Here is a 264,485-nt window from a genome sequence, read left to right as displayed (position 1 = left end):
CCCAACTGCCTGGAAGATTAAAGAGCTGGTGTTTGCAGTTTGGGCTTCTACCCCGATCTCAACAGTGGAGAAACTGGAAAGAGGAATCACAGGATGCATCAAGAAATGGCTCAGAGTTCCATGATACCGTACCACCATAGGCATAGGAGATGGTGTCCTCAAGCTGCCCTTCACCAGTCTCAGGGAGGAGTTCAGGTGTGCAAAAGCAAGACTTCAGATGACATTGAATGAGATTTAGGTGGGCAACAACACACTGGCCTTGGCATCTGGACACAAATGGAGACCAGCCAAAGCAGTTAAGGAGGCAACAGCAGCTCTCAGACATGCGGACATTGTGGGACATGTTCAGCAAGGAAGAGGAGGCCTTGGGCTAACAACTAGCCACCCAACTTGTAATAAGGCCACAGCATCAGAACGGAGAAATAAGGTGATGGAGGAAGTACGCCATCAGGTAACTTTACACAACTCTGATATGTAAAGCTGGCCAATGAAAACAGAGTGGGCTCATCGAGAGGGGGGGCTTTAAAGAGACAGGAGCTCAAATGGTCTGTAAAGAGACAGTGTTTACTGAGGGGCTGCATAAAGGTTCGGTATAAAATTAATAAGGAGTTTTTTGAACTGAATCATGCAAAGCTACTCTAGTGGAGTCCAGAAATAAAAATTTAGAGCTGGAAATGAGCATAATAGGTCCTCTTTAAAGATATTTTGTTAACCTCTTGTTCCATTCCTAATTTAGATTTGAGACTTTCAGGCATTATAAGACCTATTATAAATTTTTGGCAGTGGTGGAAATATTCAGATCCTTAAGTAAAAGTATCAACACAGCAATGTAAAATTAAAAAAAAAAAAAAAAACTTCATTACAAGTAAAAAGTACATAAGTATTAGCATCAAAATATATTCAAAGTATTAAAGTGAAACTACTAATTTCGTCCCTCTGATTATTATATATGACATCAGATTATTAATACTGAAGCATCAGTGTGTAAGCAGCATGTTACTGTTGTAGCTGCTGGAGGTGGAGCTAGTTTGAACTACTTCATCTATGGTTACATATGAAACTTAGAAGTTTAGGGGGGGAAAAATCACTGTTTGGTGGAGCTGTTAACAACTCAGACATCTGAAATGTGAACCTGACTACACACTGCTTTTTGTAAGACGTCAAAAGCCAAAAAGATTGGAAACCACTGGTTTAATCTTTAACAACGTGTTGTATTTTAAAAGCTTGTTATATTATCCATTGTGTCAAATCTTCATCTGGAAAGTAACTGTAGCAAGTCTAGCTGCTACTGTGCGTTCCCTCAGCATACAACACTAACATGACAGATCAATCACAGAGAACTCTTGTATTCTCCACTGCATGCACACACTTTAACATAACTACTTAACATGAAGCCACCATATGCCTGTGGTTGGCCTGCTTCTTCTGGCGCATGCGGTCACGTCTCCGTCCCGCAAAATAATAGGTTAAGGTTTAGCTAGACGATATCTGACATCCAGCCTGTCTGTCTCTGTGGTGTGCAGCAGTCATCTGAGGTCCAGCACACTACTGCATTTGAAAGGGAGACTACAATTAGTCAACAAGTACCAGCTGTGCCAATCAACTCATCTGGCACTGTTCTCCTGAGCCATCTCCACACCTCTCTCTCCTGCAGCTGAACACCAACCACACCCACTTCCACAGTATCTAAAGCTGTCAAATAAATTTAGTGGAGTAAAAAGTACAGTATTTCCCTCTCCAATGTAGTGGAGTGGAAGTATAAAGTAGCATTAAATGGAAATAACCAAGTAAAGTATAAGTACATCAAAATTTTAAATGTTCTTGGTTACTATCCACCACTGGGAATTAGAATATGTATCATGCTCTCTTTGTAATTGGTTTCGAGTGAAGGTGAAATGTGTCAGTCTGCATCCGTAGTTTCCTCGTTAACACTGGAAATTGGTTCCCATAATGTAATAGTGAAAGCCCACACGATTTCCCATCAGAGTACAGCCCTCCGTCACATGACGCACTGTTTTTCCCAGGAAAGAGAGGCATGAGGCAGAGAAAAACTGCATGCAGAGGAGGATAACAAGACTTTTATGTAAAGACAAACAGAAAAGGTGGCATGGGAATCCTTCTCTTTCCGTAAACAATGACTTAAGAACTTACTTAAGTAAAAGTATAGCACCAAAATGCACTTAAAGTAAAGTAAAAACTACTCATTTGTTCCCTCTGTCTGATACATTATGTAAATGACATCATTAGATTATTAAATATTGAAGCATCAGTGTGTAACTGTTGTAGCTGCTGGAGGTAGAGCTAGTTTGAACTACTTGTAGGAACATGACTTCAGTTGTTGGTCGGGGGGTGTTGACTATTTACACCCTAACAGCTCCCCATTAACAGACGCTGTGCGCATTTACGCTTGAGGCACAGCAGTATAACTTCATTGATTATTTAAATCTCCAGATGCGGTAATTAATGTTTTTTGTTTTTCTATACATCCAAAAGGTCAATTGTTACACAGACATAAGGTTCATACAGTGAAATTGTTTGGAGTAAAGCAGCTGTCCTCCTGATAAATCCTGAGCTCCATGAGAGCCGTCTACAAAATTTTATTTTGGAAGCTTAAAGTTTAATTCTGTTTCCCCTGGAGAGTTTCTTCTGTCCTGACTAGTTTATGACTACAGTTTTTAGTTTTGCTGATTAAATGTCCCATGATATTTGCTGCAGTGACGTTACTGGAAACATTTAGGCTACAGTTAGCAACATAAAGCAGCCTCTTTCATTTTTAAAGTAAATTGTTAAAGAAAACACTCTTACATCGATACAACACACAATAAAGAAATCACATAAAAGCTTGTGCTGCTTGACATCATTTAAAAAGCAATAGTAGGGACTGGTAGAGGTGGAGTGTAATGTCCACAGTAAGCTGTGTCGTGTTCCTGCTCTGTTTGGCTGCTGGAGACAATTCTAACTGGCATGTGTCAACCAGGTCCCCACTCCACTATCTTAACGGTGCTTCCCCACTGTAAGTGAATTGACTTGTGACAAAATCTGCACTCATTCATTGTCTATGGGAAATGATTAATTCACTGCACAAATCATGCCGGGATACCTGGTGACATGGACCAAGCTGGCGGTATGACGAGAAGGTGAGACAAATTCAAAAATTCAAATGGTGCTCACATCAAGACAGCCAATCAAGCTGCAGCATCAGCAATTTTTTGAACACCTGTGTGACTGGCGGGAAAGGGTGGACGTGGGTTTATATAAACTGTTCGCGGACTGTTGCCAGACCAGCTTGCACATGACAGAAAAAAATAAATTATTGCAGCAACACAAATGGGCCTATAGGTTGCCAGCCACCTGGAGGCTTGGGATGCTGCACCTTGGAGTGAAGATGCTGCAGCACGCCCAGCAACCCTACTTCCCACGGCCATACTTTAGCTAGTTAAGTCCAGTGGTTCCCATAGTGGAAACCACTGGTTTGATCTTTAACAATGTGTTGTATTTTAGAAGCTTGTTGTATTATCCATTGTGTCAGATCTTCATCTGAAAAGTAACTAAAGCTCAAATAAATGTAGTGGAGTAGAAAGTACAATATTTCCCTCTGAAATGTTGTGGAGTGGAGGTATAAAGTGGCATCAAATGGAAATACTGTACTTCAAAATTGCACTTAAGTACAGTACTTGAGTAAATGTACTTGAGTAAATGTACTTAGTTACTTACCACCACTGGGAATAATATGTATCATGCACTGGTTGTGATTGGTTTTCATGTGAAGGTGAAGTGTGTCAGTCTGCATCCGTAGTTTCCTTGTTAACACCAGAAATTAGTTCCCATAATGAAATAGTGAAAGCCCACACGATTTCCCATCAGTGCACAGCCCTCCATCACATCTCGCACTGTTGGGTTTTTTCCCAGGACAGAGGGGAACGGAGCGGAGCAAAACTGCGCGCAGAGGAGGATAACAGAGTTTCATGTAAATACAAACAGTAAAGGTGGCATGGGCATCATTTTCTTGCCACGAAGAATTACTTTTGCCAAATTTTTTGTGTTATTTTGTAGCGCAATGAAGTGACACTCCGCCTTGTTCACCCCACCACGTCCGGAGCTTAGCTACCAGGGGTAAAGACTCGCTTCTTCAGTTTTTAACTTATTGCACAAAGTTAATTTCCTGTCCACAGGAGAGGAACAAGGTAATGCAAACACCCTTGAGAATAACGACTTTACTTCCTCAAATTTACATTTGACAAACCTTCTTTACGGCGCAGGAGAAAATAGTTTTGGCGTACGCATTAAGGTTTTCTGTGGAGTTAATCAATAATACATTGACTTTAGGATACACAGGGCTCTATGTGTCTGAAGTGTTATCCAGGAGAAATGACTCTGAGCTCCTTGAGCGCTTGCTGCCTCAGCGCTGAGGCCAAAGAGGCTCGCAGGATCAGCGATGAGATAGAGAGACAGCTCCGCTGGGACAAGAAGGACCTCCAACGGGAATACAAGCTCCTTTTGCTCGGTAAAGGACCAAAAACACTTTCTGTATTATTTGTATGAGAGGTAGAACAATTTAACTAGGTTCATATCACTCAAATATTGTTAAGTACAATTTTGGAATATTTCTTTCAGGTATTTCCATTTTCTGCTACTTCTACTTCTATTCCCCTAGAGCTAAACTTTTTACTCCACTACATTTATTTCACAGTTATGGTTACTAGTTATATTTGAGATCAGTATTTTACATGTAAAACTCAAATAAAATGTGATGCAAGGTAGATTAAACTACCCATCAGCAATTGTTTGTAGTATTCAAATCCTTTATTTAAGTAAGTACCAACATACAACAATGTAAAGCCCTTCTTTCAAAAACCTAGCTAAGCACAGAGGTATTAAATACATTCAGTTTATTATCATAGAAGACTAAAGAAAGCAGAAAATATTCACATTTAAGAGGCTGGAACCAGAGAATTTTGCCTTTTTTTCTTAAAGAATGATCATAAATGATAAATTCATTAATGATAATTAATTCAGAGGGGAAATAATTTTGATGGAACTTCTAACAACTTTTACTTTGATACTTAATGTACATTAAAGTACTTTTACTAACATAATATTTTTAATTCATTTATATTCATTTGAATACTTGATACTTACAGTGATATTGCTATTTTTACTTAAGTAAAATATCTTAATACTTCCTCCACTACTGTGTATGATAGAAATGAATGAAATCGAGGTATAGAGGCACAGATCCTTCTAGATCCTTCTAGATCCCATAGAGGCATTGACCCTGAGTGTGTTTGAGGTTGAATATAACCAGTTAACGTATTGTAGAAGTGTAGAAGTGTCACTGTAAAAGTGCTGCAGCTGAGACTGACGGTAGAGACCACCACAGAAAACTCCAACAACACCACAGTTTGTGGAAAAATATTATAATTATTATAATCAGCAGTTGAGGAAGGATTCAGATTAAGGGTGGATTATATGGCCCTAAAATCATATCATGATATTTAAGGGTATTTCTGCAGTAACGATATTCTTGACGATGTGACGAAATACTGCTTGCAGGATTTTTTGGCTCGCCTCGTACTAAACCAGGTGCTTCTGCTTGATGTGGTGAAATAAGTGTTTTATTGCTCCCTTTCGTTGGTACAACAGTCTTCTTGCACTTCTGACGTATTATCATGGTTTGTAACCAAACCACTTCCACACAACTGAAGTCACTCCCCTTTTTAACTCCACCGTGGCGCCAGTAGCAATGCTGATTTTGCTTTTGTTTTTGCAATACGTAACGGTATGATGTCATTATGCCAGCAAGTCGGAATATTTCCATTATCACAATATGATTTTTTTTAATCATATTAAAAATTATACAAATATTATCCTGAACAATACGATATGGCACACCCTTAATTCAGATCATTTATTTTATTTAAAGTAACACACCAAAATGTAAAATATTACAAATTTAAGTCATGCAATCAAAATCTTACTTGAGTAAAATTAGCCTACACAAAATGTTTCATCTGAGTGGTAATAATTATATTAGTGGATTATGATTACTGGCACATTAATGACTAAGTACAATTATACTGTTGTAGCTTGTTGAGGTGGACCTCACTTAAATAATTTTATATACTGTTAGGTATTTCTATCTGTAACAAAGCATCATTTATGCTAATTAAGCTTTTTTTTTTTTTTTTTTTACAGCTGTCAAATAAAAGTAGTGGAGTTTTCCCTGCAAAGCAGTGGAGTAGAAGTATGAAGAACTTAGTTAGTTTCAACCACTGATTATAACTAACTATTGATTAGACACACACATTTTACCTGTGTGACTTCACTAAAGATGCATCAACAACGCTGTGAGTAAATGTACGGTTTAAAGTAGTCATGTTGGTTATGGTTATTCTGCTGTGAAAAATGATTGACTCATGCTGAATGTATAACCGCCCTTTAAGGTTCAAAAGTCAAAAGATGTGTAGCTTCATTGCTCAGCAAACAATGACTGCATACTTTGAAGAAGTCTTAAATTGTAAACTGTGGCGCATAATATTAGATTTAAATCAATACAGATGATAATGATATCAAGTGTAAACCCTATAATATATTAGTCTAGCATGAGACAGAGATTATAATAGTGTACATAACTTTAAAAATTTCAAAATGACATGCTAAGCAGCATACTTTGTTTTCACTTTACTCTCTAAACTAAGCTCTCCATCTGTTGCCAATAAATGCTGTCATTTCAACTTGGTCAGCTACAGGGGAAATGCAGCCGCTCCTTTTAGTTCAGATACTTCAAAGACACAGACAGTTACTGGTGAGATAATAAAATACTGTTTTTAAAGAGTAAACATAAGACCTATAATGCCCAAGCCCAGCCTATGGTAACAACAGTAAGGCCAAGATTACATAAGAGTGAAAGTATTACATATTCAACACAGACACAAGGTGCTGCTTCTGGTTTTGTTAACATAGACAACAGACAGAGTTTCAGGAAAAGACTTTCTCATATTGTCAACAAATTCCATGAAGTGATCAAAACTAACAATGAATTGATCTTATTAACAAGCATTGTCTGTGTAGAGAATGCCTGATAAAGCTTACTCCTCTGCGCCACAGAGCTCTATTGTTGTCCAAAGAGATTAAAAGTCTTCAGCCACACTAGCAGCTCTGTCTGGCTGTACTTAGGTACAGCGGTACTGTGAGCTAAAGGCTAACATTGATGTGCTAACATGCTAACGTGCTAGCAATGACAATGCTAAAATGCTGATGTTTAGCAGGTAAAATGTTTAACATGTTCACCATGCTAACATTTGCTTATCAGCATGAAACTAAATGACAGCTGAGGCTGGTGGGAATTTCAGAAGTTTTGTAGGTATTTAGTCATTAAGTATAGTACAAATTGAAATTTGGACCCGATGATAGTGCTCAATGAAAATGCAGAGGATTATTAAAGGTATTACAAATCCTCCTGTGATGAACCAAGAACATGCGCATTGTAGTTTGTTTCAAGTCAAGCCCACATTCACTGTCCTGCTGATACAAATATTCACTAGAGCATGAAATGCGAATTAATCCGCAGCTGAAAATAGTCCCAAACAAATGTACTATTTACTCCAGTTTGAGGAACGCGTGCTCAGGTGTATTTGGAAGTCACTGAGGTTTTTTTAAAAAAATGAAATGAAGCTACACGACATATTTGTGAGCTATTTGAAGATTTACATCTTCAGTAAGAACTAATGTGCTGGGGCTGAGTGTTACAGACAGGGTAGGAAAGTCATTTTGAGAGATGGATGGGATTGTTGGTTTTGGTCTTTTAGAAGGATTTATTGATAATTTATTTATTGAAAAATGTAGAGGAACACCAGCTTAATCAATTATGTTGATATACTGTATATGTGGACACTAATTCTGTGTTTCTGTTGGTGGTTAGGGACTGGTGAAAGTGGGAAGAGCACTTTCATCAAGCAGATGAGGATCATCCATGGCCGTGGATACTCCGATGAGGACAAGAGAGGTTTCACACAGCTGGTCTACCAGAACATCTTCAAAGCCATGCAGGCCATGATCCAGGCCATGAATATACTGAAAATCCCCTACAAGTATGAAAACAACAAGGTAGACCACATTACAGTTTCTTGGCTGCTTCACAGACAGATTGAGACAGAGGTTTTCCCACACACTGTCCCACCAAAGTGTGACACTGACAGCGCCTGCAGTGTGTATTACTGTATATTCACAGTGAAGTATTCTGGTAATTTGCAACAGTGTTTAGTTTTGCAATCCTGCTGCCAGAGAGTTCTGTATACTTACAGACAAGGCTGTCTTCTGGAAAGTAAACATGATGTTACTCTGCAGACATGTAAAGACAGGCACTCTCTTGAGCCAAACACAAGTAGGAGACAAAAGAGGAACCGAAACAGAGAATTCCCCATTAATCACACAGGAGTCTGTCACTGTAATACCAGCGGCAGGAACTTATAAATCACACAAATGTACTGGCCAGGGGCGCCGTATGGAGGGGAAGTTAGGGCAATTCTAAGGGCCTGTGACTGACAGGGGCCCTAAAAAAATATTTCAACATAAGGTACATTTTTTTCAATATTAAATTATGAACTATCACCATCCAGAGAGCCTTTGTATAGACACAGAGCGCTATTAAGTCCCACCCATCCCGGAGGGGAAACAATTCATCGTTCTCCATTGACTTTGTATTGTGTGAAGGTGCCTCCTTGTCACTTCTGTCTGCTAGCAAACATCAGAAAAATGCCTTAAAGCTGCTGTGTGGTGGGATGCACTACCAACAGAGTAAAGAACTTAGAACTAAGTTTTTATAAGCTGCTGAACTGAAAAGCTGAGCTTTTAAGAAGACAAAAGTGGGACAGGGCCAACCTGAGCCTGCAGCTCAGAAACCTCTGTAAAAATGACACATACACTGCGACACGTTGCTAATTCACAGAGAACACACAGGTTGAAAGTAACTGCGTACACGGGAACGCAGTTCTGTTTACAGAGCTTCACTAGCTTGTTGTACTACATATCACAACCTCTTGACTTTGTACTGAAGTTCATTGAGAATTCTAAAATCTAGTACAAAGGCAAAAGGTTGTGAAATGTCGCACAACGTACACAGAACTACTCTCGGGAGACTGTTGTCCCTGTTATTAGTCTTTGGAGCTGTTCTAAACAAACTACCACACACACACTCTTCATGGCAAGGTAATATGTCACACAGTAAAACAGTGTGTCTCAATGATGTGTTTTTAATAGTTTTTGGAGAACAACAGATCTATGACACAGAAGAATAAGATATATCAGGCTTTGGATACACACACAATACTTGTAAGTAGGGTTGTTGGTTTGGCTCTGTACGTGAGATTTGTGACAATAGAAAAAATATAGAAAATCGCCAGCCACATCCTGTGAAGGCAAAGGTGTTTATACTTGTTCCAAATGGCCACGCTTGATGGCAGAGAGGGTCAAAGCTTTACTCTCACACCTGGCAAAAATGCTCTGTAAAGTGGGGTTGATTGATGGATTGTCTGTTACGGAAAGTTAAAAGAATTGTCTGAGGTAGACTGCACAAACCTCCTCTCTGATGTCAGAAACAGGGTTTCACACTGAAACAAACCTACAAGCACTTTGTTTCAAGCCTGTAGCCCATTAATACTGATACTGAGGTCTGATTGAAAAGACTTGGTGTTAGCTGAAGTAATTATTGCACACTGTAAGGGTAATGTCGCTGTATTGTAGATTAGTATACTGGTCTTTTTCCTTGACTAATCAAACTACACATCTGTAATGGGAAGTGCACACTTGGTAAACCCAGTGACAGTGAAATGTTATTCTCTATAATCCGAGCTAAATTTAATCCTTCATACCGTCACAATAGAGATGCACAAGAACAAATACATGATCATGTACTTATAAATCCTTATTTGTTTTTGTTTCTGAAAGTGTTTGGGTATTTCTTCATTTCAATGTGCCTCTCTGTTGTTCAGGCCAATGCCAGTATTATCAATGAGGTTCATGTGGAGAACGTCACAACATTTACAAACCCTTACGTGGATGCCATCAAGAGCCTGTGGAGTGATCCGGGGATTCAGGAATGTTACAATCGGAAGAGGGAATACCAGCTCTCAGACTCTGCCAAATAGTGAGTGTAAACAGAGACAAATAACTCCTCAGACACTGCCAAATAGTTTCCACTGTTTCATCCGCCAGTTGTCTGTTTACTGCATTCATAAGGGTCAAGTTCAGTGTTTATTCCATTTATGGTTGTTGACAAAAGCTTATAGTAATAAATACAACGAAATATTATTTAAATTCTCACTCTTTCTCTATTGTGAAGCGTCTGCAACAGAAACATCCATGACTTCTCTTCTCCTGGTTCCTCTATCTTACTGGCAATATTTCCATTTTTATCTCCCTCAGGCGTAAGCCTGGAAGGAGATCATGCTTTTGGTCGTGTATGTGTGTGTGTGTCCGTGTGTGTGTATGTGTATCTGTCTGCAGCTAATCTCACATATTACTGGACCCATTAGCCTAATATATTTTGTGCATATTTATGACTGTATGCTAAAGGACTTCTTGTGGTTGCAGCGATTAAGAATTTTTTAAAAAACCTTCTATAAAACACAATTCCTTAGGAGCCTATAGTAAAGCTTAGACTTTGTCTTTTCAGCTGTCATTGCCATTTTATGATATGCATTACATCATAGCAAAAGGGATTTCCGGCAATTGGCTAGGCTAAAAGCAAGCCTACCTGGTCTGTTGCAGGCCACATTTTGGTCTTTGTTGTGGCTCAAAAACTGAAATCCAAAGAAAAGTTCGGTCTCATCCTGAACCCGAGCATCTACAGATTAATTCTATACCTGATATGTTATGATCCACTAAAATTAGGCATGATACAAGATGAATAAAATCCCTTTTTTTGTTAGCTTTGCCACCATCTTGACTGTAAGGGAGCCGGGAGGGACAGTTGAGGAGGACTCTTCTTTGTTTGGGAGGAGAGAGGGAGTGTGCATGTGAGAGTGTGTTCTAACAAAATTTTCTAATTAAATAACAAAGTGTTCTGAATATTCAACAATGTTTAAATTGTGAAGTTTGGACTTATCATCATGTTTATTGTTTCCTCAGGTTTATACAGTTAGGCGAACCCAAGATGCTCAGTTACAATACCATTACACTATTCTATGCATCTTAAAGAAAACTGAGACTATGCTATACAAAAAACACTTTATTAAAAACTTTGCATGCATCTATATAAGAAAACTTACACTATATTAAACAAAAAAACTTTGCAAATCTCTGCTGGTTGCATCTGGCAGTTGTGGTGGCGTTGCAGAAGGTGTTTCACCACCCACATGCCCGCCAGACACACCTGGTGGAAATCTTTACTCTAGTGAGTGCACTCAAACTTCTAGTTTAACTGTGCTTTGTCTTCTTGTATCAATAGCTACCTGAATGACTTGGACCGAATCTCTGATACTGCTTACCTGCCAACCCAGCAGGATGTGCTGAGGGTCAGGGTGCCCACAACAGGTATTATCGAGTACCCCTTTGACCTGGAGAATGTGGTGTTCAGGTGAGTGTTTTATGTTGTTATTATGTTTTATGATGTTGTGTCTCGATTGCAGCTGAGAACATAAACAATGAAAAAGTGCTCTGGCGTAGGGGAGGCCAACATACAATAGATAAACTCTAATGTCATGCTAGTTTTACATCATGATATTGATTTATTTATCATGATATGTATTCTGGAAATTCAATTGGTTAATCTAGTGAGCTAAATAGCTAAGAAATCAAGGTATATTGTGGGTCAAAGTAAATTGTAAGCAGATGGTAGTGTTGGTGTTTCAGTCCGTCACTTTGGTCCACACTTAAATATCTACTAACTATTGGATGGATTGTCATGAAATTTTCTGACATTCATTTTGCCCAGAGGATGAATTCTGATGACTTCGGTGTCCCCTTGACTTTTCCTCTAGCGCTACCAGGAGATCATATTTTTCACTTATCTTGTGAAATATCTCAACATCGACTAGATTGGCACAAAATTTTGGACAGCCATTCAGGTTCCCAGAGGATGAATCCTTGACTTTGGTGATCCCCTGACTTATTCTCTGGTGCCAACCTAAGGTTCACATTTGTGGTGTTTGTGAAATATTAGGTCCCCCTCAGGATGAATTGTAACAGCTTTGATGATCCTTAATGATCCTAACTTTTCATTGGGCGCCATCATCATGTAATTTGTCCAACATGTTGATTTCTGCCAACATACTAAACAAAAAACAAGATCAGTAGCCTCAAGTCTGCTTTGTGTTTAGCACTAATGAGCAAATGTTAGCATGCTAAGATGTATCTTAGTGTGTTAGCATGCTAAAATTACACACAACAGCATTGTAATTGTGATCGTGTTAGTATATGAGCATATTAGCATGCTGACATTAGCATTCAGCTCAAAGCCCTGTTGTGTTTGCATGGCTGTAATTCTGGGAATTCTGAGTGTCTAGATCCTAGAGCATTAAAGCTTCTCAACTCTTATCAAAAAGTATTAATTACATTAATACAGATATTAGAGATAATAATATTTATATAGTGATTACAGCCCGACCGATACATTGGTCGGCCAATATTATCGGCCGATATTGGCCTATCACAGATGGTATATATCAGTATCAGCGTATATATTGTGTCTGATATGCGTCAATTTTTAAAGCTGCAGTGCAAAATTTTTGTCTCCCCCTTCTGGCAGTGACAGTAATTACAAAAACACTGTTGACACATGCTGCTTACATCATAGGCTCCACTGTTGCCTACTCCATTGCTACTGTTGTGGCTGTAAAATGGTGGATAAATTGTTCTGAGCGTCACAACCCCCCTCCATTCGGTCCGGTAACATTTTAAAAGTCTAGAAGAGCCGCACGATTAAATTATTTTATCCCCATTCAAGTTAGTCGAGAGCTAAATAGAAGTTACTCAGCTCGGCCGACGGAAGTCTCTGGTGCACTTTTACTGCCCATAGAGCATACGCAGTATGTATTCATTCAGCCAGCGCGGGCATGTCATACCAGACACTAGATTTAAAAGCAATGTATACTGTGAAATAAAGAGAGATTTATCTGGCAGTGATAGGCTTATTCAGCATTGTGTCAACTCGTTTGGCAAGGGCTTGAATGTAATGGATATTCATTTATTTGTAAAAGTCCCACATTGCAGGTTTAAAGTTATAGGCAGCATTTTATGTATGTTTTATCTCTTTATTTAATTCAAGTTTATATATATATATATATTTATATGTGTGTGTGTGTGTGTCTGTGTGTATATATATATATATATATATATATATATATATATATATATATATACATATGTAAAGAATATCAGCTGATATATCAATATCATAAATTTTCTACTCCCTAATATCAGTATCGGCCCCAACAATCCAGTATCGGTTGGGCTTGAATAGTGATAGTAGACGAGATATCATTTGGATCTTTGGTCATGTAAAATTGTGATAGAGCCTAAATGTTTTTACGTGGTCTTCAAATGGTGCAGTACAGTTAATTAATACAACCATATGAAGTTATTACTTTGCTCTGCTTATTCATCCAGTCCACACTATCAATGATCATTCTCAAAAATGTATTGTGTGTAAAAAATCTTCCAAAATAGTCATCTTCAAAATATTGAGGGTCACATAATCAATATTGTTTTTTGTTTTTTTTAAATTGACATTATCACCAAAGCCCTAAGTACTATAACTGTCTGTGGATGGGTAATATGATAACTTGTTTTTAATGACGTCTTAAACCTGTGGCTGTAGGATGGTCGATGTGGGTGGCCAGCGTTCAGAGAGGAGGAAGTGGATTCACTGTTTTGAGAATGTGACCTCCATCATGTTCCTGGTGGCGCTCAGCGAGTACGATCAGGTCCTTGTTGAGTCACCCACCGAGGTGAGAAATAATGTGTAACAATTACAAGCTAATCTCTTCTTATATATCTTTTTAGTTTTTGCACAATAGTCTGCAGATGGGGAAGAAAGGGGCTCATGAAGGGATGATTAAAAAAAATTACTGGTGGGGACACAAAGAGACATGTTTCTTTTGTTTAAGGCCAAACCTGTTTGGTGGAGACAATGACCTAGATTTCTGAAACACTAGTCTGGTTTCTCTCTCTTTCTTTTTCTATCTTTATTTCTATCTTTCTCTTTCGGTCACAATGAGAAACTGGATGTTGACCCTCCTCTGTGGCAGTGTGCATAGTACATCTGCAGGGGGAGCTCTTTAGTCACTCTGTTCAGCAGCATAGTGCACCTCTCAGAGGTTTGTTCACCTGATGAGATTACAGCCAATTGAATTTGCTCACACAAACAATCCCTGCTGAAGTACGGCTGTCTAACACTATGTTTGAATTCATATTTCTACACATACTTAGACGTGTATGTCATGTCTTTTAAAGAATCGAATGGAGGAAAGCATGGCCTTGTTCCAGACAATCATAACCTCCAAGTGGTTCATACAGTCTGCAGTCATCTTGTTCCTCAACAAGATAGACATTCTGGAGGAGAAAATCATGTATTCACATTTGGTCGACTACTTCCCTGAATATGATGGTGAGAGGAAACTATTTATTCTTTGTAAAATGTTGAAAAATTAAACTCATGAGCAATAAAATGCACCCTTCCTTAAGTCAGCACACTCAGGGGTTTTGCTGCTTCAACCTTACTGGGTCTGGTATAACCAGTGGCTTATGATGGCTAATGTTAGCAAACTTTACATATTACTGTGTAACTGACATTACTGAGTCAGATGACTGACTTTATAACACTTCTCTACTTGTGCTACTGTTTTGGCATATCACAGATAAACATTTCAGTTTTATCACAAAAGTAAAATAGGAAGTAAACACATTGAGACATGTTAGTTGTTTTCTGCTCAGGGTCCCATTTTACTCAGTCTCTGTCAGGTCGCTTAATGATGATGTTATTTAAACATCTGATGTTAGAAAATCTTGGGAAATGAGAGGAAATTCAATGTGCTATTGTCCTGTAATTATTATGTTGGGCCACAAGTAGCCAAAAGTGACAATTATTGGTAATAGTAAATGCTGAAATGTAGTGTAATAGTGCACAAGTAGTCATCAAACCGACTCTGTAATGTCTGTTATTGAGCAGTATGTATAAAGTTAGCTAACGTTAGCTAACACTGTTAACGTTTTGTTGCTTATGAATTAAACTTTTCATTTGTAAAATTGGGTTTTTTGTTTGTGTTAGTGTCACTTTAATGTTCTGAAACAATTTGATTTTAGAGTGCTAGCGTCTTTTATATTGTTGAACTTTTATAAAACTACTAAAAATGACTTTCATTTATTGTTTCTGCCCTTTGTCTCTTTCCTCCAGGTCCCCAGCAGGATGTCAAAGCAGGGAAAGAGTTCATCTTAAATATGTTTGTGAGTCTCAATCCAGACAAAGTAAGATTAATCTACTACCACTTCACCTGTGCCACAGACACAGAAAACATTCGATTTGTCTTCCATGCGATGAAAGACTACATCTTGCAGGAAAACCTGATGGACTACAACTTGGTTTAAAACTGTGATGGTGCCGCTGTAATTCAATCTACCTTGTACAGCTGGCAGTCAAGAGAGCTCTGCAGTGCTTCAGTTTGCCTCACGCTGCTGCTGAACACTATAATCCAAAACAGGAAATTGAGAAACTACGGAGCTTGTCGCCAAATGACTGTACTACTGATGTATTTCAAATTCTCCTGTTAGGCTCTTTGGAAATGGATTTCTCCAGCTATAATGAAGTGTGTCCTGACAATTAAAGTGCTGCCTTAGTGAGGAGTCTATTATAGTATGCACTCAAAATTATGGAGCTCTTTGTGAACATTTTTGAGCAGTAACTGTATAAATGCACATGGATGAATTGAGAGGGGAAAATATATTATATGGGGCCTCCTAAGCCTCTGAGGACTAGTGATGCTCTAGGTCTTTCCTTCAGGGAATCTGTGGAAGTGAATGTAGACTAACTGCAGTGGGGGAACAAGTATTCAGATCCTTTACTTAAGTAAAAGTACCAATACAGCAATGTAAAAATACTCTATTACAAGTAAAAATCTTGCAGGAAAAATCCTACTTATGTAGCAGCAAAATGTAGTTAAAATATTGCAGTAAAAGTAGTGGTTTGGTCTCTCTGACTGATATATTATTATATATGACATCATTAAATTATTAATACTGAAGCATCAGTGTGTAAGCAGCATGTTACTGTTGCAGATGCTGAGTGTGGAGCTAATTTTAACTACTTTATATATAGTTAGCTAGTATAGTCCGGTGGTTCCCAGCCTAGGGGTCAGGCCCCTTCTAAGGGTCACCAGATAAATCTGAGGGGTCGTGAGATGATTAATGGGGGAAGAAAGAAGAAAAAACAAAGTTTTGATACACAAATCTGTTTTCAGTTTTTGGATTTTTCTCTCTGGTGAAATATTGGATCACCCCATTATTTATCTGAATGCATATTGTAAATATCACATGGTACAGTATAGTAATTTTCTAGTTCCACCCTTGTTTGCATCAAGGGAAACGTGAAAGGCCAACTACTGAAGAGCGAACTATTAAATAATCTCTCAGGCATTAAACTAGTTCATTCTTGATCTTAATTCACATGCTTTTCAACGGCATGATATAAATGAATAAAAAGCTAATGAGAGCATATCCATGGCACTAATGTTTACACAGTCTCTCTCTTCTTGTTAAAAATAATGACAGTCTAATTTGTACATTTTAATTTATGGTTGTGTTTCACTGTCACTGCAGTGTCTTATATTATGCAGCCTTAGTGTTTTTAATAATGTGATTGGCTGAATAAACAGACATGTTGCTGTTCACATGTTGCTCAGGTTTTCATTCCTTGTCTGTGTTTACAAATCAGCTCTAGTACACGGTTGGTGTGCCATTTAAATGTTTGTCTTCTTGGCTGCTCCATCAGCTGGTTCAACAGTGTTAGTCCTGAAATCCTCCTTTGTGATGCATCCATCTGGCTGGTGCCTGCAGCAGCACTTCTGATAGGGATCCATATTTTTAGTGTCGTACATAGAGATATGTAGTGTGGTAAAGAATCTTTATTTTTGGAGGAAGATGCTGAAACTAATGTGGCAGCAGTATATGGCACTAGTGACCTGCCATGATGGATGAAAGGGGTGAAAAGGCTGCTGGGCACCTTCCAGATCGAATCAATCCAGACCCAAATCTGCCCAATATCCATCTTTCATACTACATGCCAGCCAAGCACAATATCCATTAGGTATAATGAATATTAGAGCTGAAAGTAATGATTTTCATTATCAGATAATCTACTGATTATTTTTTGATTAATCTTTTGCTCAGTAAAATATCAGAAATATAGAACCAAAGATGACACGTTGAAATGACTTGTTTTGTCTGTCCAACAGTTCAGAACACAAATATATTCAGTTCACTATAGTTCAAGACAGAAAAAAGCAGAAAATCCTCCCACTTGAAAAGCTGGAAGCACAGAACATTTGAAAAATGATTATCAAAACAATTGCTTAATTTTGTTTTATTATTACATTTTATTGCATCACAATAATGCAAAACCACATTGTCACGACATCATCAACTATGTGTGTATCTGTTGATCTGGGTGGGAAGCTGCTGCATACAGTTGCCCTTACAGGGATAAATAAAGTTGTATTGAATAATAATGGATAGCATCCCCTCAGCTCAAGAGGATCCTCTTTACCTTTTAGATAAGAGTGAATTCACTTATGGATGAGTCAAATCCAGTTAAAGTATATAACATTTGGAAATTATAAAACTGGTGCAGTGCACCGTTAATAGTAGTTTGAAGGGGACAGGGTACAATGCAGAGGTGAGATGAAAAATTGTGAACCTGTCCTTTAATAAACTTCTTATAACAACATTATGGTGTGTTATTATTTGTTAATCGTTTATATACTGATTATAAATGCTAAATAGGGGGACTTCAAGTATAGTGTTACAGGGGCCCTCAAACAGTCTCATCCATCCATTGGCTAATGTGTAGTTATTTTGTAAACCTCTTGTTTCATTCCTGATCTAGATTTCAGGCTTTCAGGCATTATAAGACGTATGATAGATGATGATTGTAAGATCACCCATCATTATAAGATGATGATTTCTGGCAGTGGTGGAAGAAGTACTCAGATCCTTTACTTAAATAAAAGTACCAAGCAATGTAAAAATACTCCATAACAAGTAAAAGTCCTGCATGAAAAATCCTACTCAAGTTAAGTATTTAAGTACTGTATTAACAGCAAAATGTACTTAAAATATTAAAGGAAAAGTACTCTGGCTGATATAATATTATAAGTGACATCATTTGATGACTAATACTGAAGTATCAGTGTGTAAGCAGCATGTTAGCTAGTTTAGTCCAGTGGTTCCCAATCTAGGGGTTGGGCCCCTCCAAAGGGTCACCAGATAAACTTGAGGGGTCGTGAGATGATTAATGGGAGAGGAAAGAGGAAAAAACAAAGTTCTAAAACACAAAACTGTTTTCAGTTTTTGGACTTTTCTCTAATCCTTAATGTTTGTTGAAATATTGGATCATTTGAACAATTATTGAAATGAAACCATGTGAGAAGTTTAGAGGGAAAAATCACTATTTGGTGGAGCTGTTAATTCATTTGTAAGATTCTTATATATTGCACCTTCAAATTGTTTCTCTGATTTGAAATTATTATTTTTTGGCTTGTTTAGTAGCATCTAGTGGTGAGGTTGCAGATTGCAACCAACTGAATATCCCTCCCCTCAATCCTCAGTAGCTGCGAAATTCATGAAAAACGCAAAAGACCCTCTCTAGAGCCAGTGTTTGGTTTGTCCATTCTGGGCTACTGTAGAAAGATGGTGGGGCAACATGGTGGGCTCCGTGGAAGGAGACCCGCTCCCTATGTAGATATTCTCTTCTAAAGGTAGTGAAAACACAAAATTCTTATTTTCAGGTGATTATACACTAATTAAAACATACTTATGAATATTATATTCCATTCCTGCCAAGTCCATCCCGCTAGATGACACTAAATTCTGCACACTGGTCCTTTAAAAGTTGTTTTATTGATTTGAAAATATTAAAAATAATCCTATTATTCACATCATTTTAATGATTTGTTCACACTTGCATGCTTTTTTATGTAACAGTATTATTTATGTCAGTAATTTACATATCAATGATAATAAAGTTATAATTTTTAAAAACAAATCTTAAATAATTTCTGTATGTGTTATTCAAAATGTATGCTGTATGAGTATGAGCGGTCAAAATTTGAAAATAAAGTTAATCTTATGCATAAATACCAAGTTTGTATAGATCAAAATGACTCGTGAGGCAAAATGGCCCCAAGGGAGTTTCTTCCCCGGCACGGGGGGCACCTTCCCCAGTTCGTGGGCGAGGATGCCCCTCACAAGATTTTACATTTAGTTTTATACTATCAAAGTTGTAGTCTATAATGGTTTAATTACCCCCTAAATGTGTTTACTTAAGCATACTTCTTGTGTACATAGAACATTGATATTCAGATGTTATGTATTTTAAAAGAAAAAAGCTTAAAACTTAGGCTGTATAAACAGTTGCTTGATACCAGACAGAATTTTATAAACAGAGCTGTTGTGGTACATTGAAGCTGGCTGCCCGCCATTATGTTTACCCTCCTGCACTCTACCTCATTGTGAGGAAAGAGTTTCAAATTCAGCGGCCCATGGGAGTATAAACCTGTAAGCAGATACACATGATTTGTCCACATAAACTCACACTGCCTCTCAGTTAGAGCCTGCCCATCCGCCCGCCTCCCTTGCACACCAGGAATGTGAAATGCACCTGAACTGGATCTTGCATGAGGAAGAATGACTGCAGAAAGTCGCCAGCCCACCTGTTCCGGGACAGAAGTTTCCCTGCAAGGTCCGAAAAAAAAAATCATTATCCATTCATTTCACTAATGCCCGTCAGCTGTGCCGTAGTTTAACTGAAAACAGCTTGTAAAGGTGTACGTGTGACCATGGAGGAATGCTGCCTGTCCGCTGAAGAAAATGAGAGGCTTAGGATACACAGAGAGATAGAGAGACAACTTCGTCGTGATAAAAGAGAATCTCACCGGGAGCTGAAGCTGCTGCTTTTAGGTGAGTGTCATAGTTTGGTAATTAACTCCCACATATGTTCACTGAGCCGCGACTGAAAAGTTTTGAAAATAATTAACTAACACATGTTCACCCTCTGATACACCAAAAACTGGCACTCAGGATGTCCAATTGCACATTAAGACATTCTTTTACAAAATTCTCAATTTAAATTTTGGCTATAAAATTAATTAGGTTGCTATAAACTCACTTCATACAGAACAGGATGTAACTGCAATAATTATCTACATTTTGATACAATCAGTGTTATTAAGGGTACAGCATAGCTGGGTTTAACTCAGATAATTACCAACATTTTTTTTTCCCTAAATTATATAAACTACCCATTTTCCTGTAAATTAAGAATTTCCTGTGATAGTCTTAGTGCTGGTAAAAATTACAGTACCAGTACCGATACCAGTACCCTCAAAGTGATACTGATACCAATAGAGAACTTAATTTGATACCTTTTTTTTCCTTCTTCATTTGATACCCATCATGTGAATAGAAGCATTCAGTTCCCTAAAATGCCACCACTTCCTCCAATCCAAGTTATTTTTTTACACGAATACATTTTGAAAGTGTTTAGATCATTAAAATATTGATTAAATAATTGTACAAAACTGTACAATGAAGTATTATCACCACAGACTGTATGGGTTGTAGATGCTGCAGTAGTGGGCCAATCACACGTTGCATTAAACTGAAGAACACTTGCAGTGATTGGCTGTGAGCAAAACCACACAAATAGTCATTGTTTTCTAGATCTGGGTACAAAAAGGATCGAGTGCAGGTATTGTTTGACTGGAGAAGTTTCAATACTACTTGGTACTGGGTTGATACTTTAAAGGTATTGAGTACTGATACCCAGCCTTAGATAGTCTGTGATTTTAGTGGCAGATGCCGATATTGTTAAAAAAGCATATCGGTAGAATTTTCATTTATTTATTTTAAGATTTTTAATGAATTATGACCACAACAATTTGCAAAGTTACAGTTGAACAAGATGTGTATTTATTATTGGATTATTCAACCACACAGGGACATGAATGTATGTACTGAATGTCATGGCAATCCATGCAATAGCTGTTGGGACATTTCATTGAAAACCAAAAATGTCAACCTGAGGGTGGTGTTTGATGAAAAGTCAGGGGATCACCAAAATCGATAGACTTCATCCTCCATGTAGAACAAGGTCATCAAAATTTCACGGCAATCCATCCAAGGTTTTTGAGATGTTTCAGTCTGGGCCGCAGTGGTTAACCACCAATCGTCTGATAGACCAACATTGCCGTCCCTAAAAACTCATCAGGAGTGTAGAGTTAGACGATGGGTGGTTTTTGGTAGAAATTAGTTTTCAATGACATCATTCAGGCTCGCAGATTGTGAATAATGTCATTATTTCTGGAAAGATAGTGACGTGAGTGTATTTTTTGCTCTCCTGAAGTCAAGTGCCTTTGAGTGCCAATGTATTGAGGTGAGCTGACTCAACCAGAAAATAACAACAAAAGTATCTGGATGAATAAATGACGCTCTTTAAAAACACAAAAACAAAACAAGGCTTTTGTATGAGTGTTTGGCTGTACTGTTCCTTTAAAGCAGGGACAGGTTACGCTTGCATTCTTCAAATAGTTGATGGAGCCCTGATGAGTCAGCTTCTTGATAACATTCAGCTCATTTATTTCCTCATTCAAAACAAAGTAGACTGCATTTTTTCATAACATCTCACTTTCATAGACATGACCTACATGCATTGAGGCTGTAGCTTTGTTAGGACTTCAACATCAGAGTCTCTAATGAGAATTTTCATTTTAAATGTCATGTTATGTCAATAAAATATACACAGATGACAGGTAAGTTTAAAAAAAATGCAAAGTGCAGAACATAAAAAGAGAATAAATGAATCATACAGTGCAGAGCGACATTTTGACATAGTTCATAACAGCTTCAGATGACTCCTGCTTTTTCCTCCTGCACTACCAACACAGCCCATTTATAGAAGCTCGAACGCTGGTTATGTTGGAAACAATACATTAGACATGAAGGACTTTGCTTTAAAGGTCAGCACTACTTTAAACTTCAACTTGAGTTAGCCTGTTTGGAGAACAATAACCTCCTGCAAAGGTCAGTCTAATGGTTAACATTTTTAGGCATTTTAGGTGCACAGCTGACACTCTTATCGAGCATAATTTACAACCAAGTGAGCAGGAAGCAGTTCAGTGTTTGTCTCAAGGACACATGACTGTTGATGGACATATGGACTTGTATGGATCAATCTATGCAGCACATTTGTATTTGGCAGCACTATGAGAAAAAAAAACATGATTAAATACATAACAAATACTTTTTTAAATATATATATTGTTTTTTATTGCTTGGGGAGGGTCCACTGTAACATTTTTTTTACTATGCGGATTTTCTATAGCCTTTCTATACTGTTATACCTATATCGATATGCTGTTGCAGCTGAGTGTTAACAGGAGGAGGTGTTTCCTACAGACATATAAGAAACCACACATACATGCACCCATACTCACACATACATTTATGAGGGAAAAAAAACTATTAAAACCTGTGAAACTTTAACTTTTGAAAATATTCTTGCAATCTTAAGAATGCAGTCTTTTTGTTGTTGTTTTGTTGCCAAAATCCTGTTTAGCTGCAACTGATTGATGTTCAGATGATTTTTTTTTTGTGCATGTCACAGATGTCCTATTTTTGGCATTGCTTTGATCTTATTTCATTTTTCATCCTTCCGTCTTATTCATCTCATTTGCCTAGGGACTGGTGAAAGTGGGAAGAGCACTTTCATCAAACAGATGAGGATCATCCATGGCAGTGGATACAGTGAAGCTGACAGGAAAGGTTTCACTCGGCTGGTGTTTCAGAACATCGTCACAGCCATCCAAGCCCTGATCGACGCCATGAAGACTCTACAGATTGATTACATCGATGACCAGAACATTGTGAGGAATTGTACACGTTTTTAAAAAAAGGCAATACTTATGTGCTCCTGTACATAGCATTTGAAACCCCTTGAGGCTTAACAAGACTCAAGACTCTTCAGCCATGTTAGCCGTTCTGTGAGGCATGCTCACTATGACAATGTTAACATGCTGAAAAAAAGATCAAAGAACAATATATCACAAAAGACAGTATTTTTTTTATAGCTATATTTGTAGTTGAATTCCAAATAATCAGCTGAGGCTGATAGTTTTGCAGGTGTTTGATTATAAACCAAAGTATTGAACACATTTTGGATTTTTACCTGATGATGGTGCTAAATTTAAGGTTAATGGATCACCACAGTCGTTTCAATTAGTCTTGAGAGGGACCTGAATGTGTACACTAAATTTCATGACAATCCATCCAACTATAAATGTCAACCTCGTGGTGGCGCTAGAGGAAAGGTCAAGCGATCAAGTCATTAGGATAGTTCGTCTGGGAACCATGATTATCTGTACCTAATTTCATGGCATTTGATCCAGAAGTATAGACATCAGTCTCGATCAAAGTGGTGAACATTGCTATCCACAGAGACATGCAGCTGGTGTGGCTAAAAATGAGCATCTGTAAACCTCTTTTACCACCTCAGATTTTTTGTTGGTGTCTAAAAAACCATCTAGTTCTAGAAAGAGTTGTGTTGCAGTTTTCATACTCTCGTGCCTGTTTATAGGTCAGTCAAATATAATAATCCCCTGTGGGTGTTTCGTATGTGTCAGAGCCACGCAGAGAAGCTGAGCCAAGTGGAGGCAGACCAGGTGTCCACTTTGCAGTCCTGGCAGGTGGAAGCCATTAAGAGAGTGTGGAATGACCACGGTGTTCAAAGGTGCTACGATCGCAGGAGGGAATTCCAGTTATCTGACTCTGCCAAATAGTAAGACTTTTATATATCTCAGATGAAATCATTAGCATGAACCCAAGGCTTCTCCCGAGAACCAAAGCTTTTTCAATGCTTAATCATGCACTCATCTGCTCAAATTCAAGAGTTTGAATTCATATGAATAAAACTAAATGCACATAATGAGTTTACATTTCTGCATGATGTTCCCTTTTTATCTAGTCAGGTTTGTGTCAGGATATTGAACTGGTTTCATTGTTGTTAACTTTACAGTTACTTTAGTGATCTGGGCAGAATCACAGACCCCCACTACATCCCCACTCTGCAGGACATCTTGAGGGTCAGGGTCCCTACCACGGGCATCATAGAGTACCCCTTTGACCTTTCAAAAGTTATCTTCAGGTAAGGTATTGTACTTTATCAAATGACAAGAAAAAGAAAGTAAAATTTGAAAATGATTTTCTGGCTAAAATAGCACATGAATTGGTTATAACACTCCACAGTGACTTCAAATCCAAGCTCCCCAAATGACCTCTTGGTTTTTGAAATTCAACTGAGGAAATGTGGGGATTTGGTGAAGCTATTGGTTGCTATAACACATTAAGAGAGTGCATCTGTCAAAGAAATAGACATTTTGGGAAATATGGTTATTTGCTTTCTTTCAGAGTGAGATGAGGAGGTTGTAACTTGTAGTCTAAATATGAAGCTAGAGGCCATTAGCTTAGCTTAGCATAAAGACTGGAAACTGCTAGCTTGGCTCTGTCTAAAAGAAGTCTTTAAGAAGCTTATCGGCACCTCTAAAGCTCAGTATTTGACATGTTAATTCTCATGTGTTTAATACAAACACAAACAGAAATGCAGTTTCCCTCATAAAACCAGAATTTGTCATTTTTGCTTTTCTGCATAGATTAAACAAATGAGATATGACGTTAATAAGTGAGCTTTAGACATGCTGAACAGAGAGTCAGAGCCAGGCTAGCTGTTTCTCTCTGCTTTCTTTCTCTTTCCATTCCATGCTAAACTCAGCTAAAGCCAAGCTCTACCTTCATTTTTACCAGACAGACTGAGAGAGTGGTATCGATCTCTAGCATATTTCTCAAAATGCCAAATTATTCCTTTACTAATCTAGGAAATTGTATGTTTTCCTTCCATTGACCTTGATGGTCATGTGTCTAGGATGGTAGATGTGGGTGGTCAGCGTTCAGAGAGGAAGAAATGGATTCACTGTTTTGAGAATGTCACCTCTGTCATATTCCTGGCGGCCCTCAGCGAGTACGATCAGGTCCTTTACGAGAGTAAGAATGATGTAAGTTCAAAAGCCTCTCAGTCTGTTGTGCTTCAAAATTATGATTTGATTCTTATTTTTTTGTTTCTTGGCAATATTTGCTGCCCAAAATTCTTCCTTTATTTATTTCCATGCATTTTTCATTGTCCGATCAGTTGACACTTTTCGAATGTCTAAGATTATCTGCCCCTCTTTCTTCAGAATCGACTGAGAGAGAGCGTCGCCTTGTTCAAGACCATTCTCTCATACCCGTGGTTCCAAGAGTCCTCCACCATCCTCTTCCTCAACAAAACAGACCTGCTGATGGAGAAAATCATGAAGTCTCATTTGGCAGCCTACTTCCCGGCGTATACTGGTAAAGCATGCTATCTCCTTTTGCTGTTTGTTCATTAACACAGCATTTATTGCTGTGTCCGAAATCAATCCCAATTTACTGTCTAGTGTGCTATGTTTACTGTCCGCCATTTAATTTGAGCGCCTGAATTCTGAGTATGAAATTGCGACAACGCAACGGAAAAAGAGCTGCAAAATTACAGTTGTTTGAAACTTTCAGTGATGATGGTTGCATCTGAAATCTTGATTTGCTACTCCCACAGGGCCTCGATGTGATGCCGAACCTGCGAAAAAGTTCATCTTGCAAATGTATGTGGAGCAACACAGCGGGCGCCATAAACCCCTTTACTCACACTTCACCTGTGCCACGGACACGGAGAATATCCGGATTGTCTTCAAAGCCGTCAAAGATACTCTCTTCAGAGAAAACCTTGAAAAGTTCAACCTGGAATAGGCGAGGTTGCTGGACAAAGTGACGCTTTCACATTTAGCGGCAAGAAAGCTGGTTACAGTCAAATGTTGTAACACTTTTATGGACTTTTTATCTGTAATGTGCTGTTGGTTGAAGCTGGTTCAAAAACATCAAAGAGAGGCAGCAGTGTCAGGTAAGGCACATTTATCTCAGTACTGTAGCAGACAGTACAATAAGTGCCATTTTTTTTGCAACAATACAGTTCATCGTGAAATGTTAAAAAAAACACAAAACAAAACACATTTTGTATCACTACCTGAGAGAAAACTGCATTGTCAGTTAATTGTTATACTGAACTGTTACAGGAAGGCATTACTGTGACAGAGAATCAGTAAATGGTATCAAACTGGTCTGACAAAGTTTTATCTAGTAGGAATGCAACCCAACCTGCCTTACAGCTACGGGAGGAGGAAGTAAAAGAGTAGCCTGCAGGGAACTACAGTGCCTTAGTTTATATTTATGTTAATATGTACAACAACAGCAAGATTTTTTTTTAAACTAACTTTAAAATACAGATATTAGAGTCACATGTAAATTGTGTTTTTTTTTTGGACAAACTGAGTTCTGCTGTGTTCCTTATCTGTCTTGTCACTTACAGGGCTCTATTTTAACATTAAAGAATATGAAAAAACGGAGGTCTCCATACAGAAATTTATAATCCATCTAATGATATATGACCATAGATGCATGGCACTGATTAACTACTAAAATCTTTTTTTTTTCTTTTTTTTTTTAACGTCTCTGTTCTATTCTTGAGCTCCAGGCGTGGTCATCCTTATTGGCATGCTGTGGTAACAACCTTTGTATCAAACAATAGTCAGCAATGTGCAAAGGTCTGACTTGGCTGGTCTCTGTCTTCCTGTACAAGTGTTGCAGCTCAATGGTGGTAGGTGAAAAGAGCCATTCTATGAGGTTTGACCGGTGAGAGAGAACAATGGGGGTTTCCACACGGAAGTGGAGACTGTCTAGGTACTATTGATTTTATCAGCTTTGTGGTTACCATTTGCTTGTTTAAGGGTTGAAAAGTTCAGGTCTAATGTAGAGTATAAAGGACACATTTGAAGTTGGCTTGCAAACAGTAGAATGGTAAGCATCGGATATTTGCTTTGGATCCGTCACTATTTTTCTACCAGCATGTGGTAAAGCATGTGAATATTATCAGTGCATGAAGCTGACAATGTTCTCGTTTCTGATTGTTATTGCTTTTTTGCACCCTAAGGGCTAATAAAATCTTATAGCTGCACAGCCAGGCTAACAAATCTACTGTCAGGCATTAATTGCAGTCTCACATTCCTCCTGGGTAGCAATAACACAACGGCGCCTACACATATACACAGAGTTTATCCCCCCCAGTTGAGGATAATAATGACACACAAACACACCCTCCTACATCCCCATTCAGTTGCATTGCCTGAGGAAGCTGCTGTGCAGAGAGCTGCTATAGCAGGTGATCGCCCTTATTTGGTAATGGCCCAGATCATGTGACTACAAAATGGTGGAAGCTGTGAGCTGTTTGTAAGCTGAGCATCTCCATCGAGAGGCTGGGAGCAGGAAATAGACAGAGAACTTGGAAGTACATCCATGATCTGAGACACAGGAGGACAGAGATTCCCGTGCCCCAGCAGTGGTGAGTACATGGTTTTTATTCTGTGAAAATAAAAAGAGGAGAAAGAGGGATATGTTCTTTTCCTTTTTTTTTTCTCACAGCCAGCAGACAGGAAGAGAGGGGGAGGGAGGGAGGGGCTGCTGTCATCAGCACTGTGGTCCTGTGCTGTGCTGTGGAAGTGGATTTGAAGCAGCTCAGCATCCTCCATGGAGGCTGCACATAACAGCTGATGCTGCTTTTGTTTTTCTGCAATGGAAGAGTTTGTTAATCTGTGTGTGTGTGTGTGTGTGTGTGTATGTAAGTGGGCGTGCGTGCACACGTACGCCTTCCTGTGAATCATCGGTATGACATGTCATCTCCACTGTACCAGAATCAACCGTTCAGTGTTTTTTTCTGTTACAGTTGCTATTGCAAACACATTTTCCTTGTTCCAGGCAGACTCTACAGAGGAGGAACAAGGATATTTCTTTTTCATACGTATGAGCAAACGTGACTCACTGTGAATTTGCATCTCAGACCAATCTGTGCTCAGGCGAGCGTGCAAGCATTCGATTTGCAATAGAAGAAGGCAGCGAGGAGGGGAGAGAGCTTGTCATGATGTAACAAGTCCTGTTCCTCCCCCCCTCCTACCACCTCTCAGCATCCCCCTGCTCCAATTTAAATAGAAGGATTATTCACAGTGGAAGATGACCTTTAACCTCAAAATTGTTCCCATTTCCCTCATCCCTCCCCCTCGTTTCTCCCCTACCACCTTACTACTCTCGTCTTTACTCCCCCCTGCTCTGAGATGAGATGGAAATCTATCCGTTAAGACAAGTAAAATCAATACATCATGTGTTCACACGTGTTGATGTTTGGGTGCTTCTTTTACTTATGATTTGTAGTCCACAGTCTGTTGTTGTTTGTGGAGTCACTGACAAATTTTTTTTGTCTTTTTCTGGTCAGCAACATTATATTCGCAGGTTTGTCTGGTTTTTAGTTCTGGTTCTGTATAGATGCACAGAAAATGAAAAGATCAAATGGGAGAATTATCAGGTTATATTGACTGTATAAAAATCATATGGATAGCACCATAGTATTTCTGAATTACAACAGTAGACTGACTACTTTTATTTATTTCCTATTTTTCTTGTAGAGAAGATAAGGAAGTAGTTTTCAGTAGTGGAAGAAGTATTTAGATCCTTTACTTAAGTAAAAGTAGCAATACTGCAATGTAAAAATAAATACTCATTCAAAATGTCACTTAAGTAAAAGTATATATTATTAGTAAAATGTACTGTAATATAATACTACTGGATTATTATTGCTGATGCATTAACATGTAACATTGGTCATAGTGGGACTAATGTTTAACTGTTTTACATACTGTTGGGTAGCTTAATCTGTAACAGTGCATCATATTTTATGAAGTTATTATATGTTTTGTATGTAAAATCTTAATCTGTGACATAACTAGTAACCAAATCTGTCAAATAAATGTTGGGGAATGAAGAGTACAGTATTTCTTTTTGAATTGTAGTAAAGAAAAATACATCAACCTCACATTTATACTTGTACTTAAAAACTGGTGTTTTTTTAAGTTTCGCATAAGTTCAATTTGTGATAACATTACTCAGACTTTACAAATTTTTACTCTGGCCTCACTCTCCATCTAACAGCGGGCCTACCTCGCCCTAAAATCAGATTAATGTTCTTGTTTGCAAATCACTAGATGTAGCGTAATCACGGTGGATGGATTTACTATAATCTGAGTACTCTCCATGTTTGTTGTCGTATAATACGAATCCATAATGACTAACTGTAATTATCCTCTCATAGGTCCTCCTGTGGATGCACCTGGTGTCAGAGAGTAAAATGAATCCTGAGGGGGGCGAAGGCAGACCAGGTAAGTGTGAGTACGGTCAACCATTGCTCTGATTCAGAGCACATATGTATTTTTAATATTGTGTCTTTTTTTGGTAGTCCCTCCTACCTCTCTACCCCTACAAGGAGGTCCCACCCAAAGAAAAAAGCTATCTGCCCCTCGGATCAGCCTGTCACTGGACCAGAGTGAGGATGATTTGGGGGAGACGCCAGATGATCTTGACATTAACGTCGACGACCTAGACACTCCAGATGAAGGGGATTATCTCGACTACACAGACCATGAAATGGACTGGGAAGGTTGGTCATTCAGAATACAAACGTCAGTTTGAACCCCTGTAATCCTGAATCATCATGATCCTAAAGAAGGCAAGAGGTGCCTTTTTTTTATCACAGAGAGATTGTAGTTGATGTTATTATGTTTGGGTTGTAATCCTCCAAACCACCTAGGCTGACTACAAATTAGTATTTGGTCTTTTTTCATTTCAGACCCCAATGCAGCCAGTAGGAGTGGGACAAGTGAGCCGTACAATCCAATCCCGACATACAGCGCTGAGGAGGAGCGTCAGGACAGCAAGCTATGGAGGACAGTCATCATTGGGGAACAGGAGCATCGCATCAACATGAAGATCATTGAGCCTTACATGAGAGTCATCTCTCATGGAGGTAACTATTAAAGAACCACATCACCATCATAAATATGGATTTTATGTTCATCTTGTTCATTATGAATGTTTACAAATGCAAATATTTTTCAGATATACCCAGTATTGGCTAAAGAAATGCCATTTTTAATTCTCTCTGTCCAGTAAAGGATAGGTTCACATTTTTTCAAGTCTCTCTTAAAACAACACTCACATCCCCATATATAAAAGAAACTGTTTTTGGTTGCTGTAATAGTTCCTCCTGCTCATGCGCGCTATGAAGAAATCACTTCCTGTTGCGATTCTGATGAAATGAGGTACAAAATCCAAATTGAATTGAAAGTTTAGCAGAGTCATTGTTTTAAGATAGACATGAAAAACATAGGAACCTATCCTTTAATACCTGTCCTACAATACTATAGTATATAGTAATATTCATTGCAAATTCTGAGCTCTGGGACAGCTGGGATCTGGCCCGTAGGTATTAATCACATGTCAGTGCTGCTGGCACAAAGTTACAGACATACAAAAGTAAGTAAGTATTTTTATAACGCCTTTTAAAAGACAAGATACAAGATGCTTTTCAACATACAACACCATTAAATATATGTGCAATTTCAGCATACATATTTCAACATAGAAATAGAGAATATGGAGAAATAAAACTAAATTTAAACGAATAACATACACAGAAAATACAATAAAAACAAGGATTTGAAGGAGTGGTCAACAAAGAGACAATATATAACCATTGATGTAGACACTATAAAAAGGTTATGCAAATGCTAGTGTGTACAGGTGGGTTTGTAATAGCTTTTTAAAACTGAGGCAGCTGATCTGATACTGAGGGAGAGTTTGTTCCACAGCGTTGGAGCTAAAATAGTAAAAGCATGATCCTTGTTTGTTTTAAGCCTTGACTGTCGAACTTAGTAAACAATCAAACTCAAAAATGTCTTAAACTGACAACATCTATTGAGAAGAACTACTATGGAGGTGTTTACAGTTGGAACGCACATTCTTCGGTTTCGGTTTTCACTCGGCCTGAATATCTGATTCCAGAAATAACAACATATTAGTGTTTAAAAGTCATGATCTCTTGTGTACCGTATAACAATCATCTATTGTTTTTGAGCTGACAGCCACTTCTGAGCTATCGAGATTGCACAATGATGCCTCATCTAACCATGGAGGCGGGCCAACCAAAAATGAGGAAATACTGTTCAGGCTGTAGATGAAGCCAACTGATGATGGTTTTACATCATCCGGTAGCTGTCAGGGAGGGAAATCCACAAACAAAGCACAGTGGAAATTTTTTATGTCTCATTTCCACACGTCCTTTGCACATTAGAGCAATAGGATTCAGGTGGAAAATTGTCAAAGGCCACTTCACAATAATATACCCTGAGTGTTTAATGAAGGGTGGCTGCTGCGATACAAAACAACTCACTACAAGCAGACAGACAGATGATACGTTAAAAGAAAAACCAGAATAGATAAGTGGAAAATTGATTCAGATGCTTCCATTTAAGGAATGAAGGGGTCACTGAATGGTTTGAGTATGTAGATGATATAAATGATTCGCTGTAACCTTTGCGGTGACCTGATTTCAACCCCATCGAACACGTTAGACAGAGCTCTCTCCGCTGCCATCATCAAACCACCGAAATGAGGTAACATATTTTGAAAGAATGGTTGTCATTCCTCCAGTAGAGTTCCAGAGATTTGGGGCAAAGATTAGGCAGCGGTGACGCTAATCTGGAGTCTCGTGGTAACTCAACCCATTACAAAACAGTTTATGATGGTTTATCTTTTCATTTGTCACTCATCTGTAGCTTCGGTTTCACAGGTAGAAACCCGCATTCTTCTCTTCTTCTCTCTGTGGAGCCTTATAACCATTGTTACAGGTGGAAATCGCACCGCTAACCATAGCAGTTTGGGCATTTTCTTCCCTCAGTCGTCCCGTGGAAACACATAGTCTGTCACTGAAAAGTCAATACAATCACAAGCTCTGTCATTTAGATAAAAGACCCTCTGTCTGAGTGACACCAAATCTAGAGATGAATGGGTTGGTGAATAAAGGGGAAATTACATTAATCTGAAAAGTAGTGAGAAGAAACAGGACAGAGAGACAGTCTGACAAAAGAGACAGATTGACAGATAAATAGAATAAAAAAGAGGAAAATAAGAGAGCAATCAAATTATGAAAACTACGCTAATTAAGGCCAAGATCTCACCAACAATGGAACAAGGTCAAGTTGACTTATTACTTTTATTTTTATGTGTTTTTTTTTTATCAAGGCTACTATGCCAACGGAGTGAATGCCATCATAGTGTTTGCTGCCTGTTTCCTGCCAGACAGTGACAGAGAGGACTACCATGAAATAATGGAGAATCTCTTCCTGTGAGTATTCTGCATCGGCTAACACAAACTGCACACACAACAAATCAATTTACCTTTTCAGTACGCATTAGGCTATCACTAATATTCGATAATCAATTCCGTTTCAATTTCTTTATAAATGTAATGTTACAGTTATTGCTCTTGCAGTGTTCACTGGCTTTTAAAGGCAAACTAAAGGCCAGTTGGTTGATCAAGACTGAAATATCTTAAAAAATATTGAACAGATTGAAGTTTTACAGTCTTACAGACATTCATGGTACGCAGAGGATGAATTTAGAATCTGCACCACAATTGGATGGATTGTTATGAAATTTATGATAAACATTCATGTTCCCCTCAGGATGAATTATAATCTTTGATGATAACTAAACGTTTCATCTACATCCAAATACCTGCAAAACTGACACTCCCATCGACATCAGCTATTTTGTGTTTAGTGCTAATTAGCAAATATTAGCACACTAACACGTTAAACTAAGATGGTGAACTTGGTAAACATACCTGCTAAACATCAGCATGTTAACTAAAAGCACGGATGTGATAAGTACATCTGCACAGAGCCACTGGTAGATTTAGGTTCAACTATGGGCCAGTTTGTTTCAGCACTGTTTTACAGTGAAAACACAGGCCAATATGTTTTTTAGATGTTTTTTGTCTGTAGATTACTTTTAATTAATAGTATATTAATGTATGTATATATGTTTATGTTAATACTCATTTGTCAATTACTTTATAAACATGAACATTCCTGAGAAATATATCTAATAGGTCATCCACACACAGTTAACAATGGTCTGCTTCATTTAATGCAAACTTTATAATATGTACTTGTGTTTATTCGTTGTGTAAGTTTATTACATGCTATGAGGTCATATTCATTGGTATTAATATGAGCCTTGTGGGCCAAATTTTGCCCACAAACTACTATTTGCCTACCACTGCTGTAAACTCAACCTGCAGTTGACACATCTCAGTGTGGCGCCGGGCAATATATCTATATAATATCGATATCGCGATATTGTCTTAGATTTTGGATATCATAATATCGTGATATGGCATAAGTGTTGTCTTTTCCTGGTTTTAAAGGCTGCATTACAGTTAAATAATGTAATTTTCTGAACTTATCAGACTGCTCCAGCTATTCTATTATTTGCCTTTAACCAATTAGTCATAATATCCACATTACTGATGATTATTTATCAAAAATCTCATTGTGTAAATATTCTGTGAAAGCACTTATTTTCATCCCTAAAATCGCAATATCAATATTGAGGTATTTAGTCTGATAACCTGATGCCGTCCTTGTTGGATTTATACAAAACAAATTAAGAGGTTATTTAAAAGATTCCTTTTATTCTAAAAATACATTTAGCGAGTCAAAGACGCTGCCGAATTCCTTAATTAGCCACGGCCTTCTGCGCAAAGAAAACTCTTGATATAGCGATCGTCTAGCCTGTTTCCTAAGACTCCCCATGTCTCAACTGTAGTGCTGGCACAGTTGCATTTCATGGTTGGACAGTGTGGTTGGGATCCCACAGGCTGTTCTGTGAAAGATATTGAGAAAGCTGGCATATCCAAGAGTTTTGGATAGAAATGAAAGGATGTAAACCATAGTGTCTGCAGCTTCTGATGCCAGATGGCTTGAGGTCTGAATCTTTGCGAGGAGGAGTAAAGCTGGGCGGTGGACGGTATGCAGTTTGATGTCAGTGGGAGATGATCACAATAGTCACGAAACCGAGTGGATCAGCGGTGTTGATTTGTAAGCTTGAGAATGACATTGGATCAGGAGGAGAGTCAGACTGAGCCAAAAGTCACTGAAGTTAAAGGAGTTATTGAGGAAACTGGAAGGACTAACTGCGGAAACAGAGACACAGATATTGTCAACTTTATTTTCAAAGAAGTTGAGAAAAGAAGTTCCCTGCTGACTGAGAAGACGGAGAGAAGGTGGGGTGTTGAGGAGAGAAATGAGATGCAGAGAACTGTTTCTTTGAGTTAGAATCAGAGAATTGGATTTTTAGAGAGGTAGAAGTTTGATTGAGCTGCTGAGACAGATGGAGAGATGGAGAAAAAGAGAAATTCAAAGCTTAAACGGATCATCCAAGAAGCAACATTTGTACGAATTTCTCATAGCAAACTTCAGAGAGGAGAAACATTTCAAAACTTCTGCTGGTGTTTTTAAATTCAGGGTAAGACTTGCAGTATGTATGTTTGTTGTACCTGCATTTTGACATTTGTAATGTTATAGTCTTTATTTTAGTGACAGTGCTTTTTCTCTCTTGGTATTATGAATTTTGCCAATTAGTGAGATTTTTTTTGCAAGAGGCATAAGTTGTTCTAGTTCTAGTGATGTAGAATGAACTTTTACTTTTGATATCATATGAATTTTTGGCTTAGTTTTTTAATGAGAAATTCAGCTCTGGGCCCCAGTGCAAGATGGTCAAAGCGGGCCTGCCCATCACAATCAGACGTAACATAACGTAATGTCAGTAGCGAATGAAAGAAGTGAAAACATATCATTTGGGGGCAAAATACAATCATACTCTGTCAATCAGTCGTTCACTTAGGTTACTCTAGAAAAAAACCTTCCCAGGTTTTCACTTTGTTTATGTGTGTGTGTGTGTGTGTGTGTGTGTGCCAGGTATTCCTAATGCTGTGAGGACATAAATCTGTTTACATTCTCACATTGTGGGGACTTTTGGGGACAAAAAGCAAGTCCCCATAATGTAAATCATTACATTTTTGAGTGAAGACTTGGTTTAAGGTAAAGGTTAGGGTCATTTTAATGTCTTCTGAAGTGATGGAAACACGACTGTGTGTGTATGTGTGTGTGTGTGTTTCTTCAGATATGTAATCAGCACGCTGGAGCTGATGGTAGCAGAGGACTACATGATCGTGTACCTGAATGGAGCCACTCCCCACAGAAGAATGCCAGGCCTTGGTTGGCTGAAGAAGTGCTATCAGATGATTGACAGAAGGTATGTCCTGTTCAGTTACACCTGTTATGTGACTGCATTATGATTTCGTGAGAGATATATCACGGTAAATTTGTAGCTCTCTTGAATGAAAGTGAACTCCGACCGGGACACAAACACACCTAACGTATGATGTCTTGTCTTCAGGCTCAGGAAGAATTTGAAATCCTTCATTATTCTTCATCCATCATGGTTCATCAGGACGGTTCTAGCCATCACCAAGCCCTTCATCAGGTAAAAATGATATCCCACTTTTTAATGTGCCTGTTCACCAACTATAACTGGGTTAAAATGCTGCAGTTTCACTTTTTCTACAAGTTTTTAAAAACAAAAAAAAGCACACCCAGATTGTGTTTGTGTTCCTTTAAAGTGGGTTACTTTCACTTTGCTTTTCTTGTGTGTGTGTGTGCCTGTGTTTACACCTGTGCCTGTTGAACTTGTTGCTTTTGTCACAGCGCCAAGTTCAGCAGCAAGATAAAGTATGTGAGCAGTCTGGATGAGCTGCAAGAACTCATCCCCATGGATTGCATCCAGATCCCAGAGTGCATTGTTAGGTGAGTCCCTCTAACCCTGCACCCCCCAACACTACCCTGACTCCACCTCCTCCAAGTCTGAGTTGCCTTTTAAATGACTTTATATTCATCTTGTCATTTTGAACTCTCACCCCTAGACTTGACAAGGAACTGAAGGAAGCCGCGGAGAACTCAAAGTAAGCATAGACTCTCCTGCTTCTCATTACTTCCCTCTGCGGAGGCAGTGGCCTCTGCCTCAGTTTTATCCTTGGCTGGAGCGCTCATTTATCAGATGGCTCGCTTTTAGATCACAGGGACTCTTCTGCTGGATGAGGACCAATTGGATTTGGCTATGCTTGCAATTACAGGGAGGAGACAGAAAAAAGTTGCTAAAGATGCTAAATGCATTGCTTTCATCTCATTTATCATTACAGTAATATAAATGAGCCAGTCCTCATTGCAGAGTGATCTATTATACTGATAATAAATGTAGGAACTAGGCTGCAGAATTCACACACTAAGCTCTGGCTGATTAATTGTGCACTGAATCATAAGTTGCATGTCTTCAAATTCTCAACATACCAGTGCATTTCAACACCTCCGAACAATAAATGCTGCTCTGACAACCACTCTATTTTTTTTCCTTTTTCATTCAAGAGTGAATAGTTTTCTGTACGGACCGGAGCCAACAGCAGCAGGCAGAACAGAGTAAGTCCTCTAAGACGTCTAAGTTCACACATGGAAGAGAAATGGCCTTGTGTCAGCAGTCTGTCAGCCATACATAAACACACCCGCTTTTAATGTCTCTGTTTTGTTCTTTCGTCTTCCCAGCAGACCAGACAAAGCCGGTGCCAGCAGCTCTTAAACCCAAACATCCTAAATGGATGGGTCACCTCAATGTTCAGAATTCACTGTTGTAGTGTATGGGTGAAGCTGGGAAGCGGAGGAAAAAGGCTTGTTAAGCAAATGTATGTGTGTTTTTGTGTGTGTGTATGTGTGTCAGTGTTTGTCAAGTAGACACTGGAGTTTAATATGAAAACACAACTTACAATAGTACACGTGAACATTCAGAGTTAGATCTCATTCTTTACTGCTGCTGTAGCATCTACTGTACCTTTACACCTGCAATCCACTCTACTATATAGTCAAGTGTGATGCTTGACAGCACCTACAGAGTAGCATCATTGTTCACGGGTAGGGTAGGAAATGCAATTACACACCAGACAGTGCACTGCGCAAATCCATTTGTAGAGTCTATAGTGTCGTAGTTGTGTGCATGAGAAGCAGTGAAGCAATAATATCACCCTTTACCGGTTACACAGTCTCAGTATTTCAGATAAGGAGGCGACATGTGTGTCAGCAGTCTACGATGAAAGAACCAGGTGTGCCCAAAAAAAACCTTGTTCCATAGGTGATGACCAACTATTGCAGTTCAACAATCCAATCCTTTGTCTTAATATTTGTTCCAAAACTGGGGAATAAGCTTATAAAATAGATATTTTAGCTTTATAAGGTCAATATGAAACCAAGGAGGAATAAGTTAAATATGAAATTAAGTTATCCGTGCATTGTGAGAGCATGTCCTTTTAGCCATGTTCTGCAAATATGTGTGTGTGTGTGACTGTGTGTGTGTGTGTGTGTGTGTGTGTGTGTGTGTGTGTGTGTGTGTGTGCGTGTGTGTGTTTTGTTAATTTCTGTCAGATACATAAACCGGGAATTATCTCTTCAGCTTCTCCTAAATCATCAGGAAGTAACCTCAGACAAAAACAAAGATGGGATCTCTGTAAAGCACAATTATCTTCTCTGTGTGTGTATGTATGTGTGTGTGTGTGTGTGTGTGTGTGTTTGTGTGTGTGTGTGTGTGTGTCTCCACACGCATGTATGTGTGCATCAGTGCATGTATCCTCATAGATAAGTGATGGTCCTCTCACCCATGACTCTTCTACTATGGTGTATTGAGGATGCGCAAAGAAATTATGGATCACTGTCTAGTAATTCAATAAAAAGCGACTGAAGTCTCAAAGTTGTTTTCAGTCATTGTGTCTGATTTATTATTTGGTTTCAAACAGGAGTTTAATTACTTTGCTGCTAAATTACAAATCAGCAGGCTCCGGCCTTGTGAAGTCATGAATTACTCTTTTCTAATGCAATATTTTTTCAAGACTTTATTTGAACAGAATAACAACACATTTTCAAATTCAAATTCAGAGCAAACACATGGGAATATAGAAAAGCAAAAAAAGAAATACAAAGATTAATCACATTTTAAACACCACAACGATTAAAAATATGAATAATATGATTAATGAAACTGTCAAAACTAGTAAATACCCATGATAAATTATATGATATATATGAGAAGTCCTAATATTCCAAACAAAGCCTAGAAAATCAAGAATAATTATGTAAAAAGTCCTTAAGAATGTTGAACAACGTGAATTTTTCCGCAGCACATTTCGTTTTGTGAATGGATAGCTGTTGTAAAATTCAGCTCATTATAAATAGCTTCTCATGTCTCATTTGGTTCAACTCATATTCAGTGAAGGATAAATGGGTCTGTCCCTCAGGGCAGGAGGAGATAAACAGCACAGAGGGAGGAATGAGAGAGAGAGAGAGAGAAGGATCCAGAAGAAAAAGGAAGAGAGGAATTCTTCTGCTTCACCGGAAAGTATAGCTCTCATCGTCATACTCCAACTCGTCCTCGTTGTCCTCCCCCAGCTGTCCGTACCGGAACTTCCTGTACACAGTGCCGTCCTGGCCCATGTAAACAATATCCTCATCTTCATCATCATCGTCATCATCATCCTTACTCCCTGAGCGGCGTTCACTGATGTCAACTAGCTGAGCCTCCTGGAAGCGACCGCCGGAGGAGCTGGCGCGGCCGCTGTAAGATGCAGAGGAAGCAGAGCTGTAGCCGCCATATCCCCCGCCGGAGCCCAGCTTCTCGTAGCCACGGGGGGTGATGTCTGGGGGCGCTCTCTTGGAGCGGGAGTGTTTGATGAGGAAGATGACTGCCACCAGACCCAGCACCAGCAGAATGCAGGCGATGATGAAGACTGCCAGGTTTCCTCTGGCCTCCTCTTCCTCCTCGTTCCTGAATGCCAAGTTGGTGCTGAGGACGCACTCTCCTAGCAATGCCACAAAGACATGAAAGCACAGATGTACTAGCTACTGTATGGTCTATTGACACATGTTTTTCTCATTCCTCCTGTTCATACTGGCTGTTAAGAGATCCCTTCATAATGCACATTCAGTGATGGGGGACAGAATCCACAACCCTCCTTGTGCAAAAATTTATTTAAAAGTTTATTTGAAGCTAATATGAAGCTTCAGTTGTCCAAATGTCTCAAATCAAGTCAGTATCTTTCAATGTTACAGTCTTTTTTAGTGCCAAATTCTGTATTTTTGCACTGCAGCTGAACAGGGAAACACTGTCCGAGGAAACACAAAGAGGGAATTTCAAAGCCGAGATGAAATGTAAAATGTCTTTTTATTCCTTGTAGATCATATCCCTGGTTATATTGTGCACTTATGTAACAATATATACCAAACAATACAAAATTAATCAATTTCTTTGTATTCCTATATCAAAATCCAATCATATTTTCTTCCTGTAAAAGAAAATATGTCACGTGCTTACGTAGGTTTAAAATGACCAATTTCAACCAATAATATCATGACTTCCACCCATCAATCAATCTTCAACTTTTAGCAGCACAGAGCTAAGATTCATCACGACACTTTTCAACAATCAAATCAAATTCCTGGCACCATTTTTTCCCGCCTGTCTATCCTGTTTCACTCAAATAAGTCACTATACAGAGGTTAGATACTCTCAAACTACCATTTCATCTGGACTAAAAAGACTGTAACTGTGAAAGATATCCACTTCATTTGACTAAACCTATATTTCTAGATTTACATATCTTTATTTGACTGCTGAAGCTTCAAATTATCTTTAGATAAACTTTTAAATATTTTTTTAGAGGGACTAAAAGTCAGAGTATCTTGGCCTCAGTAGCTTCAATTTGACCATTATTTTTAAAAATACCCTTCTAAGAAACAATTTTGGTAATTGAGGAAGGTAAAAGAAGGTATTTTTCAAAGAGAAATGCCAAAAATTCACTGGTCCTACGTTCTCAAATGTGAAAAATAGTTACTTTTCTGTTTTCTATCACTGTGAATTGAATATTTTGGGGCTTTTGTGACTGATGGTCAGACAGAATGTCACTTTGGGCTCTGGGAAATTATGATGGGCATTTTTCACAGTTTTTGGATATTTTATGAACTAAGCAACCAATCAGTTTATTGTAAATATAATCAACAGATTAATTCAACACAGAGAAGTTCATCTACAGATTATTCCTCTGTGCAGACAGAAAAGAACTGATTGTCAGTGTTTTTATGATTTTTTTTCATTGATACACAAAAGGCAAGACAGACCTACAGCCTACCTCGGGTCTCAGTGCAGTTACAACAGTCCTGCTGCTGTGTTGAGGCCTCCTCCTCGTCTTCCTCCTCCTCCTCCTCCTCCTCCTCATGACGGCAACAAAGCAGACAGCGCCCTCCAGCTTCTAAGATGGCCTGAGCAGGACACGTGGTGCAGTTGGCTGGACCGGGACCCTGACACTCCAGACAGGAGCTGTCACAGTCTTCACATGTATGGCCTGAACCCTGATCAGTAGCAGGAGAGAATGACTGAGACTGAAAAGACCACACACCCACACATCACACTCACTGTGTCTTTATTTCCAAAGTTGTGCAAAACTTACTTTCCTTAAAGGACTAAATATTAGCGATGCATTGCCTCTCAGTTTAATCAATTAATATGCATCCACCTGTCAGACAGTTTCACTCAGTTGCCTCATGGCATGAGCCAGGAGATTTATTTTGAAATCATGACACAGTAATAATTTTCACTCTGCTGTTCGTGATTTCTCCCGGTGCAGTAATAAGTCAGTCTGAATTACATTATATGATACCTGGGGCCAAAACATTAGTAGTAATTACTTTTGGTGAGACAAGGACACGGTAAAGACTTTTTTTTCATAAATAGTTAATATTTGTAGAAATTAAAACCTAGAGAAAAGTGTTACAGATGTTGTTACCTTTATTAGAGGATACCGGCCTACGTCGCACATAGATTCACATATGCCATCTGAGAGCAGGTATCCAGGCTGGCATGAGTCACAGGATTGGGAATCTTTTCCTGCAGATACGTGACGAATTAACATTGGATTAGATAAAAAATTGATTGTTTAAATGAATGTCCCTTCATCCTGTGTAGGATGTACAGTGCGCATGAACCTATAGTCTGAGCACTCAACCACTTTCACATCTGCAGTCCGTGGAGAAAACAGCAGCATCAATATCTAATCACTTACATCCGATCTGTGTGTGTGTGTGTGTATCTGCATGACATTAAATTACTGCTGAGTGGACGCTCATACCTGAGCATGTTTTGCAGCTTGCATGGCAGTGCTCGCAGGTCCTGTGCACAGCGTCGTGGTAGTATCCCTGAGGGCACGAGGGGAGGCAACGGCCTTCTTTCCGCAAGTAGATGAGACCCAGAACGCAGCTCAAGCAGCTGTCCTCCCCGCCCCCGATGCACTCACCGCAACTCGGGTCACACTTCTCGCACATCCTCGAGGCCGTGTTTCCATAGTGACTACCAGATAGGTGGTGAAAAAGTTATGATAGATTAGTTTCAATTAAATCAGATGAGATCAGAGCTTTGTTTGTTCTCAAAGGAAATTCCTCTCCACCGCCACTCAGTCACATACAGCTATACACAACCGTAACTACTCAGACGTGCACATGACAGAGTCGTCATGACAAAACACTTCAAACCATTGCTGAGAGTGAGGCAGGTTCTGCATCTTAAACTCAAAGTGATATTTTCTTTTTTCAGCTACATGCTGCATTGATTTCACATATGTAGGGTCGTACATCTTAGGAATAAATAGCCTTTGTATCCCTTATGTGCTTTCTCTGGAGTATTTAACTGCACATCAATTTAACGGCACATTAATTTAACTCTCTCAATCACCTTCCCCTAAATAAAATCAAGTCTAATTAGCATTTTTACAGGGCTATTTAAATCTCAGCTCTAATTAGCATGTACCTCCAAATTACACTTCTGTCCAACTAACTACAGAAAAGCGATGGATTAGTGTCCGCCATGCCATTATGCGACTAGGTTGATCTTTTATTAATGACAACACTGTGACCGCACTTAATATGATGGATGACCGGCACAGCTGGATGGTGAGCACGTTAAACTACCTGTGCTGGCAGGTCTCCACACACTCTTTTCCCTCTCGAAACAGGTGGGCTTTGCAGACGAGACACTCGTGGCTGTGCTTTCCGACACAGGATTGACAGGACGGATGGCAAGACTCACATTTCTGCCCCGACTCATCCTCATAGTAGCCCGTTGGGCATTTGTCCACACAAGTGCCATCTGTACCAACAAACACACACGATCACACAGCTACACAAACAGTCACAGATGTTGCAAGAGCTTCCAGGACATGCAGACTTCAGAGAATTCACAAGCCCCCTTACAAAGACCGAACTCCACTCACTGAGCAGGAGATGTCTCAGGTTGCAGCTCAGGCAGTGGGTTTTGCCGGGACCTGAACACCTGTGGCAGTATTTGTGACAAGGATGGCATTCCCCGTCCTGGTCTGCATACTGATGAGGTGAGCACTTGTTGGATGATGGCACACAGTGGCTGTGGCCCTCCAGCCTCTGACCGTCTCTGCAGCTGCTGCAGGAGCCAGGGTGGGGCCCGAAGCAGGTATGACAAGATGCATCACAGTCTGGGAAAACAAGTAAAAATATAAATGAATCAAATGACACTGTCACACTCAGAGTGTAGCACATAGAGTAGAATCAACTTATTTTTCTGCAGATTTGATATGCATTTGATATTTACTATAGTAATAGTTTATCTGATAATTATACCATATTTGCTGTAGTAATACAACCCACCTGGTTGTGGGCCTCATGAAACATGTTCTATTGTCTGTGTTCATTTGAGATGGAAATAAATATTAGAAATTACCCATTGTCCATTGTGCTGTGCAGCAAAGCACTTCCTCTTAAATGTCTTACTGCTGGCAGCTACTGTATGAAGCAACAAAAGTGGGCATCGCCTACAACATTTTCCTGGGAAAAACACAACATCCTCTGTGTTTTTGAATAACAATAACCAGAGCGGTGTGTCTTTCTCTAGGGAACTGTCTTTGTCATCGCTTTTCTGTTTTCAAGGTTTGACAGCTGCCTGTTAACCATCTGAAAAGCGTTGCTATTTTAGTTTGAGCTAAAGTTAGGAAACACACTCAGACATAGTAGAGAATATAATTGAGAAAATGCATGAAGGACACTCTACAGGACAAAAACATTGCACCAGTGAGGAGAAAACAAAGTTTCAGAAGAAATGGTGCATCTCTGACTTTGTTATACCAAATAGGACAGGAGCCCTGAATGTTTAATAAAAAATAAGTCAAGTAATTGAATTGGTTTCATCTTAACTTTGATTAGAAGCAAAGTGTGAGAAGGCAGATAAAGTAGCACTGCATGTTTTATGCTGTGTGATGAATTTTGTACCTTCACATTCTCCTGTTATTGCGTCCCTATAGGTATGGGAAGGGCAGGCTGCCAGACATGCCCCATTGTGCAGAGTGGCCTCGGGGTCCACACAAGCATCACAGTCATTATTGTTCGGGCCGTCACACAGTTCGCAGTCAGGGTGGCAACGCAAACACTCCCTTTCCTCTTTGTCCTCAAAGAACCTCTCGGGACAGTCTAGCACACACAGGCCTTCATGGAGAAAGTGATACTCCTCACAGCCTGCACAAAGAAAAGCTTTTAGCACTGAATGGAAAAACAATTGAGTACAACCGAGTGAAACTATACTAAGTATGCTCAAGTCATGGAAAGGAATGCAGAGGAAGAAAAGCCCTTTCTCTGTTGGTTACAGATTTCACAAGAAGTTGACAAGACGTGAATGAAAATTGAGAAAGATGAGTTAAAAACTTTGCGTTATCACATTCACACTAACTTCTCCTGTGTCCAAATACTGCAGTAAAATAGTGTGTTTACAGTAGTTGGAATAATTATCACTAAACACAAAGTGCAGCTAAGGCTGATGGGAATGTCATTAGCTATTCTAGGTATTTGGTCGTAATCTGAAGTATTGGACAAATGGAAATTACTGGTGGTGCTACAGGAAAAGTTTAGGGTTCACCAGTTTTATTACAGTTCATTCTTTGAGGGACATTAATGTCTGTACCAAATTCCATGGCAATCCATCCAACTGTTATTAAATTATTTCATCAAAATACAAAATGTCAACCTCAAGGTGGCACTAGATGGTAAGTCAGAGGAGTCACTAGTCATTAAGATTCATCCTCTGGGTACCATGAATATATGTACCAAATTTCATGGTCATCCACCCAATAACAGATAATAATAAAGGTCTTACAATATTAAAGTGGTGAACCAACCAACCGAAACAAGACTGCCATCCCTAGAGCCATGCCACTGGTGTGGCTAAATAACAAACACCGAACTTGGAGAAGACAATAGAGCTGTAAAAGCACATTGTAGATCAGACTGAATGAACTTTAACAGCAGCATTTGTTTGCATTACGTTTGTGTACCTGTGCAATGCCCGAGTGGGTTGCATTCCTGACAGGCTGTGGGGCAGTGTTGGCACTCCATGTCCCGGACAGTGTGCGCTGGAGGACACTCCTCCACACACTGGTGCTTGTGTAGGAGGAGAGGTTCCTCACAGCTGAGGCAGTGGGTGGCGTTCCTCCCACAGGATGCGCAGCCTACCGCACAGCTACGACACACCTGGCCTGCAGGATAACCCCTGTGGAAAGCCAAACAGAGATAAGTAGACACTGGACTTATTATGCATGTATACTTTTTGCATTTTCATCCTTGTCTTAACGTCTAGATTCTGTTGTAATCACAGCAGGTGAATCAGGACGCGTAATGGACATAAACTAGACAAATCACTAAACATATGCATTCATTTCAAATTCTTACTTAAGGCCATGGCAAGTGTAATAATAACAACATATAACCAATTGGTGATGTATTAAGTCTCTTAATTAATTGAATATGTGTCAACATATGCTGCATATATTTTTATTTTTTTGGTATGGGGAAAAAAAAAACTAAACAGGCTGTGATGAATGTGTTTGCTGCTGCTGGCGTAAACAACAAGACTGACATTTTGCTCTGCTCTGCGCTCTGCTGCAGCCTACAGAGAACAAATAATAATTTACCCAGACAATTATGTCGCATTTAAGTATTGCTCGAAATGCTGCTTGGTAGTTGGTATTAAAAATAAAATAAAAATAAAGCCCTCATGGTCAAACAGTAAAAATGGTCATCTCGGTGCTAATGGAGCTTCAAGGACCTCTTATGCAGGGGCATGATGTTCTTGCAGTTTGAAGGATGAGACAATTTAATTGCACATCAAGTAAGAAATGTGAAAATTATGGCCATTAATAAATCAACAATAACAACTAAGTTCTGCAAAGTATATAAAAACCTAAAATAATACATTTTGGAGTGTACTCATGTCATACTATGTAAAAAGCACATAAATACAAACAAACAAAGATAAGAGGATTGGCCCCTGACCTGACACACTGTTGGACACACTGTCCATCCTGCAGGAATAACTGAGCTTTACGTGTGCTCTGACAGCGGGTGCAGTGCTGGCCGTCCACACACTGCAAACAGCCCGCGGGGCAGACCTCACACACACCGCTCAGCCGACTGGCAAAGAAACCCCCTGGACACTTTGACACACACATTTGCTGTGTGGTCAGAAACCGCCCTGGAGGAGAAAGAAAAGAGTAAACAGCATCACTGCAAAAGAGCTGGGTACACTGTGGTGTGACCATGAAAATATGAAACTGCTGCTGCGGGCCAGGCTGAAAGCAGACAAACACCTAATTTAATAAAAATAAACCTTTTATCTAATCAGGTAAGTCACATTGAGATCAAGATCTCATTTTCAAGAGTGACCCGAGTACACAAGTGTATCTATAAAACATAAAACAAACCATTTAAAATGTACAATATCAATCACAATAATTAACAATAATACCATAATAGTAACTACAATAAGAATTAAAAACAATAAAAATAATAAAAGTAATATAATACAATAATAAGTCGAGTAAAAACAAGTTAAAAACAGTCACAGTTAAAATCAATCAGGGTTTTCTGAATTGCTAAAACAGGAGCTGACCTTCAGACTTTAGAAATTGTTCAAGTTAGTCAAAGAAGTCAAAAATAGGTCATATGCTCTGAGATTAACTAACTGAGGGGTATGGTTTACTGTATGTACAGAATTATCATTGTTATCATCATTAATAAATATATTCACAGGTATGACTGGTCCCAAACACTTGTTTTCAAAAAGGTGGCCGGCTGCAACAAAATGTTTGTGAAAAGCAGTACATATTTCTTTTTCCTCTGTCAGTATGAAATTTCTGGAACTGACATTGACACTGACATTGAGTGGGCTGAGAAGAAACATTGTTGTTTTTAGTGGAGTTTACTACTTTCCAGAATTAAGATGGAGCTGGAGATGGAAGTTAAGTAATAAATAGATTTAGCTTTTCTCATTGAAGAGGTGCATTTATTTCATAGCTGTCTGAAGGCAAGCCGATGGGAGGAGTCACCATAATGTCTAGCTGGGTCCAGGCTTTGTTTCTTAACTGGAACAGGTGAGAATCTCCAATACATACATACATACTATTGGGCAATGATCACTCATATCTAATGGAAGTACACCACTGGAAGAATACTTACTGGGATGATTTGTTAATATGATATCAAATTAATAGACTGACTGAGATTCAGACAAACCTTTTGCACATTTTGTACAATGGTTCTTCTCCTCTCCAGAGCAGGACTCACAGGACGGGTGGCAGTCCTCGCACTCTCCATCATCTTCAGGGGAAACAACAAAGCAAACATAATAGAGCCACAGTGGTAAAGGCGGCACAAGACACGACAGAGGAAAACCCGACATTGATCCAGGAACATCATAGCAAATATCACTGTCCTGGCTAACAGATGGAATCCAAATATTTTATAATATAGTCGTTAGAAAGATGCTGAAAATACAAACTCATTGGATGGTAGGCAAAGGTATTAGTTTATATCAAGTTTGGTATTTTCACTGCCAATACCAACATTCCCAGTTACAGAAAGAATGAAAATAAGCGAGACAGTGTTTGCCTGGGGCCCCCAACATCACTAAATCCACCCCTGATTACACAGTGGCACAGAGCGGTATCGATCGTCTCATCTAACTATCTGCAAGAAAGCAAACAAGCGTATTTCCCAAAATGTCTGCATTTAGACAAATAAAACAACAATAAAGATCAGTACTTAAACGGACTCGTCACAATCTAAATCAACTGGCAATTACACAAGAGCCCAATTGCATCCTGCACTATTGTGTTATTCCAAATGTTATACACAGGTTTGAAGCTTTAATCTCAGGTTTTGCAAGTTCTGAGATTCAAAGTTTCAAAGAATAACTTCACTTCCGTGTGTTTATTTTCAACCTTTGTATTAACCTATGTCCTTTTCTCAGAGTTATTTTAGTTCCTATAATTAAGATGTCTTGCCTCCCGCTAATTATTGCCATATGTTGTTTTAAGGTCTGTCTAACTAATTCTTGGGGGGAACTAAATGTTCTGCATCTACAATCAATTATTTTAAAGTCAGTATCTGGCCGACGTTCAGTAGTTCTGACTGTTTTGAATACTTAAATCAGTATAGGGTTCTGGGACGGTGGCACACAGACCAATTACCCTCAAAGATTTCTTTTCTGCCCCTGTGAAAGTGCCCAAATCCCTGATTCATTATGGACAGACAGCTGGATTAGTGGAATACATAAGTATTAGTCTCACCGCTGCGAAAGGTCTTAATGGGACAGGCCTCCTGGTCAGACACACACTCTCCGTTTTCTAGCGTCCTGTCCTCCTCACACAACAGACAGTCATTGAGCTCAGGCCCGCTACATGTCACGCAGTCTGAGTGACACTCCTCGCAGTCGTTGGTGTCTTCGTCGCCATAGAAACCATCAGGACACATAGAAACACACCTCCCCTCTAGGTGAAAAAAAATGAGAAGTTTGTCTGTTTTCTAAGATCAATATTGTACGAAACCCACTTAAGTTAACAATTTTAGGTGAGTGTAGAGACATCTGCAGTTACACCACATGAACAAACACGGTGAGAATATTATATACACATGCTTTTAAATATTGGAAAGTATCCTAGTGCATTTACTAATACTGCAGTAGTACAATTTTGAAGCACTTTACTTAAGTATTCCCTTTTTATGCTACTTTATACTTCTACTCAACAATATTTCATAGTGAAATATACCTTTTGACTCCACTATGTGTATTTGACAGCTACATTAAGGTTATATTAAACATGAGTTCACCTGACTTGAAGTATCTTGACTAGAAATGATGAGTTGAATGAATGTACCGCTGAGTTCACTCAACTTTTTGAATCAAGTTTCTAAAGAAACATGATCAGCATGTTCACTGACTTCCCAGCATGCACTGTTTGAGAGTTAAAACTTTCCAGAGATCCTTCTTTTTTGAAGGTCACTGAGAGCAGCTTGGCATGATATCTTTGTACTGACTGTACAGAGAAACAGTAGCAGCTACAGCTTTAAGTTCTTTGTGTCAAATGCAAATGAAAACCAAATTTAATTTGAAGATTAGATCAACAAGTTCAGATCTAGATCCACCAAATGAAGGTTAGACTTTACACAACATGCACTTTTGATGGTGTTGGAAGAACTTTTTTTACTTGTTGAGTTAAGCTAAAATTTTATGGAAGCCCTTTAACTCATATTCATAAGTTGAAAAAACAAGTTATATTTTACAATGTAGTGTACAGTGTCCAGTTTTATTACCTTTAATAGATCTGTTGATATCATGCCATGGTGCATGTTCTTAAATAAATGTTTGTGTGATCAAAACATTTCAAACTAACTTGGACAGATGGAACAGGGACCCACTGCTCATTTTTGCTTTGGGGCCCCCAAGCAGGTTAATCAGGCCCTGGATGTTACCAGTCAGTTTGGAAGATTAATATTTGATCATCTTGTAAAATAAGATGTATTGTTATACATTAAATTACCTGACATAAAGTAGTAGATGAAGTAGTTAAGCTTGGTAGACCTGCTGTGACATTTAAATGCTGTTTACATGTTTGAACATTAGTTGAATAAAACACTAATAAAAATGCCTTTGTGCATTTTTGATCACTTTTGATACTTAATACTTCTCTATTTTTACTTGAGTAATATTTTGAATGCAGAACTTTCACTACTGTAAATGATGCTTCATAACTTTATGTCCTGACCAAGTGGGACAGTTTTACCTGATAAGAAGAGGTCGGTCTCACACCAGTAGCACTCGTGTTCATCGCAGCTCACACAGTTGTCGTCACATGGAACGCAGGTCATCTCCTCTTCCATGCTGTACGTTTTAGCCGGGCAGTTTTTGTAGCAGCCATCCTGAAAACTGATAACAAAAGCATCAGTCAATACCTGCAGTTTTCCCGCTATCACACACACACACACACACACACACACACACACAAAACTCTACTCCCACAGCAAAAGGGGTCTTTTCATTCTAGTATAGCAGAAACTGAAAGGCAGAGCAAGTGCAGACAGGCGAGATCACACATGGTGACAGTGAGGCACACAGCCTTACTTGTAAAAGCCCTCAATGCAGGACAGGCAATGCCTGGGGTTATCTGTTGAAAGCAGACAAGAAACACCTCAGCTCTCCTTTTAAACAGGAATACCTGCAAAAAAAACCCTGGAACATGGTTGGCAGCACACCGGGAAGGGGAGCTCGGTCTGCTGTCGGCAGGGTTAATTTTGGGAAAACTTCAATGTGGCTACTGAGTTGTGACTTACACAAGACACACTGCCTGCAGCCCTCCTCACAGGCCATGCAGTCGTCGTAATCTGGATCCTCCACTTCCCCTGAGAGACAGCAGAAAAACAGAGTATGGCGAGAAGATACGTCGACGGAGACAATCAGAGAAAGAGGTGTGAAACGGTGCTTTTCAAGATCTGTGTAACACAACAGATACAAGAAAAACCAGCTCATAAATGACACTGTGACCTTGCCTTACCTTCTCCACACTCCAGCTTGGCACACACTCCATCAGAGATGTAGTAGGAGGAATTACACTTGAGGCAGTGGGCCGAGCTCGTGCAGAGCTTGCAGTTGTCCGAGCACGGCTCACAGCTCCTCTCCTTGGTGTGATAGAAGGCCTCGGGGCAGGTGTCCAGACACTGGCCTTCAAACAGGTACCGCTCCATTCCAAACTTATCTGCAGGAAAAGCAGCATATCATGATGTGAGTAAGCTTGGCTCGTACAACCACCTGGTCATTACTACGTTTCTCGTAGCCAGCTCCATTTTGGATTTAGTCCAAGTTGTTAAAATATTAGAGAGTCTAACAAATCTCTAAACAAATAATTTATCTTCTGTTTTTTAATTTGCAAAGAGCAATCTACAGAGCATTCAGGTGGTTGTTTTAGGTATTTATTTATAGGTATTTTATGCCTTTATTGGATAGTCGACAATGGAGCAATAACAGGAATTGAGGGGGTGGGGGGGTGGGGGGGATGGGGGGGGCTGGGGGGGGGGGGGGGGGGGGGGGGGGGGGAGGACATGCAACAATAGATAGATAGATAGATAGATAGATAGATAGATAGATAGTTGACTTTATTAATTTATTAAAATTAAATTGACATAGCAGCCATATACATTAAATTACAGATGACAACAGGTAAAACACAAATATTCAGTCATATTCAAGTCTAGTTCATGAGCAGTTAACTGTCAGCAGGTCTGGCAAATGCAGATGAATTACAGAGTCTGATAGCACCTGGCAGGAATTGACCTCTTGTATCGCTCCTTTACACATCGGGGTTGAATGACTCTGTTGCTAAAGGTGCTCTTTAGTGTGGCTGACATGCTATGTAGGGGGTGGGAGGCGTTATCCAGGATTGCCAGCAGTTTTGCCAGAATTCTGTCCTCCTCCAGTGTGACCAGCTTGGATCTAATGACAGACCCAGCCTTCTTTATGAGTTTATTCAGTCTGTTGGCAACCTTTGCTTTAATGTCTTTGCCCTAGCACACCACAGCATAGAAGATGGTGCTCGCAACAACAGATTGATAGAAAATGTGGACCATCTGGTTGCAGACATTGAAGGATCTGAGCCCTCTCAGGAAATAAAGCTGACTCAGGCCCTTCTTTTGTTGGACCATTCCAGTTTGACCAGAGAAGGTGGAGCCTTCTTTTTCCTGAAATCCACCACAATCTCCTTTGTTTTGACCACATTCAGCTGAGGTCTCCAGCTGCGTCTCCAGCCAGATGCAAGGTTCATGTTCGACAACCTTAACCTCATTCAGGTAGTTCTTAAATTATAAAGCAAATAAATTATCTAGATCTAAGCTAAGATGAGGTTCTTTCTTTTTAATAGAATTTGTAATAGCACCATTCAAATTGTTCTGATGACATAAGTGTCTGTTCTGTTTGTAATAAAATGAATTAAATGCAAAAACAGGTGTCAAAATCACACAAAGATGTGTCAATATATAAAATACTGTCATGTTTCTTATTTTTAGGGACATTGATTAGCCTACTAATGCTATGTAACCCTTTGAATTAATATGTAATAGTAGTAGTGTATGTTATTTTTATATTTAAGCAGGATCTGCTTTTTCTAATGTACTGAGTGATTTTGAAGTTTCATTGCAATGGAAGAAAACGTTTCAGCGACTGACCCTCATCAGCCATCAAATAATGCCACAGGCTGTAACAGCCAATCAAAATGAAATCTGAAACACCTGAGACACTTGTTACATCAGTTACTGATAAAACCATCCTTGAAATCAGAATATTACATCCAAAGAAGACATGTGAAAAATTCTATAAAAGATTAGATGGGCAATGCAAAATTATTGTTTTTTATCATCAGAAAAGTTGGGATTAGGACAGATCAGACAATAACAAGATACATTACCAAACTGTAAATATCTTCATAACCTTGATTAAAAACAAATAAATCATATATTTATTAATTACATTGTGAATCTGATGCCTGATGAAGGCCCATGACTGAAACATGGTGTCTTTGGTAAAAGGAATTCAACTATTTCTTTCACATGATTTCATTTTCCTATGCATGTATCCACCACTTGTGCATTAGATAACACTTAGAATGACTGGAGAGAAGAAAATAAAGTATTATTCCCTGGTTCCCACTTATGGACACCAGGTATAAACATGATATTTGGAATTATAGCCAGGAAGATATGATAAATTAATCAATGAAATAAAATCTACCTTAAAGCAAAAATGTTCCCCGTCTTTAACCAAATCTGCTTCTGTTTTGCAATTTTTTTCTTTCCATCTTTGATTCCCCCTATCCCTCTCTCTCTCACACACACACAAACTGTGCATACACGCACTCACACACAGCATAATTTACTTGTTTAGTCCTCACCAGTGTCACAGCTGGTACAGTTGGCAGGCCCTGCATCTACACAGGTGGCACAGGTGTGGTCACACAGGTGACACCGGCCACCTGACTGGTATTTGCCCTTGGCACACTCCAGCACGCAACGGCCCTCATCTAGAGCCCTGCGGTCGACAAAAAACATCAAAACAACTTTTTCAGCTGCAGCGCCACAAACTCAACAGATACAAATTATGTCTACGCAGATGAGTTGAACTCATTTACATCACAGCACGTAACATATGGCAGAGTTAAACAAATGAAGCTGAATGTGTTGACACAGAGAGAAGAGAAGGAGGGGTGGGCGTTGTTGGTTAAGCTATGTGGGAGTTTTTAGCTATGCTAGCAGCGTGGCTCTGGGTATGGTAATGTCAGTTGCTCCACCACTTTGGTGCAGACTGAAATATCTGAAAAACTATTGAATGGATTGCCATGAAATTTTGGTACATACATTCATAGTTCCTAGACAATGTGTCCTTATAACTTTGGATATCCCCTGATTTTTGCTGTTGATGCTGTTTGTTTAAATTAGGAGATTTGACATACATACTTCTTTGTCATTTATAATGAATTGATCAGTGCCTTACTGTCTTTGATTATTTGTTTTGTAACAATACACCACATCTTACTCAGAGAAACAGTGGAATGTTTTTATTCACCCCTCTGACCCTGAATCTAAAAAGCCAAGTCCAACTCACCGTGAAGCCACACAGCTGATGCAATCTTCACTTTGCGGCCCTGTGCACTTCGCACACATTGCATCACACGCGTGGCACTTCCCATTACTGTCCTGGTACTCTCCTGATAGACGTACAGCACAAGAACAGCACTGACTCAGAAATGAATAACCATCTGAGGCATAGAGGTGGGCTTAATGTCAGGTGCCAAAGAATAGAAGGCACATAGAGTATACACCAAACAGCTCCACACTTTGTTTTTACAGATAAACAAAGCTGACTTATAGTTGACTCAGAATGAAGTGTGATGATAATACATAACACATTGCAAATATATACATGTAAAGTTATAAAAGTCCATAAAACTTTATACTCTCATCAAACTTTAGTTGCTGTTGTCCATATATGATATTAATTCGAAAAGGAAATAATTGTCTTTGCTAAGTTAAAGAAGTTGGAGAAGTAAGAAGTAAATGCGTCAAGGTTGCATTATATTTATCTAGAAGCAGTGAGACGATACATAATAGACGAAGAGGACGGTTGACTGACCGTCTGTGCACACAGTGTTAACAACACACAGTCCCTCCTGCAGGCTGTGACCACTGGAACAGCTGCTGCAGTTCCCCTGGCTCGGCCCCACACAGGTGAGACAGCTGGCGTCACACCTGAAGAGGAGAGCACTGAGACTGAACACATGCACAAACAAACACACATACTGACCAAAACACATACAGAAAAAAAACTACACCCATACAGGCACAACAACAGCAAACAAAAGTGTGAAAACAAGCACCAACACACTCTCTCTCTCTCTCACACACACACACACACACAGAAGCCAACCACCAGAACAAGGCCTGCCATCAGCAGATAAACAACCCACCCACACCTGAACACACACCAGAGAGCTCACCTCCTACATATCCTTTGCCCATCAGCTATCTCTGGGTTTGGCTCCATGGCGTAGAAGCCAGCACTGCAGGAGGGCACACACCTCCACTCCTCCATCAAGTACCCTTCTGCACAATGGTTGCATGATTGAACACCTGAACCTGATGGCGCATGAGGCACAAACAAACATGTTGGACAAAGGACACAAAAGGAGTACTGCAAACAACAACAGTCACGTCTTGTATTTTAATGACATTTAAACACCACCCAGAAATTCTCATACTGTTTATTACTGCTGACCCCTGACCCTTAACCTCTACTCTCACCTGCACAAGTAGCACAGGCCTTGTCACAGGGCTTGCATGTGCCTTCCTGCTTGTCATGGTAGAATCCTGCTGCACAGCTCCGCTGGCACCGATTCCTCTGCAGACTGGAGAGGGCGGAGAGAGCATGTGGCACCGTGACACACACAGCCAATCATGTGACACCGTAAAGATGACTCACTGCCATTAGACTGCAGGCTCAGTTTTCCAACCCACAGCACACCACCACAAGCACTTGGTGAACTGAGTCAGTGAACACTGTATTCCGGAAACTTCTAAATCAACAATATGGTGAATATGTCAGATATGTTTTGTCCTTCTCCCGTGATGCTTTGATGATATTTGCCAAAATGGAAATGCTTTTAGAGCTGTGTGTGCAACGGCAGAGATAACGCTTTCTCATGGATACAAAAAATGATATTAAAAATACTGTAGCTTTTTCTAATTGTTATGATGCTGCAGAGGTTGAGTGCACAGGGAGAATCTGTATTCTCAGCGGCTGGAAGAGAAGTAGCAATGTTTACCGAGCAGTTAATTCAAGCATCATCAGAGAATTTGGTTCACCTCGTGTCTGCTTTGCATTCTGTGCAGATGCTGTAGGAGGTGCACTTCAAGCAGTTTTCACTGCACTTTCTGCACATATTTGTATCTGTGGGGAAATCAAACAATACACACGGAATACACATCAGAGCGATTAATCAATCTTACTCACTCACCCCTCAACCGCAGTTACATCAACTGACTATTCATTAGCAGTCTCATATGCAGCTGCAAGCAGCTATTCTGTTAGCCATGGATCCTTAAAGATTCATGTGAGGATATTCCTTGTCTTATTAAAAGATAAGGCTCTATATTGTTATTATTGTCAACAAATGTCTTGTGCAGAGCCAAACCAACAATGAATTGATCCCACTTAATACCTAAGTATTGTGTGTGTATCCAAAGCCTGATATATCAGATTCCTATACACCGTAGAGCTGCGTTATTGTCCAAAAACTATTAAAAACACGTTAGTGAGTCACACTGTTGCACTGGGTGATATGTTCTGTTGTCATTAAGATTATGGTCATGGTAGTTTGTTTAGAAACGGCTCCAGAGACTAATAACAGAGATCATGTTTTCAGTCTCCAGCAAGTAGTGTCTTGTGCAGCAGACGCCACAGCCTGTGCCAGGTAGGTGGTTCTATTTACCGTTCTTCACTAGCTTGACTTTGTACTGAAGTTCTTTGAGAAATTAACAATGTAATACAAAGTCAAGAGGTTGTGATATGTAGCACAACAATCTTGCGAAGCTCTGTAAATGGAATTGCGATCCTGTGCATGAGCAATGGTGTCTGCCGTACAGGTAACTACTCTCTGGAGACTGAAAATGTGACCGCTGTTATTAGTCTTTGGAGCCATTTCTAAACAAACTACTGCGCCCAAACTCTTCATGGCAAAGGAAAATATCACTCAAGGCAATGGTGTGGTCTAAAGCATAGAGGAGGGATAATGTTATGAAATTCATAAGGTTATGTTTAAGGCCAGAAATCCTACCGTGGTCAAGGTAGTAGTTATCCCCACAAAGAGCTGTGCAGGTATTGGTTCCCTCAGTCAGGTGATGACCAGGTTGACAGGAAGTGCATTGGTCACTGCGACTTCCAGTGCAGCTTGCACAGGAGGAGTAGCACCTCTTACAACGCCTGCGGTCGCCCCAGAATCCCCTGGGACACTCTGACACACACATCCTGTTGGAGAGACACGGACCAAAGCACATAGAGGACAAGAAGTGGAACTCTATAAATGAGCGAGAGTGGAGAAATGACATTCTAGGTCCATTTTCACCATTATAATATGAAAATGGACGATTTAGCATAATATATAAACATGTGGACTAAATAATGGATGATTATTTTCATATAGACTATGTCCATATTTACATATTCTGTATACTGCACTCTTACTAACTGTACTCTGTGCTCTCTGTAATCATGCTAACCTTGTGTTGTTCTTGAACTTGAGAAAAAAGTGTAAGCATGTGACACACTGCTGGGGGCTGGGCCCCTCACAACCATCGTCACTGCATTCTGGGTCGCAGGGTCCTGGAAGGGCAAATACTTGCAAAGTCACTGCACCATCATGGCAACAGAGAAGTTATTCAGTTTGCTGATTTAGTTCCATATTTACTTAAAAAAATGACCTCACCAGACATACACTGTAAATCTGTGTTAGAGTACATTTAGCTGCTGTCCGGACAGCTTAATACCAGCATGATGTCGAGTACATGACTCACCACTGTATTCTTCAGTGAGGTCACTATCCATCGGCATCTCAGCTGATCGGGCTCGCTCGCGATGCACGGGATACGGTTGCTCTGCGGTGCCATAAATCACCAGAGACCACTCCTTTAGCATCCCTGCGAAACAACAGAGAAACAGAAAAAGAACGAGCTATGATGTTTGTCTCAGGAGGCCTGCACTGTATTTGAGCTGTTGTTCTAGTTGAAGTTCAGTGTATGTTTCATAATACTGAAAGAGGAAGAGCAGACCCAGTTCAGAGTTGTTTCTCTTCTGAGAGGGAGTATCCTGGATTTTCAAAGCCCACTCCCCTGCTGCCTGCTCCCCCCAGCAGTGAGTTGTCATGAATTCCCAGTTCTGAAATCCCTCGGTGGAGTCGTCAAGAGGCCTAAACCAAAACATCACATCATCATGATACTACTACTACTACTATTGTTACTACTACTTATACTACTACTACTGCTGTTGTTGCTGTTGCTGCTACACTACCAGTCCTATTACTATGAATACTACTACGAATACTACTACGAATACTATGAATACTACAAATACTACTACTCCTACAGTGACGATTAGTACTATTGCCACTACTATTACTATAGCTGCTAATACTGCTATTGTTACTACTAATATGATTATTGTTAGTACTGTTGTTGCTGCTGCTGCTACCAGTACTTCTAATAGTAACAATATAATGGTTTATATTATGCTTATGTTAAAATACAACAATATTAAAATACTCCAATACTCCCATTCCAATTTTTACTTATGTAAAAGTAAAGCAATATTATCAGCCCAATGTATTTAAGTATCAATAGTAAAAGTACTTAAATATACAATATATACAGCATATATGTATATAATCAGAATATTTTTTAGTAGCAGTAATGTAAGCAGCATTTTTTGTATAAAAATAAGTTGCATTGTAAATAGTCACTGTATCTGCATATACATATACAGTAAACAGAAGTAGCTCAAGATTGTACTTTTACACATATCACATTGTGAGAGTGAACCAGAAAAGTAAAAATGAATGCCGTAAAACCAAAACAATGAGCTGAAAAATGCTTCAGTAAAGTTATATGATAATTATCTGTGGGTTTGTAATATGGCTGAAAAATATTGGTTTAAAGCAGTTATGAGAAGGGTATTTGAGCAAAGTTGTTTTTTTGGCATTGCAGACTAAACTAAGACCCTGCATGTGGTAGAAAATTGCCAGAAATTAATTTTGCCAGAAACTTGCCCAGATACCAGTTCCCTTGAAACACCATATGAGCATAACTCCTGCGACTTTGCCAGTCGTGTTTGCCAAGATCCACAGTTTTTCCCCCCTAATGGGACAATGTGCCAAATTGAAGAATTTGGCACTGTTGGGGCTTTTGCTGTGCTCTAAACAAAAAATTAAGCCACAGGGAGAGTGTGGAAACATTTCCCAACAGTCTGTCTATAATTGCTCTTGGTTACCTGTTAGCAAGAAGCTGTGACATGGTGCCTGAAGGTGACGTGAGCGTAATGGAAAGGTCGCCGCGACGACTGTGAGTGATGGTAACACGGACAACGACATGCTCCACATAAACAACATGCTGCAGGGACTTGCTAGAGCAGCCTGTAGTCTCATACACGAACATCAACACCGAACCTGGATGAATTGTTCTGTCGTGAGAAGGAGAGAAGAAAAGAATAAAGAGACACAGTGAGCGGCAGAGAGATAAGAGAAGAGTCAGAAAACAAGAAGCACGAGAGATGGTTACAAGGAAAGGAGCAGCAAAAAAAAAAAAAAAAAAATGACACCCATTAAAGTGTGTGAGAATCAGTGTGAGAGTAAGCCATGTGAGACAGAAATAGATAAAGTGTGATAAAAGGAGAGGAATCAAGGGAAGTCCCGACTCAAAGTGGAGATCTCTTGCAGTGTGGTTGGTGCGATACCTGCTCAGCTGGATGGGAGCCTCCCCCACACACACATGCTGTGAGGGGACTTGTTTCCACCGCTCAGCCTGCTTCACCAGGCTCTCAGCATCCAGTAGGCCAAAGCCGTACAGGTGGCTCACTGACACACACACACACACACACACACTACACATTAGCTGGGGCATTAAAGGCTATAAAAGACTTCACACACTCCTGGGACTTTGTAGGCGTTTATCACTGTTCTGCTCACAGTATCTCATTAGTTTGTATGCTCGCTGTTTTACAGTTAGCTTAAAAAGAGCTGAGAGAACATTTACCAAAATATGCTTATCAGAACTTATCTTTGCTCATCTTCTTTTATTGTAAGTTTTGATAGGATTGCATTCAAAAGACATGATGTAATTGTTCATTTTCTCCTGGCAAATATTGAAAGTAAAGAATGTATGGATTTAGACATTAAAGGGCACATATGCACATTTCCAGGTTTATATTTATATCTTGGGTCTCTACTGGAATATATTTGCATGATTTACAGTTAAAAAAAAATCCTTATTTATCTTATAGTGGCCCTTTACGCAGCCCCTCAGTTCAGCCTCTGTCTAAAACAAGCTGTTTTAACTCCTGTCTCTTTAAGGCCACCCTCCTGATGAGCCCACTCTGTTCCAATTGGACAGTTTCAGGAAGCTGCCCCTTGGCAGACTTCCAGCAGCTCAAGAGGCTACGTCAACAAACCATGAAACAAACTATAGTAGTAGGATTTCACTACTTTTTCTCGTTCTTTACTCTAAATGTCAGCTTCTCAAATATATCCATACATGTTCAAACCTGAATCTGATTCGAAATATGAGCGTGGACAATGCAAACAACACATAGAGAAACTTAAGCAACAACTTTAGCAATAAAGACGATGTCAGTTTGTCAGCAAGGTATAAAAAACATTGCAAATGAAGCATTCTGAGCAGGTTAAAGCCCTGGGCTTTGACTTGCAGGGAGCATTTCTACATACGTTAACCTCAAGATTTGGAACTTTGACCATATTTAACATAGATATCCAACATCATAACAGTATAAAAATAACAGAAAACCACAAAAAGCATGATACATCCCCTTTAATCAGAGATACAATGGGAATACCTTTGTATCCGGCTCCATTTACACGCCAGTCAGAAGCAATAAGATGATGAGTTTTTGATGTTCGGACAATAATGTGCTGCACATCCCTCCAGGTTAGCAAGGGGCTGAGAAAAGGTCAAACAGAGAAAAACATCATCCTCACATCAGCCGGTGTCTGCATGTATGGATTAAGTGTGTGGGACAGCTGCGTACTTGGCCTCCAAAGTGAGAGCGATGACACCTGCCGCTATGGAGGAGGACAGAGAGGTCCCTGATTTAGCTCTGCTACAGCTCTGCTGTGGACCCAAGGTCACCTGTCAAGGACAGAAGCTTTTTAAAAATATTTAATATATTATGTAATATCTAAAAAAAACAAAAGAAAAGAAAAACTTAACAGTTTTCTCCTGTTATCACACAGAATTGTGCTTTTCTGCTTCATCTAATGGCACTAATGAGGAAGGCAGCACAAGAAATATTTTGAATGGAAGATATACCATGAAACAATATATTGTACATTTGTCTACCATCAAACATTTTGCTACACCTTTTTTTATGTATTCATATGTATCAGACTATTGTGGGACCAATACTGCAGTATTGAAATGCTAAATATACAAGATTTTTGCATCAATGTGTTGATTTGTCAGGTATTTTATAAAAACAGACATTCCTGTCTGGTTATTTTGTCAATTAAACAGTTTCTCAATTGATTTTCCTGAAAACTGAATATACCACTATATGCATATCAAACTTTCAATGCAAAATTACATGTACCATGATCCATGTATGATCCATGTACCTTCTCCTACTTACTTAGTAAACCACCTGAAAGTTATCACACCATTTATTCCACTATACCTGTATATTAGAGTGCTTGTTTGAACAAGGACTCTAAAATTTTATTTAAAAAATGCTTAATCTTCCCTTTTTTAATTTGTATTGCTACTTTTATATAGCCATAATCATGACCATATTATATTATCTTGCAGAATACCACCAGTCTTCTTTTTTAATTGTATTAACAATTAAAAATTTCATTATTATATCATACAGAATGGTCCTGGTTATCTACTATAACAGATTGCACAAATCCTTTTCAGAAAGCTCAAATTATGTATGCTCAAATATGGATTTTGGAGATATGTATTGCCAGGTGCACATGAGTGTGTTGTTGGCATGTTGTTAGGTGTGTGAACAAAGAGATTCTGACACAAGAAAACACAGGTAGAAAACCCCTCAGTAAGTCCGAGGCCAGAGGCCCTCAGAGTTCACCCAATTTACTCTAATGAGCCACCCAGCTTGGTTTACCCATGACCCCTGCCAATAACACAAAGTGAGAGAAGTACGTGCCATCAATCAGGCCAAAAATGGTAAAAGTAGGTAATTATATATCCAAACAAGTATATGTCTTCCCACATTAAGAAGCTTGTCTTGGTCTATGCTGGAAAGCTAAGTGAAAGTGCCTTAAAATGCAGCTCCTCTAATGCTTTTAAAGGAAATCTAGGCTCCAGTAATACTGTTGAAGTGAATGTGAAAATGCCCTAGAAACAGAATCATTTCATTTCTCAAAGGAGGTTACAACTAAAGCGATGATTTCACTTCTTCACTTCTGTGTCTTGTGAGTTTAAAAATGATTGTTCTACTGTACCAGGAACAAAGTTCATAGAGTGTATGTCTGGGGTGTATTTGCTTGATTGACAGGTGTCTCAGACTATCACACTCAACTGCAGCAGTTGTCGCTTGCTTGCTCCCAACACTACTCCCCCCTCAGCCTCCGCCTCATTTACCAAATGTCTGGCTTTAAAGTTATAATCTCAAAGATTTTCATTTAAATAAATGTCTGTTAAATCACTATCTATCACTCAATGAGGTAACACAATGGTGATTGAGCCTATGGCCTGCTGATGAAAGCTCTTGCATTTGCAGTCTTGTGAATATTACGAATCAGGTGTCAGTGGCAACTTTCCCGCCATGCATTCACATCACAAGCGGCGCAGTTAGTGAAGCGTTTTCCATCACTCAGTGGTTGATCTGCCAGAGAGGGTAGGTGGACCTAACACAACAGACTCGCTCTTCAATTCGCTTGTGCTAGCGTGACGTTGCACAGTGACTAGGGGTGGAGCCATTATGAGGTTACATTCCTGTCTCTGTCTCTCTCATCTGCTCCGCTTTGCATGTCTCTGTGTCATGGATCTATAAGTAGGTGCAGGTCTGTCTGTCTGGCAGAGCTGAGCTTTGGCTGAATGGTCAGTGCAGTTGTCCATGGTCTGGGAGATCAGGGTTTGAAGCCTGGTGTGGTAACCCTATTTTGCAATGCAAATTGCAATAGTTTATTGAAAAACCTATTTTAACACTTTAATAGCCTAAAATTAGATGTGAAATAAAGGATTCTTAAGCATATTTCCACTTTTATTTGAATACAAATACAAATAATTTTGCTGGCTCAACAAATACAGATATAAATACAAATACTGGGCTCCCTGCACATCCCTAACAGTGACACTGTGAGGATCTCTGGGAGTGAGGTCCAAAAACACACCTGCAATTGTTGCTTATAACGCCATACAGTGCCACTAAAGAGAATTACTAGACTACTAAAACATCCCTTAAAGACAAACTGAAGGTACAAAACTTATCAAAAATGTGTTCATATAATGTTATTGTCAAAGGAGAGAAAAAACGTCTTTGCAAATATATCAGAAATGCCCCCCTGTGAGGCACTGAGCGGCTGTTACGCCCTCAGAGGCTTGAAGACAAAGTGTTAGCAAAATTAATATCATAACACATCAATTATCATTTATTGCATAATCTCTGTTTGGCGCTGCAGGAAAAGCAGGGACCCATAATAAGTGCAGTATTAGATCCAGCTATTCTTGGATGGACAGACCTGATCCACAGTAGTCTTATTTATCATTCTCAGTTTTATATATTTTTGTATTTGCAGTTATAGGTGTGATGTCAGTAGATTAAAATATTTCAGATTTCATGGCAGGTTAAGATAAAGGGAATTATTATTATTATTATTATTATGGGAATTATTAATTGGAAGTTTACCAATTTGACACTGTCTCTTTTTTCCTTATAGTAACAAATTACATAGGCCTTGAAAATTATTCTGAAATTATTGACCTGTAAAATAAAATGTTACCAGACAATCTTGAATGACATTAAATCAGTCATGACAATGACTGTGGAAACATCTAAAAAATAATAAAATAAAATAAAAATACATAAAAAACATACTTACCTTTATTGTGATATCTAGTTATGTAGATTATTTTGGTTTTGAGGTGTAGTCTGCAGTCAAGTGTTTTGTTTTTTGTTTTTCAAGTGTTTTTTTGATAAGATTTGGGTCAAAGTCCCCTCAATAACAGCAAAGAAGCAATATGCAAAGTATGCTTGGAGGCAATTGAGCAGGGGCAATATTAATTTGTGGATCCTACTTCTTGCACACCTTAATTAAGATGAAGTTCTGAGTGAATAATAGGTAAATTCAGCACTCATATGCTTCTATTACCCATACCAACTCATCTTAACACAGTAATGGTCTATCTTATAGTACTGTACAATTATAATGATATTTTTTACGTTTCTCACAGCCTCTACTCACCACTTCCTCTGTCTCCCCACCAGTGTAAGCTGTCGCCAGTGTGGACGAGCACTGCTCCAGGTAATCTGGCTGACTTCCATGCCGTGTGCTGCTGCTGATAGAGATAGTGTAGATACTGTTGCTGTAGCCGTCACACGAACAGTGGTCACCTCTTCGCCCTCCGTTCCCTGTCGCCCAGACAAAAACAGAGCCCCTCCCATGCCGGCCCTGAGATTAATTGGGGAAGCAGAAAGAGGTGATTAATTTATTAATGATATTTACACATTGATAAGGAGGAAAAGATAAGCCCTTGAAGAAAAACAAACAGCTGCAGGTGGGGCACAGACGTAAACAAACACTCTTCTCAAATATGGCGCGGTTGAGACCAGACGCTGTCCTGACTGCTCCGCTTAGACTGTGCTTTTTGTTTGTTACTTGTATATATATGTAGTTTTCTTGTGTTCTTTCACCTCCCAGTCATCTGCACCAATAACCTACAACCTCAGCACCCTTTTGAACATTGCAACTATAACTACATACCTTTTTTCTGAAGTTATACATGACAGCCCCACTTGGCTGAAACAGATCCTCCAGGACACAGATCCATGGAGAAGCAGAAAGAAGAAACACAGAGGGAAACATGCCGGGGTCTGAACCAGACTGTGAGCGGGAGCATACTATCCACCCCTATCCGGTATCCTGTTTGCAAGTGTTCGATCCATGGATAACAAGCTGGACAACATCAGGCACCCAGGTCAACTTCCAACAAGACATGCAACACTAAAACATCCTTTGTTTCACAGAGACATGGCTCTCCCCTGTGGTGCCAGATCATGCCGTTCAACCAGCTGAAGCACTCTCTGTGTTTCTATAGACAGGGCGGAGGAATCCAGCAAATCTAAAGGTGGTGGACTGTGTTTCATGACCAACAACAACTATTATGATCTAAAGAATGTTTCTGTTCTGTGGCACTCCTGCTTGCACAACCTCAAACACCTAGCAATCCACTGTTGCCCGCTCTGCCTACAGTCATCACCATTGTCGTTTATATTCCACCACAGGCGGACACGGACACTGGTCTGACCACATTACATGATACCATCAACAAACACTATGCCAAACACCCAGACACAGCCGAACTTTTTCCAACATGTCACATGTCCAACCACTGACAAACACACTGGATCACTGTTACACCCTGTTCAAGAATGGTTACAAAGCCACCTCTCTCCTGGCTTTTGGTACGGCTGACCGCTACACCATCTTCCTCATTCCAAAATATAAACAAAGGCTAAGACAGGAAGCTCCGGTATTGAGTGAGGTCAGACACTGGTCTGCCCAGTCAGAGGCCACACTACAGCACGCATTGAGTGGACTGGGACATGTTCTGGGTGAGCTCTGATGACGTCAACGTGTTTACAGAAGTGGTGACATGCTTCATATCCAAACTAATAGATGATATAATTCCTGTGGTGACTGTCTTTCCTAATCAGAAACTGAGTTGATAAAACAATCCACACTCAGGCACCTGGGGTTGAGCTCCTCACTCTGCTCCTGGATCTGGAGCTTCCTAACTGACAGACCACAGGTGGTGAAGGTTGGGCCTCCAGCACCCGAACCCCTCGACACCAGCGCCCCCAAAGGCTTCGTCCTGAGTCCTCTTCTCTACTCCCTTTATACCTATGATTGCATAGCCACACGCAGCTCTAACACTGCTGAAATTCGCAGATGACACAGTGGTGGTAGGCCTGATCTTCAACAACAACAAGACAGCCTATCTGGACATGGTGGAGGTGCTGTCATCATGGTGTAAGGACAACAACTTGGACCTGAACGTCTCCAAGACCAAGGAGATGGTAGTAGACTTCAGGAGGGAGAAGCAGAGGGTCCATTACACATCACTCAGGATCTACGGGACCCCGGTGTAGAAAGTGAGCAGCAACAGGTATCTTGGAGTTCACATCTCTGAGGACCTGACGTGTGATTGTATTGTAGCACTTGTATCACCTCAGGCGCCTGAGGAAATTCAAGATCTCCACATCACTGCTGAAATCCTTCTACACAGTAGGGTCTGTGCTCTCTAGAAGCATCACTGCCTGGTACAGCAATTGCAGCTCTTAGGACAAGAAAGCCCTTCACACAGTGATCTGGTGTGCCAAATGCATCACCAGCACAACACTGCCCTGCCTCCAGGCAGTGTAGGTCCAGGGCAAACCGGATCATTAAGGATATTCACCACCCCAACCACAAACTGTTTCAGTGACTGCCTACTAACAAGTGTCTCTGCATATCATGGCCAAGACTGAGAGGCTGAGAAGGAGCTTCTTCCCCCAGGCCATACGGACCATAAACACTGAAAAACTGCTTTTAAAAACTGACATACACACTGCAAATTGGTTATATCTTGCCACCTATTTCTGACTTATTTTATTTTTACCTTATTTTTATTATCTTCATATAGATTCTGTGATATTCTGTTATTTTTTCTGTACGTAGCCCCATTACTTTCCTTTTTATTTAATTTTTATACTGCTATATAGTTTTTTATGTTTCCTATTTGCAAAGTTTGTTGCAATTTCATTTCATTGCTGTTGTACATGTTCAATTATGCATGTGACAGATAAATCTTATTGAACACACACAGCCAACAAGCCTTTTTCCTCCTCTTTCACACACAAACTCTTCTCTCGCTCTCATTTTTTTCTCTCACTGTTTGAATGCCGTTCTGTAAAGCAAGACGAGTCAGAGGCCCAGGTCCCTCCAAAGTGGCGCCGTCATCCTCTGGCCCCCAGCTAGCTAAGTAAATATCAATATAATGTGGTCTGAAGCTTAGTGATTGGGCCTCCACGATGTCTGTCACATCTCCATCCAGCATACGGATGCCTACAGGTAAAGGGGGAAGAAGACCAATTATAATGTTTGAATCCCTTATATACAAGACTCTGACCTCCAGAGGTCCTTCGACATGCTATAGTTTTCATGTCGTCACATGAAACTCACCGCCAATCCGTGCATGGAAAGAGACTCCAATCGTGCACTGAGAGTTATTTGCAGCTGCAGCAACCATCCCTGCACACTGAGTCCCATGGCTTCGGAGAAAGGAGGAGAACATCAGAACATGAGGTTAGATGCATATGCATGAGGACAAGACAGGCTATTTCCGTTACATCAAACCAGTGAGAAGACAGAATTCAGACTGGGGAATTTGCATATCCATATATGCATGTAATTACTGAAAAATGGAAAGGAAAAGCATGCATTAATTAAAGTTGGAATTATGATGGGAAAAAGAAAACTGCAAAACAGGTGCAAAGAGGAATCTAGGAACACTGTAAGAAGTTCTCACTTGTTAGCAGCATTTTTGGAATTGTTTGAAGAGGGATCTTGGTCTTGCCCGTTCACATCATAGCTGGCGAGAGGATCCTGAATCAGATAGAGTAAGTAGCAGCACATAACAAGATGCCAGTGGCTATCTGTCTCTGTTTCATCAGACAGATCACAAAGAGCATTATTCACCAGTCCACTCGACAGTTAAGTGGATCAGACGTTTAATGTCCATTCCAATACTCTTAGCCAGCCTTTCCAAACCTTTGGCCCAAAAGCTCTGCCTGTAATATTTGTCTCAGCTATGCACTCTTACACTAAGAGCCCTGCCAAATTGCTTATGATTAATGTCCCCTTCCCAAGAAGAGCATCCCATCCCAGGGCACTTACATAATTTGGCTTCAGATCCGGATGCTCTTTCTCAATGCCATCATCTAGGACAGACACCACCACACCCTTCCCAGTATACCCTCTCCTCCAGGCCCCTGCAATGTTCATATGAGACTGGCAGCCTTTGGACTCATCACTGCAGAGCTGTGGAGCAAATAGTGGGACATCCAATTTAGCCCTTGGGAGTAAAGAATAAATCAGAGTCTATTTTAGGCTCTGCCTGTCTGGGTTTATGTGTCTGTGTTTCAGACTTGTGCTTAGTAAAGGGGAAAAAAAAATCGGACTCACGATGTGCCATAGGCTGTTCCACATTTTGTTGTTGAAGTGCATTGTCTGGGTGTGGTTAGACTGAAGAGTGGCAGTAGGAGTGTGTTTGGGCTTGATGTCAGTGGAGTAGATGTGGCTGGTTCTGTAGTTTCTCTTTGCTCTTCTCTGGACCACCTGCTGTTGGAGCCATTGCACCTTAAAAGGAAGACATCGAGTACTTGTACAACTGTAGTTAGACATTTATATAGAGAGTTGTTTTGCATATAAATGGACTCAAACATTGACTGACTTTATGGATATTTAGTCAGGCAACGTTTGAGTCCATTTATCTGCAAAAATAGACTCAAATGTTGGGATGACTTCTAGTTTATTACAACGTGGGTCTTATTTGCGTAGTTTTAACCAGTTGACCAAGTTCTATCATTTATAATAGCAACACTATACTCACAAAAGTAACTGATTTGAGATCTGGGAATATGGTGACATTGCTATCACAACATTAAATGGGTTAAGAAACAGGAGTAGTCAGGTGATCAAAGCCAAGCCAAGTTTAGCCAGATTATCAAAATCACTTTGCTTGGAGGTGAAATTCGTGCACCTAAAATGGTGGTGACAGAAAGCTGAAGTGAAACTTCCAGGGTAAGAAAACCTCATTCAAAATCACACTGACATTTGTAATAACACAAAAAACTAAAAATCCAGCTTTGGAACATAGCCTACAGCTGCTTTCACACTTAACCTGTTCGGTTCAGTTAAAATAAACTCTGGTGCATTAGTACAGTTTGTTTATGAACTTACCATCCAAAAAACAATAATTGAAAAGTGGACAGTAGAAGCAGTCAGGAAGTAAGTGGAGACAGAGAGGGTTATGACTTGCAAACTAACGTTAACTCCATGAGTTGTTTGAAAACGCCAACTCTGACTAAATTATGTTTCAGTGTTTCATTTTAAAACAAAAAACCTGCAAAATGGATCTTACTGTAAATATGCAGCTGATGGCTATAAACACAATATACTAAAAGAATGAGGCTAACGCTAATGAGCTGATGATTAATGTGGAAGACATGGAAATAATAAAAATGCATTGTTCTTCTATTGCAGGGTAGAGCGAGTAGCATCATAGTATTATAAGTACAATCAGGAAAAACTTGCTTGGGCGTGAGGTTTAGTGAGTAGTCAGTTTAGCATGAAAACATGCATTTACTACGGTAACAGGGTAGGTCAGAGTTTAACCAGGAAGTCAGGTCTATAAACTGATGTGGTTTGGTTTTACTGTTTGTCTTTGTTTTCTATACCAAATTAGTTTGGCTAGCCAGGGGGTTTGTTAAAAACCCTGTATTATTGTCTGATTGCTCTGATTTCTTTTTGACAATATGTCATCACGTTCCCAGATCTCAGTGATTAACCTGGTGAGTACATTACTGATAGAAATACTGGACACAATTACATAAATAAGATCCAATTTAGAATAAACCACCATTATTCTTTAAATGTTGTGTGTGATACCGGGCATTTCGTTCCTCTCTGATAATGACTTTTGGCATCTTTAGGTTGGGTGGATATATGAGTGTGTACGGCCATGAGGAGAGAGGATGAGTGTGTGTTTGTGTGTAGGAGGGGCCAGCACATGAACATGTGTGTGTGATTATGTGTTAGTATTTGGAGTTAGGGAGGGGACTTGCTGCTGATTAATAATCTAGCAGAGTCTTCTAGTTCTCCTCGTATCCCATTACTATACCTTGGTCTCCATGGCGATGCTAACAGTCACCTCTTTGTTGGACACAGAGGACCGCTTTGCTGTCTGGTGGTGGCGAAAAATGTAATAACTCTTCAGGTCTCCGATCTGGTGAAACAGATATTAAATCAGCCAAATTAATTTGTTTTCAGGTGAGGGTGTGTTTCTCATGCTGCTCTGTCACTGCACTAAATAGCTGTTAAATTATGAAACTGCAGTCGGTATCTTTCATTAAGGCAGCTACCTTACACCTGTGATAGTTTTTCAGGCGAGGGCAACCTGAGCCCACAAGACTCCAGCCAAACTGCTGCTGCTGCATGTGTATGTGTGTGTGTGTGTGTGTGTGTGTGTGTCTATAGGCACACATACTGAATGTGCGTATCCGTGTCTGTAATGCCATAATGTAAGCTCGATTTTTACCCATAAATTACTCAGAGCTCCTCTGAGTAATTTATGTTTAATAAAAAAGTGTCATAGGTTGGTCATTTTCTGTGAATGACAAGAATAAATTACGGTACTAATTTATTCCCTGATGGCTCTGTTGTGAAATCTCTTGATTTCTGAGTCTTTTCAGTTGCAAAGAGTCTCTCTGGTTTATATCACCGTATATAGTGAAACATGGACCTGCAAGTTTCATTACAGCTCTCATCCCGAGGGAGTACATGTGTTGAATTTTATGGGCCCGCCCTCTATAACTTGCAATCTGTTTTATTTATTTGCTTTACTATTTATTGATTTTGGTTTTATTTGGCCATTCTGTAGGTCCATTAAAAGTCTTGACTTATTGATCTCTGTTTCTTTATTTCTTTTGTATGCATGTGTACTGACTGAATTCTTTGCAACCTTGATTGAGATGGCAATAAAGTACTTGGTTCTTCAAGGTTAACTGTTTGGATAATTAATATTATATGGACAGGGTCAGGGTAATGAAATAAAGGTCAGAGGTGAGAGAACAAAATGTGATTTTTGGCAGCTTGGTATCCTTCTCACACCGATGAACATCCCGACAGGCTTGTAGATGAGCAGCTGCTGACTGCTGATGTAAAAAGTTCCACATAAGTTAAACTCCACAACAGTTTTGGAGGAAAACTTCATACTGTACAGTATGATTAAACTCATATTTTAACTTCATTTTGCAGTTTAGTACTACCTCTAATAGTTAGGGTTATCACCTTTTTTAATCACTTTGAGACATCTACAGTACCGCAGCTACTTCAAAACTGTCCAATGATGTAATCAAGGTTTTCTTAAATGTTTAACAAGATCTTGAAATGTCTCTGGTTTCTGCAAGGAAGGATGGTTGACAGTGAATTACAAACATAATGACATTTATTGCACCTGATCTCAAAACCTGTAATAAAATACAATTTATGTTACCACTCCAGTTGGATATTTGTAGTTTAATTGTTTTAGACCTTGCAGATGTGGAGGTCTGGTAATATTTCAATATCAGTTTTGAGTATTATATTATTAGATTTGTGACAATATTTTGTACATCTATATTTTGTCTACATTTGTTTCTTGTCATGCTATAGGTGTTTTAGTAGGATGTGGCCTATGTTAAACTGAACTCTGAGCTTCCTTATAGGCCTACATAAACAGTAAAAGACTTAAATGATTAAGTCTTTAAAATGTAATAATAAAGAATTAAAACTTTGACAACAGCTGAGATCATGAATGAAAATGCTTGCTATGTCCTTGTCAAAGAGGCTTATTTATATGTTTGATCACACTTACCTGACCCATATTTGTGAATCCATATTTCTCTGCTATCCTGTCCACAGACTCAAGGTCTTCGCTTATTCTTACAGCCCAATCGTTGGTGTAAATCTTTGCATGACAGAACTGGAGGACAGTTCCCATCCATAGTGCAAAAAAGCGCACCATAACTGTTGGAGATGAAAAGGCTGCCTCCAATTCAGACTCTGTACAGGTGTTTCATGCGTTGTCCCTGCACTCTGTTCTCTTGCTAAACGTGTTTCTCATTGCGTGAAGGTTTCATTGAAAATTGACATCCACTGGTGTAAAGATTGCGTGGTTAATTAACAGATTTCATCAGATGTTCTGCAGGGACGGAAGGATCCTTGTCGGCTGAAGTTGTCAGTCTGACTTGACTGTCCTTCACTGGGAACCGGCAGCTATCAGATTACTGCTTCAATATGGGAGCAAAGGATCAGCTAGACAGCGTCCTTTATAGAGATCCGACATGTGGGCTGCAGCTCAAAATGTCCTTGAGGTGCAGCCTCACCTGTATGTAGCAGTTTAATCAAATAGACCGTCTCTTTCCGTATTAATTTACCCTGCTAATTAAAAACATATGTGCATCATGTTTAAGAAGACATTTATGGAAAAAAAACAATACATATTGTTTATATATATATATGTATATATATATTTATATATATATATATTTTTATATATATATATAGGCTATATATATAGGCTGGATACTGAAAATTACAATAAATTTGTAGATTAGTCTATGATGTCATCTATGTTGGCCCCAATAGTTAAATAAATTTTCAACAACACAAGAAGCTAAATATGGAAAATGTTAAGTGAATATTATATTATAATATGTCTGTATCAGGAGATGAAAAGGATGGTAAGGACTTTCTGTGAATACCATTACTACAAGTACTACTACTACTACTACTACTACTACTACTACTATTACTACTACTACTACTAATAATAATAATAATAGTACTTGTACATTTATACTATAGCATGGTGGAGAACATGCTCAAATACTTTACTTAAGTAAATGTTGCACTACCTTATAGAAATTACTTAATTACAGGTTAAAGCTGTGCATTTAAACTGTTACTTAAGAAAAGTAAGTAAGTAAGCAAAGCAAAAAGTACATATTACATATACAGTATAAAGTATTAGTTGTAGAAAATGACCTGAGTGTTTTATTATTACATATTAGCTAGATTATAATGTGCATTATGTGAAATGTTGTAATGTTAATTTATAACTTATTTACATACTATCTTACGTAGTTTAATCTATAACAATGCATCATGTCTTATAAACTCATATTTGTTGTGTGTAAAATCTAGCTGTAAGTTAAATGTAGTGAATTAAAAAGTTTTATAAATATTTACCTCTGACATGTAGTAAAGTAGAAAGTGCCATGAAATGGAACAACTCAATTAACCTAGTACAATTATCTCAAATTTGTATATAGGTACAGTACTTTTTTTTTACATTCCACTGCTGCTCTTGTGTCATTGATGTACAGTACATGGTAAAAAATTATGTTTTACATGAATTTCAAATAACATGTACTTACACCTACCTACATGAATACTCATTAGACATTAGCATAAAAAGAAAACTTAATTAATGATCTCTCTATCATCTTACATGTCAATATGTTAACTAAGTTTCTGCTGCGTTTCACAACCCCCGACTTTTTGTCTCATTGGACCAAGCTGGGTACTTCTGTGCTCAGTACTGAAGCACACACGTGTACAAACTGCTCTTTTATTTCTGAAAAGTGGAATAAATGTTTTTTCCCTCATCAATAATATGTGATGGTTATTTCAGCCTCCTACTAGCTCCTGGACAAACCTTTAGGTTATATTTTTGTCTTTCCAGCGCAGCAGCAAGAGGAGAGTCAGCATTACAGCCACTGTGGAGTGGCTTGTTCTGCCAGTGTGACCACTCTGCTTAGATGTGTACTGTATATGTACATACTGTAAACACATTCTAGTTCATAGCCACTGTCGAAACCGATTGTATATGTGGCCTATGTGTTTGTAGTAAAAAAAAAAAACTAAAAAAAACCTTAACCCAGAGGATCTGTTAGCACTTTGGGGGAAAAATAATATTTGCCTGGAGGCAATGGATTATTTTTTTTGGCCACATGCCTTTCCCCTTGGCACTACAGCAGTCTGTGCATTGTGAAGCGATATCCCTTCACTTCAAAAATTCTCTGCTTTAACTGGGTCAATCTGAAGCAATCAGAAAAAAAAATCCTCCACGGTGTATGAGGAGACCATCAAGATATTCTTAAATTCTTAAATTTTAATGTTGCAATTCTACACAGATAGAAAAGACTCGAATCTTGAGTGGTGATAAATTGCAGTTAGTGAATGGAGAAATTTCTCCACTTGAATGAATTCTAACAACAGTGACAACATAGTATTTTAAAGGATAGGTTCACAATTTTTCATGTCTGTCCTAAAACCATAGCCAGATGCCCAAATGAACACTGACACATGTTTTCTTGCTGTAATCATTCCTCCTGTTCATACTGGCCATTAAGAGATCCCTTCCTAATGCACTTTCAGTGTAAGTGATGGGAGACAAAATCCACAGCCCTCCTTCTGTGCAAAAATGTATTAAAATTTTTATTTGAAACTAATATGAAGCTTCAACCGTACAAATTAGTCATATCAAGTCAATATCTTTCAAAGTGACTGTCTTTTTAGTGCCAAATTCCCTCTTTTTTTCCACTGCAGCTTAACAGGGAAACACTGTCCGTCAAGACACAAAGAGGGATTTTTTTTTTTTTTTTACTAAAAAGGCTGTAACTGTGCAAATCTCAGTTGGAGCTGATTTTTTCTATCTGAGCAGCTTTGTGCTTATTGTTATTCACCTTTTTAACTCGTGTCACTTTGCTTGAATACTGCGACTCTTAATGTGTCCACAGATCATTTTCAGATGTCATTTAAATAAACACATAAATAAATAATAAATAAATAAAGTCTATGAATCATGAGAGATTTTTTCATAATTTTTATCGTAATTTTTTTGCATGGAGTTCCAGAGATACACATGTCTTCTCTTCATCCTACCACTGCTGTTTTCGACTGGATCACCAGCCTGAGAAATTGTGTGGAGACTGGTCAGAGTGTTGCATGTAGTGTGGCAACTGGGTCACAATTAGCTGTCAGATCACATTCATATGCAGGCCAGGTCAAAAATTCTAGTCTGACACACTTACGCTTTTACATTCAATGATGTATTTTCAGCTTATAAGAGAGTTAGACTATTTGGTGCGTGTCCATAACACAACTTTTTTTTGCATAGTGAAGAAAACTGTAGAAAACTGGAGGAAGAGATGAATTAAATGAAATCCTTTGTATGATCTACAAAGCTGCAGAACTTCATTTCATCTCATTATATTGTAGCATACAACAGAGGAAGCAAATCTTAACTTTTCATCCAGCGCCAAAGTAGCTTATTATTGCATGTTTCATACACTACAATACTGTATTACATGGAGAAATGCAAATGATGGGAGTTGATAAGAACTGGGGGAGGATTACTGGAATATGTGATGCAACATGTCCTAGTATGTTAATTTTAGTCGAATCTTTCTGCATTACTTCAGAGGAAATGTTGCCTAGACCAGACCAAACCAAGTGAAAAATTATTGGAGTAGAATTATAACTTATTCTGCAGTCCTACTGTATATTTTTTAACTAAACATACCATCTACAGTAATGTTGTTTAAACATTTAATGGTAATGCCTTATACACACTGTGCATCCTTTTTAGATTACATATGATGTGTTATGACACTTAATACTTTGTCTGAATGGGTGCCAGGACAACATCATGGAGACACTTCTATAACATCCACTGACACTGATCTTCAGGGACAGTGATTTCATTTAATGCCACCGCATTAGTCACATAATTATGTCACTGGAGACTTTCTATATATGTGCTGCAGGTAAATGAGGTTCATAATGTGATGTATATTGCATGTTGTTGAAGGATATAACATTAATTAAGTGGAGTTGTAGGCATGTTTACTGTGGTAATAAATCAATCTTTTAGTAGCCCCCTGCTAGCCATTATTCAGACCCAGAGCTGCTTGGCTGGTTAGCAGATTTTCTTACCAAGCTAGCTGTTTCCTTCTGTTTCCAGTGTTTTTGCCAAACTAAGATAGGCTAAGCTAAGCTAACCGGCAGCTAGCTGGCTCTAGTTTCATATTTAGCATACTGTGAAACATTTCCTCCTTTCCCTCTTTGCTATAGGCCCTGGTTCCCAACATTACTCGTGTTTTTTGTGTGTTAAATCATTAATTTCAGTCCAGTGTTTCAGTTAGTCTACTAATTTTCAGTCATGTTACACAAACAACAGAATATAAGTTTGTCTTACCTTGCTTGTAAGTTGCTTTGGATAAAAGCGTCTTCCAAAAGATGAAATGTAAATCTAAGTTTCACTTGAGATTTATTTCTATGGTTTGGTAGCGTTTACGCTCCTGGGTGTATTCTGTTGAACGGTTTCAGTCCTGTTGCTATAATGTGTTTTGTAATACTGCACAGATCATCCACTTAATCAGTGATACTGACAACAGGTGTGCATCATTAGGTGCTAAGCAGCAAATGACTGGGCTCTGTCGAGTTGACGTAAGTAAAGTAAAACTGTTCTGTATTAAATAATAGTATGTTAAATTTGATGCAAACATGGCTGTGCATGCACACAGAAAATTATAATTATCAGCAGTAACGCAGACATCCTATATTAATGTTTGTTTTTGTTTTTTTTAATGCTTTGAAAACTTTGTATTGGTCTAACTCACCCTTTGGTAACCTGAGCAGATGGTAAGCTCCAGTTAAGTGATGTTGAGAAGATAAAAGGCCAGTCACTGGTCTATAGTAATGGGGGGAAGTTTGTGTATTAGCTGTTTTTTCCCCCCTTTGATTTTAAATGATCTTAGTTGCATTTCTCAGGTTCCATTTTTGCCTCTGTTTCATTAATATTTTTCTTAATAAATGGTACCTTTTTTTGCGCATACTCCTGCCTAGAAACCTGCTTCTTCAAAATCCCCTTTGAAGTTTTCCATTGCCAAACAACATCTTCTGCCCTTTATATGGGGTGGCAGCACAACACATACAGACATGAGTAATATCAATCTTATTGTCTAACTCTCAACAAGAAAGCGCATAAGTATATTTCACAAAATGTCAAAATAGTTCACAAAATAGTTGCTTAAGTTTAAAAACTCAAAAACTCAATTAATTTGTTTCATCAGGGCTGTGTGGGTGTTGTTTGATCAGATTTGATTGACGGTGGCCTGGAAACTGAAGCAAACAACCCACCAGCTCTCTCATAAGTGTCTGATTCAAATATCCTGATTGGTGCTCAGAAGTACGAGATGTCATTATTTTCTAATTGAGCCCTGCCTACATCAAACCAGTGTCGAGGGAACCGACAGAAACAACTAAACTTTTCTAACTTTGGCAGAACATTTTTTGTTCATGTGCAACCACATTGCTCATAGTTAGAAGCTAACTGAGACAAAAGGGTTGTATGTAATGCAGTTTTATACATTTGCTTTCAACGATGAAGGTCAGGAGAAATTCTTATCAGGTAATTATAGAAAAAGGCAGAATATCGATTGGTATGACCAGTTCTGAGCTAACTTCTGTTACAGAAGACATGCAGGTAAATGCAAGTGTCAGCCACAATTACAAGAAGTTCTATCACGAGCAGCCATCCATGCACTGTTCAAGGACTTCCATATGTACCATTGATCTGAGAGAAATGAAGTGCCCAAAGGAAAACGTTTAATTAGAAGGTTAAATGTACACTGCAGTCAGAAGGAAATCTGTATCATCGTTCCAATTCATGGCATTTTCTTCAAGTCTCTTACTTGGACACCAAACTGTCAGGATATTTTGGTGCTTAAAGTCATGTTCAATGTCCACTGTGTCCTTGAATTGTGAATTACAAAGAACAGGTTCATGATGCAATATGCACTCACGCTCTTTATCATCTACTCCACAGTGGAGTAGAAAACAAACTAGCTGAACAAAACAAAGGAAAAGCACCTCTCGGCAAAGCAGTCGTAGGACTTTGAAGTTATCTTACATGTCTTCAGAGAGACTGACTTTGATGTTCAGAAAACTCCTCTCAAACAGTGACACATTCCCCTGAAAATAATTGTCAAACGTGTTCCTCAGCGCACTGAGTGCCCTGCAGGCAGCATAGGCGTGAACTCTTATTTATTCTTTGTTCAAAATTTCTTGCAGTTTTATAAATATAAATTGTCATTGATTAGTTTCATGAGCTTTGCCAAATGACATGCCATGAAGTTCACGTTTGAAGCTCTGAACACTGTCTTCCTTAGTGTGGATGGAACAGTTTTGTTGAGTTGTATCTCTTTTGCTTGTGAACTGTCAGATCGTTTGCATGTGAATAACAAGCATAAGATAAACCAAGTTCATCAGTAATACTAAGCGGTATGGGGGCACTGATTGACTGACACTACGGTATTTTGATTTTAAAAAACTCAACGTTACAAGGGATGTTTGTCAGTTGTTACTTGTTAAGCTGCATAATGCCATTGTAACCCTGAATTCTTGGTGGGTAACGTCCTCCAGTTACTCCTGTGGGTGCTAAGCAGGCTTCAGTTTATCTTGGAATGAGCTTGTTTTATTGACACCAACACGGCAGGACCATCTACACCCACAGCAGACTTCTTACTCTATCTACTCATGTCCCTCTGTTCCTGTTACACTCACATCTGTCCCAGCAAAACAATGGCAGGTAGGGACGAAAATTACAAAATTACAGATTATAAAGCTTAATAAGCAACATAAATTAGTATGGTAAATTTAAGCAATTGAAATAATCCCAAAATGTAATGTACAGTAACTAAGGGTTACACTTTGTTATGAAGATACATATTAACATTCCTGTGAACCTATACAGCAAAGGGTGTTACGTAGGTTGCAGAGGCTCACAGAGGAGCTGAGTCAAACGCATGCCAAATCTCAACAACGCATTATGCGGACCTGCACTTGCAGAAGCAGAAGCAGGTGGTCAGACTGAAAACATATCAGAGGGCAAAACACATAAAGCAGTTTCTAATACTGTGACAGGATTTTAAAACTCTGAAAAGTTATCCAATTGGCTATCTTTTATTGATATCTTTTATCTATCTTATTTTATGTTTCGTCATAATGATTGTGAATGTTCACATTACAAAGTAATCTACAAGGAATGAAGCTGCATTTGCTGCACAGAACTAAGTCTAAATATGGCATAATTCCAGCTTGAGGAAAACTGACTGATTGACCCAGCTCCTGTCAGGTGGAAGGTCCAAAATATAGAAGTTAAAAAATGTAAACTTTATACAAGCTGTACTTACAAGTATAAAAGAAACAGCCATATAAATGTCCCCAAACTACCCCTCTACATGTTTGCCCACATGCAGCCCAGAGAATTGGAAAAGCATGTTTCAGCAAGACTGACTGATGTACGAGTGTATTTAGGGCCTCAGCAGTGCACAGTGTGATACTGTTTACAAGTGAAGGAATGAGCACACTGTCAAAACTGCGCACACAGCCCATCTCCATCTTGATTTTCCTCCGAAGCTCCAATTATGTACATTTGGGAAGTCCTACTGATTCTTCTGAACCTCCTCCAACATCTCTGTCTTGAATTCAGTCTGGGCCCTTGTCGCATATCATCCCACTCTTTCCTAAAAGTTTTGCTGTGCCTGGCTACTCTGGAGTTTCCGGTGAAGGCAAAATGTCCAAAACCAATCAATACTTATACAGCATATTGACAAAATCAGCACATTGGAGTTTTTTTTCCTGTGTACCTTGCCAGAAAAGTTTTACTGCTTTTCATGTGTGCCACGAACATCTGATCAAATGTCTGAACACTGGTGTCGCAGGTCTGCAGTGTCTCTGTGTCCTTCTCAGCTCTGCCATGATGTATTTACATTTCATGGCCCTTTTTTGCATCAGTGACAGCAGTGGCAGGGGAGAATTTAGCTCATATTTTATTAAACCAATCTGCAGCTATCGCAGTTGACTCAGAAACTTGGCAGGTCGTCTTGGAATGGGTACTTTTTAATTCATTATTTACCATTTCCCAGTGACACATACACACACACACACACACACACACACTGCTGCAGTGCTACATATGTAGTTATGACTGGGGTACTGTGTGTGTGTGTGTGTGTGTGTGTGTGTGTGTGTGTGTGTGTGTGTGTGTGTGTGTGTGTGTGATGCCTCTGAAATCTAGAGGAGCTGAGCCAGAGGATGCACCCAGGCATTGTGTAAGTCTGTGTGTGTGTGTGTGTGTGTGTGTGTATTTGTTTGTGTGTGCACGTGTGTGGGTGTATTTTTAATTTGGATCCCCTGGTCCACATTCAATCCATATTTTTCTTTTATTTGGTCACTAATGAGGCTCCTATCTCAGTTCAAAGAAAAGAAAAATTCTTTCAAGTATCATTGTAACTTTGGGGCTTGTTTATCAGCATCATTATTAAGTCATTGAGAGAAGACACAGTTTACGTTGCATCATTTATTGCATTAGCCTTCAAATAATATTATTTCGCAGCCTGCTGGACTCGGGGACAGGTCATATGTCTCCAGCACCCCTGACTTCTCGGTCTGATTGACTGTGAAATGACCTCTTTGGTTGTAATGTGTTAAAGTGAAACATAATATCTCTATAGCAGCCTAAGCTCAATGACTCATGCAGTATTAGCTGTGCTGCTTACTCTCAGCATGCAGGGGCAGTTGTAGTTGTTTTCACATGCCCATTATGCACGCTTGTTGATGCCTCAAGACATGGTTATTTTTTTCTCCTTCATTTTCAGTCAAGCCTCGACTGATGTTGCACCGAATTGCGTGAGCCAACTTTGACCCTTGATGTTTTCTCTGAAGAGGCCTCAAAATAGGTTTGTTCTCTCCTTCTCCGCAGGCCTTCGTTTTTCTTCGGAGCTCCATAATGACCAGTCTGGAGCAGAGCCCATTTACCTGATGTGTCAGTGTGACGCACCGGCAGTCCTGGTTGCTTTCCATGTAAAGCTTCTCTCCCTTTTGTGTGTGCCAGCATTCTTGAATAGCAATGCAGCATTGCTGACAAAATAGTTACTTACCTCACCCCAGAATCCCTTCACACACACACACACACACACACACACACACACACACACGCACACTCGCTTTCTCTTTATGGATTCAAAACCAGTCTTCTCTGGCTCCTTTGTTCCCCACTCCAGGCTGGGCTCAGATCCTCTCTGCTCTCTGTAAGCCCGCTCCGCTCTGTCATCAGGATTACAGGCTGTGCTGTAGCAGATTAATGACTGACAACTCTACACTCCTCTCAGCATTGCGAGGCACACACAGAGCTACTAGGAGGGAATATGTGCCTGGTTGTGAGGGAGAGAGGAACAACTGCGGGGGAGATAATGCATTGTGTTGGTCTGAGAACAATATGTTAGCTGTGTTATTGTGTGTGTGTGTGTGTGTGTGTGTGTGTGTGTGTGTGTGCGTGAAGTGGAATCATGTGGTTGCGAGACTGCGAGTGTGTGTGCGATGAGGTTTGTGTTTAAGATGTGTGGGTTATTTTGAAGCGGAGGTACGTGCACAGCAAAAGCTTTTCAACTTGTACACCTCAGTGTAGCACAGCAGGACACAGAGTTAAGTCGGTGAACATGGGGCCTCAGTTGATCAAGCTTAGGTTGATGTGTGTGTGTGTGTGTGTGTGTGTGTGTGTGTGTGTTTGTATACTCATGTGTACATATGCATGCTTGTGCCTTGAGAGCCCTGGCAAGAAAAAGTGGCAGTTACAAGTCCAGTGCATAAGGGACTGTGGACTTCTGCCCAACACGGATGCCTGAAACATCTTTTCCCTCCAATAACTTCCCAACAAAAACAAAACCAGAGTCTGTTTCTAACTGCTTTGTTTGAGGCAAGTGGAAACTGGCACTAGTTGTACAAATCCAAACAAGCAGGCAAACAAACTGAGAGCTAACACTTTCCGAAGTTTGGAATAAATTAGGCCAGGATCTCATACCACCTCAGAGCCTTATAGAAGCAGCTTATGTGTGTCATGAATTACTAAGTAGTAATATTTGGGGCTTCTCACAGCCATCAAACAGCTGAGGCTTAATTTCCTGAGACTTGCCCTGGAGTGTCCAGGAAAGTGGGCTGTCTGAGCCGCCATCTGAGGACTGAGAAGCATCCATTACTTGCATTTGATTATGATATCTTATAAATGTAGAGAATGTTTTCTGTGTCGCTAGAGATTGACAGTCATCTCCTTGTCCTTGCTTCCAAAAACCGAGAGATCAAATGCCTCATGATTATGGCCAGTGGTGGAAGGTAGATTGTCTCAGGTATTGTACTTTACTTGAGTATATCCATTTTATATTACTCCTACCTCTTTACATTTCAGAGGGAAATATTGTTCTTTTTACTCCACTACAGTTATCTCTCAGCTATAGTTACCTCCTACTTTTCAGATTAAGATTTTACATTAAAAAACATGTGATAAGCTTATGAAAATAGTACAGTGCATCTTTGAAGATAAAACCAGTGGTTCCCAACCATTCCCAACAGCCAACAAGACCTCCAAATGAAACAGAAAATACATTATTCATCACACCCTCCAGGACAACACATGTAAGCATTTTCTGATCTGACACCCCGATCAGCAGGATGGAATCGCCATTTCAACTGTTTTCTGATCCTACACTGCTATGGTTAAGGTTTGAATAAGGTTAGGCACAAAAACAACTTGGTTAGGATTAGGGAAGGATTATAGTTTGGGTTAAAATAACGGCATAGCCATACAGTATTTGTTGAAATGACCTCAAAAAAGCATCGTTAGCAGTTCTACCAAACAGAGATTTCCCCTTTGAACTTCTCAAAAGGTTTAATTCAAATAATTGTTAAAGGCGCAAAGAGGTAAAATTATGTAATTTTGCACAAAAAAGCCAAAAAATGATTTCAAATTTGCAGAACTTTGTTTTTCTTCTTTCTTGCCCCATTAATCATCTCACGACCCCCCAGATTTTAGCCTGTGACCCTTTGAAGAGGGTGCAACCCTTAGATTGGGAACTATAGGACTAAAATGTTTAACTACATGTAAAGTAGTTAAAATTAAATTCACCTCGACCTGCTACAACAGTAAAATGCTGCTTACATACTGATGCATCAGTATTAACAATCTAATAATTTAATATATAATGATATATCCATCATTACTTTTACTTTTGAGAGTTGATAATTAATTTTCTGATAATACTTTTATTTGCCGTAAGTAGAATTTTCAATGCGGTACTTTTACTTTTACTAACAGAGTACATTCATGTAATGGTACTTTTACTTAGGTTAAGGCTCTTCTTCCATCACTGATAATGGCTTAAAACACCTACAAGGACAACACACACCAGCCAGCTGTGGTAAAATACTTTTATAGAGCAGTAATCCATATCTGAAATATAGCATCCAAGTAGAATAGCTCTGATATGTACAGAACTCAACTCACTCATTTTCTCAATTTTATATATGCTTTTTATGTAAATATGTCATTTGTTTATGCATGTGTTTGTGTGTGTGCTGTATGCGCGTGTAGACATTTGTAGTAGTTTTTTTTTCCCATCAATTACAGTATATTAAAAGTTTTAAATACAGGTCATAATAATTTCTTTAAATGTCTCAGGATATAAAAGCTGGTGTTCTGACCCTCATTAGTCCATTAATGAAGATGATGTCTTTTTCTGTCTTTTCCTATAAATTCTGTTCATTTCATCTTGTATAAACAGCTCCATCCTCTCCGCTATATTGCCTCTTATACTGTGCCCCTTGCCCCCTTCCACCCGCTATATATTCTCTTTATATCTCCTAATTGCTTCCTAACTGTGAGTCATATTGTGGACTGAACTTTTGCTTTTATTTGACTTCAGCACTTTTACTTCCCTGCACCAGCATCAAACCTGTAAGTGCTGAAGAGGCATTTTAAGAGCTGTAACAACATGTGCGCCCCAGTCAAACCATTCTCATCATCTCCACCAGCAACAGCTAAATTCACAACCTTTGCAACTCTTTCTCCTCCCACAGTTTTTATGTTTGCATTTTAATTCACCAGTTCACTCCATGCTTGTTTTTAAATCAGATCTCCACAGTTGATCATTTGTATTTCTCTTAAGAAGGGTATGCAGTGCATTACAGTATCAAAATGTCTTTTGCTTCATCCTCTCGCACTCAGAGGAACCAGAAGCATTTCTTCCTGTTCTTCTTGGTGGTGGCAGGGGGTCGCACCGGTTGAGGGGAGTCTTGTTGGTGGGGTGTGGTGGGCTGGGGAGTGGCGGTCTGTGGTGAGCCCTCAGGAGGGTCTACTTTCCATGTGCGTACCACCTGCCCTTCCTGCAGACGAAAGTCATGCTCTACGCTAGAAAGAGAAAGAGAAGAAGAGAGACAGTGCAGGAAATAGTCAGTTATGGTGCGTTTAAAATTCACAGAAATGTAGAAGAATTACAAGTGTAAAAAAAAATAAGTGAACAAGCAAAGAAGTGAAGCAGTGAAGACTTCTGCATCTGCCACTTCCTAGTAGACAACAATGAAGCCATTGACAAAGTGAATCAAGAGCTAAAATGCTGAGTATCACAGAAATATTGCAGCACCAGGAGGGATATCAGGACTGCAGTTGACACACACACCAAATGAAAAGTCAGCAAGGTGCATTGTCAGTCACATGACAGTATCGCTTAGGGGCTTCACTGCCGAAATGAGATGTGAACTCTGATGCACCTCTGCAGAGGCTGTAGGTAAAGGTAAGCAATAATAAATGAATGCATCTGCAATAAAGAAATAACCTATAAGGACAATATTTGCTTGCTGAATTACTTTTGTCAGCAGTTACATGTTGGGTTTGCTTTCCCCCTCGTGAACTTATTCTCTTTTTTTCCCCTCTTTTCTTTTTTTTATTCATTTTACTTTGGTGCTATTCTTGCTTATTATGCAGTGGCCTAGTTAGCTGGTGTTTCACATCACAGCACAGATGCTGGAAATAAAGAGGACTCCCTTGGTTGAGGATACGAGGGGAGAAGTGCTGCAGAGGAAGCAAGGAGGACCGAGCTCAGCAGCAGCAGCAGTAGCAGCAGTAGCAGCAGCAGCAGCAGCAGCAGCAGCAGCAGCAGCAGTAGGGCCTGGAGTTTTCAGGCAAGAACAATGAGGACTCTCACATTCATATCCATCTGGCTTCAATACTCCCACTCCCTCAGTCTCACAACCACTTCACTCTGGATGCCTACTGGTATTCTAATGCACAAAAAACCCCAAATGAAACATCAAACTCCAGACAGGAGCACTGTGCGGGCACCGGGCACGGACAGAGTAAACAGTGAAAAGTGAGTGGGTACAAAAGCAGTGGAGAGGATTTCTTCCCTCCACATTATTTACAGCAGGTAGGAAAAAAGCCACTTTAACTAAACCTCTTTGTGGCAGCTGGGACTGCTTCACAGTTTGAAACAAACCTCCAAAGCTGCGTAAAATGAGGCACTAGTCAGTAAGCAAGTAAGTGATGGAGTCTGCTGTTCTACCACCTTGAAATGAATAGAGTAAATAAAGTACTCCATTCCTTCCATCTTCACAGCCTCCTTATTTGTGCCACCATATAGCTCAGCTCCCTATAGAGCTCCCCAGTGACTCTGCCTTACATCTGCTGTGTTCCCTCTTTGTGAAAATGAATAGCCCCGGTCCACAGCTCTGCGTGATCAAGGCACATTGGCGCTGTAGGGAGCTGTCCACCCTCAACCTTAATTATCTGCACACTGAGCCCACAAACTGTGGCAGGCAGGAAGCTGGGAACCTAACACAGCTCTTCCCGCTGCTCCTCTTCTGTCCTTTGCTCACATCTATGCTTTTTTATATACTTACTGCACCCCACCTCAGGTCCCGCCTGTGTACAAATTAGTTGCCTTTTATATGTGATGCAGGCCATATTTCAGAATGGTCAGAGCTCTGGTTGAGATGCCAAATAATGTTTTCTGCAATATACTGTATAGTGGGTTTGTGGAGTGTGGACAGAACAATTGTGCTAGTGTGATGACTGGAGCTTATAGGTACAGGCAGTGCATTATGGTAAGGTTGCAATCTTATCTTAAGAGTAGTGTAACAAGAGCTAAAACAATTAATCAATTGTCAGAAAATTAATGGGCAATTTTGACTTTGATAATCAAATAACTGTCAGTCATTTTTCCACCAAAAATGCCAAAATTTCACTGTGAAATGTGACTATTTGACGCTGTTGTTTGTCATATATGAAGAAGAAAAAAACAGAATATTTTTGGTTTTGAACTTTTAGTTGAATAAAACAACACTTTTGAATATGCTCACTTAGGTTTTGGAAAATTGTGATGCCATTTTTAGAAAGATAAAAGATAAAACAATGAATCAAGAAAATAATTGTCGGATTAACTGATAAAAAAATCATTGTTAGTTGACAGTTAGTTAGTTGACAGTAACTACTGTTACCTATTCATTGTAAACCTCATGTTCTGAATTCAACAAAAATCATATGGCTTTGGCAACTTTAAAGGTCCCCTCCACTCAAAAATTTGTTAATTGTTACTTCATTTTGATGTATATGCAGAGTTTGACACTAGAACGCTGTTAGTTCACATTTCACATTCATCTACTGAAGGAGGAAAGTTTCTCTGTGTTCGCCTTAAATATGAGTTAAAAAACGTGGAAATACGGGCATGATTTTGTGACATCACAACTAGTTTGGAAGCCAACTTACACAAGTGTGATGTGGAAACTTGAAGCCTCCAGTGCACAAACACTGGACTTTTCTTGGAAGCGGGAGACATCTTGTGTCCAGCAGTTAAAGTTTTGAGATGAACATTTGCATATTCATAGAATCTGGATTGAGTAGAGGTAATTTTGGGAATTTTTAATGAGGTAATTTAACTTTGTTGTGCTAAAACCAGAGTATTTTTATGGGGTTTTTTTATGCCTTTGTGCCCCTAGTGTACATGGATCTAATTGCATGATACCTCTTTATTTTGGTGATGATAACAACTACGACCTCAGAGTCTCAGTGGGAGGATCAAAGTGACTCCAAAGTCAACTATACATCAGTTGTAAAAGTTAACATTAAAAGTTCCCATCCATTCCCACTGTGTGACCTTACTTTGCACCCGTTATTCCATCCTCAGAGATTTACCGTATAAATCTCCTGATTTTTAATCATTCAGTTTGGGAGAGAGCGACCTTGCCCAAGAGCGCTACCCCCAGTGCATCTCCAGAGGGGATTGAATCAGCAGATTTGTAGTTACCACATCATTTGCCTGGAATTCAAGGTTACTCACAGCTGACATTTGAAACAATCAGATACAATTACGAGTAACATTTGAAATACTATCAATAATAGCACTAGTACTTGCAATTCTCATATTTCTGTCTGTAGTGTTGTAGCTTTAACTGCAGGCAGATGAACTTACATGTGTGCTGTTGGTCACGACAGGCACAGTCTGTAAATGCGGATGTTAAGTGCAGTCAGATTGCATATGGGCTAAAACCGTGACAAGCTGCAAACAATATTTCTAAACAGTATTTTAAAATAATATAAGCATAGAGGTTGAGCAGGGCTTCATCTCTTTTTTATCATTCCATCTATAAAACATTCATACAACAGCACCAGCAGGAGATCATCATTTCTCCTCCATCACTCCTCCTCTGTGCTTTTGCTGAGTGGTAGAGGAGAGATTTTCAGCAGAAATGTAGCAGTGCAAAGGCAATCAACTCGAAATATCTTTGCAATTTTCTCTCCTAAAGGCTGAATATGCTTAAAAAAGAGAACATTTTATTTCAGCAATTACATGAGCAGTCAATCTCTGCAGAGATCGGTGTTCATCTGAGTTGAGGTACCACACCCACAAGCGCGTGCCCATCATACAATACAACAGATAAATGTGCAGACGCTCCACCACCTCCTGTAACCCCCCAACTCCTCAACATCTACACACATATCTACACACCAGTCTTCCTATTACCAGTCTAGAGAACAGGCTGTTCCCTGAGGTATTACAAGCTCCTCGGACTATTATTCTGAGAGGGTCCCACCAGCTGCTTGGCTGTCAGACTGTGTCCCGGCTTTAAAAGATCCTTCTTTGATACCTGCATTAACATCCAAATAGCACTGATTTGGGAGAGTAGTGTGTGTGATGAGACGTATGTAATTTAAAGGACGACTTCACCGATTTTCAAGCTGATTCCTGTGGTTCTAATGTGGGTAGTACATATATATGAATGACATTAAACTTTCCTGTCTTCCTTATAATAAAATATCCCTCTTCATCCAGCTGCAAAAGTCTGGTGATGCAAAATGCATCATCTGGCAGACTTTGGACCTGCCTTAGACTATAAACTATGTTTCCTCATTTTCTGTAATGGTGCCTTCAAGGACTATCAAAGGTGGGTCTCCCATAACACTCCATCTACCATGTTACGCTCGTGATAGGGAAAAGCAGACACTAAAATATCATACTGCTAAATACTTTAAAACATCAGCACATTTGGAAGAAAACTAGTTTCATGATACGAGGCTGAATATCGCACTGTGAGCTACGTTACAGCCACAACCTGACACAAAAATTTCAGCTGCTGAATTTCTCCTCGATTCCACCGACATCAACCCAACGAACCAGAGAATTTTGAGCCTCAGGTGGACAGAAAAGCTGAATCTGACACAAGAAAACAATTAGCTTTACAATATAATGTTGGAGCAGAGATGTGGCACTACTGTTTTAACTTATGTGGAATCAGACAAAACAGAGTATAGAGGAGAAAGTGACCACTGGAGCGTTGAAGTCGGGGTAGCTTTGTAGCATCAACTGGTGCCCGGTGAAGATCGTCAGAGAGACCAGAGACAGAACTGAAAACTCTGCGCAGCAACAAACTTCATGGTGGTAAACCTGGCTTTATTTTCTCACAGAATATTGTATCAGACTTTGCCAACTCTAATTACAAAACAGCACATCAGCAACTGTGTTACTTGGCTGCATTCAGCTTGAGCACTTAGGTCCCCATTCCTCGTCGTCCAAAAAATGAAAGAAACAGTGTTCGCTTGCAGTTTTTCACTCCTTCGTCCATGATTGTTTCCTAAACCAAGCTGAAATGAAGACGGCAGACTCTGAGGCTTTTTTGACTGTCCTCCAGCAGCTCTGACAGCATTCTGGCTTGTGTACAGCTCTCAGTAAGTTTGAAATGATCTGCATACCTGACTCCAGCACACCGTTTGTTTTATGATTCTTGCATACTGATACAATATATCCAGACTCAATGAGGAACAACATTTTGTAAATGAAAATAAGCCTCAGTAAAGAGATACAATAGCAGCTCTGCTGGGAAACCCACCTGCCTTCTGTAAACACACCATCAGTAGAGGATTGGACGGGACTGCATGCAAAGCATTCTGGTTGTTGTAGGATTCCCTCTTAAGAGTAATATGGGGAATCTACAGCCTGTTTCTCAGTGTTTTCTAGTCACAGGGCACCAATTTCAAAAATAATTGCACATTTCTACTACACAGGTGACCTAGTTTTAAGAAATCATCATATTCACAGTGGTGAAGTTTCCCTTTAAAAAGAATGCCACAGAGTCCAAGTCTGCATTTTTTTAATCTAATATTTGATATTCTTGCACAAGATGGTAATTTATCCAACTGGGTATAATTTTGATTAAACTAATCTCAAAAACTCCGAAGCAGTATGATATAAAAATGCTTTGGAATAAAGACCTTCCTCAAATACTGATTAATGGACCACCTCAGTTGTTTTTGTATGTCTCTATGTACTGTATTTATTTTTAATGTAGCCAAGTGTAGCCGTAGTGCAAGTCATTATATGATGCCTTTGGAAAAATAGATGTGTGTGACAGAGGGGGTGTATAGCATTGGACAGTATGTGCAACAAACAACTGCAAAAGCAACCACAAAAAACCCCAAGACTAAGCATACATCCATGCTAGCAGCTCTGTAGGGCTGTATTAGGCATAGCCATACTTAGAGCTAAATGCTAACATAAGTGTGCTAACATAACCGAAATGGCAATGCTAACATGCTGATATTTAGCAGGTATAATTTTTACTATGTTCACCACCTTAGGTTAGTGTTAGCCGGCTAATATGTGACTTAACTCAAAACACGTATTAGACAGAAATCAGTAATCTTGCATATTTAAACCTCCACTCATCACAGAGTTTTGGAGAAAATCTCATAAAAAACTGAAGATGAAGAAGGCTTCACTAACATGATAGAAGACTCAGGCAACAAACAATTGACAATAGGCGGAGAAGGGTGAGGCAAAGCATCATTTTAGTTAGTATTGCTGGGAGCGGATTGTGTGACTGAGCAAGAACAGAAAGAAGCTGACATTGTAAACACGACTAATACCTCTGGGACACATCATCATATGATTTATGCTATCCACTTGATATAATTTATGCTAATCATAGGATGCTAAAAGCACAAATGCACAACACCAGCAGCAGTCAGATCACATTACGCCACAACACCTCTTAGCACAAGACAGAACAATATATTGTATTGAAACTATCCGGGCCTTTTTCAAGGTCAATATATTTGGCCTCATAACTAAGTGCTCAAGTGCTTGGCAGCAATTCAAAATAAACAAAGAGGAACCTGTTGCGGATTATTTTGAATAACGTAACCTTGTGTAGCTTTACTGTCTCTCCCTCCTTCTCTTTTCCTTTTCTTGCGTCTTTTCCCATTTTGTGATAATGAGTGCCTAATATTTACATTTTTACAGCAATTACCCACATAGATTTTACTAATATGACCTTATTAGTGACCTCTGACACTGTCCATGGTGCTTTGTTTTTCAAAAACCCACAGCACAGCCAGAGAGAGAAATTGCACACTTGTTTGTATTTCTCTCCATGTGCATGAATAAATAACACAAAATGTTTATTGAAGAGACCAGACGAAGAACCTGGAAGGTTTAAGATCATTGAAAATCCTTTGCATCGAGTAGCTGCCTAAATAAAGAGCAAGTGAGGTTAAGATTGATTACTGGGGAAATGTAAGCTAGGGATGAAGAAATAAAAGCAGATGTAGGCCAGGAGCTTACAGTCCCATCAGAGATAGCCTGTACCAGCTTAAGACTTGACCTGCTATTGTTGTCTCCGTGCTTTGTTTACTCTACAGAGCTCATTGCACCATGGGAAGATGCTTTACAAAGTGAATAAATGAGAGCTTACATACACTGAACCTGCAGCCAAGGGCAAGGCTGGTAGGTCTGAGCATCCAGGATCTGCTCCATGGGGAAAAAAAGTTGCTTGCTGTGAATTCACACTCATTACTGGTTTTCTTTGGGAGTTCAGTTTGTGCATGCTGCTGTTGCCTAACTGCATCTGTTAGTAGCTGCTTTGAGCAACCTGATTAGTAAATGTGGTGTCTGAAAGGTACTATAGTGGGGGGTGTAGACATCTGAGGGTTCAGTTCAAGAATCAAAGAACTAAGATACAAGAAAACTGAACTTAGTTACAGTAACTCTTAAAACTACAGCAGAAACAAGCAAAGTTGATAGCAAATACTTGGTTACAAATGGAGCAGACACAGCCTCATTAGCATTCATTTGTAACTGTGTTTTTAAGACACCTGCTGTATTAAAGTCCAATATTAATTCTCCTTTTAGCTCTGTTTTGCTGTTCACAGTCTCCTGAGGGAAATATCTGATAAGCAATTCATAAAAATTAATATTGTTTTTAAAAACAGTAAAAATAGTAGATTAAAAGGGGTCATTTATTCAATTCAACTTGCTCATTTTATCCTGTATTGTTAGTTAGTGTCAGTGATCTGCATAGCCTGAGATCAATTGCTTCTGTCTCCATCCACATACTTGGGGGGAAAATCGCGGTATTTTCTTCACTCAAGCAAACGCTCTCACTGAGGATACATCACCCTACCACTCTTGTGATTATTTCGAGCATGACAAAAACAGCTGCCTGCTGCTGTTGGAAATGATAAGATACAATGATAAGAGCCTGAGACTGAACCAAAACAAAGAGCTGAAACATGTTAAAAACTTTGGTAGAGCTGAGGGGAACAGTTTAATTCTCTGTGGGCTCTTCACATTACACGTAGTCATTTGTCAAGTCAAGTCAATTTTATTCATATAGCTGCAAATCACAACAGAAGTGGTGTCAGGGCACTTTTCACATGGGGCAAGTCTAGACCGCACTCTTTAATTTACAGAGACCCAACATTCTCCCAAGAGCAAGCACTTGGCAACGGCGGCGACTCCCCTTTAATGGGAAGAAACCTCAAACAGAACTGGGCTCTAGGTGGCTGGGGTCGAAAGTGAGAGAGAGGGAGAGAGTCACAGTGATGCACAGCAACAAAAATAATAACAATAACAACTATGATAATAAAAATATGACTAATAATAACAGTTGTAGGCGCGGGCGTCAAGTAGGACCAAAAATATTGAATATAGCAGCTTTAAAAAAGGAGGAGGATGAAGAATAAAACATTGAATCCCAACTGAAATATGAGAGGATATTAAGTGGGTAATCTTTCCACACTTTCCACAACTGTAACGGTAAAACTTTCATATGTCTGCAGTTTGTCTGTTTCTGAACTGCTGTGCAGGAAATTTTGAGCTACCATGGTTAACCATCGCTGTTATTGTGGGCCATCAACCGCTGAACATGTCATCTCAATTTAGTTGAACTGCAAGTCTGAGCAAAAACACAGTTTTAGTGCAGTTAAACCCAAGTGTGGGTCTGTGTCGGCGTTAGCTGAGTGCTGGTATTAAGAAAATTGGACCAAGATCTCAATTCTGCCTCCTGGGGCTGTTGTGGGCCAAATTTAGTGCAACATATGTGATGAGGTGTGCTTACCCAGTCTGTCCTAACATTCAAGCCAGGAATTTTACTCAGCATCCGCCCGCAGTGGATATTTATCCAATGTTCAGCAATGGGTGCTGCTCCCTCACTACTGGGAAATTTTTGTAAGTCATTATTTGTTCACCTAGTATCATGATAAAGGAACTGTAGAGTAAGTCAGCTAAGGTGAATTAAAAGGCAAAGGGTGATGGCTGGTTGCACGCAGTACCTGTTTGTCCTCAGCACCACTGTGGTATTGAGTGATAGCTGCTGGAGCGGAAGGCTCTGATGGATGAGTGGCTATTGTGGAAATCTGAGAGAGAGAGGTGTGACGGCAGGGTGGCAGTGTGCCACATGAAAAAAACAACAACAACGAGCAGTGAGGATCCATCCATCTTTATCTGTGTCGCACCCATTCATAAACAAACACTAACACGTTGAAGCTTTCTTCACAGTTTTCTTTGTGTGAGACGGGGGTGTGGTTTTCGTTTCACCTCTCTAGCATTTGGAGGTGGGACAGATAAGACGGTCTCTAGGGGTAATGAAGATTCAAGGCTAATGTGAGCTGTGTGATATGTGCACAGATGCAGAAAATAGAGAGCAGATTAACAACTATTTTTATCTCTTTATTTCCCCTTAAATATATTTTTTTGGATGACTGAAGAGGGGAATATTTGACAGCGTTAACAGAATAACAATGTTTTGCTTTGATTAGATTCATTTTATTACTTCTGCTAAGAAGTGTTATATTGGGTTTGAAGATCTTTTAATGCAGTTGTGTTTATGTTGTATACAAGAGGTTCATAGAGTGGATAAACAAATCAAATTGGGTGATTTTAAACCATATCTGTATGCAAATTATGTATGTACAGTTAAATAGAGGTGTAAATACGCTGAGGAAACTCCGTCTACTGATGAAAATGTGAGATGTGGTTGAAAACGCTCGGAAAAAAGCTTAGTAAAAAAAGTAAAACATCGAGTTGAGATGTTTTTTTTAGTCAAATTCTGGTGTAAATACGATATTAATGTATTTAGTTTTGTTGTATATAATGGTTCTTCCACTTTCTAATAAGCTATTAGTTAAACCTTTTATAAAGGGTTTAACTAATAGCCTTAATAATATTAATAAATCAGTAACTAATGCTTTATATATCAGTAAAAGGATCATTTATAAATGTTAGTGCATCATTAGTAAAGAGTTACTCACTTTTAAATAAGCCATAAGCAAATAGCAGTAAGTCATCTGCAATTATAAATGTTAACAAATCATTTATAAAAGGTTCATACAATAATCCATCATGTTTACACTTTTAGATGTTAATAGTTTGTTAACAAACAGATTGTAGTCAGGATGCCCTACAGCGCTCTTCCAGGATGTGAGTGGTCGAACAGTCTATCGGAGAGATCTTCCTGATGAACTAAAGAGCTACAGTAGCCAAAAAGTGTGAAGATGTCAATATGCTTCAACAGAAGTGTTTGTCAGACGGTCAGACAACATCTTAAACCCTCTCCTCCACACATTTCTCTCCGAAACTGACAATCCAACAGGCACACACTTCATGCAGGTGTGTGTAACAAGACAGTAGTTTCAACATCTTTCTCAAGCTCTCTTTTTTTCATTTTTTGCACCATTACTTCTGTCACTTTCCGTGTGTACAAACTCTATGTCTTTGAGGAAACACTGACTGAGAGTGTATCCTCATTTTAACAATAATCACATTTATGGGCTTTTCATCTCATCTCGAGTGCGGCTTTCCAGAAAAGCTATAAACAGACGAGGTGGGATGACATGTCGTAAAAAACAAGTTTGTTTCGAGCATACTGTGACCTTTATGATGGAAGACAGACACCAGCCAAAGGGATTTTTTACAGCCTGGCAACAGAAAACAATGCTTTTAACCAATCTATAAAGTAACAAATGATTTATTAGCCATTAATAAAGCAATTAGTTACAATTTCAGGCCCATTATGAAGAGTGTTTTTATAATGGGTACCCATAAATACTATTAGAGACAAGAACTAAGTGGAAAAATATTTCTCACATTAGCATTTAGCATTTAATATCTAATCTATTGATCATCTCTGATAAAGACGTAAGCGCAGTGCCAAAGCAGGGAGAAGATTGATAGTGGGTGCGACTGAAAGTGCTTTAGGGATCTAATTTAGCTGTGGGTGTGATTCTAGCTTGATTAATATTTATATGACACATCATCCACATTAGGCAGTGCTTCCCTGTTCCACATGCCACTCTTGATCTTTCTCTCTCCTCCCTGTTTCAAAGACATGGCACAATGGTGATGGGCACCATCTGGCACTCACTGTTGGCACAAGTTTGAATCTGTAATTATTGCCAAACGGCACGAACAAGGATTCTCGCTCTCCCTCTTCTCTCCGTGTGTCTCTCACTCCCTTTCTATCCGTTTCACACCCAGCCCTATATCTGTCATTTCCTCACACAAATAAACTCATGAGTGGATGGATACACGTTTGTGAGGACATATAACAATTTTATATCTCTGGTGAATGGTCTGAGAGGAAAGCAGTTTTTAGATGTATAACTGCTAACACTGCACATCCCACTGTGCCAGTTTCTTTGTAGTGCTGTCAGTGATGCAAGAGAAAAACAGAGTACATAGGACAAATAATACTCTTCATTTCTATTTTCTTGTTTTCTTGCTGTGTAAATCTTGTCCTCCTGCTGGCTGAACATTTCCTCTGTGCAGATTCATATGAATGAGGTTGATGCCTACAGTGTATTTTCTCCTTCTCCCCTGTGAGACGCCTGTTGCTCCACGGCTCAGCCCTGAAGTAAAGATGGATTACTGCAGAAGAACCGCCTGCCCTGCCCTTTACATATTTCACACACACCACTTCTCCATTATCAGCCTCATCTACAGGGGAAGCGGTGTGCGTGTGCACACACACACACGCACACAAACACACACACATGCAAGCACACACACAGGTCTGAAAGCTCTGACAGGCTTGTTAGCAAAAGGTCAGAGACAAGAATCTGACAAATCTTTCTTTAGAGAAACGAAACCTCTCATATCCAGTTATATGGAAAGTACAGCAGCTCTTATTTTTCTCTCTTGTTGTCTTTCTATTGGTTTCTATTTATCTCTGTCTCTCGCTGTTTCTCCCTCTCTCTATTTTTGGTTTAAGATATACGGAAAGGAAGAAATCTGTTCGTGTTTGGATCAATGTCCTGTCAGATATGGACAAACCCGGGCATTTAAAAAATCAGAGAGGAACTAATCCAGGCTCTGCAGTCAGAGGATTATCCTGATTTTGATTGGCTGCAGGGACTTAACCTCAGGGATCAATAGGTGTATTATTGACTGATTGGTATATATTTTCAATTGAAAAGGCAATTTCACTCTGGAATTGCCTCTCTAAATGGTGCCTTTCATTAGCACTGGCAGAGTCCACCTTTCATGTGTGGGATTGTGTACCCACATACAAGGGATTCACAGGAAATGCAACCGTGTCTCCTTGAAAGTACAGTCATGTAGTACTAATTTGCAGTAACAAACATATTTTGAAGCCAAGTTATTCTGCCCGATTAATTTTTAATATAATGTAACTTTGTTAAATCTAACAAGTCACAAAATGTCACTGTAGAACGTATCAGTAAAACATTCATTGTCAGCGTATTTCATTTGTTTTCCCTACAGTATCCACTCTTGCAATACATTATCCACTTGTAGCAAATAAATGTTTAGGCACTCACAGCATTTGGTTAAGTTTGTGATCGTGGGACGCTCTAGAAACATGCCCGGTTACCTTGGACTGAAGTGAACGCTACCTTACTGTGAACATCAAGCAGTGCATACTTGAGCTAATGTTAGCTGCTGTAGCTAAATTATGCTAACTGGGCTGATCAATGAAGGTGAATGAACTGTCAATCAAAGCTGTCAATCAATGCCCAGATGCAGACATCAAAAGTATTTAAATATTATTAACAGAGCAATAACTTCCAAAATGACCACCAGCACACTTATCAGTGGGACAGAATTGAACAATTGAGACTAGGGCTGAACAATTTTGGAAAAAAATGTAATTGCGATTATGATATTACTGATATTTCAATTGCGATATGATTTGCAATGATCATTTGTATATCATTATTCTCATTTTCATTGAATACATATTAATATGATTATGGTTTGATTTTTGCAGGGATTTGTACCAAACAAAGATGTTTTCTTAAGCCTGTAGAATGTTGAATGTGATGTGTAGGCCAGGACATCTCTGCAACATGACAATATTTAATTTAAAATGGTATTTTGACACATTTCTTCTTCATATCTTTAACAAATATTGCACCTCCTGCAATTTGAAAATTGCAGTAGGCCATATTGCGATTTCGATAAAATTTCAATCAATTGTTCAGCCCTAATTGAGACCATAATGATTTGTTGAAAAAAAACAATTGATTTAGTATTTCTAGAGAGAATTGACACTTTTTGAATGGGAGTCATTTGGAGCCAGGGATTTTTTTAAGCCAGCAACTAGCAGCTGTCATGTGACATTTCACTTTAATGTACATCCACATTGGCTTCTTTGTACTTTCCACTTGGACAGGATGCAAACTCTTGTCTCCTGCGTAAAAGTTGTACTTCCTATACTCTCATTCACCACTTTGACCTCCACACGTTCACTATCCGCCTCAGTACATAATGAGCACACTATTTACGGCATTGACACTGAACGTTAGCATTTGATGTATATCCTGAGGTACGTAATAGACCTATATGAATGTAATTCCCAGGAAACTGAGCTGCTTGATTTGTACCTGAAAGAGACTTTTTTTCAAAGTTGCCTTTAAAATGTATATTATCCCTATTTTCAGTCTCTCTCTTTGCTTCATTGCTTTTTCAAATACAGATGCACTTTCCTTCTCCTGCTTAACCTCTGTATTTTCCCATGAATTCATTTTATATTCTATTCAGTCAGGTCTTTTCACTCCCTGTTATGATAATGGCAGAGAATTGTCAATGTTTAATGAATGGCTGGAGGCTGGATACAGGTTCAAAAATATCCTTGTGACCATGAACATGAGAAGTTCATCTATAATTTGCTAACACATCACTGTGTTTCAGAGGAACTCAGCTGAATGTGCACACACTGAGACACAGATTTATTTTGGACAAGTTTCTGTTCATTTGTATACTGCATGTATAGTGCAGATGTTGGTTTCCCTGAATAAACTGTGCACAGAAACACCTCGGGTTCTGGTTCATTTGGCTGTGGAAGGGAAAAGCTAAGCTGTAAGTAGCTGCAGAGGCAATCTTTCCTGCTCACCTCCTCTCTAACGCTCCTCTCACCCCTCTTTCCTGCTGCTCCTATACCCATTCCAGAGCTGTGAGTTTGCACCACTTCTCCTCATCCCCATTTAGGTGTGAAATGTATTTATATTCAAAGCGCAGAAACACGGAGGGGGGTGGGGAGCGAGCGGAGGAAGTGACACAAGCAATCTAGTGGAAAAGGCGTATTTTTCTGATGTCTGTAAAATGCCATATTTCTTTGGATAAAGCCAGGACAATGAGAAACTGTCAGTAGCTATGGGCCAGTGTTGGGACCATGTGGAGAATATTAGAATTGGACTGCTATGCCCTTCTGGGCCACATGAGAAAGTGAATCAAAGCTTGTGAAAGGAAACGTGAGCCCAAGCTGAGAAGTGGCACTCTGGAGACGGGGAAGTAGATAGAAGCACATTATAGAGGGCAGGAGTAGTGAGAATGAGGGCTGCATGCACCACAGCCCACAGCTCTTAACGTTGCCTTGAGTGGCAGCAAAGACACTATACATCGCTCTTACTAGAGTCTCCACTTCGCAGCACTCTCTCAGTTTACCGTCTTCCCTTGTTTCTCTATGTAGCCCTCCACAATTTGACTCACATGCACAAAAAGCCCCCCCCCCCCAGGAATTAATTCTCTCTGAAACTCATCAGACTGCATTATACTGGCTGCTTAACCATGCAAGACATGCAGCCCTGCTCCATCATGGGGATCTATTGGACGAACGTGTCTGGCAGCCATCTTTCACCCGTACCGGGCCAACGGAGAGCTGTCTCCAGGTCTCCTTTAACACTATTATTACTTTTTAAAATCTTTTAAAGCCGCTGTGATTAATTTTTAATGTGGATGAATATTTCACTGCACACTAGAGTTAAGCATTTGTTTAAAAAAAGAGAGAGAGAGAGAGAGAGAGAGGGTACGGAGAGTGAGTGAGGGATACATGGTGAGAGAAAAAAAAAGTTGGAGATATTGAGATGCATGATGAGTCATCCCAGTTTCCTTCCTGCTGCCCAGTCTCCACAGTCTCTTATGCTCCACCAACTCACTCTCTGGTCTATCGCGATCGAAGGGCAGCGTGCGAGTATCCAGTCCTGTCATGCGATGTTGTGTCAGTGGAGATGTGCGTCAGGAAGCGCTGATTCATGATGGGTGTGTGGTGAGAATGGCGAGTGATGAGTTGTTACTGTAGGCGCTGTCACAAAATGTTCATCTCAAGTACCTCCCAATGGATGATTGTGAGTCTACAGCCTTCGTCCTACGAGTATTAGAGCCTCAGCAGAGGAATCCTCCACCCTATCACCACATATGCATACCAATGATGTGAGGAGGCATTCATTGACAAATAGGAACACTTACAGAGTCAGCCCAAACTGTAAATGAGAGGAATGGGGGAGAAAACAATATGAGTGAAATGAGGCCACAGTACAGATATCAAAAAAGCATGAGTGGCATCCCCACAGATAACAGTCAGCTAGCAGGAAAGAGCAAGAATGCTTCCTCAGCAACCCTTTTCTCAATTATCTGCTGTTCAGCGAAGGCGATGACGGATTGTCTTTGAAAAAAAAACTCTTAGTGGACTTGTAGTTCAGCTGAAAACGTATGGTCCAGAGAGTCATTAATCCATCTCAGAGTAGCAGCCCATCGAGCTCCTCCAGCGAAATGCGTGATCGAGCAACAGACAGAGCAGTAGCAGAGATAAAGTAGCAGAGTGCAGATCTGATTAGGCTGCTGTCTCCACACACTCCACGGGGATTAAGCACAACAGTTCCTTGTTAGACCTCCCTACTTACTTTGTTCCATACAGGCACCATACGCCATTAGCGAAAAGAATAAATCACAACTCCACTCGCTAATTAACACTCCTGCACGGCCACACAATCGGATTCACATATTAATATGCAGTTAATGTGCCACTGGTGCTGGATAAATAACGTCAAATACATCATGCATTATTCTTCCTGTAATGTGAGACCCCTAAAAAGCAGAACAAATGAAGCGCTTATTTACTGTATGAGCCTTGGTTGGGTACAAAATGTTCTGTAGCCACTAGTATCTACATTTGCATGCTTAAAGTGTCATTTGCATTTTTATATAAGCGTTGCCCTGAAAGATGTCCAGAGTAACTGGAGAACAAAACTGTGTACAAAAACACACTTAAACACACGTGTATTTTTATCCTGTGTCATGCTTCCATTTTATGCGTAACACTGTGTTTAAATGTGCATTTTTGTTTGTTTGTTTTGTGTTTGTGTGTGTTTTATGTTTTAAATTTCAGGTGAAAATATGGAAAAGTATCATCATAATAGTTTTTATATTTAGCATATTCATATTATTTTTGTTGTATTTTTGTGTATGTTTTAAGAAATGTTCACTATTTCCTGCCATTTACCACTTCTGGAGTACAATAAATACTTTTGATTTCTCTCTTAATTTATTCGTTAAGGTTCTTTAAATCAAAAAAAAAATATCCATACTGTACTGTATGACAGTCTCATATATGAATTTGCCATAATCCAGGACTTAAAGGTGCAGTGTTAAGAATTTAGTGGCATCTAGCAGAACAGACTTGGCAGAAATGGAATATAATATTCATAAGTATGTTTTAATTGGTGTATAATCACCTGAAAATACGAATCGTGTTTTTGTCACCTTAGAATGAACCCTTTATATCTACATAGGGAGAGGGTCCTCTTCCACAGAGCCCGCCATGCTTTACAGAGTTTCAGCTCGTTGTTGTTAGCGGTCTGGCCTGCAAATCAACTTTTTTATTTCACTCTCACTGCTTGCATAACATTGTTTTCGATCACAGACAATCTCTAAAAACCCACTAGACACTACCTGCTCAGCACTAAACAACAAGTTAGCGACTAGCTGGTGAACATAGTGGAGCATTTAGCAGCTAAAGAGCCAGATATTATCCTTCAAAGTTGATAGCAACTGAAAACAGAGCTATAAGAGAGTGAATATTGGACTTACATTCACCAGGTGGACAGAAACATGACTAAATGAATGGTGATGAAAACTGCTGGATGTGTAAAGCATTGATTGTATGTAAATATGGACAACGCGTCTCCATTTCCGCCATGTAAAAGTGTCATGTAGTAAAGTAGGTGTGTTGTATAGGGTTAGGGTAAGTCTGTGAGACTGCAGGGACACCCTTATCGTCCTGCCACCTGACGGAGGTTTGAGAGTAGCTGTCACAGGTGTCAATCATGACATCACACCCGCTTTTTATATTGTCAAACTTATTAGAAAAATGAGCACTTGGACAAACATCAGTGTGATAAGAACTACCTAAAATGACAGAAATCATCTTATTTCACATGTACTTTGAATTTTTTGTTTGGCTCATGTCCTATCCGCTAACATGGAGGGGGCGGGATTTATGACCTGTACTGCAGCCAGCCACCAAGGGGGCGATCGAGATGTTTTGGCTTCACTTTAGGGGGAGCTGTCATGACGTCCATATTTATACACAGTCGATGGTATAAAGAGGCAACTGTTCAACATAGGTGGTGACGCTTTGTCAATGCTGTGTTCACAACTTGTTTCCACTGCCCCAAATGGCCAAAAATAAATAAATCAGTTGATCTAATACTCCATTCATTGATTTATTTATTTTTTGCCACTTGGAAACAGCACAACAAACTGTAAACACAACACTGACATTACTCGATGAAGCTAAAATGGCTGACCAGGTGTCTACTTACACATCAAGCATTTATTTGGAGTCGTGTTTCTTGACACCTGATGAATGTAAGTCCAATATTCACTCTCCTCTGAGCTCTGTTTTGGTCTGCACCAAATCCTGAGGGAAATATCTGGCTCTTTAGCTGCTAAATACCCCACTGTTTTCACCAGCTAGTCGCTAACTTTGTCTGTTTGCCATTTAAAGCTGAGCGTGTAGTGTACAGTTGGTTTTTAGAGAATTTATTAGTGGCTTATTGGGTGAGGAGGACAAATATTCCTGCATTGAAATCTGAAATTATTCACATTCCTCTAAATACATCCCTGTGTGAGCTTTTCATCTAGATTGATATTGTGTGCTGAGCTGCGCTTTTCTTTGAGGACTTAAGACTCCTTCAAGAAGCTTTTTTAATTGATAGAGTCTGTCTTGTCAGATTTTATGGCTTTTCCATCACTCACTCTTTTTTAGCCTTCACTTTATCTTTCTCTTTCTCCCCACACCTTTTTCTCCACCGCTGCCAAATTGTCTTTTTAGACTCTGCTCAACTTGAGCCTCAAAGAAAAGAAAATCTCCTCTCCTTTCAAAGTGGGAAAATCCTCTTGTCACACATGAAAGAAGCGTGTAGAGTTGACAGACGATTGAGTGATAAGTCCTCATCTGACCGTAAAACAGTGGCTTGGGATGTAATATTTTATAGCAGCCACTCGGGAAAGAAACACAAGATTGCGCAACATAACACACTTATCTTCTGTCACGTTTCCTCTCGGTACAGTCCGCATCTGTATTACCTATTCCCTTTCATCAAGATAAGGAGCTACTGTAACTCTCTGCTCCATACTGTCATTCCTGTGCAATAACCCCCACTGTAATATTATAATCTTTCAAGATGAAGCTGTATTTAGTTTCTGAATGAATAATTTTCTATGGGCCTCCTCTCCCTCTTCTCTTTCTCTCTTGTTCCATTTCTAAATCTCTGATCTTTTCCCTCAGATCTTTTCCTTTCTTTCTCTTATCCTTAACTGGCTTTCTTCTTCTTCCTCTTCTGTTCGCTGATTGAGGAGGTTTGCATACACAGTATAAATAAATTACTGACAATAACCAGATTATGATAATAGTATGATTGAATCATTTATCTGGTTTACAGTAACTCAACTTCAGCAGTAATACAATTTGTTTGATAATCAGGTTGATGTCGAGGATGCGTTGTAGTTACAGGAAATATCTTATTAGCGCTACAGAATAATAAATAATAGTGAGTAGATGAGTACACAGAATCAAATCACTGAAAGCAATCGCTAAGGTGTATCCCCTCCACATTTCGCAGCTCCAATTTACAATTAAAAAGATTGATGATGAATGTTGGTCTGTTAATCGGGTTATGCTTTCTCAGATTTATGACATAATTTGACTTACATAACCCCTCTGAGGTGTTTACATGAAAGTTTTAATAATCAGAGTGCTGCCTTAATCCAGTCATAATGAAATTATATTTGTGCATGTAAGCACTCTGAAAGTCATCCCTCCTCTCTCTTCACTGTTTCATTTCTCCTCTCCCTCCGCCAGATTTGCTTCTCCTACTAATAACCCTCCTTTTTTTTTTTTTTTGCAATTTTGACACTTACAACTAAGAGACAGGGATTTCAATTTCATAGCAATCCACACTTTTCTTTTTGCCTTTCTTCACCCTCCTGTAAACTGTGAAATCCTGTTTGTTAATTGATTGATTTCAATTCAAATCTCAGAACGGAATGATTATGCAGTAACTCTGCACGCGCGTGTGTGTGTTTGTGTATTTGCCCATGTGCATCTGTGTGTGTAAAAGAGAGATAAGGAGAGTAGAAAAATGAGAGGAGTAGAGGAGGAGTGAGGAAACAAAGTGGGCACACGGGTGCACGACTTAAGTCTGTGTTGTTGTTCACCTCATTAAATTTGAGAGGGAGAGCATGAGAGTGTGTGCGTGATAGGTCTTAATAAATCTCTCATAACTGTGTTCAGTGATCAAACCTGCAGCGGTGTTTGTGCAACGACTGGCCATACTCAAAGTGCTGTATCCGGCTGTGCTGTCACACAGAACAGAACGACAATCCTACCAAGCCATAAAACTGAATTCCCCAAAACTGATGTGATTCAAAACGACAGCATGATGCACATAACTGTGCACCGAGACACGCACTGTGCTCTCAGTGCTAACATGTAAAACAAGCTGTAAATATGCAGAAAAAGATTAACACACACACGGATACATGCAGCCATATACCTGTAGATGATGCAGGCACAGTCCCTGCAGGTCCCACAGTTCTCAATGTCCTGTCCGGTTCTGTATGAATGTCTTCTGTTGAAAAGCAAAGAGATGACATATCAGGGGTAAAATAGTAATGTTGTGTGTGTGTGTGTTTGTGCGTGCCCATAAAGATATATTCAGGTTACTGTCTCCCTTGTTGAACCGATTTTTTGGCACACGCACCCCTGCAGATATACCAATCTCCTCTCTGAAATCACCCCTGATCATTTTTTAATGAACGATACCCCTTTCAACTGGCTCAGGCTGTTACGTAAACCATGAGTCACTATATCACTCCAGGCATAAAATAATGCTTATGAGGTAAAAGTCAAGTCTGCATGCATTAGACTTAGCTCCATCACTGAATTCTTATACTGGAACACGCAAGATATGTCACTTCATGAGACAGATGGCCGTGCTGTCACATGTTCAAACATTTGCAAAGTATACTATTGGCATTAGTGTTAACGGTGTGATTTGGATTACGCTGCTCAGATATCAGTCAAGCCTCTCCATGGATTCATAGACACACATCCATCGTCTCCTATCCTAGAGTTTTCCTCATCATGTACTATTTTGGTTTGATAAGGCGGGAGAAATTACTAAGCAGCTTACAATGAAGGAAGCAGATTAATTAAAGACTTGATGAGAATGGTAAAGGGTTTACACTAAGAGGCATGGAGCATATGAAACCACCAACACGATGATAGCCAAATGCAGATTTTTATCTATCCCCGCCTGCTGCATACATGCATGAAGAAAGAGCTGCTGCAAAATAGGTGCAACCAGTCTCCCAAAAGGCGCCCTGTGGTCTGACATGACATGAATTCTTTAGCATATCAAGAGTTGAGACTTGCATGACTGACATGAGACTTCATAAAAATAACTACCCTGCCTTCTGTATCGCTTTTAATCTGGTTTTTGTTTTTTTCTGTTGCTCACCCTGCTGTTTTCGGTTTCTTGCCTTCTCATTCTTACCAAATTTACATTGTGTTCTGTCCACACAGCTTTGTTGCCAAAGTATTTACAATGCTTACAATGCTGGGATTGGCTATAAATAGAGGAACTGCATCACAGCAAAGCTTAGGCACAACAACCATCTATCTGTAATATTCATAGCACATGATGCAGGGAGGTTGTTACCGCTGGGTTGTGGATATTCCCTTTTTGGAGGAGAATAATATGCCCACAACAACCCACTTTTCGGCTCCATTCCTGGAGCGAAGAGACAATCTTTTAATGCAAAACTATATTCACAATATGATGCCTGCCCATCATTTGTTTTTGTGTGGAGAGCAGATTCTTACTTGAGAAATTAACTGTCTTGGAATAAAACAGCAGGTATTTAGGCAACATGCTGACATTTACTTTGCAGGTCTCAAAAATAACAGCAACTCATTATTTACACAGTCCCACTGCTCTTTCTTCTTTCATTTCCTTTGTTCTTTGTCTATCTATCTATCTATCTATCTATCTATCTATCTATCTATCTAAGCAGCTTTTTCAATTTAATAACAGAAGACAGAATGTAAAAGTTGGCTTCAGATTACCAGATGGCTCTTCACACTACACTTGGCCCTGGGCGGAGAGCCCCCGTTAGCCCTGGGTTTACAGCTCAGCCTGAGGCTTCCAGTCATTTCACATTTACAACTTCAAATGTGGGATAGCTCCTCGTTTGGCCAAGGGCTTTCACAGTACATTTAAACCCAGACAAACCCCTTTTTCAAACCCTTGATTCGACCCTGGGCTATGCAACATTTCACACTTCTGTTAATACTACCTTTGAACAGCACCTTGGACATGTGGTGTAAAGAACAAATAAGGTGATTCTGTGTCATCTACTGTATGATGGGGAACCCTAAAATTGACCTGGAGTAAATTTTGAACATTTAAGACATAAAAGTTGACCCAGGAATACTCTAACCCAAGTTAACACTTGGGCTAGCACAATGCGAGAGAGAAGCCTCATTTTTAGCCCCACTCCAGAGCAGGGTTATCCCTGCCTTTAGCCCCCAAAACACATGGTTAAGATCATTTTTGTGTGAACTGAGGTTAGAACAGTTCTCACATCAAATCAGTGAAGATGGCACTTTCATTCTCCAATCAAATTGTTACAGATGCATGTCTAAATTGTGTGCAGTGAGCCCTGAACACCGTAAACAAAATAGTCAGTGTCAATCCTGGAAAACAGCCCTGCATTAAAACAACACAACATGCTACTTTGGTGGGGTGTGTTGTTTCAGGTAGAGGTGAGACAATGAAATACGAACCAGGAAGTCCATTTTGAGTTTGAAGGCTTACCAGACACCAAAACACTGCACAGCAGTGTATAATAGTATGAGACAGGACTCTTTAACTGTTAACTTTTTTAACTAACTGGAAAGTTATCATGGTGGCAGTCATTTATCTTTTGTTGTTCACATTGCAAAGTAATCTATAGGGAATAGTGCTTGCATGTATTTGATTGGCCAACACTGCATTGCATTGCAGCAAAAGTTGAGCCACGTTAAACTTTTTTGCCAAATGACACTGCGTTTTTTTTGCTGGAGCCTTGTGCATCAGAACCCTGCTGAGGTTTTTTTCTTGTTTTTTATTTGTCTTTCTGAACATCTGAAACAAACTATTGAAACAAAGTTAAATTAGCCTTTCTAAAGGCTTAGAGATTAGGGCTAACCCAGAGCTAATTAAATGCAAGTGTGAAAAACCTTTAGAGAAACTAATGTCAGCATGTGGCTGTTGTTAATCTTATAATAATGAGGTAAGCATGCTGTAATGTAAACATTATGATCTCACAAAGGTCTAATAGAGCTCAGAACATTGTTGATTAAATAGGTTTGTAGCTTGGAGTCAGTGTGCAGGCATTACCTTTTCACTCTTATAATGTAAACCACCGAAATAACTGTAAATATTGCCTCACCCGTCTCGCTCAGCTTCCTTCTTCTCAAGGTCTTGAATGACATCCAGCAGGACCTTAATGGTGTTCTGGCTGGTCTCCAGGACACCCTCCAGGCTATGGAGCTGGTTCTGCAGGCTACGAATATCATGCAGGGGTCCATTGGGACTCAGGAGCTTCTCTGTCACCCTAGCCGGGTCCAATTTACACCTTGCACCAGACACCAACCCTCCTAGAATTTCCTGGACTTGTCTTAGTGTGTCAGCCTGGGTAGCAGTCAGGGGTCCAGCTGTAGGCCGCTCCCCAGAAGCAGAGCAGCCTCTGGCTCCAGAGCAACCCTGCTGGCTTGGAGGGAGAGGGTGTTGGCTGTTGGGGGTGTTGGGCCTGGCGTTGGCTCCTGAGCAGAGCATTTTGTGTAGTGCCCCAAGCTGAGCCTGGGCTGAGCTGAGACAGCTGGGTTTAAAACAGGCCTTGGCAGGAGAGGAGGAGGAGGAGGAGGAGGACTGCTTCTCTCCCTTCATCACAGCAACTGGGGGGGTTTGAGCTCTGTGCTTCAGAGAGCTGGCTCTCTCACAGAGCTTGGGTGAGTCTGTACATTTTATAGCTTCCTTTTTTTCCTTCTCCCTGTTTTTATCTTTCTCGTTGGCCTTGCTGTCTGCCCTGAGCATGGGTGTTCGGATTGCAAGACCTGGTGGATCACTTCCCTTTTTGCGTGGTGTATAGGGTGGAGGTGGTGGGGGAGGAGGTGGAAGTCGAATGCCCCTCTTATCCTGAGTGTTGTAGGGGGCCTGAGAGGGGGGTGTGTATGGTGGTGCGGCACGAAATGTAGATGAGTACAGAGGAACAGCTTTAGTTGGAGTTGCACAAGGTTGTGCATTTGGAAGAGTGGACACATATGTTTTCACAAGCGGAAGTGGAGAAGTGCAAGATTTTAGTTTTGGGACTGGGGAAGAGTAGGGTGGTATGCCTGTGTTGGCAGAAGAGGTATTTTGCAGAGCTTGACATGGGATGTTACAATGAGATACAGTTTGTATCAGAGTGGCATAAGAAGGTGAACCAGAAGTGTGATGAGGAGCATGTGGACCAACTGGATGTGTGGTGGTGTAATATGATATGGAGGTGCAAGACAGGGCGGTTTGAGTTACAAACGTACAGGGTGTTAGATTTGTAGGAGGTGTAGCGTTTGATGCATTGTGTGGTGGTTGATGTGTTATGTTTGGGGCAGTGGTTGGATGTCTGGTGGGCTCAAGAGGAGTCACATTGAGGGTTACAGTTGGGGTAGGGGTGGAACAAGTAAGAGGAGTGGATGATACTATGTTTGAGATAGGGGAGGTGCACTTTTGGGTGGGGCATGGCGGTGCAGTTGAGGAAGGACTGGAGCAGACAACAGCTGTGCTGGGGGTTGTTGGTGGCGACACAACAGTATAATAGGGAATAGGGTGTTGGATAACAGTAGGTGCAGAAGTAGAGCAAGGAATGGACAATGCTATGGGCGGAGGTGGGGTGGTACAAGCTGGCTTGGTTGGAGAGGAGCAAGGTGGTTTAGCGCAGTGTTCAGGGGTCTGTGTTGGTGCACTTGTAGGTGGGGGAGAGGTACAGTAAGGCACAGTAGTTGTTTGGGTGGCGGAAGGGTCTTGAATCACAGTTGGGGATACTAGACTCTCAGATTGAATTTGCATTGAATTGGGTGATACTGTCAGTGATGGGGAAGCACAGGGTCTGTAAGTTTCTGTCTGGCTAGTGCAAGATTGAGGATTTGGAGGAGATTGACAGGGAGAGTCTGTTTGTATTTGAGTGGTGCACTGTTCAACATTTGGAGGTAGGGTTGGATGAGAGGTGGCATTTTCAATTTGGGTTGTGCATTTTTTGTCACTCAAAGGTGGAGATTGATTTCTACTCTCAGTTTGACTTTGGGCGGTGCAATACTTTGAATTTAGAGGTGGGCAGGGGCTCTCAGTTTGAACTTGAGTGGTACAGAGTTTGGTGTTTGCGGGAGGCGGGGATGGACTGGGGCTTTCAGTCTGAGTGGGAGTGGTGCAGTAGTGCACTTCCTTTCCAGGATCACTTGTTGTCCTATTCAGCCGCTTTCTCCTCCTGACCGCTGAGGGAGTGCTGCTTCCCTGGCGCTTGGGGCCATCTCGGCAGGGTACAGAGGAACAGTGACATGGCTCAGTGTTGTGAAGGACTGAAGGAGGACAGCTGTGCCTTGAGTTTTTTACCACAGCAACAGCTGACTTAATGTCTGTCCTGGAGGCTTTAGACCTCCTTTCCACCACAGTTCGATCTGCAGGTCCTGGAGGACCATTCTGATCCTTGGTCCCAGGCAGCAACACATGGTTGTGCGTAAGGTACTCATCTTGAGAGTCATGTTCATCATCCCCATCCACGCCAACAGAGTCCCCAAGGCTGTGGCTACGTTTGTGGGAGGAAGAGAGGGACTGGGGTTTTTTCAGGCATGGGGAGGTCTGGATGGCTGTGCTGGTGCTGGTACTGGGCTTACGTGTCATTGGCAAGGTTAGGGAGTTAGTCTGTGGTGGTGCCCAGCATCGACGTGTAGGACCTGGAGTCAATGGATGAGGAGGGGCTCTGGCTAAGAAAGCAGCCACCACCTCTATAGTACTTGCCATGTCCCCACGCACAGCCCCAACCACAGAGGTTTGACCAGGTAGACCCTCAGTCCGTGGCCCATCCCTGTCAGTCCATGGCTGGGGTGACCTGCTGCTGTGTTTGCGAAGAGGATGTGGGCTGTCACAATTTGTGGCAGGCCTCTGATGGCTATTGTTTTCTCCGGTTCCACTGTTGCCACTGCTGCTGCTGCCATCCTCCAGGTCTTTAAAGCGAACCTGGTGGGTGCGGTTGCGGCGTCGCTTGAGGCGGCTCTCGATATCTGGGGAGTCTCGGTTGAGCAGCACAGAGCGCACAGTCATTGTCCCAGGCAGCTTGTCCGCCAAGGTGCTCTTGCCGTTGGTTTGGCCTGTGAGCAAGTGGCTGGGCTCTTTGCTCACCATTTCTCTTCTCTCTCTCGCTCCCCCAACATCCACAGGTTCTGCAGGCAGTTTGATGTTGTGAAGGCCTAGTTGTGTTAGTGCGTCAACAAAGAAAGTGATCTCCCTTTTACTGTATATTCATTATAACAGTGAGAGATCTGTACAATGGATTGACTGAGTCCCAGTTTCATCACAGAACACACTGGGGATATAGTCGTCTCTTTATTGGATTGTGTGCAGCTGCGCAGGTTATCTCAGATGTATACACCAAGGACTTCCTTTGCAACTAAGATTGTCCTCAGGAAGAGATGGATTACCATATTCACAGTTCAAGGTGTAGTAATATTAAGCACAGCAAGTAAAAATTAAGTATAGATCACTGTGATAAATGCCAACCCAAAGAACCTTATGGGTCTCTACTCTTATACTCGTACAAAAATAAATATATGCAGCATCAAATATTCTTTAAAATGAGCATGTGAGAAGTGTCCAAACTGTTCTGTGTTTTCTGAAGTTGTGCACTTTTGCTCCTTATTCCCATTTTTCTGTAACTTTCCAGAGAAATTAACTCTTGATGGAGCCGTAGAGGTTACCGGCAAGTAAGCAGGGAGGAAGGGCTTGCAGCCTGTCCATCCACCCATCCATCCATGTTTCCATCACATTGGCTTGTCTATTTGGTGGCCACTCCTTCTCCACCTGCTTTGTCCCCTGGGCCCTCAGGGGATTGGATGGCCAAAGTATGGACTGGGCCTGCATGCTTCCCCATAATAGCCTATCTCAACTTTTTTTTGACTCTCACTCCCTTCCTTTTATCGCTCTCTTTCAATCTTTCTTTCTTTTCTCAGCTCTTCTCTCGGTGACTCATTCTCTCATGGTTGAAGACAGCATGAGCTCCTAAACAGAGCAGAAAGACAAAGACAGGAAGAAGAGGTGTAAGAGATTGTAATTGTTTCCATACTATTGCATTTGCATTGAAACACAATGTGCTTGTTCTCCGGGATAATGAGGAAGATATAAGATAGGCAACTATTTTAAAAATGCATGAGAGCAGGGTCAACACAGAATGGAGAAAGAAGACATCAGTTCAGAAAAAGTAATGAAAGGATGGAGGTGGCAGAAGAAAAGCAGAGTGTAGGAAAAACGCTGGGTATATCATCAGCGATAGCGGAATATCCACCCAAAACAAGTGAAAATCGAGATTGTAATTAAGGCCCATTCACACTGGCTGAAGGGGATACTTATAGCAACAGCAACAGTAGTACTGGTGGTGTTCAATTTTACTCCTGCTCATGAGCACACAGTGTGACTGTTATCATATTCCTCACATGCGTGTGTCTTACAGATTTTTCTTTTCCGCCATGTTTAACAGTCTGTGGCCCTGTTATCAGTCTTTGATGATCTGCCATGGTGACATCCTTTCTGATTCATCTGGTCACTGTGTGACAGTCTGTCCGCCATGCTGTAGTTAGTAGTATGTTCTCGTCACTCTGATTCTGTGGTCTGTTTTTGACGATCTATTGCCTTGATACGTATATATATATATCACTTCCATTTCCTGTCTGCGCCACTGGCAGTCAGGCGTAATGCTGTCGTTCGACTTACACTTCTATGGATCTGTGCCTTGTTATCTCCCTCTGATAGCCTCTGACACTGACAGGCCTGGGCTAATTCTGTGTGCGAGTGTGACTGGCCGTTACTCTGTTTCCCTCTCGTCTGTGGGAGGGGTAATTAGTGACTCCTTCACAGCTCCCAGGTTATTTAGGGAGAGAGATACCCGAGGGGCTGCCACTTTTATTTACGTCCACTGTTTTCTCTCTTTCTTTCTCTAGCTCTGAAGAGGAGGAGCTTTGTCACAACCCCTCTAAAAACATGGTTATTAGGATTAATTATGACTAAAGTCACAGCAGACAGAGCCTTGAGGGAAAATATCAACCATATACACTCAGATATATTAATGTTTTCTGAAACAAACGACAGGATTCCTGCTCATTTGACTTTCTTATCGCTGCAGTGTATACAGATGAGCTGCTTAACTATGATTCAGACGGAATGACCAAATCACTCTGGGTAATGATAGCTACACATTTGCTCAGGCATGGAAGACTGAATCCTGCACTACAGAGGCTAAAAAACAAAAGCAAAGGTATATGTATAGCATACAGTAAGCAAGCAAGCAAGCAAAGTTTATTTATATAGCACCTTTCACAAACACTAGTTACAAAGTGCTTCACAGTCAAAGAAATAAAATAAAATAAAATAAAATAAAATAAAATAAAATAAAATAAAATCAGAATAAACAAAAAACAAAGACACCAGATAAAATATACAAGGAGAGAAGATAAAATAGACAAATTAAGATAAAATAGCACATACTACCCAAATGTCTGTCTGAACAAATGGGTTTTTAGCTCCTTTTTAAAACAGTCTACATTATCCAAGGACCTTAAGCTTGTTGGAAGACTATTCCAAAGCTTAGGGATGTTAACCTGCTTTGATATACACTGTCCATTTGTCCTTGATGGTGATTTCCTATCTTAATTCTCCCCAGAAAAAATCTGGTTTCCACTCCTCCTATTCATTACTGTAATATCCCATTTCACTCCGGTCGTCAGTCTTCCTACCCATTTCTTGTAAAAAGCACTCTACTTTCAACCTTCACCCTGACAGATTTTCCTCTGAGTTTCATCCACCAGTCGCAGAGCCATTACCCTTATTCACGCTACAGGGTGTCATCCTGATCCTACCTTCTTTCTATCTTTCTTCCATCTGGGCCCTCTCCTTTTCTCTTTTCACCCCTGTCACTCGCATCTTTCTTCCTTCTTTCGCCACTACTTGCTCCGCTGCAATCTCTCCCGCTGCCTCCTTTTGTCCCACATACACCTCCTCACTACAGTTCCTCCCTCTCAGTCTGCAAACTACCCTCGGATCACAATTTACGTTGACAGTTTAATGAATCCAGACCCTCTTAATGCTGCATGGGCTCACTCCTGTGGCTGAGGCCAGCCCTTTCCCACATGTGACATTTTCATGTTGAGCTTTATTGGCAGACAAGAGATAAATCACCAGGCAGGAGGAAGAAGGTGTGCAACGGCATAATGCCAGCAAGGGTCATAACTCTTTGCAGTTATTATTTAAGATTTACTACAGCCTCCTTGCTAGCACCCTACCTCTCTGAGAAAGCTTACTGTGAATATAGGCCTCTATCTTCTTTCCTGCGTGTGTGGTTTTATGGCGGCGTGTGATGATAATTCTAAGGTCACATCTGATCTCCCTGTGCAAAGCTGTGCTGACTCTAAGAAACATATCTGATGCATTTAAAATACAAGAGGCCAAGATTCTGGTTGCGCAGATCTAATAATATTCTGAGCCTTTCAGGGATGTTAGAAATTGCATCCATGCCAATAAGACACCTTTGGGTCTCACTGTGCTGAGGAGGTGTAAGGTGCTGTGGATTGAATTGTTATGTAAAAGCATGTCAGATCAGATTGTCTAGGCACGCTTAAATTTGTCAGACAGGACCGAGATGAAGAGGAGGCAGAGAGAGGAAGAGGAAGGAGAGGAGGTAGACATGCTTGGTTATATTTAGAGATGCTATGAGACACATAGCAAACTGAGAGGAGTAGGAATCTGAATAAGTAGGAGGGAGAAGAGGCGGAGGGAGACAGACAGGCAGAGGTAGGGGGACAGGGAGCAAAGCAGGAGGGAACAACCCCTGGCAGCAGAGGAAATGTCATGGTTAGGGTTCAGTGAAGTGGTAAATCAGGAGCATCAGTGTGTCAGGGCATTTAAGGGGGAACTGGAGAGGAACTAAGAAAAGCTATATGATCAGTTATTGGCCCTGTGAGCACAAGGAAGGGTAAGAGTTATACCTGTGCTCTGTCAGACGAATTTACGACACAGTCAGCTCACAGAACAGATGCAAAGTGCATGAGCCTTTGTGCTGTTTGTACTGTTGTTCGAAGAGATCTCACATTAGAGAGCAACTCAGTGAGAGTTGCTTGTAGATTAGGATTTTGTGTGTAGCACAGTACAGCAGTGTCTTAGAGGGGGGTGTTTTGTTTTATTTGAAACAATAAAAGCCAGCAAGCACATTAAAAAAAATTGTAATGTAAGCCCATAAAGGACATAGCAGGCACAAAGAAACAGGCACAGATTTGTATCTAAACAGATCCGCATGCATACATAAGAAATGCTGAAGCAGAAGTCAACAACAATCTAGGACTGTGCAGCTTTAACAAAATGTTATTAGACATATGTAAAGGAGAGCACAGCACGCAAGTAAAGGCATCTTCTTCTCTGGTCTGGGATCTGCCCTTGAGAATCTATGAAAAAAAATCCTTCATTGATACCAGGAGCAGGAAACAGTGTTCCTCCAGTGTAGTTGCCTCTGACTGATGAAATCTTAAGCCTGATCATGCTTAACAACAAATTAAATTACACAAACAAACACAAATTAAATTATATATCCGAGGCGACACAGTGAACACCACCATTGTTATTCCTGTCAGACGCCTGTGTAATAGCTGCAAGATGTAAATGCTGGTTTGTTTGTTTATGACTGTGTACTGGCATCCAATTTGGCCAGTTACATTCAGCCATCACAGCAAGCCATATTTCACCAGGCACCGGCTGGAGCATAAGTTTTGAAAAAGCACCCACGTCCACAAAAAGAGAGCTTGAAATCAAAAGTTTGTCATGTTTTTTTACTGCCTATACGTGGTGATAATCACATGATAGTCTGTTGTTGCCAAGTGTTTAATGTATTTCTTGTTCTGTGAGGACAAGGAACAGTCTAAGAGTCACCATTAGCTGTTAGCGTTCTTTATATTCTTTGAGTTCCTACAGAAATACATGCCTATTTGAATTTTGCAGCTCTAGTCACCAACAATAGAAAAGATATTATAGTAGCAGCTAACTGATGAACACAGTGGAGCAGCTAAGAAGCCAAATATTTCCCTCAGGAATTGGTAGAGGAAGTGAATATTGGACTTACATTCATCAAGTTGCCAGAAACACAACTCCAAATGACTGATAATGTTGCTCTGCATCTGCTGTACGTCTAAATAGGCAACTGTTTGCTAACAAGTTCACCATATTGACATGATAATATGACAGTGTTATGTTTACAGCTTGTTTCCGCTGCTCCCAAGTGGGCAAAAAATCAGTTACTGCAAGTTTTTAGCATAGACTGGATAAAAATACTGGACGTAGCCACTATGACATCACCTATTGGATTAAAGCCTCGGGTTTGGCATTTTGATTGTAGCCATCTTGGTTTTTTAGAGCCAGAAGTGATGAGAAGTGACCACATTTGGACAAGAGTGTGGAGCTGGGGAGGAGCTGAGGCGGGCCGAATGAAGCCTGGTTGCTGAAACAAGCAACCTAGGGGCCAGCCATCTGTCACTTAAAGTGTCCACGTTCTTAATTATGCAAACTTTAAGCCTTAATAAAATTTAAACAGGTAAGTTATAAAAAAAATTGACCCCACATATAGTTGTCATGAATGGGGAAAAAACGTATCTGCTGTAAAGTTGGGCATTTTAACATGGGGGTCTATGGGAATTGACTTCCTTGTGGAGTCAGTCTCAAATGGCTATTCAAGGAACTGCAGTTTTTTAGCTTCATTTTTCAGCCCTGGAGGTTGTTGGGGCTGAAAAATTTCCTTCTCAGCTCGAATGCCTCAATTTGTTTATATATCCATTTGGATTACTGAAAAAATTAGAGATGTGGATGGCCATTCGGAGGTCTACAACCAGACTAAAGAGGTTCATATCTTCATTAAAGGTTTGCACACTCCATGCTGGTTTATTTTGATTTACAGTTGTACAGATGAGTCTTTGATTTTCTGTTCACCCCCTTACGCTTCACTTTGACTGGAAATCTGGGATCTGTGTTACACTAAAAACATCTTCAGAATTAACACAAAAAATGAAATGTCTGATCTTAACTTTGTCAGCCGGGATGTGAAAACTTTGATGATCGGTATCGCAGGACTGCTCTATAGCATCAGACCTTTATAATCCCAAAACTGCTAAATTTGTCAGTATTGTCGATATAACACTTTATTCATGTAACAGCACAGGATACAACTATTTCAAGATTATACTCACTTGCACAGTCATACGCAAATGTTCGCTTACAAAGTCACTGGCCAGCTCATTAATAAAGAGGACAGTGCAGCCACCCTGTTTGTTCCAGTTTCCTTGAAGGATGGCCGGTTTACTTCTAACTTTTAGAGTGTGAGTGCTGGAAATGATTTGTTCCATCTGCCCTCTAAATCCTCTGCCTAATATGAAATCCCTATATGTAGGCCAATGGATTGTGATAAGCATACTTAACCAACTGTGAGCAAATGTGAGAATGTTTGGGTATCTGTGAAAGAAATCCAGAGTAAACATTGTTTTCTTTCTTGCACTCATTCGGCAGCCTAATTGTCTTGTTCTCTGGTTGGTTAGTCCCTTTATTCTCAAGCCTTTGTGTCTCTCTCCCTCACTCGGCCAAGGGATTCAGAGAGTCTAAATGTTCCAAAGGTCTCTGTGTGAATTATCAGCAACAAAGCAGAACAGGTGGGCATGACTGACATGTCCAGTGCACGGCAACACGCTACATGTAGGTATATACAGCGCAGTCCGCTCCCTGGGGGTTACTCTCTGCTGGGCTGCCATGCTGCAATGTCCCTGTCCAAACTAATGTACCAAGAGTACATCATAGTGTGTTACCTATAAAGCCAAGTCGCTGTCAGTCTAACGAAAACACCTGGCCAGCGAACAGACACATTCTCAGAGCGCAGAGAAAGAAAATGAAAGTGAATAAGAATAAGAGAAAAGCATATTAACTTCTGTTGGGTAAAGAGAGAGATGTAAGTGGCGGAGACTGAGGACTGATTTATAAGCAATGTGAGAAAAGGATTAAGTGGTAGATTAAAATGAGGAAGCTAAGAGATGGAGATAGCTGACTCTTTAAAAGTCATGCTGATGAGATAAGATAAAAGTGTGCGCGTGTGTGTGTGTGCACCTGTGTGTGCACGCATGTGTATGTGACGGTGTGCATGCATGCATATGAGAGTGCATGGGCAATTACATTTGTATGCATGTCATTGACAAGATTACTATGAGATGAGTTAATTGAGAAACATGAACATCCCAAATGTATTCTCATAATTTTAAATCACAGTAATATTATTGAAATGCATGAACAGTTTGGCACGTTACTGAAACTGCTAAATTAAATACTCATGAAGCCAGAACAGCATGCGTTGGACCTTGCATACACGCACACACACACACAGATCCATACAAATGGAATTCCCTCACTCTGTGCCTCCTCCTCCTCCTTAAACTTTCTGCGTACACCCCCCCCAACACACACACGCACACACATACACACAACACACATACACACAGTCCTGCTCATGACAAATATGCAATGAAAGCACGCTGCTGGAATCTGCAAAGCTACATCACTGACAGACCAATCTAAGCTCCTCACTCTTTAAAGCTTCTCATAAAGCTGCACAATCTCGGAAAATAACTCCCACACCTGCAGTAAAGCAAATCCCAGTATCCAAACACACACACACACATACACACACACGCATACACACACACACACGTACAATCCCATTTCACTTGATTTCACACACAAACAAACACAGGCACACTGTGATCACATGAACACACCCCCTTTGTCAGAATAAATATGTGCACACACACATATACACACACGCACACACACACACTTGCTAAACATATAAACAAAATGTATGCATGCACGTGTGTGCACGCATGCAGGGACACACTCTGCTTTTCTTGCCATTGCACAATTCTGCTGGATGCAAAAAGAGCCAAAACAAAACAGCAAGTAATGTTCCAATGTCCACTGCACAAAATACAAACAGATACATGTATGATGCTTTTAAATCTGTCCTCAGCTCTGATCTTTCTCACTTCGTTATCTCTATGGTGATGCTGAGAGAAGGCTGATGGGGAGATTGCTGTACTATCTTCCATCAGGACACAGAACTGAGTCACACATACCACATCTCTCTCTTCCTGTTTCCCCTCTGTGTTGTCTCTTTCTCCCACAAACGCTCGCTCCTCTTCTCTGCTATTCCTTCACGTCTCCTCTTCCCATTCTTCCATCCCTCTGGCGTTCATGTTTGCTTTTATTTCCCACCTCTCTGTCACTGCTGCTCGGTGAGCTTCACACCGTTTCCTTCCCTCTGTGTAGAGTCCATCTGCTCCTCTGTCTCACTCTTTCCTCTCCTCCTCACCTCTTTCTCCTGTCTCTCTCTGGTTATGTCTTCTTCTATCTCACCCTCCTCTTCTGCCGTAGATTCATGCCTTTCACGTGGGAACCTTTTTATCCATCCCTCAGAGCTCTGAGCTCCGCTGTGCCTACCTAGCTGTCTGAGCGTTTGTGCTGTGAGTGAAAGTGAATGGACAGGAGGGGGAGCAAGAAGACAAGGGTGAGCAAACAGGCAGTTATCCTCTCAGATGCTCCTCTCAGTTCTCCCAGTGTCGCTCCTTTTTCCTCTCTCCCCCTTTCTCTCTGCGTCTCTCCATCATGACCTCCTCTCGGTGTCGCCATGCAAGCCCTTCTATCCTTGTAAGCAAAGGGAGGGAGAGGAGGGGGGAGGAGTGTGGGATGGAGAGTAAAAGGCAGAGGGAGGTGGAGCTAGTGAGTCCTTCTAATTAAAAAGCAGAGTATGTACAGCTGCAGAGAGCAAGGAGAGAGACAGCAAGAGGAGGAGAGAGGGGAGCAAAGTGATCCAGGGGGTGGAACCGAGGGACAGGGAAGGAAGAAGCAGTCAGTAGGGGGTGGAAATGAGGGGCACGAGGTGGTTTGGGGGGTGGAGGGGGGGTATGAGAGTGGCTACTAGTGTGAGGTGGAGAAAAGGAGAGAGCTGACAGGACAGCAAGGTCAGCTGGAGAGGAATGCAGAAAGGTCATACATAGAGAGAGGGAGGGGGGAAGAAGTGGGGGAGAGAAGGAGGGAGAAGGAGATAGGAACAGACAGGTAGAATTATTCTACAGATATCTCCCATATGAGCGGGGGCAGAGCCGGGGAACCGTGACCAGCAGGATAATAGAGACACATGGACAATGGCCCTCTGAAGCAGAGGCAGATCCACAGTCATCGAAGGTTAAAGCGCTCCAGTGTTTTCAGGCCTCTCTCTAAATTAACATGCGTAAGTGTTTGCATGTGTGCATGCAAATTAAACGAGAAAACACCAATCCATATTAAATTAATCATGTCTTTTTAAAATATATTCTTATTCAGATATGCTCAGGTTGTCGTCTCTGTGAAGTTCTCAACTTGGGGAACATGATGTTTTTATCCAGGCTTGATGACCAGAACAAATTGATTTCTTCTTTTTTTTCTTTTTTTTTCTTATTGCTGCATATCGACCCCATCATCACTGCACTGGCTGTTGTCACCTGAGGCTGCTTTAGTGGAAACCACTCTATAGAGCGGAGATAGAGAGATAAAGTGTACACCTAAATGCCTTTAGGGCTGAGACATCTCAACCCATTTTATCAGCTCTGATCACTTATCTTGTCCTATCTCCTCTCTCACTATCAGACTTATATTAACATTCCCGTGGATCTTGTCTTAATATCTCTCAGATTTTCTACTTTTATACACAGACCCCGTTTCTGGGAATCATCATTTGAATTAATTTGAAATACAATTTCATGGAAAGAGCACAATTACTCCCACAGAATTTACAGTCATAGGAGCTGGATGGACATGCAACACTGATACATAATGGGATATTATGGTCATGTATGGAGAACATGAGAACAAATACAGTATGAATATGGAGTCAAGACTTTCAGCTATTGAAAATACTCCATACAGTACATGCACCACTTTAACGTACACATATATTTTAAATATAATTTATTGTGCCACTGTATCTATCATAGTGCATTCTATATTTATGGTGGTAAATAGTACACAGTGATCAAGTAACACACAAAATTCTTGCACTCCAGAAAATCTTAACATATCTCAACATATTAACGATGTGAAATTAACATTTCGTGATGCAGGTATGAGGACCAAAACGTTGTTAATAAAGTACAAGTGATCGACAGTGTGCAGGATTTTTTGGTCCTTTCACAGTACAGAGTGATCAAAATAAATATTAAGAGAGTTTAATGGGACCCTTCACTCTTCATTTGTAATCATCTCTGAGAATGACAGTTCATGCTTGACCTTGGAAACATTCAGCATTCACAATGACACAATGCTGATGTTTAGCAGGTATGTTAACCATTTAAATTTAGTGTGTTAGCGTGCTAACATTATGCAAATTAGTACTAAATACAGAGTACAGCTGAGGCTGAAGGGAATGTTAGGTCTATCCGTTTTCCAGGTATTTGGTCATTAATCAAAATATTAGACAAATTAAATTTTTGACTGGGGGAAAAGTTAAGGGATCAACAAAGTTATTACAATTAATCCAGAGGGGAACATGAATGTCTGTATCGAATCTCATGGTGGCACAAAGTCACAAGAATAAGTCAGGGGATCACCAAAGTCAATAAGATACGTTGTCTAGGAAATGTAAATGTCTTTTTCAAATTTTATGGCATCGAATCCGATAGTTGTTGATATATTTCAGTCTGGACCAAATTGGAAGACTGACCAAGCAACATTGCCATCCATTGACTCATGCTGCTAGCATGGCTACAAGGTACCTTAAGAATAGATTAAAATAACATATCCTATAAAATTCATATACTGTATAACTGATTGATTGATTGATTGATTGCAGATCCATTAGCCTGTCACAAGAAGCAGGATTACTGAGATATCTGGATATCTTTGCTGAGTAAAACCAGGAACCCTGTTAAATCTAAAACACTGACTAAAAATCAGTTATTCCGATAAGTCAGGAACAAGCCCCAGGATCTGCACCTGCAGCTGGACTGAACCAGAGTGACGCATAGGTTGAAGGGGTATTCAGGATTATGTGCCACAAGAGCTTTGCTTTGGAAGACTGCAGCGACTTTGACGTCTGTGAGAGCTGAAAGACCAGTGATGCTGGGATCAGTATATGTTTGTGACTGTCGGACATTGTCAGCGTGGTGAAGCAGCAGATGGAGGATAATGAAAGGAGGACAGACTCTATGAGGCTCCCTAACAGGAGGAGCAGTCTATCGGCTGCAGAGAGGACCTTGAGCTTAAAGATGACAAAGAGCTTTTGTTGGCAGTGTTTATAGGTGGTGTTTAGTTTGTTGTCCTTGATATTTTGACGATGCCATCTCAACTGTCCCAATGGTGATTACAAAAGAGGCATCATGGGAGAGCTAAAAAAGCAGTTCTTTATAGTTTTAGAGACCAACAGGCACAGATGCAGTAGTTGTCTGCACTCTGTGAAATGAAACAGAATGAAAAACAGAAATAAGAAAGCTAATAGGCCACAGTAGACTGTTGATGTGGTTGCATTTAAACAGAAAAACAATGCAAACAATACTTAATGACCCTTTAAAAATAATATTAGTTTTATGGAAATATCCTATTTTTTTACAGATGTATATTGCATATAGCCTACTGCATATTGTGGCTGTCCAGTGAAAACCGCGTATCTCCATATTTGGTGATTTTTAACTTTTGAGATAAACTGAAAAATTGAGTTTCTTAATGGACTGAGGAAATATTCCTATTTCTTAAAGATCCCCTCCAGATATGTTTTAAAATGTGTACAGTATAAAATACTCTACTTTGAATAGTAATTTGTGTCTAATATGTTTTTTCCAGAAAGAAAAGCTAAATTATCTTGTTAAAATCCTTAAAATAACATCTTCTTCTCCCTCATTAAAAGTTCCAGAAGCTATGAATATGCAAATATTTTTCATTTCAAAAGTTTAACTGCTGGACACAAGATGTCTCCTACTTCACTGTGAAGTCAATTCTCAGTGTTTGTGCACTGAAGGTTTCAAGTTTCCACATTACACACTTGGAATGGCTCCAAACTAGCTGTGACGTCACAAATATTGCTTGTACGTACATGCCTTTAAACTCAGATTTTCAATGAGCACAGAGAAACTTTCCCCCTTTCAGGAGATGAATGTGAAAACAGCCTCCTGGTGTCAAACTCTGCACATCCATCATTCTGCACAGTGAAGCTCAAACATTCAACTGTAACAACAGTAAGCAAAATACATTTCTGAGTAGAGGGGGGACTGTAAGATAACAAAAAAAACAAAAAACAGATAAATTGTCTTGTCACAAAGCTGAAAACAGAACTGTTTCGTTGGGCGAGAGAAAACTTGGTGTTGTCGAGATACATTATTTTTTACGGGACAGTGACAATATGCTGATAGCACTGCCATTATCTCTGTAATATAATTGTATTGATATCAGTGTACTTGGATCTTCAGAGCGTAGAATATACTCACATAAACATATTTTTATCCCAGGAAAAAGTCATAGTAAAAGTATCACTGCTGTTTTAAATCGTTTTTTCTCTCTATATGACTCCCTCTCTCTTTCTTTGGCTTTGTGTTTTGAGTCAGTTACCATCCTCTCGGGGTGAGCCCAGGAACTGTAATTATTATTTATCAAATTAATCCAAAGGCTGCCTGCATATATAGCTAATCAGATCGTGGTTTCACAGTGCCTACAGAGCCACCAAAAGAAAAAAAAAAAACACTACTCGTTTCACTGGCCCTCATTAATCTGCCTCCGTGGCTGCCTGGCTACAAAAAAAGCGAATTTTAAGCAGATCCTTTAATGTACACTCTGATCAAGTCATCAATCATAGCCCAATACAAGGTTGTAGGATAGGGGACGTGCCTAATGGTGAGATCTAACTGTGGCCATTACCTGAAAACATTTTAATATTTTGCTATCTCAGTTTCAAGCATGATGGATGAACATGGTGGGCAGTCATTTGCTGGACCTGAGCACAGCTGGCATCTCGGTCTTTGATCCGAGCCGAGCCCAGGACATTGTCAAAGATCTTAAGTTCCTTTGATGGATGAGGGAACTTTTTCTGCTTTGTTTCTGGGCCAAATAATGACTTTCTGTGTCTGTCCTCTTGTCTAGAAACAAGGCTGGAGGTCAGGAGAGAAATGCTACATGGCAACATAATAAATGGGTAAGAAGATAGACTGTGAAAGTAAAGAGGTTTCTGGCTTTTGCTACGTACCAGAAGGCACTAACAATACATTACATCATTCTTAATGCTTGGTCTTTTTGTCTACAATCAAATAAGACTTAAGAAACTGATTTAAAAAAAACAGTGAGATTCAAAACCAGTTGTAGTTCAATCAGCATTGAGCTGAATAACATATGACAGTTTAATTTTGATGTAGGTAAATAAAATTGTTTCAGGACATGGTGCTTTTTAGAAGCTCTCTCCACCAGGTGGTGATGTTGTTCTTAAAGTGTCGGGCAAGGTTGCATTACAATACTTTTCAAATGATTCATGAAAGAAAAAAAAAATCTATTTCCCATAAATGTTGTTTACTCATTTGACCCTAAATGATTGATTTTGTGTTCCCTGAATTGTTAATTATTAATAAGTATGAGTGTAAATGGCTAAACGCATGATGATTAACACTGTTTTTGAGAGTAGTGTGCCTCCTCTTCTGTCATTTCAGTTTGCTCTTGGCGACATGAATGAAATCCAGCACTGAGTCTGTGCGCCGCTGATGTCACTGATGCCAAAGCGTCTTAAAGGAAAAAATGTCACAGAAATAGATGAATCACTGGCTACAGGGCTCTTTCGTTACGGATACAAATAGAACAATTTGAAACACATTCTTGATCTAATTCATTAAAATTTGCTTAAAAATAGCACTGTGTTCTCATATGTTTTCCAGGTATGTGATGCTGATAAAATGATGCGGCAACCATGAACATCCCAATCTGCCTTCCCTCCACTGGAATCCATTTCATTTGATGTTTTTAAGGCACACATCAAAGCGTATTCTCCAGCTTATGCAGCTCAATAAAGTGTAATACGAGTGCTTTTTGATATTTTTCTAGGTTTTGGCAATAACCTTAACCTGAAATCCACTCTAATAACAGTATGAAACTAATTTTACAATAGTAACTGGGTTGATATCATAAAAATAACTCATATCTGTGACTGTCAAATGCACTGCAGGTGTTATTAGCTACAAGTGACAAAATGCTCAGCTGTGGAAACAAAATGCATGATGTCAGGTGGAAAAATGAAAATGCATTGAGTGTAGAAACTTTGAGGCCAAAGTGACCCTGAGCTGCTAAACAATTTTTGAATATGTATATGTAGTTTGATGAATAAAAAAAAAAAAAACATGTTCTATGATCTGTGTAAATTCTTATAAGCAAACGATTTGCTCTCCCATTTTACATAGTAGTTTTGCATCATTTGAACATTTTAGTGTTAAAATGTAATGTAAAATGAAATGTAAATTCTAAAGATCCAGTGATAATTTTAATAATCTACAGGCCAAACAATGTTTTTATTCAAGATCTTGCTGAGTTATTATCTTATTTTATATCAAAATTCTTATTTTAAGTGACTGTAACATACATGTCTGCTGCCCCTCTAAGACTTTAGTCACTGATTTTATGGATACTTTGGAATATTTTAACCTCATTCAGGCAATACAAGAACCAGTTCGGTTTTATCCCAACTACATATTAATCATAATACATCTGTCCGCTGCCAGGTTTTTAACTCTATATCTGCTAGCAAGTTTTCTGAGCTTTTTACTGCTGCTTCTTTAACTTCCTTGATCCACATTCTAACATAGAGGAGCTGGTCTCCCTTTTTAATCACCCCTGTCAGATTGTCCTGGACTCTGTCACCCCCTACAAAAGTCAAACAGAACACCGCAGCCCGGACTAAACGAATCCACCCAGGAATTAAAGAGAGACAGTAGGAGGAGGGAACAAAAATGGGGGGGAAATGGGTTTACATGTATTTTATGAGATCTGGAAAGAAAAAAGCAAAAGCATCCTTCTTTATTTATTTAATTTTATTCAAGGTAATAGACTCGGTCATCAACCCCTCCCCCTGTCATTTTACCAACGCCACACGAGAGCTATGTGAGACATTTTTAAATCTTTAAAAAAATGAGAGTGAAGGATATAAGGCAACAAATTACCCTCAATTTTAGGTCCAATTTTATTTTCTTTCTACATGCTTCCACTCGGCCAAATCATCCAAGGTCACAGTGTCTCTTTTCATTGCTGCGTAGACGACACAGATACCTTCCCCTGAGACCTGGTGACTCAAAAAGCCTAGCTGCTGTTAGATAGATTGTCTCAGTGATGTCAACTGTTGGATGGCAAAAAAAATTTCTTCAACTCAGTTACTCACAATCAGAAATCATATTGTTCAGTCCCCCAAACCCTAGCTGTCTCGTTGAGAGTTGGCTTTGTCCCAATTGTCTGCTTATATAAAGCCTGCTGCCAGAAATTTGGGAATACAATTTGGTCCAGATTTAAGCTTTGAACCACAGATCAAAAAATTGTCCAGTCCTGATTCCTTTAAATAAGAACAATCTCCAAAATTAAACCAATGCTCTCACACTCTGACCTGGAAAAAGTGATTCACACACTTATTTTCTCTAGACTTGACTACTATAACTCCCTCCTCTCTGGTATAAACCAAAAGTCACTCTCTCGCCTCCAACTAGTTCAGAATAAAGCAGCTCTGCTTCTTACTGGTTTGAACAGAAGACATCACATCCCATCGATCCTTGCTTCTGTCCTTTGGCTCCCTATTTGATTTAGAATTGATTTTAAGATTTTACTGATCACTTTTAAAGCAAGTCTGAGTCTGGCCCCAAGCTACATAACAGATATGTTGACTCCATATGAGCCAGTGTGCAGCCTCAGCTGGGGTCAAAGTCAAGGCTAAATCTAAAGGTGACCGTGCTTTTGCCATCAGGGCCAGAACGACCTGGGAACGACCTGCCTGAGGAGATAAGGCTCACAGAATCAATTACTTCTTTTCAATCACTTCTTAAAACCCATTTTTTTTAGACTTGCTTTTATGTGATGTTGTCTTTTTTATTGCTTTTATCCTTTTTATTTGTATTGATTTATATTTATATCTTTTAATGTTTTTATTGTCTTTTATCTCTTTTAGTTTAGTTCAGTTTATTTATTTACACAAAGGTTACAATAAAATATTACACAGTAAAAAAAAAAAAGTTATATTAATTGTGCAAGAGAGGAAAGAAGCCTAGAGGACTTATATAAAGTCCTCTTCTTCATTTCAACCAGTCATTAAAAACATACGGAGTCATAAAAACAATTTACTGTCTTTATCTTTCATCATACTTCTGCTATATTTCTGTATCTTTTGTCTTCTTGTTTTAATTTTAACTTAATTTTGTCTTGCTTTTGTTTGGCCTTACTGTTTGGTTTTCTGTTATTATATTGCCTTCTGAGTATCCTGCTATAGGCTTGTCTGTCAAAGCACTTTGTAAACTTCATTATTATTATTATTATAAAGCAATACATTTTGGGAAATATGTTCATTCGCATTAGAGTTAGATGTCTGTATGGTAAATATGAAACTGCATGGAGCTAAGCTAATTGGCTGCTGGCTTTAGTTTCATATTTAATGGACAAAGGGCTGCAACTAACGATTATTTTCATCAACAATTAATCTGTCGACTATTTTCTCAATTAGTCATTTGGTCTTTAAAATGTCAGAGAATGGTGAAAAATGTCGATCAGTGTTTCCAAATGCCCATTATGCAATCTAAAATGTCATATTTTGTCCTGAGCAATAGTCCACAATCCAACGACATTCAGTTAACCTTCATAGAAGACTCAAGAAGATGGAAAATACTCACATTTAAAAAGCTGGAACCAGAGAATTTATGCATTTTTTCTTAAAAATGACTCAAAACATTTAATCGATTTTCAAAATGGTTGGTGATTAAAGTTTCTGTCAGTCAAATAATTGTTGCAGCTCAAAATGGACAGACATGAAGTGCTGTCAATCTTCTCATCCATCTCTCAGCAAAAATCTCAGCATGAAAATTCCTTTCATGATCAAACTAGTTTACAAAGTGCTACTATGCAGAGTTAGAGAAGCAAACACCATCAAAAGGCAACACAAAAATCACCACAATCCTCCCACATCTTGAAGCCCTGGGGACTTCTACAGCATAAATTGTCGATGCAACACACAAACATTACATAAGGAAATGGGTAAAAATGTTGTCATTGCATACTCATAGACACATTTATATTGCAGGTAATCAGGGTGCCACTATGCCAAAGCTTTTATATGAAGTTTATTTAACAATAATATTGGGTATCTTTCTATGTCAAGTCCAATCACTTTTGTTATATTTTTATTTAATTTTTCCTGCAAAGCAAAGCTCCATGAGAGGGACCTTATACATGCATGTGCCCAGGGGCCCATTGTCTCATAATCCATCCATGAATCTAACAAATAAATGACGTGTACTGCTCTACAGCAGAGTAACTGTTATATAAATGGGGAATTTAGAAAGGAATTTGAAGCGCTTGTTCCCAGCCTCAAGCAAGCCATCCTTAATCTCCTATAACCAAGCAAAACAATATTTAATTTTGCTATGAATTAGTTGAGCCAAAAAGTACAGGTTTATATTGTAGCTTACAATGCACATGTGATGTGTGTCGAGATATAACATAAAATACACGTGTGACTCCAAATCTACTACAGCGCAGTTTTCCTGTCAATCCATCGTTCTCACGGCAGCGGAAACTTTGCACCCAACACTTACAGTAGAACATGTGTGTTACAGGCTTCTGCAGAAAACAGAAGATATCTGGTGTTTTTTTCTCCCATTCTTGTACAGAGAGAGATATCTTGACAACAGATTTCCATGGAATTGGCACATGCACACTAATATTCCACTATTATTCCAACAATGACAACATTCCGAATTTGATACAGGTCATGTAAACAGTATATTTTGTTTGGATATTCCGAATTAGGCGTTATTCCAAATGTAGCATTTTCTGATTAAGACGTGGGATATACCGATATTATTTGGGTTTTAGGAGCATTCTTCGGACATGTATACAGTGCATTCAGAATATGCATTTCAATTGGGGTTTTTACTGCAGTTTGCAACATACGGCCCTCTTGCCTGTTTACCCCTGTGCAGGCAAAATGACATATGCTGGAGCAGGAAGGCAAACAGACGAGAGGAATGAGTGTAGAGTGTAGAGCTGTTCAGGGCGGGCTGGAAAAACAGAGCATGCCTTCTTCACGATGGGGACAGAGGGGATTGGTTGATGATGATGATGATGATGACTCGGTGTAATGCACCAAAAACACTCAGCAGTGCAGTAAACATCATGGGATAACCTAGGTACAGGATGTGCCTGTAACTATAAATTTATAATATAAGTCACATCAATATAAATTATAAATATCAGGCTCACGCATGTTTTTCACCTCATTGGTTTACCTCACTGCCTGCAGAGATCTTGTGATTCCCTTTCCCACTGGAGCAGAGGGAAACCCTGAAAACCACCTGCATGTAAATAGGAATATTAGTGAAATATTCATTTTCATTAGCCATGTAAACAGCTTAGTAGGAATAATGCCTTTTCTCGGAAAAAGGGCAAAAACCGGAATATTTTGTGCATGTAAACATAGTTACTGTCAACCTTGACAAACAATTTGGTCTATAATGAGGTCTCAAAACACACAAAAAAGCTGATTTTATGTTAAATTTGCAGTGAATATCCATATAAAGACAATGAAATATTAATGTTTTGTGAATTGTACCTGCTGTGCTGCCATCAGACCGGAATTCCTACTTCCACATGAAAAATCTGTTAATCGACATTTAAAGGGGACCTATTATGCTCATTAAAAAAACTCCTTATTTACACTGGCCCTTTATGCAGCCCCTGAGTTCAGCCTCTGTCTCTTAACAGGCAGTCTTACCTCTTGTCTCTTTAAGGTCCAATGAGCCCACTCTGTTCTGACTAGTCAGCTTTGTGGAAGTCCTGCCGAAGGGCAGCCGCAACAGAGTTGTGTCAAGTTACTGCTGATGAAAACCCAACATTTCCTACTTTACCGCATCATATTAAAAGATTTTGAAAGACTAAATAACAGGAGACTTTTATCGTAAAGAATTTACAGGAAATTAAATGTGCTCCTCACCAAATCACAGTTACCAAGTCAACTTATTATAAGCGACTTTGGGCTTGTTTTTCTGAAAAGTCACTTACAAATATTGGTAGTCGTGGGTTGCGTTTTTTTTGGGCATGTTTAGTGTAGTTGCTTATTCGGGCTTGTTCCCTATATGCCTCACATTAAAGACAGTTTGACTGAGCTCAAACTAAGTTGTCAAATATTGCTGCCTGCTGTCAGAAACAAGCATGTGCTGGTCAACATTAAAATCCTTAGCTGCACCCCAGTGCTTCACTGGTTAGTGCACATTCCATGTATTCCATTAGGATGAGTACCAGCCACAGCAGCTGAGTTTCGATTCCGACCCAGACACTTTGCTGCATATCTCTATGTCCCATCCTTCCTGTCTCTCTCCACTATGAATGTCTAATAAAGTGAAAATGCCTTAAATATGTCATCTTTAAAAGAAAAACTCCTTAGCAGATGTTTTCGATATGTTATTTAAACGCACAATAGTAGTAGTAGATACCTTTTTTTCTGTCTTTTTTTTTTGGATTAAACAAATAGGAAACAAACTAGGCTAAAATTTATTAAAGTGTGTCACAGAGGAACTACAGAGGATGACAAGAAAAGGAGGACAAGGACAATAGACAAGTTTTTTTCCATACATTAATTGAGATTAATTGTCAGTGAAAGGCCCAGTATGTGTATTTTTTAATGATTGTTTAAAAGGCCAACAAGATATCTTTGTTTAGCCTTCACTGACATAATAACTTGGCCAGTTATGCAACTTCTTCACTTTCATTTTCATTCATTCATTCCTCATTTTTTTGTTGGCCAATTGGCTTTGTTTCAACTTCTTTAGAGTTAAAAAGAAAAATGCGAAAGTACAAGTTTCCATAGATTTGATTGCTTGTTTCTCTTGCAATACCTGGCAACAATGACCAAATTAGCAGAACTCCGTTACCAGTCGACACAACAACATATGGAGATATTTGGAGCTGGAATAATGCAGGGAGGAATAGTACACGCCACAATGCTGATGTTTGATGAAGAGCTGCAGATGACCAGAACACCTCCAACAGGTAAACAAGTTATTTTACTTTGCTGTGCTGTGTAATGGAAAAAACATTACACAAACATTACACAGTAATGGAAAAATATTACACAGCGTAGCAGCTCAACTCATGGCTCGGTGGGGCTACAATTCCAATGACTTCCAAAACGAGCAGATAACCATATATATAAATCTGTCACAAGCCTACGTCGGCTCAGGCTAAAAGTAGAAAAAACTTTTGGAAACCGAGTGTTCAGAGCAGTCTGAAGCCGGTGCTTTTTGCTCACAGGGATTACTTCTACATACATTTACCTCATTATTTGACACATTGGCCATGTTTAATTTTAACATTATATATTATATACATATATATATATATGAAAATAAGGAAAAGCATAATAAGTCCCCTTTAAGATAAAAAAATCTATCTACTCCAGGTTATAAAGCCTGGCTGCAGAAAGCAGCTTCTCTCACTCTCCTCTGACTGCTCGTTGTTGCTGCTGCTGATTGCAGCTCTCTGCAGCTCTCTGCTCTCCCCTCCAGTTATCCATTTTGGCTTCCTTTAGTTTTGTTGTACTTTGCTTTTATGCACGAACAACACCCACACACACATCTACCACTCATGCACAACTGATTATACTGACATACATACCCCATATTATAAATATTTAGTTAATTTGTTTCATTTGATTTAATAAATTATCTTTTGTGAGACTTTGACATAGCGTGTCTCCCTTTTGTTGTGGCCACTGAAGCCAGGTCATAACAAATGGGGGCACATCCATTACAGTTAGATTGTTAGAAAGTTTGTTTTGTGCCTCAGGTAGCAGTTGGGTGTATGGTGTGATTGCATAGCTAATTAGGTGATTTGCTGGCTTTTGGGCTGCGTGTTTTGTGGCTAGGGCTGTTTCGGTCTTTGATTTTGCTTTGGTTTAGCTCTGGTTTTTGGGAGACACACCATGTGTTTTTCTGCAGGAAACGTTTGGTTCTGACCGGATTTCCATGTGCCTTTCATTATGTAAGTGTTGCTGTTTTGATACACTTTAATACAGAGTTTTCCCCTTTTGGCTGTAGAAACGTTTCCCCTTTGGGTTGCTTTTCTTTCTTTCTTTCTTTTTTCTTTCTTTCTTTTGTAGTGTTGTGACCATGCGGTTAGTGTCAGCTGTTTTCGGACAGCTGTCTCGGGGGCACATACACTTAATTTTTGTGAGGTTGGCTGCTTGCAGGTCACTTTATAAATCTGCTGTCTTTTAGTGTGTATATACCTGCGTCAGAGTACAATATTGGTCTGTGTGTCAGATCAGGTTGGCCTTTTTGGAGTTTCCACATTTGAGTATACAGGAAACCCACACACAGACAAATACTTACTCTTTGACTGTCACCACCCACTGCAGCATAAGCTAGGAGTTATAGAACCCGACACCACCAAGCTGATGATGTGCCAACAAGTGCTCAGGCCCAAGAGAAGGAGCACAAACATCTGAAGGATGCGGTTACCCTAACTGGACCTTTGTGACAACAGCCACAGGTTCCAGGAAGAACAACAACACTGTGGGTGGTAAAGAAAAGGAAAATAAACGCAACAACAACGCACACCCAAACACAAGAAAAGCAATTTAGTGTATGCAGTCCAATGCAGTGAGAAATGCACAGACTTGTATATCGGGTAAACTAAATAACCATCAAACAAACGCATGGCTCAACACAGGCGGACCAACTCCTCAGGTCAAGACTCAGCAGTTTCCCAACACCTGAAAGATAAGGGACACTCTTTCAAGGACAACAACATACATATTTTGGATAGGGAGGACAGATGGTTTGAAAGAGGAATGAAGGAGGCTATCTACATCAAAGCAGAGACACCATTTCTCAACAGAGGAGGAGGTCTACGACACCACTTATCCTCCACCTACAAGCTGTCCTTTCATCCCTTCCCAGAGATTTAACAACCATTTAACCATTTCAACCTGTCAGCTAGAACTGAAGAAGCCCCTTGGATGAGAGATGAAACATCTTCAAGTATCTTCAACCAAGTCCAGTCGCCCTCAATTCAACCCTCCTTGGATAACCATGATTTGGATGACTGAGAATCTTCACAGACATGGCTGTTGAGGCATCTAATAAAGTATTGTGTTGCAAAAGGAGGGGTAATTTGTGCAAATTATTATCAGAGAATTTAATGCTATGCAATTGCTTTTAGCTTGCAGAACAATGATGATGTAATTAAGTAACCTCATCTGTGGGATATGTTCAGGGCTGTAGTTGTTATTGAGGACACTAAGTTCATGTCCTCGGTATTTTTCTGTGACTTGCCAGTTGATGTTGATTGACACAATCACGATGATAACCTTCTGTAAAAGCCTGCAGAGCATCTAAAAATCAATTTATTAACAATTTATTAACATGTGTAATGCAAGACTTGGAGTCTGAAATCCATAAGCATTTATTAAAGGAATACCAACTTTTATAACTGCATTTTTACCACATCCCTTTGATCTTTACCCTGGCAAAAAGGATTTTTATAAACCATCTGAACCCTTAAGTTGCCATAATTAATGTAATAACAAGTAAATTATTTATTAAGCACCAATAAAGCCAACTTACAAACCCCTTCTAGGTGGTGCCTTATTAGAAAGATATACCTCTCTATATCTTTAAATCAAATGACCTCCTTACTGTAACTCCTATTTTGTAATAGCTCCAAATAGATGATGTAACATCTTCAACAGTCAGCTGGGAGAACATTTGGGGTAGGTATAGCTAGGACTTAAATTATGCTTTGGTGTTTGTGTAGTGTCTTGTCAAATTGTGTATTACAAAAATGTATTACAGTGTAAGCCTAAGTTTCTTACATAAGCAAAGCATCTAAATGGACAACTTTTTTTTTATCAGAAGTGAGTATTTATTGATGTGCTTGTTTCATGTCCACTTTACAAAAAAAAATTGTGATAAAGGACATTTTTTTCAGGGCACACACACCCGCTGCTGCTCGTTGTTGGAATGGCTTTTTACCTGCTGAGCTCTCGGCTTGTTTTGTTTACCTCTTCCCTCCTGACACGTGGGGAGGGAGGGGGGGAGGAGAGGGGAGGAGGTGATGCGAGGAGAGAGGGGAGGGGAGGCGGATTAGCGCAGCGTCGGTGCCCGATGTCCTTATTTAGACTACAACAAACACAAGAGTGATTGAGAGAAAAACGTACAGGGCTGAGACTCATTTCCACCTGCTTGTCCTCCTCGGTCAGTGTCAGCATCTCTCCGAGCTCCAGCCCCAGCCCCCCCGGCGTCCAAGCATGTCTCTGTCCGGCTCGCAGACACCAGAGGACGGACTCTACGGTGAGTGACGGTTGTACAGGGACCAGGCCGTTGTTGTGCTACTCTATCTCATGACATTTATTTATTTATGTGCCTTTCCAGCAATGACGTAGATGATCTTTGCTCACGTGTAGCTATTAGACAGCTAACGTAAATCATGATTAAAGCTGTGCGTGCATAGATTGACTTATATCCTAGTTTTGTAAGCTTATGCAAACATCCCATCACCTATGTAAACAATGAAAGCAATGACCCCATTCATTCGCTGAGTGTGTTTCCAGGGCTGATGTGCAGATATCCACAGCTGCTCATCTGTAGAGCATCTGTGGAGACATGATACTAACAGCATTGTCAGACTTAAAACAGGTGTGAGAGGACGCCACGGATAGAAACAAGCACTGCCAGTTTAATGGATTCCCTGACTCACCTGTTTGTATCACTGTAAGCCAATTAAGCTGTGGAGATTTCCTGACGCTTATAGCTCCAGTATGATGTATGCACATTGCTTGGCACATAGGATGCTGGGTAAAACATGTGGGGACAGTGTTATGGGGAGCTGGACACAAAAAGGAAATCTGTTGTGCAGCAGTTCATGGAGACATTTGGCATCCAGCTCTTGTCTACATTACATAAAGCTGATTTGGCAGTGTGGCATTGATGAACGTGTACAGGATTGCAGCATAGAAACTGATTTAGTGCTGCAGAATGGCGACGGATAGATAAGTCAGGCAGTTGTTATGTCATAACTCCCCTCTGTAGAAAAATAACTAGGGCAATGGCACAGTTTCCCCACTCTGCCCTCCCTCCCTCCCTCCCTCCAGCACTGTGCCCACTCATGTCTCTACCCCCTGCTGCTGTTTGTGTGATTACACAGTGTCATAAACCTGCGTAAAAGTGAAGATTAAAGAGGTCAGATGAGAGGGAAGGATACTATAGTGAGCAGATGAGGTGGTGATATTTTGTAAATGCTGCCTGTGTCAGAGACAACATGACAAGAGAGGCAGAAACAAGGGGAGGAGTGAGAGGGTGAATGGCTAATCTCTAACAGAAATAAGATCTTACGTAAGCGAGCATGCTGTCAGCCTGAGTTAGCCCTGCCCTACTGTTTGGCTGTGGGTGTGTGCACGCCATGCACGCCATGCACGCCATGCACACCATGCACACCATACACGGCAATGTGCATGTGTTTATGTGTGTGCATGTGTAAATATCTTCCTGCTTATGTACCCATTGAACCTGTGTGTCCATTCATTTATCTGCTGTGTCTGTTTTCTGAACTCATGATAGCTCTCATTCTTTGTTCTTTCTCCACCTTCATGTTTGTTAAGGTGGTGGACAAAATATAATGCACTCCAGTACACCACCACCACCCACTACAACCTCAATAATAAACATAAAGGAGAATTATCACCTTTAGAGTAGAGTTTATGGCAGATCTGTTGTATTGGATTGCATGAGATTGCACAGGTGTACCTAATGAAGTGCTCAGTCAGTGTTTATAAGCTTGTTGTTCAACCTGCATTCAACATCGCCCACGTCATCTAATGTCATGTCAGGACCTTTGTGATGCAGCTTTTAAGTCACCATACGTCAGCACACAACAACAACACACTTGTGCACTCCACACCAAAGCAATAACATTTTTGAAAGAAAAAAGTCTACCTTTCTCACACATCTGTCTCTTTTAGGGCTCTGTGATATGGTTGAAACCAGGATCACAATATTAAAATCTTTCTGGCAAAAACAATCAGGTATTGAGAGAAGTGAGGTTGCTTACATGCATCATTCTGAGGCTCAGAATGGGAATAGGATGAGAGACTTGGGGACAATAAAAACTACAGTTAATCAGTAATTTCTAGAAAAAACAAAGAAATAATTGAAATGAATTGGTATGATTTAAAAAAAAAAACACCAATAATTTGTACTAAAAGTCAAAAAACACTCGATTAATTGAATGAATCTAATGAATAAACTGAAGAGGTGAGCAGTGAATTGCATGATTCAGAGAAAATTTCATGCATTTTCAGCCATTAATAAATATATTTATCTAGTATATTTATTGTATTATGAAGAATGGGGAAAGACACCCAGCCCAACACCAACAAATGCCAGCTCATGTTCATGTGTTGTCTACATGCATTAAGGGTTGTTATTTGTAAATGTCCGTACTTCTTATGTTTTGGAATTCTGCACAGCAACACATTTTAACTTTATTTCATTTTTTATTTGTTTGTTTCTAAGGATCTGTTTCTAAGAAAGACTCAGAAAAAACATTTTGGTAATCTAATGAGGAGACTCATGAGAAGAACCATTCGTAAGTTTGGAGCAAAATATAAAACAGATTTCCTGGTATTTAAAAAGATTTTGGTTTGAGGCAAATGGTTTATCTCTCTACCATCGCTATATTTTTATATGTGGTCTGATTTTTATTGATCTGTAAAAAAAGGAAAAACAGACCAAATACAAATACCATGATTTCTGAAAAAACTAAAACATTACAACATGTATCCATTAAATCAGTTAGTTCTCAAATAATGCTACTAGCTTATGTGATTAGTGAAGACTAAACTATCATTTAGTCATAAACCTCTCATTAAAATGTAGAAATCGTGACATAATTAAAAAGAAATGTTTATTTTGTTTTGTTTGAAACAAAAGCAAAGCCTAATCAAAGTAAGCTATTTAAATTAACTTGGCCTTTTAAAACTATGTTTTTTTACTCAGTGTAAGAGAGAAATCCATCAATAATACATGCAAATGTAAATTATAAAATCTGTAGATACCTAATGTCATAATTACTCCCCAGGGCATCAAAAATAAGTTAAAAGGGCATTCTTGTATAAGAACTGCAACACATTACTTCAGATCATACTGAATATAGTGAAATCACATTCAAGAACCTTGTATCTTCTCAGTAAATATCCTCACAATATGATTCAACTGAAAGGGAGTAATACTGAAAAACTGCCCAGTCAAATAAAGTGACTTTCGTCATGGCAATATAAATAGTCAATATGTTTCCTTTCTCCATCAGGACTCCTCTCTGGCTCACTACAGGATAGTATATTTATGAAGCCGTACCGTTGTCTTGCCTTCTTGCTTCCTGCCTGGTCATCATTACAAACTCTGCTGCTTGTATTGTTTCCTCATCAGGCTCCTGGGTCGAGCTGGAGGAGCTGATCGCAGCCGTGAGCCGCAGGGAGAGTCTGTCAGGACCGCAGGACAGCATCTCCTCCGCCCTGCAGGGGGAGCTGGAGAGAATCCTTCTGGAGGCACAGCTCGAGTGTGAGAGGAGTAAAGACAGGTAATGATGCAATTTGTTTGTGTGTATTCTTCATTTGGTTCAGGGGTCTTGAGGTTTGAGCTACACAGAGAGGTGTAAAAAAAAAATAAATTATTCGCACGGTAATGAGTTTCGTTCTGTGCTCGGTTGAACTTTGGTTGTTTTTCACATATGTTTACTTTCTCTGCTTTGTTGTTTGTGTCTGAATTGTAGTGTTGTGCAGGCTGTCCATATCGTGAGACTGAAGGCACATTTTAATTGTCTGCTTGTCATCCACAGTCCCCCACAGGTGGTGACTCCAAGGTCCACTGGTTCCCCAAGACCCTCTAGTGAGCAGGACAGTGATTGTGTCACCATACAGGTACACCTTCACTACATATGAAGTTTATGTCCATCAGATTATTTACGCTCTTACTTGAATATATACAAAACAGATACATGTGAAAATATCAGTTCAGGCATTTAATTTCATTGTTAAATGACCTATGTACTGCAGTACATTTTACATTGTTGCTGATCATTAACCAAAGCACACAGTGATTATTATACTGATGTTTCACTTTTCAGCCAGTCACTCATTTCCATTTATTTCAGTACAGTTTAAAAATCAACAGGCAGAGACATGAGACTTGCTTGAGATAGGTTGAACATTTTTTGCAGTTATAATATGTATATTTGAGTTGAATTAGCTTACGCTGGTACAGTGGGGACAATTTGCCCTCCCTGACATCCAAGAGAAAGTCAAAGTTGTTTTCTCTTTTTAGGCAGTTTCTTCTTCTTACTAAACGCTGTTCTGTTTGAGATTTCCTCTAAATATTTACATGACTCAAGATGTTTGTGAATATCTGGTTAACACTTCACTGTCTCTGTCCTGATTTTCTCTTGTTTGTCTACTTTTCTTTCTTTATTTTCTTACTGTGACACATCATCTAATCTCTTCCTCATGCTGTGAACAGGAGGAAAGTGATCGGCGAGGAGACACTGACTGGGTGTGGGATTGGTCCAGTAGACCTGAAAATATGCCACCAAAGTAAGACCAGCTCCTTTGAAAGCTCCTTTTTACTATGTACAGTATGTAGGCCTATATATATTACATCCATAGCTTTTTTGAGTACTTGGAAGTACATACTTTCAAACATATAGATAGGTATATGGGTATAGATATTTAACAGTTACATTACATGAAATAGTCAAAGATTGATGCCACCTGCATGTTTGTCTTTTAAATATGAAGCTGGAGCCAGGTGGTGATTAGCTTAGCTTAGCATAACAGACTGAAAGCAGGGAGAAACAGCTAGCTAGCTCTGCACAAAGTCCAAAAATCCACCAACCGGCACCTGTAAATTATCAAGTATTATCTTGTGTCTTTAATCTCTACACAAACAGAAATGTAAAAACAACACATTGTGTGACGTCACTATTTCTTGGTTAACAACAGCCAGATGCAGTCAGTTCCTGTGTTCTTCCTGTAAGCTTGCTAAAAAAAAAATTTAAAAAAAAACAGCACAGTCTTATTGCTGTTTGTGAAAAAATCTAAAAAATGTACATATTTAACTAAAAAAAACATACAGCAGATATCAATGTGTCAATAATGTAAAACAACAATGATAACAAATGTAAAAAAAAAATATGGATTATACCTTTGAGTGTTGAGAAATATGTGAATAACCTGCAATAATCTGCAGTACTTTTTTAAGCCTTTTTAATCTTCTGCAATATAATAAGTCTACATGACAGGTATTTGGTCTTCATGGTCTCCAACTACCTTTCTTGCATTCTCAGTCTTCTCCCTTGTGTTCTCATTATCTCTGTTTATTCCCCCCCCCCCCTTTCTATCTTCCCTCTCCCTGCGTCTCTCATCTCTCTCTTCTCTCTCTGCAGAGAGTTTGTGTTTCAGCACCCGAAGCAGCAGGGCTCCCTCAGCGTTAGGAAGACAGAGGTGATGAAGAGAGGCATCTTCTCCTCCGATGTTCTCCTCATCCTTGTTCCCTCACTGCTGGCTTCACACCTGCTCACACTTGGAGTCGGGTGAGACACTTACTTATACACTCACACGTACTAACACATGCATAGACTCACCTTTTGCAATTTTATATGAAGTAGCCCCATGGCCTTAGTTACTGTTGCTATATGCCTGTCAAGATTTCAGCTCTCAGACAACACATACGCAGTTAACAATGATAACGGTGCCAGAGTTACCACTTGAAATTCTTGGTAATCTTTAAATAATGCGTCTTCGATTTCAGACAGAAGTAAACAAAAGCAGACGGTCATTTCTTTCATCTGAAATAACAACTGCCAGATTATAGTATTAAGTGTAAAGCTAACCTTTAATCAAGCTAATTAAACATTAGCTCCCTGAGTTGGTTTAAAACCATCTGTGGCTGACTTTTTAATGTTTCCAGCTGACTTATTTTAAAAAAGAAAATTCTATAAATGGGGTTTTAAATATGCACATTTTCCACATACATGATATCTCTCTGCCAGTTCCAGGCAAAAGTCAGTGGCCTCACCAGTTGATGACCCATATAAGACATGTAAATAAAGGAATAGCATCAATCTTGTATTGCAGTGTAGAAATACTTATAAGGAAAAATGTAAGATCACTGTTATTTTGTTCTAACATAACCCTATTTCGCTGCTTAGCTTACATATTTCGAACAAGTATGTTTTTACTTTTAACTGATATTTTTCATAAACATAACTCTATTTTGGGTCACGACAGCTGGGTTTGTATAAACTTCTCCAAATCCATTATAGAGCAGGCCAGACCTGCTAACATTAGCCTAAACTCTGGTAGCTTCAAGGGCCAACTTCCACACAGTAAGAAAATACTACACAGTGGATTTTGCTAGTCGAGAAGGTTTTTTTAACATAACCTGTAACCCCACAAACTTATGAAGTTAGTTATTGACGTGCTCCTTGGCCTTGGAAGTAACAACCAGTTACTACTGCATGCTTGCAACTTACGTTAGAGTAAATAAACATGTTTAATCCATTTCTTACACTTTTGCACTTTTGTTTTTGCTTTTGGAAAGGCCACCCTCCCTCTTTATATACAGAGTATCACTCTTGCACTGCTTCAACATTTTGAGAAATCCAAAGCTTGACAGACCTGCTGTGCCTAGTTTAAGATGTTTAGATTTGATTGTGATTATGATGACAAACATCATTTTGTAAATAGTCAATTAACAATTTGTTTCTCTTTTCTCTTTTTAGGATCTACATAGGAAAGCGATTAGCTGCCTCCACAACCAGCACGCTGTGACGTTGGTTTTATAGTCCATTGCCCCCATTCGCTAACAGTCTGGCCAGTAAGGTCACACCCTCTCTAAATTGCCTCCTTCCTTCTTCGTCATGGGGCAACCATAGCACCCTGCCTGTCTGTAGGCTATCTGTCTCTCTGTTCATCTGTACGTCTGTCTACCCAGCAGCACTTTGCCAGTCTGTCCTTCTGTCAGCCTCTCTATCAGTCTGTGCATGTCGTAGGGCCCGGGGGAGCGGATGGATGCCGACCGATGAGTCAGGCTGAGGTCACTTTTACTCTCCCAGAGAGTAACACTGATCTCAACCAGCTAAAGCATAATCAGGGAGATTGCCCAAGAGAAAGGAGAGAAAGAGTGTTTTACCTGGCTAGAACAATACATTCCTTTGATAGGAGGAGATGAAAACAGTTAGTTGGGAACAGTGTGCTCAGATGAAATGAGAAAGATAATATGTGGTAGCCTTTCGCCCCAAACTTTTAAAAAGCAAAATGTCTGTCATTTGTCAAAAGTAACAATCCTCTGTGAGACTGAGCTGCTGAAAGTGGTTCGTGGGGTATTTCTGTTCTGACGGTGTATCTAAAGTAGAAAGTTTTAGTTGGCTGAGTGAATGTAGGAGTGGCTCTGGTTGTGCTTGTCCCATAAACCAATTAAATATTTGACCTCCGACAGAGACAATCATGATCCCATTAAACTTCACTCCTCAAAAACCTTAATGTGCCTCTTGGGTCTTTTATTCTTTCTCTTCCACACTCATTCTGCCAGTGTTTGTTGGACACATGTTCGTCTCATTTTTGGAAATGCAGAGAAAGTGAAGTATTTTCAGCCACCAAAGCACAAAGATTTGCTGAAGTAGGCTGTAATTTATACTGTTTCGATATATATTTATAGTTTCGGGCTACTTTACAATGGAGATTATTTATAGGCAATCATTGAATACTACAAGGGAAGACTTTTACAACCTACTGTGTTGTTAACAACCTGCAAATGAACCATCTGTTTGAAATTTATTTGTCTTTCCATAAGAGGTGAATCACTCCTAATCACTTTGTTGATTTGTCCTGATAAGCCCCCTGGTGTGTGTTTCATCATTGTTTTTTCAACTGTCTCTATCATTGATGACTCTTCCTGTTGTCTAACCGAACCCTTGCAGAAATGTTATGGCATCAAAGCAGCCTGTCTCTTTCCATCTGCCTTTTTCATTCCTTACCTCACATATAAGTCTTCCTTTTGTCTTTTTTTTTAACAAGCTGCTGCTTTGACCAGTCAAGGACTTGACATTTTATTGCTTTCCCATAAACCAGGGACCCGTTTCCTCTTAACATCTCATGAATAGCTGGCCTGGATTTTGAATGGAGGGCCTGAGTAGCACACTGAGGTTTTGCTGTGCTGCTTTGAACGTAAACGTGCCCATTTGTTGTCCGGCCTGACCGAGCCCAATGAGTTTATCAGCCATTAGCGGAGTGTTTGATGTGAGGGGTCCTGTTGAGCTTGTTAAGCTACCTCTAGACACACCAAGCTGACGATGCAACAACAAGCCTGCCTTGGCAGAGTACAAGCACCTGGTTTCCATTCACAGACATCCACACGTAACACACCCACACGCACACATGAAAACTATGCCTAGTTACTAGTACGTGTTTTGGCATCAATTTTACACAACAAGGAACAAACAGAAGCACTTTGTTGGTAGATGAAATGATTACATGTGCTTCAGAAATGCCCATTCATCATCCTTGACTGTCGTTAACTCTTTCATGGTGTGCGATTAAAGTTTGAGTGAAATAGCTAAATTACTGTTTATTATATGTAAATTCTGTCTTATTTATTTATTATTATTCACCAGTTTGGTCCAGACTCACATATCGGATAGATTGCCATGAAATTTTCATGGTCCTTGGAGGATAAAGCCTACTTACTTTGGTGATTCCCTGATCTTTTATCCAGCAAAAAAACATATTATTCAATATCAATTGTCACAAAATTTGGTAAAGACATTCATAATTCCGAGGTATTGTATCCCACTGAGTTTGGTGAACCGCTGACTTTTCCGTAAGCACCACAATGTGGTTGTGGTATGAGTGAAATGTCTCAACAAATGTTGGATGGATTGTTGGGGAATTTGTCACAGGCGTTCATATTTCTCACAGGATGACTTGCAATCACCATCATCAGGTCTAAATATTAAATTTAATACTTAAGGGCCACATACCTGACATAATGACATTCCCAACAGCTTCAGCTGTATTTTGTTTTTTGTGCTATAGTCAAGTCAATTTTTATTTATATAGCTTAATATCACAAATGACAAATTCGCCTCAGGGGGCTTTACAATCTATACGGCATACAACATCCTCTATCCATAGACCCCGGATTCAAATAAGGAAACCCCCCCCCCCCAAAAAAAAACCTGGTAGACATTACCTGCTAAACATCAGCATGTTAGCATTGTTTTTGTGAACATGATAGCATGCTCATGTTAGCATCTAGCTCAATGCAAAGCTGTGCCTAAGTACAGCTTCACAGAGCTGCTAGCATGGCAGTAGACTCTTGTAGTCCTTTTTTCCTATCTGTAATAAAAACATTATACTCACCAAAGTTGCTGAGATCTGGGAACACAGTAACACAGCTAAAAAGAAGTCTTACAGGGAAAGAAACACAAGCTTGATCAGATGATCAGATAGGTCTTAAACAAACCTCCATGTTAGTCAGACTTACTGTATTTGAAAGACAAAACTGACCATTACAGTTTAAAGACCAACTACTGACCAACTTTGATCTTACTCATCATTCTTGTGTACACACACAGTTTTCCTGTTATATGAGAGATAACTACAGACATGTTTAGTTCACTCACTTGTGGTTTTACCTCTAGATAAAGTAGTTTAGATTATCTGCCTGAACTGTTGGCTTGTTTACAACCTGTCTGATGGTTTCTTGCCCTGTCTGACTTTATTAAAGCGATGTCGCAGTGATCCCAGACCTCACCAATTGCTTTGTTGCGTAAATGTTATAATAAACTGGAATTATCCTTTAAGCCATGACTTTTGGCCTGTGGATTGTCCTTGATTCAACCGCCCTAACATTTATCCTCAGCTTGGGGCAAACAGGCAGTCACAGGTGGGACATACTGCTGTAAATCACCATGTACTCACACAGTTATATCCCCTGTTGCTGTGAACCTTAGTGACTTCTTCATAGCAGGGGACTGCGTTAAGATCTGTCGACCCTGTAATATCCTCTCTGAAGGGGACAATTACCACAGTGGACAGCCTTAAATGCCATATGTGATTTTCCGAGCATAAAGGCTAAATTACAGCCTTTTCAGATACATGTGGAATATGGTGATAAGCATGAGTCTGAGCATTTGGTGTTACGAAAGAAAATCCAAATTCTATCCTTATGCTTTGTCTCTTCTTACTCTTGAAGGTAGAAGAGACTGAGGCCGAGACAATGTGGAAGAAATCTGTTCATTTCCTGAACCTCACTTTAGAGATCGGACATCTGTCTCTCTGGGAAATGCATTATCTTCCTGCTCCTATACTGCTAGACAGGAAACAGAGTCCAGTTTCAAAGAGTTTGGATGTAACAAAGGAATTCTGCTGAACTGGCATGGAGTCAGTGCCTTAACATTCAAACAAGGTCACTAATTTGAGCTTCCATCTCAAGTAACTTCATTTTACCACATGTGGCCCACTTCCCCTCATGAAACACTTATAAGGAAGAGTAGGTTATAATTCCACATAACAGAATGACATACTCCCACTCAAGAGCTCAGGAACATATCATACTGCTCACCAAACCAGCACTCCTACGCAAGAGCAAACCACTTTTTAACAAATTTGCATTCCATTGGTTTAAAAGTTATACTCATGCAGATTAAACACATTCATCTCTAATATTTTATATTTGCTTCAATAAATACAGAATTAATGTTTGTAAGTGGAGATCACTGTGTCTTTTCAGATGTGATTTGACATTCAGTGCACACACTGAATCCCCTGCCGGTAAGATTTTCAAACATAGATTCTTGCATTTTTCATACTCTCTGTCATTCTCCAGAACACAGCGGCAATTTGACTTATCAACCTCATATCTGACAAGGCATGGAAGTGGAACAGAGATAGGGAAAGAGTACAAGAGTTGTTTTTTTTCCCTTCCTATCATGTACCCAAACACGTGCATGTCATCTTGTATCTGCTGTGTTAGATTACACACTGGGAAGGGGCAATAATTGCTTCCACGTGCTCTTTTACCTCTCCTCCTCCTCTTGCGTACGCCCCTCCATCTTCCTCGTTGTAGTCAATCATGCTGGGTGAGCCTGGCAAAGACGTGGTTGTGAAATGTACTGTGTCTGAACAAATGACCCAGTGTGCTCTCCCAGTTTGTATGCGCTGTTTCCCGCTGTATGACGGACTTTTCTAGCCTAGACACGCTCAGTCTCAATGTTCCAGAAATATCAAGGATTAATGAGCACCTGGAATAAGACTTAATGGAGCACAATGCAGCGCTGTTCGCGCTGTATAAACAAGCAGCTCGATATGCTCTAGATGTGTTTTGTCCTCACATCTTGAAGCAATTGTTTGAAACACTTTTTTCTATGAAGTATCCTTTATGAACTTGCTGAGCCAAGTAAAATAAGCCACTTTTTTTTTTTTTTTACATTTAAGATAAGTGTGTGTAGGTTTATAATAGATGAAAAAATAAAAAGGAAAGACAGAAAAGTCAGAAAAATGGAAAAAGGTTGAATTGGAGGTGTTGAGTGCATATTCACGTGTAAAACTCAGAGATTTGCTGAGCTGCATGACCAACATGGTGTCGAGTATCTACAGTGGTGATTTACAGCGGACTTTATCTACAGAGTGAGGTATGTAGGTTTAGGTGAGACTGACACGGAGTGAGTGAGTGTGAATACATCCAGCTGGTGTGTGTGTGTGTGTGTGTGACTGAAGGAGCAGCTGGATAGTTTGAAATGGTCTGAGAATAAACTCACAGTTTACACATGGCAAAACCATCAACCGCAACTTCTACCGGTGACTTTGCGGGGGCTTCATCAAGTACTGTTGCATAATACTGAGACATTTAGTGAGACACTGAAACCACATTGTTGTTTTAGAAACGATATGTTCCTCCATCGCAATGGGGCTATTCTGAGAATACCTTTTTGCACATATCATCAATCTCCTAGTGTAATGGCCGTGTTTTTCCAAGAAGGGTGTTCAGGTTTATGTTACAGTGTCCCTAACCAGTTTGAGTGATTTTACAGAGAGATGTGAAGGCGGGTGATACGATCAGGTAGATGGAATTTTAAAAAATATGGCAATGCTTTCATCTGCTTCCTGTAATTTTCCATGATTGGTTTCAAAGAATTTGAAAAATCCTATTTTTGATCTTTTAATATACAAAAGAATAATAGCTTATTTCATATTCAACTTAAACAAATATGTTGCATCGAGTTTAGATTGAGTACCTCAAGGCCAAAGACTGAATAAATCTACAACTGTAATAAGCGGTGCCTCATTTCTAAAAATGCTCCACATTAGCTCAGAATGAGTTTTTTGATTAATTTTGTATCTATAACATTTGATGTGTAATTTGTATTCATGCCCTCTATGCTATGTCAGGCGATTCCGGGAAACTCAACAGCTTTATCCACCATGACATACCAATTTGGCTCAAGAGTTTGCAGTCTAAATATGCTGCAGGATGTGGGTCCATTTATTAAGCCTTTGCCTTGGGTTCAGCATCACAGTCTGTCTAATACTGAAAGTTCAGGCAATTTAATACTGTAATTTTGGTTTTGGAGTGAGTCCCTTCCACTGGACAAGGGTAAGGTTTTCATAGATGTTGCAGATTTAATGAGGTGTTGGATTAGACCCCTCTGACTTGCTGACTGGCTGCTGTTGCATAACTTCATCAGGTAAGACAGTGCGGAACTTGTAAGACACTACATCCCACAGTGTAATAAGCACTCAGCGCAGGAGCAAGGAGACTTATAGTCACTTCCAGCTGTGGTTTCGCGATGTTGTGTAAGTCTGTGTCCATCCCTCAAACACGAGACTACTGATGTAAGTTGTTTCATGACAGAATTTCTTGTGAATGGGAACCTTTATGTGGTGAATGTAATTATTATAATTATGACGTACTGTAATTTCTTTGACAAAAAACAGTTTTCCCACACAGTCCACATTAGCAAGTCCTTTTCAGTTATGCCAGAAAATGACATATTGATGTGCAAAGGTATATATTTATGTGTAGCAAATAAGTTAAATGGTTGCAATAGAGAATTTGCTTTTCAAACTGTTATAATTTCTAACAAAATAGCTTCTCGCCAGGTCTGATAAAAGTAGAAATAATTACTACTGTCAAGCTGATGCAGTCCATAAGTAAGTCATGTAAACATTTCTGCACAGCTTACTCTTGAAAAATAAATCCGTTGAGCTCAATAAAGGATCCTACAATAACGTACCAGAAGAAGAATAACAAGAAACATATGACTTGATCAAAAAATGTGTTTGAGTAATGAGTTAAGGCAAGAATCCTGAACCTCTACAAGAAGGAGGATACACAAAAAAGTTAATCGTATAGAAGAATAAATTTCCTCTGGGTGGATTTGATGAGAATAAGTAAGATTAATACAATATTTGTTGGTCATGTGTGTTTCTTTTTTCCTCTCTTTTGGATGATCAAACATCTTTCCTTTGTTTTGTTATTGATCTAGCACATGCTTCTTGTTATAAACCTTTAATCATTGTTGTTTCTGACCAGTTTGTCTTGTTTTCTTTTCAGTTCAAAAGTTTTGAAAAATGGTAACTGTCAGATCTCTTCTGGGAGCACAAACAGTCCTCTATTTCAGATCAGCTGCGTATTACTCATTGGTAACACAAGACATTTCGTTGTCATTGTGGTTACAGCAATGCGATAATCTTTAGAGTCTGTTACCGGCAAACCATATGAAAACAATTAGAATCACAAGTGTGAATATCAGAGTCAGAGGATTTTGTCATATCATGAATCATCGTATCATGAATAAAAATAGTCAGGATATGGTGTCAGACACATTTGGGGTTTGGTTATATCTCCAAACCAGCTGCAGCGTTCGCTGCCTGACCTCATCAACCACACCATGATGTGACTCAGCCCCGGTTCTCCAGCAGACTGATGTGGTCTGGTCTGTTGGGCTCCTGGTAGCCGCAGCTGGAGACCATGCATGGAGGTCTGTGGGGCTTTCTCTGATCCAAGACCCAAACGCCTGTGAAGGATCATTCTGAAAACCAATCAGAGGGCAGATAAAACTCCGGGTGTCCTGTCACTGAGTCCATATCAGTACACACCAAAAGACCAGAGCAGCAGTATACAGACTAACCACAAGGAACACCTGTGGGAGATGTATGGAAACTATGACTCATTTGCTGCCGTTTGTTGCTATAGATACTAGTGTTTATCCTTTTAAGTGTGATCTTGCAACCACTGAGAATCTTAGTAACGGATTCCAACATCATTAATACTGATTCAGTACATTTATGTGCTCAATGGTTGTTACTCATCCATGGAATAAGATGCAAAAGGCAACGAAAGAGGGAAAAACAAATATCATTAAGACCTGAGCCTCTTCATCCCTGCCAAATGTGGCAAGTCGCTTAGTGCCAGACATTCTGACGACCTGGAGGCCGTGTGAGCCAGCCTGTCTGAAGCTCTGCTGGCCGGTTAACACGGCTTGTTAAGACGTGGGCTCCAGAGCACTCATTTCCTGATTTTGCCTGGGGATGGAGGGGGGGGGAGCAAGGGCACATGGGAAAAGGTGTCACATCTGATTCCTGGAAGGAAAGTGAAAGAATCTCCCTGTGTTTCTTACAGAGTGTGAAACTATTAAAAACAATATAGCAAAAGTCTTAAAGGATATGGCTGGTAATTTTCTATATTTTTTTTATTGTCAACAAATCTCATGTGCAGAGACAAACCAACAATGAACTCATCTACTTACAAGTATTCTGTGTGTACCCAAAGCCTGTGCTGTAGACCTCTGTTGTTGTCCAAAACCTATTAAGAACACGTCAATGAGCCACATTGTTGCACTGGGTCTCACGTTCCTTCATCATGAAGATTATGGCCACAGTATTTTGTTTAAAAACAGCTCCAAAAATGAATAACAGCAGTCTCCGGAGAGTAGTTCCATGTAAGGGAAGGTTACTTCTGAACTGTAATAGGTTACAGATTACTAGTTTGATTACACTTTTCTAAAAAACGTTTTAAACTGTGACTGCAGTTACATTAACTTACCTGTAGATGTCCTCAGGTTTGACATTGAGCATTTTGATGTTGCCAGCATTTTTACCACAGTTAACAAATTTTACACTGAACAGTAATGTTCGAGCCCTTTTCTGATTTCAGATGGAAAATATTGTTGAATTTCCAGCACTAAAGACATTCTTGTTTGACAACATGGCAACCCACCTTGACACGGTCGGCTGGTCGCAGGCATGGCAAACTCAGGTTGCTTAGAGCTGTGTATTGATTTGATTGGCAGATGAGAGGCGGTGCAAATTTAAACAAGAGAACCAATCAGAAACACCACTCAAAATTTGAGAGCACACTGCCAAATGAATGGAGCCTGTCTAGACACAGAGACAGCTACTTGAAAGTCATCCCACCCTTGATGGTGTTGCACTCAAATTTGTTCCAACGGCTTTGCTGACCTATGTTGTCCAGAAATATGCCAAAAAAAAGACATTCCTGCATGGTGAAAAGATGCGAAGCAACAGAATGATGAGCTTTTTGAAGCTTTTTACTGAAAAGAATATATTCGGATGTAACCCTTTTGTTATCACCAACATTTTGATTAGTAAGTTTCTCAGTAACTGTAACAGATTACAATTACAATCATTTTGTATTTTAATTACATAACTCCGTTACATGTAATTAGTTACTCCCCAACACTGGATGCCACTGCACATGTGCAGGAACACGGGTCCATATACAGTGCCTTGCTACATATCATAACCTCTTGATTTTGTACATTGCAAATAACTTTAGTGTAAAATCAAGAGGTTGTATTATGTAGCACAACAAGCTAGCGAAGCACATTTGCATCTGCTGTACAAGGAACTACTCTCCAGAGACTGAAAACGAGATCACTGGTAGTGTTTGGAGGCATTTCAAGTGCCCACACTCTTCGGGGTGAAGTAACATATCATCCAAAGCTACAGTGACATGTTTTTAATAGTTTTTGGGCAACAACAGAGATCTACAGCACAGCGGAATAAGACATGTCAGGCTCTGGATACAAACACAATACTATTAAGTAGATCAATTCATTGTTGGTTTGTCTCTGCACATGAGATTTGTTGACAATAAGAAAAACATAGGAAATCGTCAGCCTTAGCCTTTAATGCTGCAGGTGGGAGATTCACCGCAAGCATGAACTCAAGAGTGTAAAAATATTTTGGTTCAGTTTGGGTTGAAAGATGATTTAAGTGGCCAAACATGAGTGACTGGACTGGATTAGAGGCTGCTCATGTACAGTACATTTGTGTAAGAGCCTGCGGGAATTGGTAGCAGACAGCAGGAGCCAATGCAATAGAGTTTCTCCAGGTCACTCCTTCTCTGCATGGGGCCGTCTGAGGAAGGTTTTAAAAGCAGGTTTGGGCCCTGATGCTCCTCCCTCAGTAAGACTCCTGCAATCCTCTCTTCACATTCACACACAACACACCAGTTCAGACACACACACACACACACACACACACACTCACTCTTTAGAAGCTCCTATTAGGTTTAACATGACAGCCTTGTCTCACTCCTGATTCAAAAAGGAGGCAAGGACACAAACGCACTATTCACAGCAGGAGCAGACATACTGGAAACTGCCACTGTGTCACATACAAAGAAGTCACTACAGAGAAAGTTCTGATCTGGGACCAGTTGGAAGGACAAGATGGGTTTGTGGACAGCCCTGATTCTGGCCTTGCAGCTGCTAGTAAAACTGTGCTTACACGTGGAAGCCCAGGCTTTGGGTGAGTAATCTGAATTGTTTTAATTTAAATTTTCATATCAGTTATTTAAATTTCATTGTAATTTTCATACAATGTGTCAATAACTGATTGCAACAGCTATGGCTGCTGCTGCTGGGGATAACAAGAATTCAAGAAATAAAAAGCACCTTTTCAGGTTTTCTGTTTAAATTTTAAGACACACACACACACACATATATATACACACATACAGGTACACACACACACACACACAAAAAAAGTCTGATTTTATTTGAAGGCTGTATTTTTCTGACATCCTGCCTGTGATGTAGAGCTCAATTTTCATTATCTGTCAAAAAAGATTTAATGGCTCCACCACTGGGTATTTTAACACACTATGTATGAGTCCAATGCATAATGGATAAAGCAGACTCTGTGAAAGGGAATATAATATGCAGACCCAAGGAACACAAAGGATTAGACTTGGTATGTGATACTCACCGAGATACGAATAAAATGCTAAATATCCCTGTCAGTTGTAAAAAGAGATAGGCTAGTGGAATAATTTTTTTGTGTTTGTGACAAGAATCAGGCAATAATACAGTATAAAAGTAGAAGTAGCTTACCAACTTTCAGTTGAAGTAAAGTAGTCAGTAGTCACCCTGCTTTTTACATCTATCCAGCCGGATCTGCTTGATTACTTCAGCTGAGGAGGTTCGGCTTTCTGGCTCGTATTAATTTAAACAAAGTCCCAGTTAGGTCACACACATGGGAATAATCAGACGTGATCTGGGCGCAATATTGAACTTCAAGTCACACATACACAGTCACACACAATTTTGTTCAAGGTCACTCGCAAAACTGAGCTGCAGACGACATGTAGAAATATTTATAGTTTATCAGCTTCTTACAAATCACTCTGGTGATTGATGGTGTACCTTTCATGCGCCCATTAATTCCTGCAATCTTTTGGCAATAGCTGCCTGATGTTATGTGTAAAAAAAAAAAGTCCAGATTAATGGAGTTCATCATCTATCATTTCCCTCGGAAATGGCTCATTGTCTGCATGACTGGAATTCACTGTGTTCAAAGGGTGTGTGACCAATTTAAAGCTGCAGTAAGTATGATTTTAGTAGCACAAAACAGCCATTCTAGTTTTGTATGGGTTATTGATCAATATTAATGTCTCAAGGATGGCTTCACTGGGAGCTGAGATTACTGGAATTCGAAACTCCCTTTCAACTCTGGGAACAAGCACTCTCTGCACAGGGACAGAGCACATCACTAAACTGCAACCGAGAGCACAATATCATCATTATTACTCCATTATACATCACGAAATATTACATCTTTACTGGATCTATGTTCTTGTTAGCGAGGTCACTGTTTATGTTATCTACATGCCGAAGTTGATGATGTAATTCCTTCATCACCAGTGGTGGTTGACTAAAACCATATGAAACTAAAATAAATCACAGCTTTCTACATGCAAACCCCCAAATGTGAAGTATTTGTAAAACATTAAAATGAAGAATGCCGACCATTTGTATGCTTTACAGAGATCTATAACCATGATAAATGTTTATGCTGGTGTTAAGGAGAGGACAAGACACTGGATTACTTTATGGCTTTCAGCTAAACTAGTTTTATGAAGCTTGAAATCTGAGGTTAATCAGTGGGTGAAATGAGGCACTTTCTCAGAATCTCTGCTGTAAGATGACCCTGACCCCCACAAAACCCCCTGTCCAGAAGACTTATGAACAGTGGGACTGTGTGCTTTTGAATAAGTGTGCATGTGCGTGCTTTTTTTTGGGTTTTTTTTGTGTTAACCCTAAAACAAAAAGCATGCATTGAGATTCACTTCTTCTCTTGTTGTTTTTGTTCATTTTTCTCCTTTTGTTAATTTAATGGACCAATACTAAGTCATGCTGAGTAAAAAAACAGATCTGTTTGTGTAACACGCTCCAGGTTGATGACTGATGATTTTAAACATAAAAGACCACAAATCAAAGGCATCTCATTGTTTGGTGAAAGTGATTTTGACAACACTATATAACCAGGCATTTTCAGTGGCTTAGTCATATTTAACTACACACGTTTTTAAAGCTCCCGTGTTGTGCTGAAGTACACCATGTGCCGGATGAAAACACAAGGGACCAGAGGAGAGAGATAAAAGAAAGAAGGAGAGATCTCCGGGGATCATACTTTGCATTCTTGGCTGACAATGGCCAATCTCTGGGAGCATTTGGGAGCAATTTTGCTCCCTCACGACAGTGGGCCTTGCAGACTGCTTTTAGGGTACTTATGTATTCATGATGTGTGCAGATGGTGGACTAGAGATTCACTGCACATCCTCCAGTGGCCTGCCCAGCTCCCAAGTCACTTTATTAAAGGAACACTCAAACCATAAGCACAAGTATACAGCCTCTCTCTGGCATTTCACTCCTCAGTCTAAATCCTGTCATACCTCTGCCTGTGACAACAATGAATTAATTGTGACTGAAAATGAGAGCTAATGTAGATTTTATCAGATGAATAGCTTTGTTAGGGATCTAACGCAATTAACACCTTATATCTAATAGTCACAGTATATATCTTGATTTGCTTCAAAATCCACACCCTTGTGATTACTCTGAGCCAGCTCTGCCTGACAAGTATGTGTTAACTGATTGACACAGGGTCTCACAAGAGCAACAAACACTGGGTCAACATCATCATCATCATCTTCTCATCGACTCAGGATGTATTTACTCTGGGATCTGAGTGCAGCTGCATGTTGTTAATATTCATACCTCATCATCTATTACCCCTGTGCCTTACCGCTTCTCTCTTTCCCATCCCTGTCAACAGTCTATGATCTGCTCACCTCGCCCGATTGCCTGCCAGACCTGCTGCAGGGGGGTCTGGCTGAGCAAGGGGTGAACGAGGCTTTCATCCTAACCACCTTCAAGCTGCAGCCCAAGACCGGAACGACTGTGTTTGGCCTGTATAACCCGAGGGACAACAGCAAATACTTTGAGTTCACTGTGATGGGGAAGCTCAACAGAGGTATGAAAGAGGCTCTGTTACAGTTTAAAGCTGCACTAATCAATCATTTTTATATTACTAATGGGTTAAATGACTATGTGTAAACTGAAAGGGAGAAAAAAAAAATCACCCAATTCTGCAGTCCAGGTTAGTTACAGCCTGCAAATTTAATGTTTAGTTCACCCTCAACACATTCTGCAACCCTGTTTCCAGCTGGAAAAGGCAGCTGTTTTTAACAAAAATTCAGATAAACCTACTGCCCAACACCAAACATCAGACAGACAAAATTAGCAACTGGCTTGTGAACATAGTGAAGTATTTAAAAGCTTAAGAGTCAGATATTTTCCTCAGAACTTGGTGCAGACCAAAACAGACCTGAAAAGAGAGAGAACATTTAACCTGGATTTGTCAGATGGCAGAAACATGACTACAAATGCATGTAATGTTGTCTGCTCTATGTGTAAATAAGCTATTGTTTGCTAACACTTTGCCATAATAACATTATAAGGTGATAATATGTGAATGCTGTGTTTACTGCTTGTTATGCTGCCCCCAAGTGGCCAGAAAAAAATATCAGTTTGAAATAAGAATTAAATATATTGCTTTGATGTTGAGCTAAGATGAAAAGCTTAAAAAGCTTCACAGTGAGTTCCATGTATTTCCATCACAACCTAAGTACAAACATTTGTTGTTGATCAGTATTTTCTCTTTCTCTCTTTCAGTGATCAATCACTGACCACAGTTACTAGTGGTATCTAGCCATGCAGATAGTTGTAGTTTAATTTTGAGATATCTGCCTCTGAAAAAGTCTCTATCCACATCAATACAATAGAATGGATTTTAGTTTTTGGTGCTCACAGCTTTGAAAACATACATTTAAAAACTTCAACAGCAAGTAACTTTTACTACAACATTGGAAAACATCAGATCTACCTTCAGTGCAGTATTGACTAAATGATTTGTTTGATACCCTTGACTTTGAAAGAATCAAGTATGTGCTACAGGAGAAACTTCAGGACTTTAGAAATAATGTGGCTCCATATCATTGCGTTTCAAGAAGTCCATACAAGTTCTGAAGGAAATTCTTATCCTTTATCAGAAAGTTTTTAGAGGACTAGTCTAGAATGACAATTGGAAGGGTAGTGCGTTTTTTATGTCTTTCTTAACATCTCTGTACTTTTCTTTGGATTTTCTGTTTGTTTTGTCAGCTGGTGCGCTCCCTATGTTTGGCTGTGCTGGCTTCACGGAAAATTGAAGCATAAAACTGTCCCAAACTTTGTGAATACTAACAGAGCTTTAATAAAAAATACTTTTAACAGAAAAACTTGACAGCAAAACATCTTCTCAGATTTAAAGTCCCTCTTACTTTGGATTATCCACTGAAAACCCTGTCAACAGTTTCTTTGTTAAGTAGTTTCTAATAAAAAACATCACAATGAGGTCGCTGTGTCTGTCTGATGTTGTTCCTGGAAAGAGGAGTTGCTGTTGAATTTTTAAAATGTCATTATTCAACGCTGTGATCATAAATAATAAAATCCCATTAAACCACCATTGTATTTGGGTACCTGACAAAATAAAACCAAAACTATCTGAATGGCTTAATGCCTCTATGGGTCAGTTGGAAACTATGTTTTTGTAATTTGGCTGAACTAACCCTTTAAATACTTCCCGAAACCCTTTCTCATCTCTTCCTCCATTATCTCTGTTTGGCAATCCCGGCTTCTTCTCTCCCTTCGTCCTGTCCTCCCATAGCTGTGTTACGCTACCTGCGGAGTGACAAGAGGATGAGCTCAGTAACCTTCAACAATCTGGTGCTGGCGGACGGCCAAATACACCGACTGTTGTTCCACCTGAGGGGACTGCAGCAGCAGGGGCCAGGAGGGGTTGAGCTGCATCTGGACTGCAGACTGGTGGAGACGATCAGGGATCTCCCTGCTGTGTTCCAGGGCTTGCCAGCAGGCTATGGTATGGTGGAGCTAAAGACCATGCAAGCCAAAGACCAGGTGATCCATCACTTACAGTATTTCCATACAATGATGAAGATGTTTCTGTCCCAATAATGGATCTGGAGGCTTACAGTTGGCTTAGTTGTTACTTTGACCTGTTTTATTCTTACAGGAGAGTTTAGACGAGCTCAAGCTGGTGGTCGGTGACTCCTTTGAGAATGTTGCCTCATTACAAGACTGCCATTTCCAACAAAGAGACTCCGTTCAAACTCTGGGTAAGAATCTTTTCAGTTGATGTAAATGTCCAAGGAGACGGCCAAATGTTTCCCAGGAAAACAATCACAGTGGTAGGAAAACAATAGTCAATGTTTGTTAGAGTGAGTTGAGAGCTGGCTCAGAAAATCCCCCACCTCTGCTAAATAACAGTTCCTTTCTCTTAGGGGTCAACACGAAACAGCTGTCCAATCAAATGCTGGAGTTAACGAAGGTGATAAATGACCTGAAAGACGTCCTCATTCAGCAGGTGAGGCCACTTAATTCCTGCTTCCTCACCCCTGACCTCCCCAACAGCTTGCCTGACTTCATACAAACGTATTTTATGTTTGACCCTTTGCAGGTCAAAGAGACCTCATTTCTCAGAAACACCATCTCAGAGTGTCAGGCCTGTGGTAAGATAATCACCAACAACAGTCATGCCACTCACCAGTGAATATAATGCTTAATGACTACTTTTGGATAGTGTAACAAATAAAAACGTTCTTCTGTCGTTTAAAGGTCTCGGTGGAACTGAGGTGGAGAAACCAAAGTGTGCCCCAGGTGTCTGTTTCCGTGACGATATGTGTATAGAGACAGTGGATGGTGTTGAGTGTGGACCCTGTCCTGATGGATACACTGGAGACGGTTTCAGCTGTGATGATGTGGATGAGGTAAGGTTACTGTACTCTTCTATGCTTATGAGAATCAGTGACTTCAAGATCAACAGACTTGGGACATTTATACAAAGTCAGTGCTTTCATTTTAAGGCTAGAACTTGGGTTAATAGTTAAAATTATAGTTATGTCAAAGTTAAGTTGGTCTAGCTAGACAAAAAATCATATGTACTTTATATATTCCCAGTTGACAACATAGAAACATCTGGTTTTGGATCCAGATGTAGAACATGTGAACTAACAGAGTTTTTAAATCCACCCCTTAACTCCAGTTTAAACTGAAATGATGCATCCTTGAACCATAGCATGGACCTTGATGCCATTGAAAAATAATAATAACTTTATTTGTATTGGACCTTTCATTCAAAGATGTAGTCCAAGTCCAAGATGTAGTTCAAGTGCTTTACAAAACAAGATCAAAAACAAAGTTAGGCCAAAAACTAAAATGAATTAAAAAAAACAACAAACCCAATAACAATGGGTAAAAAAGTTTGATCACAATACAATAAAGCATGAAAAGTGATGCCAACAAAGTCAAAAAGTTACCCCAAAATAAAAGCCAAATCAAAAAGCTAGGTCTTTAATCTCTTTTTAAAATTTCCAAAGGAGGTTGCTGTTCTAAGATTCAAGGGGAGTGCCATAAAAACAGAAAACAGCCTCACTATATGTCTTGTGGGACACCTTAGGAACTTCTAAAAGAAAGGCAGTGAAAGATCTGAGAGTCCTTGTTAGAGCATAAAATGAAAGGCAGTAGCTGATATGTGAAGGTGCCATGTTATGTGAGGCTTTATAGTCAAGTAAAAGGACTTTAAAATCAGTTCTAAAAGTAGAATATACAATGGTGTGTGACAGAGGTGTAGCTTCACTGTATTCTACTTATCTTATGTCCCATATAGCAATTAACATGCTTATTAATCAGCAATGTGGCAGTGAAGGACCAACAGCCAAAGTTTTGTCCATCTCCCCAATTTCATGCTGAAAAGAAGATAAACAACCATGTAATGAGACCCTGAGTAATGTGCAAAAAGTCATATTTTGTTGAATTTCTATGAGAGAAGAAGTGTGGGCCTGAGGCTCTTGACATAATTTGTATATTTCCACACCGCAACACTGCTGTTGAATACACAAACCAGTAAACAGGGCCTGCAGTTAGCATTAGTCATTTTGAATGGTCTTTTAAAAGTATTTGGGGACATTATGCCTTTATTAAAAATAATCTCAGCAGAGATGTGACAAGAAATGTGTTGGGGGGAGTTGTGTGACATGCAACAAATGTCTGCAACTAAGAATCAAACCAGTTACAATACTGTATACATGTATACATATAATGTTAAAATCTGTATATGTAAAAAAGTCCTAATTGGACTAGTGTCTAGAGTTTTGTTTCTCCAAGCTGAGGACTGAGTTCTTAGTGAGGTGACATGGGAATTAAAATAATTTGAATACATCAGAACAGGGTTTTTCAAGGCCCCAAAAGGTTTATTAGAAATTAGAGGAGTTCACCACTTAGAAACCTTAGAAATCTGACAATGGGATCATCAAACAGGAACACGAAAGCGCTAAACAGAAGCTAAAATGGCATCGTGAGGTTTAGGAACCAAGCAGGGAAGGTAAAAGTTCAGGAATTTAATTTAAAGTTAAGGCATGACTTGACGGAGGTTCTCATAAGGATAGAAGTACAAGGATGTGTGTGTGTGTGTGTGTGTGTGTTTGCCTGTCTTTTCGTGTTTGTAGTGACCTCTCTTCTAAGGACCGGCCCCTTCAGCATTCGCTTTTTTGCATGAGCAAAATTGTCATCAAACCTAAAAAGCTTTTGGGGAGAAGCCCTGTGAGAGCCACATACATTTTGCAGCTTCAACACAGCTCATGTCCTCCTTTCTGCAGTGCCAGTTTAACCCCTGCTTCCCTGGAGTGAAGTGTGTGAACACGGCCCCAGGCTTCCGCTGTGAGGCCTGTCCTCTGGGCTACACCGGCCTGCCAGTGGAGGGTGTGGGTGTTTTGTTTGCCCAGAACAACAAACAGGTAAAAGAGTGGATAAAATATGGAGGACACAAAAACAAAATGAGAATAGAATAGAAACTGGATGCATGGTATTTACAACAAAGACAATTTTAATTACAAAGACATAAAACACAATTATAAAGAGTGCTACAAGAGATTAAACATATCGCAAGCTTTAGCTCTTGGGGTATTATAGCCTCTTCATTGTGCATTTTATGCAGTAATTATTGTAAAAATGACATCTGAAGACAAGGCAAGAAGGGATGTTGTCATAAAAACAAATTCTGGAGAATTTCACATCTAACATTAGACTCATATCAAAAAATTCAGGTCTGTGATGACATTGACGAATGCGAAGGACCCGACAACGGAGGCTGCACCGCAAACTCAGTTTGTCACAACTCTGTGGTAAGATTGCTGTAAAATGTTATCTGACCACTACACACATGGCTCATGTGGGACTATTTTTTCATTTGTGTGGCTTTCCAATTGCCGACACAAAGAAACCAGATGTCTTCATTCCTCCACAGGGCTCTTACAACTGTGGCAGCTGTAAGTCAGGCTTCACAGGAGATCAGGTGAAGGGATGTAAGCCAGAGATCAGCTGTACAAACAGCTTGACCAACCCCTGTGATATCAATGCCCAGTGCATTGTCGAGAGAGACGGATCAGTCTTTTGTCAGGTAGGATTTCACACTACTAACACCATGTCATATACTTTGTGCACACATACTGTATATAACTCCACATACATGCTGTCTGAGCTCCTGTGGACTTTAATTTGTCTTCTCAGTGTGGAATTGGCTGGGCTGGTAACGGATACCTGTGCGGGAAGGATACTGACATTGACGGATACCCAGATGAGAAGCTCAAGTGCAAGGATCTGAACTGTAGAAAGGTAACAAAGGCACAAATTGTCAACAACTGCAACTTTGCTGGGATAGGCAGGTCTTTTTTAATTCTTTTACTCTAATATCCCTTCACAGGATAATTGCATGTTCGTTCCTAACTCCGGTCAAGAGGATGCCGACAAGGATGGCTATGGAGACGCCTGTGATGACGATGCAGATGGTGATGGTATTCCAAATGAGCAGGTTGGTGGAAAATGAATGCATGCAAGCATTTTGGGGTGCAATTAACGATTATTTTCATTCATTCATATGTTGATTTCTTTCTTGAATCCATCTTGAATCTCTTAGTTACTTTTTTTGTCTAGTCAGAGAACAGTGAAAAATGCCACCACAATTCCCCTTAAGCCCAAGGTGATATCTTCAAATTGTTTGTTTTGTCCAACCAACAGTCTAAAACCCAAAGACATTCAATTACAAGCATATAAGACAAAGAAAAGCATCACATCATCACAATGAAGAAGCTGTAACCAGAAAATGTTGTAGACATTCTTGCTTGACTAAGAGGAATAATTTGACATTTTTGGAAACTTGCTTCCTCTCTAAGAGTTCGATTAGAAGATTGATTCCATGTTTGTATGCTAAACATGAAGCTGGTTAGCTTAGCTTAGCATAAAGACTGAGGGAAACAGCTGGCCTATCCAAAGGTTAAAAATCTGTCTACCAGCACCTCTGAGGCTCATTAATTAACATGTTTTATCTAATTTGTTTAATCAGCACAAAAATCCAAGTGTACCAATGACAATTTGTAAAAGTCACTGCACCCGGATGAGAAATAGTCCTGCACACAACACCCGTGAAACCACAACATGTTGTTTAAACACTGGGGTTTTTGCATGCTTCAAAAAAGATATAAAATGTTAATTATGGAGCTTTAGAATTGCTAGTAGACAGCTCTTGTTACTTTTAGACATACAGGCCCAGGCTAGCTGTTCCCCCGTTTCCAGTCTTTACATTAAGCTAAGCTAAGCTAACCATCTGCTGGCTTTAGTTTCATATTTAACGTTGAGACATGACAGTGGTATCAATGTTATCATCTAACTCTTGGCAAGAGAGCAAATAAGCATATTTCCCAAAATGTTGAACTATTACTTTAAACAGTTTTCAAAATAGTTTCCAGTTGGTAGACTAATGGAGTTATCAACTTATCATTTCGGCTCTAAAGCACACAGAGGCACATACTCCTCGTGCACAATCACCTACTAACATCCCACATGAAAGTTTTTGGCAAGACACACATTTTCATGGATAACCAAACACACACACACAAAAGCCTGTACACTGATAAAAATGTACATGCTGTGAATGAGACCTTTTTGCTCTCTGTGTGTCTCAGGACAACTGCTGGTTAAAGCCCAACGTGGACCAGAAGAACAGTGATAAGGACAGCCACGGCGATGCCTGTGATAACTGCCGCATGGTGGAGAACCCTGACCAGAGGGACACTGACAGCGACGGCAAAGGAGACGCCTGTGATGACGACATGGATGGAGATGGTATGGACAGGAATTACATCACTAACACTGATGCTCATGTTATATAACCAGCATCACTGAAGGCACTCACTGTTATGACTTATTACTCTGCTCTCTCCTTCACATTTCCTCCAGGATATTATGCAAGAATCATGCTCATGTAGTCAGGTTTTACAGTCTCTCTCTAAATCATGTTGTAGACATTGTTATGAGCCAGCTGAGGCATGAGAAACAGCATTGCCAACAAAAAGAGAAAAGCCAATTCCAAAAGCAGTCTGACTCCAGAGTGAACACAAGCTTTGATCATTCACCAGTATGATTACACCTCAAAAAATCCCCACTGGACAGAAGATAGTTTTTCCTCTATCGCTGCTGCTTGACCTTTATGTATTTATGATGCCTCCCTGTGATGAATAAAAAATAGCATCTGAACTCAAACTGGTGTTCACCCTCATAGCCAGTGCAACAGTGCATCCAAGTGGTGAAATTACAAACAACATGCTATGAAATGATTCAGTTGATCTTAAAATGGATGTAATTTTGTTATACGTTGTTATACATTGTATTATGTAATATATTGGCTTAATATGAAATGTAAATTTCAATAGAAATCACCTCTGGATACAAAATACATGACAATTATGTATATCCACTGTTGAAAAGGAGGCAGAAGTGGGTCTGATAGCTAAATAAAACACTAACTGTCTCCTCTGGGTGACTGGCGAACAGGCCTGAAGAACTTCCTGGACAACTGCCAGCGTGTCAAGAACAAAGACCAGCTGGACCGGGATGGAGACGGAGTGGGAGACGCCTGCGACAGCTGCCCCGACATCCCCAACCCAAACCAGGTCAGCCAGAGATAGATAGATAGATAGATAGATAGATAGATAGATAGATAGATAGATAGATAGATACATAGATAGATGTGTTGGAAGATGTTTTTTAGTGAACTCTGTGCTCTTGTTTCAGTCTGATGTTGATAATGACCTGGTCGGAGACTCCTGTGACACAAACCAAGACAGGTAATAATACTGATACAGTCTCTGTGTTGTGTTCTTGTAGATATCAGACATGAGGTTTCTACTACTTCTAGTCGCTTTTGTTTACGTCATGTGCTTGTGTTACTTCCCCTGTAGCGATGGTGATGGTCACCAGGATACCAAGGATAATTGCCCATTCGTAATCAATAGCTCCCAGCTGGACACTGACAAAGACGGGCAGGGTGACGAGTGTGATGATGACGATGACAATGATGGAATCCCAGATACAATGCCACCAGGACCAGATAACTGCCGGCTGGTACCAAACCCTGACCAGACTGATGACAACAGTGAGTATCAGTCCTAAATACACAGCACTTTCATACTTTCACAATGAAATCAGTTCACTGTAATGTACTGTAACTGACATGTATAGTTTAAAAAATATTGCTGATATCTTTGACTGAAAACCAGCCTCATGCTCAGAGATAAATGTCCATAATTTCATTTTAACATCCATATACACCCTGAACTGTCTCACTGACCTTTACGAGCAATTTTGGGCCCCAATTTCACGCCCACACAGATCAAGCAAAGCAACCTTAAGCAGATTAAGTGGCAATTGTTTGGCAGGTAAAAGCACAATTTTTTGTGCCTGCACCCATTTAGCAATTTTGTGACTCATGGTGACATTACTTGAGTGAAAATTGGCTCTGCAGTCAATGAGAGCAGAGTGTCAATTCAAATCGAGTGGGCCAGGGCAGTTTTAGTTGGCTGTCTGGGAGTTCAGTGATGTAGAGCACAGTGAGATCTTCAGGGTGTCCCAGAGATGTTTCTTAGAGTTATATGATCAACTGTGTCCAAAGAATGTACATCTCTACTTGTCCTTCTGGTACCATGATAAAGAAATTGTCATTTTCCCTGTACATGGTCAACAGGTTGGTCAAAAGGTTTGTTTACCTGTTTTAAAGCTTGCAAAGGAAAATCATCATGATGCCCACGTTGGGTGAGACATTAACACATTTGCCAAATTAAGCGAGTAGCACCAAATTAATGTGCAGTCAGTGGTAGTTGCTGTGCATCTACAGTCTATAATCTATTATGACACCAATATGGAAAGAAAACTCAGTCATTTATGTCCCTCCATTAAATAAACCTCGTCATCAGACAGATTTGGAACTTCACATGGCGTATTTCAAGATACAAACTCAGTAGAGCGGCGTAAAACCATTTAATGTCCTGGAAAGACTATGGAAAATGCCTCATAACAGTTTTTAATTCTGAAAAAAAAAACACAGCAGGGTGCAGACCAGAGTGAACGTAAATATAAGTCTGTCAAAATAATACAAAAGCAACATACAGTCTTGTTCTTTTGCTAAAGTGTGAATGGCCCTTTAATAAAGACATTATTTACCATTCAGCAGCATATTTAGGATGTTTTATAATCATGCCCTGCAGCTCTGCAGTTTCTGGACAAGGACATCAGTTTATTTTAGAGGCAGGCCGTTTTAACATTTTTGAAGATAAAATCGCCTCATTATGGCAAAGCAGGAAACGCGCTGAATTTAAAAGGAGTGAAACGAGATAAACACTTAATCAAGTGTCTGCACTTGTACCTTGATCATGAAATAATGATCTATTGCCTTTTGTGCTTTAATCTAAACTGGCTTTAATCCCCCTTTCTTGTCCCTCAGATGATGGAGTTGGAGATGTGTGTGAGTCTGACTTTGATCAGGACAAAGTGATCGACAGGATTGACAACTGCCCCGAGAACGCTGAGGTTACCTTGACTGACTTCAGGGCCTATCAAACAGTTGTGCTGGACCCTGAGGGCGATGCTCAGATTGACCCCAACTGGGTTGTTTTGAACCAGGTGAGATTATTGAGTGCTGAAACAGCAACTTCAAGTTAATGTATAGTTGAAAACTAAATGTACAGTGTATGCAAAAGTCATTTTATTAGAACCAAAACTATTAACTATTCTCTCTTTTGCACACAGGGAATGGAAATTGTTCAGACCATGAATAGTGACCCAGGACTTGCTGTTGGTAAGACGCACTGTATTTCCTCTCTGAGTTGAATATCAATCACTAAATACACAGTGTTCTCCAAAAAAAATCTAAACACAAATAACATATGCTTTCTGTTGGTCAGGTTACACGGCTTTCAGTGGTGTGGACTTTGAGGGGACGTTTCACGTGAATACAGTGACTGACGACGACTACGCCGGCTTCATCTTTGGCTACCAGGATTCATCCTCCTTCTATGTGGTGATGTGGAAGCAGACTGAACAGACCTACTGGCAGGCAACACCGTTCAGAGCTGTGGCTGAGCCCGGCATCCAGCTTAAGGTGAAAACATCAACAAGTCATGTCACAAATCCCCAGGAGCAGATTCATCCTATTTTTATCCCTAAACATATTTTCCACATTCAGGCTTTCTCTTTTGCGCCTGCTTCCATATCCCTCCTCACTCCGCTGTGTCTCTCTGTCTCTGTTCGTCAGGCTGTGAAGTCGAGATCAGGCCCCGGGGAGCATTTGAGAAACTCATTGTGGCACACCGGAGACACCACCGACCAGGTGCGTCTGTTGTGGAAGGATCCAAGAAATGTTGGCTGGAAGGACAAGGTGTCCTACCGTTGGTACCTGCAGCACCGCCCACAGGTTGGATACATCAGGTACGACAAAGCATGTTTTAGATATTTGTTTAGATATTTAAGTCAAACTGAAATTAAATTGTGTATAACGTGGCCTTCGATCGTAGGCAAAGCAGACAGTCACACTAAGCCTGATAGCATCCTGCTACACAACACAAGAGCAAAAGACTCTTAATAACAACTCACATTAGCTAAAGTGCTAAAGTCTCCTTCTAATTTAACTTACAAACATGAACACACATCTTGTCCTGCACCTTAGCTTGTTGAACGTGCTGCCAAACATTCACCGGGGAAAAGTGCACCACTAACGTCAGTTAGCAGGCTAGACAGATAATAAGCTGCTCAGCTGCAGTACATTAAACAGCATGTGAACATACCTGCAAATGTCAATTCAGACCATTAGATGCTGGTTTGGTCTTTGCACTTTAAAATCCCTGTTAGCAACACACTGTCTGACTTGTAGCCGCAGTGGTTTGTTTACTTCGTCTCCATTCTGTACTGTGTTAGTCTGCCAGCTAATGTAAATCAAACAAGCCTCTGACAAACCCCTCCAGCCAGCCCTCCATTTCTGATATTTATTCTTCATTCTAATACAAAACTATTAACAATAAATTTAAAAAAACATTATTTTTGTCAGCAAAGAGGGATGAATAAATGTGATTTCAGTTGAACCTTAGCACCATGCAAGCCTTGCAGTCCAAATCATCCCCTCATGCTGAATCTCCTTACTTGTTTCTCTTTTGTCTTAAAAGATGTGTAAAGAGGGTAGTAAGCCTCCCAACAGAGATGCCAAAATCCCTTCTTGTGTTTTGTTTAGGGCTCGCTTTTATGAGGGAACTGAGCTGGTGGCCGACTCTGGTGTGACCATTGACACAACCATGAGGGGAGGACGACTTGGCGTGTTCTGCTTCTCTCAAGAAAACATCATCTGGTCTAATCTGAAATACCGTTGCAATGGTGAGGAAAGACTTATGTTTCTATGTTTCTTAGCAAGCTTGTTTTTTTTTATTGTTCTTATTTTTAATACATATCTTCCTTCATGACCTTTCTGACTTCTGGAAAGTGGTACACTATCAGATTTCATCTCGATGCATAAACAAGACTACAACTGTAAATAAGATTAGTTTAGCCTCACTACGTTTAAGACAACTTTGAGCTTGTCTCACGATACCAAACGTTTCTCTTCCACAGACACCATCCCTGAGGATTTCCAGGAGTTCAGCACTCAGCATGGTGTCGACTCACTCTAAAGTCAAGACCAAAATATGACACCAGATCTCCAAAGAATGTATGACGGGGTGTGTGTATGTAAGTGTGCGTGAGTGTGGGAGAGTGTGGGATATGTTTCTATCTGTGTATTGATGTGTACAGTCTCTGTGCATATATGACCACAATCTTTGTACTGTATGTGCATAATATCATGTCTGACTTTCCTTTTCCCAGACATGTCCTCCTATTTAGTCAACTCATAAAGACTCCAGCTGAGCTTGTTGTGCTGAATATTGTAAGTTATAATGAATTTTACCAAATGTGACACAACACAATGTGGCATGAGGTGGCATAGGAGGACAAACATGTGACATAACACAATATAACATAACATATGGCTCATAATGGACATTTTACAGTGACTTGAGTTCCACCATTTCATATACTTTAAGCAAAGAAGGACCCAGTGGCTCCCAGTTTCCAATAGGTATATTTACATACTCATTTCTTTAAATGTTTATAATAAATCACGATAGAAACAGTACTTTGCTCCGATTCTGCAGTTGATAAGAAAGTTGTAGCTGATGTATAGTATTATAATCATGTCCAAAAACCTGTTTTGTGATCATTAAGGGGTTGTATTGTGTCAACCGTTAAGCTTTTTGTTTAACTATCAGCATGATATTTTTTACTCCTTTTGTGGAGACGATGAACAGACCTGAACAGACCTGAACAGACAGAGTTTGACCAAGACCAAGATTGTGCCTTGCCTCTAGATGATTAACTTAAATCTTGGTGTAACCTTGTTTTCATCATGTTTTCTATCATTCGGTTTTCAAGATCTTGATCATTTCATTTCTATGTAGTCGTGAACTTGGTCAAAATAAAGGGCTTTAAAATATACTGAAATCCCTGTTGATGTTGATTTAAATTTAATATTTAACATTTTCCTCTAAAATGTTTACATGTTTTGATGTTTCGATGTGTTTCTAATGTGACCCAATGTTTGCTTGAATGCCAGAGGACAACCATACAGTACAAACTATACCTGCATACCACTAATTAACCATCTGAATGCATGAAAATTACCACTCAAAACAATCCTCTACTTAGTTACTGGTGCATTCTCCTTTTGCTCAGAGAGTGATACTTATGAAACAAAGGCGACTGTTTTGCTTGAGCAGGAAATACTTTCCTAATAAGAACATTCTTATCCCGGATTAACTGCTGAGAGAGACTTTGGTCTTTGATCCAGGAAGGAGTGCTGCGGAAAAGAGACAGGGATGAAGGTTTTTTAGGCTTTAATATAGTCAAAAGGAGGACACATAACATCATGCAGATTATTTTATGTCTACCTATTTCATCAAGTGTATATACCTTCATTAACTTAGCTGGTATCTGGTAAATAGCTATATGATACAGGATCTGTGACTCACAGAGGTAAGAAAGAATGCTTCTGTAATTTTTATTATGTAGAAAGTTACATGACATCACCATGTATAATGATGCAGTGTGGCTTCATTTTGCTAAAGGTGCTCTTGTCTTGATAAAAAAACAATAAAATGTAACTGGTAAATTCAATAACAACACAATGTTTTGCCCACTCTGTATTACTTGAATGTGTTGAGAATATTTAGAAATTAATAAATCAGACAATAAATCAAGAGGCAATAAATCCATATCGAGTAATATTTTTGCAGCTATGGATGAAAACCTGAGCAGATCTTTCAGGTCTTTCCTGAGCAGTGTTTTGCTTTTGGTCCAGAGGTAGAACTATTTATTTATCTAATGATTGATTGATTTGTTAGTTGGTTGTTGGTATGAAGATCGATGCTCTCACTGTTATACTATGGTGTGACTTAATTTTATTTCAACTTAAATTAGCATAAAATGATTGGATTAGCACCGGCTATGCACCTCGAATCCAGAAATAAGAGTGTGGTCGCAGTTTCTAACTCACGGCAGCAATTTGCAGCATTATAGGAAAAAAACAACTCCCAAGGACTCAAAACACTCAAACAAAGGAAATAACTCAAATTAAACTAAAATCAAGGAAGGAGCAAAGCAAAATAAAAGCAGATGCACTGAAGATAATATCATGGTCTGAAATACCTCCGGACACATTCTTGCATAGATTATGATAGAGATTATTGGTTGTTTTATTTTTCATCAGTTACTTTTATCAGATATGTTAGAGAAGAGTTAAGCTCTGTTGATACCTTATTTGTTGATTCTTGGGAGGTGTTGCTGCACAGAAGAAAAGAGGTTTAATATTGACAGAGCTGAAAGATCAAGAGGCTCACTGCTCACTGAACAACATAAACACACCTAGTCTTTCATGCAGAGAACTGAGAGTAAGGATTTTTACGGTAACAGTGGGAAGCTCTTCGGGAAGTTTACTTTGATCACGCCTTCAAAAAATGATAAAAATAAAAAGAACTGAAAAACATGTAGCTAACTGGCAGTGAGGCTTAGATTTAGCTCACACTCCCATTGATTTAGTTTCTGTGCACGTAGGCACCAACTTGTCTGCAATTTGCGAGTAGCAGGGGAAGGTGGATAACAATGTCTGAATTATGGGTATAGCAGAAACACTATTAATGGACATGTGTGGACACAGGCTTGTATAATAACATATAGTGATGAGGGCCTTTGTTACTTAACTTTGCTGAACACCAAACAGAGAGCTATAAAAGGCATATTATTGGAAAAAGTTACAAGTTAGTTAAGTTATTTGAGGAGTTTAGTTAGTTAATATCAGCGTGCTACCATGCTGATATTAAAGGTGCAGTGTATGGGATCTAGTGGCATCTAGTGGTGAGGTTGCAGATTGAAACCAAATGAAAACAACTCCCCTCCCGTTCCCCTTCCAAGCATGTAGGAGAACCTACGGTGGCCGTAAAACTCACAAAAAACTCTCTAGAGCAAGTGTTTGGTTTGTCCATTCTGGGCTACTGTAGAAAATACAACAATTCTTATTTTCAGGTGATTATACACTAATGAAAACATACGTATGAGTATTATATTTCATTTCTGCCATGTCTGTTTCATTATATGCTGCTAAATTCTACACACTGCACCTTTTAACAATGCTAACATGCTGATGTTTAGAAGGTGTGATGTTTATCATGTCCACTACCTTAATTTAGCCTGTTAGGATACAAACATTAGCTAAATAGCAGAAAACACAAGTAAAGCTGAGGCTAATGGGAATGTCATTACAGTTAAGTATTGGATCATAAACCAAAATATTGGACGAGCTGAAATTTTGAGATGATGATGGCACTGGATCAACAGTTAAGGGGTCACTAAAGTGATGACAATGAATCCAAAGGGTGACATGAATGTCTGTACCAAATTTCATGACAATCCATCCAGTAGCTGTTGAGACGTTTCACTTAAAACCACAAAGTCAACATCACCGGCTAGGGGAAAAGTTACCCACAGCCTGGGAATCATGAAAGTTATTGACCCACTGGTGGCACTAGATTAAAAGTCAGGGGATCAAAAAGAAAAAAGTCATTAGGATTAATCCTCTAGACACCATGCATGTCTGTACAAAATTTCAGGGCAATCCATCCAATAGCTGTTGAGATTTCAGTCTGGACCAAAGCGGTGGATCATCAGCAAACAGACAGACCAACATTGCCATAGATCTATGATATGCATTGGGAAAGGAAAATATATGGTAGAGTAATGGCCAATGAAAGTATCTGTATGCAATTAGGAAGTTTATAGTCTGCTGTACATAGTTGCCAAATATTTACTGAAAGACTATTTTGCATGATTTGCTACATCGTATACCAAAAAGTGATATTGTGATCAACTCTAATGACAGCAATTATGGACAACAGCAACCAGCCTTCACGTGAAGAAGCTCCAGCTCGCTCCTTTGTCCTCAGAGCTGTTGGGCTTTTCTCTGGGGACATGCGTCTGTGCGGACAGTGGGTGAAAAGTAGGTGATAATTTGTCTAGTCTTGTCTAAGTCACATCTGCTATACGTGAATTAATGAAAATCGGTGTTAAATTTGAATGAAACTAACTTGAATTTTAAAGAATTTCATATTCAGATTTTCATATGTTTGAAATTTAAGCAGCCCGTCCTCACAAGAAAAAAACGACAGTGGCATATAGGTCAAAAATTTGGGCCGGCAAAAATGACTTATAGTTACATTTACTCAATCTAGCGGCCATAGTTGTTATGACCCGGACGCAGTTCAGATGACGTCAATATAAAGTGACAAATTTTCATATAGGAGGAGGCTGGCTGGGTGGATGGCTAGATAGATTGTTGGCAAAAAGTGGATTTAGCTATAACCGTGAGTTGGGACGATTTAAAAAAAAAAAAAGTAACTTCGATTGTCATGGTGTTTACTGTTACCATGACGACGAAGGTTGCATAAATTTAGGGAAGTAACTTTACAACACATTTTCAAGCGATCATTTTAACCCAAAAATGATCCTTCCCTAGCCCTGGTTTTAATGCCTAAACCTAACCTCAACCACATGATTGATTGATCAATGTAGATGATGACACTTGGTCAAAATTATGTCGCTATCCATCTGCGACAGGACAGGCTGTGGTAATCCAGCTGCTGGAATGGATTTTTCGAGGGGTGGCCCAGGTCATGTTTGTCAACAACCCTCTCAGTGGACTCCTCATCATGGCCGGCCTCTTCCTGCAGAACCCTTGGTGGGCTCTGAATGGTCTGCTGGGTACCCTTGTCTCCACTGTGTCTGCCATCATACTGGGACAAAACAGGTCAGATGGCATACTGCTTATCCTTATCTAATCTAGAAAAAAGAAAATTCCTCCTACCATGAAGCCATTATTGCTTTCTTTCACTCATACTCCCTGGGGCTACACTTCCTTTAGTTTTCACACAGTGCTATTCTCACTTTTGTTTCTCATTTAACTGTGTTTTACATTCATGTCGACTACATCTGTCACATTCACCTCAGGGAAGCCATATCAGCGGGTTTATATGGCTACAATGGGACCTTGGTTGGCATACTCATGGCTGTTTTCTCTGCCAAAGGAAACTGGTACTGGTGGCTTTTACTGCCAAATGTGTTCATGTCCATGTTGTGGTAAGTGTTCTCCTCTAAAAAGTCATCTGAGTAATTTGATTGCACATGCTTGGTAACTGCATGCTGTAATTCATGAAAAACTGTGGAAGAGGCCTCTCAAACAGGTAAGCAATAACACAAAGTAAAAGGAGGGGAGTCATTACTTGCAGAAAAGTCTGAAAAGGCGAAAGAGTGCCAATTTAGAAATGTCCAGAGTCGTTGCCAAAACAAATCTTTTTCGGTGGTCTTTATGCCATTAAAGGGGACATATTATGCACAATTCCAGGTCTATATTTATATTTTGGAATATTATTGCATGATTTACAGTACAAAGAACTCCTCATTTGTCTTATACTGGCTCTTTATGCAGCCCCTCAGTTCAGTCCCTGTCTGAAACAGGCTGTTTTAGCTCCTGCCTCTTTAAGGACCCCCTCCTGATGAGCCTACTCTTTCTGATTGGCCAGATCCCGGAAGCTGCCCCTCAGCAGACTATATAAACAAACAGTAGTAGGATTTCATTTATTTTTCTTGTTCTTTAAATGAAATGGAAACTTCTCAAATATATCCATACATGTTAGAGCCAAAATCCAATCCAAAATATGTGAGTGGACAATGTAAACAACCCGTGGAACAAACTTAGCAACAAAGGCTACAGAACAGACAGCTGTTTGTGCACATGCGCAAACAATCTGACGTCATCACAAGGAGAAAGTAGAGGTAATGTTACAAACAAAGTGTTCAGAGCAGGGTGAAGCCCTGGCTTTTGCCTTTCAGGGAGCATTTTTACATACATTCAGCTCAAGTTTTGGACCTTTGACCATTTTTGACATAGACATCTGAATCATAAAGGTATAAAAATAACAGAAAATAACAAAAAGCCTGATATGTCCCCTTTTGTGCATATATTTGTGCACAAAATTAGCATATTCGTTTTTCTCACTTTTCTGCATTCAGCTGCTCCCGTCCTCTTTTCTTTGAACTGCATACTGTAAACAGGAAAGAGACAAAGGCAACAGCATGAAGTGAAGGTCCTGAACCATATTCAAACTCACCCAAGGTAATTCATTCGTTATTTCAAAAGAATTATGAGTATAAAGATACACACATACAAAGTCTTAAATCCACCCTTAAGGTAAACATAAACAAACAGGCTGGGATTATACTGTCAGTGTATTATGGTTTACTTTTCTGCACAATCAGTAATCCATTTCCTGCCTCTGTTCACAGCCCAGTGCTCCACAGTGCTTTGTCTTCAGTTGCCAGCAAATGGGACCTCCCAGTATTCACCCTGCCCTTTAACATTTTGGTATGTCTGCACGTTGCAGCTACAGGAACCAATCACCCTTATTTTCCAGAGGTACAGTTCAGCCTTACAACACACAGAAGGACAGACATATATAGTATTTTGATACAAATGAACATTTTTTTCTGCTATTTCAGGTGGATAGCCAGCCAAATAACTATCTGCATCCTCCTAATGACTCCATCGAAAGCCTCAAAATCTCTCAGGTATGACAGGAATGATATTGAACCACTAGCTTTCTGAAAAAAACATCATAAATGTGGCTGTTCTCAGTGTTCCCTTTGCATATGTGCATATTCAATTCACAAAAAGTAAATGGAGGCTTCATGTTTGCAGCTCCTGCTGTCTGTGCCAGTTGGTGTGAGCCAGGTGTACGGCTGCGACAGTCCTTGGAAAGGAGGTCTTATCCTTCTGGCCCTGCTGCTCTCATCACCAACTATCTGTTTTCATGCCATGTTGGGCTCTGCTGCTGGCATGCTGTCTGGTAAAAAGGCTCTCCCATTTGCATAGAAATATGCATAATATCTGCTGAGGCCACAGTGGGAGCTTTGGCTCGTCAAAGGGCACCTTGGCATTGTGGTGAATGAACTGTGGCATGTTTTCTCAAATAACGCTTTATAGCCTTTGCATGTTGACTCAGTTTTCAAATTAGACATTTTTGCAGTTGTTTGCTGTTTTTATAATATATTTAATTGAAAATATCTTGCTCTCTTATGTGTGTTGCAGGACTTGCTCTGGCAGCTCCTCACAGGGACATTTACTCAGGGCTGTGGGGATATAACAGTGCTCTATCCTGCATTGCCATTGGAGGTGTCTTCTATGTTTTAACATGGCAAACACACCTACTGGCTCTAATATGTGGTAAGATCGACAAACAGTATGATCACTGTCAGCTAAAATGTTAATGCTGCACAGAGCAGCCATGTGGGTTTTTCATAAAAAATGACAAAATGTGTTTCTTTCCAGCACTTTTCTGTGCATACATGACTTCAGCGATCTCAAAATTGATGTCTGTGGTAAGCAAGAAAGTTTCTCCCTGAGTCAAATTCTATAAACGTGATCTGAACACCCAGATGTCTCTCGTGTCATGTGTCATGCTTCTCCTCTCCTACGACATCCCCTTTCAGTTTGCATTACCAGCCTGCACGTGGCCTTTCTGCTTGTCGACTCTCATCTTCCTCCTCATTTCCTCTGAGATCCCAGCCATCTGCGGACTGCCTCTGTCTGTGGTCTCCTACCCGGAGGAAAATCGGCGCTACCATAGACAATTAGAAGCCTTGGAGAAAGCTCAGCACAGTCAGCAGAGCGGTGGCCAAGAAGAGGCCCCGCTGAAGGAGAATTGAGGGCCAAATGTCCAGTTGGTACTGAAGGAGGGTTGCAGTGATGCTCTTTTGTCCTCATATTTCCCTCTATGTGTGTCTAATTGTATGAAATGTTGAAATGGCATGGTTGTATACAAGTGTGGTGTGTCATCTCTTACATAATGTTTGTTATATAAAATGCCTGGCATTGTATTGCGAATTATTTTCTAAAGAGCAACTATTTTCTTCTGCACTGTGTCTCTTCTACACAGCAGAGGGCAGTGCTTTCCAAGAAAAGATAGAGCCACTGTTTTTGTATGAAAATCTCACAATACTGGGGAATAATACTAAGCAGATATGAATACTGGAATACTATTTTTACCAATTTATTTGAGCAATACTATATATCTTATTACATTTTTCGCTCAGCAAGCAAAGCCTGTCATGCAGTGGTATTCATATGCCGTAGTCACAAAACAAAGATTAACAGTTAACACTCTTTCCTCTCAACAGCACAGTTTAGTGGTTGCTGGGAGATGATTTAAAATGCAGCAGTGCATTTCATCAGAGCAGACAGTGAGCTGTAGGGGAGATTTCATAAAATGCTCCCCCAGCAAAAACACCCTCTTCTCTGCCAGGCTTAATCCATCACTGCCTTCTGCACTCCAATCTGTCCTATTGTTTTCTCTTATCATTTCTCTGTACCTCTCTCCTCTTTTGGTTTCTTACTCTCCCTTCATTAAACCTCTTTTTGCTTATCTCCTTTCTCATTCTCCTTTCCTCCGATTCTCCCTTCTGGAATTATCTGTCTTCATCTCTTTTGTGGATAACCGTTCTTCCTTTTCCTCACGAAAGATTTTGATCTCTGTGAAAAGAAGCTACCAAGATGTTAGATGATAATATCACAGCTGATAAAATGTACAGAGCTCTGTCTGGGTCTGTGTCTGGATTCATATTTACTTTTATATCTTAAAGTCTGCCTTTATTTGTGCCATCTGCCTGTCTGGCTGGTGTACCACGGCACATGGCTTTAGTCTAGCCAGTACAATACATAAGAGACAGTCACACTCCCAGACATGTGTGGGAGCGGTGGTGCAACGGGGGAGAAGGTGCGAGACGAGGGAAGGGGAAGGAGTCGAAAATGAGAACATCTAATTTTTTTGCCTGGTGATAAAATATGACTTGCGATGTTTTCTTTCTTGAATGTGTAATGGGCATTTTTTTTTCTCTCTGCCCTTCTTTTGAACTCAATACCTACTAAAATCAAACATTTGAGAGTTCTTCTGCTTAATATTCTAAAGGCATTTCAGAGGGAAACTTTTCCTCAGTTATATTTTCTCTTATCCACTGTGGCCTGTAGATAAAAGTGACCTTAGTCGGTGGATTTTTCTGTGGCCTTTTACACAATGTTGATTCATCTAGCGACCTTTGAAGGACAGGATAAGTGTTGGCAGTGGGATGATGTGAGATGAGGTTGGTGTCACTTCCCCTGTGTCAGTGCTGTGTGCTCACAGCAGTGTGATTCACCTACCCGAGTCCCCTGCAGGCAACACCTACTGATCCAACAAAACATAACGGGGGAGAATGAGAACGGGCTGAACTTGTGTAGGATAAAACCTCACCACACAGTCACACACACATGAGGAGAGAAAAGCATGTGTTGGTATCTCAGTGCCGGCTGTTGGTCTACTCCAGTGTCTGTCTGTTAAAAATAGCACGTCTCATATAACAATATAGGCCAAAGTATTTTATAACTGTAGTTAAAAACTGTTCAAACAATAACTACAGAATAAAGACACAAAAATGAGAAACAAATGCTTTTTTTCTATATACAAATGATATTCTACAAGTGATGGACCAAAGGTGATATTTATACCATTTATGGAAAATTCCCTTTCTTCCAAATGTGCTGTTACTAAAAAGATTTGAAATTATACCTATCACAAAAGTGATTGTGGTTAGCTGGTCTAAAAAGATGATCAAATGTAGACAGAAACCACTGCACACGTTATCCAAGCAGCAATAGCTGCTTTCATTTTTGGATATAGCATCTGTCAAAGGCTTTACAGCAACAAAAAATCCCAGTATAGAATTCTTTGATGCTGTATTAATGGGGGATCAAATAGGGTATGTATAATCACTTTTGCCAGGGCTGTACCATTGAGGGCACTGAGGTAATGTACATGTATTTATATTTTGTGTCTGAGAATTTGTTGAGGTGGGTGTATCCAATTGGATTATTCCAGTAATTTTAGATTCAGTATATTTAAATTTTAGGCCAACTAAAATAAATAAATGAATTAAAGGATATCTCTTCACAAGAAGTTTATTCTTGGCAGTGTCAAGAGAGCTTTGAAACACATTGGAAAATAATATATAATATAATATATAACTATATAATATAAAATAACTTAACAGTTAACTTAATAAATAACATATAAGCAAGACTTACAAGAGTCTACAGTAAAGCTGGTGGCTAAGTGAGGCTGTAGTGATGCTTTGAGCTAAATGCTAATGCTAGCATGGCAACATGCTCACAATGTCAATGCTAAAATGCTGATGTTTAGCAGGTTATGTATATCATGTTCACCATCTTATGCTAGCATGCTAACTAGCAGCAAACACAGAGTACAGTTGAGGCTGATGGGAATAGTTTTGCAGGTATTTGGTCATAAACCGAAATGTTGGACAAATTGACATTTCAACCTGATGATGGTGCTAGATGAGAAGTTAAGGAACCACCAAAGGTCTTCAGTCTGGTGGGGATATGAGTGTATGTAATCTATCGAATAGTTGTTGAGATATTTATGTTTTCAGAGGGTCTGCTTGGGGGATTCATGACCTCACTATTCCTAAAATTGTGGTTACAACCCCGTACTGCATCCCTGGCACTCTATTTCCTCTTTTTGTTCTTTAAATTTGTTTATAATACTGTTGTTTGAGTTTGACTGTACTGCAATTCTGCTTTTTATTTATTTACCTTTTTTTCTATTTATTTTACTTTGAGTTGCCATGTATGCATGCATGTATTTATACTGTATAATCACAGTCCTCTGCACAAGGTTTGAGAAAGCTGTTACAGGCCTGTATAAGTATAGTCTGTGCTGGCTACACTATTGCTGTGATTGACACTGTCCTAAAACAGACCAGAGGCAGTATTATAATTACCTATGTTTGTTTTATTTTAAGTTATAAAACAATACATACTTGCTATCAAAAAGAAGAAAACCATTATTATACTTTCTTAAAAACAAGTGTACCCTTCACTAAAAAACTAGAGCACAAACAGAAGCTGAGTGGCTGTTCTTTGCATCTACTACTAAGCATGTGAGAACTGCAAACAACACCATAAGAACACTGAGCTGCATGTGAGCTGTCCGCCTTCTGGCGGACTAACAATAACAGTGTCAGTACAGCTTGGTACTTTAATTAGCACTATATTCTCTGAGACTGACAGGCAACTTCGTATGTGTTTCTATGAGCGTGATAGCGTGAATGTGTGAAAAACAGGCCAAACACAGTCAGACCGTTCCCGTGGGCAGGAAGAATGAATGCTGTGAAAGAGGCTCAATTGATTCACTCCATCCTGCTCAATCTGTGAATACTATGTAAGAGAAGCTATCTGGAGCATGACGCTCCTGGCTCAACATGTTCAAACCAAATTTGTCAGTCGGTTCCTGTAAGACGAAAGGAGAATCCTCAGGAAACTCCAACCCCTATTGGATGTAAGAAGCATCATAGCAGAGGAAGCGTTTCCATGTATGTACGCTCCCTGTGACACTGATTTCCATATCCATGGCTACACTGTCGGCTGCATAGTGTCGTAATATTGTAGTAGGCTATGTGTAGTATGCTTTCAAAATAGAAATAGTGACTCTTCCTCAATGTGAGTAAAAGAGGCATTCAAGCAGGTGACTAACTACATTTCATCAAACGAGTGACCAAAAAGAGTGTGGTGATAATTTTAAGTCAATCAATCAAGTTTATTTGTCACATGCAATCATCAAGGCACAATCACAGTGAAATGCAATCACGTCATTTCCTTCAAACTGTGCAATAAAAATAGATTAAATAAGTAGTCATTGTTAATAATTAAAAAAAATAGTAATAATATATGTGTATGACTGGGGGGTGATGGGGAGCAGTCTTAGGCAGTGACCTCATTTGGGATACCTGGAATTTTCTCTGCCTTGCCTGTCTCACCACTGAGTCAGTATGTAGCCCCCAGGTCAGGCCCTCATTGATGTGGACACCAAGGTACTTGAAGCTTGATGTTCTTCCCTGTTTCTGCCCAAAGTCAACTATCAGCTCCTTAGTCTTGCTGATGGTCAGGAGTAGGTTGTTGTCCTGACACCAGCAGGTCAGGTCCTCTGCTTCCTAGGTAGGCCTTTTCATTCTTATCTGTGATCAGGCCCACCACAGCTGTGTTGTCAGTAAACTTGATGCTGGTGTTGGAGTCAAACACAGCAGGGGGTTAAAAATGCAGCCCTGGGGTGCTCCAGTGTTAAAGATGAGGGCAGAAGAGGTGTGTCCGCTTACCCTCACTGCCTGGGGTCTGCCCATCAGGAAGTCAAGGATCCACATGCACAGATCCTTGAGCTTTGTGATGAGCCTAGAGGGAACTATGGTGTTTGAACACTGAACTGTAGTCAATGAACAGTAATCTCACATAGCGCCCTTTCTTGTCTATGTGGGATAGGGTGGTGTGAGGGATGTGTGCTATGGTGTCTTCCATTGATTGGGACAATAGGCAAACAGTAGTGGGTCCAGTGTGCTGGGTAGTGAGGAGCAGATGTAATCCTTGACCAGCCATTCAAAGCATTTCATCACTACAGAGGTGAGTGCCACTGGGCATTAGTTGTTCAGGCAGGCTGGTCTTGTTTTCTTGGGCACAGGAATGATGGTGGACTTCTTGAAGCACATGGGTATAACAGACTGAGCCATGGACAGGTTGAATATCATTGTGAACACTGGTGCTAGTTGGTCAGCACATAGTTTGAGGACCCACCCACTGATACCATCTGGTCCTGCTGCTGACCTGGTGTTTACACGCTTGAAAGCCCTCCTAACGTCATGCTCAGAAAGGGTGATAGGTGTGAAAGGTGCACACACCCATCCATTAACGTCTGCTTCAACTGGCTGGCTGCCGACGGACTCAAAGCAAGCATAAAAGATGTTTAGCTCACTCGCTAGAGACACATCAGCACTTCACAAGGAATGGGGGGGACGGTCTTGTAATCTGTCTATAGTTCTTAGACCTGCCATGCTTCTGGGGTTGCTTTCTTCCTGTAGTTTCTTTTTGCCACCTTTATTGCAGGATTATTATGTGGGTCTCTAATATCTAGAATTTTCACAGGAGGAAGATATGCAAATACTTACCAAACACCAGGATTTTAACACATTCAGTTACATAACTTGAAACTGCCTGTTCCAGCCACAGCTGTTTGCTGATAGCTGTTAAGTGTCTCATTTACATTGGTTTGCATTTTCTTACACAACTGTTATGCTGAACTACGGGGGTGGACACCATAACATATTCACCAGCACAATCTAATGGGTAAAAGAACCATTGAATAAATACCTCTGTAAAGCACTGACCTTTTTCAGTGAGGCTCCATTTAGGGAACAGTCAAATTTATTTCAGCTACAGAAGATAAACCTGGACACATTTAGAGTGTTGGCCAATAATCATTTTTTAGGATTGCAATTTGTGGTGCTGCTGTTTTGGACATTTGAAATAACATGATAAGGGCCTTAAGTTGGGTCCAACATATCACCTTGCATGTTTTGAGGAAGGCTCATGTACCAAAATCTAGTTTTAAAACCTTTCTTCAGGGGCAATCTGGTTGTTTAGGAGCTTAAAGTACCAAACATAAGCCAAAGCATCCCTGGTTTGAATTCAGTCTTGGACTTTTGTTGCATATCATTCCCCATTTCTCTCTCCCCTCATTTCCTCTCATCTCTATACTGTTGACTCTATAATAAATGCATAAAATGGCCTATTAACAAAAATATTTTCTTATTTCATTCAGGCCAGACTAATTGAAAGAGGGGCTTAAAGGATATGACAATTTCAAAGCAAAGCAACAATGAATTGATCCTACTTACAAGTATTGTGTGTGTTTGTCCAAAGCCTCATGTATCTTATTTCTCTGTTGTTGTCCAAAAACTATTAAAAACACATTAGTGAGCCACACTGTTGCACTGGGGGACATGTGCCTTCACCACAAAGAGTTTTTGTTTAGAAATGGCTCTAAAGACTAATAACAGTGATCACGTTTTCCTTGTACAGCAGACGCCACTGTGAATGTACGGGCATTGTTGTGCTACATATCACAACCTCCTGACTTTGTACTGAAGTTCTTTGCGAAATTTACAATAGTACAATTTAGTGCAATGTGTAAATAAATAGAATAAGCACAAAGATGGTCTTCCTGATTGATATTTCAATAATCTTCATATGTTGCATATCCCCATATTATGTTTTTTTGTTTGTTTGTTTTATCAAATTAACACTCAGCAAATCTGTGGATTCAAGGAAAGAAAACTACACAGAAAAATGATGCCCGAGCAGATTAATGTGGCCATTATTATTTCACAAAGGTGTGTTATTTTATTGGATTGTCAACCCCATATGAATACTAATGCGTCATATGGGTAACCTGCCTGCTCTTTCATATCTTTGACTGTTTTAATTTGCTACATCATAGCACAATCAAAAATCTAAATAACCCACTAAAGTAAGAAACAAGAATCTCAATTCCCTGCATTCTCTCATCCACTGCAAAGTTACAGAGCCTTAAAACTCGTGAGCTCACGTTCAGGTGTCAAATAAAAAGTCATTTGAGGACAGCCAGCTGGGCAGGTGACTGTCTGGAGTTTGTCTGGGCAGTCAGCAGCATTTATCTGCATGTCTGTATTTTCGGTTCTGTCTGAGAAAAAGGACTCTCTGTACCGTGTCGTGACTGTCTGCTCGGCTCTGCCTTCAAGAACTCCGGAAACAAGTCTCGAGATGGAAAAGGAGGCTGCAACATCCGCGTGATCATCAGCGAAGCTCCAATGGCTTTTCGACGAGCAAGCTGAGGACACCGGCATCCCCTGCCGCGCGTGAGGAAATGGGCGGATCCGGGGAAAGCTCGGTCACGCTGCGTGGGTGGGTGAGCGTATAGTAGGGAGCTGCCGCGGCAGTATTTATTAGAGAGCCGAGGAGAGCTCAGACAGGACGAACCGTAGCCCGACCAAAGCGGAGCCATTTCAGCACCAGCGCGCCTGGACAGCGACACGTAGCCACACAAACTTTTCAAACAGCCATCATGGTTCTCATCTGGACCCAGTTCGGAGTGAAGCACAAAAATGTCAATGTCAAGTGCAAAGTGCGAGTTATGCACAGAGGTGACAGCTCAGGATCATCATCATCAGCGGTAAGTTGGACTCATTTTTATGAATGTTTTTTTTTTCAAGCTTTTCACCTGTTTAAGTCGTTTAATCATCAATTAAATCATCAGATACTCACATTAGTGATTTTAAGACACTGACAGAGTATTTAAATGTTATACTTAGATACATATATAGGTAAATTGTGACTTGCTGGGATGAAATAAAAAAAAACCTTTAATGTACCGGCATCTCTCTGATTTTAATGCCTCATTTCTGTTGCTGTGCATTCATTCAAATGCAAAACTTGCTGTTTCGCGTTCAGCCAATCGCTGCAGAGAATCTCGGTTGTTGGGGGAAGGCTTTTGCCCCTCACGATTCCACCTCACACGACATCCCCCTTCTCTCACGTTGTATTGTGCATCAGCCTTTAAAATTCATAGCAGAGATATGCAGACATAAGCGTGTTTTCCCAGAGATTTTCTTTGCTGGAGGCTGCACATTAATACACATTCTGCACATTAATAGATACTGTACAGCAGTTTGAATTTGCATTATCATTAGTTATTCATCAGCAGCATTGTGGCTTTTTTGCAGCACATAACACTTGAAATGTCCATGTATCATTGTCAATATTGTATAAGTTTTTATGAATGGAGATATGACAAGTAAATGGTCTAATGCATGATTGCACTTCTTTTCTGCAGGAAAGCACCAGGTCTGAGCAAGACACACCCTGCCTGTCCATCAAACCCACAGGCAAGGACTTCTACAAAGTCCTGGGCGTGTCACCTGACTCCAACGAAGACGAGATCAAGAAGGCCTACAGGAAGATGGCTCTGAAGTTCCACCCAGACAAGAACAGTGATGCTGATGCAGAGGACAAGTTCAAAGAGATCGCAGAAGCCTACGAGATCTTGACTGACCCCAAAAAGAGAAGCATATATGACCAGTTCGGTGAAGAAGGTGAGAGTGAAGGAATTTTGCAATTCAAAGAACAGAAATGGGAATTCATTTACATGTGTAAAATAGCTTAAGAAATAACTGCCATCTGGCTAATTACCATGGCAGTGACTGGTGCATTAACTATTCATTCCATGATCGAGGCTAAATACTGATGTGCAGTGGAGGGATCAGAACTAAAACACTCCCACCCCTCGTGAAACCAGCTAACATGTGCAGCACAGACAGCTGGGAGGCTGATAAATTATTCAAGGAGCAATGAAAGAGTTTTCCTGATAACTCTTCTGATGTAAATGTAAACCTTCCAGAAGGAGAGGCAGAATATGCATGAAAGAAGTATCATTATCAGACTAAAAAAGAAGCATCAGATCAAAAAAGATACTCTGCAGGAAGTTAACTTATCTTTTTGTTTTCTGTGTTTTCAGGCCTTAAAACTGGAATGTCTATGGCGAGCCCAGGCAACGTTTTTCGCAATAATTTCCACAGTGATGCCCATGCCACCTTCTCCTCCTTCTTCCATGGCTCTGACCACTTCGACATTTTCTTTGGCAATGACTTTGACTGTGACGACGACCTCTTCAACCCCTTCAGGCGGTTCCCCTTTAGCCACGTGGGCGGATTCGCCAGCAGCGAAGGCGGGCTGCGAAGAGGCCAGAGGCGCCTGCAGGGCAAGGCAGTGGTGCACGACCTGCTGGTGACCTTAGAGGAGGTGTTGCACGGCTGCACCAAGCACGTGAAGATCACCCGTAGCCGCCTCAACCCTGACAGCCGCAGCCTGCGATCTGAAGACAAGGTGCTGAACGTGGTGGTGAAGAAAGGCTGGAAAGCGGGGACCAAGATCACCTTCCCAAGGGAGGGAGACGAGACACCCAACAACACCCCTGCAGACATCACCTTCATTCTCAGGGACAAGGAGCATAACCAGTACAAGAGAGACGGCTCCAACATTGTCTACACGGCCAAGATCACCCTCAAAGAGGTGAGTTGGATAAATGCATTCATATGAGGCTGAAAGGTCTATCAGGGTTAAAGATCCTGGCCTGTTGTGGCTCTAAAATCACAAATGAATGGCACATTATGAAACACATAAGTGATATAAGTGATAAGTAGATATACTATATCATTTTGCTACTCACACCTACTCAGAGAAAGGGTCAAATGCATCCACCACTTCTTATCCTTTACATAACTGTTCAATGATACCTTCTCTTAAATGCCAGAAAATCGATTACTGAAAGACATCAGTAAGACATAAGGCTCCAATCTCTGCCAAATGCAGGGAAGGTAATATCTTTGATTGTAGTTCTGAGGATAGAACACAATGTTCTGTTTGGGGACAACTGAGAATAGGCTGACAGACCCCCTGCTAACAGAGCAGCAGCAGCAGCCTGCCAACGCCTCCGTTACCTCATCAGCCCCTGCAGAGTGAGAGAGTGCATGAGCTAAATTTAGCCTTGGCGCTGACTGCCCCCACGAATCGCACCTCACTCACCCTCTCAACTACTATGTATGCTGCAGACTCCTCCGCCTCTACAAGGCAGAGAGAGAGGCAGCTTTCTTGGCTCGCTCTGTCACTGGCTCTCACTTCTACCAACCCACACACAGATTAGCAGCGTAGCAGTCACAGAGACCAGCATTTCAAAAGATCTCCTCCATCTTTCTATGGCTCCCTTCAGTCGCTAAAGCACTTGACTCCCACACACGGGCAGGAAATAGAGCTGAGATTATAACATCTGTAACACCGGTTTGTTGCGTAACACAAAAAATCATTGTGCTTTTAGAAAGACAGACGCTCCATATTTAGCTGTTATGTAACTTGACACTTTCAAAGATCAAGCGTTTAATTGATTTTTATGTTCCAAGTGCACTTCATTCCAGTCATAACGAGGCCACTCAGTACGCATACCTACTTGTACCTAAATATAACAGGTCTACAGAACTAACTTTATCTCCCTTTTTTGTCTTCCAGGCTCTGTGTGGCTGCACAGTTAACGTCCCCACACTTGACAACCGGATGATGCCTCTACCATGCAGTGATGTTATTAAACCCGGTGCTGTTCGGCGGCTAAGGGGCGAGGGTCTGCCGTTTCCCAAGAGCCCATCCCAGCGGGGCGACTTGGTGGTGGAGTTCCAGGTGCTCTTCCCCGACAGGATCCCACCCCAGTCTCGCGAGATCATTAAGCACAGCCTGGCCCAGTGCTAGTCTGCTTCAATAACCTGATTGACACAGCTTCACCATGCGTGTATGTTGTTATCAGTTTACAAACACAGCCTTGCCCGAGGTGCTAATATCACAACCAATCACAACCTCTTATTGTGTTTGGAAGATGGCAAGCAGCAATGAAGTGAGTTGTAGTTCAGATGGGACTTTCTGCAGATGTACGCACTTTAGGCATAATGCACAACAACTATGATGCCACATGAGCAGTGAGTTCAGAACTGATGAATGGGGTCTTTGGTATCTGAGGGCATCCATTGACTCAAAAGCCTTTTGTCTTGAATGAAAAGGTTATCTGTACTGTTATACTTGCATACATATAGCAGGATATCAGTGTGCTATTCAAGTCTGTATAGACTTCCTTAAACCTGAATGGTAGAAACATTAAAAAAAAAAAACAACTTTATTATAGTTATATGGTGTTCATATGACTGACTTTTGCATTGATTTATTACAATAGCAAAATGTACTTGTGTACAAAGATCTACTTTGTGTGCAAAAGGCAAAAACATTGTCTCTAAGAGAGATTCATCTGTCAAATGTTCTATTGAATTATTTGAAATGTTTGTACATATTCTGCAATGAGCCAGCTGTTGATGTATTATTACCATATATATTTAGAAGCATGAAACATAAAGAAAAACATAGAATTTGAACTTGTGTTCTCCGCTCTTCTTTGTGATAAACATGTTTTTTGCAGGAGTGTGTAAACACTTATAGTGGACTGCAAAACTCAGACATTGTAGTCCATAACATCATAATTCAGAGCATGAAGATCTCCAAGGTATTTTTAAGCTTTATACATACAAAAACTCAGACATATCAGCTTGGAAATAAATTAAAATAAATTTTTTTAAAAAAGAATAATATGCTACTGCAGCAACTTTATGTGATGCTTGGCAGTGCTTTTCCCATGTGCCTGGAGGTAACTGGTTTCAGTGTATCTTTGTAATAAGACAATTCAAACAAAAAAGATTTGGATTAAATTTGGAAATTTTCAATTTATGTATGTGAAATCTGCCTAATAAAAGAACATTTATCTTTTGGAAGGGAGGAATTACAATCAAAATAAGCAACAATGTCTATATTTCTTAGCTGTATAATATAAACTATAGTATATCCTCTAAATATTTCTCCAAATGTTTACAAAACTTCAGGGAAAATTCACATTATAGAATTAATGTATTAATGACTCCTCTGTCTTGCAAAAAGTACATCTAGGCTATGTTTATACAGAATTCAAATGCTCTTTTCCATACAGTACTCTCAATTTGAGCATAAGCCCCTTTAGGGTTAACCTTGTTTTTTTTAATCAGAAATATGATCTCTTTTTTTATCATTTTATTCCTTCAGTAGTTACTATGGGAACAAAACCCATTCTCCCCATTCGGAGGACGTGACCTGAACGCGGCATTTTGGATGCAGTGATGCAGGCGTCACAGGGGCCAACTGCTGCCATCTGGCGGTGATTGGTTGCTATGACAACGCGAATCATCTTGCAAAATAATAGGACACACCTGTTGATCTGAAATTTACCTGCCAACTGAGTGCGCCGCTGCACAGACGTCTCAGATCTTTGCTTTGATAACTCTTGACAGTTTCAGTCTGCAATGATGAAGATAAAAGTGATAAAAGACAACGTTCACACTTGCAGACTGTGTATATTTGAGGTGGAGGTTGACACTTTTCTATTAGAAGAAAAAACACACTATCAAACACAAAGTAGTCCACATTGATTGACACATCAAACCACCTGTGCGCAAAGAGACAACGTGAAATCTCAACTGAGATCAGCAATTCTCTAAAATTCCCCCTTTATATCTTCTGGGATGAAATGTCGCAAGTAGGTCAGACCACGCCATCACATCTGACTGAAGGTTACCCTGTGACAAACCTGACTTTAGTGGTGCTTTTGCTCATACCCTGCGTGGTTATTCTGCTTCTGCTGAACTGCCTGTTTCTGGGTTACAAGTTACTGATCCTGTCAAAGAAGAACAGCAGACCGAAGCGAGAGGACACAGAGGAGATGCTTCTGCAGTCCACCCTGCAGAGAGTCAGAAGAGTGTCCGATGTGGCCTTCCCCCCGATGCAGGACGGGAGGAGAGCTTACATGTCTCTGTCGGACCCCGTCCTGCCCCATCCTGTCACCTCTTCCAGAGCTTCATCCAGGGAGAGGGCCGGGATGGATCACAGGATCCGGCTCTTGAGGCCAGATGGTGCCACCGGCTCAGGGTCTCTAAGGGCGCCGAGTACCATCCGGGCCACTTCCTCCGCGGCTGGTTTCACCCCAAGACTCGACCTGCCCTCCGGGTCACGGAGATGCAGCATCAGCAGAGCGGACTGGTGTAAGAGCGCACCAGTCTTACCGCAGTCCAGTGACTCAGAGGCTGAAACCAGAGTGAACCTTGTTCCGCCCAACTCTCCCACGGTGAGTGGTCCTCTGCAGGGCTCATTAACTTATTCAGTAACTAAAATATCCAGGCAGGGGACAAATGAGTAAAGGGACATTTAGAAGTTTGTTTTTAGTAGTAGTGGTAGAGGCTTTAATTGGTGGGCAATTATTCAAAAACTTGTAGGAAACGGTCTAAAAAGACATGTAATGCTGCCCTATGGTCCAAAATATATACATACTTTGACAATGCTTAGGGTAGTGATGCAAATACAGAAAATGTACTCAGACTTCAGTGAACCTGAGGTTTTGTGTTTAAAGATGTTAAAAATGATATTTTTACATACTGAAACAAGAATATAGCCTACACTTTGATTCTCACTCACTGCTTGACCTGTATTTATATGTACAAATTTGTAGCCCTGCAATGATTTGTCGATTAATCAATTAATCAGTGGGCATAAAATTAATCATTAGCAATTTTTTAAAGCAAAGACGCAAAAAAAAATTAATAATTTGCTGGTTGCAGAGGATCTGTGTCAAACAAGACTGTAAACTGAATATTCAGATATTTGGACTGTTGATCGTATAAAACAAGACATGAAGACTCTAAGAAAGAATTTCATTATTTTCTGACATTTTATACACAAAACAATTAATCAAAAGTTAGTTACTATAAGTTTGTCAACACAATATAGAAATATTTCATCATATTGTTGTTTTACACGTCCCTTAATTCTATACAAATTTCCTGAAAATTGTATTTGAGTAATTGAATCGAGCAATTTGCTGGTATTTAATGGTCAATTTTTAGGACATTTTCCGGAAAGTGTGGTGCAATTTGGTACAAAGGAAAAAACAGAAAAAAAGTGTTAAGTTGGTTTACTTGGTGAGTACCCTTTCAATATATTTGGGTTCAGACTCTTGACAATTCTTTAACTGTAACTGTATATTTGCATATTAGGTTTTTTCAGTAATTTCCTAAAAGTAGCTGCTGTGTAACTGTTTATTCTTAGGACATATCTTTAAAAGGGGTTATGTAGTTTGGTAGTACATAATATTACTAATATTTAGTTTGACACATAAAACTACACATGAAAACAAAGTATTTCCTGCCAGTTAAATAATTCATAAAGGTCTAATTTATGAAGAATTTATTAAGAATGAATCAGCACTTACTAACTAAACCTATTTCACACTTTTTTCTGTTTTTTCTTATATTTTGTACCAAATTACAGCAGCCTCTCTGTAAAATGTCTGTTAAATACCTGCAAATTACTCAGGAAATTAGTACAGAATGAAAGGATGTGTAAAATAAAGCGTTATCTGATTTTGATTCAAGTCAGTTACACCTTGCTTGATGTGTAAAGGTCCCAATTAAGCATCATTTTCATATATTTGACTCCCTCGCACAATATATTCATGTGACATTTATCTCTATAACCCTCTGATCTTTAGTGTAGAGGCTCTTCTTACTGTTTTCAGAGATTACATGTCAGTCAGTTTGTTCAATGAGCTTCTCTAATGTTGTGTTTCCTTAGGTGGTATCTGTTCTGGTGTGGTAGCTGCCAATGCTTATACTAATCACCTTGTATTCTTGTGTGGATTATATCCAAACAAAAGGGAAAAATAAAACCCACGTCCTGTACACTGCAGGATGTTCGTAGGAAATGCTAGAAAACACAGAGCAGCAAATGTAAAAGCTTTTATTACATGCCTGCTCTTGTCCCACCATTCAATATGATGTTATATTAATCAGTAATAAGGATTAGTGAGCAACAAAACTGTCAGACTGAAATCAACTTGTTTTTAATGTGAGGTCTGTATTTTATCCTTCACTCACAGCAGGAGACAGAACATGTGGGTCATATTCGTCGGAGCAGTACCTACCAGATGCTGACAGATGTGAACCCGGGCGCTGCGGTGCATGTGTTTGACAAAATAGACATGGCATGCGAGTACACCAACCCGCCTTCAGAGGTGTCCTGCCTGAACACATCTGCAGTAGGTCCTGGACTGGACAGCGACTTCGGTGCAAGTGCAGGTACGTTTCAGACTCCTTCAGCTGCGCTGTGATTAATATGACCATTAAGAACTGATGTTGACTGTAAACGTCTATCACCCCAGACATCATTGCCTTGCTTGGAGAAATGCTTTAATTTTGAGAAAAAGGGTGACAGGAGAGAGTGTTTGTTTCACCTTGAATGCTCACACAGAATCTCACCACTGAGAAATATAAATTATCTTGATTTCTGAATTAAATCTTGCAGAAACAAGTTATAAGTATGCAAAGAAGTTATAAGAAATGCATTAGTTTGTGGAGGACAGGGTGAGAACTGATTGCAAATTTGGCTCAATCAGATATTTACAGACCCTTAATGCAATACATATATATCTAAATTACAGTTGCAACAATTAGTCGATAGTCAGAAAATTAAACTAAACTATAAACTAAAAATGTCAAACATTCTTTGGTCCCAACTTCTTAGATGTGAGGATTTGCTGTTTGTTGTGAGGATATAAAAGTAAAAATCTTTAAGTTGTGGACTCTCAGTCGGATCATTCAGAATCATGTGACATTTATAGACCAAACGATTAACTGATAATGAAAATAATTGTTGGTTGCATCTCTAATCTGAATGATTTGGGTGGTATATTTTTATGTTGAATGAGATCAGTGTGAATCATTTCAATCTGCTTGTTTATAGGCAATAAATATGCAAAAGTCCGCATGTTAAGACAGTCTTGTGTGCTTTCAGTGTTATTATAGCCGGGAATAATGAAGAGAACATATCCAGTGGAGTACAGCAATGTAATACCTATTTAAGTTTTTTTCTATACAGTTAGTGAAATCTTTTGTCATCTGCAATACATAAATTAATCTGTAATTCAAAGTGATTTGTAAAAACGTCTTGTTTTGCATTGCTATTGTAATTACTGGAAGCATGAGGCAACTCAATCATAAGCAGACTGAAGGACGGTGAGGGAGGTTTCAAATTTGCACTGGTTATTGCTTTACTTAAACACTTTTTTTTTTTTTTTTTAAATATACACGATTTATTTTCAGGTGTCTCCCTGCGGATTTTGTCAGCAGACAGTGACGGTTTGTCCAACGGTGTACTGGCTTCTGCTTTGGAGTGGGATTATTATGACCCCTGCTACGTCAAACAGAATAATGTACCCAAACATAAACACCACAGACCTGTGATGCACACCAAACAGTACTGGGTGTAAAATGTCCCAGCTGTCAGCATTATTAGTAGTTTTAATATTTATTTTTTTTACTATTTATATATTTATTTATTTCTATTTAAATAAAATGTTTTTTTGTTTTTGGAAAGACACATTTGTTTTCTCTCACTAGTCATCACTATGATTTGACACTAATTTAAATTTACATGTTTTGATGATGAATGCACCCCGACACAGAATTTGTTCATATTGAAGAATATTTACGACGCACGTTTCACTTAAAAGTATTGTTAAATATTTACTGTGCACTCTTCACATATGTTCATGTTAAATATAGTCACTACTTCATAACACCAGAGCTGTTGAGCCAGTTCTGGATTTCATAAACATTCACATCGAGTTATTCACTGCTATTGTTTGAAACGTTTCAATTCACTCTGACCAATAAAGACTAATTTAGAATTTAATAAAGTTCTTGATTACTTTTATCTTTCCAGTGAAATCAATTAAGTTATTGTCACACAAGGTTAATTAGATTTTAAGACCGTTTAAACAAAAACCAGGGTTCAGTCAGTACAGAGCCTAAAGGCCTCACAGGACAGTGAAAATTGCAGCAACACATTTTGCAGGTTCAGGAAATATTTCTCTTTATAAAAAATGCCATGAAAGCCTGAATCAAACAGGTTTTTAAGGTTTAATACATCTAAATGACATTTTTAGATGATTTTTGTGAGTTACTCCCTGTCACTTATGGTTTGCATTGTAGTTTTAATCCGTACACACAGAGAAGATACTGAGCCTATACTGTAAACTTGTATCCAAACCACAATACAATACTGAGAAAGGAAACACTCGAGGGCTCCAGCTGGGTGTGTGATCGGCTAACTCCCCAGAGTCAAAGGAGATATCCTTCATATATATCTTTTGTTCTACCCACAGTCCAAGATCCAAATATTAATAATCTTAACTATCATTTATGACAAATAAAAACATTAAATCATCACATTTGAGGAGCTAAAGTTTGGCAATTTTAAAAAGGACTTAATGATTTGATTGTTAGATAATCTGTCCATCGACACATCATTGCAGCTCTAATATGATCAGCTGAATATGACATAGGTTTGTCATCTTAACCCAAATGTATTATAGCCTTTACGTACATGTGAGATTTAATTTGTAAAGCCCAGATAAGTTTCTCACAAGTCTGTTAATTTCAACCATTTCTGGACAAGCACAAAATAATTAACTGATTTGCAAGTTGTTGTGAGGGTTTAAGAATGACCTCAGACAGTGAATGGGTCATGATTTAAAAGTTTCTTAAAATAAATATGGTCCATTGCTCACGGTCAATGACCGTGTGTATACAACTGAAAACAGTTTTTGGTTTTGATGAATTTGCTTCCATAAAAAGGCACTAATGATACAGCAACTAAAACAGAAGCAAACCATCATCTGCTTCTTGACTGTAAGGGGCAGGATTTTAAGAAATGAAATAGTTCAGAGGTGTTTCTGTGTATTAGATATCAGCACTGGTTTAAATATAGTTCCTGTGCTTGATGATCAGTAGGAATAACAACTCGTGATGGGAGACTGTTACAGCTTAGTGTTGATGTGTAAATTGCCTAATATGTTCTGTTGATATGTTCTGTTGAAACAGATAATGAGCAAATTAACAAAAAGGCGACTAAGTCAACTAGCTGGAATATTTTATTCTCTGTTGAGAGATATCTGTACATTAAAGATCAAGTGCCACTTGAATTTTTTTTTAAGTTCATAGAAAGTATAACCGACGATGCAATATGCAAACATGGAAACAGACCGAAAACCATCACATTACTCAAAGCTGGAGAGGAAAGTCAACACAATTTGCTTGAGCTTAGCATCAGATGCCTCAGAGATTTTGCCGTCAGCCCTGCAATGAAGAAGAGATTGGTTACAAAACTTATACATACATAAATTGGTTTGCAAAAATCAAACATGTTTCCTAGAGGCTCTTTGACTTACTTAATAGCTGCCAGCAGGTCTTGGTGCTGGCTCAGAATGTGCTGCAGGAAGGCCTTCTCAAACTTGGTGATCTTGCTTGGTTCCATTTTGTCCAGGTGTCCCCTCACACCGGCATAAATGACTGTTACCTGTTCTTCAATAGCCATGGGAGCTGAAAGATGAAGAGCATACAGTCACTGTAGGTAAGACGACTGTAGAATGGATGCATTTACTGAAAGAGTGGTCAGCACAAATGAATACTTACAGTACTGTCCCTGTTTGAGGAGCTCAGTCAGACGAACACCACGGTTCAGCAGCTGCTGAGTGGCGGCGTCCAAGTCGGAACCAAACTGAGCAAAGGCAGCAACCTCACGGTACTGGGCCAGCTCCAGCTTCATGGTACCAGCCACCTGAAGATTAACAGTAATGAAAATGTCAGAACTGATAACTCTCATCATATTTACAGCTGTGAGATGGTCCCACTGAAGCCTGACAAGCAGGACTAACCTGCTTCATGGCTCTGGTCTGGGCAGCAGATCCGACACGGGACACAGACAGACCGACGTTGATGGCTGGACGAATACCCTTGTAGAACAGCTCAGTCTCCAAGAAGATCTGAGAGAGAGAGAGAGAGAGAAAAAAAAGCATTCAGTGACTAGTTCGGGATTTCTCTTAGAATGAAACAAGACAACCAGTCACACAATCACCTGTCCGTCTGTGATGGAGATGACATTGGTTGGAATGTAGGCTGACACGTCGCCAGCCTGTGTCTCAATGACGGGGAGGGCAGTGAGGGAGCCACCGCCAAAGTTGTCGTTCATCTTGGCAGCTCTCTCCAGCAGACGGGAATGCAGGTAGAAGACGTCTCCTGGGTAGGCCTCACGACCGGGGGGACGACGGAGCAGCAGGGACATCTGACGGTAGGCAACAGCCTGCAGAAAGAGGGAGGTAGAGTTTATCTCCAGACTTAGACTACTTTCTTAAAATGTTTTATTCCTGTGTTGAAATCTCCAACATCAGATTACATTTAAAAAAAATATATATATATATATATATATATATATATATATATATATATATATATATATATATATATATATATATATATATATATATATATATATATATATATATATATATATATATATATATATATATATATATATATATAAATAAAACTCACCTGCTTGGACAGATCGTCATAAATGATCAGGGCGTGCTTGCCGTTGTCTCTGAAGTACTCTCCCATGGAGCAGCCGGAGTAGGGAGCCAGGTACTGCAGTGGAGCAGCATCAGAGGCAGTAGCAGACACCACGATGGTGTACTTCATGGCATCTGCATCAGTCAGCCTCTTCACCAGCTGAGCCACTGTGGATCTCTTCTGACCGATAGCGACGTAGATGCAATACAGCTTCTTCTTCTCATCGGTTCCCTCGTTGAAGCGCTTCTGGTTGATGATTGTGTCGATGGCGATGGCGGTTTTGCTGCAAAGCAAAATTTAATGACTGAGTACAGAAGATACAGCAACAAACTGTTTCCATGTTGTACATAAGTGGTTCTAAATTGTATGTTGGGACCCAATATTCTGCTGAATGAATTATAAGACAACTGTGATGAAACATTATGCATCAAACCGCATGAGATATGATTCTTATCATCTAACATGCACTAATGCTTGTTCATGTGTCAGTACTCAAAAGTAAAAAAACAGCCAAGTGACAAAAGGCTGACTGTTATAACATATTTTAACAGGCTTGAAATTGATATATTGCAATATTGATTATTTGTCCCTTATCAGCACCAGCACTTCAACTGATGTAACAGAATTTGAGTGGAAATAGAAATAGCATCAAATGCTGCAGTGTGTTCAAGTATTCACTTTGAGCAGAATCCTCTTACCCGGTCTGCCTGTCTCCGATGATGAGCTCACGCTGTCCACGACCGATGGGCACTAAACTGTCCACAGCTTTGATGCCAGTCTGCATGGGCTCCCTCACAGAGATACGAGGGATGATACCAGGGGCTTTCAGACCCACACGCCTGCGGGTGCTGGCGCCAAGGGGGCCCTGTGGGGAAAAAAAAGTGGAAGACCAAAGAGATCAGGTGTGCTATCAATTTATTTCTCATATTAGGCAAAAAAACAAAAAAAAACTTCTTTAAAAAGGCCTGGATGACTCAGAACTTCTTACAGCTGAATCACGATAAAACTGAGATAAGTTACTCGAGCAAAAGAGACAGAAACTAAAGTCATTTGCACTGACCACCATATATAGCTCAAAAACCTCGGTGTCATCATTGACCCTGACCTAAACTTGATGTGTCACATTGGACTGTGGAACGTGACTACAGTGTCCTTTTATCATTTAAGAATTAAGGCTAGAGGCAGACCATTTCTCTCCCAGGCAGACACAGAAAGGTCAATACATGCTTTTCTCTCTATCAAGTGGGATTACTGTAATCTGTCTGGTGTGTCTAAGAAAGCTGTCGATGAGTTACAGCTCATACTGAACTGTGACAAAGACCGGACATGTTATTTTAACATCTTTGCCTAGTCTATTTACCTGTCTGCCACAGAATCAATTTTAAGATTATTTTATTGCTTTTTAAATAATTGAACGGCTTTGCCCCATCTTATCCCTGGGTAATAGGTGTCTACTAGATCCCTTAGATCCTCTGGCTCAAGCCTGTTGATTGTTCCTGAGGCTGAAACTAAAATGCACAGCTTTTGTTTGTTGTGCCTCTAAACCACTATCTGACTGAGGGATTACCTAAAACACTTCAAAACAAAATCTTAAGACTCATCTTTTTAACATTGCTTTCTCCTTAAGTGGTTTTACCTAGCAATTATATTATCTTATCTAATCTTTTAAATTTTAACCTCATACCTTTTGTTTTATTGTAAATGTCATGATTATTTGCTTTTATGTAAGGCACTTTGTGTTGCATTTTAAGCGTGGGTTGTGTTATATAAATAAATGTTATTCTTATTCCTATCCTCATTATTATTTACCTTTCCATCGATGGCATTTCCCAGAGCATCGACAACGCGGCCCAGGAGCTCTTCGCCAACAGGCACATCTACAATGGCACCTGTTCTCTTGACAATGTCGCCCTCCTTGATCAGCTTGTCGTTACCGAACACCACAACACCAACATTGTCAGGCTCCAAGTTCAGAGACATACCCTGGAGAAAAGTAGAGACAACAAACAGTTAGCACATCTTTTCCCTCTAGTTTACAGTGTAATGTTACTGTGCTGTAATTCTAGATACATGTACCAAAAATTTGTAGAATCCTCTGTTCTAGCAACACTTCTTTATACAGTGTATTCACACACAGGCACTACACAATAACATTTAATAATCCTTCTCTTAATATCCAAGCTGCAGCATCAATACATTGAGGAAAAGATCGGGATCTAAGTGTCACATCATCAGCCTCACCTTGAGACCAGAGGAGAACTCCACCATCTCCTCAGCCTGCACGTTCCTGAGACCGTACACTCTGGCAATACCATCACCGATGGACAGCACACGACCAGTCTCTTCCAAGTCAGCACTGGTGTCAGCTCCCATGATCTTCTCCTCCAGAATGGAAGACACCTCGGCGGTGCCTTTAATGTATATAAAAAGGGTTTATTAAGTAATCTCCATTAATTAAAAAAAAAAAAAAAACTTTGTGAATTTATTTCCTAAGTGGCCAATAAAAGTTTTCCAAAACACTGACCAGTTTTCTGCAGCCATGGACGGGTGGTGTGTAGATTCTTGGCTGCTACACATGCTGCAGCAACATTCTTGGATACCTTTAAGACAATAAGGAGTAAAAAAAAATCAGTTTTATCCAGTACAAGTAAGAGTAGCCTTTTTGATTCAAACACTTAAACTCACTTAAAAAAAATCAGCTGAATCCAAAATATACTCAGTAGCTACAATTGTTAGGTGTTAAAATTAGTTAAAACTAATGCAATCTCTTACACAATAAATCCTGCCTTCATGAAGATTATGATGTTCAGTTTTTGTGGAAACTGTTTGAGAAAGGTGTTAATTCAACTTCATGGTCATTTTGAGGCTGTAGTTTGTGGTGCTGTTGAATGTTTCTATGTGTCTAACATCATGTCAACACTGCTGATAGTGAAAATGGTCCAAATACAGCGATTAGATGAAAATGTAACAAAATAAATATTTGTTATTGGCTTAACAGGTGACTGTCAAAGTACTTAAAAGGCGACGCCAATTACAGCCCCAGTTTGTGCCTCTCATGTATATCCATTGCACAGAGGTATCATCCACTTCTCTTAAAAATAAATACCCAGTGATGTTTGAAAAATTCAGAAAATCATTTGCTTCAGTTGATCTTCAGATATTTTTTTTACTTTTTTATAATAATACAGATTAAAATATATTGTTTGCTGCACAAGAGAAATATTTTTAGCCTGTTTCCCAAGCCGTTACCTATTCAAAACAAAAATCCAGTAAAAATTAAGTAATGATATATGTCTTTACTTAATTTGTACAGCATGATAATTATTTTTCCTTCTGCAGCAGACAAAATATTTCTTCTTCCAGATTGTTATATGAGTTTTGTGGATTTTGTAAATACCTTCAGCAGCTTATGTTGTTAAATGACCTTCAGGGGTTTTCAGATATTGCTGTATCTTTTTTTTTTTTCCTCAGAGAACCTGTTAACTTCTGAGACTTAAAATGTAATGGTGATACATGAGAGAGATAAAAACTGCAGCTAAGCCAATAATAGAGTAGATATGAGCTTCCACTAGAGCTGCAAAGATTAGCATTTTGGATAATTGATTCTCTGGTTCGAGTTTCTAAAATGGTTTTCTGGTTTCATTAGTCTTCTATGGCAGTAAACTGAATATCTTTTGGTTGCGGACTATTGGACACGACTAGAGAGGACATTTAAGGATTTCTCCTTAGGCTTTGGGAAACAGATCTATATTTTTCACAATTTTCTCACATTTTATGAACCAAATAACTATTCAATTAATTGAGAAAACAATAAACTGATCAATCGATAATGAAAATGATCATTAGTTGCAGCCCTAGTTTCCAGCACATGACATTAATAATAACCATTAGCCCCTGAAATCTGTATTAGGACATCCATATTTCTGCAACATGACTTGAGACTTCTTCCCAAATATGACAACATTTGAGAAAGGCCTCAGGTCATGCAGTCTGCAGAGTCACAGGACAGTCTCACCAATGACATTTACTACACAGAACAGTAACCTTATTTGAAAAAAGAAAAAAAAAGCCTAATTCCTCTCCATATGCATGAACAACTACGCCAAGTTTAGCCACACAAATGCAATTTCAGTGACAAGTCAGCATGCGGAGTGACACAAACATGACCTTCAATGCCAAATTACATTGGTCATTTCTGCATTTTAGCGTGTTCATATCCAATGACAGTGTTTTAACAACATAACACATACAGCTAATCGCTTAAATAGTGTACTGCGCAATCCTGAAGGTGGTTTGTTGCTGTCTGTCTGCTACAACAGAGGGAGAACTAGCTTAGTGAAGGGCCCGGTGTCCTCCGCTGCTAAAAGACGTGCGCATGCACAACTCCGCCGCGGTTTTTCAGGTCAATAAAAGACACATTTTCTGAGCAAAATTATCAAAAAATCGAAAGTCTAACAAGTCAGCTTTGCTTACATATCCAGCCCGTCGAGGCAGAGTGCGGGCTAGGGCCGCTGCAACGCGTACTGACAGCATGTCGGTGTCCTACGGGGTCTGTCCTGCTCCCGGAGCGGAGAGAGAAGGATGGCGGAGGCAGCGGCAGAGCTGAAGAAAGGTCACACTGACCCGGAAGTGCTTCAACGGAGACAACTACGCCTTTTTTTCTTTTCTTTTATTCTATTTTCTAAATATTATGTTATGTTATGTCATTAAAATCTATTTTTTACTATTCATACGTTTATGCTCTTTCTATTTTCGTATTATTAATCTGTTATTCATGTTTTGTTCTCTGGTTATGTTGTTTTGTTATATGCGATTTCGTTAATAAAGTTTGGATAGAAAAAAAAACATGATAAAACTATAATGTCTTTTATTTCAATATACACTGCAATAAATAACTAAATAAGTGATTAAATACATCAACAGATATTCAATACTGAAACATAAAAAACACATATAGATATAACTAAAATAAATACATATATTTTTCTTATTTTAAGACTTAATTCAAACTATTTTATACGTTTTAAGTAAATCAGGTAATTGTGAAATAATTATAATCCACTTGTTAAAATTATTAAACAATTATTTCTTATGTGTTTATTTCATGGTCTCCTTATTCATTAAATTTAAGGAGAGATATTTATACACTTTTTTTAAATTAATATTTGTATCCAACATATTGTTGTAAGACATTTCTTCGGACATTTTAAGCCTATAAACACCCACTCATCCAACCCTACATCTCCATAGCTAAATAAGTGACACAAACAACTTGAATTTCATTAATTGCACGTTTTAAATTCAATATCAACAGACATGATAGGGGCCTTAGGGAGGGTTCTGCTTTATCACCTGAGGCCTTATCTTGAACAGGGACCCTGTGTCAAAATTTATATTATTTCAGCTCATACTGTGCTTACATGTTGTCTTTTGCTACATTAATGTTGAATTTTATAATCGCCACACATGTCTGACACTTAGTGAGAAGAAGGGGTTAATAGGAGCCCTGCTACTCAATTTTACCCCAGGCCCTCCAGCAGGTTAATCTGACCATAACAGGGCTAGTAGCATACTTACTGTTACTTAAGTAAAATTAAGTAAAGCTAGTTTTACATTTAAAAAGTTTGACTCTTACTTTTACTCAGAAATGTGTTTTTCCCTCTTGTTCCTTCAGTTAGACGTTTGAGCTTCACTGTGCAGAATGATGTATGTTCAAAGTCTGATACTGAAAGGATGTTTTCACATTCATCTGCTGAAAGTGGAAAGTTTCTCTGTGCTTATTGAAAATCAGAGTGTGCGATGTGGAAACTTGAAGCCTGCAGTGCACGTACACTGAGAATAGACTTTACAGTGACGTAAGGGAACATTTTGTGTCTTTCAGTCTGAGATGAAATATATTTACATATTTATAGATTCTGGAATTTTTAATGAGGGAGAAGGAGTAGATGCCATTTTAAGGATTTTAAAGAGGTAATTACACTTTTTTTGTGGAAAAAAACACATCAGACACACATTATGGTTCCAAATAGAGTATATTTATGTCTTAATACATGTCTGGAGGGATCTTTAAGTGACAATCATGTAAAAATACACAGTTACAAGTAAAAGTCCTGTATTTGAAACTTAAGAGAACAGAAGTATGCACAGAAAAATATATTTTAAGTATCAACAGTAAAAGTGGCTATTATGTCAGAAAAATGTCTCCTGTCAATGTTATTGTATATTAGTGGAGTATTATTACTGATGTAATATTAAACAGTATTTACATGTTGTAACTGGTTGAGATTGAGCTCATTTGAACTATTTACACACTGTTGGGTACTTAATTCAGTGCATAACAATCCATTGTATTTTATATGCTCATTTGTGTTCAAGTGTTGTATCAGCTTTCAGATGTACGTCAGTTTGGATAAAAGCGTCTGCTTAATGAAATTGTACATTGTGAAGTCCTAATCAACAGAATAGTAACCATAGTTTTCAAATAAATGTAGTGTTAGTGGAGCAAAAAATGTGATATTTCCCTCTGAAATAGGGAATAGTGAAGTGCAAGTACAGTATTATAAAACTTCACATAGTACTGTACTTGTTATAATTGAGGTCGTAGTGGCTGGTGGTGTACTGGAGGGCATTATATTGAATGGTGTTCCTAATATTTTGTTCAATATATTAACATACATGAGGGGGACAAAATATTAGTATCACTTTTCAATATAATGCCCTCCAGTACACCGCCACTATCCACTACGACCTCAATAATAAACATAAAGTAGAATTATCACCTTTCTGACAACATCAACAAAAACTTAAAAAGTATATTAGTATATGTATATATATGTATAAGCTTCGTAAATGTAAAATTTATGGTAAAACTACTGTACTGGATTGCATTGGATTGCACAGCTGTACCTGATGAAGTGGCCGTTGAATGTGTAAACATCCCTGGTTGCCCTGCAGTATTTTCTCGTCCTGTAGTATTCATGACCGACCAGCAGGGGCGCTCGGTCATCAAAAAAGGCCGGAAGTGACGCACGTAGCTTTGTGACCGACGGACGGCTGATGGAGACATTTTAAAATAAACACACAGCTAACTGCTAAAGGCTAACAGAGCTCGCGAAGGTGCGAGCGCACTGCGCCAAAAACAAATTCTTCCAAGTTGTAAAGAAGTAAAGTATATTTAGCATTGCATTATTTATGCTGCATAAATTAGAGAGGTAGCAAATTACCGAAGATGTTGAAAAGTCTGACACTGGGAAAAGAAGAATAAAACTAACGCCGCGGTAAGTTGCAACTAGCGCAGCCGATTTAAAATGCTAAGTTAGCTCATAGCTGCTGACATGATCCTGCCTGTTTCGCCTCTGGGTGGCTACATACTGCTTCCATTTTTAGGATCTTGCAAGGCAGCTGTCCTGCAATCTGAATATTTTTTTCCACGACCTGTTCTCGCCAAGTTTGTGTTGTGTGTGTATGTGTGTGAGGTTATGATCGAGGTTAGCTTCACTACGCAGCTAAAAGTAGTGTCTGGATGCCAAGCCTGTGTTAGCATCAGCTAGCCACAGACATAACTAACTAAAGTCATTCACCCAGGCACAAATAAATGTCTCGTAATAGACACACGGAGTTTAATGTGACTGAAGAGGTTTAACATGCATTCACCAATTCGCTCTCCTGCTGTAAGAGACGGAAAAGTGGGGAAAAAAGCAGCAAAAAGTAAAAGTAACAGTCATTGCTCCTAAGATCCAGCCAACATTACGTTAGTTACTTGGCCACCAACAACACCGCTCTTTGGATATTATGGCCAAAATGGTGCATAAATTGCAATGAGATTATTTGTTGTTTTCGGTATGTGAAGTCAGTGGTCATGCAACATTTTAACCCAGTATAAAAATGCACGATATTACTACTTATGTGCTTGAAATGGTAAGAAAGGAAGAAATTGCTCTTATTTATATATGTAGTTGAAACAAAGATCTACAGGTTTAAAATAAATATTTTGGGGCCTGTGTGACTCCAATAATAATAATTCTGAATGACCACTATATTTGATATTCCCTTTGAGTATTAGATCTATTATACACATTGTACTTTAATCTAGAAATACTTGTAGAAAGCAGAAAACTAGAGTGGCAGTGCATTTTATGCTCAATGCTTACTGTACTGAGAGTGTGCCTTGTAAAAACATATAGATACTATGTCCCTTGCTCTCTGAGCACTCAGTATGATACCCAGCATTTTGCACAGATGCAGACTGTGAATTGACTTTAGTGACATTATGTTTTTCTTCCTGCAGGTGAGCTCCTGTCCAGGCACATTGGTCCATGTTTGCTGGACCACTGGGCTCTGGGCTCAACTAGCATGAAGATGGCTGATTCAGAGAAGGCAGAGGAATTTGTGGATGCTGAGTGCCCCTCAGAGTGCCTTGATGAAGCACAATCAGCCACAACTTCTGTTCAGGGAGAGCAGGACGAGCACTTCAAAACAGAGACCACCACAAGTACCAGCTCACCACCGAGGGAAAAGGAAGAAGAGAGCCCCTTGCATACAGAGGGTGAGCAGAGTCTCCTCTCCATGCCATGCCTGATGAAGGAGCTCCGCAGAGACTCCCCAGAGTCCCAGCATGCCTCAACAGGAAGTGACAAACCTGTCTCACGTCATATCTATGAGAGTGACTCCTCAAACCCCTGCATGCTTTCCCCTTCATCCAGTGGCCACCTTGCTGACTCAGACACACTCTCCTCAGGGGAAGAAGGCGCTGCTCCTGGCGCAGGAGAAGAGGAAGATGGCAATATGGAAGCTACAAATGATCCTGGCCAGGCAACAGGAAAGCAAACATCTGCCACGGCAGCCGGGGGGAGGAAGTCTCGGCGTTCACGTTCGGAGAGCGAGATGCCTCCCAATGCAATGGCTGCAAAGAAAAACCGCTGCCAGCCCACCATGGTAGCAGCAGGAGGGCAGGAAAAACAAACCAATGGAAAACTGGCAAAAGTGAAAGGTCACCGAAGCCAGAAACACAAGGAGCGCATGCGTTTGCTGAGGCAAAAACGAGAGGCAGCGGCACGGAAGAAATATAACCTGCTGCAGGACAGCAGTACAAGTGACAGCGAGCTCACATGTGACTCCAGCACCAGCTCCTCTGAGGATGACGATGATGACACTTCGGGAGGCAGCAAGACAATCAAGACAGATATTCCAGGTAAAATCCATTGTTCACAACACATGCTTATGGCACAGTACTACTACCACAGTCCAGGGTATCAGCCACTTAGAAATCCCATGTAAAACACTCTATCACATAGTAATAGATGGACTCATAGGCCAACAGTGTACGACAAGAGTTGAACACTTAACAATAAGAAGCCGGCTGCGTAAACTTTAAATTTTCAACCCAAATTAAATTGTACACTTGCTACATATAGTGAGAACATGTCATTCGGCAATACAAAGCCTTTGTAACATCAGATCAATACAAACACTGCTTTGTTCGTTCTTCTCAGTCACATCATTTTTTTTAGTTATTTCCTCACTCATCATTTGTCTTCATTCATCCTGTCTTTAGATATTTAGATTCTCTGTTTAGAAGGGTCTACGCCCAGTCACTTGTAGTAATATATGTTTTGTACTTGGTACTTTGTCTCACCGTTTGCATGCTGTGGAAGTCTAGTGAACATTCTTCAACTCATGGAATGATATAAACAGAGTTGTGTTAATCTAACCTACATTGTGAGTTCTGCAATTCAACAAGTGAGCCATTTATATCCTCAGCCTTTGCTGTGAATAGACAATGGTGTATGATCTCACTGTGTTAGACTGCTGCAGCTACTCTTCAGCCTTGGGATGCTGGTAGAAATATAGTCTTGTATAGTCTTAATGTGCCATTTTATTAGAATGCTTAAAAGTCAGTTTAATAGATCATCTTTTCAATTTAGGGGGGTTTAGTTAAAATGTCTTTCCGCTGAAGACTACTAGGTATTTCGTATATCCTGCTTTTCTGTCCTGTGGACAGAATATTCTTTAACCCTTGGTCTATCATACACTTCACCCTGCCTACACAAGAGGTAACAAAGCTTTGTAGAACTGCAAACAGGTGGTTCTCTTCTCTATAATTGGCTCTGTAGCACATTGACAGAGTTGGATAGCTCTTGTGTCATCTGACTAGAAAATATGAATGCATATCATGTCTGTGCTGTAAACTAAACTCAGGCACAGAAGTGTCTAATAATAAAAATAAACACTGACAGTATTGTCTGCTCGCACATCGACCCTATGTTTGTGCTCGAAGTTAACCTGATGTTTTCTGATGTTTGTAGAAATCTCTTGGGTGAGTTGAGTTTTGTGTAAGTAGCTACAATCAGGGTGGTATTTACAGGCCCACTGCTATTGGAAGAGAAGTCTCTTTGTTTACTTTAGGCTGATCTTTTCACTGTGATTACATTTCTTAGAATATAACCTGTTTGGTTGGTTCTGGTAGGTGTTTTTCTTTTCCAATAAATTCAGAACTTAGCTTGTGGTGTGTCAAGGCTTTTGTTTAATTTCAATTATTTTGTATGTCACTTTTTATTGTATTTCCAGAGTGGAACTAGTTTATCTAGTCTTGTTCAGGAGCACTATAGAGGTATTATATAAGATGCCTATTTTGGCTCATACTAACCCTACCACATACTTATAAAGATAATTCAAATATTATCAGTTAAACATATCTGTCGCTCTTGCATCATAGGTTTGTACTTCATTTGCCTTAAATGGGTGTGTTTACTCCAAAGTCTCACCAGTTAACACATTATCCAAACCACAGCCACTAAATCAGTCGCCCAAGACATCCAGTTATCTTCTGTAGTACATGAAATGCTTTCAATCATCTTTTACATCCCGCACACAGATTTGAGTGCTTCAACTGCATGATGTAGTCCATCAGCATGAAAGAGTCGATCTGCACGTAACCAAAAACAAACTGTCATTTTCTCTTTTTAATACAAAAGTCCACCTCCGAAGCATGAAAGTGCTACTGTATTTTCTTATGGCTTGGCCTCAATGTCTTTAAAGCTGGCTTCAGACGTGCATCGGAGAGATCCAGAGTGGGCGCCCAGATTCATGGGCTGCTGGACACCAGTTCGTGGGACAGGAACGGCATCGGCAGCGTTCTGGAGGAGGCCATGACGCGTTTCGCTGTGATGCAGCGCCAGACTGAGGAGCGCTTCCGCATCTGGATGGAAAAGCTCGCACACCTCGACTCGGACAACGACTCGTCCAAACGCTCAAGTGATGCCCTAGAGGGGCAGCAGCAGGGGGCACGCCCATCCCCGCCCAGTTCCTTTTTGCCATCGTCAGAGTCTGCAGAGACTATGGCTGCCTACATGTTGGCACGAGAGAACAACAGTCTCACCCCTACCCCTATAAACAACAACATCCTACCTGAAGTGGTCACTCAGAATGGAAATCTAGGTGTTCCAGACCCTGGTCTCTTGAATGTTTAGATTTCACTTCTACTTCACTCCTCGCAGTTTCATACTTTGATCTTACCAAGTGTAGAACTAGTTGATGCAGAAAGCATGGCAGTGGGTATTTAATAGGTAAAACGATGCAAGGTCACTTAAACGGATAAACCATCAACAGCAGCTGGGCCTGAGCTGGTCAATTGGGACTTGACTCTGTGCGGACCCGAGGCCTAGTGCATCTGCTGGCACTGAATCACTGTGAGATTTGACATTCTGAATAATTCAACTCACCTGTTTGATTTCTGCAGCATCTGTGACACGGACATGGAGCATATCTCAATAGACTGTTGAGTCAGGGCTCTTATTGTATTGCTTATTGTATGGCTTGTTTGTTTTTTTTTGTTTTGTTTCACAGCTGTACACACACATACACACAAGCATAACCAATAGCTGATTTTGTCATTCATACAGAATGTGCATTACAGTGGCTGGGCAGCCATCATTACAGTGCTAGGCGGGGTGCTGCTGCATAATAGCATGTGCCTTGTCATCCTGAATTCGTGCTGGGAATGATAGATAGAGCATCATAGTACTATTTCTTTAGGAATCAGGTTCAACACTATACACCGCCCTCCTTTCTCCTGAACTATGTTTGCACTTTGCTTGTAAGTGGTTCAGGACTTTTAAAACTCTTGTGACAACTTGATTTTGGTGGCATAGCTTTACTAACATCAAGACATATTAAAAAAAAAAAATAGATTTACCTACAAATATAAACCCACTATACTAACCCACACAATCCCTTGCTTTTTAAAATCATATTACGCAATTAGATTAGATGTTTACATTTTTTAACGTTTGCCTGTCTGTTACATTTGCTGCTATCGCTGCCTTCGTGCAGTAATAAGAAACTAGTGAGGGAGAGATGAATCCTAACTTTTATTTTTAGTAGCCTGTGTATAGATTATGGACATCAGACAAGGCATGGGTTTCTTTTTGTTGTGGCTATTAGCTGCAGATCAAGAGCCTCAAATCTGTACTCATATAATATTCGCCTAGTTAATTTTTTATTTGCACTGGTCTGCCAGCTTGGCCTGTGTCTCTCCACAAGGCACTGCGTGTTTTCGCAGCTTGACTTTAAACTGAAAACCCAGGCATCATATAATAATAATTACACAGCAGCAATGCAGCTGCAGTACGGTGCATGGCAATGTTTACTGACTTCCTAAAAACTGACTGATCTGGGTGATCAAGTGGCCTTCTCTGGTTCAGATCCTGTGGTCTTTTGAGGTGGAAACATTCCTCCTCAACCCCCGTCTCCTCAAACTATTTTTATGATGTAGATGACTATAGTGTCACGGTCCTTAACACTACTGACACTATCTAACCATCAAAGACATCGATGAAGGAATCTTTGGCCTAATCATATTTATAGTTAGGATGTTAAAAAAAGTGTGACATTTTCTGTATGTGTATATGTAGCCCTATGACTGTCAGTTTTACAAAACCTAAAGCTGAAAGCTTCGTCTCCCCACCTGTTTGCATGTGATTATATTAGTATATAGAATGTGCAAGGCCAAATAAGTTCTCATCAGCAGCATGAGTGCAAGGTATAGCTTTGCTTATGCTGATAAACGGTGACTGACAGAACATTTTATCTATTTAGTTGTTTCCTCTTGGCCTAATGTTTTTTTTTGTTTTGTTTCAAATGGTGTGAATATTGGTGTTTTTTTAATTTCATGTTGCATAATTACGTTGCCATTTTGGGTTTAAATGGATCCAACGACTGCTGTCCTGTATTTGTTTAAAACTGAAATTACCTTTAAATCAACGGTTTTGTCAACACAGTAAAGGGAGCCTTGTGCATACAATCACAAACCGTGTGCATTAAAAACAACTAAGGACAGTCCATTGTTTACCAAAGAGACTATCCTGGTTTACATGAGTCCTTGTTTCTTTCTTTACTACATGGCCTTTACATTAGCAAGTGCTCGGTTTCTGTGGTAACCCTGGTACCTGCCCATTTCTGACCAATCAGCTATTCATAGGCAGTGTTCTCTCATAGTACATGCTGTCCAGACGAACCCCCTCACACACACCCCCACAGACATGTCTGGATAGCAGAGTGTGCGCGTCTCTGCTAGGGACTCCTCTTTACAAGGTAGAACCAAGATACACGTTCCCGCTCTTCCACAGGGTTCTTGTTGTGTTGTTTTGGCTTTTTATTATCCCACTGCATTTCATTCACCGAGTAAGATTATTTTGAAGTGTTTTTGTAATGACTGTATTCTAGTGTAGTTTTTATGTGAATGGCTATTATTTTAAAAGCAATAAATGGAGAGAAAAAATGGCTTTTGCACACGGTTTATTAATACATTGCAAACACAACCACGCTTCAGAATATAAAAGCCTTTAAAAAGTGATAACTTTATTCACAGAAGGAGGGAGGATCCTGTAATTGTTCATGGTCTACAGCAGGACTAGTATCATCAAATCGAATTAGCCAAAATGTTTTAAGCCTTTGCAACTGGGGAAAACAGGGTGTGTTTCCTTGTTTTTCTTGTAGACGCTGCAGCTAGCAGGACTGTGGATGCAGTGTCCAGTCTCTGTTCCAAACAGAGTCCCACTATTCTCAGGCATGATTTGAATAATGAAGTGTTTTCTTTGTTTTCTGCAGACGGGCCTCCAGTAGTGGGTCACTATGATATTTCAGACACTGATTCTAACCAGGAGAGTATGAGTGTGGAGACAGTCCGGCCCACGGTGATAAAGCATGAGCTAAAAACACACAGAGGCCAGGATATGGCAGCTCACTCTGGGTGTATAAGAGCTCTGAGCTCTATCTCAGGTCAGTTACAAACCCGGTATATCCAAAACTGATACTTTCCACTCCTCTTAGTGAAGACAGGACATTTAGAGGCATGGGTGTCATCAATAAGCAGCGTGCTATGTGGGGGAAACGGTTTTATTAATCTCAGCAAGAAGCCTTTGAAGTACTTCTGCCTTCATCCCACACTCCACTGGCTTGCATTTGGTGCTATAAAAAAGTCTCGCTGCCTTGCTTCAAGACAAAAGAATTGACCTTTTTCTATGAGGGACTAGCTGGCATTGTCAAAACATGAATATAAAGTCTTCAATTTCTGTTTTGTCCCAACGTGTCACTCCATGCTATCCAGTCAGCTTTTCAAACACAAGTGTCAGATTCATCATTGTTTTGTTCCTGTCTGTGTCAAAGCAGCTGCAGTCTTTATATGTCAGCAAGGCCTGAAGCTCACTAATGCTCCGGCCCTCCATACAATGTGTGACTGTGTTCCTCTTTTATTTGTTTCAGGCCACGTGGAGGCAGAGCTGTCGCACAAGGAGAGTTCTCAACACAAGGGCCAGATTAACATTGCTTCCTCAGACAGTGAGGTGGAAATAGTCGGAGTGCAAGAGAAAGCACGGTAAAGACAGTCGGGAAACTTTATCTGTCGAAGTTTTGATTATTTCAGATATTATGAATTGATTGTGCAAATGAATTCAACTTTTTTTTTTTCTAAATCCAGATGTGCCCATCCATGTGGAGGTGTGATAAAGAGTTTGTCCACCTGGAAGGAGAACTCAGTGGAGCAGTTAAACAGCACAAATCAGCCACAGCTCTGGACTACTGTTTCCCCTCAGCCCAACTGGGTGTCCCCTCCTGAAGTGGTGGACCTCACGCTGGACGAGGACACCGGACACAAATACCTACTTTAAACAACTTGTACACTGAAGAACTCCTCATTTTCTCCCTCTCACTCCTCCTCACCCCCTCTCGCCTCGCCTCGCCTCCATGTTACGGCTGAAATCCTTCCTAGAGTTGCAGCCTCGCCTGTAACCGCTCGTGGACTCTTCCTGCTCCAGAGCACTGTTTGTTTTAAAACTTACTGTTGAACAATCATATGTATCAAAGCCATTCTACTGATGTGATTCCCTGATCTCGACTTGTCAGCTATGAATTTAGTTGTAATAAAATGGGACGGCACTTCAAGTGCAGGTGGAAATGTACGTAAGAGTGATCTGTTAATGATAGCAATATCCTCCCTTCATTTAATACCTCAGTTCCCCCCTCGATAACGGATGTAGGTAGTCATTTTGTCTTGTGTGCTTGCAAGCTGTATAGTGAAAAACTTAAAAAATTGCTGCTTGAGAGCAGGTCAGTATCACGACGTGGCTGTTGACCTGCTTCAGTACAGACTGGTGTATTTTCAGACTGGATTCGGCATTTTTACCTGCAGTCACCTGCAGTCAAGACAAAACGGCAGCTGGTACACTTTCTGTTGTACAGTAGACCTTAGATGGCTAGGTTCTCTTTGTACCTCCCTACGGTCAATTTTGTTTTCAAAAGTCTCACCACTGGTTTCACATTTAGTTCAGGCTGCATTGCTTTACTATACAGTGCCCAGGACTATTGAGTTTTTTGTTTATTCCCAAATTTACAGCTTTTTTTTTCGTTACTACCATATTACAAGCTTATTCTTTTCATGAAAGTAAAGAAAACCACTGGTTAAAATCAAGACTCTGAGGGCAAAAACACAAGCGCACACATCACAACACTAAAAAATTATGACTCATTTCCACCACAGCCAAACTATCTCCGGCATATTGGCAATATAAATGATGTACATTTCAGTTTTTTTTTACATTTTTTTTCTTAGAGTCTGAGAGTGTCCCAGGTGATTATCTGTGAATGTATGACCCTGCAGTGCTGACCGGGTGCACTTATGGTTTGCATGCTTGTCCTGAGTGAATGCAAACTCCTTTAAACCTCTGGGGACCCCTTTATAACAACTGAGGAAATGTATCTTCCATTGAATACTGCAAAGCAAGATGGCCTGACTGCCTTGAAATGTGCACTATTTTCTTTTAGAATCGTATAAAGCTTATTCTTTTACCTTACAAAGCAGTGGATTTTGCTATCTCGACAATAAATATTTTAATAATAGATGTGAATTTAGCACATGTATAAAAAAAGAGTAAAAGTGGTGTTGAGTTTGTGCCCACGTGTAGGGCATTTCTAGAAGAGACATTTACTGTATGAACTGTTCTTACCCTGATCCTCAGGGCTTGCTTGTTCTCTCTTTTTCCCTGTGGTCTTATTTTTGTCCTCATGCAGTACTGCTGGTAAATTTTTATCATTGATTCACCTTCATATACTGTTTAGCATGTTTTGGATAACATCTAGTTTCCTAAGTGATGCTTGGAATAGTAGTATCATACTATTTTACTTCTGCTGGTCACAGAAAGGGAAAATCCTGAATATAAGGAACTAAACCAAAGTCTAAATGGAATTTTTATGTTTTTGTTTTCTTTCCCTGTTTGAATTTTTTTCGCTTCTGGCTTATTCTTTTTTTTTAAATTTCCTCCATAAGTCTAAATATTTTAATTTGGAAGTCGGTGTATTTGTTGTGAAATGAGGTGACACGAATTCATGCTTCAAACTCAAGATACAGTTTCGTATAATGTGACGTGTTTTGTTTTTTTTGTTTGTTTTTCATTGGCCAGTTCTTTCCACTATATGCAGCTACCACTGTAACGAGAGTTCTTTTACCAGACCACTTCTGCTTGCAAAATCCATTCTTGCTATTGTTCCTTATGAAATGTAAGTAAGACATTGCTCATGTCTTTATTTTTTAGAGATAGAGGTTTGGTAGAAAATAGGGCAGCGATGCTCTCAATTACAGTTGCACATAGCATGTTTTGGTCACATCTTTAACCTCAAGTCTTGATATTATCCTCATTACCGGTAATTTAGCCTTGCTCTTCTGTTATATTTTTTTTTGTTTTGTTTTGTTTTATTTCGCTGTCAGTATTTTAAATTAACAAAAAAAAGGTGTTTATTTTGTTGCTTCTGCAAGTCCTTGACTTCCTTGAAATTATGTCTGTAGAACAAAAAGAAACTATTTTAAAACTAAATAAATATAGCATTATTTAATGACAGTCTTGTACAGTCATTTGTTTACTCCATCATTCATATTACATTCTGATGAATGAATATCTTCTTGCAAATCTGGCTGCTAATTTTGGCTTTAAAAAAAGTAACCTAATTGGGACTGAAGTTTATGGATTGTAGACAGTGACACTTGTTACATGGTTTTTATCCTTTCAAACATCCAAAAATACAATTTTAGAAAACTGTGTAACTTTAATTCAACTTCAAAAACTTCCTCATATTTAAATACTATAATATTAATTGATAAATGCGTCTGACGTCCTCAGTCTTGTCTATTAAGAAATGACGGTGCTTTATACCAGTATGTTCTCTCTATGAGTGAGAATATCGCCATCATAGGTACAATGCTTAATGAGACATTGTTTTCTTTCATCCAGTGGCCAAACAGTCTAGACAACTGCCTCGCTGTGAACAATACAACCTCACCCTCACCCACAAAAGTAGCATGCCGGGTCAGAGGTCACACCGTGACACCTGCCACTAGGGGGACATATGGAGTTCACATGAAGAGGACAATGAGGGAGTGGAGCAATGCAGTCGGCGGGGCCCTTTTCCCTAAAACCAAAAGGCCTTTAGCCATCTCTTTTCACCCTTGGGGCAGAACATCAGCTGTATGCTAATTTTCTTATATGGCAGCGGTGGCCTCACAGAGCAGTGAATGTGCTTGCTCACTCTCAAAGCCTGAAACAAGTTTCCTTCCTCTTGCTGATATCTCTTTAGCCTGGATGATGCAGATGAAGATAGTTTGGTGTTTCAGGTTATATCCAGACAGCTCCAACCACCACCACCACCAACCAAAATAATGCATTTAACTACTTTTAATTACCAGTGAACACAACATAAAAGTTTACGTTCAGCCTCTGTTAAAGATGATTCGGATTTAAAGAGCCATCTCCCGCTGGTTCTTAATTGTTTCAAGTTAGGACTCTAATGAACTATTGCGAAATATTTAGATCTGAGGTGATATGTTGTTGACTAAGAAAATCTAAAGCTATTTTGACAATCATTTCAGCCATTGTTTAAGCAAAAATAGTTTAAAAACTAAATATTCTCTGGCTTAAGCTTCTGAAATGAGAGAATTTGCTGCCTTTCTTTGTTTTAAATCATTGTAAACTGAATATCTTTAGGTTGAAATGAAAACAAGACATCTGAAGACAAGACATCATTCATTAATTTCAAAAATAATTGGCAAATTAATCCATCATGAAAATAATCCTATATATACTGTATATAAATCATTTAAATGTTTGTTGACATGCTGCATTGAAATAGAGGGCGATGTGACTCATAATCATGAGTAAAGAAATGAAATACAATGGCTACTGTTCTTATACTGATATGTATGTATATGACATGTATGCTAAATGTTGCGTAGTATAAAGTAATAGTTTGACAGTACTAGAAGTCAAAGGCCTGTTACTTGTGAGTGAAAGGAAGTGATTGCCGTAGTTTGACCTGTACCGATGGTAAACCATTGTGAAAGGCTCTTTGTGTTGCACTGCAGGCTTAAAGCATTAGATGGTGGGAACTGGAAGACGAGGACATATGGGACTAAGAGTTTTGTGACCCCCTGAGCCTCCCCATGCCCATCTGTTCCTTTACCCTTCAGGCTTAACACTGAAGGCAAGGAGGTTTTCAGTACACAGTTCTTCTGCTGTACAGGGAAATGGTGCAACATATGTTTATATGAAAGGGTTGTTTTTTTTAAAAAAAGAATTATGATGGGAATTAAATATTACTTAATGATCTGTAACAGATAATTAAGCAGCATTTTCTAACGTCTGTGTCTACTGGAGTCTTCTCACTGAGGGGACAAATGATCTGCTGGGTCCCAAAGTGGGAAGGATAAGATTAAACTATAATTTAATATGGTTTATGTGAAATTACATCAAATAGAGAATAACTCAGGACTCAGGTGTTTTATTGACCTTAAAAAAATCCTGTTACAAGCTATGTAGTCTTTGCTCATGTGTTTCGACTGATTAAATGTCTAGTGTCAAGCTTAGGGAAGGAAAATTGAACTGGAGAGGACTTTTCTTTAGAGTCTGATGAACGAACGGCTACTTGAAATGTCTCAATTTGGCTGTGAAAAGGAGTTTAATTGCAACTGGGGTCTATGAACCGAAAACACTGTCATTTGTACTCACATCCTTAAGTAAAGGTAGAAATACCATTATGTAAAAGTACTCTGTTACAAGTAAAAGTCCTCAATACAGAATTCACATGACTTGTACTACTTCTATTGGTTCAACTAGTAGAATTAACTCACTATATCTAAAGTAAAAGTATTCATGAAGCAGAATGGCTCCTTTCAGAGTGTTAAATCTGTTATATTAGTGGACTGTTAATATCGGTGGCATTTTATTGGCATTTCAATGAACTTCTAAATGTTTAAATGTCGGGTGAAGCTCATTTGAACTCTTATAAACTGTTGAGTAGTTCAAAAACTTTGCAAGCCTGCGGTCGATCCCCACAGGTGTTTTCACTTATTTTATCTGATTAAAACTTTTCTCAGGGCTTTGAGGATGTGTGCACAGACTGGACGTGATTGGAGTTTGATGTGGAGCAACTTTGAACTTCATCATTATTATTAGTACCCAGAGTCTGGTGACCTTGGAGCTTTGCAAGACTCCAGCAGGTGTAATCAGCCACAATATGTGAAAACACCTGTGCGGGTATGCAGGGCCATGCATCACATGTCACATGTTTTGTATATAAAATCAAATTAACTGGTAATTTTGGCTGGTGAACAGATATAGTCAATCAATCATTTACTTTATGTGTGCAGCATTATAACACAGATATACACGATATAGATATGAAGCATCAAATAAATACAAAAGAAAACAAATGTTAAAACTAACTACTATACTATAACTAAAAAGGAGCATAAAGTATAAACACTCACAAAGTTGTACTATAATATAGAGTACTTTCCACCACAGCATATTAAATTGTAGCTTAATCTTATTCTTCTTCGTTTTTGGATCCAATGGATCATCTGTCCAAGCTAGGACCCCTCATCAGATAGAAGACACCAACACAGTCAATATGTTACAGATTATTGGTTAATATTACATTTTTATTGTACTTCCCCTGAAAAGCAGCCTATTTCTGAGGTATATAGTGCTAAAATAAAACAGTATATGTAGTGTGCTGGGATTGAAACAGGTTTTGCTCACTGTAATCATTCCTGCTGTTCATACTGGCCATGAAAAGATCCCTTCATAATGCACTTAGTGATTGCGGACAAAATCCACAAGCCTCCTTCTGTGTCAACATGTATTTAAAACTTTATCTGAAGGTAATATGAAGCTTCAGCCATTCAAATTAGTCCAATCAAGTAGATATCTTTCAACATTACAGTCTTTTTATTGCCAAAGTCCCTCTTTTTGTTACTATACTTCCACTGCAGCTCAGCAGGGAAACACTGTCCAAGGAAACACAAAGAGGGAATTTAATGCTAAATGTGGCAGATATCCACTTAATATGACAAACTCAGACTGATGAAGCGTCGTATAAGCTTCAGATAAACTTTTAAATGCATTTTTGCTCAAAATGAAGGCTGTGGATTTTGGCCCCCATCACTTACGTTGAAAGCACATTTGAAGGGGATCTTTTTATAGCCAGAATGAACAGGAGGAATGATTACAGCTAGGAAAACCTCTTTCAGTGTTCATATGGGCACCTGACATTTTAAGACATTAAAAATTGTTTCAAGGATGTTAAAAAGACGGCCAATTAACAGATGACATCACATCACTCCAATCCCAGCTTCTGTCCATTGGCTCCCTGTTTGTTTTACAATTGATTTTAAAATTTTACTGATCACTTTTAAAGCTTGTCTGGGTCTGGCTCCAAGCCATATAACAGATATGTTGACCCCATATGCACCAGTTCACAGCCTTAGATCCTCAGGTTGGGCCCTTCTGGCTGCTCCAAAGTCGAGGCTTAAATCTAAAGGTGCTTTTGCCATCGGGGTCCCTTGGCTTTGGAACAACTTGCCTGAGGAGATGAGGCTCATAGAATCAGTGACTTCTTTCAAATCACTTCTTAAAATCCATTTTTATAGACTTGCTTTGATGTGATGTCATCTTGTTATCGTCTTTTTATCTTTTTTACCGTCTAGTGTCAAGCTTAGGGAAGGAAAATTGAACTGAAGAGGGGTTATTTTTGAAGTCTGATGAATGAACGTCTACGTGAAATGTCTGTCAAATATGGCTGTGAAAAGTAGTCTAATTGGCACTGGGGTCTATGAACTGAAGACACTGATATTTGTTACACATAAACAGTTGAAGTACTCAGATCCTTTAATTAAATAGAAATAGAAATACCATCATGTAAAAATACTCCTCCTAGTCCTTTGCTCTTCTCTCTACTGTGTTTTTGCGTCTTTTGTCTTGTCTTAAAGGAACAATGTGTAATATTTAGTGGCAGTGAGGTTGCAGATTGCAACCAACTGAATACCCCTCCCCCTCTCCCTTTAAGCATATAGGAGAGGCTATAGTGGCTGCAAAACTCACACAAAACGCGAAAGGCCCTCTCTAGAGCCAGTGTTTGGTTTGTCCGTTCTGGGCTACTGTAGAAACATGCAACATGAAGGGCTTTGTGGGAGAGGACCTGCTCCCTATGTAGATATAAAGGGCTCATGCTAAGGTAACAAAAACACAACAATTCTTATTTTCAGGTGATTATACACTAATTAAAATATACTTGTGAATATTATATTACATCTCTGCCAAGTCTGTTCCACTAGATGCCACTAAATTCTACACACTGCGCCTTTAATTTTATCTTAATTTTGTTTTTGCCTTACAGATGCTTTCTGTTGTTATATTGCTTTCTGAGTATCCTGCTTTTGCTTTGTCTGTCAAAACACTTTGTAAACTCTATTTTTAAAGGTGTTATATAAATAAAGTTGTTGTCTTTATTATTTAAATGCTTCAAAAGCAGGAGGAGATTTCTTATTTTTTAAAAATAATATTTGTGTAACTAATATTTTGCCAGCAGAATTATGCTGTTTACAGGATATTCAACCTTTTAGTCCTGCACAAAAATTTCCCAAAGCAATGTTACTATAAGTGAAGCTGCTAAGTACCTTATCTGGGCTGGTGGGTTGACACATGGAGGGGCGGGCTGTCCGAAACACAGACACCCCGCCCCGGCGATGATCGCATTGGTGGAGCCGGGTGCCAAAGCCGGAGGGTCCTGATCGGAGGGGTCTAGTGATTGGTTGTTGGGGTATGTGTGTGCAGGCAGCGCAGCCTGTCCGTTTGAATGTGCTGGGGACTGGAGGGGATCATTTCCATGGACCATCTGTCTCTCTGGCTGCCCACACAACAAAGAAGGACCCAGGATGGTGTTAGTACATGTTGGATATCTGGTTCTCCCCGTCTTCGGCTCAGTTAGAAATAGAGGTATGACTAGCTTTATTTATTTTTCTTAACCCTAACAATTTCTCGGCGTCTCGTCTTTTCTTTTTTCTTTTTTTAAATGTCCACAAATGATGTAAACAGAGCTGACACCTGCTAGCAAAAAACAAGCCAGCGTAATAACAGCGAGTCTAGCCTGGATAACGTATTAGCTTGTCTTGCTAGCTGTAGCGTCGCGTCAATTTAGCCGAAATAAAAACCGTTAAAACGCCGTTAGTGTAACTGAAGATACTTAATCTTATAAATGCTGTTTTCAACATTAATAGTAGGATATTTCAGGGCCTGTTAACCGCTACCAAAATGACTGCAGCTGTCAAACGGCAGCCCCTGCTTTGATCCTCGGTGCTGTCTAGTTTGTCTGTGGCTGCGCGGTGTTTACGTGCGTTTGCAGCAAAATGTGGACAGTCACCGCTTCCTCTTGTTAACGTTACCGAATTAGCAGTCGCTTAAAACAGCCAAATGTTTCAGCACAGCTTTTATTATTATTTTTAGCTAATAATATCCAGAGCTCGGTGTGTATTTAGCCATTGATTTATCCCAGCTGTAACCGAGGCGAAGCTGACAACATGACAAGCGTTTGTTTGCCCCCTTTGTGTGCAACTGGCATCGAGTCTGTTGAATTCAAGCGTTCATTTTTGAACGATTCAATCAGTTAGTTTCAACAATTTCTCCCTTTTTTAAAGACAGGTAGTGCAATGGCCGTTATCTCAAGATTAAAGGATATGGCTGGCTAGTGTAAATGGGCTTTAAAACGCTGCCCTAACCTTTAAAAATACATATATATATATTTGTCGGATGGGAAGCATCAAACAAAACCTGCATATCAGTGGAAAATCTGAACAGCATGAAGGCGAATAAACACACTCGTTCAATCAGGCATAACAACAATAACATCACCCTCCATTGCAGTAGGCTTTCTGTGTTGATTATGTAATAATAATAGTAAAAAAAAAAAAAAAAAAAAAAAAGATGACGTGCATTGTTAAACTACATGCAGTAGCACCAATGATTTCATTGTGCTTTTATTTGTGTTCTTTTTTCCTGTTCCATAGTATCGAGGCTGGCTCCACATTCCGCATTTCTCAGACCTTTGTCCCCCTCCATTGTGTAGCTAACGATCATCTGCTGCTGTCTGCCGTAGCCTCTGCCTGTTCTCTGCATCTAGCTGTATTGTGAACCCCTTCTTCCTCATTTCCTCTTTCCATCTGAAGACGACATTGGCATTAAAAACCGAGTTCCCACTCATACCGTATCCTTCTGTGTAACAGACTAAAGAATAACACCTTCTGTAGAAAACAGTTTGTCTTTATTTAAACTGTCATGTTGCTCTTTAGTGAATAACCCATTGTAGCGTTTAGACTTTACTACAGACTTGTCATTGTGATTCTCCCATTCAGTGTGGATAGACTACATTCTGCTGTAAATTTCTGTAAAGTGGATACATTTTGATCCCCCCCCTCCTCCCCCTTCCCCCCGATTCGATTACAGCCAGACTTGATCGAACTCTTTGATTATTGTCTCCATCCCCTATTTGCAAAGGTGCATTGTACCAGCTTTTATTATCTATAAAGCAAAATGTATGATCACCTTCTCTAAATCATTTTTTGACCAATAATCCTCTTATCCTTACCAATTGGCCAATACCTGCAGCACTAAAATCACAATAATTTGTGTGATGTTATGCTCACTTTTGATGGTCCACTGCACCTGTTATAGTGGCGTATATAAACAGCTGGTCATAATCCTATCCATGTGTGAACGCCTTTGTTCCTGCTAGCTGAATTGATTCTTCATTCGGTCACCGTAAATTTGGCGAGACTCAGGTCTAATTCATCTTGCCATTTGAAAAATCCCCCCCCCCCACCCCCTGTAATTTATCCACTGTCATGCACAGCCCCCCTTTTCAAGTCTCTCCTCCAGAATGCTATCCATTTTACAGGGATGTGTATATCCTGCACTGCTGTAGAACTCCTTTTTTAGAATCAAAATGTCTTTTTATTCTTTGGTTGTGGTTTTTCTACCTTATGTTCTTGTATTAGATCCTAATGCATGGTCATTTTTATACTTTTGTTTTTCCACATTGAACAGCAGATTCCAATGTAATCTTTGTGTAGAGATGTCCCTGCTGTACTGAAATGTGCTGTAAGCATACACATCTACTCATTGGATGCTGCTTCTGTTCTGTTAACCCTACAGAGAGCATGGTCGGGCCTTGCCTTTGGTCTTTATTTGCATGGTATTATTATGGTTATATAGGAGATATTACTCTTATTATTACTACTATCACACAGTGCCACACATACTAATATTTTCCAATAAAGACTGTAGTTTTCTTCCTAACCTTCAGTGTGCTTTTTGCTGATTTCCATGTGTTTCCCCCCTTCCTCCCTCCACAATGTGCTGTCACTGAGACGGTCCCCCCTCACTCTATATGTGCTCTCATTTTCTCAGCTGTCTTTGACAGAGTTTCTTCAAGTTGCTGCTCTGTTTACATTGGAGTAGGGGCAACCAAATTTTCTATCCATTCAAAAAAAAAAAAAAAAAAAAAAAAAAGCATGTTTATACTGAAACACACCGGCATTGATATTTAATGTTACATGCTGTCATTCCCTCCTAATCCATACACAGTTGTTTATAGGGCAAAACGTAGCCTCCCTCACATCCACTCATTGGTGTTCATTGGTGTTGAGTTAACTTTGGGTCAATTTTGGGTGATATGGATAAAATTCTCTATCATGGTATATATAAATTTGTATTGCATCTATATACACTCACTAAGCACTTTATTAGGAACACCTGTGTAATCTAATGCAATCCAATACAACAACTCTGCTATAGATTTTATTATTTATACATTTTCAGTTTTTGTTGACATTGTGAGAAAGGTGATAATTCTACTTCATGTTTATTACTGAGGTCATAGTGGGCGGTGATGGTGGTATAGTAGGGTTCATTATATTGAAAAGGGTTCGCCCCCCCCTTGGGGTGGACAAAATATTAGGAACACTTCAAATGGTGATGTAATCCATTTTCTGTAAAACCCATTGAGAAAATGTATGGATAAAATAACCTCACAGTCATTTTGCTAATCCAGCAAATTGAATACCTGACAAATCCAATCACTTTCATCCAAACAGGGTAATAAGACACGGTATCAATGGTATGGCAAATGAATCGTCTCATGGTACATATATCACCATTATTGTCCAACTCTTCTTCAAGGTATTGACCAATATTGACGAGTGTCTAAACCCCTAAATCCCTCTTCATTACAAACATTAAACACTGGACTAAACTCCTCTCTTGGCTGCGCATCTCTCTCCTATGTTCTTTTCAAATGTGTAGCATAAAGGAAAAAAATCGATTTTCAATCACCAAATGGCAACTATTATATCTGTAAAGTGTTTAATCTGTGTCTCTAACGATTTGACTTTTCCATCTTGTCTTTTTCCTGTTAAGAAGCAGAACAGACCTTGACACTTTTATACAAATAAACTCTTAAATTACAAAAAAAGCAGCATATTGCTGTTTAGTTTCATAATGTAAGAACAGATTCCTATAGTCATCCAGTCGCCTCTTTTGTAGCTTGTGACAACAGCATAATTAAACCTTATTTGGCTCACATTACATCATAAGTGCAGATAACGCTTTTGATTATATATTGCAGGGAGTCAAACATTAAATGAAAGGCTTAGAGTTGACATTTTTGTAAGTAAATAACTAATATTCTACTTTATATTGTCTATGAAGTCGACACAATTACTGTATGTTTATATAAGTCCTACAGAATTACAGTATCTTGTTCCTAGGTTCTCATTTTTCTTTTAAATGTCTTAAAATTTAAAGCTTTTTAAAAGGTTTGCTCTCACTTAATGCATAAAAAGTCTTAAGATGGGGCAGTCAGTCACAACCTGCAGCAGAGGCTCTACTGTCATTCATTTCAAACATTTCACACCACATTTTAAATAGAAACTCAACTGTTTAAAGGATTTTAAAGTATGTGGGACTCCAACTGCTGTCCCATTCCTGTCACTTGAGCCTTACATCTGTCCTTAACGTCTTAAATAGAGTTATTTATGTGCAGACACAAGGTTTGACTTGAGACTCAGCAATTTTCTCCACACTTTTAAATAACACAACAGCTGTAATGCACATGTCCACAGTTGCTGTACTGCTGAAGCGTCACAGTTTTTTGCTTTCCACTCAGCGCTATCCTTATTTGACCGATGTACAGCATCAAGGTCAGTGAGCGAAGTGCCGCCATCTAGAGCCATTGGTATGCAGATTTTCAGTCCAGCTGTACTACATACAGTAGAGGCTGATTTCATTCATTAGTCCCCGTCCCCCCCACCCACCCACCCACCCACTCTGCTTGTGAGTGATGACAGTGATGTGCGGTGATATCAGCTGGCGTGGTGATGGGCTGCAAAGAAAAACCTGCATACACACAGCTCAGAGTGTCACATGATGGAAGAGCACTGGACGAGGCAGGAGACAGGATTATGGATAGAGAGATATGGAAGTGTGATTGTAAAGCTGCAGTGATGGGAGCAGGAGAGAGGAGGAGGAGGGGGGGGGGAGGGAGACAGGTTCGATGTCAGACTGCTGCAGTCGTGGGTGGGCGGGGCTTCCGGGCTGTCACTCACACTGGGACATCATGCCGCAGCCAGACCATGGGGGAGGGGCTGCCTGTGCAGCAGCTCAGGGGTGAGGAGAGGTGGATGGGAGTGTGTGTGTGTGTGTGTGTGTGTGTATGTGCTCTATGTGTGGATGGGTGGGGGTCCGCTCTGCACCAATCAGGCGTTTTATGGCAGTAAGTCAAAGCCGAAGCAGAGACAAAACAATACCAACATCAGGGCTGCTACTGCTGGCAGCACTGCAATATGTCAAATATTAATGTCAGCAGTTCATGCTGTGGAAGAGCCCAGAGACAAATAATTTGATATTTACTCAGAGCCTCATGCTGAGCCCAGTCTTACCGGGTCACAGGCCTCATACAAAAGGGATGTACAGTCTTTTACCAATCCAAACCACAAATCTGCCATTTCTGCTCTACTTCCTCAGCCAAATGTTGTTTTTCAGTTTGCTCATGGCTCTCAAGGTTCACTGGCTTCCCATGTCCCAAGGCTATATGCAACGAAGCACAGCAACAACCAAGCAAATGTGTCATATTAGCAATAATTAAATGCACAAAATGAAGATGTAGATACACATGTATTAAAGGGATGTTTTGGGATTTGTGTGTTTACATATAAAAACAAATTGCTGCTAGAAAAATGTTACTGATATGAAAATTTGTAACGTAGATATCAACTCAGTGAACCATTTACTGTTAATTAAATCTGGCAGCAAATGCTAAATATATCACAAACCATTAGTTAATAGCCAAATCCTCATCATATTAGACTTAAAGTGTCACTCCATATTATAACAAGTCCCGAATCAGCGTGAAAATGTTGACACCACAGTAGATAAAGACAATCATTTCCTCCAATATGCATAACTTAAAAGGACTGCACTTATTCCTGGATCATGGAAAAAACACAATACTTCAATATACACAGTGCACATCTCATCTTCCAGACCCTGCAGTCTGCCTCCTGGTCCACAAAGCTAGAAAGCTGTAATGGGAAGTCGAAGTAGCAACTGTTTGTCCCCGCCTAACCCTCCTTTCTCTAAGCTTGAAGTAATTCCTGCTGATTGTTTTGTGCAACTCGATACCGAAGTGATTCAGTGTGACTACCACACAATCTCATGTCTTGTCCACCTCTGATAGAAAGGGTGGGGGAAGGTAAATAGCTAGGTGGATAATCCCCAGTTCCTGTGGTGTCTGACTATTATCAGACAAGCAACAGAACCTAATGAGAACTCTACAGTTGAATGTTTGTTCCTTCAAACTACAGACATAGTATAGAGAGGCCAAATTCAATCCGTTCACTGGCGATGGACCGCAGACCCTCCTGGAAACGCCCCAGGCTCTTAGTGAAGATCCACCCTTCCTGCTGGCCGCACTATGGCAAGTGGAGAGGCAGGCCATTGGGCGCAATCTGTCTGTGGATTTAGGTGGTGCTCCACAGGGGTCTCAATGTCTGTGTCCTCCATCTGCTGTTTTGTCTGTCTCCTCTCTTCCTGTGTCAAGTCTCTCCTATCTTTATGTTCTGTCAGTGTGATTGGCAGTTGAATGTATTTTTTGTTTGTCGTATTTGTGTGTCCCTGTGTTGTTTTTGCAAATATGTAAGTATGTGTTCTTCACTGGTTTGTCTCTCTATGGTGTCTGTTTGAGTGAAAATAATCACAGGCTTATCTGGCTCATTTCTGATCGCTTGCTTTTCTTTCTCCCAGGAGCACATTTCACCAGGCATCAACATAGCCATGCTACCTCCTGCCGACACTTTCACCTGGGTGCTCCTCAGGCGCCCATCTCAGCCGAGTTCCCTCTAGGACATGCCAGCCAGCCCCCTCAGAACGGCTTGGCCACCCACCTGCCTCCGGCACACCATCCGCCCCTCACTGCCCTGCCTGCAGCCCCTCAGTTCCAGGATGTGCCAGGGCCTCCATTCCTACCTCAGGCCTTACACCAGCAATACCTCATCCAGCAGCAGCTTCTTGAAGCGCAGCATCGCAGGATTCTCCCGCACTCCAGGTAGAAATACAACTGCATGCATATACATACAGACACAGAAAACCAAGCCAAACATGTTTATCTCATATTTATCTCATCCCTGTACACAGAAGAACCCAGGAGCGCATCCCCCTGAACCCTCACCGGCTGCGCTCAGGCTATGAGTACTCCCCTCCCCTCCATGTTCCCCAGCCAATGACACAGCAGCCCCGGTACCTGGCTGAAGGCACCGACTGGTGAGTTGCCGTCGGAGATTAACGAGAGTCCTGTGGAGACGAGAAATGACCCCTTGCTTTCATTTCTGCTCCCATCTGTCCGTCTGTCACATTGCCTAGCGTGGGTGATGATGTTGATTTAGTCGCCTGTCTGTCCGCCCACAGGGATCTCAGCGTAGATGCCGGCCTCCCTCACCACCAGTACCAGCTCCAGCAGCTCCCGCAACACTATCAGCATTACCTGGCCTCCCCTCGAATGCACCACTTCCCCAGGAACACTTCCTCTGCACAAGTGGTACGTTTGTCACAGACTAATTTGGACCATGTTGGAAATAAGTGTCAAATTAAGTAAAGGATGCTATTATTCTCACAAAATTGTCTCTTTATGCACTTCTGCCTACTGTGGTCCAAGACTACAAATACAGACTACTCCAAATACATATGACAGTAAATTGAATATCTTCTGGTTTTGGACTGTTGATTGGACAAAACAAGCAAATTGAAGACATTGCAACACTGAGAAATTGTAGATTGCCTTTTTTTAAACATTTTATAGATTAAAAGATAAATCAATTCATTGCAAATAGAAAAGCAATTTTGGTGTTACCCTATGGTATTCTCAAAAATGTGTTTTTGTTTCTAACAATGAATCGAGACAATGGGGAAAAACTATTTTACTACAAGTTTAACATTGCTGTAATATGATGACGACGTCTCTTTTGCAAGGTTGTGCATGAAATCAGAAACTACCCGTACCCCCAACTGCACCTGTTGGCGCTGCAAAGTCTGAATCCTTCAAGGCACGCCACCGCCGTGCGAGAAAGTTATGAGGTAAATTTTAACCTCTTAATACATTTCATATTTAAACTTTCTGTCAATGTACCCGTCAGACCCAGGATCCTCTTGTTGCTAGGAAACAGTGCTAGCCCATCTGTATCTGCAATTAGTGTATTAGACAACTTGACCTTGAACTATTCTACTCTTTCTCTGTCTGTAGTTCCGCTTAGTAACTATTCTGGAGCTTTCAGTCATATCGCATCATCGCCTTTAGCAGATGGAGTTTCAAATTGCCAGTTTTTGAGCACTTTCTTGTCTTTATTAGTTTCAAATCTGAGGTTCATTCTTGAAAGTGGAAACAGCAGTTGACAAAACAATCTCACCTTTAAGTCCTTTAAGTTGCCTTTCTATTATCAGTATTTTATTTTACTCTACTCTACATTTTTCTCAACTATTTGTCCACTTTGTCACCAGGAGTTGTTGCAGCTGGAGGACCGGCTGGGGAGTGTAAGCAGAGGTGCTGTTCAGACAACCATAGAGAGATTCACCTTCCCTCACAAATACAAAAAGGTAAGGAACAGTTATTAGTGAACGTTAAAACAGTCAGGTGCCCCCTACAAACACTGAAACAGGTTTCGATTGCTGGAATCATTCTACCTGCTCCTCCAAATACACTTGCAATGTAAGTGGTGGGGGACAAAGTCCTCGTTTTGAAGCAAAAATGTATTTAAAAGTTTTTCTGAAGATAATATGAAGCATCAGCAATCTGAGTTAGTCAAATAACATGAATATCTTCCACAGTTCGGTTAAATACATTCCCTCTTCGTGTCTCGACGGACGGTGTTTCCTGTTCAGCTGCAGTGGAAGGAATGAGACAGAAAGAGGGAATTTGGCACTAAAAGGACTGTAACTTTGAAATATATTGGCTGGATATGACTAATTTGGACAACTAAAGCCTCATATTAGCCTCAAATGAATTTTAGATACATATTTGCCCAGAAAGAAGACTGTGGTTTCTGTCCCCTATCACTTACATTGAAAGTGCATTATGGAGGGATCTGTTAATGGCCAGTGCGAACAGGAGGAATGATTACTGCAAGAAAAACATGTGTCAATGTGCATTTGGGCAGCTGAATATTGTTTTGGGGCAGACTTGAAAAATAGTGAACCTATCCTTTAATAACACATCTGCTGATTCACTTTGGGCTCTTATGGCTTTTTGACCTCACCCTTCGTCTCCCTGTAATCTCACCCGCTAACAGAGAAAGCCCCTGCAGCTGAAGATTGGGGAAGAGGAGGAAACAGATGTGGATGAGAAATGCACCATCTGTTTATCCATGCTGGAGGACGGAGAGGACGTCAGGTCAGGAATACTCTTTTACACTGTAACCCCAGAATCTAACGTTTACACTAAACATGGATTTACTTTAAGGGAGATTTCAAAAGCTTAAGCACTGTTAGAAACACATGAACATATGCTTAAAACCAAGTCGGGGGTGGGGGATAAAGAGGAAAGAGGGTCAGTTTACAGCACATGGAGTCTCAGCTGTCTGAGAGGCATGTAGGATTGATGACTCAACAGAAGTCGTCTCTGCATGCCTGGATGAACAAAATTATCTCCCTGTTGGTTTCAGAAGCTCTTTGCAGGCACATGAACTATATGCACAATTCCCAATGTGAATCAGCATTGACCTTATGTCTCTCTGTCTCTCTGTCCTCCAGGAGATTGCCCTGCATGCACCTCTTCCACCAGGGCTGCGTGGACCAATGGCTGGCCACCAGCAGGAAGTGTCCAATCTGTCGAGTTGACATCGAAACACAGCTGAACCCTGACAGCTGATGAGATTTCACCTCCCCCCTTCCTTCTTGTCAATCACCCTCGTGTGGTTCCTGCTTTCTTCCACCCCGGCTTGCCGGCCCTCTTTCCCCTCATGTTGGGTGCTTTTGCCAAAATGTCTCCAGACTTCATGTGACATCATCACCCTTCTGACTCACGCTTTACTGAGCCAAGCCAGGATAACTAACTGCACGAGAGGCCGCAAGGGACTCTCTTTATATAGAAGCACATCCCTCTGGAAGCAAAAGACACGCAAATACACACACACACACCACACAAACAAACACACACTCACACACACACACACACACACTCATGTACACAGGGTTTACTTGTAGCTTGCTGGTCATAAATGGGGTGTTGTTACTGTTGTGGTGTCGTACTGTAGGTAGCCCTGGGCTGTGTAGCATGTCCTTAAAGCCATGACTTAATGTCCTGAGAGTGGAAAACACAACCCCACACTGAGCTGGCTACTTTCTCTCTTTTCTCTCTCTTTCTATATACATATATATATATATATGAATATATATATATTTCTCTCTTTTCAAACTCCTTCAATCAAAATGAATATTCTGCCACACAAGAAAGCTTAACAGAAACTAAACGCTCTGATGCCATGTTTACCTAAAGATCATTTGTGGTCGTAGTAGAGTAGCAGTAACCAACAAGTGATATCTGGTGCACTGTTGCCTTCTTATCGGTGGGCAAGCAAGCACCAGCTGAGTGTTTTAATTCTATCATGCAGCTTTGACATTTTGCAATACAGTTGTACATTTACCTTGGGTCGGTGTCCTGTGAGATGGTGTTACGTGAGTAGGTGTCTTTCACTGCCGCAGAAACCTGAACCCGGTGATGGAGTCGTCGTGTGTTCAAATTTAATATAGGTAGAAAATGTTTTACCAAAATGCGTTTCATCATGGTGTCGCTTTGACCTGATGCGCAGGTTCACATGTGTGCTCCACCCTGCTGTGTGGACTTGCAGAATGTGTCTAACAAATGTGTGGATGTTCAAAAAGTGCAAAGGCGAGTGTGTTTCAAGGATTCGAGGCAACTCTTAAAGGATAATTGACTGTCTATATTTTTCTTACTGTCAACTAATCTCATGCAGAGCCAAACCAACAATTAACTGATCTACTTACAAGTATTGTGTGTGCAAAACCTGATATATCTTATTCCTCTAGTAGCGTAGACCTCTGTTGTTGTCCAAGGCCTATTAGAAATACGTCAGTGAGCCACACTGCTGCACTGGGTGACATGTTCCTTCACCACGAGGTGTTAGGGCACATTAGTTTGTTTAGAAACGGCTTCACAGCAATCATAGTTTCAGTCTTGTTTTCAGAGTAGTTCCATGTACGGCAGACGCCACTGTGCAAGGGTGATTCCATTTATAGAGCTTCGCTAGCTTGTTGTGCTACATATCATAACCTCTTGACTTTGTACTTTCTTCTCTGAGAAGTGTACAGTTCAGAAATGTACAGTCCAGGACAAAGTCAGGAGTTTGTGATATGTAGGACAAGAAGCTAGCGGAGTTCTGTAAACGGAACTGTGTTCCTGCACATGCACAGTGGTATCTGCCTTACACAGAACTACTCTCTGGAGACTAAAAATGTGATTGCTGTTATTAGTTTTTGGAGGCATTTCTAAACAAACTAACATCCCCAAAATCTTCATGGCGAAGAAATGTGTCATCCAGTGAAATGGTGTGACTTATTGATGTGTTTTTAATAGTTTCTGGACAACAACGGAGGTCTACGGCACAGAGGAATAAGATATATCAGGCTTTGGATTCTCAAACAATACTTGAAAGTAGATTGATTCATTGTTGGTGTGGCTCTGCACATGAGATTTGTTGACAATAAGAAGAATATAGAAAATTGCCAGCCTTATCTTTTAACATAAACTTACTGTAGTTAGGTTACTAGCATGGCCACTGGAGTGCTTATACACCACAAAGCCAAAAAAAAAAAAGGAATGAAAAAAGGAAACTAACATGCACTGCAGAGTGAGGTGGGAGGAAGATTTAGCTGCCCTTGTACCTGTATCTTCATCTGGCGCTGGGCCAGTGGCAGAACAGTGTGTACTAAAAATGCATGTTTCATCGTCGACTTGGGCTGTTAGCTTTGGTAGCGTTTCTTCAATTTAAAAAGGTACAGAGACGGCTGTGCTTGACTTAGTTAATCTGAGCTGTGACTATCTTCTCAACACTAACAAACGAACAAAAAAAAAAGAGCACGGTGTCAGTGGCTTTTCCCCCTGACTTGTAGCGTGTGTTCATCCTGTCCCCTTTGGTGGCAACGATGGGATCCTCTTATTGATGTTTACCTTATTGCCTAAAGAACAAGCACATGTGACAATAGTTATAGCAACAAAAGTTTTTCCTTGCATTTGCGTTGGTTTATATTTAGGTATAGATTCATGCAGTGTTTCAGCAGAGAGGTGCTTGCGTATTGATCTTGTGTATTTGTGTGACAGACCTCCCCTCGTGGTTGCTATGCTGGTTGCTATGCTGTATTGCTAGAACATGTAGAATGTGGTGCGACGGAGGCAGCCTCTCTCTCACAGTGCACACAGACATGAGACGACACAACAGCAGGAAGACATTCAGGCTGTTAAGACAAGTCGACTCCCTCACTTGCTACTTGGTCTCGCTACTAGTTTCTTTTTTTGTTTGTTTGTTTGTTTAACCCTTTGTGTCAGCTTGTCATTTCAGTTCCCCAGGGCCGTGTGTTAATGGATGCCTTTAGGACCCTCACTGTCCTATGCACTGTGATAGTAAAAAGGATAGGACTTTCAGCCTTGTGGGCCAAGGATCAGTTAATCACGATTACTTCTCCCTGTCTTGTGCACTGCCAGTGTTGACACTGCCTCCTCCTGTAGTGGAGTCATCTGTGATGAAGTTTTCATAGTTTACACAGGGTGTTGTCAGTTGAGATGCCTTAAGTATTTAACAATCATAATTTATTACTAACTGTAGATATTGTGGGTATGTATTTAATTTTATATAGTTTTTTTGGGGGCGACTGAATCATAATTTATTTATTTAGAAATAACACAAAAATGCTATGAAAAAAACTATTACCTCATTTTTGCATTGTTTTAAATGGGAATGCTTTGCATGCAGTTGTACTTTTATGGAACACTAAAGTTAAAGAAAAAAAAATTAGCCCTGCTGTTTGATCTCCACAAGCTGGCTGTGCGATGTTTACTGTCCAAGGCTGAGCTACTGAGCCCGCTCTCTCTCTCTTTCTCTCTCACTCTCTCTTTCTCTCTTTCTCTATGTCTCTCTCTTTCTCTCATGTGGTGCTGTGGATCTTGGTTACATTCCATTCAATGCAATTTCTCTGATCCCCCATGCTGTGATGTAGTGGACAAACTGCAATTAAGTGAATTGGTTTTAGTTTGTGATTTTCCTTCTTTTTTTTTTTGTTTTGCACTCGCTGTTTAAATATGGGAACCCTCTCACTGGCAAAAAAAAGGTAGTTAAGATAATTTAATATTATCACTAAGAACTCTGGCTTTTTTGTTTTTATGCTCTGCTTCTCACAATGCACTATGGGTCTTAATAATGATCATCTGTGAAGCATGTTCCTTCGCTTTGTATCTGTCTTTCTATTCATCTCTCTTGGTGTTTCTCTTCAGTTCTTTTTCCAGACTAGTTTGTAGACTTAAGCATAACAAGTGCCTCGCTTTAGTGTTAGGAGATATTTCCATATGACTGAAACCATTAATAACAATCAATCCATGAAGCCACCATGCCTTATTGGTTGCATAATTAATTAAAAGAATGAAGGAGCTAAGACAACATTTGACACAGGTGTCTACAAAAGCCATTATCCTCAACAATTCAAGTCAAACTGTCCAAAATAGCTGCTGGTTTGTAGTTCTGAAGCATTATGTGTTGTGGAAATAGTTCAACAAAGAGGCATGTCTCACTGTGGGCTTTATAAATACTAAAGTTGTCTTTCTTTAGTTCACTTCTCTATTCGGTTCATCCTCTATCTCTCCATCCCCCTGTTCCCTCCTCTGTCCATTTTCTGTTTGATTTAACCGTCCGCCCCTCCTCTCAGAATCTCTACCCTCTGTTTCCTCTCACAGTCTAAGGAAGGCAAGGATTTTAAAGCACAACCTTTTCTAAAAATGCATGTTTTCTCAGGTTTCAATATAGTCTCAATGGTTTAATAGTATATGGTGAAAATATATACAAAGAATATAACAGAAAAAAAAGTATTAATTTTGTTGCTGCTTGAATCTGAAAAAACAAAACTGAAGAGAAAATATCCCAAAAAGTGCCAGTGAAAGGGCTGCCGCCATCCTTGTATGAAAATCTGCTGTTTAGTTGTGACTGCGCAATGTTTTTCAATAGGATATTTTATCTGAAAATAGAACTATTTATCATTAATATTAAAGCAATAGCGCATTAATGGTGATGAGTGTGTTGATGAAGAAATGGATGAGCATATTATGGGTAAATGTTAGATTCACATGTGGTGGAATTTTGTACTTTATTTATTATTACTAATAATAATAATGATAATGATTTCAAAAGTTGCATTGCTAAACCCAAACTGTTCTGTTTTTGTTTTTTTTTATTTTAATTTTATTTCATGGCTTGTATATTATCCTTTTGTATGTGCTCTTTTTGTAATAAATTGGATAAAATGGATACGTTGAGTCTTTTTGGTCTTAATTTTAAAATAATACAATGTGAATATAATCAAACCTGTGGCAAGAGGCAGCTATCAGGTTAATTGAGAAAATGATAAAAATGCAACCATCTGTATGCTGTAGGAACATTCCAGACCTCTTATACATCAATTCATACACATTTTTCTTAAATTTTGCCAGACATACTGTATTTCAAACCTTTGGAACGTTTGGTATCTCCACTAGACTTTAAAGCAGCTACAATACATTTCTGGGCAACTTTGGGGCAGCAGAACAAGCTGTAAACACTGGCATTTTATTACCTTTCACTATAAAGTTGTTAGACTTAATGTGTTAGCAAAAAGGTGCCTATTTACACATCCGGAAGATGCAGAGCAACATTAGCATTCATTTGTAGTCGTGTTTCTGGCCACCAGACAAATCAAATATTTTATCTCTTTTTAGCTCTGTTTTGGTATCCACCAACTCCTGAGAAAAATAACTGGCTCTTAAGCCTCTAAATGCTCTAATATGTACACCAGCTAGTTGCTAACTCTGTCTGCTGTTCGGTGCTGAACAGGTAGCGTACAGTCAGTTGATCACTGAAAACAGCTGCCTGCTGATAAGAGCAAGACAAGAGCGACAAGAGTGAACCGTAAAAATAACAGTAGTGAGCTGTAAAACCAAAACAACAAGCTGAAAGACAGAAAATGCTCCATGGAGCTGAGATGAACTGCGGGGTTGGTTGATAAGTCTCTGTGGGGTCACCACTGTACAAGCGATTCCTTTTACATAGTCATTTGATCCGTTCTTATAAAAACACTGATTTGTGCAGCTTTTTATAAAGTGAGACAAACAGGCTGAAAACTGTGATTCTGAGTATTACAAGAGTTTAATCTTTTATAAAACCGCCATTATAACAAAGTAACTGACTGCAAACCATCCCTGACATATGAAATATAAAAAGAATGGCACATTCAGCTTCCTGACCAAAGTAGATATTGTCACAGTATTTCATTGCGGGCTATGTTCTCAGGTAGTATTAAATATCTAACCATAATATAATGTTTAAAAAAGCTATTAATGTAAAAATCTGTCACAGTTCCTGAGATATAAAACTTGCCAGAGCAGAAACCTTTTGGTCATTACTTTTAAACATGAGGGAAGAGATCTCTGCAATGGGAAATAATACTTTTTTAGTATTTCGGGTAAAGGACTCGGACAATCTGCCCATCAGCCCTTTTAGTGTCCAGCCACTTCCCACACAGGAAGATGGTGGTGACACCATTGGCTGTGTTGGTGACTTCCACACGATCCAGCAGCCAGCCAGGACTGAGACCCGCGTTGTCATGCTCTATCCGAACTTTCTGCAGCTCTCCCATGTCCAGCATTTCCACCAGGAAACGGTCCGTCTGCTCTCGTTCAAAAAGGTTGCGAAACTTCTGCCGCAGCTGCCGGCGGCCTGAATCTCCATTGGAGCCATAGATAGTGATGAAAACGTTGGCATCTGTACCCGCTCCCTTCTCGTCGCCCGTGATGACGATGATCTCGTACTTGACGGGCACCAGGCTTCTAGCTTTACTGGCGAAGCTCTCGATGGACTTTGTGCACTCAAAGGTCAAGAAATCATCCCTTTTTGGAGAGAGAGGGATGAGGGCGTTGCAGCTGAAGATGTACCTGGAGCATAGAAGGAAGAATACAGTCTGATACCAACAAATAGTGAGAGTATGTTGAAAAAAAACAATGAATGACTTCTGCGTGGACGTAGATGTGGCTCAGTGAGCATGTAACCAAAGTCTTACTTGTTTCCCAGCTCTCTTTCAGTGACGACGACCTCCTCTACATGCCAGTAAACCTCCCCCTTCACTTTCTTTCCATCCTTGGGCGTGTGGCCCAGGCAGATACCAGCGATGTCGCCCAGGTTCTTGGACGAAAACTCAAACCTGTCCACATTTCCCCTGAGAAGACAGGCATGTTAGAATAAGTAGCTGTTCTCTTAAATTGGCTACGTACTTTAAATTCATGTCATTTCCAATGTATCCTGTGTCACAATTAATTTTCAACAGGATGGTGTAATATCATGATAGTGGATGGCAGCGTTTCACTGGGCTCAAGTACTCGGCGCTGGTGGGATTATCATAATAAGTGTAAAGGGGGAATTAGAGGGATTGAAAGCACATTTCTTTGAGCTTTTTCATGCAAACAAGTTCCAGCTCATCGAGTTAATCTTGCTGCAAGTACCTACCGCAAGAACCTCTTCTTCTTCGAAGAGTTCTCCATTACAAATTCTTTTGATCGGCCCTTCTTCCCCTCAAGTACAATCCAGCCATTTTCTTTGGTTTCAGCTTCAGCCGTGTCTCCAGTTGTGACACAAACTTCATACTCTTTCAGGGAGAAAACATCAACGCAGTTACGGTAAATAGTCCCAAACACACATGTCCTGCTCACATCAATACCACACAGAATATACAGCATACATGCTTTTGTATTGGACTATTTGTTTTAAATGAATTCTATATAAATTGTGTTGTGAGGTGCTGGCCCTTACTGGTCTTTTCATTGAGGTCTAAGTAGTCATTGTTGGCGCAGGCCAGTTCTCTCATTATCTGTCCATCATCGTCATTTTTGGCAAGCCAGCGGTCACAGGGGAACCGAAATGTTTTGTCCATGAACTCATCCTTCACATCGATGTACTCCAAGTGCCATCCAGGAGCAGGACCTGGGTGTAACGAGATCAGGAAAAAAAGACAGCAAGTAATAATGTTGTCAAGAATGATGAATGAGCGAGTGATGTAGGAATCTTTAAGGCCAGACAGTAAGAAGCTGTGTCACCTCTTCAGGTTTCCACAAAGCCAGACTACAGATGTAGCTGGAAATAGTAGCCAGATTTATATCAGGTTCTGTGATTGTAAATTTAGTTGTAACATGAGACTTTTGTGAGTAAACTTTTCAAAATGACAGTCCCGAAGTGCAGATTTAATGACTTCACCATGCAGAGTGACTCTTTGCCCGAGCGCCTGACCTGTGTTGTCGTGCCAGACACGCACTTTGGAGAGCTCTCCCATGCTGAGGATATCCGAGAAGCGGAATGTGTCGCTCTGCTTGCGCTCAAACTTGTTGGACTTGTTGCACTCTTTCAATGCCAGTGTCCCTGTGTCTCCGTTCTCTCCGAAAATGATGAGCCACACATTGGCATCAGTGCCTGCCCCTGAGGAGACGAGAGAGAGTCAATAATTTTGAAAAAATAAATAAATTCATAAATAAATATAAATAAATAAATAAAGTTCTGTCCAGTTTTGATTTTTTAAACAGAAAGACATACTGGACTAAACAAAGAACTGTGAGCTTTAGTTTAGGTTTAGGTCTATATACTTCCACGTTTACATTAGTATGATGATTACCAAATGAATCACTATGTCATTTTAATAAACTTTTCAGTTGTATTATTTATATTATTTTGACCGGACAGCATGAAACTCATGAAAATGGAAACTAAAAGGGTATACATTTACAAATGCTTATACTTTGTTATATCCTTATAAAATGCAATACATCTCAACTATTGCACAGATATGTTGAATTGCCAATAAACACTGAGGCTGCAAAGCCCTAAGGTAATAAATCAGCTAACAACCAACCATACTATGAGAGGAGCAAAATGAGGAGCAGAGAGAGCCAAGTTCTCTGACAGCACAGCTATAAGCTGTACTTCATTATTTTATTTCAGTGGTTTAGATACTAAATTAATGTGTATGAGACCATGGGGAGCACAAACCTCGCTCAGTCTGCAGCACGTTTTCAGTGTTTTAAACTTGTGTCTAGAAATCCTAGTGTTTCAATAAACAATAATAGTGTTAGCAACATTAGAAATGTTTGAATTTACTTTAAGAATCAAACTTTATGTTCCTGTTACCTTTAAATGCTCATTTTCTTTTCATACCTCCCAATACACTCATGTACACGCTTGCCTCCTCACAGTATACATGCAGATCACTCTAAAAAGATCCCAAAGGAGTCCATTACGTTATGCACTGCATCGCCTATGTAATGGTGTCTGCTTATGTATGCCTCTACTGTACGCATGTGTGTATGTATCAGCCTAGCTCATTATTCTTCCCAGAGCCTCTGTGGCGGTGCAGGGCTACATCTTAGCTTCCAGTAACTGCCAAGGGCGAGAGAGCAATCCTTTGAAGTCGGCTCAGACTTGCCACGCTATCGTATTGATCAGCAGCACTACTGAGCTATAGAAAACACTGCATGAAGAAAAGAGGGAGCAAAGCCATGTGAAGAGGATTTCTTTCATTACTGTGTCGCAGTCAAACATGAATTATTCCATCTCCACGCTTCCAGGAAAACACAAACTTCGGCTCAAGGACAGGTCAAATTAGGATCTTTGTAACATTCATCCGACACAGCCTTAAGCTTTTGATAGTGATCTAAAGAATGCGATTACAGACATAATTAACCCTAACTCATTTGGCGTTCAGAGAAGTTCACTGACTCGAGAGGTCCTTAATATCACGCCACCATCCTCTCTGACGTTACTCATTTTATCACCTGCAGGATACCCTCAGGTGCATCCCTTTGAAAGTCTACAACTGAGAGGTGATGATGAGGTGGATTAAATCTCTCATCCGACCTTGGAGAGGTTCAGGATTCCCCAGAAGTAGCTGGAGGGTGTTTGCTAAGGAAAAGGATGTCTGCTTACTGTGAACGCCCCTGAGCCTGACCTGACACTGACCCAGAGATGAAAGGATGGATTGAGAATATTGGTATGCCTACTAAGAGGGCATGAAATGAATTTGAAGCTTTCGGTTCCTTTGACTCACAACTTGTGAGGCAAATAATGGGGGAAAATCATCCAAATATAAAAGGTGTTCCCCAGGGACCAATTCTAGGTCCCCTGCTACTCTGGTGTAAATGTAGGTGATATAAACAGAGACCCTTATGATAATATTGTTAATAATGTGAGTATAGAAATATATTTAGGATATCCCATACATGTTTGGAATAATTATATATATACTGTATATAAAACTTTTTTCACAGGGAAAGTGCAAAAGCTCATTTACTGACTGTAATCACTGCAGTTTGTTAACTCACTTGTTAGGATAAGTTGTGAAAACAGGTTTTCATTGGAACTTCCCAGTAACCTCAATAAAAACATTGTTATGAGCCCACTAACGGCAGCCTGCACGTGTTTAACACTTACCAGCAATATCACTGGTCTTGACCTGGATGATGTAGGTGGTGAGCTCCACCATCGTCTCCTCGTCTACCACAGCAGCCATCTCGCAGATCATGGTTCTTTTAGGTCCACGCATCCTGGACAGCCACTCCTCGTAGGTGAACACAGACACCTCCTCTGTGGTCAGGTTACGCATGATCACCTGGATGCACAGATTTAGTTCTTCAAACATCAAATTACACTTACTGTAAATGCCATTCACCATCATCACACTCGTTATTTTATCTGTAATAAAAAAAATCACTTGAGAATTGAAGTGTAATAAAAAATGCACACTTTTTTTTAACTTTAAACACCTTCGGACACCTTTAAAATGTGCATGTGCTATACAAAAACAAGATCATCCCTGAGTATATGAATGTGCTGTGTCATAAAGTGTCATACATTATGGGCACTAATGTGTCACCAGTATGAACACAAGGTGTCTAATCACTACTCCTGGGAAGCGTTTCATTATTGGACAGAGACTCGGCTCAGGCAGCCACACTTGTAAAAGCGCTCCACTCTGCATATTTATTCAGGTAGATGCCGGATGCACCGTTGTGTCCATTTCAATGCACAGACCAAGCGATCCATAAAGGCAGCACATCTGCTTGTGATGCTGAACACACAAGGCTCTGTGCAGGGTCAAGTCAAGGAGATGTTCACAGTCGCTGAGTCCCAGGCACGGACGGACAGGGCTTGGTATTGTTCCTGACTGCTCTGCTGCTCTGCAGGCATGGTGCCTTTACCAGAGAAGACATTTGCATAGGAAATGTGTTCTGTTTCGTCAAAGCAGCTGGCCTGAGACATCACACTGAATTTGGAAGTGAGCGGTGATGTTGTCCTCACAGGGTCAGCGGAAGAGAGAAAGCACTTAACCATTTATTTTGGGAAACAAACAATGTATTCTAATGAAGGTGATTATCTTGCAGGACTGTGCGTTAATAAGAAGTGATATTTGCACCAACACACACCAATTCACACTAAAAGCAAATATGAAATGAAATGTTTTTTTAAGCAGAGCATAAAATGTTCTGCTTATCCCTCTACTGAATACAGACACACACAGAGCTCATTACTGAGGCTGTTTGTGCATGTGTGTAGTGTACTGTATGTGTGTGTGTGTGTGTGTGTCAGCAACAGCATGGTAAAATGGGTCAATATGCTCACTCCAGGAACTCTGGGCCCTGCTGTGTATATGTGTGTGCGTGTGTGTGTGTGTCTTTGTGGGTGGGTGAATCATTGACCGTTCTCCTGCAGGCAGGGATAGATGTATGTTTGTGTCTGTGTCATATAATAGATTGAATGTTCCTGTGACCTACAGAATACAGCACTGGGGTAAAAACACAAACCTGTGACTGCTTCGTACTATTGATTTGGCAAGAAGCTAACAATAACTGTTCTGCTGCTTTTCATGCACCTGGTTTCATGTTTTATGGATGAGCTCTGCTGTTTCTTCTTCTCAACTAATTAGCCCTTGACAAAAATAAAGGAAACCAGCATAAATGCATTATCAGCTGAGAGTTAAAAGCTCTCCTTTTCCTTTATTCTTTGCCAATTTTTCAGCAGGTAAACAGCTCCTGAACACACACTGTATGTCTGTCTTGGTGCTAGGTTAATTAAGGTGAGCTGACCTGATTGAGAAACCAGTCAGGTCGACTGCCAGAGCCATCAATGCGAAGCCTCATCTTCCTCAGCGGGGCAATGTCATCAATCTCCATGCTGAAAGTGTCCTCCTGACCGCGCTCAAACCTGTTATCCACCATGCAAACAACACAGAGCTTATAACATGTAGCACTCATATTTTAATTGTCCAAACAGATACATTATGTGTGTGTGCATAAGGTCAACACATGCCAAGAAAACATGTTTGGGCTACCTGTCCTCATTCTTCTGCAGCAGCATCTCCTCTGTGCTGCCGTTGATCCCAAACACAGACATGTAAATCTGAGTGTCTGTTCCTGCGTTCTGAACGTCTCCCGTTACCACCGTCACCTCATAAATAACCTGGCATGAAAAGATGAGACGTTTTACTTTCTTACATAGCCGTCTCCCACAAGCAGTATTACCTCTAAAACATAAGTAGACAAGGATGTGACTTTTATTTTGCAGCTAATGAACAATTACATACATCTGATATTTATTTATACAATATTTTTAGGTATGAGTGATTCCCTAAACATCTATAAAGCCGTAGTAAATGTTGTTTGAAATTTGATATGTTTCCTGTTAAAACAGGGCAGGATCATTCAAAAATCTATGAGATTATAAAGTAGTAAATATCATATTGTTTCTCAATTTTATAGCTAATATTTCTATTACTAACAGAAATAGATATGGAGAAAGGAGACAACCCCGTCTGACACCCCTGGATAAGATGTATTATGATAGATACTCATTGTTTATTTATAAATATTTATTGAAGAGCAACCAAAGTTAAATAACTTCAACCATTTATAATGCAATCCCATTTTAATGTGTCAAAACCAGCCACAAAGATTAACCCTTGAAAGTTTTCATTTCCATATCAATCAATAAATACCAATAAATCTAACCTGAGTATAGTCATTTTAGTCTATACACTGTAAAACATGTTGTGAATAATACTTTAAATTCTATTGGCAATACATTTGGATAGTACGATAATGTTTAGGGTCTCCAATTCTTTTTAGATAAATCAGATCTTTATACTGACTGTTAACATCTTGTCTTAAAACAGGGGAAATTAGTGTCAGAAAGCCAACCCATCTTAAAATCTATCTGAATATTTGCAACAGGCTGGGAGGCGTCCTTTAATGTACTTATAATGGATTCATTATCACTAGTCTGTTGCAGTAATTTGATCTAACTGCTGTGTACGTTTTGTGCCATATGGCTGTGCTTGCGTCCTTTAGTTCACATCTACATACCTTCTGGGAGATGGAAATGGCCTCTGCATCCAGCACATTGAAGACTCTAGCAGTCAACCCATCTCCACGATCTTTGGCCAGCCAGAACTTGCAAGCAAAGATGTATTTGACCCCTTTGGTTGGCACAGCAACAGACAGCTCATCAACCAGCCAGCAGCTCTCAGGAGTGGCCCCATCATGGCCAAGCTGCAGGGAGGGAGTGAAACAATCACTTCAAGCAACATGGGTGTATTTTTAATGCGTGTTTGTGTGTGTGTGTGCGCGCGCGGATGCGTGAGAGTGCACGATTCTGGCTAACAGCCTCCCCCTCCCTCACCTCGACCTTTTTGATCTCCCCCACATCTGAACCGCAGGGCTCAAAGCTCTCCAGAGAGCCGGCCTCAAAGCCCTTCCTCCCGTCCGGCAGGTCCAGCCACAACCTCTCTGTCTGGGTGTGATTGGCCCCGATAATGATCACATAAGCCCTGCTGGTGGTGCTCGCGTCTCGCTCTAGTCCAGTACAGATGGTGATGTGGTATGGTATGACTGCACAGGAAGGGCACAGTAGTTAATCATTCACGAGAGCGTGAGATTATGTAAAGATGGCTGTGCTGGAATATCAATGACAACCAGTCGCAGAGTAGAGGATAAATCAGGCATGCAGGGCTGAAAATTCTTGATTTCTGTCTGAGTTTTCTTACTCGGGAGCTCTATTTCTTCCTCCTTCTTCTTCTTGTTCTTCTTGTTCATGTTGCTGTCAACACTCTTCACTGTCAGGGCTGAGTTCTTCTTTTTACTGTTTAGGCTCTCTCTCACTCCCTCAAAACCCTGAAACAACACAACACACACAGTGATGCAGACAAACGCACAAACACATGCTACATACATAACACAAATTCATATGTATTTATGTGATAAAGTCTAGTACATATGGGCATAGACATTCAGTGCAAAGATATTTATCACCATTCATTTCTATGGCAGAAATGTATGCAATAAAATATTATGTTCTCTAACAGCACTTATAGGGTCAGTTCATTCAAATTACAAAAAAAACATGCAGATGGATAAAACAAATAGCTGCCATTTAATTTTTTCAGATTTTCATACATTTGCCTCTGAAAATCCAACACAATGGAGGGGAATAAAACCTTAATTAGCACTCCTCAGAGCATTGAAAAATGACACCTGAAGAACTAAGAATTAACTAGTCACAGTTAGTCAGGATGATTCACTGATCTCGCTGTCAACAGTTGTCATGGGGACTATTTTTCAGAGGAAAGGTGCTCCAGTGAACACTGAAAAAAACTGTGTTTAAAATGAGGAATCAGGACAGTATGTCTGAGACATACAATGAGAGGTCAGTGGAAAAAATAGTGTTTTTGTAGTTTAGTGTGAACCTACTCTTGTTTTTTTCCTTTTCATTTTGAAGGTGTAGTACTCTTTCTAATAGCAACTTAACAGTAGCTGAGAATCTTGTTTTTGCAGACTTCCACTGATTCAGCTTCTTACCTTGGTGTAGTGATGTACAACATGATATCACTGCTTTCACCCAGGGGTGAAACAGGTTTAAACTTGTAATCAAAGAAGGAAGTGAAATACTGCTGTTCTGCATGATATTGACTTACACTTTAAATCTCCTTCCTACTGCTGTGCTTTAATAGCTCTTCTTACATATGACTGAAAGTCATCCTTTTTAGACCTTTCATGCTACCTTGACATAGAAGACTCTCTCAATGCGTTGGTCCTCCCTTTTCCTGGAGAGCCATCGTTCACATAAGAAGAGGAAGACCTCCTCTGTATCCACGTCAACCACCTCCACCTGGTCCAAGTACCAGTCTGCGCTTATCATACTGTTATCATGGCGGATTTTAATTTTAAAAACCTCTCCGAGGTCAACTGCCTCTATAGTGAACTTATCCACCTGTGAAGAGAAAACATAAGCATACAACATCAACATAATGATTCAATTTACTTATGTACTTATGTTTGTACTTTTTGAATGATGATGTTTTGCTGTTATTCTGAGTATTTTTTTCTTTCTTACAGATCCACGTTCAAACTTGTTGCTGTTTGTCTCCGACTTGCTGAGTTTCCTCTCTCCAGTGTCCCCCAGGTCTCCGTAGATTGTGAGGAAGACATTGGCGTCTGTGCCGGCTCCATACACGTCACCTGTCATTACTGACACCTGGTATGTGTGAGCTGTAGTGGGAATGGTGATCACAGACAAGCACACAGGGAATCGGTTTGAGGCAATTGGCAGAAAATCGACCGAAAAGAAAGCAATTTTCCCTCACTGTTTGATGCCACTGACATAACAGAGAGAGAGAGAGAGAGAGAGAGAGAGAGAGTGGACCTGAAGGGAAAATTGTCTCTAGTTTCTAAACTACTGCTCAGAAAGGTGGAGAAAAGACAGGACACAACAGAAAGACAAATTCTGCAGATATTTCTGTATTTTTGTGTGTATGAATGCAGTTGAATGTATAGTTTGTCTTCATATGTAAACATACTCTCCAGGGCATCTTCCACCTCGATTTCAGTGACTTTCAGGTTTCCATCTCGTGAAAGTTTCTCAGTGATGATGTCAGAGGGCACCAGCTCTCTCACGGTTTCTCCATCATCCTCTGACTTGGCAAGCCAGCACTCACATGGGAAGATGACAGTCTCTGAACCCTACAGAGAGAGAGAGAGAGAGAGAGAGAGAGAGAGAGAGGGAGAGAGAGCGGGAGTAGGGGAACACATGGATATAACACACCTGCAATTTAATGTGTTGTTTTAGGAGAATCAGTGAACACAGGTTTCTGTTTCTGTCTTTTTCGGAACTTTGGCTCAGCATGTGAGGACAAAAATGAATTCACAGCATCTAACTGTGAGGAGAACATCTCCACCTACTGACCAAAAGTAGTGTTTGCCTGACACCAAGAATGTGAGTTGTGAGATGCAAACTCAGAGTCAGATCAAAATTAAACATTTGACATATTTAAGCACTAATTTACAAGCACTAATTTACAAGTACTGATATCAATATCAGAGTGCATCTCGTTAATGGGTCAAGTTTAATTGTTGTAATGATAATATAATATAATATAATTTAATATTGTGGTACCTTTCCCTTCCTGAGAAGACGTCTGATTTCCACTCTGTCCAAATGCCAGCCTGGGTTGACCCCGCGGTTGTCATGGCCGATACGGATCTTCTCAATTACATCCCCCACGTCTTCTAGCTTGAGAGAGCAGAAACATCAGTGAATTAATAAAGCATTATATTGTATTGTATTTTTTGGGACAATGTACAGTTTTAAACAGAAATGTTAACATTTGATGTACTGCACCAGAGTTAGCTTTAAAGCTCATTTTCATCTGCAGTCCCTTACAAATAAAACATATAACAGCACAATAACAAACAGTACAAAGCAAAAAACACACAGGACACATTATACGAAATACAAAGCTACACACAATAGCACATCACATACACCTACAATGTCAACTCGTAATATTTAAGTAATATTATGATGAATGTATATAAATTACAATAAAAGTAATAGAAGCAACAACATTTTAACATCTGTAATACTATAAATTGTTATAATCACTTTCAGGTTGTATTGATGCAGTGAGAACACACAGCCCTTGTATTGTATAAACACTGTATTTGATGACCACTATCCTGGTCTCCAGAGCTTGATATTCTGTTTATCTATGACTGTTATTGTACCTCAACAATAAACATGTCCTCAGCTCCTCTCTCAAAGTACATCCTCCTCTCCCTCTTGTTGACACACAGAGACTTCTGCTGGCTGCACACTGCATCTCGCCCGTACAGGACAATGAAGACATCTGCGTCCGTGCCAGCTCCAAACACATCACTTGTGAAGATTTTAATCTCATACGGAACAACTACAAAATGAAAAAAAATTAAATTAAATATATAGACATAATCATGTGCGTCAAGTGATAAATATCTTGGATATTTGTAAGAGTGATGTGGAACTTATTACAGTGACCCAGTAGGATTTACATGGTGTGTAAAGCTCTGTCTGAAGAGGATTAGGGAAAAGGTCCCTGACGATGGCCCCGTCATCCTCCCCTTTATCCAACCAGCGGCCGCAGGGGAAGCGCAGTTTCTGTCCCAGAGAAGGAGCATCAATCTCCACCCAGTCAAGGAACCAGCCTGCTGATCCTCCTCCTGAAACATTGGCACAAATTAAGTTATTCACATGTGTACATTATTGTAAATAATTTGCATTATTCACTGTACAGGCAGGAAGTTTGTCCTACTGTACCACAGTTGTTGTGTCCGATACGCAGCTTCTTCAGTGGTCCGATGTCAACTGCTTCCACAGTGAACTCGTCAGTCATTCCCCGCTCAAACTTGTTCTTATGAGTCTTAGAAGCCTTCAGGTTAATTATTCCTGCAGATATGCACATCACAGAGTAACTGGATCATTTAAAAACACTTACACAAAGATATAGATGCAGTATGATGGTCTGAAATATTACCTGTGTCATCCTTTGTACCATACAGGATCATAAACACGTTAGCATCAGTTCCTGCGTACTTTTTGTCGCAAGTTTTTATCTTTATTGTGTATGTTGTTGACATGGCTGTAAGAACAAATCAGAGTAAATTCACATCTCTTCAGATGTTAGTACAGTATCAACACAGTTTCTTGCTTTCTCAGGGCAGCCATAATGTTCCTCTCACCTTTCTGTTCCAGACCGAGTGCAGCGTCAGAGTCTTCCTCATCATCATCCCCCTTCTTCATAAAGGCCTCGTCCACAGGAACCAGCTCCCTGGCGAGCTGTCCATCATCCTCATCAATAGCCAGCCAGCGTTTGCAAGGGAAAAAATACCTAAAACACATTATATAACATATTTTATGCGGTGTACAGTATCAATAGTGACAATACCATGATCAGACTGTTAAAATGTTCCCTGGGTCCGAAAATACTTGTTGGCTGTGGTTTAAACAGCATATTTCACAGTACCATTTCAAACCACACAGTGGAGCTCTATAGACATGTAAGGTGCAAAGCTTCTGTCTGCCATGTAGGATGATAGTGTTGTTTCATGAAACCTGAAGCATGAATTTTGTGTCTAGTATGACTCAGCAAGGTGTAAAGGATTTCTTATCTATGAAATGAATGAATGACTATCTTTTCTTTAAATTAACATGGTCATTCATTCCTAGAGTTTGTGTGATGATGCTGTGTCACATCTAAATTAAAGCTCTGACACTCTCTTTTATAACATCATCATGACTTACGTAGTGTCATCTTTGTTGTCTACAATCTCCACCCTTTCCAAAAACCAGCCGGCGCTGGCCTGTTTGTTGTCATGTCGGATCCTCAGCTTCTTCAGGATCCCCAGGTCGACGGCTGTGATGTTGAAAATGTCCTCCTGGGTCATACATGAACAAACAGGTGACGAAGGAACGTCAGAGGTTTTAAGTTAGCATTCCATGAGAACCTCATTACTTATTTATGTGATCTTTACTTAATCTGCAAGGCTCTTTAGATTCAACATGTGTTTGACAAGAGAGACTTAGCCAGAAAAAGAGTATCAATGATAACAACTGTGACCGTGTAAAACAGAGCAGATAAAACAAATACATCTACAATGCATTATGAACAGCGGAAGAGGGAAACCTATCTAAATAATGTGTCTTGTAATGTAATTATACCCTGTAGATTGTTCTATGCATAGGGTGCAGACATCGGAGAAATATTAGAGAATTTGACCTCAATAAATAAACAATAACAATAAATATCTATAGTATCTGGTATGTTATGGGGCCCCTGTTCAGCTTTTGGCTCCCTGGCATCAATCGGTGTCACCCAAAAGAGTAAAATAAGTTTATTGAAACTGATGACAAGCCTGGGCATGTTAAGAGGCAACCATTGTGTGGACATAGTCTTAAGTTTAGCGGTCAAGGGTGACACATTTTTCGGGGGCAAATGCACTGTTTTTTTTCTTAACTTTCTCGTCGAAATTTAGATAAGAACATCAATCTTCTCATCTAACTCTTAGCAAGAAAGCGAATAAATGTATTTCCCAAAATATCAAACTATTCCCAAAGTATCAAACTATTGCTTAAATAGTTTTTTATAGACACTCAGATTATCACATAAAACATAGCACATTCAGCACTGACAGAGACAAAACTCACCTGGCCTTTCTCAAATTTATTCAGGTTGTTTGACTTCCTGAGCCGTCGCTCCCCCGTGTCGCCAATCTCTCCATAGATGTTGATGTAAACGTTGGCATCAGTTCCAGCTCCCCACATAGTCCCAGTGAACACATGAACCTCATATGAGTTCACTGAAAGGAAAACACAGTGCTCATCATCAGTGACATTTGCATTTTGCCCATAGCAACATTAATTAAAAATGTTACAATTAAAACATTAGCATGTATCCTTTGGGTGCAAATAACAGTGGGTCAACAAAATACATTCATGCTCTACTAACCCTCCAGGTCTTCATTGTCTTCAGTCAGCAGCTCAACCACAATCTCCCCGTCCTCCTCATCCCTGGCCAGCCAGCGGTTACAAGGGAAAGTGAATGTCTCCACCACTTCCTGCAGCTCCTCAACTATCTCCACCTCCTCTTCTTCCTCTTTCTTCTTCTTTTTCTTGTCCTTCTTCTTGTCTTTCTTGGTGTCCTCCTTCTTCACCTCAATTTGCACCATAGCCATCGTCAGCCGCTTGATGTCCACTGTCTCCAGGAACCAGCCGTCTCCGACACCCTTACCGTCATGGCAGATGCGCATCTTGTAGATCTTACCAACATCCTGAGCCTCAATCTGGGTTGTAGATATGAAACTGCGGTAAAACCAAGAACTTAAATCTCCAACAGACACTGACATAACACAAGACAGCCTTTATACAGACCTTGAAGATCTCAGTGGTGCCACGTTCAAAATTGTTGGAGCGATTCGCTAGAGTGAGAACTTCAGTTTTTCCTTCCTCCCCATAGATCTGACAGAAGACATTGGCATTGGTGCCAGCTGCACGCACATTCCCTGTGACCACTGTTACTTCATAGTTGATCACTGTTATAGAAGTTGATTAAGACAACAGGGAGTTTATGCGGAGCAGAGCAATATACTTCAACTCATAATCACTGTTCACAATCACAGTACTTTTATGTTGTTGTTATTTACATTGTTCAATATCCAGGACCTCGCTGGGATAGATCTCCACCTCCACTTTCCCATCAGCCTCGTCTTTGCAGAGCCAGCGGTGGCTCGGGAACATGTACTGCATCCCATGAACTGGCACAGAGATCTGCACGCTGTCCAGAAACCATCCGGCTCGCAGGCCCTCGTTGGTGTGACCAATCAGGAGACGGCTGACCTGTAAGCACAGTGGACATGGATGAAACAGAATTAGAAAAAATAAAATATCTGCTCTCTGTGAAGTGCATATATTTCTAAAAAACTTGCCTTTCCGATGTCAAAGGTCTCAATGGTAAAGATGTCGGTGCGTCCTGTCTCAAAGTAGTTCCTGAGGTCATTGTCAGAGACCGCTAGAATAATCTTGTTGGTATCACCCTTCTCCCCATACAGTTTGACGAACACCTTGGAGTCAGAGCTGGCCCCGTTCACACTGCCCGTCTTGATTGCTATGTGGTAGCTGACATCTGAAATTAGGCACATTAATTTATATAAGCATTTAAACGATATGTTGGAAAATGGAGATATTTTAAAATTATTTAGTTTTGTGCAGGTAATATAAATTTTTGCACATAAAGGGTGTTCCAAGACAAATTTGACCCACATCTATTCAAAGGGATTTTAAAGTCACTAGAGAAGGTCAAAACAAGGAAAAGAGTGCTTCTAGGGAATCTTGAAACAGTGGAACTACAGATTGGCATGTATTTCTGCCAGGGTTCCCACCAGGCAGGCTCATGTAGACCTTTGAGGTGTTATGGGGGAATACTGAAACAGTGAAAGAGTAAAACTGTGCACAGACATCTGTCATGGGTTCACCGTCTTAGTGAATATTTTTCATGTTTTTCACCTGCCTGATCTCTAACTCTCCGGTCATTGCAGATCCTGCCACACCCATATGCCCTGCAATCATCTCATTCCCCTCACCTGAGTTTCCCCACCCATCTTCTCACCTGGATCCCATTAGGCTCATCAGTCACTCCTTATATATACTAGTCCACATTCACATGCGCCTTGCCTTGTTTGTCTAGTGTGATTGCCTAGCTTTCCAGCATTTCTACCTATTCGCTTGCCTGTTACCCGGTCTTGAGATTTGCCTAGTCCCTTGGAGTTGTCTGCCTGGTTTGTGACCCCTGCTTGATTTTGTTGACTGGTTAAAGGATATTGGACTCTGCTCCTGTCTCTGAGGTCGTGCTTTTAGGTTCTGAGGTTCGTTGGGTTCTGAGTCGTTACAACATCATCATATATGGTGTACATACAGTAGGGACATAGGGTCACACGGTGCCTTGACACTGTCGCAGGATCCGCACCTGCAAACAAGCCTATACAAAGTCACAAATCAAACCCATCAATTCCCAGGCATCCAACATAGTGGTTGCCCAATATAGTTCTCCCTATAGTGGAGGGCAGCTTTCATAGGACTATGAAAGGTACCTGAGCCCCTATTTTATTGATTTGGTGAAGTGATTTGGTGGATCTGTTATTCCAAGATTAAAAATGAGGAAGTGAGTTGCAGAGAACATATTAAAAGAGGAGGACAACATGGAGGAAAGGCCCTTGTGACTTCTCTCATGCAAAGGCGCCAGCCCCACCAACCACAGCACCACAGTAGTCTGAATCTTGTTGTGATCAATCTGCAGTCCCACAGTTTATTGTCATAAGGTTTACATTTGCAAACCAGTTTGTTGTTTTGTTTTATTACTATTAGAAAAGGAGGGCATGTGGTTTGTGAGCAATGTTGATTGATGGTTTTAATGGTCATAATGAAACCTACCATTCAAAATGTTGTTGCATCCTTCACTTTTAATTTAATTCATAGAAATAATTATGGCTGTTGTGTCCTCCTGTTTTAGATAACATGAGGTCATAATATAGTATGATTATTAAAGTATTTTCTCTAAAAACAAATGGTGTCAGACTTAAAGAAGTCACATCTCTGCTCTCTGAAGCATTACTGAAGGATTAATCACCTGTTTATTAATGACTGATAACATATATATATAGATGTAAAATACATTTGTGGTGCAAAATTTGGTATAGGGACTAATTATAAAGGGCCGGGTCAAAGATGACCCACTCCCTACTATCAAAGGTCAGAATATGAACAGTATGTAAGGGTTGAAATGTTCTTTATGCACTCACTAAAGAGACGCAGGCCATCTCCAGCTGGAACTAACTCGCGGACAATCTGCCCATCGTCCTCATTACGGTCCAACCACCTAAAAGAAAACACACAGAAACACACTAATTTAATCCTAAATCAGTAAACATAGGATCAGAACAACTCTCCCATCCCTTAAACCTCTCTAAAAATTTAAAGATAAAGACATATATAGAAATATATAGATTATTTAAATTTAAAAATAAAACGTTACTGTGCTGCCAGAACGGTGTCGTGACACGGACAGAATCTCTTAAATTCAAGAAACTGTTCTGGTAAAAAAAAAAGAAGGCGACACATTTAGTTTACACAAGCTAATACGCACAAAAAGAGAGCAAGGAATAGAGAAGAACAGGTGGGATAAAAAGATTAAAATACTGTACATTCAACCGAGGTATGCATTATAACTGTTACATTTGTAATTTTCATCTAAAGCTGTACACAACACAAAACACTAAAACAAGAATGCAGCTGTATGTATGTTCTGTGTTGTTTTTGCAAAGGAAGCTAACAAACCTTTCCCTTTTAACAGGACAGACAGACAGGAAGAGGTTTTTTTCCAAACGTAACTCTGCACCTCTGCCTTGTGGTTTGGCTCCAGTTACTGCAGAGAAAAGCTGGCTAACCACTGTGCATTTAGTGCCTATTTGTAATGGCAAACTCATCCATCACCTGCCTAACTACTTGAACACACGCCACTAGACAACTAGTAAATGTAGGCATGGCCAATTCACAGCACTCATGAGGCTTTTAGGACTGTTTGGACAATTTTGTCCAGATGGTTGGTGTTTTGATGGGTTTTAGACTAAAAGAATAAACAAGGAAATTCACTAAAAACACAAAAAATGAAGGCTATATAATTTTTATACATAAAACATTTCCTCAGTTAAAGGAGAGGATATTTTGGGAATTTGCTTTCCTGCTGATTGAGTTAGATGAGCAGATCAATGCTACTTTCATGTCTTTATGATAATTATGAAGCCAAAGCAAGCAGGTGGTCACCATGAGGATGACTACAGGCTCTGCCCAGCCAATAATCCCATGCAAAACCACAACTTCTTGTTTTTATGCTTCAGTTGTTGTGCGGATGATGAAACAAAGCAACATATAACATGTTATTTAGTGAGCTTTATGAGTGCTGGCAGGTGAATTATTTTACGTTTGGACAGAGCCAGGCTAGCTTTCCTTTCCCCTTGTTTCCAGTTTTTATGCTAAGCTAAGCTAACTGCTTCCTGACTTTATATTTACTGTGGTGTTGATATTATCATCTAACTCTCAGCAAGAAAGTGACAAAGCTTATTTCCCAAGATGTCTAACTATTCTTTTAAGTCATGTGTTATGTATTATTGCCTTACCTATAACAGGGGAACTCAGTGGCTGAACTCTCTGGCTGGCCCTCCTCTCTGACCATCACCTTATCAAGAAACCAACCACAACCTCCACCGCGGCCATCATGACCTACACGCACTCTACGCACCTGGCCCAAGGACACGGACTCGATGAGAAACTCGTCATGCTAAGAGAAAAGAAAGAAAGAAAACTGGTTAAAGATGCTTGCGTTTCCTTTCCTAAACAATATTTATTTATTGTCTGTGTATTAATAACGCTCTTACATTGCCCTTTTCAAATTTGTTGACATTGTTTTTGCTCATGATCATGAGTCGCTCCCCTGTGTCACCCAGGTCACCAATAATATTAAGGAAGACACTGGCATCAGTGCCACTGCCACTGACGTTACCGGTGCAGATGGTGACACGATACTTTATCACTGAGGAAAAAAACAGTGACAGACACTCACATCATATGACAAAAAGTAATCATATTCTCTCATTCATATACTCTCATGATCATTTTCAAGGTTGCTGACTATATTGACTCTTGAAGGAATAATTCTGTGTGTTAAGTATGAAATTGGAGCCAGAAGACAATTAGCTAGCATAAAGACAGGAAACAGGGGAACCAACTAACCGGGTCTCTCCAAAGTTCAAAATTGCAACTTCCAACACCTCTAAAGCTCACTAATGAACCCTTTATAATTCATTTGTCAAATCCATACAAAAACATGTAAAAATGTAATGTATTGTAAAAAATTTTTGGATAAAGCCAGGCTGTAGTAGTTTCACCCTTCCTCCAGTTTTTAAAGGACCAGTGTGTAGGCTTTAGGGGCATCTAGTGGTGAGGTTGCAGATTGCAACCAACTGAATACCTCCACTTCCAATTGTGTAGGAGAGCCTACAGAGGCTGCAAAAACGCTAAAGGCCCTCTCTAGAGCCAGTGTTTGGTTTGTCAGTTCTGGGCTACTGTAGAAACATGGCGGTGCAACATGGCAGACTCCGTGGAAGAGTACCCGCTCTCTATGTAGATATAAAGAGTTCATTAAAGATAACAAAAACACAAAAATTCTTATTTTCAGGTGATTATACACTGATTAAAACATACTTATGAATATTATATTCTATTTCAGCCAAGTCCGTTCCACTAGATGCCACTAAATTCTACAGACTGCACCTTTAAATGGTAAATGGCTGCATTTATATAGCACTTTTGTACAAAGCTTTACAGTTTTTTTTGGCACTAATCCTATGTGCTGATTTACCCATTCACACTCACACGTTGATGGCAGCAAGTTACCATGCATGGGGCAATTTTGGGTTCAGTATCTTGCCCAAGGACACTCCGATATGTGGCCAGGAGGGGGGGGATCAAATGACCAACTGTTAGTGGACACCCCACTCTACCTCTTGAGCCACAGCCAAGTCCCCAGGAAGTGCACCAATTTGACATAGTGCCCAAACTGTGCAATTACAACTTCCAGGTCTCATTTATTTTACATCCATGACCACAGCATATAACCTAGTTTATACTAACCTAGGTAATGTGCAACAATTTCTTAGCCGGGTGCAGTGACTTCTAAGCTAAGCTAATTGTCTCCCGGCTAGCTCTTACTTTATGTACAACATGAGGATGGTATCAATCTTCTCATCTAACACAGCAAGAAAGGAAATAAGTGTGAAACTATTTCATTAACATAGAGTCTGGGTATCTGCACTGACTGTTGGTTCACTTTATATCCTCTGTGTGTGTCTTACAGGGCAGCGGCTCATCAATGAGCGCTCCAGTCGCTGGCAGCTCTCTGGTGATCTCATTGTCATCTTCATTGATGTCCAGCCAACGACCGCATTCAAAAGAATATTTCTCCATCGTCAGGGTCTTCAGCAAAGTGACCTGCGAAAGGTCACACCCTCAAGTGTCATCATATATTATGTGTATACAAATCTTCATCTTCATGTCTAGTTCATATACTTTTCAAACAAGCAACAGGGATATTAAAATGCATTTTACAAGACAATTAAACAAGACTTGGCATTCTCACAAAGGCCAGCATGCTGATGTTTAGCAGGTGTAATGTTTACCATGCTTATTTATCACGTTAGCATGCTTAATTAGAACTAAATGCAGCTGTGTACAGCTGAGGCTGATGGGAATGTCATTAGTTTTGCAAGTATTTGGTCATAAACCAAAGCAATGGACAAATTCAAATTCAGACCTGAAGATGGCGCTGGATAAAAAGTTAAGGGATCATCAGAGTAATCACAAGTGGGATCCTGTGGGGAACATAAAGTTCTGCAACAAATTTCACAACAATCTATCCAATAATTAATAACTTTTGTGTGTGAAACAATTTCCATTGGGTTAAATTTACACATTGTCCTTTTTCTCTGTTTCTGCGATAAGGTGCAAGATTAAACTCTAATTCAGTGTCTGACTCAGGGCTCCGAGGGGACACAATACAACAGATTTAACAGCTTACACTTACAGATCAAACAGACAGAGCAATGGGTCTCACCCTCGCTAAATGCCAGCCAGCGAATGGATGTCTCTTCTCATGCCAGATGCGCACTTTTAGCAGTCTTCCGATGTCTGGCATTTCAACCTACAGTGCATTCAAAAAGTAAAAAACAAGAGAAACTTTGAAAAGGATTTCTCTGAATATTTACATATGTTTCTTTACATATGTCAACATACTAAATTGTGGAAGAAGGAAAAGGTCTTACCGAAAATTTATCAAGCTGGCCTTGTTCGAAACTGTCTGAGTTGTTTTCCAGTTTGATCTCATCGGACTTGCCATTCTCTCCATAGATCTGCAGAAACACCTGGGCATCTGTTCCTGCCCCCTTAACATCTGAGGTCCAAATCCACAAGGACCATGGGTACTCTGGAGTGAAAGAAGAGTAGTTTGTAAGAATTCAAATTACTCTTAATCAGCAATCAACTTGTTTTCAGCATGGGATATAATTCAGTAAAATGTGACTTAATTGAATTATTTTTCTGTAAATAGAATATGTGTGATTTCCTTTTCTTTCACTAAGTAGAGATCTGTGGGGAGAATGAAGCCACCCACTCTTCTGTTTCCTCTGCCTGAGAGAGACCATCTCATACAGCTCCCTCTCAATCAGTCCATCTCCCTCATCTTCATCCAGCCACTTCCCGCACGGAAATGTCTGCTCAATGCCCGTGAACGGACAGTATATCACCACCTAGAAGGGAAATGGGTGCACGTTGGGTGAATGACACTTTGAGAATCACTCTGTTACCAGAAACAGATGTGAAGTACCTTTTCACAGTACCATCCGGCACCAACAGCTCCATTATCATGTCCAATGGTGACCCTGCTGAGCGGGCTGATCACTTCACAAATCTCCACATTGAAAATGTCGATGAGACCTCGCTCGAAAGCACCGCCCTCCAGGAAGACTTTGCCGCTGTTTTTTAAGCCCTTGGAGCCATGCATGACCATATGGATCTTTGAGTTGGTGCCTGCACCCCTCACATTTCCAGTCATCACTTGTACATTGTATATAATCCCTATGTAGATGCAGAAGCAACATTTAGATGCAAAACACATAAAACCACTAATTTATCACTGATTCAGATGGAATGATATGTGATTTTTTTCCTTATGCAATATAAATTATTTTATCCATAGGGGCAATATGCTCACCCATTGGTTTTACTGATCCAACCAATACATCTCTCTGTATTTTGCCATCATCTTCATCCATAGCAAACCAGCGAAAAACTGAAAACTCATACACTTCTTTATTCCCCATGTCATCAATTACCACCTGGACAGACACATAGAACGTACCAACATAAGTGTATGTACAGACAAGCGTCAATTTAAAAGAAAAATCTGGAGAAATTAGTGGAGAAATATGATAAATACAGATGTTTTCAAGTTTTTTTTAAAGCCAAATAGGACTGAAGCTGTGTTGGCAGCAACTAAGACATGTTTCCTTTTGTGCATGAGCATGAAACATGCATATGAATGTGTAGGAAGTACATGCCTTATCTAGAAACCATCCAGCTGATGAACCTCTGTTGTTGTGGCCAATGGTGATTTTCTTCAGCCTTCCCAAGTTTGGAGCCTCTATCGTAAACTTGTCCTCTGAGCCGCGTTCAAAGTTGTCTTTGTCACTGTCCAGTCGTCTCTCTCCTGTCAAAATACAAAAAAAAAGCATTTTGGTATGGGAATGAAACACACTGAAATCATAGTGAGGATATAATATTAGCTAAAAACAGCTACGTGGTCACAATGTCAGTATCAGTGTCACCTGTGTCGCCATTCTCTCCAAAGATATTCAGGAAGACATCGGCATCAGTTCCACTTCCCTTCATGTCAGCGGTGAACACACTCACTATGTATTTATTCGCTGCAAAACAGATTATAATGCGAAGGGTGATTGATGTATGTAAACAACATACCAAAACCAATTTACTGCCTGGACAAGTTACATAATTATCACTACTCATAGTTACCGGATGGACTTTTCTATTGTCCTTATGCAGGTTCCTTGCTAATCCACACTGAGACGGTTTCCAGGTTAAATATTCATAACCGTGTGTGTGTGTGTTGTGTTTGCTACAGCCATATTGTTGTGACCACTCCCTCACAGCACAGCCTGTCTTTCTCTTAGCCTTGGCTTCACGACGCTCTGCTTGACTGACTTCAGGTATCGAGATGTTAGATCACATTGCAACAGAGGGCACATGGGCTAGTTTACCTGAGGATTACACTCGGATGGAATTCAATTACAACCTGAAACATTAGGAAGATCTGTGGGCTATCATGCGCCAGACAGACGGCACTGATAGCAGCAAGTTTGTAAAAAAAAAAAAGTGTTTTGTCTGGTATTGATGGTGCCCAGATTTTAAAATACCGCTCTACATGTTTCCATTAATTCGATGAATACTAAGATAATTTATGGTGCAAAATTAAATTTGTAAAAAACAGTAGTTTACTAAAAATTATAGTGTCAAATATGAGGTGAGGTGATAGGTGGAAATGTCTGCCTACACTTAAAGCCCATACTTATCATCCGTAATCAACAAAATGAAGAATATTGTCACTTAAGCTTGAGTACCAAATCATTTGCCAGCTTTTTTGGGCAATTTAAAATTCAGCTGAAATCACTTTTTTTGCAGTCAAAAATCATGTCAAAGTCATTTTTAAACTAGTTGTTAATATTTCTATGATTGAAATGAAGAAAAAAAAAGGCTTTGCACGCATCAGTAATAATCCTTTTCACTCTGAATGGGGGTGTGTGATTGACAGAGAGGTCAACAGAAATGGAGAGATAAGGGCACCAGTATTTAAACTTGATCTTCATATTTGCAACAGGCAAGTTTTTAAGCTGTTCAATGTGCTGCGGCTGACTGGCTACTTAGTTATTTAGCCTGCAAACTTACATTAACAGTGCACTTTTACCCTTTGAATGTTTGTTTGGTTGCTCATTCAGCAAGTTACAATGCAGGAAAAGACATGTCCATGTTTGTAGTTCAGATGGAGACATTATCTAAAATCTAATGTGGGTTGTTGTTCAAAAACCGTGGCTCTTGTTTGGCAGGCTAATCTGGCCGTATAAGGTGATGTTACTGATTGCAAATATGGCTTAAAATTAAACAATTTTATTGGCTGTATGGAAAGAAGTTTTCTTCATCTTTTGGGTACTGTTTTTTTTTTTTCTCAAAGTCGAGCAAAGGACATGATTTACAGAGCAGATCTGTGTTCTGTTACAGAAAGACAAATAAGCATTATAATTTCAGTTGGACTATATTTTTGTGGTTAAATTCCCGTAAAAGTGAAGGCGTTTCCATTGTTATTTTGTTTTAACCTTGGTGAACCTTTGTTTCTGTTTTGTGTTATGAATTTGTCCTAGAGTGACCTACATTTTGGGACGTCCATGGGGTTCAAGCTGCCCAGCAGGTCCCTGACAAACAAGTTGTCACCCTCCTCCCGACTCAGCCAGTTGTTGCAGGCGAAATAGAAGCGCAGATGGGGCCGGTTCATGTCAGTCACCACCACCCTGTCCAAGAACCAGCTGGCATTCATCCCTGTGTTGTCATGCTCGATCCTGGGGAAATCAAAATAGTTTCATAATGTGACATGAATTCACCTTGCAGGTAATCAAAACATATCACATGTGCACATCCTTTTTTTTTTGAGTTTGTTTTAATTCTTGCATTGATAAATAACAAAACGTTAAGAAGAGATGCAGGTGCTATTTGTCCTCAAGCGTTGCGGTTCAGACATATCAGAAATATGACGACTGACTAAGAATAACATACATGAATAATGCACTCAATTTATGAATAACTGCCATATCAAATGTAGATGGTCGTTCAGCACATCTGGTTAATTCTGCTGCAGGATGATATAGCTGCAGTTTAATATGAGCTGAAAAGTCTCCATTCTCCAACATTACTAGCCTCTGCTTGATATTATATCTGTTATTACTATATTGGTGAGTATTATTTAAGTAAAATAGGAATCTAAAACTATTTCTTATGGATTGACCTCTCTGTCAATGTCTAGTACAACAAAATTTTACAGGCATAAAAGTTCATTCTCGACCTTGGAAAGAGCAGTTTGATAAAACAACCCCAAATCCAGATCCACTTACTGGCTTATTATGGAGATAACACCCATATCTCACAGTCTTCATCCACAGATGGATTGTGCACAGTTGTTTGTTTGTTTGTACAACAGATCCATCTCCATGACAGCTGAGCAAATTGTTCACTGATCAACATGGTGTGACACGTTTAGAAAATTTGAAACAAGAGGCTCTTGCGTTGGGATTGTTTTGTCAAATATTATAGAACATACTGAGGAAAAAGAGCAACATAGTTCTACATTTTCTGAGCCATAGTGCAGCATGTCTACTTTCTGCAATCTGAGACTTTAAAATGCATCCTGCTGCCTCATGACACTGTTCACGTCTGGTGGCTGTGATGTAACTCCTCTGGAGTAAGACACTAACTCCCAACAACAGATGGGGCTTAACCTTCTGTCACTGGATGAAATCCTTTGATGGCCAGCACAGCTGGGAAAAAAGTGAGAAATATTCCTGTGTGATCCCCGTTTTAAGCTGCTGTTATCCTGTGTGAGGTATAACTATAAAGTATAAACTGTGAGCTGTCAGTGACCTGTAGCTGTGCATTATCAGTATCTCCTGCAGCCAAGCAAACGTCAAAGGCAAACGTCAAAGGGGCATTATAGTACATATATATATATATATATATATATATATATATGGGTTTTTACAGATCACAGTCAGCACAGTTTACCTCAGCTTCTTCAGAGGCCCCACGTAGTGTGTTTTGATACGGAAAACATCAGTCTTGTTCTTCTCAAATGCAGTTCGGCTTCTGTGAATTGAGGAAATGTGGAAAATGAATTTGGTAGATATGTAGCGTGTGTGTGTGTGTGTGTGTGAGAGAGAGAGAAAGAGAGAGAGAGAGAGAGAGAGAGAGAGAGAGAGAGAGAGAGACATACAGATGCTCTATTTGATTGAGAGAGATTACAGGGGGTTGAAGAGACACATTCGAGACAGACATGAACTGAACTCTTGAACAGTAAATTACATCTCCTGACTGATCCGGCTTAGGGTACACTGGTGGTCTCATGGCAGTCGTATAATCTGAAACCTCCTAAACCTTGGCCACTTCAACGTTTCCTCCTCCCCCTCCTCCTCCACGTACTTCCACCCCTTACTGAGACGAACCGGGCCTGTGCGCACAGCAGACCCCCTCTGCCAAGCACAGTGAATCGGAGACCCTCTTTTCCATTAACAGAGAATACCTGGCTTTGTCTCTGACCCACATCTGCATCTGTTCTCCTCTCTCTTCAATGCTCAACCCACGGACAAGGCCAAGGCTCACATAATTGAGGTGCACAGTGCCATATACTGTAAAAAAAACTGCCAAGAATTAAATACTGTCTGGCACACATGAATACATGCCCTCATTCTCTGTTTCTGTCTAAAATCACCTGTGGGAAATGAGGAAAAGCAAACCAATGCAAACTTTGGAATTCATGCAATTTGGATGTTTTGTAATTACACTGAATTTCCAAAGAGTTGCATCTTTAATCTGCCTCGATCGTTCAATCGGGCAAATATGCTAGAATCCATAGCAACCCTCCCTCACCTGTATCATGTTGTAAAGTTCGAATCGATCATTACACAATACAGGCAGGACCTGATATATATCGGAGTAAGGCGAAACTCCTTACTATGCGCTGTGTTTATTATATGTCAAAACTCATCAACGTCCATGTATGGTACTTCCTCAGCTGAGCAACCCGACAGTCACACAGCATGGAGACACTGAATACATGGCATGTTGATGCTGTCTAAAGTGGATGAATGAGACCAACACAAGGTGTGGGTGACACGGTCCAGTGTGGCTCACAATAAGTTGGTATATCCTATACGCTGCACAGGTAACCCTATCTGTCAATCAAAGCGTGCAGAGATAAAGGGAGCCTGCTGCTGATAAGATCCCCTGAGAGTCATTTGATCATCCACAGAAATGACATCGTGGTCTTCTTTCATTTGCCTCTGAATGGAAAAGAAGACCGGCCATGCCACATAGTTCCTCCTTACTCCAGATATTCTGTGTCCGACACTTTATACGACTGTATAGAAGAGAGATTCCTGCACCATAACCCGACCTCTGCTATAAACAGGATTTTCAATTTCATATCAGGTCAATATGGTTTTGACAAACAGGTTAATGAGATTCTTGGTGTGCAGATTGAGTCTACAGGCATCAGGTTAATGCTGAATGCTCTCACATACAGTGTTATATGCACGATACAACCCAACACAAGGACAGAATCATAACCATTCTTTATCAGGTTGATTATAGAATACCTCTTTTCTGTGCTGAAAGATTAAAGAGGAATAGAAAACATTAACAGTTAATAACTGACACAGAAAAAGAATATTGCTCTTGCGTTTAAGTATCTAAACTTCTGATTATACGAAATGAAACAGGATGAAACATTACATTTAAAGCTTGATATAAAAAGTATTGAAAGAATCAGAGCAGAGAGATTTATTGAGGGTCTTAAAGAGTCCTCCTTATTAAAACTCACTTGCTTGCCAGGTGAACCTTGGGTGTGACGCCAAAGTCTCCAAAAAGAGTAACAAACACATTAGCATCAGTCCCGGCTCCCTTTACATCACCAGTGACAGTGACCACCTCATACACTGGAAGAAAGAGGAAAATAGAGATTACAAAGAGAAGGAGAGATGAAGATGTGTGCCAACATCACAACAGAAATGCACAATCTCTTAATGACGGGCTGGGAATCTAAAACATCTAATACTCAATCATTTCAAGAGTAAAAAGCTGAACAAAAGGACAAACCCAAAGTCACATTCTCAGACAGTGTCAAATAATCTATAAACATTAGGGAGCATTATGTTTCCTTCCATGCTCAGTTGCCAGGGAATTCAATGCGGCGAATCTGCAGCGAATCCATGTCTGGTGTAATGCACCAGTCAAGCCTCTCTCACATTTCACATATGTGTCTCTTCGTCTGACCAAGTCACCACGTTAATGGGAAGGTAAACAGGATGGCAACTTAGGAGTCTGTAAATTCTGCTTGAGTTTGTGCCATCTATATGTTGGGAATTTGCACTTTTAGTTTACAGAGGTAGTTCTTGCTTTTGGTCTGTAGCTATAGGCTGATCTTCGTATTGTGTCAGTCACTTTTCATTTAATTTTTATTACCATGAATCCCAGCAGCTGACAATGACTCACCAAATAGTTTGTGATCTCCATCATCTACACACAGAGTTAGCGTTTTGTTGGAGAGGCCTTTAAACGTCACACCTGTGAAACTTCCTTTGTTTGAGTTACAGTAACAACATTAAATCTTCAGCAGGAGATTAGTCAGCTATTGGCTGTTGCCTGTGACTCAATAGCTTCGGCTTATACAATGGTAATTCTATAGTCCTGCTGCATTACTCTTCTCTCCTGTGGGGTTATGTAAGAACTGGAAGGTATGGGACACCCACACGAGCTATGGGACTTTACGTTGAACTTTATCTTTCTCTCTTTGTCACAGAAACAATGGAGGATAAAATGGTTTCCAGTCTGAACAGAGGAGGACTGTTTTAATGGTATAAAGAGTGTTAGACTTGTTTGCCTGTAGGGAAAGCAATGTTTTGGGTTAATGATAAGAGAAGTGGTGAACTAAATGAGTTAATACATTGGAATATGTGTAGATCAATTTCAAAAAAAACATCAAGGAATGCATAAATGTATTATGATTATGATGTTGATTAATATTATTATCATATAGATATTATTGGTAATATAATAGTATAATAGTACGATGATGTTGGTTTTCATACAGACGATGATGATGATTATTATTTTTTGCTATTACATGTGTTAAAATGAGAAGATGATGATGATGGTATCCCCCCCACATTTTAAACCATTACTATTATTATAATGTGCTGATTATTATTATTTTTTTCCCTTTTTTTCTATTTACTTATTTTATTTACTGACTGGTTTGAATATTTATTTATCTATCTTCTGTTATGTTTAATTTCTCTGCATGATGGGCTTATCTCATACCGGGCGCAGGTGGCTGAGGGTGTCTTGACTGGTTTGGACAGCTTGGTGTCTGAGGGCTTATTCCCTGTTTATCCCCCCTTAAAATAGAAAGATGCTTCTCAGACCCCTCCTGTAGGGGCGGGGGCTGTTCTAAAGGGTATCTGACCTGCAACAGGCCAGCAACCTCCTACAGGTCTGGGAGCGAACTAAAGCAGGAGAGAGCAATGAGAGCAAGGAAGGGGGAGGAGGAGAGAAAGGGGAATATGGACTGACAAGCAAACAAACTATAAAAAGAAGTGTTTGGATAGGAGTGGAGAGGACGAGAGAGAAAAAAATTCTGTCCTGACTCATCCTGGTTTCACCCTGGCGCCTCTTCGTCCCTGGGACCCAACCAGAGATCCCCCCAACAGCAGCTTTCGTTTTTCTCTTTCTTCTCTTTTGTCCCCTCTGCTCTCTCCCCTCTATATCCTTACACACATAACACACATAACACCCACACATGACACATAACACCTAACACTAACACACACATACACACCACACATGCATCTAGTATTAAGCCAACATTTTATTTATTTATTTTAATTTTTTATTATCTTGTTCATGTTTTTGTTTTCTTTGGGTTATTGTCTCTTTGCTTCTCCCGTTTGTACTGTCCCGTGTCATATGTGTTCTCATGTTTATCACTTATCTTGCACTATATAAAGGAAAAAAAGGAACAGGAAGTAGAGGATAAGTAAGATAAGAATGCTACAGAGAGACTGATTGCTTAAAAAACATCCAGGAGAGGAGAAAAGGAGAAGCAGAGGCCTGATAAAGAGTAATTTGACCAAAGGAACATAGAGATCTAATTAACAGTGAGCAGAGCCATTAAAAGCTGATTAAAGAGAAGGAGAGACACTTGATAAAAACAGATAGACACTGGCCTGCTAAAACTGAGACTGAAACTCCTCGGAGAGACAGAGTCAGACGTAACAAAGACGTGAACACAGACATGTATCACTGACACTGATGCTAAACAAGACAAAGTCAAACCCTAGTATATGGCTGGACCATGTATGGTCAGTGTGTGAAACTGTGGTCAGTTTGTTACAGGGATCATAAGTGGTAGTGTCTATAATGTGAATTCCTGGATATTAAGTGTTCATCTGCAATTTTCTGTAGTAGTCTCAGTAATATTTGCAGGTAAAGTGTACTGAAGTAACATATCACATGACATGGTTAAACTACGTTTAAGTCAAAAAAAGGTTATAAATGCAATTGCAAGAACAATACTTTCCACTCACATCTTGGGATGTTTGATTTGAAAGAGAACTTATTTTAATTCTAATTATAGCTATTCTAATTACCCATTTGTTAACTGCCCCTGCTCTTTTCATCTGTTTCTCTCTGCGGATGTCTCTCGTTTTTCACTTAGTATTGAGTGTTTTGTCAGATGGTGATGGTTTTTTGGGGTGCTTTAACTCTGCTGCAGTTGAAATTGTAAATGAAAGTTCTGACAGCATTTTGGGTGCAAATTCAAGAGGCTTATCTCCATTACAGTTAAATCAAGTGCACCAGAGCAGCTGCCCCATACGATATAAGAGCCTACATGAGTCTAACGTTTTACCTGCAAGACTCATGTTTTAAATCTCGTGTTTTTCATCATTTGTGATGTGAAAATGTCAGAAATAAAAAGTTTGCATCCTGGTGTTAGTTCAGCTATCCTCCACTTCCATCATCTCGCACCAATTCATTTTGAAAGAGCAACAGCGTCCAACACTTAGCCAGCTGATCAATGGTGTAACTTCATCACTCACTCAGGCACTCGGTCACTCACGGTCAACCACAGTTTTGGGGTGGGTCTGTGGCTGGTCCAGCCAACAATGATACTTACTATTCCTTTCATCATCTGCACTGCAGATGAGGAGCTAAAAGTACATTAAACTAAAGCAGTTCTTGTGTGGTAGAAGAGAAGATGGTGGAAAGACTGAAATGTCACATTTTTGGCACTTTTTCTGTCAACGTGATGGGGAAAAAAGATACAGTGCTCTTTTATGTGTGTTGCACAATTTCCTCATTCAAAACTCCTTTGAATTCAGCTGAGTGCTGTACTTTATCAATGCTCCTTTATGGCAAGTTTGTCTCCTCTAAATTATATTTATATGCTACTAATTTGTTTCGCCAAATAAGTTCAGGAAGGAAGAACTTTTATACTGGAGACTGGAGTTTTAGGTTTAGACAACAAAGACACTTTAGTTAAGGTTAAGGAAAAATTGTGGTTTCAGTTTAGCTTTAAAGTAAATACTTCCTGTCTTGTGCTGAAAGTCTCTGTCAAATTTTTAAATATTTACACGAGACCAGAATCTTTCCAGAGCCTTAACAAAGTGCTGAGTGTCTAAACACAGTAATAAAATCATGTTTTATTATCACAACATCATGTTTTAGTTGTTACAAGCGGATATTGCCCAGGAGAGTTGTCAGGAAAACAAATGAAATATGTTGTCAATTAACATTTTGTGACTTGGCAGATGTTTATTAAAAACTTTTCCATGTTGTGTTGATTAAAAAAAAAAAAAAAAGTTGTTTGTGGGCATCAGCAGTAACTCATGTAAATTACTGAGTCAGTGCTAAATTCACACAGTACAACTTTTGCGCATGTTACCAACCTCATCTTTAACATTTTAAATGATTTGAGCTTGGAGATTCATTTTTGACTCTTAGAGGAGTAATGTAGCTTTTTCTAGAGATTTCAACTGCAAATGTGTTTGAAAGCTCACAAAAAGGTAGTAAGTAGACCTTTGAGATAAGATTTTCCAAATGATGATACAAACATTATTGATGACTTTCATTGGATAGTGGTCTAACTCAGCTCCAACACAGCTGAGCAACACAGAACTAATGTTACATTAAAGTAATTTTACACCTGTAATCAGTAATTAGAAGTTTATATCTTTTCTGTTCTGTATTGTCAGAATTTCCAGAATTGCCAAACCAACAATGAACTGATTCTTCTCACAAGTATTGTGTGTGTATCCAAAGCCTGATATATCTTATTCCTCTGTGCCGTAGACCTCCCTTGTCCAAAAACCATTAAAAACACATCAGTGAGCCATTCTGTTGCACTGGGTGACGTGTTCCTTGGCCCTGAAGCATATGGACATGTTTATTTGTTTCGAAACAGCTCCAAATAACAGTCATCATGTTTTCAGTCTTAGGAGAGTAGTTCTGTGTAAGACAGATGTCACTGAGTATGTGCAGGAACGTGGTTCGATTTACAGAGCTTTGCTAGCTTGTTGTGCTACATATCACAACCTCTGCACTTTGTTACTGAAGTTCAATGTCAAGAAGTTGTGATATGTAGCACCACAAGCTAACGAAGCACTGTAACCCAGAACTGTATCTGCCTTCCACGGGACTACTCTTTGGAGACTGAAAACATTATTGTTATTAGTCTTTGAGCTGTTTCTAAACAAACTAACATGCTCATACTGTTCAGGAATGACACAAGTGCAACAGTGTGGCTCATTGACATGTTTTTTAGTAGTTTTTGAACAACAAAAGAGGTCTATGGCACAGAGGAATACAATAATTTGCAGCCTCCTGTCAGTTCTGGTCCCCCCCTGTTTGGGAACCTCTGATCTGCTTAAAGAAAATTCCTCTGGCTCACGGCTGTGCTCCTAGCCACTGCGACTGGGACAGCACCCAGCACCTGTCTACCCCCGAGCCTCTGTTTGGCTCCATTCATGTGGAACATAACTGAGCTTTCACCCAAGAACAATCACAGAGGGATTCCCCAGGGTGCTCTTGTTGAGAACTAAAGGGTACCAGAGGAAACCTGTATCCAAGATTTAATCGGGTGGTACACTTCAACAGGTAGGTGCATACTGTATGTAAGATAGCTGAGACTTACCATACGTGCATCATCTGAGGCTTCTCTGTCTGCTCAACAATGACAAATCCTTACCTTTTTTTTTGTAGTAGTCATCCTCATATCCATCAGATGAGTCTGTGTGGTAGTTCAGCAGCTCGTTCTGGTAGATCACAGCATAGTCCACCTGTTTATTTTTGGATTTTTTCCCCTTTTTCTTTTTATCGTCATCACTGTCAGCAGATCCCTTCTTTGCCTTCTTCTTTTTCTTTTTCTTTGAGTCCTCCTCCTCTTCCTGCTCCTCCATCAAGGGCTCCTCATCATCATCATTGTGAGACTTCTTCTTCTTCTTGCCGTCTTTAGACTTCTTGTCCTTGGACCCCATCTCCTCGTCCCCCTCTAGATTCTCTGTGGAGGATTTCTTCTTCTTTTTCTTCTTTTCCTCCTTTGTTCCCTCAGTCACTTCCTCTTTGACTTTCCCTGATTTTTCCTTTTTGGAAATGGTGATGGGGTCATTATTGTTCTGCTCGCCATCTCCATCTTCATTTTCAATCACAGCACCACCTTCGGCATCCTCATCTGGTTTCTTTTTGTTCTTTTTCTCTTTTACCTTTTCTCCCTCTTTTTTCTTCTTCTCTCTCTTGTCAGAGGCCTCCTGATTCTCGGAGCTCTCTGCGCTCTTGTGTTTCTTCTGACCCTTCTCTCCTTTTGTGGTGTCCTCACAGGTCACACCGTTGCTCCTCTCCTTTAACTTTGGCTCCGTTTCCTCCACTTCGTCATCAACCTCTTCGGTTTCTTCTGAAGCTGTGGATTTTTTCTGTTTCGACGGCATCTTTTATTCATCCACTTCCCTGGCCTTTAGTTTCGTAAGTGCTGCCTTGAGTTTCTAATAGTGTAAGACAATTCATTTGACCCTTGGCTGCAGGGAGGTTCTGGGATCGTGGGGTTCAGAGCCGCCTGGGTGTGTGCGGCTGCAGGCACAGACTCAGGACAGGCAGAGGGAGTGATGGCTGCCTGGATGTGTCCTACCTGGGTAGTATGGCCATACAACCAACACACACTACTCATGAAAAATTACTGTCACCTCAGCACTCATGTGACCCACGGGAGAAAGCCCTGTGAAAAAGGAGCCTTGCACAGAGAACTTATCCTCTCTGCCACGGCACTCTCCATTATTCATGGTGTCAGGATCGCTTTACGGGCCGGGGGTGTCTCGCTTTTACCTTCACTCACATGCACAAAGACAGATAGACAGACACACACAAATAAACACACAAACACATACACAAACTCTCTCTTACAACTACTCCTCTTTGTCTATTCTGATATAACAAAGCATTGATGTGCGTATAAATCACATTCAAATCACATTTATGAATCCTGTTACCTTGACAAGTCCTGTCAAGAAACCGACTTGCAACATATTGGCTGTATCTTAAGATTTACAATAAATGAGTAAATATCCATGTAGCACTGATTTATTTCTTATATGGCAGATTTCATCCAACTTAAAGGAATAGTTCACCATTTGGGAAATGGGCTTATTTGCTGTCTTGCTGAGAATTAGATGAGAAAATTGACACCTCCTTATATGTATAGAAAACTAAATATGAAGCTAGCAGCAGCAGGCAGTTATCTTAGCTTAGCATAAACACTGGAAGCGGGCGGAAACAGCTAGCTCTTCTAAATTTGACTAATTAACATGTTAATCTGTACAAAAATCAAAGTGTAAATACAACAAGTTGTGGTTTTATATTTTTTGACAAATTAAACCATAATATATAATATGTTAATTAGTGAACTTTAGAGGTGCTGTTAGGCAGATTATTTTAAACTTTGGTTTAATGTCTTCATGCTAAGCTAAGATAACAATCTCCCGGCCGCGGCTTCACATTTAACAGACAGATGAGAGAGGTATCGATCTAATTCTCAACAAGACAGCAAAAAAAGTAAATTTCACAAAATGCCAAATTATTATTAAATTATACATTAGAGCTAATTAGAGTGCAATAATGTCTGGAGGATTAAATGAATTTAAATTAAGTTGAGTATTTAGTAGTTCAAACTGATCACCATGGGACACAAAAGCCCTTTCCACTATTCTTATTTCATACAGCTATTTGAGCATGTAGCCTCTAACACTTATAATTAATAAGTATTCATTTTATGTATTGTGGATATTAATAACATTAATTAAATGTAAATGTGTTTGACACATTTTCATCTGCAGTCCTTTGTCTGAATAATAAAGTCTCACATATAACATATTGGTAGTGAATTTATGGTACTCATTTAAAACTGACAGATAAACTGATGTTTGTATTAACAGATAAAAGCAAGAAAATGAATGCCGTGTTCTACTGGTTTTAGAACTGCATAATAATAATCATAGTAATCAGGGGAAAATGGGCAAAGTAATCATCATGACCTCTAAGTTTCCCTCAAGGTTTGTTCAAATTTGAGCCCATTCTTCAGTACCATATAAAATTGCTTAAAACTACTCACTGAAATAAGTAATCAGTACAAATCACAGCTTACATGTCTTATATCATGTCACATTTTCCTTTATAATGTTGATTTCAGACAGCTCCCCCACCCCATCATTAAGTAATAATAATTCAATAATGATAATGAAGTTGTAGCACTGTTACGATGTATATGGGAAAGAACTGTTGAAAAAAAAAACAATACAAAGCTAAATTAAAATCATGAGAACAATGTTGAGTTGTTTAGCCTCTTTTGCCGAGCATAATTTTATTTATTACACTAACTCATTTAAATTTAATATCAACATGAAAAAATAAGAAAGACAACAGAATATTTTTTTGCATGACATGTAGGTTTGTGCTTCATAATAGCAGAAATTCTTCTCTTCATTTATGTTGCAGTTCTATCACACTGGCATGCACATCTGCACCTGACTATGAGCCAAATCATCCCATTAGCCTTATTGCCGCCACCTGACACCTGATAATGTGGGCATCAAGGGCAGCGTTTGGTCATATTGATCTTTCAACATCAGATTACTCAACCCACAGATGATAGCAGAGTCAAACCTCATTTGACCCAGGGAACGGAGGAATCATTAAGACTACAACTAAAATAAGACATTAAAACCTCCATGAAAGACTTTATAAATGTAATACGATCAGATGTTATAAAGTGACTTTGTAAATTATCTTGTTTCTGTCCATGTGATCTTACTGTCCCGCAGAACTACCTAGTAGGC

At 39.9% G+C, this 264,485-nt stretch overlaps 14 protein-coding genes across 21 annotated transcripts; 10 read left to right on the top strand and 4 right to left on the bottom strand.

Annotated features, from left to right (window-relative positions):
* Nucleotides 1-3,889: 3,889 nt before the first annotated feature.
* Nucleotides 3,890-16,880, top strand: LOC137170391 (guanine nucleotide-binding protein G(q) subunit alpha-like). Its single transcript, XM_067573739.1, has 7 exons — nt 3,890-4,504; nt 7,922-8,106; nt 9,990-10,144; nt 11,447-11,575; nt 13,817-13,946; nt 14,452-14,605; nt 15,392-16,880. Exons 1-7 carry the CDS (start codon nt 4,342-4,344, stop codon nt 15,580-15,582), a joined length of 1,107 nt encoding a protein of 368 aa, XP_067429840.1. The 5' UTR covers nt 3,890-4,341; the 3' UTR covers nt 15,583-16,880.
* Nucleotides 16,881-19,501: 2,621 nt separating this feature from the next.
* On the top strand, nt 19,502-26,592 carry LOC137170393 (guanine nucleotide-binding protein subunit alpha-14-like). The gene is made up of 7 exons (XM_067573743.1): nt 19,502-20,166; nt 22,945-23,129; nt 23,886-24,040; nt 24,278-24,406; nt 25,181-25,310; nt 25,491-25,644; nt 25,886-26,592. The coding sequence occupies exons 1-7, from the start codon at nt 20,046-20,048 to the stop codon at nt 26,074-26,076; spliced, it is 1,065 nt and encodes a 354-aa protein (XP_067429844.1). The 5' UTR covers nt 19,502-20,045; the 3' UTR covers nt 26,077-26,592.
* A 922-nt stretch (nt 26,593-27,514) lies between these two features.
* Nucleotides 27,515-38,115, top strand: prune2 (prune homolog 2 with BCH domain). Of its 2 annotated transcripts, none has more exons than XM_067573745.1 (11): nt 27,515-27,721; nt 29,519-29,585; nt 29,663-29,863; nt 30,053-30,229; nt 32,506-32,608; nt 35,452-35,583; nt 35,728-35,814; nt 36,036-36,134; nt 36,251-36,289; nt 36,750-36,800; nt 36,927-38,115. In XM_067573745.1, exons 2-11 carry the CDS (start codon nt 29,531-29,533, stop codon nt 36,955-36,957), a joined length of 975 nt encoding a protein of 324 aa, XP_067429846.1. In that variant the 5' UTR covers nt 27,515-27,721; nt 29,519-29,530; the 3' UTR covers nt 36,958-38,115. The 2 variants fall into 2 exon arrangements, with proteins under 2 accessions (XP_067429846.1, XP_067429845.1); XM_067573744.1 differs by having other exon boundaries at nt 27,520-27,721; nt 36,924-38,115.
* A 39-nt stretch (nt 38,116-38,154) lies between these two features.
* Nucleotides 38,155-71,456, bottom strand: pcsk5a (proprotein convertase subtilisin/kexin type 5a). The gene is made up of 37 exons (XM_067574704.1): nt 70,941-71,456; nt 69,207-69,311; nt 67,490-67,663; nt 67,202-67,345; nt 66,834-66,910; nt 66,488-66,576; nt 66,198-66,370; nt 63,509-63,715; nt 60,112-60,212; nt 59,920-60,023; nt 58,804-58,924; nt 58,342-58,530; nt 57,129-57,265; nt 56,874-56,996; nt 56,580-56,682; nt 56,138-56,328; nt 55,167-55,251; nt 54,606-54,709; nt 54,302-54,440; nt 53,938-54,053; nt 53,410-53,512; nt 52,700-52,836; nt 50,315-50,515; nt 50,094-50,162; nt 49,885-49,927; nt 49,547-49,689; nt 48,053-48,253; nt 46,998-47,081; nt 45,759-45,957; nt 44,762-44,976; nt 43,707-43,949; nt 42,680-42,916; nt 42,378-42,555; nt 41,543-41,760; nt 41,201-41,301; nt 40,547-40,766; nt 38,155-39,220 (listed from the first exon to the last, which is right to left on the bottom strand). The coding sequence occupies exons 1-37, from the start codon at nt 71,088-71,090 to the stop codon at nt 38,751-38,753; spliced, it is 5,694 nt and encodes a 1,897-aa protein (XP_067430805.1). The 5' UTR covers nt 71,091-71,456; the 3' UTR covers nt 38,155-38,750.
* Nucleotides 71,457-82,373: 10,917 nt separating this feature from the next.
* LOC137171069 (mucin-2) lies at nt 82,374-117,605 on the bottom strand. Of its 2 annotated transcripts, none has more exons than XM_067574808.1 (4): nt 117,026-117,605; nt 106,027-109,883; nt 103,086-103,160; nt 82,374-83,375 (listed from the first exon to the last, which is right to left on the bottom strand). In XM_067574808.1, the coding sequence occupies exons 2-4, from the start codon at nt 109,008-109,010 to the stop codon at nt 83,189-83,191; spliced, it is 3,246 nt and encodes a 1,081-aa protein (XP_067430909.1). In that variant the 5' UTR covers nt 109,011-109,883; nt 117,026-117,605; the 3' UTR covers nt 82,374-83,188. The 2 variants fall into 2 exon arrangements, with proteins under 2 accessions (XP_067430909.1, XP_067430910.1); XM_067574809.1 differs by having other exon boundaries at nt 103,086-103,157.
* A 14,646-nt stretch (nt 117,606-132,251) lies between these two features.
* Nucleotides 132,252-139,725, top strand: zgc:73226 (uncharacterized protein LOC402792 homolog). The gene is made up of 6 exons (XM_067574722.1): nt 132,252-132,484; nt 135,617-135,767; nt 136,026-136,107; nt 136,703-136,776; nt 137,628-137,774; nt 138,966-139,725. Exons 1-6 carry the CDS (start codon nt 132,442-132,444, stop codon nt 139,012-139,014), a joined length of 546 nt encoding a protein of 181 aa, XP_067430823.1. The 5' UTR covers nt 132,252-132,441; the 3' UTR covers nt 139,015-139,725.
* Nucleotides 139,726-148,671: 8,946 nt separating this feature from the next.
* On the top strand, nt 148,672-165,011 carry thbs4b (thrombospondin 4b). Its single transcript, XM_067574385.1, has 22 exons — nt 148,672-149,019; nt 151,828-152,025; nt 153,757-154,007; nt 154,123-154,225; nt 154,391-154,473; nt 154,567-154,618; nt 154,725-154,876; nt 156,764-156,901; nt 157,211-157,288; nt 157,411-157,563; nt 157,674-157,778; nt 157,867-157,974; nt 159,125-159,284; nt 159,993-160,111; nt 160,233-160,285; nt 160,400-160,593; nt 161,938-162,116; nt 162,243-162,291; nt 162,398-162,594; nt 162,748-162,920; nt 163,717-163,856; nt 164,091-165,011. The coding sequence occupies exons 1-22, from the start codon at nt 148,941-148,943 to the stop codon at nt 164,147-164,149; spliced, it is 2,823 nt and encodes a 940-aa protein (XP_067430486.1). The 5' UTR covers nt 148,672-148,940; the 3' UTR covers nt 164,150-165,011.
* A 2,853-nt stretch (nt 165,012-167,864) lies between these two features.
* Nucleotides 167,865-172,651, top strand: LOC137170543 (urea transporter 2-like). The gene is made up of 9 exons (XM_067573986.1): nt 167,865-168,063; nt 168,681-168,870; nt 169,071-169,199; nt 170,406-170,535; nt 170,619-170,687; nt 170,818-170,965; nt 171,208-171,342; nt 171,448-171,497; nt 171,609-172,651. The coding sequence occupies exons 1-9, from the start codon at nt 167,940-167,942 to the stop codon at nt 171,822-171,824; spliced, it is 1,191 nt and encodes a 396-aa protein (XP_067430087.1). The 5' UTR covers nt 167,865-167,939; the 3' UTR covers nt 171,825-172,651.
* Nucleotides 172,652-178,266: 5,615 nt separating this feature from the next.
* On the top strand, nt 178,267-182,993 carry zgc:122979 (uncharacterized protein LOC641576 homolog). The gene is made up of 4 exons (XM_067573789.1): nt 178,267-179,203; nt 179,864-180,122; nt 180,545-181,098; nt 182,089-182,993. The coding sequence occupies exons 1-4, from the start codon at nt 179,096-179,098 to the stop codon at nt 182,320-182,322; spliced, it is 1,155 nt and encodes a 384-aa protein (XP_067429890.1). The 5' UTR covers nt 178,267-179,095; the 3' UTR covers nt 182,323-182,993.
* An 831-nt stretch (nt 182,994-183,824) lies between these two features.
* hwa (huluwa) lies at nt 183,825-188,406 on the top strand. Of its 2 annotated transcripts, none has more exons than XM_067573791.1 (3): nt 183,825-184,765; nt 186,575-186,770; nt 187,794-188,406. In XM_067573791.1, exons 1-3 carry the CDS (start codon nt 184,172-184,174, stop codon nt 187,958-187,960), a joined length of 957 nt encoding a protein of 318 aa, XP_067429892.1. In that variant the 5' UTR covers nt 183,825-184,171; the 3' UTR covers nt 187,961-188,406. The 2 variants fall into 2 exon arrangements, with proteins under 2 accessions (XP_067429892.1, XP_067429891.1); XM_067573790.1 differs by having other exon boundaries at nt 183,836-184,765; nt 186,572-186,770.
* A 1,201-nt stretch (nt 188,407-189,607) lies between these two features.
* On the bottom strand, nt 189,608-195,732 carry atp5fa1 (ATP synthase F1 subunit alpha). Its single transcript, XM_067573787.1, has 11 exons — nt 195,576-195,732; nt 193,627-193,702; nt 193,344-193,513; nt 192,912-193,085; nt 191,801-191,967; nt 191,085-191,385; nt 190,609-190,833; nt 190,409-190,516; nt 190,167-190,311; nt 189,923-190,073; nt 189,608-189,830 (listed from the first exon to the last, which is right to left on the bottom strand). Exons 1-11 carry the CDS (start codon nt 195,633-195,635, stop codon nt 189,752-189,754), a joined length of 1,656 nt encoding a protein of 551 aa, XP_067429888.1. The 5' UTR covers nt 195,636-195,732; the 3' UTR covers nt 189,608-189,751.
* Nucleotides 195,733-198,153: 2,421 nt separating this feature from the next.
* On the top strand, nt 198,154-208,489 carry ark2n (arkadia (rnf111) N-terminal like PKA signaling regulator 2n). 3 transcript variants are annotated; one of them, XM_067575384.1, is made up of 5 exons: nt 198,159-198,379; nt 199,390-200,292; nt 205,209-205,379; nt 205,863-205,974; nt 206,077-208,489. In XM_067575384.1, exons 2-5 carry the CDS (start codon nt 199,455-199,457, stop codon nt 206,264-206,266), a joined length of 1,311 nt encoding a protein of 436 aa, XP_067431485.1. In that variant the 5' UTR covers nt 198,159-198,379; nt 199,390-199,454; the 3' UTR covers nt 206,267-208,489. The 3 variants fall into 3 exon arrangements, with proteins under 3 accessions (XP_067431486.1, XP_067431485.1, XP_067431487.1); XM_067575386.1 differs by lacking the exon at nt 205,209-205,379 and having other exon boundaries at nt 198,160-198,379; XM_067575385.1 differs by lacking the exons at nt 205,209-205,379; nt 205,863-205,974; nt 206,077-208,489 and adding an exon at nt 202,140-204,881 and having other exon boundaries at nt 198,154-198,379.
* Nucleotides 208,490-213,566: 5,077 nt separating this feature from the next.
* ark2ca (arkadia (RNF111) C-terminal like ring finger ubiquitin ligase 2Ca) lies at nt 213,567-228,048 on the top strand. 3 transcript variants are annotated; one of them, XM_067575398.1, is made up of 10 exons: nt 213,568-213,919; nt 214,987-215,183; nt 219,844-219,950; nt 220,277-220,577; nt 220,667-220,792; nt 220,937-221,066; nt 221,498-221,602; nt 222,023-222,118; nt 222,811-222,911; nt 223,271-228,048. In XM_067575398.1, the coding sequence occupies exons 3-10, from the start codon at nt 219,878-219,880 to the stop codon at nt 223,386-223,388; spliced, it is 1,050 nt and encodes a 349-aa protein (XP_067431499.1). In that variant the 5' UTR covers nt 213,568-213,919; nt 214,987-215,183; nt 219,844-219,877; the 3' UTR covers nt 223,389-228,048. The 3 variants fall into 3 exon arrangements, with proteins under 3 accessions (XP_067431500.1, XP_067431499.1, XP_067431498.1); XM_067575399.1 differs by lacking the exons at nt 214,987-215,183; nt 219,844-219,950 and having other exon boundaries at nt 213,567-213,919; XM_067575397.1 differs by lacking the exons at nt 213,568-213,919; nt 214,987-215,183 and having other exon boundaries at nt 218,544-219,950.
* A 206-nt stretch (nt 228,049-228,254) lies between these two features.
* Nucleotides 228,255-263,835, bottom strand: LOC137171390 (lipoxygenase homology domain-containing protein 1-like). The gene is made up of 41 exons (XM_067575400.1): nt 261,353-263,835; nt 255,929-256,043; nt 254,116-254,196; nt 252,715-252,899; nt 251,100-251,198; nt 250,833-250,981; nt 250,487-250,610; nt 250,100-250,350; nt 249,887-250,022; nt 249,540-249,700; nt 249,332-249,418; nt 248,574-248,709; nt 247,098-247,252; nt 246,840-247,000; nt 245,466-245,542; nt 243,597-243,793; nt 243,315-243,507; nt 243,043-243,203; nt 242,621-242,954; nt 242,320-242,471; nt 241,417-241,550; nt 240,855-241,003; nt 240,650-240,754; nt 240,433-240,561; nt 240,168-240,335; nt 239,865-240,046; nt 239,254-239,370; nt 238,658-238,820; nt 238,195-238,349; nt 237,862-238,071; nt 236,849-236,975; nt 236,485-236,693; nt 236,169-236,354; nt 235,139-235,266; nt 234,894-235,011; nt 233,242-233,419; nt 231,052-231,237; nt 230,578-230,748; nt 230,275-230,413; nt 229,832-229,987; nt 228,255-229,706 (listed from the first exon to the last, which is right to left on the bottom strand). Exons 1-41 carry the CDS (start codon nt 262,086-262,088, stop codon nt 229,226-229,228), a joined length of 7,281 nt encoding a protein of 2,426 aa, XP_067431501.1. The 5' UTR covers nt 262,089-263,835; the 3' UTR covers nt 228,255-229,225.
* Nucleotides 263,836-264,485: the final 650 nt, after the last annotated feature.

This window comes from Thunnus thynnus, chromosome 19, assembly GCF_963924715.1.
Source record: "Thunnus thynnus chromosome 19, fThuThy2.1, whole genome shotgun sequence".
Taxonomy (NCBI): domain Eukaryota; kingdom Metazoa; phylum Chordata; class Actinopteri; order Scombriformes; family Scombridae; genus Thunnus; species Thunnus thynnus.
Note: the sequence above shows the minus strand (reverse complement) of the source record. Positions and strands in the feature narration are given on the sequence as shown.

Coding starts and splice junctions, on each gene's coding strand:
- LOC137170391 (XM_067573739.1), top strand. CDS start 4,342: ATGTGTCTGAAGTGTTATCCAGGAGAAATGACTCTGAGCTCCTTGAGC. Junction 13,947..14,451: donor TTGTTGAGTCACCCACCGAG/GTGAGAAATAAT, acceptor TGTCTTTTAAAG/AATCGAATGGAGGAAAGCAT. Junction 14,606..15,391: donor CTACTTCCCTGAATATGATG/GTGAGAGGAAAC, acceptor TCTTTCCTCCAG/GTCCCCAGCAGGATGTCAAA.
- LOC137170393 (XM_067573743.1), top strand. CDS start 20,046: ATGGAGGAATGCTGCCTGTCCGCTGAAGAAAATGAGAGGCTTAGGATA. Junction 24,041..24,277: donor TTATCTGACTCTGCCAAATA/GTAAGACTTTTA, acceptor TTAACTTTACAG/TTACTTTAGTGATCTGGGCA. Junction 25,645..25,885: donor CTACTTCCCGGCGTATACTG/GTAAAGCATGCT, acceptor CTACTCCCACAG/GGCCTCGATGTGATGCCGAA.
- prune2 (XM_067573744.1), top strand. CDS start 29,531: ATGCACCTGGTGTCAGAGAGTAAAATGAATCCTGAGGGGGGCGAAGGC. Junction 29,586..29,662: donor GGGGGGCGAAGGCAGACCAG/GTAAGTGTGAGT, acceptor TTTTTTTGGTAG/TCCCTCCTACCTCTCTACCC. Junction 35,815..36,035: donor ATCACCAAGCCCTTCATCAG/GTAAAAATGATA, acceptor CTTTTGTCACAG/CGCCAAGTTCAGCAGCAAGA.
- pcsk5a (XM_067574704.1), bottom strand. CDS start 71,090: ATGGTGCGCTTTTTTGCACTATGGATGGGAACTGTCCTCCAGTTCTGT. Junction 66,911..67,201: donor CGGATCTGAAGCCAAATTAT/GTAAGTGCCCTG, acceptor TATCTGATTCAG/GATCCTCTCGCCAGCTATGA. Junction 60,213..63,508: donor GTGGGGAGACAGAGGAAGTG/GTGAGTAGAGGC, acceptor TGTCCTTGACAG/GTGACCTTGGGTCCACAGCA.
- LOC137171069 (XM_067574808.1), bottom strand. CDS start 109,010: ATGGTGAGCAAAGAGCCCAGCCACTTGCTCACAGGCCAAACCAACGGC. Junction 103,161..106,026: donor AAGGAAGCTGAGCGAGACGG/GTGAGGCAATAT, acceptor GCTTTTCAACAG/AAGACATTCATACAGAACCG. Junction 83,376..103,085: donor TGTGCCTGCATCATCTACAG/GTATATGGCTGC, acceptor TTCTCTTTCTAG/CGTAGAGCATGACTTTCGTC.
- zgc:73226 (XM_067574722.1), top strand. CDS start 132,442: ATGTCTCTGTCCGGCTCGCAGACACCAGAGGACGGACTCTACG. Junction 135,768..136,025: donor TGTGAGAGGAGTAAAGACAG/GTAATGATGCAA, acceptor TGTCATCCACAG/TCCCCCACAGGTGGTGACTC. Junction 136,108..136,702: donor GTGATTGTGTCACCATACAG/GTACACCTTCAC, acceptor TGCTGTGAACAG/GAGGAAAGTGATCGGCGAGG.
- thbs4b (XM_067574385.1), top strand. CDS start 148,941: ATGGGTTTGTGGACAGCCCTGATTCTGGCCTTGCAGCTGCTAGTAAAA. Junction 154,474..154,566: donor AAGACGTCCTCATTCAGCAG/GTGAGGCCACTT, acceptor GACCCTTTGCAG/GTCAAAGAGACCTCATTTCT. Junction 162,117..162,242: donor ACTGGGTTGTTTTGAACCAG/GTGAGATTATTG, acceptor TTTTGCACACAG/GGAATGGAAATTGTTCAGAC.
- LOC137170543 (XM_067573986.1), top strand. CDS start 167,940: ATGACAGCAATTATGGACAACAGCAACCAGCCTTCACGTGAAGAAGCT. Junction 168,871..169,070: donor ATCATACTGGGACAAAACAG/GTCAGATGGCAT, acceptor CATTCACCTCAG/GGAAGCCATATCAGCGGGTT. Junction 170,688..170,817: donor AAAGCCTCAAAATCTCTCAG/GTATGACAGGAA, acceptor TCATGTTTGCAG/CTCCTGCTGTCTGTGCCAGT.
- zgc:122979 (XM_067573789.1), top strand. CDS start 179,096: ATGGTTCTCATCTGGACCCAGTTCGGAGTGAAGCACAAAAATGTCAAT. Junction 179,204..179,863: donor CAGGATCATCATCATCAGCG/GTAAGTTGGACT, acceptor TCTTTTCTGCAG/GAAAGCACCAGGTCTGAGCA. Junction 180,123..180,544: donor TGACCAGTTCGGTGAAGAAG/GTGAGAGTGAAG, acceptor CTGTGTTTTCAG/GCCTTAAAACTGGAATGTCT.
- hwa (XM_067573790.1), top strand. CDS start 184,172: ATGTCGCAAGTAGGTCAGACCACGCCATCACATCTGACTGAAGGTTAC. Junction 184,766..186,571: donor TTCCGCCCAACTCTCCCACG/GTGAGTGGTCCT, acceptor CTTCACTCACAG/CAGGAGACAGAACATGTGGG. Junction 186,771..187,793: donor CGACTTCGGTGCAAGTGCAG/GTACGTTTCAGA, acceptor ATTTATTTTCAG/GTGTCTCCCTGCGGATTTTG.
- atp5fa1 (XM_067573787.1), bottom strand. CDS start 195,635: ATGCTGTCAGTACGCGTTGCAGCGGCCCTAGCCCGCACTCTGCCTCGA. Junction 193,703..195,575: donor TGCCTCGACGGGCTGGATAT/GTAAGCAAAGCT, acceptor ATTGTCTTAAAG/GTATCCAAGAATGTTGCTGC. Junction 190,517..190,608: donor TCTCCATCACAGACGGACAG/GTGATTGTGTGA, acceptor TCTCTCTCTCAG/ATCTTCTTGGAGACTGAGCT.
- ark2n (XM_067575384.1), top strand. CDS start 199,455: ATGAAGATGGCTGATTCAGAGAAGGCAGAGGAATTTGTGGATGCTGAG. Junction 200,293..205,208: donor AATCAAGACAGATATTCCAG/GTAAAATCCATT, acceptor TGTTTTCTGCAG/ACGGGCCTCCAGTAGTGGGT. Junction 205,975..206,076: donor GGAGTGCAAGAGAAAGCACG/GTAAAGACAGTC, acceptor TTCTAAATCCAG/ATGTGCCCATCCATGTGGAG.
- ark2ca (XM_067575397.1), top strand. CDS start 219,815: ATGTTTGTTCCTTCAAACTACAGACATAGTATAGAGAGGCCAAATTCA. Junction 222,119..222,810: donor TCCCTCACAAATACAAAAAG/GTAAGGAACAGT, acceptor ACCCGCTAACAG/AGAAAGCCCCTGCAGCTGAA. Junction 222,912..223,270: donor GAGGACGGAGAGGACGTCAG/GTCAGGAATACT, acceptor TCTGTCCTCCAG/GAGATTGCCCTGCATGCACC.
- LOC137171390 (XM_067575400.1), bottom strand. CDS start 262,088: ATGCCGTCGAAACAGAAAAAATCCACAGCTTCAGAAGAAACCGAAGAG. Junction 252,900..254,115: donor GGGCCTCTGAAGAAGCTGAG/GTAAACTGTGCT, acceptor TGATTTCCCCAG/GATCGAGCATGACAACACAG. Junction 235,012..235,138: donor CTGCAGAAGAATGAGGACAG/GTAGCCCAAACA, acceptor GGTGGATAACAG/GTTTGAGCGCGGTCAGGAGG.